This window comes from Schistocerca gregaria, chromosome 2 (assembly GCF_023897955.1).
Source record: "Schistocerca gregaria isolate iqSchGreg1 chromosome 2, iqSchGreg1.2, whole genome shotgun sequence".
NCBI lineage: Eukaryota > Metazoa > Arthropoda > Insecta > Orthoptera > Acrididae > Schistocerca > Schistocerca gregaria.
Window position 1 is genome coordinate 518,123,569 of NC_064921.1, and position 288,358 is coordinate 518,411,926.

General features: G+C 40.0%; 4 protein-coding genes across 18 annotated transcripts; 2 read left to right on the forward strand and 2 right to left on the reverse strand.

Moving 5' to 3' along the window:
• Positions 1–12,324: 12,324 nt before the first annotated feature.
• On the reverse strand, positions 12,325–15,960 carry LOC126329535 (ras-related protein Rap-2c). The gene has a single exon (XM_049996165.1). It carries the CDS (start codon positions 15,624–15,626, stop codon positions 15,081–15,083), a length of 546 nt encoding a protein of 181 aa, XP_049852122.1. The 5' UTR covers positions 15,627–15,960; the 3' UTR covers positions 12,325–15,080.
• A 31-nt stretch (positions 15,961–15,991) lies between these two features.
• Positions 15,992–158,428, forward strand: LOC126329509 (phospholipid scramblase 1). Of its 2 annotated transcripts, none has more exons than XM_049996164.1 (8): positions 15,992–16,078; positions 27,253–27,316; positions 49,707–49,973; positions 76,686–76,793; positions 99,733–99,950; positions 113,083–113,247; positions 138,695–138,856; positions 155,052–158,428. In XM_049996164.1, exons 2-8 carry the CDS (start codon positions 27,268–27,270, stop codon positions 155,109–155,111), a joined length of 1,029 nt encoding a protein of 342 aa, XP_049852121.1. In that variant the 5' UTR covers positions 15,992–16,078; positions 27,253–27,267; the 3' UTR covers positions 155,112–158,428. The 2 variants fall into 2 exon arrangements, with proteins under 2 accessions (XP_049852121.1, XP_049852120.1); XM_049996163.1 differs by lacking the exon at positions 155,052–158,428 and adding an exon at positions 142,683–142,790.
• On the forward strand, positions 68,305–76,531 carry LOC126329551 (uncharacterized). 2 transcript variants are annotated; one of them, XM_049996167.1, is made up of 2 exons: positions 68,305–69,010; positions 76,436–76,531. In XM_049996167.1, exons 1-2 carry the CDS (start codon positions 68,729–68,731, stop codon positions 76,466–76,468), a joined length of 315 nt encoding a protein of 104 aa, XP_049852124.1. In that variant the 5' UTR covers positions 68,305–68,728; the 3' UTR covers positions 76,469–76,531. The 2 variants fall into 2 exon arrangements, with proteins under 2 accessions (XP_049852124.1, XP_049852123.1); XM_049996166.1 differs by having other exon boundaries at positions 68,309–68,988.
• A 56,428-nt stretch (positions 158,429–214,856) lies between the features above and the next one.
• Positions 214,857–266,039, reverse strand: LOC126329577 (polyadenylate-binding protein 4-like). Of its 13 annotated transcripts, XM_049996178.1 has the most exons (13): positions 265,861–265,994; positions 259,600–259,649; positions 235,573–235,750; positions 226,109–226,922; positions 225,832–226,025; positions 224,884–225,162; positions 224,686–224,802; positions 218,005–218,199; positions 217,709–217,924; positions 216,718–216,967; positions 216,371–216,531; positions 215,960–216,172; positions 214,857–215,827 (listed from the first exon to the last, which is right to left on the reverse strand). In XM_049996178.1, the coding sequence occupies exons 4-13, from the start codon at positions 226,299–226,301 to the stop codon at positions 215,756–215,758; spliced, it is 1,890 nt and encodes a 629-aa protein (XP_049852135.1). In that variant the 5' UTR covers positions 226,302–226,922; positions 235,573–235,750; positions 259,600–259,649; positions 265,861–265,994; the 3' UTR covers positions 214,857–215,755. The 13 variants fall into 13 exon arrangements, with proteins under 13 accessions (XP_049852135.1, XP_049852152.1, XP_049852151.1 ...); XM_049996195.1 differs by lacking the exon at positions 265,861–265,994 and having other exon boundaries at positions 216,718–216,964; XM_049996194.1 differs by lacking the exons at positions 235,573–235,750; positions 259,600–259,649 and having other exon boundaries at positions 216,718–216,964; positions 265,898–266,039.
• Between the last annotated feature and the right edge of the window lie 22,319 nt (positions 266,040–288,358).

The following is a 288,358-nucleotide window of genomic DNA, read 5'->3' on the forward strand; positions in this document are numbered from 1 at the left end:
TATGTACAGTGACGCGGACGATGCTTTGCTGAGTGTATTTATATATTTTGACGACGCCATTACGGCTTTATCACATTAGGACATGGTATAGAGCAGATATAAAAATGGTCATTACTGACTGAAACGTCATCGTCGAAGGACTTTATATTGTGATCCAAGACTGGAATAAAAAACATTTGGAAGCACGTTACCATCCAGCTCAGCAGGCGGACTGGAACAGGGAAAGGGCGAAATGATACTGGTACACAAAATACACGCCGCAGCACACCGCAAGGTAGCTTGCGGAGCACATACGAACACGAAGACGTATTTCAGACTTTGTAAAAAAACACGCAACACGGACCTTTGCAATGCAAAAGTTAATAGCATTTGCAAATAATCCAGTAACAAACTGAAAAAAATTTTATGACTACGAATGATATATATGCTACTTTTTGTTCTTTTTATTATTTATGAGCAAACAGCTATATTTATTTCATTCGATTCCTTGCAATCGATTTCAGAATGACATGGTATCAGCCTCAGGCACTTAATACTGGGATCTATTTATTATACAACTGCAAACGCATCATGTGCCCAAGAGGCACCATCTACCTCTAAACAATGTATACTTACACCTCGCCTTCTCCAACATTAATGCGTGGACACTGCCTCATGATTATATTATATACTTGCACGTATATAATGCATCGACTCTTGGCATTAAGAGCTTGTGGGTGGTATCATGTGGCCTTGAAATCGATTGCCAGAGCGGGGAGTAATATACAAGGCATTTTGGGCAGAAAAACTAATGAGAAAGGAAAGAGTTTTCAGTTTCCATAGTGGCAAGCTTGGAAATTGAAGTTCCCATCTCCTCTGTCACAATGTAAGGAACAAAATCTTTTTCTCTTGGTTCAGGGCACACACATCCGAGAAACTTGTGTTTGTGGTAATGCCTCAGGTTCGTTACTAACCATTACTGCGCCCACGTGCCGGTGAAGTTCCGCGAACACTTCAGCGCCACTAGCCGCCAGATGTCTGCTAATGGATTTCGTTGAAAAGTTTTTTAACGCAACAAGTCCACCACCTCGCTGAATGCGGTGCTCTTACAGACCTGTCGAAGTGAACAAGGCTCTGTTTAAAAGCTCCCCTACCATATAGCGTCTCATAACGCAATGGCCGATAGGAATATACAGGGTGTTTCAAAAAGAATGACCTATTTTCAAAACTCGACATTTATTGATAAAAAAAACATACGGTACTACAAACGGACTAAATTGAAACACACAGAAAATCTTGAAGTTTTGGCTATGGGACTACAAATGCTACCAGCAGCAGCACGATCATCATCTTAAACGATATCTAAATTCCTCATAAGGTTTACACAATATATATGCTTTTGCGTTAGTTACGGTGCCTCTTCTGTGTTCTTCACTACTACTATGTCACGAAGGAGATAAACACACTTTCCTTCACATATCCTCACAAAATAAAATCGTGCGAGATTTTGTCTGGCGATTTTGAAGGTCGCGAATGCAGTCCTGTGGCTTCTTACGCCCTGTCCAGCGTCGAGGCAGTGTCAGTGAGAAAGTGACACACGCTGTTGTGCAGGTGTGGTGGAGCCCCATCCTGTTGGAAAATAGTCACCTGAGTCGTCCTGAAGTTGTGTAAAAAGCCAATTCTGCAGCATTTGAAGATGCTGGACAGGGCGCACAGGACCGCGTCAGACTGGCCTGTATTCTTGGCCTCAGACATGCGACTTTCTTGTGGAGATATACGAAGAAAAGTGTGTTCATCTACCGTTTACCTCGTGACATAGAAGTAAGAACAGAATAACAGCCTACATAACTTCTGTAAAAGCAGATACACCGTGTAAAGTTATAGACGAATTTAGCTATCGTCTAGAAGTTGTTCGTGCACAGAGCATTTGTAATAGCGTAACTAAAGCTTCAAGATTTTGTGTTTTGCCATGTACCTCATATCTGCGGTACGTTTTTATCAATAAATATGAAGTTCTGAAATCAGTTCATTCTTTTTAAGACACCCTCCATAATGGGTTCCAGCTGTTATTTTATCTAAACAATAAATACTGTTCTTCAGTTTCAATTTACACCGTCTGTATCAACTTCCAGAAACACTAAACCAAAATACGTCTAACGGTGAAAAAATTGCACGCACAAATCGTCGGGTCGCAACAAGTGATTCGATAACAGCTGACCAAAGGAAAGAAGTAGGGTGTGGAGGGCGTGTGAGAAAACCAATTTATGCCGTAAATGCATTCAACACGAGCCGCGTTGCCAAAGAAGTCCGTAAAACGAAAAACGTATGTCTGCGCTTTAGAATTACACACTCTTACGATACTTTACTGCTTTCTCAGAGCAAACACCTCAGCACAAACCTTGTTATTAAACATTTTTTAGCGTTCTTTGACCAGCCATGCAACAGCGTTGTGGTTTCCACGACGAAGCCATGTCACCTTACCTGTAGTGCTGCATAAGTTTATTCAGTTCTGCCGGTGAATCGATACCGCATGTTAGCGAAAAAACACCTTGTGTCTGTAACATTATGTATACTGTTCTGTATCTCCCACAAGCAAGTTTTCGTTATCATATTACTTGCCATAGGAAGTGCCACGAGTTCGCGGCAGAGAACGCCGACAGAAGTTGATCAAAACTTGTTTCTCGGAAATACGAAATTACTTTGTGCCAACAGCGCAAGTCTGCTTAGGGGCCATCAGTATTGGCTAAACTCTGTGCAGCTCTAAACCACTGTGTAATCAAATTCTTACTGATTGAACAACCCCAGTGTGTACGGCCGATTCACAGTGTCCAGTGGGCACAATACGTTGGTGACCAGTCATATCGTCATTGTCAGGCGCGGTGATGTTAGTTCATCAGCGCTTCTGACGTTAGTGACATGTCCGGTAGCCAAAACATTCTGCCTCGTTGGGCACTATCAACCGGAAGTACAACCGTGGACTGCTCGACCAACAAATAAACCGGGAAAAAGTGCAGTATCACAATAATAATTACTACTGTTATTGTTCATCATTCTTGAGTGCACTGGAGTCGACGGAAACATCGTTAAACCCTTTCTCTGTGTAACTGATAAACTGATGTACATACACTTAAGGAGGCAAGACAAGCATAACCAAGTTCACACACGATACCTTTTTTAAATATCAGTAATAAGTAAAAATCCTGAAATTTCGTAACAGGTGTATTGAGAAACGGTTGTCTACAATATAAAAAAAATTAAAAAGCAACTGCCACAAATTAGTTACATATTTTTATTTGAAGATGCACCATAATGGATTCGGACTCTGATAATTCATCTTCAGGAAAACGGCTATACAGTAAAAAAACCACCTTCTGATTTATTAGTGTTCTGTCATAAGATGTGAAAACATGTGCGGTAAAGTGATAAAAACTAGACATTAGCAATCCACATTAAAGGGCTTTATCCTCAGTGAGTGCATAGTAATCAGGTGTGGCGAGTTTGGAAAATGTGTCGTGCAAACTAACATTTACTGCATTTCGTTTTCGTCGATTTTTTGCGCAGAAGCAATACTAGTGCAAGCGAAGCATTCATCGTGCACACCTACTATCCTTACCAACAACGACTGGGTCGTCTGAAACATATCCATGTTGGTATTACGTGCGTAATTTTCACTAGGTTTGAAGACAGTGCAATATATTTTCTGCTCATATTAGGTACCGCGTCTTAAGCAAATCTTAATATTATGCTTTAACACACAATAGTGCCAATTCATGTTCAGACAGTTTGTTAATGTCCACCACTTGCGGTTGGTTGCTGCATGCCTTTGTTTTATGTATCACCAAATTTGACCTGCGGTTGTGTTGCTTACTTGTAACATTCAGTGCCTGCCCAAGTTTTTCAGCTCACTGTGACTGATGAGCTACATTTCCCTTCAAAAATAACTTTCACTACTATACACCAACGATTCTTTAAAAAATGAGACCTACCTTTCAATTACAAGCATGACAAAGCAACGCAGTAGAACCCATACGATAACGCAACTGCAGCTAAAAATAAATATAAACTGAAATAAAAATTTCAGACATGTGGATCGATCGCTGTTATGGTAAATAGTATTATGTAAATTTTCAGCCGGCTAAGAAACAAAACTTATCATTAACGTCCCATGTGAATATTGGCACGGGATGGAACTGCTTCGAAACGCATACATTTTCACAGTACGGTCAACTATGAGTAATAGCTGTACACCTCAAGCTACTTACCTTACTCATTACAATTGTTCAACCGTAAGTGTCCATACTTAACATTTCAGTCGCCTAGAACAGTGACGTCTGTTACCTGCAACCAAGCAGCTAGGAAATATATTGTTTCACAATCCATGTTACACAATCCATGTTACACACTTCTAGAGGTGGTAGAGGAGACTTAGTACATTAAGTTTTATAATATAGGAACTCATGCCCGGAAGCGTCATCCAACGACGCTACACAGCTCAAAGGTATGGGCACCGGCACATGCAAATATATGTACATATATACGGTTATTCCGTGATGATGATGTTACGAACTTAGAAGGATGATGAATAAATGATAAATGTGTCAATACGATGTAGTAGGGGGTCTCTGTGCCGGGACTTACAAGACAGTTCCGTTATTTCTGATAGTGGAATACATGTACTGGTACCGTTGTTGCTATGCTTGTAGGGTAGGCAACATTCAGAAGTGGTAGTATGGGCCAAAACAGGAAAAAAATCTAGTAAACATGGGCTCTAAAACGCATACCTTAAAGAGGTAAGAGCAGTTGTTCACCAGGAAAAATTTGTTTCACAGTAGCGAAGATGAACAAGTACGCATAGCTCCTCAGGTATGCATTTTAGAGCCCGTGTTAACTGGAAATTTTTTCCCTTGTTTTCGTCCATACTTCGTACTCCATACTACCACCTCTGAAAGTTGCCTACCCAACAATCGCAGTTACAACAATACCAATGTATATATTCCACTGTCAGAAGTATCAGAATGCTTTTCGCTGTAACTTTAGAGTCGTTCGTACCCTAACCAGGGATCCTTACCTCAAATTGATATATTTATCCATCTCAATCATTCTAGAAAGTCTGTAACATCACAGGGTCACCCTGTATATACAGACGGAATTCTTGGTAAAATAAAGCTTTATTTGCTGTCGGTTATAATTAAAACGATCAATATCAGGCAACATAACACTAAGGCAGATGACTATAATTTCATTTCCATTTTTGATGATTATCTGTCATCTTTCTGCTTTCCGCATGTTAGGACAGGGATGGCAAACTCACCTTCCCTAAGGGAGAAATCATTCACAAATTTTGCCAACACAGAGGCTACCCCGCGACTGGGCATACATTACAAAGAGCTCGTAACTCTGGCTGGGAAGATTTTCAGTTACAACCGTGTTCCACATTGAAAACGTGCACGAATACCACTGCAAACACATCGCAGCAAATTTCCATGGTTAGCATATGTTCACTACTTTGGCCTGAAAATCATCTCGAAAATATTCACCCTTAATGAACACTTTAACGAACCTGGGAACTAACGATAATGATATTCAGAATATATGTGCAATGCAGATTTCGACCCCGAATCACATTTCACACCAAAGTGAAGTCGCAGTTTCTTTGCGAAACGATGCAGTAGCGAGGAAGATTACGTTTTAACATGCCTTTGACTGCGACGCCAGCGAGGTAGCGAAAGGCCTACTGGTGAAGTATATCTGCAGTGTCGTTTTCAAAGGAACTTCCCGGTATATGCCTCACATGATTTAGAGAAACAAGGAAATTCGTATGGACGGACGGGTTGCGAAAAGCTGCCATCCGTGATACATTCCCAAGATGGGCACACACATGACAGTTCGCAGTGGGGACGGAGGATCGGCTCTAGACCTGAGGGTATGGAATATTTTCAATATTTTGGAAGACGAATAGTGACTTGTTACTAAGCATAAAATAAGTTCCAGTTTAGACTCTCGTAATACCGACTTTTAAACCATTTTCGTTAAAAAAAGCTGACTGCATTGTTTTTGACACCAACCTTACTGTACACTGTGATACTCAAGGCTGTTTCGCATCCTACCAGTATCGCGTTACTGAGATATGGAGAACTGTCCTGCTATGAACATTTAAGTGGTCTATTACATATACCACCAAATTAATATGAAACGAACTACATACATGTATAAATGAGATGGTGAAGCTGAAGACTGCATCGAAAACAAATCTTCACTATGTTCTGGTAGTGTTACAGGACCTCTTGCAAAAACGAGTGCACCGAAAAATCACTGAATTTTAACACACTGAAATTTATTTTAGTTTAATGATACAATAACAATTGGTAACATTCAACCGTAATTAATGTCCTACACAACTCAACAACGTGGTTCGAGGGGGAAGTGTTATTATCAGGTTGTAAAACTTCCCTTTTAACCACATAAGTTTTACAACCTTATGACGAAGGCATTCTCTCTTGAAACGCGCTACTGAATTGCGAGAATGGTGAAAATTACTGTTGAGTGCTACCAATTATTACCGCAAAAACAAACAATCGTTACCGCAAATCTGCAATAGCTAATATTAAATTAGTTTGATGATAGTGCACGAAGTATGGGAATACTGCAGTGGAGGAAAAAAGGTATACTGCGAACACAGACAAAAATATGAAATAAAAAGGAACGCGAATGAGCAAACCTTGACTGACAGTATGGGGTTACCCAGTCTACAAAGGAGATTGCTTACACATCACTCGTTCGACCCATCCTAGAATAACGCTCAAGAGTGTGGAACTCGTACCAAATAGGCCTTACAGGGGATATCGAACGTATTACAGGTAAAGGCAGCAAGAATGGTCACAGGTGTGCTAGATCTGTGGTAGACTGTCGCAAGGATGCTGAAGCAACTGAACTGGTAGACTCTTGAAGATATGTACTACGACCCCTAACTAATGCTCCCATGCGAATCGTGAGAACAAGATTATATTAATTACAGCACGCGTGGAGGAATTTAAACTATCATTCTTCTCGCGCTCCATACATGAAAAACCGTAATAACTGATACAGTGACACGTACCCTCTGCCATGCACTTCACTGCGATTTGCAGAGTAACAATGTAGTAACTGATTACAGTAATAAGAAACATTGTTTTGATGGGAAAACCAGCTAACTTTTTCAAATGTCTAAATTGGATCATCATATTTCCGGTTTACACTTAATGAATTACGCAAATCCGATGCTAGTGAGTCAGGAATCTGTTTACGACGAGGCGTAAATTAAATTTTTCATCTGGGGACTATCTATTTTAGTTATTTTACTTGTTTTAACAAGCAATTATCTTGGGCAAAACACACGATGTCTGATCTACATTGTGTGACAAATGAATAAATATAAAGCGGTATCAGGTATTCGCTCAACACACTCAAATCACTTTAACAGAATACTGAAATAAGTCTTTGTTGATGCAAACTGCTATAAAATTGTCCAAAAAAGAGGAATCTAAGATCAAAGACAAAGTTAAAAAGTTTAATTCAAAAAAATATGCAGAAATCAAAACTGCACTGCTAATAATTACGTTGGTGAGAATTTTGAAGTAACTCTTTTTCTTGTACAAGAAAACTGTTATACAGTTTTCTGCAATGATTATTTACTGCTGAAGTAATTAATATTTTCAGTTTTCAAGTTTGAAACTCGAACTTCGCTTACCTCTTACGTTTCAATAAAACTGGTAAAAAATAAGTTATTGCTGAGAGTCGTGCACTGAAAACCCACCGCGCGATAAACTTTGTTCTCTACTACAGGCGAGACGGTGATGAAGTTATTTAGACACACACAGGTACAAAAATTTTATTAAATCCAAACACAACACTACCAAGTAAAACTTCATAAAGTCACCTATGAAGAATTTTCTTCATATAACAGACTTCAACTTCCCCCCAGGAAAAAAAGGTACAACATTTGATGGAAAAAGCGGCAAAGGACCCAGTTGTACCTATGGTTCTCGATCCACTTTTATCGTGTTGCTAGTTAACGTCAAAACTATTATAAATTCGCATGTATTCGCATGTGTGTTAATGTAACCAACGTAACAGCATAATAATATGTATCAGACGAAATAGCGTACATTGGATCAGTAAAAATTACTAAGTGTCCATTAAAAAAAGCAGCAGCTTTAACAGGTTATGTGATTAATAAGCACAGCTGTTCAGTATGGAGTTTTATTTTTTCTAAGAAGATGTGCTTCGTTTCCTTCACCCCACTTCACTGTATAAAACTACTGTCTCTATGGCCCTAGCCTCACGACACATGTATGCATTTGTATAGGTTAGCCCGCCAGAGCCTATGGCAACTACATCGTAAGGACATGAAAGAATCTTGTGACTATAAAAGCCAGAGCTTGTCGAACATTTCCTAATCGTAAACCAACCATTTGATTCATATTGTGAGGTGCAGTAACGGAAAGCACAATTACTAAGCTAAAAGTACCAAAGACACTGGAAATTAACGAGCATACGACACAAAAACAGTTTCATTATTCCACGTCCAAAATTACGAGTAACTTTTGCATCACGGAAGAACTGTGTAAGTAATGAAAAATCAGTTTCAAAAATGCCACTTTCTATTAAATCTTTACCTTACTACCTTGTAACTTTAAAATAGCTATAACTTATCTATCACTGAATACCTCTCTCTGCCCCACGACGACTTTTCTGCCACTGCGACATTCACTTGTTTCAAGATTGTAATGGTCTGTACACATCGTATGCGTCGTGTTTTGAAAGTTCGAGGAGCAGCGTATTGTGTTGACGTCCAGCTGTGCCGCGCACCTGTGAACTCTATCAAGTGTCAGTTACGTTAGTTATTCCCACGTCGTTCTCCGCGGCACAGCAGAGCATCTGTGCATTTAATGCCCCTCAAAACGACGGAACACGGTTAGCGAAAAAATACATTTTGCAGCAAATATAGAAAGTACTTTTTGTCGCCTCTAACAACGTTGGCGAAAAGTAAACACAAGTAATTCAATTTACACTTCCTTTCACAGCCACAGTGGAAACTACTCGCTACCCTCACATGCGTTGCAAGGGCATTTCTTTTCACCACGGCCGGTTTTGAGAATTTCCTACCAATCCTTCTAGTGGTGTACATAATGGTCGTGGTTGATCACCGCATTAATATGAAAAATTCTAATATTTTAAAACAAATTACATTTCCTTCAAACGTATCACTCAAACTGAGGCGGCTTACGTAAACAGATTCTCAAACGATACCTCACTAGATCTAAAGCGCTTGCGTCGCTAAAATAAAGGGAACGCAGCTGTTACGATAACATCAGATCATACATTGCGTCCAATAATCCCACAATGGAACTACCATCGGATGTGTAATGAGAGTGAATATAGGTTAACATACGAGTCACTGTAAAACACAAAATTTTGTCAAAATCTGCGCGCATAAAAATCAAATGCACGGCTACCTTTAAAACTGTATTCCACAGTATTTAATTTACCGGCGTTACATGAAAGATTATTTTTATTTCCAACATTTGACTGATTTTGCACCACACTGATATGTCGCAATTGAACGAGCTTGCCTTGTTAACAACGATCTGCCTCTGACATATTACGCATCACTTTTGCGTTGTAATTCTGAAGAAATTAAATCTTGTTGCCTACTAAGTTTTCGTTGTCAGTTGGGTAACATCCTTCACCAGGCTACAAAGTGCAACGTCTCACTGACAATTTTTGAAGTAGCACCAGATTCATACTTACAAAGATAGCATGTAAAACCAAGCAGTGAACTAATACAGCCTCTTGCCAATTTCAGCTGCGACATTATAGGAAAATAGCAGCCACAACACTGCTTTTGTGCGACTTCCTGCATAAGGCTACTTTTCTACAGTCACTTATGATACTTTGTCATACTCGTCTACAATCCCAGAACTTATGTATAATTTGTTTAAAAGCTGTTAGTAACTGAAAGTTACACCTTTAAAGCAATAAAACACTGCTAACTTAAACTTGTTAATCACAGGAAGTTTGGAGGCATAATCTCATCTTACAGGTGACAGGCACGTGCAAGCTCACCAAGGAAAGGACACAGCATAAAGTAATAATCCATTTCCATAGCCAATAACATTACTAGAAAGTCAACATCCAAAACTGTCATCGGAAATACTTTGTGCACTATGTCTCTGAAGAAGGCAGTGATTAATGTAGGTAAAGTAAATTGACTTGGTGAATGTTTTTACTGTACAAAATACTATTCATTCTGACCATCAAATTGGTTGAAGTCCTTTCATCAGTCTACGTCATTTTCTTCTCAGAAGCATTCACTTTGGAGAAGAAATATTCGTACACCAAAATCCATTAAAGTGTACTGAATAGAGCAGTCACAGAATACAAATCACACTTGCAATATATCTTAGCAACAGCCATTACAGAATGTTGCAATAACTGAAAACTGCATTGATTACTTCATCCCACTGTTTAAAACAATCAAGCCCCCACAAAGATGGATATATGTATTTTATAACATTTGCAATAAAATAAATAAAAATTTTCCGATAGTGCACCACATGATAGGTACATCACAGTACAGATACAAAGATTTAGACAGACTGCCTGTAACCATAAAAATTGTTACTTTAGAACTTGTCATCAACTACGCGAACTGACTTAACAGAAATACAAGGTCAACTCACCTGGTTGGATGCCAATTCCACAGAAAACAACAAACGTGCAGTTTTCAATGCACAAGTGCCAACATCCAATGCCATTCAGCAATGAAATCACCCACACAAGTGTAGCACTTACATATGATCACACCACACTGGACCAATATGTCACTTTCCCCCTACAATCCAATTCCACTGGAACTACAGTAACTGACCCAAGGTGATACATATATGAATATTTTTGTATTTCGTCACATCTTCAATATTTGAATAAATACTGAAAGACAATCATCTTCACTTCAGCCAAGTTTCACAAACTTAATTGTCCGGTCATCTTCCCCTAATACTGACAAGTCAATGCACTGAGATCACGCCAGTTTGCTGTATTGTAAGAGATACAATATTTTTAATAAAAGCTAATAAATAACTATCAATTCTAAAAAGGGCTTTCGAAGCATCCGATCTGAAAAGAATCCATAACAACATAACAACCATGACTTTAATATAGTATCTAGTTCTTGCCAGTACTATTACCTGCCCCCCCTCCCTCCCCCAAAGAAAAGAATCAACTGCATTCTTACCTATGTGCACTGAAAACATTATGAAAGTAGGTGAATGACATTATAATGAAAAGCTGTTTTTTTTTGTTAAATATACCTAGATCAAGAAACTAATAACCTACATGCAGTGTCATATAGTTTAAGAATACATTATACCATGTCATAAAAATTTAAACATTTAGATTTTAACAATAAAAGAGTTATGATACAGTGTGTGTGTTGTGCACAAAGACAGCTCATAAACAAAAATTGACATCTAGCACACTTCATTCCTTTACACAGTATTATGAAGAATGATGCGAGTACAAAATTCATATTCTGGGCCATAATGTTAAAATCTCTTGTCCTGCATGTCTACCTTTTTCCCAATGCCCCCACTGACAGATAGTTATATGCATTGTTTTTATTATCTCTATTCCATCAATATTTGGAAGTATTGTATTAAACTGTGTGACACTTCAATTCATATGGTCGATTTTAACATCTGATCAATTTTTTATGCATGTGAGCAATCTGAACTTTGAAAACAAAAAGTAAATGCATGAAATAAAACCGACATTTCAATAGCCCAACTTCTGAGTAAAACAAATCAATTATTCTGTCATTTGTAAAACAGGAGATTCCATCAAGTGCATAAGCAAATATTAGCCTAGCCCAGTAATGTCTACACAGGATACTCTCACCACGAACAGAAAAACACAAGCATCCTTCATTTTTAGTCTTAAGTGGCAAACAACAAAAACATAGCAGCCACCAGATACCAAAAACACATTGTACTTCATGCCACACAAGAAGAACCTTATTTGTTGCCATTGTGGAAACTACAAGCAAAGATTTTCTAATAGCAGCATAATTGTAGTAGTATCATTAGAAAATATTACTAAATAGTGTTTCATTTGAACTATTCCTCACATACACTTCTGTCAGTCGTATGCGACATATGCTACTAATATAAGAGACTACGACAACAACATTATTCTCTCCAATTTCTTCAGACAAGTTTACATCAGGTTGTCTAATGTCATGAGAGTATAAATTCATTTTGTATGGGTCTATGACAACAAGGCACCATGGATAAAAATAAACACAAAAACTTTATAAAAACCATGTATTAAAACATACTTTGTTCTTTGTTACACAATTAAAAATCTATGCATTCTGCCATCATCAAAGTAACATGTAGATCTTGAGTCCACATTAATTTATGCTGGCTAATATTACAGTAATATCCAACACATTTCACTACTATTTACATACAATGTTCTTATTTTGGTTGGAAAAAAGAATACTGACAACACAGCAGTTGAGCTAACAAGGCTATTAACCTGCAAAGATGATATGGAAATAACTTTAGAAAACATTAGTTGATAATGACAGTCCTGAGCTAGTCAGAAGAAAGTTTTGATATAAAACTCTGTACCAACTATAGAGTATACAGACCATTCCTTCACTCTTTTGCAGATAAAACTCTACCAACATAAAACACATTAGAGATTCATTAATAAGCTACATAAATCCACATGTCCCCATGTTTGGCCACCAGGAGTAGACAGGTTGGAAAAGGTTTAGTTACAAGAACTCAACACTGTGGTAAAAGTTTTTGATCTAGAAGATCAGAACAAAAACTATTAGTTAATTAGTGACATCATCCTGTTTGTAATATTTTCTCATGAACAGCTCTTAACATGTGAAACAGCAGTAAAGGGGAGAAGCTAACTACACTCAATTATTCAACTGACAATGCATTACATAAAGATCTGGCAATAAAAATATATATACAATGAAATCCTAACATTAACAAATAAATTATTATAACTCAGCAACATAATATTGTAGAAACCTTTTAAAGTATGTAATGCAACATTATACTAATATTAGTTCAGTTCTCTTTGGTAGCAAGTAGGAAAAGATTTCAATCATTTTCCTTCATCAAGACTTATCTATAAATTAACCCAATATCACAATTCAATGCAAAACCTAAAAATCTGACTAGCTCAATCAATATGTACATACAAACAACACTTCTAGTGCTGGACTACAGCAGTAAAGAGTTACAACAATTCAAGTTACATCACTGCTGTGTTTTCAGTATCAGACCAGTCTTTCCCAGCCTCAACTGCATTAACTGGCTCACATAAAGCCCATTACAAATTGCACCTCCCACAAGAAAGTAAAAATGATTTATTTAGTTCTAAATTTTAAAAATCATTTCATATTCAAAATCTGATATGGTACAACCCTTTCCTTGTATACCTAAAAAAATCAGACGGATTCACTGTATGTGGCTGCAGTGCAAAGGAGGTTACAAATTAATAAATAATCACGCATAAAAAAGTCAGGGCATTTTCAACAAATTGTTCTGCTGTCTACTTTCATATTATATACAAAACGTGCAACACTTTAGGAATATATACGCAGACAAAAATAACAAAGCACTTTCGAAAGTGGACCCAACCTGATTTCTTTTCTCTTTTACACATTTAACCTCCTACCATTCTGCTCGCACAAGTAGGACTTTGTTTGCTATAGTAACTGTGAATAGATAGATATATGTTTTACAATACCAGCCATTAATTATGTCCTCACTTCACTCTTGTATTTACATTCACGGTAAATATCACAAGTTAAACATGATTTCAGTGCACTCCCACACATAGAAAAAAAGAAGTTCCGCTTTTAACCACTAAGTACATATGATGGCTCAAAATTTAATTTAAATCCGAATGTAGGTACATACTGAATCATTTTTGATGTATCCATGAACAAGTACCATACTTTATGGTTCTGTCACAAAACAGAGATGACATCCTCGCATAAACTAACAGCCTACTGTAGAAAAGAACGATTCAAGATAAATGCAAAAATTGCATATACAACCAGTTTTATGAACAAGGAAGTTCCAAATGATTATTCACATCAAAGGATAACAGTCTAAAAGCTAAGACTCGGCACCATAGTTATACAAACAACTCTGCTCCCACTAAATATGCTGTCTGTACACAACGGGTACGTGCTTAAAGTATCAAATTATATGTAAAATTCAGCACCAACTATGAAAATGTAGGACGTTAGATTGATGTGCACTGATAACAGTGCAGCACCATCAAATGTGGCACAGTGACTGACACTGGTTAGGCCAGGCTGAATCGATGTAGTGAATCACCTCAATAAAATTCAGTGAATGAAATATGACTATATAAAAATTAAATAGAAAATATTTCAATGTGACTGCTCGTGCAGCGGATCTGTGCACACTTACTGAAACTTCCACAGTGTAGAGTGAAATACTGCACACCTAAAAATTGTGGCCAACTGGGTTTTGAAGCAGCACTTGTGGAACCTGCTACATTCGCAAGAATGGATACCACCCGACACATAGGAAGTGCAGGTTGAAACAGTCATCTTTGTATCAAAAACCAACGTTTTGCATTGGAATCAAGTTGCATAATTTACAGCAGATTAACAGTAGACTGCTTACACACATTTAGGCTGCTAAAGAAATGTAGTTTCTACCTTAATACACTGCGGGTATTTTCAAAATAAGCGACAATCTTTTTGTAATATCTGCATAACCCTTACTACAGCCCCGCAGAGAGCAAACATAGGGCTTCTGTACAATGTCTAAAAGGCATAAATTTACAAATCAAAGGAAAACATGGGAAACACTGATTTAATTTCTAAGGAAATACACGTATGTAATACACACCAAAAACAACGACAACGATCTAAAAAGTTGGCCAGTCAAGTGGAACAATACCAGTTCAAATGCGATGTAGGCCCTAATTGTAATTCTGCATCACTTTACAATTGTGTACACACCATATATCGTCAGTCGATATGACGTTCCTTACAGAACAGTGCAGCAGCAATAGCTCTTCTTTTCTTTTTCGGGGCTGAAATTCATTTGCCTGACTATTTCGGCAAACATTTCATTGACATTTGTCCTGTTTTTGGCACTTGCTTCCACAAATGGGCATCCCCACATCTGCGCTAAACCACTACCTTCACTCGTCGCTACCTCCCTCTGGTGCTCCAGGTCTACCTTATTTCCTACCAGTAATATAGGTACTTTTTCTGTCCCTTTAACGCGAGTGATCAAGTCCTTCATTGTTTTGATGTCTTGGAACGTTTGATGGTTTGTCAGGCTATACACCACAACAAACCCTTGTCCATTCTTGATGTACAGGTCGCGCATACTCGCGAACTGTTCTGTACCGGCTGTATCCAGAATTTCCAGCACACACGGCGAATTGTCGACTTCTATTTCCTTCCTGTAGAAATCTTCAATCGTAGGATCATATTTTTCCATGAAACAACCAGACACGAACTGGACGGTGAGAGCACTTTTGCCAACCCCGCCCGAACCGAGGACGACAACTTTGAACTCGCGCATTTCGGTTCTTTCACGGTCAGATATTCCTCACACAAACTGAAAACTGCACACTACTGACCAGAATCTCTCACTGAAACGCTAATAACACTCGAAAAGAATTTAAGCCACCAGGAACACGAGCCATCGCACACTTAGCTCTTCACTCCTGTCGCCATCTTACAAGACTGATTTTTGCAGCACAATGCAGCGCCGCTTGTGGACTTTCGACAGTCAACGCGCACATTGGATGACAGGTAACGGTCTCTAGCGGTGAATTCAGTAACTGCTAGAGCGGATATGACGATTCATAGATCGCCACCGCTTCACATAGTAAACATCAGAGTACTCTAGTGGCAAATGTAGAAAGTGAAATACTGTGGCTGTGACGTATCGTCACGTGATCGTGTACAGTGCGGATTGCATCATCATAATAACCAGAAAGATACGGAGGAGTCTGCGATTTGTTTGTAAAGGTAGGAAAGTTTTTATTTCGCCCTTTTGCTCCCAAGTACTAATTAATTTCCACAGACTTATTATAACGCTTTCTGCAACTGTCTAATCATTTATTGTATTATGTTATAATTAATATCAGATTCGTCAGTCTGTTTGCTTTTATTTCTGTAGCAGATGACACTCCCAGTAACATTAGCGTATGCGGCTTACCGTATTCTTGCTTATAGTAACTTTGTAAATGTATGTAGAACATAATATGGTAGCGTACAGGTTGCGTCAAAATGTAATCTGGGAAGAGCTAAGTGTAGAGATTTTTTTCTCTTTATCAAAGCAACGTATACAGTTAGAGTTGTGCATATTTCCATTCGCTTGCGAAAAGTATTGCTTTACTCCCTCCTTGACATAGTGTTGCACTTGTCTGAAGCAGCGTCGTAAAAAGAATATTAACGAGCGAACCAACATTTGCATAGGTCCTCTAAGCTTACACAAAGTTAAATAAATACGATCAAGTTCGCAGATTGGCATCAACTAAGAAAGCGTGCAAATTAATGTAGTTCATTGTACCGTTGTAATTATATTTACACAGAGTCAAATATGAAATATTACGGACCTACTCTGTTCACCTAGAGATTGTAGTCATAAAAGTGAATAATTATTGACGCCCTAACTATTCCAAGAAAGAATTGTGGAATAAAAGTAGTTCACCATGAGTAAATTTTCACTATTTGTGAAAAAGGCACTCTGTTGTTACTAAAAAATTTTATCGTTGCATTTCGCGTGGAAACTGTTAATCAGACTTTTCTCCTCGTGTGAAAACTCCATGTTACTGACACGAAATACTGTCATGCGTAAGTACTGTATGCTACTACATACGGCACTAGAGCCCTTGTATGTCATTTAAAGTTGGTTTAAAAAATATCCTCTGTGATATGAAGTCCACCTTTGTGCCCCACATATCTTAGCCTCTTCTTGTGACTATGAAGTATTACACATGTTGGGTATATAAATAGTGCTGTTGAGTTTCTTTAAAGTAAAGTGTCAAGCAGCTTTTTTTAATCTGAAACATTTAGATGTCCTTTCATGGTTTGAATGTAATAAAATGAAAAATAAATCTATAATGTCTGTCTAAGGCATCTATACTGTAAAAGGTATGTTTGATTACATGAAGAAATGTTTCTTAAATGCGTAACAGTCAGAAACGATGTATGTAGTATTTTATCAGTTTCTTTCCAAATTGATATCATAAATGGATTGCCGGTACCTTCTAAATAGGACACTGTCAGTTGTGGAGTCTCACAGGCCTCTACGCTTGGTCCTCAACTTCATTGATGACCGTTCAAATGTGTACCAGTTTAGAGACTCATTTTACACTTTTTGCTGGTGTTATTACCATTAACAGTTGACAATAATCTTGAAGAAATTGTAAATACTGTCTGTGGTGATGTGCTAAAGTGGTTTGATTCACATATACACTCTCTAAATACAGTTTATTCAGTGCCCCTTTTTTTTTCAGTCATGTGGCTGGCTTGATGTAACCTACCACAACTTCCTCTCCAGTGCCAATTTCTTCATCTCAGCAGTACAACTTGCACCCAACATCTTCAATTATTTGTTGGATATATTCCAATCTGGGTCTTTCCCTACCCTCTATAGCTCCCGCTACTATCATGGAAGCTATTCTCTGGTATCTAAACACTCATCCTGTCATCATGCCCCTTCTTCTCAATACTTTCCACATGCATTCTGTGCACATTCTTAGGAAGTTCTTCCTCAAATTTTGGCCGATATTTGATGCTAGTAGACTTCTTTTTCTTAGGAATGTCATCTTTGTCTGTTCTAATACATTTTTTATGTCCTCCTTGCACCATCTGTCATACTCTTCTGTTGCTTGCAAGGTAGCAGAACTGTGCCCCTTAATTTTGATGTTAATTTTATCACTAATCTCAATACTGCTACTCCTCATCTTTCTTTGTTTACTCTCATGCATATTCTGCACTTAGTAAACTGTTCATTTGGTTCAGTAGGACCTGTAATTCTTTCTCACTTCCAGTGAAGACAGCAATGTCATCAGTGAAGTTTATCATTGATATTCTTTCACCCTGAATTTTAATTCCACTTCTAGACCAATCTTTTATCGCTGTCATTGCTGCTTTGATCACTGCTGCTACGGTTGCAGGTTCGAATCCTGCCTCGGGCACGGGTGTGTGTGATGTCCTTAGGTTAGTTTGGTTTAAGTAATTCTAAGTCTAGTGTACTGATGACCTCAGATGTTAAGTCCCATAGTGCTCAGAGCCATTTGAACCATTTTGCTGCTTTGATGTCCAGATTAAACAGTAAGGGAGAAAGTCTCCATCCTTGTTTTGCGCCCTTTTCTAATCCAGTCGGTTATTCATGGTCCTCCATTCTTATTGTTTTTCTTGGTTTTTATACATATTGTTTATTATCTGTTTTCCCCTTAGCTTACATCTATTTTTTCTGAGAATTTCAAACATCTTGCTCCATTTTACATTAGCAAACACTTGTTTCAGGTGAAAAAATCCCATGAAGATGTCTTGATTTTTCTTAAGTCTTCTTTCCATTATCAAGTGCAATGTCAATACTTCCTCTTTGGATCCTTTACCTCTCCTAAAGCAAAACTGATGGCCTCTAACAAAACCTCAATTTTCTTTTTCATTCTACTGTTTATTGTTCTTCCCAGCTATTGTAATGCATGAGCTGTTAAACTGATGCATGAAAGTTTTCTCACTTACTACTTGCTACCTTTGCGATTTTGTGTACAAAGTTTTTCCAGAAGTCTGATGTTATGTCTCCAGAGTCATCTATTTTACACACTAAACTGAATAAGTTTTTGGTTGCAAATTATCTAAATGATTTCAGAAACTCCAAAAGAATTTTATCAGTTCCGTCTGCCTTCTTGCAGGAAGCCTTCCAAAGTTCTGTTAAACTTTGATTTTAGCTTTGGATCCCCTGTATCTTCCACCCTGACTCCCATTTCTTCTTATATCATGTCATCAAACATTTCCTTCATTTTATAGAGGCCATAATTGTACCCTTTCCTTCTCTCCGCTCTCTCTTCTGTGTTCAAAAGTGAAATTTCTCTTAAACTATTGATGTTGTCCCCTTTGTTATTTATTTCACCGAAGGTAGTTTTCACTTTTCTGTGTGCTGAATGTGTCCTGAAGATCATCTCTCTCTCTACTTTAGCACATTTTTCGTCTAAACATTTCGCCTTAGCTGCCCTTCACTTCCTATTTATTTCATTCCTAAGTAATTTATCTTCCTGTTTTTCTATCTTTCCCTGAGCATTTTTGTGCTTCCATCTTTCATCAATCAGCTGAAGTATATTTTTCTGTTACCCACAGTTTCATCACATTTATCTTCCTTCCATCAGTAGTTGTTTGTTCAACTTCTGTGATTGCCCTATTCAGAGATATTCATTCCTCCTCAACTGAATTGCTTATGTGGTATTTCTGGTATTCATTATCACAGTATCTACAGCCCTATAACACTTCAGACATATATAATCATTTCTCGGTACTTCAATATCTGACTTCTTTTCACACTGATTGTTCCCCATGATTCTCAATTTCAGCCATTCTCTCCATCATTATTAAATTGTGGTCTGTGTCTATACCTACTCCTGGATACACCTAACAATCCAATGTCTAATTTCAGAATCTCTATCTGACCCTGATGTAATCCAGCTGTTATCTTCCTGTGTCTCATGGCATTTTCCAGGACCTCATTGATTTTCAAACAGTGTATTCACTATTACCAGTTGAAGTTTACTGCAGGACTCTGTTAATCTTTCTCCTTTCTACTATCGAGCCCACATTCTCCCATAACCCTATCTTATATTCCTTCCTATATTACTGTGTTCTAATCATGCATGATTTTAGATGTTCATCTCCTGTTTTTATACTGAATTACTCATTCAGTGTCCTCATACGCTTTCTCCAGTTCCTCATCTTCTGCTTATTCTGTTGCTGTTGACAATGGTGCACTGTCAATTCTGATGAGAATTATCCTGTCAGTCAATTGTTCAGAATAACTCACTAGCCCCCCTACCGTCTTCAGAATAACTCACTAGCTCCCCTACCTTCTTATTCATAATGACTCCGACTCCAGTTGTATCATTTTCTGCTACTGTACTATTGGCCTATATTTGTCTGATCAGAAATCCTTACCTGTATCGGTTCCATGTAGCAAAAAATTCCAAAAAAAAATTTAAGTGGACTAACATAATCTGGACCTTCAAAAATATCTTAATTCAGCTTCTTATGCTATCGCAGTTAATACTTTTCTTTGTGATACTGATGATGTCGTGTCTGTCTGCTACTCAACTTGTGTCATCTTTACAGTGAGTAGCAATCTATCCTTTTCATAATATTGTTTATTTGAGTTTTAGCTAAGAACCACTATTATTAGACTTTCACATGGGCAATATTGTGCCTCTGAATGGTTACATGCTAATAAAATACCAGCAGCAGCAGTAGTGTTACTCATATTTGGATTGTTTTATGAAGGGTATTGAACATGTGATAGTATTACTGTTAAAAAATAAAATACACAGGCATGTACATACTTAAAGGTCTAGTTGGACAAGTAGTTGACCATGTCCATATAGTAGGAGTCATATCAGAGTTTATGTGAAGTAATGTAGGGAAACTACAAAATATTTAAATCAGAGTGGCCAGATGGAAGTAGAAATCTCCATTTTTGTGAATACAAGGCCAGTCTTTGTATGTGTATATACTTATGAATATGTGGTGATATTATATTTACAAGTACATATAAATAGACATCTTAATACCTATCTGATGTATAGAAATATTCCAACACTTTCAAAATTTTTAGTAAGATACTCTCATATGTATAGTAATAGTATTCTTAAGAGAACATTTTTAGTTTTTCTGAAAGGATGCATTTTATTTATTTCATTAATTTTCTGTAGCAGTTTTTAATTCAGTTTTAAATCTTGATATAATGCACTGTTTTGGGTCTTTCTCTAATTTTTCCTGTCTAGATGAAGACAATGGTTTGCTCTTATTCTGTCATTATGAATAGTGTTGTTTGTGCTACAATTTTTGATATTCTTGTTGATGTACACTACGAGTATGGTCTGAAATATGAACTCACAAGGAACTGTCAGAATTTTTAACATTTTAAATAAGTTGTGGGCCCACTTATTGCTTTTCAATGGGATTCTCACTGCTCTTTTGTATTTTGAAAACATTTTAAATTCTGAATGCTATTTCTCCAGAAAATCGTCCCATAGTTGAGGACACACACACACACACACACACACACACACACACACACACACACACACAAAAGCATGCAAGCACACCTCATGTTCGTATGACCACTGTCTGCAACTATTCGGTCTGAAATGTTGTGGAGAAAGCTAAATGTGTAACATTGTTTTGTTGGAGCCTGTCTGCAATGAGATGCCACAATTGTTAGCACACTGGACTTGCATTCGGGTGGACATTGTTTCAAACTGCATCTGGCCATACTGGTTTAGGTTTTCCGTGATTTCCCTAAACCGTTTCAGGCAAATGGCGGGGTGGTTCCTTTGATAGTGCACATCCAATTTCCTTCCCTAATCTGACAGGACCAATGACCTCACTTTTGGTCCCCTCTCCCGAATCAGCGAACCAATTAACCAACCAACTCGAAGGTACGTAGTGTGTTGTAGGTACGTTTTTTGATAGATTCTTAATATGTTTACTTCAGCTGGCCATCAACGTGCAGCTCCAAGAACTTTGTTCTGGGTAAATCATCTATAGAGGTGCTGTGTGATTTTAAATTTAAACCCTCACATTTCCTGTTTATTCTGAAGTGCATACTTGTTGTGTTATTTGTATTGAGGATTAATTTGTTCTCTGATGACCACATGTAGACATCACTCACTGCTTCATTCGCGTTTCTTAATACTAGTGCCATTGTCTGGTTAGTAATTAGTATGTTCTCCTCACCAGCAAACAGTAGTTTTCCCTCTGTGTACTTCAGAGTTTCCTGTCATGTGTTTTCCTCCATATGTGCCAAACTGCTCAGTTTTCTCATGATATACTGGTGGGAATTTTGAGTCAAGCTCTCAACTCTACCCTCGCTCCCAGAGGCACCAAACGGCAATATGATTCCTGCTCTGGTTTACGATTTTAACTTGTTGCATATACTCAGTAAATGGTGCACAACTTTGTCACAATGTTGAAGTGTAGTGATTAATAAATGTTTATTCTAAAACAAAATCACAATCATTGCACAGTATTAGCAGTTATGGTTGTCACTGCAGCTATCTTCAAATCGTGTTGTTGCTATGGGAGTTAATTGTGCATTCTAATGTGGAAGATGGTTGATGTGATAACTGAAAGTAGTAATATGTTCCAGTAATTGTAACACTTTATTGCAACACCAAAAAAAAACATCTTTATGGGTCATTGAGAGAGAATCTTTACATATTTCTAGACATGTCAGGTGCCAGTAGAGGTATCTGTCTCTTTATGATGGGCTGTTTTAAGCTGGTTGTTCATTACAGTTATCTGGCTCATGGTGTAATAACAGAAAAGTACCTTGATCAGTGTGGCATGTACCAGCAGAATTTTTAAAAGACTTAGAATTTCCCATTAATTCCTGTTATCTCCTCTTCCTCCAGGCACTGCCCTGATACTGATAGTTAGTACCTTTGATTTGATTCAAACCAACTATCAAGTGTGCTGTTTTAGTAACCAAATATTTCAGCTGTCCCAGGAGAATGTTATGATTTGTACAATAAAATACTTATGACTTTTACTATTTTGCAATGCCTGTGTTTCATGGTGTAATATGCAATGTCTTTCATGGATGTCTGAAGGACATAGCACACCATAAAACACATACACAGCAAAATAGTATTACATGCCTAGACAGGCTGTGACAACAATAAATAAGTCCCTACCGATACAGGATTCACAGCAGTTGTGTGAGTGTAGGACTTAGACACAGGGTAACATATGAGGAAAGGATTGGCCCATGAGGCGGAAAACTGATAGGCAACTATTCAAATAAAGTGGGAAATATGGGTTTGAGTCCCAGTTTGGCACAAAATTTCATTTGTCACCAGTAAATCGCACAGCTTAAGTCTAACCTTTCTTAAATTTTGTCTTTTAAACTTCTCATTACATAGTTTGTTGAGTGACATTTGATCTGCAGAGTTAAGGCCCATCTGGAATGTAAATTTGGATTTACTCTTATTCTTTGGGTCCTCAGAAATGCCTAACATATTTTGAGTAAATCAACTTTGTTAGTTGGTTGCAGAAAGGCTGCAAAACTATTCGTTAGCAAGTGTAGTCATAACATTTCACTTCTCATCTTGGAAAAAATCAAGCTGTAACCATGAATCTTGGTGTTGATATTGGTCCTTCTCTGTGCACACAACCTTCAATTAGACACATTTTTCATGGTGCTGGATGATTTTTTGGAGACCTTGGTTGTAGAGGTTTGCATTGTACCTCTTCAGGAAATGTTCCACCTTGAAAATCGACATGTGGCCAGTTTATTGAAACCTGTCACAAAATGAGTTTAGATTCACTAGATGCCAAATAAGGAGAATACAGATGTGATGTGAAATTTAGTCAGCAGCCGGAGTGGCCGTGCAATTCTAGGCGCTACAGTCTGGAGCCGAGTGACCGATACGGTCGCAGGTTCATATCCTGCCTCGGGCATGGATGTGTGTGATGTCCTTAGGTTATTTAGGTTTAATTAGTTCTAAGTTCTAGACGACTGATGACCTCAGAAGTTAAGTTGCATAGTGCTCAGAGCCATTTGAAATTTGGTCCTGAGTAGAATGAGCATTGCGACATAGCAGACACATCCCGTACGCAGCTTCCTGTGATGCTTTTTCTTGACAGCCTCTTGTGACCTCACCAGGAGGTTTATGTATGTTCCTGTGGTGGTTTTCCCATTACAAGCATAACATTTTAGCACCATAGCATGCCAATCTCAAAAAGCACTGAGCATCAATTTGGCCAATTGTAGTTGGGCCTTCACCTTTGTCAACTATAGGGATTCAAATGTTTCCACTACTAGCTTTACTGTTTGGGCTAATAGCTGTAGTGATACACTCAGCTCTCATACATGGTGATTAGGTGGCTACAGGAGTCATCTGGATTGGGCTGTCTCAACTCCAACATCTCCACTGATCACTTGGTGTGAGCAGTCACAGAATCAATTGGGTAATAACCTTTGTCATTCTCAATATGTTTTGCAGGATGTTGAAAGCTGAGCCGCAACTGATTTTCACTTTTGCTATTATTAACTTGATTGTGATACACAAGTATTTGAGCAGTAGAGCCTCATAGATAATCTGTCATTTCATTTATCATCATTCAGGCATATTTCACAACACTGGAAGCCACTTTATCATTTGGTGACTTGCTATTGCTATACACTTTCACCAACTCAGCACAGATTGTTGCTGTTGTTCCTCTTCAAATGCAGAAAATGGATTACCACATGATACTCCACTTTGCCAGTGGGCTGCACCTGGTATGCTACAGTACTGTGATGTGGGGAGTTCAGTGTTCATCAGGACTGCTAGCAGGCTCTTGCAAACGCACTATTTTCTTCAAAATGAGAATTGATACTTTATGACTATCACATTTAATTTACGGTGTTTGTCTTAACATCTCCCTTGTAGATGACATGTGGAGTGTATAATTTATAATGGGAGTTGTAAAAGGGCTCATATTTTTATAGGAGACAGTCCTGATCTAACCTATAAGAAAAAGTCTTATAAACATATGTCTGGAAACAAATATTTGAGGTATGTGTCATTTTACTTGTGTTGAGAGTGGTCAGTACTCAGTGGCATAGGCTGTCTTCTTATTGCTCACTTATTGACTGTGTTTGTCTCACTACATAGTTCTCCGACTGTGATCCTGTCATCAGGCATAGCAACAACCATCTCATACACCAGCAATGCTATATATATTATTTTGAGTTTGTGTTTGGCATCAAACAAGATTAGTAATTCTTTGTAGTGTGAACAACATAAACAGTGAACTGGAAAAGCAGACTGTGGTTTATGTAATGGCATTAATTGTCATGTATATATCAATTGCACAGAATGAGAGCCTTGATGCTGCTACAGTCCACTTAGAAAAATGTTAAGCACATTGTTTCTGTCACTTGCAAACACGGGATTAATCACAACAAGTAGGGGAACGCGATGTACCTTGCACAGCTTACATGCTGAGCATGGAGGAGCGAGTGGTATGGTTGATTGAGTTGTTATTTGATCATTTTAAATTTTTTTGTACATGTCTTGTACTGTATGAATCAAAGAATAAAGTATTGCATGGAGAAAAATACTAGAAAAAAACATTATGCATAAGGTATACAATATTATTAAGTTTGTAGCATTTTTTTGTGCATGTTGGTATTCCGGTTGCTGTGGGTTTATTTATCAATTGTCATTTTTTAATTTGTTGTTCACTGTTTCTATTTGAGCTTATGTATTGGCATTTTGACGTTTGGAGATAGTGAATGAATCTGTGGAAGCTAGCAAATGGAGTACCATGTGTAGAAATCGAGACTTTTTCGATGTATTCTTTTGTAGCAGATAATTTTCAAATTCAACCAGAAAAGAATTTTCTCAGCAGATAACTCCACGTGAAGAGATTAGGTTGCAGCCCAGCACATCTATAGGTCAGAGGATTATAAGAAGTTGTGTGGGCCTGTAATCAAAGATACGAGAGACACAGTAAATTAATACATAAAAGAAAATACACTTAATGTGTCATTAAATTAGTTTATCACTAAAAGTACCATTCCAGCCACATTTCTGAATAATGTAAAAGAGATAAGTGTGCAAACTTTTCAAGATTGGATATTCATAAGTATCATAACATGTAATCTCTAAACCACTACTGAGTTAAATAAAATAGAAAGAAACTTCCACATGGGAAAAATATATTAAAAACAAAGATTCCAAGACTTACCAAGCGGGAAAGCGCCGGCAGACAGGCACATGAACAAAACACACAAACACACACACAGAATTACTAGCTTTCGCAACCGATGGTTGCTTCTTCAGGAAGGAGATGGAAAGACGAAAGGATGTGGGTTTTAAGGGAGAGGGTAAGGAGTCATTCCAATCCCGGGAGTGGAAAGACTTCCCTTAGGGGAAAAAAAGGACAGGTGTACACTCGCACACACATACACACACATATCCATCCGCACATACACAGACACAAGCAGACATATTTAAAGGCAGCATCTTGTTTCACATAAGAAGGGAGGTCGTTCACGCATATCAAGAACAGAACGGGACCCATGATCGAACCGTGTGGAACACCTAATGTAATTCACCCCAGTTAGATGAAGTGGTAAACTCCTTTGAATCACTTGAAGCATATAAAGAGACTTTTTGCTTCCTGTTCTGTAGATATGACTTAAATCACTCATGTACTGTTCCATTTATACCATAGAATTGTAATTTCTCTAATATAATGTCATGGTTCACACAATCAAATGCTTTGGATAAGTCACATAATATTCCTACTGGTGACAGTTTACTATTTAAAGAATCTATTATGTGGACAGTGAAGTTGTATATTGCTGTCTTGGTGGAACGGCATTTCTGAAATCCGAACTGTGATTTATTAAGTATCCCAATACTGTTGAGATGACTAAACACTCTTGAGTACATTACTTTCTCAAAGAATTTTGAAAATGCTGTAAGTAAGGATACTCGCCGGTAATTATTGACATCTGTGGTTTCCCCCTTTTTGTAGAGAGGCTTGACAATGGCATATTTTAATCTGTCTGGAAAAATATCCTGAGTCAGTGATGCATTACATAAGTGGCTCAAAACATCAGCTGCAATTGCTCCACATTGTTTTAATAACTTGTTAGAGAAGTCATCTACTCCAACAAAACATTTATTTTTCGAAGATTTAATAATTTTCCTTATTTCACAAGAGGTTGTTAGATGAAACTTAATCTGACTAAAAATTTTTCAAAAGTGGCTCTTTCATGTACTGCCGGGCTTTTTCTTTTGAACTATTCTCACCAATTTTTTCTCCTACACTTAAGAAGTGATTGTTAAATACATTGGCTACCTGTGCACTGTTGGTTAAGATGGTCTCATTCTCTTCACACTCTGATAAGTGACCAACTTAATATTCAGGTGTTCTTACTCTTTGTGCAGGAGCAGGAAGCAGACATGTCGTATCAACCCAGTGGACAACCTGGTTATCCACCACCATACTCTGGTATGATTAAATAACTATTCCTTATGCTAAGACTATTTAGATGTACTCCTCCTTATCTGGGTTTCTTATTTCTGAGTGATGTAGTAGAGGTTAAACAACTTACCATATTTTATTCTGCTACTGAATTAATACTAGTTGTGTAAGAATTTTATATAGGTAAGTGATTAATTAAAATATTTAACACCAGTCCTCAGAAACTTAAATTTGACTGTATATGAACTTTACTTCATTTATGGGAATTCTTTCATATCTTCCATGTTTAGTTTAATCACTCCCTCATTCCCTCATACTGTCTATATCCCATCAAGGAGTAGCACTTTTAGGGGTGAGGAATGAGTAAAGGTGTACATCAACAAAAGGCATACAAACATGATCTTTTAACTATGTTAACAATGAAATGGCACTATACTGCCTCATGCTTTCATTCTCATGTCAGCTAAATTTAATAAAATAAATTAAAAAGAAAGCTGCTACATTGAAATAAGCTCCCATTTATCTCCTATTAGTAACTTGATATTCTCTCTGTACGTCACTTTTTTCCAAAGAGCACTATTGTGTCTGTAATTATAAGTCATAGTTACTTTACATCACTATTCGTCATGCAGATTTACAGCAAATACTGCTGCTTGCCATGTTAGCAACAGAAAGAGAGTCTAATCATGTTTTTATTTTTCTCTTGAGCAAGGCTGGGTTCCTAGTTTCTTGCTTCATGTTAGATTAGAGATTAGAGGAGGTACCTTTACACCAGAGTACATAACTCCTATCTGAACCCTAGAATGGGAAGCAGAGCTTAGATGAAAATTACTTTTGTGTCTTCTATTGTGATTTTGTAGTTCACAGTACAATAGATGTAAATTTTTATTGTCAGCAGCAGTAACCATCAAGGAGTAAATCTACTGAGAACTTAGTGTAAGAATTCAAAAAATCTTAAAAAGATTTCTGCAAGATGATGGCAATCCTCTTTGCATAAAGTTGTTACTGTTCAGTTCTATTAAATAAATATGAGGGTCTGTTGAAAAGGAAAACCTCCAGATATTTTGTGTGATGACTCTTAAATCTCTTTAAATAAAACGTTATTAATGTTCTACATATTTATTTCTCAACATGGTCCCATGGTGATACATTTCTCCCAACAAGAGACCACTTTGTTGGTACCAACCGTGTAAAATGTATGACTTCTTCGTAGAGCCATAATCTCATCTCTCCTTGTACTGCTTCATCACTATCAATGTGAAGTCCTCAAATATTTTCTTTAAGTTTTGGAAACAGATGAAAATTGAATGGGACCAAATCAGGACTGTGTGGAAGATTATCGATGATATTGAATCCAAGGCATCAATGTGTTGCAGATGTCGCAGCACTCGTGTGTGGACTGGCATTGTCATGCAGCAGGAAAGGGTGCTCCATGTGTGGATGAAATGTTGTTACAGCATGCTGCTTCTCATGCACCACTATTGTTATGTGACACACTGCCACATCACACACTACAACTCAGAACCATCTAGAGGCAGAGGGCTGCAAATATGTAGACAAAGAATAAAGATATAAAACGTTAACAAAGTTAGTTTTATTTAAAAAACATTAAGAGTTTTCACATGAAAAATTCGGAGGCATTACTTTTCAGCATGCCCTCGTAGTTGATTTGCTTATTCTGCATTGCCTCAGGTGATAATTCCACTGGTTAATACAAAATATGCATGATTGTTTTAAGGCACTGAGTGATGCTTCTAAGGACAAAACATGCTGAATTGAACTCCTGGATTAGTTGTCTACATATTGACTCCATTTTAAGTTGTTGGGTCCCAAGGATCTTGACAGTGTGTGTTTCATTTTGTGTATGACCATTATTAGTGTCTACTTTCGGTATTAGGTCGTATTTGCATGTACAATATCATATAGTATAAGTCTTTGTGAGACTAAAACTTCAATTTTTTTGCTGTGATCCAGATGTTGGCCTGTTCTGCTATCAATTGAGCAATAAAAGTTTGAGTTACAATACTTGATTAGTGTGCTTGTGTTTTGATCTGCTATCTAAAGCCATTGAAATATTGGTTATATAGGCTAAGAAATGGTCCCAGTACCAATCCATGTGAGATCCCATATGTTATGTTCCCCATCCTGAGGTTAGTATCATGCCTGTGACACTGAGAAAGTCTGCTTTCTACTACATAGGGAGGATTACACCCATGCACGTGGTACACCACCAATGCCATAACATTTCAGTTTGCCAAATATAATTTTATGATGCACAAACTGAAAGGCTTTGCCAAATCACAATTACTGGCAGGATATTTTTTTTTCTTCTTTAGCTCTCCCAGGGCTTCATTTGTGAGGTCAAATGTTAGTTGCTCCATGGAAAATTCTGTATGAAAATCAAACTGAGAGGCAGATAATAAGTTGTTCTCCAGAAAATGGATTAGCATTCTATCAAACGACTCATTCTCAAAATAAGGAAATATACCCCAAGTCATTGATTGATCAAAGAGTTGGCTTAAGGGTAATCCTATAAATACTGATAAAGGTTTTAATATACACCTATAAACACCTCATAACCAGGTGAATTATTACTTTTTAGCAATCCAGTGAATTTTTTAATCTCTTTAGGGGTGATTCATGCAACATCTGCACAAGCAGAGATGGCCTTTAGGCTACCCATTGGCCAGGTGTTACCATTACCTTAGCACACTCAGGTGATCTTGAAAATTATGTTGATTAGCTAATCTAGACATAGTATTCAAAAATACATTGCTATATAAACTTTTTTCAGGAATTGCACACAACTCTTTTGTAGAATCTTCTTTTATTTTCATGCATACAACACTAAAACACATAGTCATTAAATTTTTCAAATAAAAATATTTACAGAAAACCTATGTTCCACACTTTAGCATTCATGATGTCATCAATGTAAATTCATTTTAAAGGTGGGCCCAATTAAACATGTAGTCACAAGTGCATAGAAATATCTTACTCATATAAAGTGATCTGTTGCCCATGTTTATGTGTAAAATAAAATTAATAAGTTAGTAGCTGTGAGTACAAATTAACATTAATTAAGTGATGACTGATCAAGTGCTCAGCCTTCACCCCATCCTCCACCACTCGTTCACCACAACTGGCACCTGGATGCATTGCAGCTTGTCTATGTGCACAACTAAATCCAATGACTCAGAAGCTTCATTTGTCTTTTTAGTATTTTTCATACAGAAAAATTCATCAAGGCATACAGTGTGGTCAAGTTTTACACAATAATTAGTTACGTAAATGGTACAGAAAGTAAGGAGCTTGCTTAACAACTAAAAGATGATTTATATTATTACACAAGAAAAACATATACTTTAATGATTAGTTTCTAAGAATTATTGAACTGAATCAAATTCATTTTATTTTGATCAAGTTTTGAAAAGTCCATTATATTTAGTTAGTGGTACTTAATGATCTAAGTATGCTAACTTTATGAACCATTCTATACTTAAGCACTTACAGTTATTATTGATCATAGTAGATCTTAAAGAAGGCAACAGCAACAAATAAAACTGTTTCTGGTGTAGTATGCATGAATATCACACCATATTTTAAACTTCTATAAATTTTGTCTGACTTATATTGAAGCGCCAAAGAAACTGGAATAGGCCTGCGTATTCAGATACACAGATATGTAAAGAGGTAGAATACGTGATCAGCAATGCCTATATTAGACAAAAAGCTTCTGGTGCAGTTGTTAGATCAGTTACTGCTGCTACAATGGCAAGCTCTCAGGTTTAAGTGAGTTTGAACAGGATGGTGTAGTCAGCACAAGAGCGATGGACACAGCATCTCCGAGGTAATGATGAAGTGCAGATTTTCCTGTACGATCGCTTCACAAGTGTACCGTCAATATCAGGAATCCAGTAAAACATGAAATCTCTGACATCGCTGCAGCTGAAAAACCTGCAAGAATGGAACAAACGTCGACTGAAGAGAATCATTCTGTATGACAGAAGTGCAACCCTTCCACAAATTGCTGTGGATTTCATTGCTGGACCATTAACAAGTTTCAGCGTGCAAACCATTCAACAAAACATCATTGTTATGAGTTTTTGGAGCCAAAGGCCCACTCTTGTAGCCTTGATGAGTGCACGACACACAGCTTTACACCTTGCCTGAGCCTGTCACCACCAACATTGGACTGTTGATGGCTGGAAACATGTTGTCAGGTTGGACGAGTCTGGTTTCAAATTGTATCAAGCAGATGGATTTGTACAGGTATGTAGACAACCTCAAGAGTCCATGGACCCTGCTTTTCAGCAGGGGACTATTCAAGCTGGTGGAGGCTCTGTAATGGGACAGGCATGTGCAGTTAGTGATATGGGACCCCTGTACATCTCGATACGACTCTGACAGGTGACGCATACGTAAGCATCCTGTTTGATCACCTGCAGCCACTCATGTCCATTGTGCATTCCAATTGACTTTGGCAATTCCAGCAGGACAATGTGACACCCCACACGTCCAGAATTGCTATGAGTACCTCCAGGAACACACTTCTGAGTTTAAATACTTCTGCTGGCCACCAAACCCCCAAGACACGAACATCATTGAGCATATCTGAGATGCCTTGCTAAATGGTTTAGAAGAGATCTCCAGCCTCTCATACTTTTACAGATTTATAGACAGGCCTGCAGGATTCATGGTGTCAGTTCCCTCCAGCACTACTTCAGACATTAGTCAAGTCCATGCCATGTCGTGTGCACCAGTTTCTTTGGCTCTTCAGTGCATAATGCACACTTGAAGAGCAGTGAGCACGTGTTTAGTAGAAGAGATCTGTTTCACAGTAGTGAAGCTGAAGAAGCACTTTGTACTTTACAACCTGGGGGCTGTCATTACACAAAGGCATTTAAATTGTTTTCTGTAGGACTCTCTGCATGCTAATCATAATCAGACTGCTTTCTTCAGGCATCTGAAAATATATCTAGTTTCTGGAGAAATACACCAGGATAACTCTGCAGTGATATTCCATACTGCAGCTGGGAATGGAAGAAAGCAAAAAATGAGAAGAGTAACAACTATTTGTTCTCATTGAACTTCCATTTGTACAATGAAAAAGTACCCAAGCTAGTTTCCTGCTGAGATAATTCACGTGTTCTACCCTAGAGTTGTTGGTTAAACACCAGTCCAAGCAGTTTAACTGTGTTGTTTACATTTCTTATGATATTAAGACTACACATAGTTGCTTCTGTTGTTGTCTGATTAAGTACATTCTTAGGTTTATACAATTTGAAAAAATTGAACAGGAAAGGTTCAAGAACATAGTCTTGGGGTACTCCTTGTTTTATTGGTACTGTTGCTTTTTCCAGTAAATAATTTTTAGTACCAGCACATTGTTGTCTATATGATATAAGACAAGTCTGGAGATGAGATTTGGTAAATCAGTTTACTTATGACGCTCCAGAAATTCAGAGACAGAGTAGATGCAGTGGTCGAGCAAGAACTATTTTAGCTTCACTTTAAATGCATTTAATTTTGGTATGCATTTTAAGTACGAAGGCTTCTGTTATGTAACACAATTTCAATATGATAAACTCCAAATTTGCATAAGTTTGTACTTACTATGTTAACATGCATGTTAAGCTTCCGCTTAGTTTCATTTGAGTGTAATCTATAGTTATGTTTGAAGATGTTTTCTTTAAGATGCTCCCTTTTGTAAAAGTTAATATCTCATGCCTTTACAAACAAGGAAGAGCAGTATTTTCAGACTTTAACAAAAAGGTCTGTAGGAATCTCTGCATTCAGCTAGCTTGCTTTGTCACTCTAATAATCTTTTTCTGATTTTTTTTTTAAGTTTGTAAAACTCCCCCAAAAATTATTCCATAGATGAGTAGTGACTGTATATTGCCATAGTACATCATGACCTCTAATGGGCAGCATGTATTTTGAGTGAGAATTTGTAACAGTAAACATAAGTCTGTTCAGTTTGTACTCGTATTAAAATTTGTAATCTACGTCTCCCACCTGAAATCCTCTTGAACATGTATGACTAAGAAATTTTGTATGTCTCACATTTGAAACATTTTTCCCTTCAGTGATGGAAATGAGGTTTGCAGCATGGGGATTTTGTGTTGTGTGAAGGTTAACTGCTACAGTTTATTTATTTATTTATTTTTCTTATTTTTTTCCCACTCACTGTGTGATCTGATTAGATTATTAGTGTCATCTGAAGTTTACAAATAGCGTAAATAAGACAGGTCCCAGAAATGACCCTTATGTGACTCCATACTCAATTTTTGCTCATTTATTTAAAAACTAGATATTCTGTGTGTTTCTTTGTACAGTAGAGCGTTGATTATCCGAAGTAATTGGGGGACATGGGTGTTCGGAAAACTGGTTTGTTTGGATAATCGAACTGAACCTTTTTATTTGCCAAAAAGATTTACTGTACAGTAAATTTATTCATAAAAACAGGCATCTCTTTTAGTATTACAAAGTAACATACAAAGGCAACTTCAGTAGGAATATATAGTATGTGGCACAGTTTATTAAACAAATATATATACATATTACATAAGCATTTTGCATGAACAATACACACAGTATACAAAATTAAAATTAGATAAAGTGGCTGCAGATTCACCTTCCTCTAACCTTTTAATAATTTTGTACTTGTCCCTCATAGAAAGGACAACACATTTACGTTTAAGCATTTTGTATCGTCAAGTTCACTTCTTCATGCAGCAGCACATAAGTGGTCGTAACAGAGAACAGAAGGTGACTGTTTGCACCGTGAGAAGCTCTTCAAACTGCACGGGGCTGCACGCCTCAACTCTACAGCTGGCACAGCTGTTGCTGTGAACAGCTTTGATACTGCCGCTACTTCTACTTCCAGTGCCAAGCTGACAGAAGTGTGCTGACTGTTGAAACACAGCGACTGGCAGCTTGGCCGGTCAGCAGCGCCTTGTGAAGGCCCCATTAGAAGCAAGGTTCTGCCAGCGGTGGCCCAGTTCGGCTACTGCTGTGGGAAACTTGATTTGCGAGTGAGGGGGATGATGGACGGTAGGGTGGGAGAGTAACAGGTGCGAGCGAGTACACAGTTCGGTTAAGCAGTCGTTCGGTTGACCTACGTTCGGATAATCGACAATTTACTGTATTTAATTTCTGTAATTTGTTGATTATCATTTAGGGATGATTAGACTTACCACTGGCCGCTAATTCCATAATTACTTAACTTATGCAGGAGTACATGATCATCAATAACAGCGAAGGCTTTACTAACAAGGAGCAGTCCCCAAGAGTGGGATTGACTTATTGAAACCAAATATACAGTGATGTAGGATAAGATCCCAGGTATCACACCCTGCAGCCTTTCACCCTGGTGGGCCATTGTTTGCAAGTAATTGAAGAAGCAAAAAATCAGAATTTTGTGTGATGCTCAGTAATGTTTTAAAAAAAGTCATATTATCTAGACTGGTTGTGTGGTGTAGTGGATAGGATGGATAGGATAATTGCTCCACATGTGGGATGTTATGGGTTTTTGAATATCATCAGATGCAATAATTTTTATTTTTAAAGATTTATCAAAACGTGTTTGGTCATAATTTTTATTCAACTAACTGATTTAAATGTAATTTTTTGTTTTCATTTCTGTGTCACATAATTTTAATTATAATATCAACTTCTTCATTTGCTCTTATTTCTCTTGCTGTCATTCTTTTTTCCACTTTTAATCTTTGTTCATTTGTTTCTAATTAATTTTATGTATTAATGTCAATTTAATTTCTATTGTTTTATCACCTTGTTTTTTCATACACATTGTTGTGTTCATTATATGTACTTCTCATTTTGCTTGAGTTTAATTTTACTTTTCAAGCCTTCTTCCATTTAAATCTTCATAGGTATTTAGATTATGTTTTAAATATTTGTACGACGATTACTGTGCAAAAAAGTTGCACGTCTAGTAACGAAAAATACATTTTTCACATCATTGAACAGTCAATATAAATATATTATTTCATCTTTTGTTTTTTGACTAATATGTTGGGATTTTAAAATAATTGAATATTATAATAGATAACTTCATATTCACAAAAATTCCGATTGGAAAAATAATAAAATAAAGAAAGAATGAAACAAATGAAAAAGTTCATACGGTGATTAAAATGAAGTGACAAAGGAAAATAAATTAAAAATGATATGTAAACCAATTAACTGAATAAAATGATGATCAAAGTCATTTTGATACAGATTTTAAAATAAAAATATTTACTGCCACTGTCCACTGTCAGTATTCAAAACCACACCCTCCTGCATGTGAAGTTACAATCCCCTCCATTGCACCATGCAATCAGTCTATATAATACGACTTTTTTAAATGTTACTGAGTATCGTGCAAAATTCTGATTCCCCTCCCGCCCCCATCAATTACTCGCAAACGAGAGCCCACCATGATGAATAGCTGCAGGGTGTGATGCCTGGGATCTTAACTTACATCACAGTAAATTTGGTTTCAAAAAGTTGACCCCACTGCTGGGAACCTCTCTCTTTGTATGATCAAGAAATATAACAGATATGTTTTGTTTATCATCCAAAGCTGTTAGTATTCCTTTTAAAAAAAGTAAAAATTGCTGTCTAGGTTGACTTTATATCTCACATGTTGTGAGTCATTCATCAGCATTTCTTTATTTAAGAACGCTGTTAATCTTTAAGGCATATCTTTTTCATAATTTTGAGACCTGAGAAAACGGAAACTGCCCAATTTTGAGTGATTTCACATTTGGTGCCATATGCAGAGATGTTACTTTTAGTCTGTTTCAAAATACAACACTCTCAAATGATGAATTTACTGTGTCTGATAGTAGTTCTACAATAAATGTTGTACCAGATCCTTAGATGTTGTTGGATACATGAATAATGTATTTGCATGAATTTTTAGATCTGACTGTACTCTCTTATTGCCAGACTGTTGTCATAATGTCTCTTTATCGACTGCTGCACTATATTTGAGAAATGGTGGTTGAAAGCACTGGTCACATGTCACGGGTCGGTCAGTTTATTATTATTCTTAATTAGCTCTAAATTGGTATGACCATTGCTCTTGCACCAATTTCTCTTTTTACAACTTGCCAGACTGTTTTAACTGTATTCTTGAAATTATACATTAGCTTCTAATTTTTTTTAAATAACTTGTGTTAGATTCTTTGGGATTTTTTAAAGGGAGTAATGAAATCAGGACCAGTGTTTTGCTTGGAGTACTCATGCAATCTCCTCTTATTTGTACAATTATTATTTGTTTTAAGCAGAGTTAAATGTAGTAGTTTGCTTAAAAATGCTATTTCAAACAGTTTTAAATGTGGCCTTAAACATACTATGTTTGTCATTGCTATTGTTACAGTTGTATGTATACATCATTCTAATATTCCCTCTTCAGGAGGGAACAAAAATATTCCACATTGTCAGTACTGAAATTCTTACAGTGTGTTTTATCCACAGTATTGCAAATCACCTTAATCATTCATTGTAAGCATTTGGGTGTAGTGATTGCTAAAACTTGTATTTACCTCATATGTTTTATGTGCATTTTTGCAGGCATTTAGCATCATCTAGTTATGATAGATGTAGAAGTTGCTGTTTTCCCAGCTAATTCCATTACTGTTGGGCTTATATTCAGTGAATGTATACTGTTGTCTTTGAATTTCTAGGATTTTGAGAAATCAGCATTGAAGGCAGCACATGTGGTTATATTTTTCTTGGGAGAGTACATTTCTTCCCCATGTCCTTCCTTGTGAATGAAAAGCACTTTTTGTCTCCATCTGGTGACCTGTACACATGGAAAGTAACTGTGTTTTGCCTTGATAATACAACTATAAATGGTTGTATATATTTTTCATTGGACAAATTATTGTGTTTATATACAGTCTTAGACATAAAACCCAGCTGCTGGCTGGATACTGCTGAAAATAAATCAGGGTCTTTCATTTAAAGCAACTGAGTTATCCGGTCATCCCTCAGAATTCTAAGTTTGGCCATATGCACGATCTGGCAGCACTGTAGGGTGCGGAAGTGCATGGAGAAAGTGCTGTATCTGTTTGTGGTCTTGTGGTAAGCATGACACAATTTAGATATTAAGCCTTGAGATCGAGTCCACTTTATTCTGCATATTTTTAAATCACACTTCGGTTGGTTGCCAAAGTTATCAGTCTGATGCAAACTCAAGGATAATTCACTTCACTTTTTAACACACCTGTAACAGCAAAAGCTTCCAGAAATTACTTTGCCAAACAGCTCATGACTGCACAAAGATCAGAACAATTTATGCTTCTCATGCTACAGTGACTGCTGGCTATTGGCCATGTGTCATCTGCCTCCTAATGCCAGGCGCCATCTGCCAGCATGGAGGTATGAGTGTATTTATAAACTATTACATATTGGATTTTGCATGTTTGAAAATTGTGAAAATTGTTCAGGAGTTGTAAAATAGACTTGCATGGAGAGCTGCATCAAACCAGTCTCAGGACTGAAGACAACAACAACAACAACAACAACAAAATAGACTTGCAAGTGGAAAAAGTCTAACATTTGCAATATATTGTTAGCTTTTGGTTTAATTGAGAGATGAAGGCAGCAGAGACAGCTCAGAACCTTTGTATTGTGTGTGGACAGAGTGTCTTTGCACAAAACACAACAGAAAAAGATTATTCTGGCATGAATGATTTTCCTCATTCAGGAAATGCCAAAAACGGATGTATGTGATGAACTGTGACCAAGCATCATGCGATACTTCCATTCAGTAAGCAAGGTTCAAAAGTTGAGCGTAGGAATACTACATGCTCTAATTAAAAGCAACAAAAATCAAAGGGGGTGATTGTTATTGCATTTTTGCTTGAACATCATCAGTTCATTCATTGAGCATTCGTATGCAGTGTTGTTACTGGTGGTAAGTTATGATCCTTTATGTTAACTTCCCCCCCATGAACCATGGACCTTGCCGTTGCTAGGGAGGCTGGCGTGCCTTAGCGATACATATGGCCGTACCGTAGGTGCAACCACAACGGAGGGGTATCTGTTGAGAGGCCAGACAAACATGTGGTTCCTGAATAGGGGCAGCAGCCTTTTCAGTAGTTGCACGGGCAACAGTCTTGATGATTGACTTATCTGGCCTTGTAACACTAACCAAAATGGCCTTGCTGTGCTGGTACTGCGAACGGCTGAAAGCAAGGGGAAACTACAGCCGTAATTTTTCCCGAGGGCATGCAGCTTTACTGTATGGTTAAATGATGATGGCGTCCTCTTGGGTAAAATATCCCGGAGGTAAAATAGTCCCCATTCGGATCTCCAGGACAGGGGGGGGGGGGGGGGGGGGGGACAGCTCAAGAGGACGTCCTTATCAGGAGAAAGAAAACTGGCGTTCTACGGATCGGAGCGTGGAATGTCAGATCCCTTAATCGGGCAGGTATTTTAGAAAATTTTAAAAGGGAAATGGATAGGTTAAAGCTAGATATAGTTGGAGTTAGTGAAGTTCGGTGGCAGGAGGAACAAGACTTTTGGTCAGGTGAATACAGGGTTATAAATACAAAATCAAATAGGGATAATGCAGGAGTAGGCTTAATAATGAATAAAAAAATAGGAGTGCGGATAAGCTACTACAAACAGCAGAATGAACACATTATTGTGGCCAAGATACATACGAATCCAATGCCTACCACAGTAGTACAAGTTTATATGCCAACTAGCTCTGCAGATGATGAAGAAATTGATGAAATGTATGATGAGATAAAAGGAATTATTCAGGTAGTGAAGGGAAACGAAAATTTAATAGTCATGGGTGACTGGAATTCGAGAGTAGGAAAAGGGAGAGAGGGAAACATAGTGGATGAATATGGATTGGGGAAGAGAAATGAAAGAGGAAGCCATCTGGTAGAATTTTGCACAGAGCATAACTTAATCATAGCTAACACTTGGTTCAGAATCATAAAAGAAGGTTGTATACATGGAAGAATCCTGGAGATACTAAAAGGTATCAGATAGATTATATAATGGTAAGGCAGAGATTTAGGAACCAGGTTTTAAGTTTAAGACATTTCCAGGGGCAGATGTGGACTCTGACCACAATCTATTGGTTATGAACTGTAGATTAAAACTGAAGAAACTGCAAAAAGGTGGGAATTTAAGGAGATGGGACCTGGATAAACTTACTAAACCAGAGGCTGTGCAGACTTTCAGGGAGAGAATAAGTGAAAAATTGACAGGAATGGGGGAAAGAAATACAGTAGAAAAAGAATGGGTAGCTTTGAGAGATGAAGTAGTGAAGGCAGCAGAGGATCAAGTAGGTAAAAAGACGAGGGCTGGTAGAAATCCTTGGGTAACAGAAGAAATATTGAATTTAATTGATGAAAGGAGAAAATATAAAAATGCAGTAAATGAAGCAGGCAAAAAGGAATACAAACATCTCAAAAATGAGATCGACTGGAAGTGCAAAATGGCTAAGCAGGGATGGCTAGAGGACAAATGTAAGGATGTAGAAGCTTATCTCACTAGGGGTAAGATAGATACTGCCTACAGGAAAATTAAAGAGACCTTTGGAGAGAAGAGAACCACGTGTATGAATATCAAGAGCTCAGATGGCAATCCAGTTCTAAGCAAAGAAGGGAAGGCAGAAAGGTGGAAGGAGTATATAGAAGGTTTATACAAGGGCGATGTACTTGAGGACAATATTATGGAAATGGAAGAGGATGTAGATGAAGACGAAATGGGACGTAAGATACTGCGTGAAGAGTTTGACAGAGCACTGAAAGACCGGAGTCGAAACAAGGCCCCCGGAGTAGACAACATTCCATTAGAACTACTGACGGCCTTGGGAGAGCCAGTCATGACAAAACTCTACCAGCTGGTGAGCAAGATGTATGAGACACGTGAAATACCCTCAGACTTCAAGAAGAATACAATAATTCCAATCCCAAAGAAAGCAGGTGCTGACAGATGTGAAAATTACCAAACTATCAGTTTAATAAACACAGCTGCAAAATACTAACGCGAATTCTTTACAGACGAATGGAAAAACTGGTAGATGCGGAACTCGGGGAGGATCAGTTTAGATTCTGTAGAAATGTTGGAAAACGTGAGGCAATACTGACCTTACGACTTATCTTAGAAGAAAGATTAAGAAAAGGCAAACCTACGTTTCTTGCATTTGTAGACTTAGAGAAAGCTTTTGACAATGTTGACTAGAATACTCTCTTTCAAATTCTGAAGGTGGCAGGGGTAAAATACAGGGAGCGAAAGGCTATTTACAATTTGTACAGAAACCAGATGGCAGTTATTAGAGTCGAGGGGCATGAAAGGGAAGCAGTGGTTGGGAAAGGCGTGAGACAGGGTTGTCGCCTCTCCCCGATATTATTCAATCTGAATATTGAGCAAGCAGTAAAGGAAACAAAAGAAAAATTTGGAGTAGGTATTAAAATTCATGGAGAAGAAATAAAAACTTTGAGGTTCGCCGATGATGTTGTAATTCTGTCAGAGACGGCAAAGGACTTGGAAGAGCAGTTGAACGGAATGGGCAGGGTCTTGAAAGGAGGATATAAGATGAACATCAACAAAAGCAAAACGAGGATAATGGAATGTAGTAAAATTAAATCGGGTGATGCTGAGGGAATTAGATTAGGAAATGAGACACTTAAAGTAGTAAAGGAGTTTTGCTATTTAGGAAGTAAAATAACTGATGATGGTCGAAGTAGAGAGGATATAAAATGTAGACTGGCAATGGCAAGGAAAGCGTTTCTCAAGAAGAGAAATTTGTTAACATCGAATATAGATTTATGTATCAGGAAGTCGTTTATGAAAGTATTTGTTTGGAGTGTAGCCATGTATGGAAGTGAAACATGGACAATAACTAGTTTGGACAAGAAGAGAATAGAAGCTTTCAAAATGTGGTGCTACAGAAGAATGCTGAAGATTAGATGGTTAGATCACATAACTAATGAGGAGGTATTGAATAGACTTGGGGAGAAGAGGAGTTTGTGGCACAACTTGACAAGAAGAAGGGACCGGTTGGTAGGACATGTTCCGAGGCATCAAGGGATCACAAATTTAGCATGGAGGGGAAAAATCATAGAGGGCGACCAAGAGATGAATACACTAAACAGATTCAGAAGGATGTAGGTTGCAGTAAGTACTGGGAGATGAAGAAGCTTGCACAGGGTAGAGTAGCATGGAGAGCTGCATCAAACCAGTCTCAGGACTGAAGACAACAACAACAACAACAACAACATGTTAACTTCTTAGAAGAAATTAATGGATTAGCCATATCAAGAAAGACATTGCAGTGTAAGAAAAGTGACTGACAAAACTGCAACGTGTATTGCTATTACACAATAATACACTATGCTGATTTCAAAAACAAAACTATTTGTGAGATTATTTGGTGTGTCATATCTCTCACACTCTTACTATTCTGATCTTATGCCCTCAAATGTTTATCTTTCCCATCCCTTATCAAACAAATGTCAAGTAAATTTGTTTCCAGGCAAAAATCTTCCTTCAAACCCAGGTTGACATCTGGTCAGACTATTTTAGGTAATGTTAGAGAATATAGAGTTCATGAGGGATAAATATTTGCAGTTGTGTTCAGTATATTAATGGAAAACCCCCTTAAAATGTGCACTGTGCTAATACAAATGAAATACAACTTTTCATGATAACCTTACAATGAAAGTCTATTTTAATGAAACATTAATACATGCAACATGAGCATGCCTATATCTGCATGAATTAGTAAGATATTATTCACTTCGGGCTTTAAAGCAGTTAGTGTTTACTTACTGTTCAGCCATACTCAAGTAGAATGGAAGTTTGTAATTTGATAAATAAAATTACTTATGTACAAAAACTGTTAGTTATGTCAGCAGAAGTGAAAAGAGGTATTATCAGTTGTGCAGTGTAATAAGTTTTTCATCGTTTCACTATGTAATACTAAACCTAGTGAGGTAATATTTTGCTGGAGAAGTTTTCTTAAGGTTTCCTTATTGAATGTCGATGTGACTGCTTTTTGCCCTGTGATGAAATGGCTAAAAATATGGCCTTCAGCGAGACTGGAACTGTGAACCAACACAGCCTTCATTTGACAGGTGATCACGTTACCTCAGAGCTATCTAAACTCCCCTCTCCCTATTGCCCCAATGGTGACTAGAATAGATAAATTGCAGTATGGAAGAAGAAATTAGTTGCACTTTCAACATGGAATGACTTTCCTGCACTCAAAACTATAATTAGATTATCTTATGTCTCACCTTAAGTGAAAATCGCAAAGCTTATTCAATGGTAATGACATGTAGAGTCAAGTGAATTTAGCAGAATAATTCTGTGCCATTCAGAAAGTAACCGATCACTCACAGAGCTGCCAAACTTATTTTGGATTGTTTCCAAGATTCAATTATACTTCCAGCAGAAAGAATACCAGGCGATGTTGCCTTGAGCAGGCTCATAAGTGAATACTACTTACATTTCAAAGATGTCACTGCTGGGGGTCAGAATACCGAAAGTAAATGTTACTGAGTTTTATTTCCATTTCTGTAACTGACTATAGGTACTAGAGCATAGTTACTTATAATACTTAGGTGCGCCAACTGTAACTGAAATACAATAACTGTGATAGTTATGCTGAATACTGAAAAGCTCATTCACCAGAAAGGATTCACATTTCTGGAGCGTTCCAGTGGTTAACTGTAAATATTATGAGTAGGCATCGTGTCTTTTGGTCATTATACAGTTTGAAAATATTTTTCATAAGAACAGTGTGGTTATCTCCAAAACAGAGGAATGCAAATGAGAAGATAACAACACTGCATTTACTTCAAAACGTGAACATCCACAGAGAGAGTTCATAGGCTAGGAGTAATATAGTTCCAAATCAGGTAGCTTACTTTGCATCGGAACCATATGCCACATCTGAAAAAGCAGTCTCCGAAAGGAACGGAGAAAATTAATACAGCTAATGTGAAAGGAGGAGCAGTCGCCGCCAGATTGTGGAACAAGAACACAAAACGTCTATTCCAGTCATCCGTAAGCAAAGCCATCACACAGTCTATAGATACTGAAAGAATGACAAAACTCACCTACTTGTAATGATTGCAGTATTATTACTTCTGATGCTTTGTCAATAAAACAAAAAGCGTCCATGTTGAAGGGCCTTTTAACTTGCTGTACCCTTAAGACAGAGAGAACCCAAGTAGCAACTGGTTTCTCAAGCTGAGCATGGTGCTGAGATTCTATGAAGTGTCTGTGCAAAGTGGTATTAATTTAGCCCCTGACATTTTCATATGAACAACACCTCTAGGCTACCACAATATTCAGATGAGACTTATTGAGTTGTAATCCAACAGTGTAGATGGACAGGAAGTTGTAGAATTTGCCGAGAATATCCTTTTGCCTCAGATTCATAACACCAAACTACCAGTATGTTAGATTATAGCTCAGAATTAATTTCTGGCTTTGAAAGAATTGCTCGACACTGTGTGAATAGCATCAAAACCTCTGCATCCTGTGCAGAACTCAGATCTATTATGTGCCAATTAATTGCAGCAAATACTGCATATGCATCTTTCTGCCAACAAATTAATTTCTTTCAAAGCAGACTTATGCCCCATTGTGGAGCTGACAAAACAGGTGTTACAGCCTACCATACCATCGGTCATGCCCACTACCTCCCTACAGTGACCACACTCATTGCGGATGTCTCATAACGTACGACAATGAACACAGGTGTATACCTGTAGCACATTTCCATGATGATAGCACAAATTTTCAGTGATGACGGAAAAAAGTAATTCTTTGAATTTGAAGTAAGGGACCCTGGTCTGGAAATGACAGAGTCGAAAATACCTCTGATAGTGGGCCTGTTATACTGCAAGCCCCTTGCTTTTCATATTTTGAGAGGTGGCAATATGGACCAAAACATGACAGAAATGATCACTGCTGAGCAGTTCTTTCATAGGCAGAAATTAAGTCTGGCATTCACTGGTTTCACTTTCAACGGATTTTTGAGCCCACATTTTCTGTCAATGCATATGGTTTCCTACACAGTAGCTTTTCTTGATTTTGAACTGTACACTGTTTTAGCTTACAAAGTCTTTCTGTGGATGTTCACATTTAGCAATCAGTTTAGTGTTGTCTCTTTATTAGTGTGGTTCACTTTTGGAGTTAGTGCCAATGGCAGTGATCTGAAGAAACGTACCATGTGATCAAAAAGTCAGTATAAATTTGAAAACTTAATAAACCACAGAACAATGTAGATAGAGAGGTAAATATTGACACTATGCTTGGAATGACATGGGGTTTTATTGGAACCACCACATATTGCTAGACGCATGAAAGATCTCTTGCACACATCATTTGGTGGTGATCGTGTGCTCAACCGCCACTTCCAGCATTCTTGGCCTCCCAGGTCCCCAGACAGTCTGTGCGATTATTGGCTTTGGGGTTACCTGAAGTCGCAAGTGTATCGTGATCGACCAACATCTCTAGGGATGCTGAAAGACAACATCCGACACTAATGCTTCACCATAACTTCGGACATACTTTACAGTGCTGTTCACAACATTATTCTTCGACTACAGCTATTGTTGAGGAATGATGGTGGACATATTGAGCATTTCCTGTAAAGAACATCATCTTTGCTTTGTCTTACTTTGTTATGTTAATTATTGCTATTCTGATCAGATGAAATGCTATGTGTCAGACATTTTTTGAACTTTTGTACTTTTTTTGTTCTAATAAAACCCCATGTCATTCCAAGCATGTGTGTCAATTTGTACCTCTCTATCTACATTATTCCCTGATTTATTCAGTTTTCAAATGTAGATGACTTCTTGATCACCCTGTATTTTATAAAGGCCTACTAATGATGCACCACTAGAGATTCTCCAAAATTGTAAGTGGCATCTGGTGAAGTGCCCTTTTTAGCTTCCAGTAGGCTTAAGACGGACGAACTCAAATAGTTGTGACAGTTATTGATTTATGACCTTTGATTTGAAATTGGTGCACATGAGTATTATTAATAATTATTCTCTAGTCACTAAACCTGAAATTCAGATAAGACTCACACACATACATCCTTTGGGTATTCTGGCTCTCAGTAGGTGTGTCTTCGAGAAACCCACTGTGGTCACTTCACAGCCCATTCCAGGAACATATCGGGTGGTATTCTTTCTGTTATAAATGAATATTGGCTACAACGCAGGATGTGTTTGGCATCTCTGTGATCAAAGATTTACTTCATGGTTTATCCTCCTAAATTTAATTGAAATATTTGTATCATTTTCATAGAATAATCTGAGAGGTTTTCACAAAAGGAATGAAATAAGGTTACTAATTTATGGTTTTGAGTCCAGGAAAGACATTCCACCTGAAAATTCTAACTATCTCATGTTTTATCTTGTGATTTAGCTGTCCTAGACACTATTGGTGCAATAAGGGAGAGGGAAATACCATAACGCTTCACTAGTTCTGAGGTAACCTATAGAATGAAGGCTGCTGTGGTTTGTGTTTACAGTTTTGCTGAAGGCCAGGTTTTTAGGCATTTTGTGACGGAGATACAGACAGCCAGATCAAAAATCAGTAAGAGAATCTCTTTTTTTTTTAAATGAAATGTCCCTTTTGCTATTGCTTGAGAGTGACCCAGGACAGCAAGTACACATAGACTGCTTTAAAGTCCAGAGCCAGTAATATTTCACTAATTCCTACCAATATAGGCACATTGTAATTACAGATACCTTATGTTTTATTAAAAAATGGAAAATCAAGGATGGACTTACGACAATATTAAGAAAAGGATAGATTGCAACTCCACCTTATAGCGGAGATGTAGAGTCACATATAGGCACACCAGAAAAACTGTCAAACAACTATGTTTTATTAAAATACACTTTTGTTGTAAGGTTATTGTGGTACATTGTATTTCATTTGTATTAGTACAGTGCATATTGTAATAGTGCTTTCTGTTAGTTGGTTGAACACAACAGTAAACATCAGAGAGAAGTCAATCATCAACAATGTATTCCCTCACATTATCTAAAACAGTCTGACAATGCTCAGATAATTTACTGATGCCAAGACTGTGGAAACCTACTGGATCTGTGTTATAGATGTCATCAAACCAGTTTGGAAGTGTGTTTTTATCTGGAAATTAATGTCTTGACTGTTTTTCGTTAAGGAGCAGGAAAGGTAAACATTTGAGGTCATAATTAGTAGAATAATAAACAAATAACTTCCCAAAAAAAATCCTGGATAGTTTTGTTTGTGAAATCGACTGAGTGCATTATCATGTAGTAGCAGCAATGCGGCCAAAAAGTGTTTCTAGTTGGTGGCATCAAATGCCAGCTGCGATGGAAACACCACTAGGGAACAGTTCATAGTACACAACAGCATTTTTGAGACACAAGATGCAAAATATTATGTTTTTACTGCCCTTTGCTCAAGTGTATCTTGTTTGTTGGTGCCCACCTATTAATTTCTTCCTAAGAAGTTAACGTAAAGGCATCACAACCTATCACCAGTAACAATCTGCAGAGTAATGCTCAATGAGCAAACTGATGACAGTCAAGCAAAAATTCAGTAACAGTCATCCCTTTGATTTTAGTTGCTTTGCATTAGAGCAAGCAATGCTCAAACTTGCGACTTTTGAACCTTGTCTATTGAATCCAAATGTTGCATGATACGTAAATTGTCTCAGGTCATCACATGTCAGTTTAGTATCTTCCTGAATACGAAAAATCATTCATTCCAGAATGACCTTTCATGAAAGAAGAAAATCATTTTCTAATGTGTTTTTCAAAAAAGCACTAGTCCCACACACAATGCAAAGTTTAGAGCTGCCTTTACTGCATTCTGCACACATCAAAAAAAGTTTTGCATCACCTCCGTTCCGAGAGTTGCAGAAGCTGTACAGAAAATTGGAATAGAGATCAACATAAAGATCATTTCCGCCTGTTTTATTGCTCATGAAAACCACACATTGCATGTTGTACCACCATACAGTGAGACCTTCAGAGGTGGTGGTCCAGATTGCTGTACACACCGGTACCTCTAATAACCAGTAGCATGTCCTCTTGCATTCAGGTATGCCTTTATTCGTTGTGACATACTATCCACAAGTTCATCAAGGCACTGTTGGTCCAGATTGTTCCACTCCTCAGCAGCTATTCGGTGTAGATCCCTCAGAGTGGTTGTTGGGTCACATCATCCATAAACAGTCCTTTTCAATCTATTCCAGGCATGTTTGATAGGGTTCATGTCTGGAGAACATGCTGGCCACTCTAGTTGAGCGATATTATGCTGAAGTAAGTCATTCACAAGATCTGCACGATGGGGGCATGAATTGCCGTCCATGAAGACGAATGCCTTGCCAGTATGCTGCTGATATGGTTGCACTATCAGTCAGAGGATGGCATTCACATATCATACAGCCATTACAGCACCTTCCATGACCACTAGTGGCATACGTCGGCCCCACATAATGCTACCCCAAAACAGCAGGGAACCTCCACCTTGCTACACTCGCTGGACAGTGTGTCTAAGGCATTTAGCCTGACCAGGTTGCCTCCAAACACGTCTCCGGCGTTTGTCTGGTTGAAGGCATATGCAACAGTCATCGGTGAAGAGAACATGATGCCAATCCTGAGCGGTCCATTCACCATGTTGCTGGGGCCATCTGTACCGCGCTGCATGATGTCGTGGTTGCAAAGATGGACCTCGCCACGGACGTCGAGAGTGAAGTTGCACATCATGCAGCCTATTGCGCACAGTTTGAGTCATAACACAATGTCCTGTGGCTGCATGAAAAGCATTATCCAACATGGTAGCATTGCCATCAGGGTTCCTTCAAACCATAATCTGTAGGTAGCAGTCATCCATTGTAGTGGTAGCTCTCGGGCGGCCTCAGCGAGGCATGTCATCTACATTTCCTGCCTCTCTGTTTCTCCTCCATGTCTGAACAATGTCACTTCGGTTCACTCTGAGTCACCTGGCACTTCCCTTGTTGAGAGCCCTTCCTGCTACAAATTAACAGTGCTGACACAATCAAACCGCGGTATTGACTGTCTAGGCATGGTTGAACTACAGACAAAACGAGACGTGTACCTCCTTCCTGGTGGAATGACTGAAACTGATCGCCTTTCGGACCCCCTCCATCTAATAGGCAGTGCTCATGCATGGTCTTTGGGCAGGTTTAGTGACATCTCTGAACAGTCAAAGGACTGTGCCTGTGACATAGTATCCACAGTCAACGTCTGTCTTTAGGAGTTCTGGAAACTGGGGTGATGCAAAAATTTCTTGATGTGTGTATTAACCCAAATGAAGAACATGTCACAAATGTTAGGCCTTTTTTCTACTTGCGAGTCTATTTTGCAACACTTGAACAATGTTCAGAAGTTTCAAGTATGCAAACTCCAATATGTAACTGCAAGATGAATACTACAACTTAAAATAAGAAAATTACTGTTGATAAATAAAATCACAGCACTGCACCATGGTTGTCTGGTCAGGCAGCAGGTCAGTGGCGGGTCACACATCACCAGTAGCCAGTGGCCACTGTAGAGTGAGGAAACTCTCGAGAGTAAACTGATCTTAACGCTGCCATGAGCTGTTTGGCAGAATGGTTCCCGGACATTTTTGCACGTACATGTGGATTAGAAAGTAAAACGAATTATCTTTAACATACCATCAGATTGACAACTTAAGTAGTCAACCAGAATGCTATTTAAAAATTTAGGGAGTGGGGTAAACTCATACTCAAGATTTTATGTCTACATTGTTCAACACTTACCATGAGACCACGAGCATATACAGTGCAGTAACAGCTTATGAAGAGGGACTGCACTTACACATCCTACACTGTTACTAGATCACACATATGACTGGACTTAAAGTTCTGAGCTGCAGCTTGTTATAATAGTAACCTTAAGCAAATGACTCCAACTCAGTCTCTGTGGCAGCTGCCTAATGGCTGTGCTTTATATCTAAGAGTGAACACTATTGAGTCAATATTTTCTCTAACATATACACAGCTATCCCAAGACCTAACATTTCCCAGAAAATATCCTTGCAAGTTTCACTTGAGTGAGAAATATCAGCTCTAACATATCTTGAACAACCGACAGAACAAGCAACGGTACTGATGCTACTACCTCAAAAAACAGCCGAATGCCACCAGCATTGCCTGACCGCAGCCAGAGTCACTCGAATGCTCTGGTTACCATGCTCAGAAACAGACATGTTCGATTCACTCTGTGTCACCATACTCAATGCCGCCCTGCTTGCAGCATCACTATAATCATGCATCACTATTATTTTAGCTACTGTGTTCAGTGAAATTTAAGTCACCATTATAATATTAAATCAATCAATCAATCAATCTTGGTATTGTTTCCAGCACAACCAGGTTACCCTCCATCAGGTCAACCTGGGTTTCAGCCTCCCGGTGGCTACCAACCTCCACCAGGTGGGTACCAGCCAGGTCCTGGTGGATATCAACCTGGCGGATATCAGCCTGGTGGATACCAGCCTAGTCCTGGTGGGTACCAACCACAGGGGTATCAGCCTCCAATGGGGTACCCTCAGCCCACAGGGTACCCTTCTCCAGGACAACCCTACAGCCAGCCAATTGCACAACAACCAGTCAGTGGTGGTGGAGCACCAGGTATGTTAATGAAGTTGTTGTTCTATATCTTCTCTGAAATTTTGCTGTGGCCACAGGAGTGTGCATTTGGTTGTAAGTGTGATTGTGTGTGTGAGAGAGAGACTGTGTATACTACTGCTGGAAAAAAGACTTAATGCTTGAAAGCTACTGCTGTTTTCTGTTATGAGCTACTATGCTTCTCTCATTGCTAGAGGTGAGTGGTTGCCTTTCCCTGATGTTACATATTGCTCCCTGTCTATTTACGTAATCCGTAGTGGTTGATGCAAGCAGTAATCACAAGACATATTGTAAAGTATATTTGCATGCTACCCTTTATTGGAATTTGACCACGAACCCCGACCCTCACTCCTACTAATCGATGTCACTCACACTTAAACCTATCAGTGTACATCTCTCTCTCTCTCTCTCTCTCTCTCTCTCTCTCTCTGTGTGTGTGTGTGTGTGTGTGTGTGTGTGTGTGTGTGTGTGTGTGTGCGCGTGTGCGTGAGTGAATGCGTGCGCACTCATACATGCTTCCGACTGCTTGATATTCTGTGTACTCGCTTCCGGTTAGTATTGTCATTATATTGTCATATAACCAAAATATAAAAAAGTAAACTAATAAACTGCTCACAAATCAAGTGCAAAAAGGAGAGAGAGGTACAGTTTGTTAAAACATACATGTTCCTTGCACTCCTGAAACACTATGAACATTCAAAATAATCAGTATGGTAGGCAGCCAAACCAGAGCAAGTGGAGCTCTGAATGAATTGAATGTTATCATTGAGAAAATAAATGTAAAATGATGGTGTATTTAGAAATGATGTTAATTGTATTAACTAGATAACATCTGTATTTATCACCAACTCACTTTTTTATGTTGTAGTATTTGTAGAGCTTCTGTAAAGTTTGGAAGGTAGGAGACGGATACTGGCAGAAGTAAAGCTGTGAGTGCCGGACGTGAGTCGTGCTTCGGTAGCTCAGTTGGTAGAGCACTTGCCCGCGAAAGGCAAAGGTCCCGAGTTCGAGTCTCGGTCAGGCACACAGTTTTAATCTGCCAGGAAGTTTCATATCAGCGCACACTCCGCTGCAGAGTGAAAATTTCATTCTGTAGTATTTGTGTTATTTACAGTTTGTCGTGTCTCATTTATTTGTTCTTTCCCTTGTGTGCTTTACTCTCATCCTAATAATTTTGTGGTGAGGTATTGAATTCCATGAAGTATAATGCCATTTTTCTTTTTTACGAAATCTTCATTGCTCAAAAGCTTTCTGTAAAAATGATACATGATTCTCATCCATGGCATGTTGTATACATTCATTTGAAAAGTAGGAGGGGACAGGGCTATATGAGATAAGTGGAATAAAACTGAACAGGTGAATGCCAATGGCTGTTTGTTATGTAGTTGACTGGGTTTTCGAATGAACAGCTTTGGTTTGTGAATGATCAGCTTTGTTATAATTCCATAATGCAAGCTACCAGAGTGGAAATAAATGACAAATGGCAATAACAGATAAGAGAGATTACTTATTATCTTCTTGGTGTATCCAAGAAAATGAAACTTTGACAGAAACGTTTTGGCCAAATCGCTACACTAGTAAGGGCCAGTTGCACAGTCGCCGGCTAGCAGACACCTAAGTTCAGTTCTGTGAGCAGTGCAGAAAACATGTTGTATGAACATGTAATAAGGCCTAACAGGAGAATAAATGTGGGATAACTAAACTGCTGATTGTGGCAGGGTTAGTGAAGCTAACCAGAGAATGTCTTGACACTGGCTGGAATAGTTACAGAACTAGTGATGACAAGATTGTTTGTTAGAATGAGGAAGGAGAAGAAACGGGGACATCACACAAATCATGGAAGAATATGATGATTCCAAATTTATACAAAAATTTCATAGTACTACTTTTTGATTTCATGCTTGAGAAGCTGGATCATATGAATGTAATGTGAAACTATTTCCTAACACAAAGCTTTTTGCTTTTAGTAGGTCTAATAGGCTTTTGATATTGATGCATCATGAATTATATTCTGTTGTGCTATAAAAATGACCATTTGTGCCAAAACAGTCTCATTTATTTGGTGTGTGTCACAATTGCTGTGATACCAGACACACCTGTTTCATTTCATCTAGCAGACAGTGACAAAACAGACGTAATTAGATCAAGAAACAACACCAGTCTTGGGTACTATTTCTGTTAACAGTATTTTCAGTAGTAGACAATGACATTTCGATTTTTCATGTAAGAAAACGTTTGACGTACTTTAATGAGGTAGTAGAGTCTTTTGCAGGAAGGGAAGTGTGCCATGTAAAGCTGTAGCAAGATTAGAGAGGAAAAAAATGCTAGGACCTAAGGATTGAAGGACTGTCTTGCTTGTCTCTTGTCTTTATGGTTTTATGTATCCTATATTTAATGTTATGTCACAACAAAACTGCAAGTTATTAGCTAATAGGCAATAAAGAATGCAAATTTTCTGAAGAGTTCTTTTTCTCTCGGTTACAAATAATCCAGTACTAATTTAAAAAGAGGGGCAGGATGCCGAACTGGCCAACTGGGAGGAGGGGGGGAACCACAGGGCATTTTAATTTCCACTGTTATGAATATAGATTGTGATGGTATCCATTACAAAATATACACATTTGTATTCCACAGAGTGATATACAGTGGTGTAATATAGAAGAATGCTGTGTGAAGCGATGTGGCACTGCACTTTGGCCCACTTAAGACCAAATAACATGTCTTACATTTCTTTGAGCATAAATGTTTTATGTATCAGACTTTTCAGAAAGATGTGCACTACAAAATGAACATTTCTAGGAAAAGTTGATTGTTTTAAATTTTTGGCGTTCTATCTCAAACGCTTGCAGGGGGTTTGTAAATATCGTAGATCCGAGGCAGATGCACAGAGCAGCCTGAGTTGTAGTGGGGAGGTGAGTAGTCTCCATGTGACGCATGTTTACGTTTAGTGATTTTGCTGTTTCCTTTTCGTTTATTGCTCTCACATCAAATAAAAACAAAACTGATTTCTGTGGACTGGAGCTATCAAGTGAATTAAAATACGTTCACATAATTATGGAGGGCTAAAATGTTATTAGTTTCAGATATTATTTTATTTCCACAGTCCGGCACTAATTGTCTTGCAGAACAATGAAGTTATTTTTGTTGGTTTGCTAAAGAAATTTGACTTTTATTAATCTTTCCCACTGAGTCAGTCAGTTTATTTGAAACTAAGTGTTTAAATCCATGCTATTGGCTAGTTTCAACTGTTCGCTGCATTCAAATGGACCTTTTCATCTTCTAGGACATATGACAAAACGCCATAATAAAGAACCAAACATAAGGTAATACAGTACTGGTATTCCAAGAAAATTTACACCCTAAAAACAGCACTGAAAAGCTTAATATCAGGTCGAAGCCAACTTCATTGGGAGTCTGGAGATGCGGATGGGCACTATAAGCCAAATTATTAATTTTAATATGGTTCACAAAACTGTGATGCTCTTGGAGTATCCTCTTGATGTCTTGTTTCTTTTATGACATAATGTAAAATCTTTTTAATGATTTGCATGTATGAACATACAGGTTTCCTACATCATCATAGCTGTGCAAATGCTTTGACACCTGTAATCTGGCACCTCTGGAAACTGCTGAAATGAACCTATTTCTAACAGGTCGCGGAAAAATATTGCGAATGATGGTTTGAAAAGCATTACTTTCAAAGTAAATTTCCTTTTATGCAAAATGAACTATGTGTGACAATGTATGATGAATTTCTTAAACCACAGAGTTTGACTCTCATTTAAAAGTCAACTCTTTGAGGACAAGCCATTCAGAAGAATTTTGAGCCAAAAGGTCGGAGATTTATGTTGTTGTTAAACATTTTACTGGCACACTTGTGTGATGTATTTTAAAGTGTAACATGTGCAAAAATGATCTAAATTATATGTTAAAGCCTAGCTTCCCTGGCAGTTTATTAATCCATAAGTAGTGGAGAGCGAGCTTGGTAATTACAACAATAAATAATCACTCACACTCCCGTCAAGCCATTCAAAGGATTGATAACTTTTACAGTTCTGAGGGAAATTATACTGTCACTTAACATGGAAAAAGTGTATTTTCACCTGGGAGAAAATTTATTTTTAACTGGGAAATATGGAAAAAATCCAGGAATTGTTTTTCCGTGCCCGCATATATACCCTGTAAATGCCTTCTCTGAAAACTTCATAGAACAGATAGTTAAGAAATATATTACATCTATTGGCAACAAATATACATGACCTCTTTGAGGAAGTCCACATAGAAACGTATCAGGAGCATGAGGCAGTTACTGCAACAATGAGTACCTGAATACATAGGGCAACTAAAACAAGCAGAAAGAATTATATATTTAGAAAACTAGATAGAGAGGAAGTTGTGCCATATCTCATTGAGGAATTTGAAACTTTTATCTCAGAATAAGAGCATTTAGAGGAACTGTGACTCAGCCGTAAAAGGATAAATGACCATGCATTGGATAGAACTGTACCCAGTAGAGCAGTTCATAATGGGAGTGATCCTCCATGGTATATGATCACTGTAAAGGAACTCCAAAGGAAACAGAAAGTACTGCAACAGGTATTAAGCAAAGCACTGGGCTATAGGGGGAGATACTGAAAGAAATGTGTTCAGGATTCAAGAGAGCAATGCTTGAAGCATTTAATAAGTAATGTTGCTTTACAAAGGAAAACTGAGGTGTATTGTCCCAGTTTAATTCTTGCACCACTGAAAATATGAGTGAAATATGTATTAGTATCATTGGCATGGAGGAGCATCTGAAATTGTTAAAATGGAGCAAACTCACAGGACCTGATGGAATCCCTATCAGATTCTATACCCATTTTGCGGCTGATTTAGCCACTCTCATAACTATGATCTATCATAGATCCCTTAAACAAAAAACTGTGCCCGGTAGCTGGAAGAGAGCATAGGTTACAACTGTTAACAAGAAGGCTGGCAGGATCGTCAAAACTACTGTCCAATACCCCTGACATTCATTTCTAGCAGAATCATAGAACATATTCTGAGCACAAACATAATGAGGTATCTTAAACAAAATGAGCTCCTCCATGCCAACCGGCATGGATTTTCAAAACATCAATCACGTAAAAAAATCAACTTGCACTTTTCTCACAATATCCTGAAAGTCATGGATCAGGGCAGTCAGGTAAGTACAGTCTGAATGGAGCTTTACAAATATTCAGTCAGACCCTGATGAGATTTCAAAGTGGTGCCGTGATTAATAACTTGCTTTAAATGTTCAAAATTGTAAACTTACATAATTCACAAAATGAAAAAAAGACATAGGATATCAGTGAGTCACAGTTGGACTTGTACAAATACTTGTGTGTAATGCTTAGTAGGAACTTGAAGGGAAATGATCACATAGGCTCAGTTGTGGGAAGAGCAGGTAGCAGACTTTGGTTTATTGCTAGAATACTAGAATAAAGCAATCAGTCTACAAAGAAGATTGCTTACAAATCACTCATGAGACCTACTCTAGAATATTGCTCAAGTGTGCAAGCTCTTACCAAATAGGAATGAACAAAGAGAAGGGTAACACAAATAGTCACAGGTTTGTTTGACCCATGGGAAAACGTCACAGAGATGCTGAAGGAACTGAATTGGCAGACTCTTGAAGATAGGTGCAAATTATCTTTACTCACATGAAATGTTGAGTGCTATTAACAATGAATTTCAGATTGATTCCGTATTTCTGGATTTCTGGAAGTTTTTTGACACTGTACCACACAAGCGGCTTGTAGTGAAATTGCGTGCTTATGAAATATCATCTCATTTATGTGACTGGATTCATGATTTCCTGTCAGAGAGGTCACAGTTCGTAGTAATTGATTGAAAGCCATCGAGTAAAACATGTGGTTTCTGGCATTCCCCAAGGCAGTGTTATAGGCCCTTTGCTGTTCCTTATATGAATAAATGGTTTGGGAGACTATCTTAGCAGCTGTCTCAGGTTGTTTGCAGATGACGCTGTTGTTTATCAAATAGTAAAGTCATCAGAAGATCAAAAGAAAAGATATCTGTATGGTACGAAAGTTGGCAATTGACCATAAATAATGAAAAGTGTGAGGTCATCTACATGAGTGATAAAAGGAATCTGTTAAACTTCGGTTACATGATAAACCATCCAGATCTAAAGGCCATAAATTCAACTAAATAAGTAGGAATTACAATTACGAACAACTTAACTTGGAAGGAACACATAGAAGATGTTGTAGGGAAGGCTAAACAAAGACTGTATTTTATTGGCAGGACACTTAGAAAATGTAACAGATCTACCAAGGAGACTACCTACACTACACTTGTCCATCCTCTTTTAGAATACTGATGTGCGGTGTAGGATCCTTACCAGATAGGATTGACGGACTACATCGAAAAAGTTCAAGGAAGGGCAGCATGTTTTGTATTATCGTGAAATAAGGGAGAGAGTGTCACTGAAATGATACAGGATTTGGGGTAGACATCATTAAAACAAGGCATTTTGTATTGCAATGGAGTCTTCTCATGAAAATCCAACTTTCTCCTCCAAATGCGAAAATATTTTGTTGTCACCGACCTACATAGGGAGAAATGATCACCATGATAAAATAAGGGAAATCAGAGCTCGTACGGAGAGTTATAGGTGTCCGTTCTTCCCACACGCCATACGAGATTGGTATAATAGAGAATTGTGAAGGTGGTTCGATGAACCCTCTGCCAGGCACTTAAATGTGATTTGCAGAGTATCCAAGTAGATGTAGATGTAGATGAGAGCTTACTTACAAAGTTTCAAAACTTGGTTTAAATGATGTGCCTTGGAATATACAACAACCCCCTATGTATCACTCACATGGAGATTATGAGGACAAGATTAGATTAATTACAGCATTCACAGAGACAATTAAACAATCATTCTCACTGCATGCCATCATTATTGGAATGGGAAGAGCCCTAATAACTGGTACAGAAGAAGGTACCCTCTGCTATGCACCTCACAGGGTTTCGTTTAGCTAGGTTACGTATTAGGCACTGTCTTTCTAACCATCGCCAGTTGTTAAGCGGTGTTCCCGCACCACTTTGTGTTCATTGCCCTTAACCTTTGATGGTTTGCCATTTCCTGATGGAATACCATTTTTTTAACCACTCACATTCCAATTGTTGCTTATCGTCTGAGCTATCAGCTATTTTAGCGAATGATGCGTAGGCTGTCAACAGCGTTTTACTTTTTATCTATCGTAGCATTATGGCGAAGGACATTTAATCTTTAGTTCAGGACCTCGGCTTCTCTATGGCGTATTCTATAGACCTTTCTCCAAGCACCTGTTTTTAACTATCTTGCCTTCTGTCGATTGGGCTTCACTTGTAGTTGCTTTTAATTCCTTTTTTTGTCTTCATGTTTATGGTTCTGACATGGGTGTGCACACCTTGCATTTTTGTGCCCTAAAACAAAACAGTGGTTTGCAGAATATGGATGTAGATTAACGTTATTCTATGAACAAATAGGGCTACACAATGCTACAACAAAAGTTTTGATCACCTACCCTGTAATATATGTCTGACAGACAACAAAGGAAAATCTGAAAACAATCATACAAATGATACATGGAACATGAAACATGAAACAACAAACTAGCTCTAATCACAGTATGACTGTTGTTTGTTTTTCTCTTTATACATCAGGTTTTTTCCCTTTGTTCTGTCCATGTTTCTTATTCTTATTTTTTCTACCTAGGGAACTTTCAATGTAGTGTTTTATTCTTAAAATTGTTTTTTTCCCGTTATTTTAGACTTTTTGGTGGTGTTAGTTTCTAGTTCTTTTCTTAGTTCTGTAATCCATTCTGTGGTTGATTCTGCTTTCCAGAAATGTATGAATGTTAGTTTTGTTAGCTTGTTCTTATTGATTTCTAGTTTATATTACAATATTTTATCATCACAATGAAGTTTCTATTTAATAAATAACCATTTTCATGATATTATTATCAAATGTGCATGTTACAACTGTTCTTGTTGGAAAAAGAACACTGTCTTTTTGTGGGTAACATATATAATTGGCCCAAAAATGTATACTTTTATCTTAAATGGACTTAGGCCTGTAACTGCCTACACATACATAAATTAATCCTTCAGAGAGGTGATGGTGGGTTGCGGTATAGTTATCAATGTTACATTTCTTCACAGCCATACAATTCTCAAGTCATTGTGAATAAAAGAATTTATGCTAATCAGCAAAGAACTTTAAGAACATTCCCCCAAAAGTATGTTGGTGCATACACAGCACAAAAATGCTGTATGTTGTTATGGAATAATATTTTAGAAGTACTTGGTTTGCAGCCAGAAGTAAATTGCACAAGACTTCTGTGTAACACCTCAAGGATATCAGTCGATTGTATATAAGTTCTGGAATTGCATTCAATTACATCTGAGGTTAGTTTGATAAGGCTAATGTCTGGGAGAGGACATCAGCCAGAATTCTTCAATATGCTTCTCAAATGATTTCAGTATGATTGTAGGCATTTTATGTGGAAAGTTGGTCTGCTGTAAATACCATAATTGGTGAGGAAGAGAGCAGAAAGTAGGGGATGCAAGTGATCAGTAATTGTATTTGCATGTTCCACAGATTTTTTGTGCCTTTTTTAGCATTAAAGTTTCCAGGAATGCTCCAGAAATAGTTTAATATAGCATAGTATAGCCATAATAAGCCTCTCAAATTCCTGCGATGCATGTGTTGAGCAAATGTTCTCCTGTAAGATGCCAGATCCTTCCATGACCATAAACTTAATGTAACAGTTAAGGTAACTATAAATCTTTATTCCATTATTCAATGCTGCGGTAATGATAGTTGTAACTGATGACATCATTAGGCCAAAAAAATCACTAACACAAGTATCCTGTTGAGCAACTTTAACAAAAGTGCGCAATGAACAGTATACTCAAATACTTTGCTCATACTGTAATTTTGTCTGCTCTCAGTAGTGTCACCATTGTACTTATCCTATTCTGCTGTGCAGAATGAATGAACCCTTGTCCACTGATTTCCGTGGCCAACACTTGGGCAAATTGAACCTGATAGCTCTAATTGTTTCAGACATTGAAGTATGCATCACAAATTTCTGAGAATGTACACATGTATAAATTATATTTGTTTGTAATGAACAAATTCACTCCTGGAAATGGAAAAAAGAATACATTGACACCGGTGTGTCAGACCCACCATACTTGCTCCGGACACTGCGAGAGGGCTGTACAAGCAATGATGACACGCACGGCACAGCGGACACACCAGGAACCGCGGTGTTGGCTGTCGAATGGCGCTAGCTGCGCAGCATTTGTGCACCGCTGCCGTCAGTGTCAGCCAGTTTGCCATGGCATACGGAGCTCCATCGCAGTCTTTAACACTGGTAGCATGCCGTGACAGTGTGGACGTGAACCGTATGTGCAGTTGGCGGACTTTGAGCGAGGGCGTATAGTGGGCATGCGGGAGGCCGGGTGGACGTACCGCCGAATTGCTCAACACGTGGGGCGTGAGGTCTCCACAGTACATCGATGTTGTCGCCAGTGGTCGGCGGAAGGTGCACGTGCCCGTCGACCTGGGACCGGACCGCAGCGATGCACGGATGCACGCCATGACCGTAGGATCCTACGCAGTGCCGTAGGGGACCGCACCGCCACTTCCCAGCAAATTAGGGACACTGTTGCTCCTGGGGTATCGGCGAGGACCATTCGTAACCGTCTCCATGAAGCTGGGCTACGGTCCCGCACACCGTTAGGCCGTCTTCCGCTCACGCCTCAACATCGTGCAGCCCGCCTCCAGTGGTGTCGCGACAGGCGTGAATGGAGGGACGAATGGAGACGTGTCGTCTTCAGCAATGAGAGTCGCTTCTGCCTTGGTGCCAATGATGGTCATATGCGTGTTTGGCGCCGTGCAGGTGAGTGCCACAATCAGGACTGCATACGACCGAGGCACACAGGGCCAACACCCGGCATCATGGTGTGGGGAGCGATCTCCTACACTGGCCGTACACCTCTGGTGATCGTCGAGGGGACACTGAATAGTGCACGGTACATCCAAACCGTCATCGAACCATCGTTCTACCATTCCTAGACCGGCAAGGGAACTTGCTGTTCCAACAGGACAATGCATGTCCGCATGTATCCGGTGCCACTCAACGTGCTCTAGAAGGTGTAAGTCAACTACCCTGGCCAGCAAGATCTCCAGATCTGTCCCCCATGGAGCACAGGATACATCCAGCATCTCTACGATCGTCTCCATGGGAGAATAGCAGCCTGCATTGCTGCGAAAGGTGGATATATGCTGTACTAGTGCCGACATTGTGCATGCTCTGTTGCCTGTGTCTATGTGCCTGTGGTTCTGTCAGTGTGATCATGTGATGTATCTGACCCCAGGAATGTGTCAATAAAGTTTCCCCTTCCTGGGACAATGAATTCACGGTGTTCTTATTTCAATTTCCAGGAGTGTAGAAGAGTATAGCTAAGTAAAGATGAGACAATCTGCTGACCAGGTGCCAGCATGTTTGTAGACACACACAAAGTTTCACACTATGGCGTTACTTAAACTAAAAAAAAAGAAATAGTACTATTTGGGGAAATAAACCATTCAAAAACTTGTGGTAGCATCAAAGATCTGAATCAGTACAAGCATAATGTGACAGCATTAAAGTGATATTGGTTTTCATCTTGTCCTATTTTACTGTGTATCCTTTGATTGTGAATGCTGTGAGACATTTCTGGCTAGTCTTTTCAAAATGTCACCTCTCCTTTGCCAACCACAGCAACTCTGATTTTAAAGACTAGCTATCCTGTCACTTTTTGTACATCTCTCTACGTTTGCTGCCCACATAATTATTTCAGTCTGTTCTCTAGCTTACAGAGAGTCCTGATCCATCAGTAGGCACATAAACAGAATTGAGATCATTGCTGAACTTCTAGACAAGTTCTCCTTCATAGGTAACAGTGCCAACACACTTGTGTACCTGCTCATGCTCACACGCGCCTTCACACACACACGCACGTACCTTCTCGCTACAGCATTGTGTTGGCATTAAAGCTCTACTGGTGTGAGGTAGGGTTGTAAGGTTTGGATCAGTTTTAAGGGGTGGAGTGTGACACTGGTCATGTGTGTGTGAGTCCTTTGTATATGAATGTATGTTTCTACATCTGAAGGAGGACTTTTGTTCAATAGCCAACTGGTATCCAGAACTCTACTTTCAGTGTTCCTGTCTTCCACTCTACACCTGCTCTGTATTGAGTTGAAGGCAATCGTATTTCACTTCAAGCTCTTGCTCTTTTTCCAGTAAAGGGTCTGTTAGATCAAAACCTAAACTTCAATAGAAACAGCTGCAACATATAGAAAGACATCATCTATCCACACACATGAGAATTTGAAAAGCCCTTCTCTTTGGACCAAAAAAAAAGAAATTTGTACTTCCAGTCATTGATTACAGCAATATTGTTTGTTCTGCAAGGACTTTTTCACATTGCTTGCAGCTGGTGGGAATTCCTTTGTGTGGTATATTTATAGCATTTATGATTTTGAATTATATTTCATTTTCTTACAAACTGTAATCTAGATCATGTTCTGAAAAGTGCAGAGATTTCCACATGCTGTGTCTAATTTACTGTTTGATATTAGTACAGTCTTTTCTGCCTCACCTAAATGTGCTTATCAAAACAGCACAGCAAAAGCACTTATCTGCATCAGGGCAATATCCCTTCTGCCGCTCTACATCATACAGTCACCGTTCACAGCAGGATCTTCATTACAATACCAGAGAACTCACTCATATCTTCTTCTTTAAAAGGCAGCTGATGATTCATGTCCTAAAAATAATATTATTTCATCTTAATTGCAAATGCAACCTTTATCCAATTACTAGTGACTATCTGCATTTTCCACCAGATCTCTCTCATAAACCAAAGCCAGTAACTGAAACATTATAACTTGCTAATGCCTTGACCATCTTAATTTTGTACCTTTCCTCATGTTTTCATTAGTTTTTACTGAAGGTTCTGTATTATTGTTGTGAATATTAGTATTACTTATTAGCTACCAGTGTTAGTCGAGATATCATTAAATATTTCACTGTTGTTTCTGTCTTAAATGTACCTAAAACTGTTTTAAATCATATTTTCACTATTTCAGCATTCACATTTATGCTGTCTCGACTTCATTGAACAGAAAGAAACTAACAAGGTCAGGTCACAATGTTGGGATGACAGATTTACTTCCCTTCCTGCTCACATTATGGCTTTCATGCCAAATCACAGATCAGGCCAAAGTTTTCCACATACAAAGATTTTTCAATACCATTTAATTAATTAATGACAGTTATTAATGTGGAGACCGATGCATACTCTTTGGAGTGCACAAATGGTGTACTATAAATGTTCCTTGCATGGGTTGTTCTTACAAGGGGAGGCAACAATGTTGGGATCACAGATTTACTTCAAACTTTGTACACCTTTACCGTATTTACTCGAATCTAAGCCGCACTTTTTTCCCAGTTTTTGTAAAACCGCCTGCGGCTTAGAATTGAGTGCAAAGCAAGCGGAAATTCTGAAAAAAGTTGGTGGGTGCCGCCACAACTTACTTCTGCCATCGATTATATGTAGCGCTACACAGGCATGCTTTGTAGGTACAAAGATAAATACTGGCGCCAAAACCTCTGCATCATTAAAAAAAAAAAAAAGAAAAAAAGGGGGGTGGAAGATGAGCTATTTTCTGCGCCCCGAGTTTCGACCACTGCATTTTCATATATTATCCAACGAAGTAAATACAAATTCCGTATTGTTCATCTTCGAATGTAGCAGCATTTCAATGTACTACGAAAATCCGACTGGCAAGACTGTTAGGGATGTTTGTCAATATGGCCATCTCTACATTCTGAATTTTTTCCAATCCGTGAGAAGAGATGGTCGCTGATAGGAACTTTTATAAATTGTGAATCACATGCAGTATTCTCGTCACCATAAGAGGAATTTTGCCATGTATTGTTTCATATTTGCTGCTATCTCATTTAAATTCTGTCTGCCTAATAAACTATGAAACCACTCCACCAAGAGTGTCTTTCCGCCGTCCGCCGCTCATACCTCACCTGTCTTTCAACAACTTCTTTGCCTCTGTACTTCCGCCTCGACTGACATCTCTGCCCTTACTCTTTGCCTTTAAATATGTCTGCTTGTGTCTGTGTATGTGTGGATGGATATGTGTGTGTGTGCGAGTGTACACCTGTCCATTTTTTCCCCTAAGGGAAGTCTTTCCGCTCCCGGGATTGGAATGACTCCTTACCCTCTCCCTTAAAACCCACATCCTTTCGTCTTTCCCTCTCCTTCCTGAAGAAGCAACCATCGGTTGCGAAAGCTAGTAATTCTGTGTGTGTGTTTGTGTGTTTTGTTCATGTGCCTGTCTGCCGGCGCTTTCCCGCTTGGTAAGTCTTGGAATCTTTGTTTTTAATATATTTTTCCCATGTGGAAGTTTCTTTCTATTTTATTAAACTATGAAACTAGATTGAGACAACAGCAAACGCGGAAGAATATACATATCACGTCATGTTTATATTCGTATTATTCTTATGCTTAATAGTGATGCAGTCAGAAATGAAGCACGGCAATTGACTAGATTTTTAAATGTAAGATGACTCTAATTTCTGTGTAGAATGTAATGTACTAAAGAGGCGCCTGCACAGATTTTCAAACGGATAAAATTTTTCGCCAAACTCTCATTCAGAACATCTTCTATCATATGCAGTCTATTATTTGGTCCTTGTTGATCATTATCAAAGAAAGCAGCAGTGTAAGACAACAACAAATAGCAGTTTCTTGCCATTGTTTCGCTAATGAGACAATTCCTCTCTCTTTATTTGTTTTTTAATTGTAGCGCGCACAAAAGCAAGCCATGCCGCGAGTGGCCACAGGCCGTAAACACGCACTATCAGAATGCGACAAACTATGCATACAGTACAGTAATGCATTTTCAGCTTAGAGTGACGTAAACACCTATAGCAAAGAAAACTGCGCTTATCAGATCAAAGAAAAATAAGCAATCAATTCAAACCAGACGAAGCACGTAGAAAAGGAAGGGTACCTGTATAAATACGGACGGAGCGCCTGACGCATAGCAATGGCTACCTGATAAAGCGTAACTGCCAAGCTTACGACTCTAACCAAACTACTGTAGCTGTATTGTCATTCATTCGACCTAAATTGTGTCTCATATTACAATGGGCAAACTTTGTTTTGATTTGGAGATGCGGCCTATAATTTTTCTCTCCCCTTGAATTTCGAGTCTCAAATTTCAGGTGCGGCTTAGATTCGCGAATTTTTTTTTTTTATTATTATTATTTTTCCTTTATTTTGAGTCTCATTTTTCAGGTGTGGCTTAGATCGAGTAAATACGGTAGTAGTCCATTAAAACAACAAAATGTGCAAGTACTAAGGTGCACTACTGTGGCAATTCCAACAAATTTGCAAGAGAAGTTTTATGTGTCTATAATGTGTCTTCTGTATCTGTGCACAGGTGTCCGGCAATAAAGTTCATGTTTGTCACGTGGTTAGTGTTTGAGCTTCGTAAGACGAATGCATATGAGGCGATGGTTCGATCCTCACTAAAACTTGTTAGTTTATTTTTTTCATCACTGATCATATTATTTAAATTATATGACATTTGGGAAGTAATATAATGAAAGAAAATACACATGTGTATTTGCATGAAGTTTTAATTTATGTTTTCCATGTGTGTGTGACAGATAATATCCTATAACTTGGGATGTCAACAGCACATTTGACGAGCAGCTGCCCATCACCCTTGCAGTTGGACACATTGTTACTTATTATATAAATGATTGTGAATAACATAATTTGCATCATTATTTATCTAGGTTTGACTTGGAATTTCCAAGCCTGTCCATTGTTCTTAAAAATTTAATTACATTTAGTAAATACTCAAATAACCTATGAAATTCATTAGAAGTGCATGAAAATACATGGGGTTTCTTTTCATTATACTACCTCTTAAATGTGATATAAATTAAATGATGTAACCAGTGATGAAAAAAATAAGTGTTGGTGGGATTCAAACTGTCACCTTGCCCATGACCTTCTTGCAACACATTAATGTTAACCGCTTAACCACCACCACTCCTTAAATCGGAAATCTTCGCACAAGCACATCAGTTACATAATACACCCACAAAACTACTTTTGTGATTTTCTCAGAATTGCCATAGTAGTGTATCTTGCTACTTGCACATTTTGTTGTTGTAATTCAGGCAAGAAAAATGTTCAGACTATAAGGGAATATTTGAACTTAAAAAGGAACTGCCCACACCATAATAGATAGGTAGGTAGTCAGTTACATGTTGTGATGCCAGCCAGATTCATTTTCCTTGATCTTCCTATAACTCACTCAAGGTGAGTGATGGGATGGTTGTTTTGTAAGGGTACACTCAGTTTCCTTCACCATCCTTCCTCAATCAGTGTTCAGATTTTTTAGAGAAATCTGTAGCTTGAGTTTTTTTGGTTTATTATCTTTGTTAGTGGAGGACTGTGTCCAAAAGCCAAGCAGTTCTTATCTTCTTCATTAACTACAGAAAGGAAACATGTTCAAAATTTTCAAAATTCCTTTTTTTTTAATTGCATCAAAGAAGTCCAGTTGGGTAGGCACATAGTTTACTGCATATACAGAACTTGGCCACAGTCATTGTAGTGTCTCTAGCAACAGGTATAATTCACTGCTTGCTGCAGAAAGGGAACATGGTCTGGCATCATAAAGAGAAAACTGAGAAATCGGGAATGTATTATATTGTTAGTGAGGTGATAGACATCACAGAAGGAAGACAAATTTAGTTCTTTACTGTATTAGTGGCCGAAATTATGGGAAAAAATGCTTGCCTTAGTAGAAAAGGTGTTCCAAAGCAGCAAAATATTTCTTTAGCCCCATCAAAGTATCATTTAGTTTCAGCAAAGATAAGCCACAGGTAACTCAGTGTAAGATAAACCATCAGTGGTGTGCAAGATGATAGCCTTTATTTAAGGAATACTCAGATGAGTCTTGAACTTCTCAAGGAAACTGCCTACAAAGCTGAACTACCCATAAATACCATAAAATTAATGATATTTTAAAAAGTTTAATTTAGGTCCCAGAAAAAATATGCAAACAGTTTTTGATGGTGCTGAGAAACAGTCATACAATAATTTTTAAATGAACTAACTGCCATTTGACTGTATTGTTGTTTAATTAACTAAGATATAGGTTTTGGCCTTTTGTGTCATTTTCAAGGATTGAGTTTATGTCCTGCAGTATATGTTAACGTCATAAACGCAATCACTTGAAAATGGCATAAAAAGCCGAAACTGAGGTCACAATTAAATAAACAACAATACAGTCAAATGGTGGTGTGTTCACTTAGTAATAAGGAAAGATGCAATTTTGGAATGAAATTTTGACATATCTGACAACGAGGAGAGATGAAACTGAAAAAAATGTATAAGTTCATGAACTTATTTTGTTGTAAGACTATTCATTTATATTCCACGTTGTTTACTGTAAAAAGGGAACATGTCCAGCTACAAAAACAAATTTTTTAAGCTACTGGTAACACAAAGGTGAATAAAAATCACATTATGTAAAGCACAGAACAACTGCATATTTTTAGAAAAATATAGAATAATTTTTCTTCCGAGCTTTTGTATAAAGCAGTCTTTTGTTTCTCCTCTAAAATTTGTGAAAGTGGACATATTCCTTTTCTGCAGTTAGCAGTTCACGCATATTCAGTGCACAAAACATCCTCTATTTGTTGAAGAGTGTAACATACACTTGCAAACAGATAGAGGAGTGTTTTGACAAATGTGATACTGTTGTGAAAAAATGACAGGCTTCCTCTGTGGAAGTGGGATGCATTGTAATAAGCGTTTCCGGACACATGTCCACATAACATATTTTCTTTCTTTGTGTGTGGAATGTTTCCTGAAAGTTTGGCCATACCTTTTTGTAACACCCTGTATATCTATGAGAGATTATTATTTTTAAATGGGAAACCAGAATTATTCTTGATATATCATTTAGATCAGTCAGGTAGTGCAAGGAATAAAGATAATCTTATACTTCCTGTCCAATAGTTAATATGGCCAGACTCCCTAGTGTAGGAAAATGTAAATCTTCAGTTGACTAAAAGATAAAAACATTTAGAACATAAAAAAGAAGCTACATGATCCTCTGATACAGAAATGTTTCTATGCAGTGGAAGTGTTCATGAAGGGTGATCTGATAATTGAAGCAGGATGTCATTGACCATTAGCAGTGTTATGAAATATAATTTTATTCTCAGGAACAAATATTAACTCAGAATACACTTCCATCTCATAAATTGGAATTGTATAAAAGTTTATTGCATTACTTATTTTTGACATGTTTTGCACTGTTATCTGATGATTTATAAGTGTGTGTTATGAGATGGATAAATCACTATTCTTTGTTCAGATCTAGCATGACCAGGCACTTCTTTCATAGGGCACATATTATGTCAGTTCCAAAATTATCATTTACCATACTAAGTTGCTATGATGCAAACATTGTTTAAAGCATGCATAAATGCTCACAGAACATAACTCAAAATAATAGATGGAAATTCATGGTATCTTTCTATCAAAACAAAAGCACTGTAAAAATTCTGCTTACATTATTTAATTTTAAGGTTTGCAAACATTTCAGATAGACACCACACCGATTTCTCCTTAAATCTTTGCACCAACACTTAAAATCCGTAATTTACTGATGCTGATTGTGCCACTACACTTTGTATATTTTTTATTAACACAATTTAAGAGAGAGAAAATTTAACATGTTATGTGTAAACTGTATTCCATAATTGACACATTAGTAACATTATCTCTACACTTTCTTGTGTATGAACTGAATTACTTTATTCTCCAAAGTATTTAAATCATAACTTGTTTGCTTTACATGTAATATGTGATACAATCCCATAGTATAATTTCTCCCTTAAAAGTTGCATGGAGACTGGAGGTATACAGTTGAGCAGGATGTGTGTTCCCTGCTGCACCTCTTTAAGTGGCTGTTCCTCCCATCAGTCTAATAATAGATGTCGCAATGGCCACTTACATTGCCAATTGCTCCATCACAGCTGTTGGTTCTCTGTAGTAGCAGTTACCACCATGTGCTTCTAGATGTCTTTCCATATTAGCTTTGTATTTACATTAAAGTCGTACAAATTTTGTTGATAGTGCTCTCTCTCTGTTACTGATGTATTTCTGAATACTCAGGAAATGTGTCTTTGTAAGCTTCACTGTTTACCCTCGTTGGGGGATATTTACTATTGTCCTGTAGTGATAAGGATGTACAAAGGTTGCAGATAAGAAGTAGACAAGCAGGAAATTAATGCCACACGTAAGACTGTGAGGATGTGACACTGAGTATTATATGTTGTGATCAGCGAAAGAAGTTGTATACTGGGTGTCCCTTGTGTTACAAGATAAGCATAAAATTTTTTAAATATAATAATTGCTTTAAATTTACACTGATAGGATCAGTGACTCAAAATTCATGATAATGTGTACCACACCAGATGCAATTAAAATTCTGCATAGATAGTCAGCTATTTGTCATCAAAAAGTTTAAGAATTTAGTATCTTTAATGTTGTATGGCACATGATCATTTGAAATTTCTCAATAATATCAAAATCTTTTTAATCATTAAGTGAAAGTCAGAATGTTTACTGAGGAAAAACATCCTTTTGAATCAGAGAAAAATTGCAGAGATTACAGAGTTGCTTGGAAAGCACGAAGTCTGAAACACGTTGCTAACAGTTTACAGAACAAGTGTAAACAGATAAATAACATTAAGAAATGTGTTCTTAGAAGAATTTGGAAATATTTATCTGAATTTTCAAGAAGTGTTCCAGATGATGTATTGCTGGGAACAGCAACTGACGTAGCATATTTTAAATTCCTAACAGACGAAGAAAAAAGGTCAGCATTTATTAAAAAGATAGTAAGGTTCAAAGAAGTAATACATAGAAATTGTGCTAATGATTTGGAATTAATGTATATTTTGTTACTATATGCATTTGTTAGGTATTTATTATGATATACTATGGTTTTATGTAAATTTACCTGATGAAAGAAGAGTTTTATCAGTTTTTGGGCATGCAACTGGGTCATCATTAATGTTATATTATTACTACAGATAATAAACATCCAGCTGTTTTAATAGAACATCAAGTTGCAAACTTCCCTTCCAGTTTTTCCATGTTACCCTTTTTCAAATTCTAAAGGTGGCAGGGGTAAAATACAGGGAGCGAAAGGCTATTTATAATTTGTACAGAAACCAGATGGCAGTAATAAGAGTCGAGGGGCATGAAAGGGAAGCAGTGGTTGGGAAAGGAGTGAGACAGGGTTGTAGCCTCTCCCCGATGTTATTCAATCTGTATATTCAGCAAGCAGTAAAGGAAACAAAAGAAAAATTTGGAGTAGGTATTAAAATTCATGGAGACGAAGTAAAAACTTTGAGGTTCGCCGATGACATTGTAACTCTGTCAGAGGCGGCAAAGGACTTGGAAGAGCAGTTGAACGGAATGGACAGTGTCTTGAAAGGAGGATATAAGATGAACATTAACAAAAGCAAAACGAGGATAATGGAATGTAGTCAAATTAAATCGGGTGATGCTGAGGGAATTAGATTAGGAAATGAGACACTTAAAGTAGTAAAGGAGTTTTGCTATTTAGGAAGTAAAATAACTGATGATGGTCGAAGTAGAGAGGATATAAAATGTAGACTGGCAATGGCAAGGAAAGCGTTTCTGAAGAAGAGAAATTTGTTAACATCGAATATAGATTTATGTATCAGGAAGTCGTTTCTGAAAGTATTTGTTTGGAGTGTAGCCATGTATGGAAGTGAAACATGGACGATAACTAGTTTGGACAAGAAGAGAATAGAAGCTTTCGAAATGTGGTGCTACAGAAGAATACTGAAGATAAGGTGGATAGATCACGTAACTAATGAGGAGGTATTGAATAGGATTGGGGAGAAGAGAAGTTTGTGGCACAACTTGACTAGAAGAAGGGATCGGTTGGTAGGACATGTTTTGAGGCATCAAGGGATCACAAATTTAGCATTGGAGGGCAGCGTGGAGGGTAAAAATCGTAGAGGGAGACCGAGAGATGAGTACACTAAGCAGATTCAGAAGGGTGTAGGTTGCAGTAGGTACTGGGAGATGAAGCAGCTTGCACAGGATAGAGTAGCATGGAGAGCTGCATCAAACCAGTCTCAGGACTGAAGACAACAACAACAACCCTATATATATAAACAAGTTATTGTTTTCATCTAATGATAACCATGATAATCTTGACAACTATCCTTTAATCTGTTTGTTTTTGTGTTATACGATAGTTTCTTCATTTCATTGTATTTCTGATTATTTCTTTTCTCTTTCAATTGTTTTTCTGTGCTGTTCCATCTGTTATCAAATGGAGTCTTTTGAATGCCATACAGGCCTAATTTTTTCTAAGGTCCCATTTCGTTGTAGAGGTGTTTCGTATAAATTATTTCGTTTGTTCTCTGTATGTGAAAATCTTGTGATTTTTGTTGTTTGTCTGTCCACTTTGCCATCTTCAGGTAAGACCATTCTTCATATGTTGCTGCTGCTGCGGTTGTTGTTATTGTTGGTGGTGGTGTTGTCATCATTTTCAGTCCAAAGATTGGTTTAATGCAGCTCTCCAGACTGCTCTATCCTGTGCACACCTCTTCAACTCTGAATACATACTGAAACCTGCATCCATTTGAACGTGCTTACTCTGCTTGTCTCTTGGTAACCCTCTGCAATTATTACGCCTCCCCATTGCCCACACACTTCACCTCAGTACTAAATTGGTGATGCCTTGATATTTCAGAATGTGTCCTATCAACCAATTCCTTTTAGTCAAGTTAAGCCACAAATTTCTTTTTTCCCCAATTCTATCCAGTACCTCCCCTTTAGTATCATGATCTACCCATCTAATATTCAGCATTATTCTGTAGCTTCCATTCTTTTAATGTATGATTTGCGTATTGCCCATGTTTCACCTTAGTACAAAGCTACACTCCAGACAAGTGCCTTCAGAAAAGACTTCCTGATGTTTAAATTTGTATTCAGCATTAACAAATTTCTCTTCTTCAGAAGTGCTTTGCTAGCTAGTGCCAGTATACATTTCATGTCCTCCATATTTTGGGCATCATCACTTATTTTACTGCCCAAATAACAAAACTCATGTATTGCTTTCAGTGTGTCATTTCCCAATCCAATTTCCCCATCACCTGATTTAATTTTAATACACTTCACTATCCTTCTTTTGCTGTTGTTGACAGTCATCTTATATCCTTCTTTCAAGGTGCTGTCCAGTCTATTCAGCTGCACTTTCATGTTCTTTACTGTCCCAGACAGTATTACAGTGTCTTTGGCAAATCTCAGGTTTTTTAAAAATTGCTTTTACCTGTTCTTTAATTTTTTCTCCACGTTTTTCTTTGGCATGCTTTACTGCTTCCTCAGTGTACAGATTGAACAACAGTGTGGATGGGCTACAGCCCTGTCTCACTCCCTTCTCAACCACTGCTTCCATTACATGCCCATTGACTCTTAGAACTGCTGCTTGGTTTCTGTGCAAATTGTATGTAACCTTTTGCACCCTGTGTTTTACCCCTGCTAACTTCAGTGTATTCCACTCAACATTGTCAAAAGATTTCTCTAAGTCTACAAAAGTTATAAAAATAGGTTTGTCTTTCTTTAACCTATCTTTTAAGATAAGTCGTAGGATCAGTATTGCCTCGCCTATTTCAACATTACTCCAGGACCCAAATGATCTTCCCCAAGCTAATCTTCTACCACATGCTATTGGTCACTATTTTGGTCTCCCGTTTTTCATATTTATCTCTATATTTTCATATATAAATTTCTTACTGGTTAAAAAATTCCTTCTACCTTACATGCTGGTGTTCTGCGGCTTGTAAGTATTTGTTAAAAGACATCTTGATGTATACCATGAGCTAAGTGTAAAAATATTGAATTGTCAGACTGTGACAATAGTGCCTAATACACTCAAGAAGGTTGGCCATTTAGTATTTGACAGCTATAACATGACCACACGACAACCTGTATACCATAAAGATCCACATCAATTTTAACATCATAAAGATTTTATTCTTAGCACTCTTGCCATTTGATATGGGCATACAAGATATACATTAGTGATGATTTGTCGTTTTCCATTGTTGCTGTACTTCAGGGTTGTCCAATTCTTACTTGACTATGGTACTGCTTTAAGTCTTGAAAGTAGTTTCTACTTTCGTTTATTTAACTGTGTCACAGTTTTGCAACGTTGCAGTTTTATAAAAGTACACCTTTCCCATATTTGAAAGTTGAAGCTAATGTTCCCCACTGAGAATCAATATTTTCTCTAGTAACTGAGGAAGGCAACTTATTCTTTGAATAATGGTAAATAATATCCTGTAATGCTGCAGTGATATCCTACCTCTTGTTTCTGCACGCTTGGGTGTATTATCTGGTATCTCTTTCTTACCACATATTGCTCATGGTGTACAGCAAAATGTCTTAATTCTTCTGCCTGGTTTGATCATATGACAAATTCTATAACAATAATAGAAATTCCTTGATGGAGCAGTACGAAAAAAAAAAAAAAATGGAAAGGTAATCCTCACCTATAGTGGATTGATGAGTGGAGTACAGAAAAACATAACAGAAAACAGCATTCACACTAGCTTTTGAGCGCTATCTTTTTTTCTAGCAGTATTAAATACATCCACGTGAACATCCGAACACACATTCCTGTGGCCGCGGCATTAGTCTTGCTTTTATCATGGTAGTGTACGTTTGGGTGTCTATGTTGTTGTATGTGTGGATGTGTGTAATACTGCTAGAAACAGAGCTAGTGATCAAAAGGTAGTGTGAATGCTGTTTTCTGTTATGTGTTTCTGTGCTCTGTGCATCGAACTGAGTTGTTGCCTTTCCTTTATTTTATGTGTGATAATTTCTGTCACTTCTGTGTGTGGTATGAGATGCTGTATTTTTTACAGATCTGTAGTTGAATTATATCAGGTAATGCTCCAGAAATTAGGTTGGGGAATGAGACACTGAAAGCTGTAGATGAGTTTTGTTACTAAAGTGGCAAAATAATTAATGGTGGAAGAAGGAGAGAGGCTATAAAATGTAGACTAGCAGTAGCCACAAAGTGCTTCTGAAAATGAGAAATTTGTCAACAATAAATATAAATTAAGTGTTAGGGACTCTTTTTTCTGTAGGTAGTTGCCTGGAGTGTAGCCTTGTATGGAAGTGAAGCATGAACGATAAACAGTTGAGACAAGAAGAGAATGTTTTTGAGATGTGGTGCTACAGAAGAATGCTGAAGCATGGTTGGGTAGATCAGGTAACTAAGAAAAGGTGGGGGGGGGGGGGTGGGAGGGGGGGGGTTACTGAATCAAATTGAGTTTATAGGCTTTACCCTGAGTCATCAATAAATCATCAATTTGTTAATGGGAATTTTTGAGGGAACTTTGTAGAGGGAGTAGTAGAAAAAAGTAAAGCAGTCCTCACCTTGAAGTTTGGTTTGAACACCACAATGCTTTACTAGGTGTGGTCCTATTGGAGGTAGTAAGCTGTTACTTTCCCCCAACCTTTGCCCTAGCTGATTCAAATGGATGTAGTTGAAGTAGTTACGCAGAGATGAGGAGACTTGCAAGGGTTAGACTATTGTGGAAAACTGCATCAGTCATCAGACTGAAGATCACAATAATACTGTATTATAATATAAGGTATTCAAAGAAGTGGTGGCTCTGAGAGGATCATCAGCTCTCCACCTCTCACATGCCGTCTTGGACAACAGCAAGTGAGAACCCTTCTCCTTAGCCTGTGACTGTAAACACACACCTTTGTAAAAGTATCATTTGCACTCTGAATACTGCCCAATAATGTAATAACAAAATAGCAGTTATGAGATGTATATCATTGGCATTGCTTATGTTACAACATTGTCTTCATTTTCACAACTACCACTTCCAGAGCTTATTTTGTTCAGCAGTGGAGCTGTGGCTGCTACTTGTCAATAGTGTTGTTGGACTGAAAATGCTGAATGATATACGCTGAAGAAAATGTTCTATTAGCTGGAAAGTGTCAGAACTGGAAACTTGAGTGATACCACAACAGTGGGAGAGACTTTCAAAAAAATCTAATTGCTTGGTTTCCTTATCAATTTGGTATTTATTTGTGGAGTCAGTCTGTAGTTGATAAGGTTCCTTGGATAGAGTTTTTTCTAATCCTAAGCAGCCTAATAGGCTCAAAAGTGAACGTCACCAACTTGACCATGTATTGTAAGGAGAATAAGCACTTTTGCTAGACATCAGTCCCAGCAAGCGATCCAATGTGAAAATTTGGCCATAATTCTGAGAGTATGCAGTTATGACCTTCTGAAAGTGCAGCCTTTAACCTTCACATGCACTGGTTGTTTGTCAAGCACTCTGCCCCATTGCAGCAGCCTAATGCCCAAGTGGGAAGTAGTTTACAACAGAGTGATAGTCAGAGCCCTCTTGCTTGTGGTATGTTGAAGGCAAGGATGAGTATGGGGGAGATGGAAACGTCTGTCCACTGTGTTTGGGAATCTTGCTGGAGAACATAGTATTCTACACAGAAAATAGTAAGTAATATGAGAGCACATAATATAACCACCTCATGCACATATACATTCAATATTATTTTAACAATATTCTTGGATCTTTATTCTGCAGTGATATATACACCTCAAAGTCAAAATGAATAAACCAAGTCAACTGTAGTATTATTATGAAATAAAGTGAAGCTTAAGGTTTTCAATGTGTCATTGGATCATGCCAATGTCATTCAAGAATTGTGTATCTCCTCCAAATGTACTGCACGGTAACAGTGTGAGCATTAAAATCTCAAAACAGCACTGTTGGTAATTAAATAGCACTATGCTGCTACTTTAATGACACACTCATTCCCTTCATTCATTTACATTGCATTTGTGAACTGCAACATAAAAATATTCACAATGAACAAAGCATGTTATCAATGTCCAAACAGTATTTAACAGAACTATTACTCACTCCACCATACAGTACTACACACTCAGGCATTAAATAGCTGCAGTGGGGTGGAAGCAAGTGGCAACCTGTGTGCACACATACTTCAAAGCTGTGTGTTCAGGAGGTCATTACTGTGTAATATCATAGTTACAGCGCAAAATTTCATGCAGGAGCAATTGCTGAGGCTGATATTTTTCTGCTTTTTCCTTCTTGAAATATGACGTCAATTTGGTGATGTTTTCTTCTCAATATACCTCTGCTCCACTTACTTTCAGTAGACTTACCAGCGCTGACCATACCATTCTTTTTGTATACTCATGGTTATTTCACTTTGGAACATCTGAAACTTTTAGTGTATTGTATGTTAACCGGAGACCTAGAAATAATGGAGAGGCTCCGTCCCAGCCGCAGCCGCAGTGGTCCACAACCCCACCATGACTACCGCAGTCCACTTCACCCCTCTGCCGCCCCACACCGAACCCAGGGTTATTGTGCTCCCCCTTCCCCCACTGTTAATGCCTTTTTTGCATGCTGCACATCGAAATCTTTTTTTTATTATTTATGCATCCAGACATGTTTTTGCCTTTTTTACTAGGCATCTTCAGTGGGTGTCCTGAAATATTACAAATTTGTCCATTTTTGCACATAGGTTATGGCTTTTTATTAAATGGAAAGGTACTTACAGGTAGCTTCTAATTCCTTACCTGTAAGTACCTTTCCATTTCATAAAAAATGTTAATTAACAGTTATTAAATCTATAACCTAGATGGAAAACCATAACCTATGTGTAAAAATGGACAAATCATGTAATAATTCAGGAAGATGTCTTGTGAAAAAAGGCAAAACGCATCTGGGCGCATAAATAAAAATAAAAATTTGATGTGCAGACTGCAAAAAAGGCATTTTCTTTGTAAACAACTACAATTTACATATGTATTAATATTACTTTTGTGCCATGTGAACATTTCACATCTATTGTTATTCAATTTATAAAATTGAAACATTTACAATGTAGACATTTTTGAAAAGTAGGTTTAAAATTTATGATCTCCTACCATCAGTTGATCAAATTTAAACGCAAATCTGGACATATATAAATCATATCCTAATGTAGTTCAACCAAACTAGAAAAATGTCATTCCCACCTAGTCACATAAAGAAGAAATGCATGTGTAATGCACAAACTCACTTGTGGGACGTGTCAGAAAGTTGAGTTTTCACTGACATGAAACAGGAAATATTATTAACATTATTTTTCTAAACTATATATTACAGTATAAAAGTTGTACTGTATGTTAGCTGTTATTTAATAAAAGTCTGTTTTTTCAGGTTAGTAGCTGCTGTGAAACAAAAGCAACTTGAAGACTCAGCAAACCTGCTATTTGATGCTTTTGCAACAATGTAAAATACCAAAACTTTAGTTTCCTAGGTATTCATTTGCCCTTTTTTTATAATTTGTTTTCTGTTGTTACTTGGAAAATGAAGACAGCTGTGTGAAACCTTTTTTCCATATTCCTTGTTTGAAATGAAGTTCACTTTATGTATAAAAACTTAACATTGTCTGTTCTATTACTTTCAGGCGACTGGATGAATATGCCACAAGGCAATCCCAATGTACCGCCAGGCCTCGAGTACCTTACACTCATTGACCAGTTGCTTGTGCATCAAAAAGTTGAACTACTGGAAGGTAAGCTGCAATATTTACAGATGAATGAGTCGTTGAATTTGTGCTAGCAGTTCTGAGATATTCATACCATTTCATTTTTTTTTTTTTATCATTTTGCCATAGGTTAATAACATGAGGTGAACTTTGTCACCAGTGAAACGCAGTTATGCACTGAAATGGCAGTCTGTTGATGTGGTTGAGAATTATTGGGAAACTGTGGAGATTAACTGCTGCTTGGAAATTAAAAACTGATTATTGATTTATTACATGACTATTGTAGACAGGTTATAGTGGGAGGAGAAAATGCAGTGATTAAACATTTCTCAGTTACAATAACTGTCTTTGTGTAGCAAGAAACATTTTCAGAAACTGATTGTTATGTGAACAATGAAAAAACAGGCAGTTTATTATTGGTCAGATGCTATTGGGTTTTCATCACTTCTTCTTCTTCTTCTTCTTCTTCTTCTTCTTCTTCTTCTTTTTTTTTTTTTTTTTTTTTTTTTTTTTTTTTTTTTTTTTTTTTTTTCAGTGTTCGAACATGAGAGACAAGATACATTGCATGTTTCTGTGTATTCTGAACTAATTGCTTGAAATTATAATTATGTGAGGAATCTGTACAAGTAAACATTAATAACATCACCTGATTAGGGATTTCTTTATCAGTTCTTTAGTGTTCAATTTCCTGTTCCTTCACACTTGAATCAAGGAAGAAAGTGACTGAGTATCCTTATTAATGCAGCACTGAGATTTCTCAAGTGAACATCATTGATAAAATACTATACGCCATTTTTAAAATAAAACATTTATGTAAAACCTCAAATTACACTCCCCCGCAATATTTCATAAATGCGATGAAGAAGACACAACACCACCAACTTATTTTATCATCTGTGACACTGCAAATGGTAATTCTTTGGTTGGAATGTCTGCTGGTTGATGTGTGGCCACTCTAAATCTTCCTTTCATTAAACTAGTTAATCAATGTAATGGTGCCTTGTCTCTGTGTGTTTTGAACATTCATAAAATTCTGGCCCACTGATAAACTTGATAATGATTTGGTTATCTATTTGTGAAATAGGAATTCATGATTCATCAACAGCTGCAGTTTCTTTCAGAAGTTGCTCTAACCACACAAGTGATTTGGAAGTTTACTTTCAGCCACATATTCTGCTGTCTTTGAAGAAAGAGCAACACAAAGCTGTAATTTAACTTTTCAAACAAAGGGATCGCCATCAAACTTGAGTACAATGCTACTATTTGATTGTGTTGTGCATTTATCCCCACCATGGTCAACATCACTATAAGCTTCAGTACTACACCCATCATTCTTCTCAAACTTAGTGCCATGAGTCATTGTTTAATTAAGATATCTGAGTATTTTTTGAGCAGTGCAAACTACACCTATGTTGTTGAGTCTTAAATTGTGAATACAACATTAACAGCAAATGATATATTTGGTTTTCTGCCATGTGTTAAATACAACAAACTTACAAATATTTCTTGACAGGGTTCACTATCGTTAAAAAAGGTGACTCTCCTAGTAACCAATGTGGTTCGTTTGGTAAAGATAATGATCTTACATCCATCGTGCCATACTTGTTTAAAATTCTCTTCACATATGCAGACTGATTTATTTGGATACAATTGTCAAATTTCTTGATTTGCAAGCCTAGGAAGTAATGAACATTTTATACTGTGATCTGAAAACATTTATAACACTGTTCAATAAATTTAGTTGTTGCATCCCTGGAACCCATAGCCAATCCATCAGTAATGTAAAATAGCATTACCAGATTTTCAAAATAGAACATAAATGATTCTGGATGGCTCTGTCATCAGTTACATTCACTGAGAGATTTAAAAAGTGATTCTTATCAGTATTTTGAGGCATGCTTTAAACTGTGCAGATTCTTCAACAATTTAGTGCAACACCTGTACCATCATCATAGCTGTCTGGTTGATAGTATGTAAATTTCCCAAACATACCATTGAGAAATGACATTCTTACATCAAATTGCATTATACACCATTCATGTTGAAGTCCACCACTCAACAGGGCTCTCATCATCTTAAATATTTCTATAAGGCAAAATGTGTCAACAAAACCTGTTCCAAATCATTGAACATATCCTTTTGGAACCAGTCAAGCCTTATATTGATCCACTGCATTATTTGCATAGTTTTCCGACAGAAACACATCAGTCTTCAATCACATTGTTTGTTTTAGTTTGTAAACTAGTTCCTATGTTTTGCTTTTTTCAGTGAAATTGTGTTTTCCTCCAGTGTTATCTTCCATAAAGTGCAGTAATTGAATGTTTCCATCCAGCTGAGAGAGCAAACCTACATTTTAATTATGGAACTTCTTGCCACCAGCTGTACATAATTCCTTCACAGCTGTAACTTGAACTAGAATCTGTATTGTTTTAATAGACCATTGTGTTTTTTCTTTACCTTCATCTTCATGTTGTGAAAGGTATGTTACCATGAAACTGTAAAAATCATCCTTGAAAACAGCAAAGTATTGGAAACTCTGTAAATTATTTTTTATGATGGTGCACAAACATCTGTGTAAACTGTAACTCTTCAGGCTTTCCCGGCGTTCAAATGACATCTTGGGTTGTCGGGTGTTCTGCTGGATATCAGCGTCATACTCGCACGATATTTCGGTCATGTAGCTCGTAACCTTCATCAGGTGCAACCTAAGACTGCTCCTCGAGTAGACCTGGTCCAGTATTTATGCCAAATAAATACTGGACCAGGTCCACTCGAGGAGCAGTCTCAGGTCGCACCTGATGAAGGTTATGAGCTACGTGACCAAAATATCATGCAAGTACGATGCTGATATCTGGCAGAACACCTGACAACCCAAGATGTCATCTATGTAAACTAATTATCCAGGTTTAGTAGGTTTCACCATTCTTTCACCAAATGCCAGCAGATGTTTCTTGCTATAGATACACACCTCACAAAATCTGCTGTCAGTCATTGTCTTTTTACCACAATCCTTCAAAAACTAGTGCTTGTAGTACTTATTTTGATAATCCAGTTTTTCTTACCACCCGTATAAGGTATCATCACTTTCTAAAACAAACAACACAAGACTATTTGTGAGAAACAACCATCACAGCCAAATGATAAAGCTCATTTTCGACACTGGATGCAGCAACAGCGTTTGCTATACTATTTGTACCAAAGAGCCATGATTGCCAATATTTTAATTATTTGATCTATTCCTTTTTGTGCAGTGTTTTTAACATGAAAAGAATCAATTTCTGTCGATTGAATACCTGCACATAAATTTGACTTGCACCAAATGTTCCAATTTCTACTCTATTTTTGTCAATATACAGCTGTCTTGGAGTTTCAAATGGCTGATGCATGGTGTACCAATCATGTTGATTTGTTTTATAATGTATTGCACCACTGTCAGTGTTCCATTTGTTAAAGTCCGGTTTGTTTGTATCTACAGAAAAATTGTTTTGTCACACCATTAAAACTATCTTCTCAATTTTTGAAGTATCTTTGTGGCTTCGATTTCTTGAACTTCCCATTGATGTTACGCAAGTTGACAGAATAGTACAATCTTTTCCTTTGTGCGTGCTAGAGCATTTGGCAGGCTGCTGTTTTTCTTACATCCAAAACCAAACCTGTGTCACATCATTTTGATACGTGACCTACTTTGCCACATGAAAAGCATTTTCTACCTTCCATTTTCTTAAATGAGGCATTTTATACGTACATGTTTCAGATGCAGTTTGATCATGCCATTGTTGGTGTTTGTTAACCTACATTTTTTACATCATTCCTTAGCAGCACAATCATATTCACAATCTGTTATTCACAACTCATAAAATAAACACATTTTTGAAACTTACTGAATGTTTTGTCTTCGGCAGATAAATCATCCCATTTAAAATCAGTGTAATAGGACTCTCTGAGCAAAGTTTGCAAAAATCGTGCATGATATCAGTGTAAAGAAAAAATCTGGTGTTAGTGAGAAAATTAGATATTTCCTTGCCTTTCCATTAGCCATCATCCATGCAGTAAGATCGGTTTCTTAATTTTTCAGCACTTTCTTCTGGTTTAATCAGTTAAAGTATTTCATCACATTCAGTTATTGGCTTTAATATTATTAGAAATAAAGTTGCTACTCACCATATAGGGCATATGCTGAGTCACAAATAGGCACAACAAAAAGACTCACACAATTAAAGCTTTTGGCCATTTACATCTTCTTCAACAATAGATGCGCGCGCACACACACACACACACACACACACACACACACACACGCAACTCTCACACACAACTGCGGTCTCAGGCAACTGAAACCACACTGAGCAGCAGCAGCACCACCCAAGCACAATGGGAGTGGCGGCTGGGTGGGGTAAAGAGGAGGCTGGGGCAGGGAGAGGGAGGGGATAGTATGGTGGGGTGGCAGACAGTGAAGTACTGCAGGTTATACGGAGGGCAGGAGAGAGCTGGGGGGGGGGGGGGGGAGTAGCAGAAAAGGAGAGAAATAAAAAAACTGGGTGTGGTGGTGGAATGACAGCTGTGTAGTACTGGAATGGGAACAGGGAATGGTCTGGATGTTTGAGGACAGTGATTAACGAAGGTTGAGGCCAGCGGGAACATAGGCTGTATTGCAGGGAAAGTTCCCACGTGCGCAATTCAGAAAAGCTGGTGTTGGTGGGAAGGATGCATATGGCACAGTCTGTGAAGCAGTCATTGAAATGAAAGATATCATGTTTGGCAGCATGTTCAGTAACAGGGTGGTACACTTGTTTCTTGACCACAGGGTCGGTGGCCATTCATGTGGACAGACAGCTTGTTGGTTGTCATGCCTACATAGAACACGGCATAGTGGTTGCAGCTTAGCTTGTAGACCACATAAATGGTTTCACAGGTAGCCCTGCCTTTGATGGGATAAGTGACGTTAGTGACCGGACTGGAGCTGGTGATGGTGGGAAGCTGTATGGGACAGGTCTTGTATCTATGTCTATTACAGGGACATGAACCATGAGGTAAGGGATTGAGAGCAGGGGTTGTATAAGGATGGACGAGTATATTGTGTAGGTTCAGTGCAAGAAGAGACGTAATCAAAACGTTGGCGGAGAATGTAATTCTGTTGCTCCAGTCCTGGGTGGTACTGAATTACAAGGGGAATGCCCCTCTGTGGCCGGATGGTGGTGCTTTGGGAGTTATTGGGAAACTGGAAAGGTTGGGAGGATAATTATGATCAGTGAAGGCTTCAGTGAGACTCTCGGTATATTTCGAGAGGAACTGCTCGTCGCTGCAGAAGCCACAACCACCAGTGGCTAGGCCATATGGAAGGTTGTTCTTGGTATGGAACGAGTGGCAGCTCTCAAAGTGGAGGAATCACTGGTGGTTAGTAGGTTTGATATGGACAGAGGTCTTGATGTAGCCATCTTTGAGGTGGAGCTCAACACCTAGGAAGGTGGCTTGTTGAGTTGAGTGGGACCAAGTGAAGGAAATGAGGGAGAAGTTGTTGAGGTTCTGGAGGAATTTATTTTATTTATTTATTTATCTTTTGTTCCGGTGATCCATGTTGTGACACTATCACAAGATATGGAACGTGTCAATTTTTCAAGCTTTTGGCCAGAATTTATGGTAATACATAAAACAAAACAAAAACAGAAATGGTGGATAGGATGTCTTCAGATTCAATCCGGATAGCAAAGATGCCATCAATGAATCTGAATGCACAAGACAATCAAATAGTAGCATTGTACTCAAGTTTGATGGTGATCCCTTCGTTTGAAAAGTTAACCCTTTGTTTGAAAAGTTAAATTACAGCTTCGTGTTGCTCTTTCTTCAAAGACAGCAGAATATGTGGCTGAAAGTAAACTTCCAAATCACTTGTGTGGTTAGAGCAACTTCTGAAAGAAACTGCAGCTGTTGATGAATCATGAGTTCCTATTTCACAAATAGATAACCAAATCATTATCAAGTTTATCAATGGGCCAGAATTTTATGAATGTTCAAAACATACAGAGACAAGGTACCATTACATTCATTAACTAGTTTAATGAAAGGAAGATTCAGAGTGACCACACATCAACCAGCAGACATTCCAACCAAAGAATTACCATTTGCAGGTAATGCCTTTGTAGGAGAAGTAACTGTGGGTGAATATGTAGCCGGTCATGGCGACTAGGAAGGATTTTGTTGGTTTGGAATCCACAGGGCGTCTGGAAAGGTAGTGTTCGATAGCAGTAAGGCCATGGGCATTAGGAATGTTAGTGTACAGGAAGGTGGCATCAATAGTGACGAGCAGGGCACAGTGTGGTAAAGGGACAGGAACTTTGGAGAGTCGGTGGAGGATATGGTTGGTATCTTTTATATAGGAGGGTAGGTTCTGAGTAATAGGTTGAAGCCGTTGGTCTACAAGAGCAGAAATTCTCTCTGTGGTAGCGCAGTAACCGGCCACAAGGGGGCGTCCTGGGTGCTTAGGTTTATGGACTTGGAAGCATGTAGAAGGTAGGAGTGTGGGGAGTGGTAGGGGTGAGTAGAGAAATGGACTCCAGGGAGAGATTCTAAAATCCTTTAGCCTATCCCACTCTAATGCTTTTAGGCTTGGATGTTTTAGTGTGTCGCAGAGTGGCTGGCTTTTCCTTTTATTCTCGTGGTCTGCCAACCACGGTCATCTCCTCTCTTGTTTTTATCCCTTCTACCTGTTTCTTGCTTCTCTCTGTGGCATTATTTTCCTGATTTGGGCATTGTAATGTTGGTTGTCCTTCTGTCATTCTTCTTGTTCTTCCTTTCTCCTGTTATTGTGTTGTATGTCTCTTTTCTTTTCTTCTTTCCCTTGTGTAATCATTTTACTTGGAACAAGGGACCAATGACTTTGCAGTGTGGTCCCTCCCCCCACCCCCTCTTTTAAACCAACCAGCTAACCAACCAACATCACCTATGCCATCAAAGGCAGGGCTACATGTGAAACCAGATGTGTGGTGTACAAGCTAAGCTGCAACCACTGTGCTGCGTTCTATGTAGACATGACAACCAACAAGCTGTCTGTCCGCATGAATGGCTACAAACAGTGGCCAAGAAACAAGTGGACCACATTGTTGCTGAACACGCTGCTAAACAAGATGTCCTTCATTTCAATGACTGCTTCACAGACTGTGCCATATGGATCCTTCCTACAAACAACAGCTTTTCTGAATTGTGCAGGTGGGCACTTTCCTTGCAATACATCCCACATTTCTGTAACCCTCCTGGCCTCAGTCTTTGTTAGTTACTGACCTCATCCATCCAGCCTGTTCCCTCTATTTTCCTCCTTTTCCACTACTCCCCCCCCCCCCTCCCCCCACTTCTCCCGTGCCCTCCGTCTAACCTGCAGCTCTTCACTGTCTACCAACCCCATCATACTATCCCTCCCCCTCCCTGCCCCAGCCTCTTTCTTTAGTCCCACTCAGTTGCCACTCCCATCATGCACTGGTGGTGCTGCTTCTCACAGTGTGGTTTCAGTTGCCTGAGACTGCAATTGTGTTAGTGGGTTGTGTTTGTGTGCATGTGTGTATTGTTGACGAAGGCCTTAATGGCCAAAAGTTTTAGTTGTCTTTTTGTTGTGCCTATCTGCAACAGCATCTCTGCTATATGGTGAGTAGCAACTTTCCTTCTCATAATATTGTTACATTCCATCCTGGATTTTTCATTGTTTGATTTTTGCCTGTAGTTATTGTCTACATTACAATTCGCCAGCCCCCCCACCCCCCTCAAAAAAAAAAAAGTTTTTTTGTCAGGTGTGAACACAAAATAAGCAGCCTTGCATATGCGGATGACTTAGTTGTGATGGCAGATTTGATTGAAAGTTTGCAAAGTAATATTTCAGAGCTAGATCAGAAATGTAAGGACTATGGTATGAAGATTAGCATCTCCAAAACGAAAGTAATGTCAGTGGGAATGAAATATAAACAGATTGAGTGCCAAATAGGAGGAACAAAGTTAGAACAGGTGGACGATTTCAAGTACTTAGGATGCATATTCTCACAGGATGGCAACATAGTGAAAGAACTGGAAGTGAGGTGTAGAAAAGCTAATGCAGTGAGCGCTCAGCTACGATCTACTCTCTTCTGCAAGAAGGAAGTCAGTACCAAGACTAAACTATCTGTGCACCGTTCAGTCTTTCGACCAACTTTGTTGTATGGGAGCAAAAGCTGGGTGGATTCAGGTTACCTTATCAACACGCATGGGAGAAGCAAGGTTACCCAAGAGACTCATGGGTTCAGCAGTAGAGGGTAGGAGGAGCCGGGGCAGACCAAGGAGAAGGTACCTGGATTCGGTTAAGAATGATTGTGAAGTAATAGGTTTAACACCAGAAGAGGCACCAATGTTAGCACTGAATAGGGGATCGTGGAGGAATTTTATAAGAGGGCTATGCTCCGGACTGAACGCTGAAAGGCATAATCAGTCTTAAATTATGATGATGATGATGATGATGATGTCATATTTTCAATTTGTTGGGTTTCCTTTGTCATCATCTCATCTTTCGCACTTCAGTAACATTAAGTATCCATCAAAATTGTTCAAATCTGTCGCACTTTATGCCTGCAATCTTTACCAACCACACTCTGCTGCCATGTTGGTAAAACACTATAGGCTGCTTTTAAAATAAAACATTTATCTTAAATTTCAAAAGTACAGCAATAATGAAAAGCCCATCACACATACAAAGCATGCCAAGTACAGCTAACTAGGAGTTTCTACAATGTCTACTCACTGCTTCAAAAGAATATTAATGTATGTAATAACATTGAAACCACAATCACTTTCACAGTCTCAACCTTTGTGACCACCACAGAAAATTCTTTAATTACTTTTAGCCTCTGTTTACAACATACTTTTTAAAGGGATACTGATGGGGAAGTAGGATTCTGAATCTGAAAATACTGAATACTGCTGAAACCAGCAACACTTCACAATTGCTAAATATGTATAGGAATTGGAAATACGACCTGATCTCCTTCTGTCTCACTCTGTCCACCTCCTCCTCCCTCCCCCCTCTCTTTGCCCATCACCTCCTCCTGCCTCTCTGTACACCTCCTCGTCCACACTCAATCCTCTCTTTCCATTGCCTCTCCCCTCCCCTCACTGACATTGAGCCTTGTTTATTCTTATTGCCAACAAAACAGTGATTGAGAGATGAAATCGCCTGAAATGAATGGGTGAATTGGTTGGGACCATTGGTGTATGAGAGACCTCTCCTGCTGCTAGATTTGTGAGTATAGTAGCTTCAATGACAGTATTCTGCATAGCTTTAATCTATGAACAGATAGGATTACAAAGTTTCAGACAATTCATATTCTGTAGTAGCTGAATGTAAGCAGATAAGACATAAATACAACTTTCCTATTTTCCGGCAAAACCGACTGCAAGCAGGAAAACAATGCAACATACTGTTGTGTGTAGAGTTTTTGTTTAAAATTACATATAAGAAGAAAATATGTATATTGGAGAAACAATTTCTGGAAAGGTTTAAATGTGCTGCTACCCTAGTTAAAACTGACAGCGAGAAGGTAAACGAAACCACACATTTTCACAGCACAGCATTTTGTTTCTCAAGATGGTTAACCAAAATAGTTGATTAAGAATATGTATAACCTATGTCCACCTGAACATTTATTAGGCAAAATAATTTAATTTGATAGATAAAAAAATATACTCAGCAAGCAGTGGTAGGACACACACATAAAAGAGGGTTGTAAGTAGGCGAAGCCAGTGGCTCCTTCTACAGACAAAAGGGTTGAAGGGGAAGCAAGAGTGGTGAAGGAAAAGGACTGGAGAGGTCTAGAAAAAGGGGTAGGTTTCAGGAAACTCACCCAGAACTGCAGGTCAGGGTAGACTTACTGCACAGGATGAGAAGGAAAGACTGATTGTTGGAGACTGTCTCCAACAGTCAGTCTTTCCTTCTCATCCCATATGATAAGCAGTTCTGGGTGACTTTCCTGAAACCTACCCCTTTTCCTAGACCTCTCCTGTCCTTTTCCTTCACCCTCTTCCTCTCCCTTCAACCCTTCTGCCTGAAGAAGGAGCCACTGGCTCTGAAAGCTTGCCTAATTACAACCCTGTTTTATGTGGGCAATCTGCCACTGCTTGATGAGCAGATTTTTTTTATCTATCCAGTTAAGTTATTTTATCAAAAACTGATTTTTTGTTGAGCATTTATTGGAGTATCTTGTAAAAAAATTGAAGGAAAATGGTCAAGAACTTTCTGAAATTTTTGTAAGAACATTAAACAACAGCTTCACTGTATGTAATAGTGTAGATAACATTCATTGTGAAAAGTCACATCTACTAATGAAACTTAAATTATGGGTTAAGCTTAATTGAAAATTTTTAAAAGGCAGGCACAAATTAGTCGCCAGCTCCCCTGTTATTTCAAGGGTTAAAACAGACTCTATAATCGATGATTTCATGTGTAATACTGAACTTCAGAAATTTTTACATGTGAATATGTGATGTTTTCTGCATCAAGCTTAGTATGCTATTGTCAGTGTGTATCACATATACTTTTTCAAATGCACTTTTGTGACATGCAAAGTATAGCAGTACAAAGGTGCAACTTCAATCGTAAGACAGATGAATGTTTCAGATCGACTATGTAATGGTAAGACAGAGATTTTGAAACTAGATTTTAAATTGTAAGGCATTTCCATTGGCAGATAGTGGACTCTGACTACAATTTATTGATTATGAAATGTAGATTAAAACTGACGAAGTGGCAAAAAGGTGAGAAATTAAGAAGATGGGACCTAAATAAGTTGAAAAAAATGAATCTCAGAGAGAGCATTAGGCGATGATTCACTAGAACAGGGAAAAGGAATACAGTAGAAGACTAATGGTAAGCTTTGAGTGATAAAATAGTGAAGGAAGCAGAGGATCAAATAGGTGAAAAGACAAGGCCTGATATAAATCCTTGGATATCATAGGAGGTATTGACTAAGTGATGAGAGGCAAAAATATGAAATAGCACCAAATGAAGCACGCAAAAGGGAATAAAACTGTCTAAAAAACGAGACTGAAAGGAAGTGCAAAATCACTTAGTTGTAATGGCTAGAGGCCAAGTCAGCAGTGAGACAGTTGAAATATACTCAGGCTTCAAGAAGAATGTAATAATTCCAATTCCGAAGAAAGCAGGTGTTCACAGATATGAATATTATTGAACTATCAGTTTAATAAGTCATGACTGCAAAATACAAGTACTAATTCTTTACAGATGAATGGAAAAACTTGTAGAAGCTGACCTCAAGAAAGATAAGTTTTGATTCTGGAGAAATGTAGGAACATGCAAAGCAAATGCTGACCCTACGACTTCTCTCGAAAGATAGGTTAGGAAAAGGCAAATCTACATTTATAGCATGTGAAAGACTATTTACAATGTGTATAGAACCCAGATGGCAGTTACAAAAACTGAGGGGCATGAAAGGGAAGCAGTAGTTGAGAAGGGTGTGAGACAGAGTGTGAGCTTATCCCTGATGTTATTCAATCTTGACATTCATCAAATAGTAAAGAAAACCAAACAAATGGAATGTAATCAAATTGAATCAGGAGTAGCTGAAGAAGATACATTAAGAAGTGAGACACTATAAGCAGCAAATGGGTTTTGCTGTGTGGGCAGTAAAATAACTGATGATGGCTGAAGTATGTAGGATATAAAATTGTAGATTGGCAATAGCAAGGAAAGTGTTCCTGGAGAAGAGAAATTCGTTAACATTGAATACAGATTCAAGTGTCAGGAAGTATTTTCTGGAGGTATTTGCATGCAGTGTAGCCATGTATGTAAATGAAATGCGAATGATACACAGTTTTAACAAAAAGAGAATAGAAGCTTTCTAAATGTGGTGCTACAGAAAAATGTTGAAAATTAGATGAATCAAACAATCGAAAATCCAGGATGGAATGTAACAGTATTATGAAAAGGGAAGTTGCCACTCACCATATAGCGGAATGCTGAGTCGCAGATAGGTACAACAAAAAGACTCACAATTAAAGCTTTCAGCCATTAAGGCCTTAGTCAACACCACACACACACACACACACACACACACACACACACACACACACACACACACACACACACACACACACACAACACCACCACCACCATATGGTGGGTAGCAACTTTCCTTTTCATAATATTGTTGAATATTAGATGGGTATACCACATAACTAATAAGGAGATACTGATTGGAATTGGACATATAAGAAATTTGTGGCATAATTTGACTAAAAGAAGGGATTGATTGATTGTACACAGTCTGGGACATCAAAGGATCACCAATTTAGTATTGGAGTGACGTGTAGAGGGTAAAAATCATGGAGAGGAAGTAGGTTGTATTAGTTATTTGGAGATGTTGAGGCTCGCACAGAATAGAGCAGTATGTAGAGCTGCATCATACCAGTCTTTCAGCTGAAGACCACAACAACAATAGTATGAACGTGTTCTTTTCTAGGTTTGAAACAGAAACTGCTTGTGTAATTTGTTGGAGCTAGATCATTCATGCGCACAAATTTGCAAGGTACATGTGAGTAGACTTCTAAATATATTATAGTCTTATTTACATAGACTGTTATCAAAGCTACATAGAAATACGGACAACTCATCCTAACCCTTCCATATGAAATATATAAAAATAGATTAAAGTGAGCAGAGTCATGCCGTGGCTGTGTAAACTTGTTACCATTAATCACCCCCTATTACTATAGTACTGTTAAGTACTCCCTTTGCCCACAACTTTTCAGTGTATTAATTGCTTTTGCAAACCTTCATCTTATAATTCATAAGATTTTGTTGCTTTGCTTGTGTTGAAAATATTTAGTTCCTCAAAATCATCTAGGGCAAAAATGACAAAATGAAAGATGAAACCTTTTGCGTTTTATTTGACAAATCGGTGGTCAGAATAACATATTAAAGAAAAATGGGGCTGTCTCTGGCTTGTGAAATGAATGTTAACACTAGTTTGTGTGTAGTGATCATGCATATCATTATTGGTTTAATGATGTCAACACACCGTTGCCTGAGAGAAAAGAAAATTGTGAAGTATGAATTCATTCATTTATTCATTCATTGTGCTCTGTTGGTCCTATTGTGAAGAAGGGCCATTGTGGATATGAAACAAAGTGAGATATGTGTTAAAAAATTGGCCAGGTGATAGTAGGACTCTCACACCGAGGGTTCTGCAAAACTTAATTATATGTATAGACCCTTTATTCATTCCAGGAATCAAGAATATTGACAGTTTTTTTGCCTGTCATTGAAATTGGTACTGGCAAGGTATCAATCTCAGGGATTCCTAGACTTTTGAAAATGTTTTAATTTCACATTTGAAGTCTAATAACAAATGACAAAAAGAAATATTTTTGTCAGGTGGTATTATTATAAAATATTTCTCCCTTTACTTGTAATGTGAAACCTTGCTTCATGCCAAATTTCATGATTCTAAGTGAACAGAAAGTGTACCCTGTGGGTTTTGATGAGTGGGTTTTCGAGTATCGAAATATGTGACATAAATGGCCATATGTTTTGATGGAACTGCTTGAAACTTAAAACTTTTACATGTCAAGGGCCATAGTCCTCGAAGTGTGACATAAATTTGAACTTCATATGTCTACTCGTTCCTGATAAATAGTGTTCTTAATCCCCGAGTGGGCTCAACTTTGTACAAAGTGCAGCAGTCACAAATAACATTGACTCGTACTGTTCTGTTGTTATTGTACAATTGTGAGCGTGTACCTACTCCTTCATTATTGATTCAAATAGCACAGTAATAATGTGTGCTGCGATATGTCCAAGTGATCAGCAATAATATACAATAAATAGCGAGACAGACGAAAAAAAATTACGACCCGGGCAAGAAAATGATCCTGCTTCCAAGCTAGCAGCACAATCCCACAGTGAGACAGTTATGTATAAGATAATTAGTAATCAAGTAAGTGGATGTCAGAGTCTGATGCAACTACATTGTGTACAAACAGAGTGAACTAATGGAAACTTTATTTTATTATTGTTTGATTGAAAAATGATTTATCTCATATATCGTAAGTTTATTTTATCATTGTTTGGTTACACAAAGATGTTTACTGTGATTTTGCTCATAAATGATTACATTGGTAACATAAAGACAGCTATTCTTTACATGTGTACAAAGTGTGCCATGCACACGCTCATGCTATGAAAAATGGTATGCTTACTCAAGTGTTAACAATCGAACAGACAGATGGACAACAGATTGATCTTATAAGGCTTCAATTTTTACAGATTGAGGCATGGAGTCCTAGAAAGATGAGCATATATATTAAAAAAAGATACAGAATGGTTAGAAGATAAATCTGTACACTTTTTTACAAAAATAAATTATCACTGTGCTGCCATATACTGTTTATGCTTACTCAGGCTAAATTTTTCAAAGCACAAGTATCAGAAAGAACTGTGTCCATGTGATGGATCATCAATGCGGCATCAGAACAGAAAATTAGAAGCTTGAAATACTAAATCCTGTCATAAGAATTTGCTGCACCAAAGAATATGTTAACACAGTTTCTATTTTTGATTGTTGCATGGACATGAAAAAGTAAGATACAAAACTTAGAGATCAGGAAATTGTAAAACAAATTAACAATATTATGAAAAAGATAGATCGCTACTCACAGTAAAGATGACACTTTGAGTTGCAGGCAGGTGCAATGAAATGGATGTGACACACTGCGCTTTTGGCCAAAGCCTTCTTCAGAAAGGAAAACACACAAACATTCACACAAGAAAGCACACTTCACACAGGCATGGCCACTATTTGTGGCTTCTCCAGTCAGATTACAGTTCTGCCACGTCAAACTGAAGCAGAAACCCAAAGTGCGGCAGAGAAGAGGAGGGATAACAGGGTACAGGTGGGGTAGTGAAGTCGTTGCTGCCTTGTGGAGGGTGCAAGCACTAGAGGGTTGCAGGACAGACATATCATTGGAGGCACTGGGCACGAGGGAGGGGGCAGCGGAGTGGTAAAGGAAGGAAGCAACGGTAGATGATGGAATGTTCTGCTGTAGTGACACAGGTAATGCGCTGCTTGAAAGTTGCACATTGTGTCCAGCATTCTCAACTATGACAACAGTAACTTCCCCATCAATTTGTGGCACAATTGGGCATTGTCCTCTCCCCAGGAGCAATTCCCAAATTGCCTTTCGATTCAATCTTTCAAATAAAGTTCTTCAACACCAGCACGGAAAGAGGACCTCATCGTGTTCCTTTAATAGGTCAATACTTGCAAAGAGCAGCAGTGCTGTTGCTGTGCTGTTTTGATAAAATAGCTGTACGTGTAAAGTCCTGTCCACTTTGAGCAGGCTATTAACTGTCAGCAACTGTAATGCATGCTGATGCATGTGTTTCAACCTTGCGTAACCATACCAGTACTGGTGCCTAATTGCAAGTCATGACACAAACACTACTGCAAGTCCTGCAGTAGACAGTCTGAACATCATTCCCGCAAAGGCTCAAGTAGCAAAAGTTTAATTATAACCACCCTATATATTGAGTATGCAGAAAAACCTCTCTCTTCTTCCACAAACTTGTTGGTCACAATATCCAGTGTGGCTGGAAAAGATACAGGTGGATCCAGTCTTTAACAAAAGTTGCAGTGCAAGTGCCCAGAATGAAGATGTTTGCCAAATGAAAATACAGACAGGTTTCATAAACATGACTGCACATTTCACTGGATAGTTTTGTTAAGACAGCAAACACCGTGATACTAGATCCATATTCAGGATGACACAATTTCAAATTCCTGTCCGGCTACCCAGATTTAATTCTCCTGCAATTTCCAAAAATAATTTAAGGCAAATTCTGAAATAACATGGCTGACTTCCTCCTCTCATCTGAGCTGATACTCCATTTGTTGATGAAGTGTTAAAGTCTGATCATCATTCCATCAAACACTGCACTAAAACCATCTCACAGGAGTCTGATTCTATAGCCATGTTCTGTAAAACAGTGAGAGACAAGCAAACTGAAAGCCAGGTATATAAAAATGGGTCTAATGAGTCTGTGTAGCATATTACCATTCTAGTGTACCCAGGTAAGGACTGCCATTCATGGCATAGCTTTTGGTATATTTTGATATCTCTCTGGCATAGGCATAATGACAATGATGTTAGGGGGCCTTCTTCAGCTGCCATGCATCTACATCGGTACTTCTCAAAGCCTGTTAAGGGGCAAGTAATATGTTGCAAGTGCCCTATCAGGGTCATCACCATATGAGCTCAAATTACTCTGGTTTACAATTTTGGAAATTTCATGGGATGTTACATGATGCTCTTACAGTTATTAAATGACATCAAGATGAAACTGTATTGTATTTTTAGTGATCTTTAAACACAGTACACAAAGTACATCATGATATCAGTCAAATCAGTAATGATATGACAGTAGATGATGGACAGTGCTATGATGGTTACTTTTAAGTTGTACTGTACATTGCTTCACATAGTGGCTACAATCTGAAAGGAGATGCATATTAAAGAGTTCAGAAAATAAATAAATTATAGATATTTCAAAAAAAAACTGTCATCACCACATCATTCTGGTAGGTTACAGGCTCTCACACTTAAAAAAATTTATACTCATTTGTCCTTTTACACACACTTGCATATATAACATAAATGGATAAATTGACTTCACACATACGCCTCATGTTATTCAGCCACCCTGCTGTTTATTGTGCCAGATCATATCCTAAGAATTCCCGTATGCTGTAAAAATAGTCCTCTACTATGATTGATCCTAGATGATTCTAAAATTCTGTAGCGCTGTGATGTTTTTTATTAGTGTTGGGAGATAATACCATAATTTTATTCTCATGTATGTAACACCTTTGTTACACAATTTTTTGAATTTGTGTTTCAACACTGTCTCCTATCACCTCCTTCAGGATTACCTACCATACTGTGTATTGTTATTCTGTTGACATGCCTGAAATGTGCACCATCCGGTGCCTTGTGTGTAATTTTAACATGTATGGAAATATGGGTGTGTGATTTGCATTTATTTATTTAGCGTTTGACAATACAAACTGAACTTCAGCTTTAGTGTTTAAAGTTATGCGAGTGTATTTTTGTGGCGAGATGTATGCAAATATTTCATCTCCTTTATTTAATCTGATGACTCAATGCTAATAGTTTTCAGTACATAGTCTATTAAAGAGTGCTACTGTAATGACTACGACTTTGTTGTTGAGACTAGAACACATCGTGCATAGTAAATAAAAGATTTGAACAGCCATCTGAGGTGGTTTACAGATGATGCTGTTGTTTATCATGTAGGAAAGTCATCATCAGATCAAAAACAATGAAAAAATGATTTAGAAAAGATATGTGTGTAGTGCAAAAATTGGCTGTTGACACTAAGTAATTTTGAGGTCATCCACATGAGTGTTAAAAGAAATCCATTAAGCTTCAGTTACATGATATATCAATAAATTCAGCTAAATACTTAGGATTTACAATTACAAAAGACTTAAATTGGAATGAACACGTAGAAAATGAAGTGGAGAAGGTGAACAAAAGATTGCATTTTATCAACAGAACACTTAGAAGATGCAACAGATCTACTGAAGAGACTGCCCACACTACACTTGTCCATCCTCTTTTGGAGTACTGCTGTGTGGTGTGGGATCCTTCCAGATAGGATTAACAGAGAACGTTGAGAAAGTCTGAAGAAGGGCAGCACATTTTGTATTATCGAGAAATAGGGGAGAGAGTGTCACGGAAATGATACAGGATTAAAACAAATACATTTCTTGCTGCTGCAGGATCTCCTTACAAAATTTCAATCGCCGACTTTCTCCTCTGAATGTGGAAAAATTTTCTTGCTGCCAATCTACATATGGAGAAACAATCATCATAAATAATGGAAATTGGAGCTGGCACGGAAAGATACAGGTATTCTTTTCTTCCACACGCTGTTCAAGAGTGGAATAATAGAGAATTAGCGTGAAGATGGTTCGATGAATCACCTGCCAGGGACTTAAGTATGATTTGCAGAGTAGCCATGTAGATGTAGATGTAGATGAAAAACTCATATTGGACAAATCCTTTATAGTCCACAGCTCGTGGTCTCACAGTCGCGTTCTCGCTTCACAAGCACGGGGTCCCAGGTTCAATTCCCAGTGGGGTCAGGGATATTCACATGCCTCAAGATGACTGGGTGTTTGTGTTGTCCTCATCATTTCATCATCATTCATGAAAGTGGCAGATTGGACTGAGCAAAGGTTGAAATTTGTACATTGGACTTCAGGACAAGATAGAAAACAGCTTTTTACATGAAAGTCAATGTAATTATGCAACCTTTTTATTTCTAAAAGGGTCTGCATGCTACTAAAGCTCAAAAATTCAGTGCCACACTATGCCAAGTTGTACAAAAATATAGCCCCTAAATCAACAGCTTTTTACATGAAAGTCAATGTAATTATGCAACCTTTTTATTTCTAAAAGGGTCTGCATGCTACTAAAGCTCAAAAATTCAGTGCCACACTATGCCAAGTTGTACAAAAATATAGCCCCTAAATGAACCTGAAATTTCACTTGCCATATTAGTGTTATGGACATGAAAATAAAATTGACTGCAATCTTTGCCAACAAATCTAGAGCCAGTGCGAGGTGGATGCCTACTTGTAGTTACCTGTAGCTATGACCATTACCAATGATTGATTACCAGTCATGCAGTCAAATGATAATGGGACTTCAGTTAATTTATGTACAATCTCCTACAATTTCCATTTTATTTGTTATACTTTTTGAGAGTCAACTGCCAGTGCTTACATCAAGCATCAGTCCACTGCAGATATTCTTGCATTTAGCTACAATTTTCTGGTGTTTCATTTTCTCTGTATAGAACAGCATCATTTATGAACAGCCTCAAGGAGCTCTGTTATCCACCAGATTGTTTCCATATATTTTGAACAGTAATAGCACTGTAAAACTCTCAAGGGTATTCTTGGTTTGCTTTTACACGAGACATGCGTTCTCCATTAAGAGTAATCTTTTGGGTTCTAATCATAGAGCTTGTCCAATATTCCATAAGTGCATATTTTATTCATTAGATGGCATTGTGTAACTATAAAAAGTTCACCCACAGAAAATGCATTGAAAATGTGTTCCAAGTGCCATCAAAAAAACATTTTAGTGTCCTAGAGAGACAGACACAAGTGCAGAAGAAATGTGTGCAAACAAGTCATGGGTGTGGTCTATCAAAAATGTTATGTGCTTGTAGTTATATGAACTTAACAAAATGCAAACGAGGGGGGGGGGGGGGGGGGGGGGCGCTTGCCACCGATGTTTATAGGAATGATTTGTCATTTGTCTAGTGCTGTACAAAATCTGAAGGTAGTACTGGACTCTAATAGGAACAAAAATATGATCATCATTGAAATACCACATAGATATGACCTTATAAAAGACTCATTTGTAAATAGAGAAATTATTAAGGCCAACAAACAGTTTGAGGAGATCTGCCAAATGTATAAAAACACTCAGTTTCTATCTGTTGACAACGTACAGAGAGACAGTTTCACAAAGCATTGAATGCACATAAATGGAAAGGGTAAGTGACTTCTCAGCTATAAAACTCTGGAAATGTTGACCGCAGCTAGCAAAAGAATAAATCATTTGTCTAAAATAGCAGAACAAACAGCAGTGTGCCAACCACAAACAATAGCAGAGCAGCAATCACCAACTGCAGCAGCTATTGCTACTTCAGCAGAACCAACACCAGTGGCAGCTAAATCAGCATCAACAAAAACAAAACTATTATCAGAAGCAGCAGCAGCAATAACCGAAAAAGCAATGTCATCATCATCCCAGTCAACAGCAGCAGAGCTACAGTCACAAGTGGCAGCAGCATACCCAGAATCATTATTGTCAGAAAAACAAGCAACAAGAGAAGAATCAACATCAGTAATGGAAAATGCTACATCAACACCATCAGAAGTAGTGGAAACCACTCATCCCCTTAACAAGACAAGAATTTCACCTACATGCCATCTTCAGGATCAATCAACACTGGAAAACTCATCAAGTGGTCATAAACTGAGGACAAGAAAAGCAACTGTTCCATCCCATCTCAATGATTTTTTGCTGAAGGGTTACAGGAACACCACAGTAAGATAAATACAAGTGTAATGTTCTTATATATTAATGTGCGGTCTCTTATGAACAAGGGAAACTTAAACTGCACTATGATTTCAATAAATGAACAGTGGCTTAGCAATCAGGAACTAAAATTAACTGTACCATTTGAATATGAGTTGGCAACTAGCTACTGTAGAACAGGTACTAAATGTGATTGTGTATCTGTATATGTTAAAAATAGTGTGAACCTAATCTATGAAATTGTAGATGGAAGTGGTCTGTACATAGAAGCAAAATTTGAAGCTGCAGCCATAATGTTGTCAAAACAGGAAATTATAATAGCTTCAGTATCCCCCCCCCCCCCCAAAACACAATGAAGACCTGTTTGTGGAGTTCCTGGAGAAACTGGTAATCTTGCTACTCAAATACATATTTGGTGATATCAGTATACAAATTATTTTTAAGAATAGAAATGTTGACCTCTTGCCAAATACAGTAAGATCCCTGAACTTCAGGTGGGTAAATGACAAACCCACAAGACAGGAAGCATGTCTAGATAACAAAATATGTAATTTTCATCTAAACAAAACAGAATTTGGCACAATCAAGCTATGGCTCAGACAAACTCTTTAACAGTAAAGCAACTGAAACTGTCACAGACTGCAGAAAAATTATAATACTAATTAATGAATCAAAGATAAACAAGTTGATAAGTAAAGTGAATTTAATAAATTGGGATAAAATAATAACTACTGCTGGTGCAAATGAATATACCACCAAATTTTTAGAACTGTTAACTGAAAATTTTGAAGCATGTTGTTCTAAAGAAAATATTGAAGCAAAATCTTTACACCAAACCACAAAATCTAAAAAGCTGGCACACCTAGCATCTAAGTAAAATAAGAATCATAATGCTACTATATCATGATAGATCTAAGCACAATAAAGTATATGAAAGTGAAAAAGATTTACTTGTTTAAAATCAAGGCAGCTAAGTGCAAAGTATATTGTACATATATACTGAACTCAGTGAATAAATGCAAAGCTGCATGGGAAATTATTAAAACAGAAATAAACTGCGGTGATAAAGTATACCATATACCAATTCCACCTGCTATTCTGAATGCACACTTTGTCAGTCCTCAATCAGATAACAGTATAATGGCGGATGTGACTAAGACAAGAGGCATTGGCAGTATTTAAAGCAAGATTATATTGGTCAGCACAATACTCTTAAAGTCCAAATTATGCTGACATGAGCTGCGTAAGTAGTTTGTGTGTTTGTTGACTGCATTTAGCTTGTTATCACACTAGTTCCAAAGGAATTTTCACATAGTGTTTGATTGAGTCTGTGTGTCCATTAACGTTTATTTGTGGTGCCAGTTAGGTCAGTTTTATTTCTTTGAAATTTCATACTATGTACTATCATGAAGTATTCCATAAGTTACTTAGCCAATAAATTGTCTTGAACATACCAAATGCAGAAGATGAAACATAAAATTCAATGTCAACTCTTACAACGTGAAAAGAAACTTAGATAAAATATCAGATAATGTGTCAAATGTTGCAGTTGATGATGGTGAGTACGTATAGTCTCATATATTATCAGGTGGTAAAACATTGAAAAACTGTATCAGTGGTGATCTGTTCCTTTGAAAGAACAGACGTCATACAGATCAAGCAGCTGTGAAATACTATGTGTAAATGGAGGGGGCTCACTGCTGCCAGCTGCAGTGGGACATTGAGTGGAATCAGTGGTCACAAGCAAAAGTGTGTACCAAACTAGGATTCGAACCTGGGATCTCCTGCTTACTGGACAGGTGCGGTAGCCACTGCACCGTCCCAGACACAGCATTGTCGCAACTGCATGGATTATTTCGGTACATCTTACAGCCGATCCACACTTCCATTGTGCGCCACCTGTGTGCAGTTCCTGACCATTAAACTCCTGTTCACTACCCAGATATTCCCACAGGATCTCTGACGTGTTTCATGCATTCACGCTGAAGGAAATGGATCTGTTGCCCAGCCAGGCTTATCAATTTTTTATGAATGTGTGGTGTGTGTTCCTTTGAAAGAACAGACACCACGCAGATCCATCAGCTGTGAAATGCTCTATGTTAAATGGAAGAGGGATCCCTGCTGTCAGCTGCAGTGGGACATTAAGTGGAATCATCAGCGACAAGCAAAAATGTGTACCGGACCAGGATTCAAACCCAGGATTATCCTGCTTGCTAGGATGATGCAGTAACCACTGCACCATCTGGTACACAGTGTTATCGCAAATGTATGGGCGATCTCGGTACGCGTCAGAGCAGTGGTCCCCCTTCTATTTTCATATAGTGTTTCACAGCTGCTGGACCTGTATGATATCTGTTCTTTCATAGGAACAAACACCTTGCATGATGAGCCTGGCTGGGCTATGGATCCTCTTTGTTCAGTGAGAATGCATGAAAGACGTCAGACCTCCTCTGGGAACCTATGAGTAGCAAACAGGAGTTTAATGGACAGGGACTGCAGATAGGTGGCACACAGTGGGAGTGTGGATCATCTGTGAGGTGTACAGAGATAGTCCATGCAGTGACGATAACGCTGTGTCCCAGACGGTGCAGTAGTTCTCGCACCTGCCTAGTAAGCAGGAGATTCAGGGTTTGTACCCCAGCCCGGTACACATTTTCACTCGTCGCCGCTGATTCTGCTTAATGTCCTGCTGTAGCTGAGACCTGTGATCCCCCTTCCATTTACACATACATTGTATTCTGTATGTAACAAAAGCTTGTTGATATAGGTAACTTTCGCTCATGTGATATGTGTTGTATTGCAGCATTGACTGGATTTGAGACAAAAAACAAGTTCACTATAAAGAACAGTGTTGGCCAGAAAGTATATTATGCTGTGGAGGATTCCGATTGCCTGACTCGCAATTGTTGTGGTCCTCTGAGGCCATTTGATATGAAGATACTGGATAATTTTAGAAATGAAGTGATTCATTTGAATCGTCCTTTGGCATGTGATACATGTTGGTTTCCATGCTGTCTTCAAGTAAGTAATCCTTTGGTTACTTCATTCATAAGGTATTTAGAACTTTAATGCAGAATGAAGTGGCATGAAGAACACTTGTTAATCAAAAAATGTTTCAAATCCTATATGAACCATCTAGTTTTTCCACGAAACAAGTAAGGCAAGATTATTTAATATATGACCTGTTGTTGCACTTGTACACATCAAGGAGTTTTAGTTCCCAAAAAAGAAAATGAAACTGGTAGCATTCAGTACCCTTCCTATTGTGGTTCAAAGTACAATGTGTTTGTATGAATGCCTCCACAGATAGGTTGCTCGTTACACGGCCATAATGATAAATGTGTATCAACATAAATATTTTTGTACAATAACTAACACTCCACAATGTTACCAATTTCTGTTTCTATCATTCACTGTGTGCTTCATTGTTTACTCTTTGCCGGCATGCTCAGAAAATTTTAAACAAATTCATTGTTTTTTGTATAATGACAGAAAAGAATAGAAGATGCACCAGGCAAGAATGCAGTGGAACTAAAAATAAAAGCGATTGTGTTTTGACAGACAATAAAAAAATTCCAAAATGAATCTTCCAGAACTGCTTGACAGATTAAAACTGTGCACCAAACCAGGCCTCGAGCCTGGAACCTGGCATTTCTCTGACGACACTGTTACCAACAGAGCTTACAACCTGCATCACAGCTCTCCTTATACCAGTACCTCTCTCTTACATTCCATATTTCACAGAAGTTTTTCTGCATACTTTGTGAGATGAACAAGAATATAGCTATGGGAGCAGGTCATGAGTTGTGTAGGGATTGGTCAGTGGGCATGAGCATTAACCACAAATATTCAAGTTCCAGGTTTGATTCCTAGTCTGACACATTGTCTTTTTAATCTGTAAAAAACTTTCATAAAGAAATTCTAAAAGACATAACATTTAAGAACCCTTCTAGAATTTCATATGACCATAGACTATTGAGATGCACTCTACAAATAGCTGTACAGTGTGTTGCAGAAGGAATGGTCAGGGTTAGGATGGGAATGCTCATTTGAAGCAGTAAACTCCATATGAACATGTGTCCTATTGCAAATGGTTTCCAAAATAGAATATATCAATGTACATTTGTTTTTTGGCAAGTGACATGGATGCATGTTTGTGTTTTTGGTATACATGTTGAATAACTCAGATAAAAAAGCAGTAGTGTCATATCTCAATAAAGAATTTGAAACTTTCAACACAGGGCAGGAGCATGCAGAAGAACCATGTCCCAAGTGGACTGAGACCTGCTGGGTAGATACGTACCCAGTAGAACAGTTCATAATGGGAGGGACCCTCCGTGGTATACAATCACTGTAAAGAATCTTGTAAAGAAACAGAGACCACTGCATAATAGACAGAAAACAAAGCATAGGAGTGTAGGTAGAGAGATACTGAATTAAACATGTTTTGTTGTCAAGAAGCTTTCACCGACTACCGTAGCAGAATATTGTCAAAAGATCTTTCACGAAACCCAAAGAAATTCTGGTCCTATGTGAAGGCTGTTAGTATCGCCAAAGTTACTGACAAAGCAGGAACTGAAACTGAGAGTAGTGAAGCAAAAGCTGAAATGCTTAACTCCATTTCCAAACATTACTTTACAATGGAAAACTCAGGAGTGTTGCTCCAATTTAATCTTTGTGACACTGAAAAGATGGGGGAAGTAAGTGTTTGTTTCAGTGGTGTTCTTCAAGGCCCGATGGAATCGCCATCAGGTTGTGTACTGAATTTGCAGCTGAGTTAGCCCCTCTTCCAACTTAATCTCCTGTAAATCCCCCAGACAAAAAACTGTGCCCATTATTTCAAAGATAGCACAGTTCACACAAATTTACAAGAAACATTGTGCAAGTGATCCCCAACACTACAATCCAGTATCTTTGACACTGATTTGTTGTAGAGTCTTGGAACATATTCTGACCTCAAACATAATGAGATATCTCAAACAGAATTACCTCCCCCGTGCCAGCCAACACGGATTCCGAAAACATCGATCGTGAGAAATCCATATCTCACTCTTCTCACGAATTACCAAAAGCTTTGGATCAAGGTAGTCAGGAAGAGGCTCCATTTCTTGATTTCCAAAATGCATTTGACTCAGTACCACATCAATGCTTTATGTCAAAAGCACCGACCACATGGGGTGTTAAGCAAAATTTGTGACCAGATTGAGAATTTTTTGGTAGGAAGGATGTAGCATGTTATCTTGGATGGAGAGTCATCATCAGATGTAGAAGTTGCTTCAGGTGCACCCCAGGGAAGTGTGTTAGGAGCTCTGCTGTTCATTTTGTATATTAATGACCTTGCAGACAATATTGATAGTAAAATCAGGATTTTTGCAGGTGAAGCAGTTATCTATAATGAAGGATAATGTGAAAGAAGCTGCATAAATATCAGATCAGATCTTGGTTGGATTTCAAAGTGGTGCAGAGATTGGCAACTTTCTTTAAACATTCAGAAATGAAAAACTGCACACATCACAAAACAAAGAAACAAAAATGTTGTACCCTATAACTGTACTATCAATGAGTCACAATTGGAATAAACCAGCTCCTACAAATGCCTAGGTATAACACTTTGTAGGGATATGAAATGGAATGATCACATAGGTGCAGTCACAGGGAAAGTAGGTGGTTGGCATCCATTTACTGGTAGAATACTGAGGTAATGCAGTCAGTCTGAAAAGGAGATGGCTTACAAAACACTCATGCGATTCATTCTAGAATATTGCTTAACTGTGTGGAACCCCTATGAAATAGAACTTCATCTCAGAGTAGCACTTGCAACATATATCACTAATTATTTGCTGGGTGTATTCCAATCTCTGTCTTCCTGTACAATTTTTACCCTCTACAGCTCCCTGTAGTAGTACCATGGGAGTAATTCCATGATGTCTTAACAGATTTTGTACCATCTTGTCCCTTCGTCTTGTCATTGTTTTCCATATATTCATTTCCTCGCTGATTCTGTGGAGAACCTTTCTGCCTGTGCTAGTCTGCTTTTTATGTCCTCCTTGCTCCGTCCACCATTGGTTATTGTGCTGCCTAGGTAGCAGAATTCCTTAACTTCATTTACTTCATGATCGCTAGTCCTGATGTTAAGTTTATGACTGTTCTCATTTTTGCTGCTACTCATTACTTTCGACAGATCTGTAATTCTTTTTCACTTTCACTGAGGATACCAGTGTCATCAGCAAATCATATCATTGATATCCTTTCACCCTGCATTTTAATTACGCTCACTGAACCTTTCTTTTATTCCTACTGTTGCTTCTTCTACGTATATATTGTACAGTAGACTACATCCCTCTCTTACACTCTTTTCAATCCAAGCATTTTATTTTTGGTCTTCTACTTTTATTATTCCTTCTTGGCTCTTGTACATATTGTATGCTACCCATCTTTCCCTACAGCTTATCCTTATTTTTCTCAGAATTTCAAACACCTTCCATGTGACATTGTTTAACATTTTTTCCAAGTTGACAAATCCTATGAACATGTCTTGGTTATTCTTTAGTCTTGCTTCTATTATCAACCACAATGTCAGAATTGCCTCTCTGGTGACTTTATTTTTGCTAAAGCCAAAGTGATTGCCAACTGACACAGCCTCAATTTTCTTCTCCTTTCCACAGTGTATTGTTCTTGTCAGCAACTTGGATGCATGAGCTGTTAAGCTGATTGGGTGATAATTCTCATAGTTGTGGGCTTGTGCAACCTTTGAAATTTCATTTTGTTCCCACTTCCTCCAATGATCATAGAAATTCTGATGGAATGTTATCTATTCCATCTGCCTTATTTGATCTTAAGTCTTCAAAAGCTCTTTTAAATTTTGATTTCTAATAACGGATCCCCTATCTCTTCCCTGTTGACTCATGTTTCTTCTTCTATCACGTCATCAGACAAGGTTTCCCCCATTATACAGGCCTTAAATGTACTCTCTCCACCTATCTACCCTCTCTTCTGCATTTAACAGTGGAATTCCCATTGCCCTCTTAATGTTGCCACCCGTGCTTTTAATTTCACCACCGGCCGGAGTGGCCAAGCAGCTCTAGGCGTTACAATCTGGAACCGCGCGACCGCTACGGTCGCAGTTTTGAATCCTGCCTCGGGCGTGGATGTGTGTGATGTCCTTAGGTTATTTAGGTTTTAGTAGTTCTAAGTTCTAGGGGACTGATGACCACAGCAGTTAAGTCGCATAGTGCTCATAGCCATTTGAACCTTTTTTTTTCTTCCCATAGCCATTTGAACCTTTTTTTTTTAATTCACCAAAGGTTGTTTTGACTTTTCTGTATGCTGAGTCAGTCCTTCTGACAATCATTTCTTTTTCAATTTCTTCACATTTGATATGCAGCCATATCACCTTAGCCTTCATCCACTTCCTATTTATATAATTCCTAAGTGACTTGTATTCCTGTATGCTTGAATTTCCTTGAACATATTTGTACGTCCTTCTTTCATCGAGCAACTGAAGTATTTCTTCTGTTACCAAGGTTTCTTCACAGTTATCTTCTTTGTACCTATGTTTTTCCTTCCAGCTTCTGTGGTTGCCTGTTTAGGGATGTCCTTTCCTTTTCAACCGAACTGCCTACTGAGCTATTCCTTTTCACAGTAACTATAGCCTTAGAGAACTTCAAGCATATCTCGTCTTTCCTTAGTATTTCTGTATCCTGTTTCTTTGCGCATTGATTATTTCTGACTAATCTCTCAAACTTTAGCCTACTCTTCATCATTACTAAATTTTGAACTAAGTCTATATCTGCTCCTGTGTACACATTACAATCTAATATCTGATTTTGGAATCTCTGCCTGACCATGATATCTAACTGAAATCTTCCCATGTCTCCCAGCTTTTACCAAGTTTACCTGCCCCTCTTGTGATTCTTGAACAAAGTATTCACTGAAATTTACTGCAAAATTCAATTAATCCATTTCCTCTCTCATTCCTAGTACCAGGCCCGTATTCTCGCGAAACCCGTTCTTCTGTTCCTTCCTTACAACTGTGTTCCAGTCTCCCATGCCTATTACATTTTCATCTCCCTTCGCATACTGAGTTATCTGTTCAGTGCCCTCCTATACTATCTCTCTCTCTCTCTCTCTCTCTCTCTCTCTCTCTCTCTCTCTCTCTCTCTCTCCATCTTCAGCTTGCGACACCAGCATGTGTACGTAACTGTCATTGTTAGTTTGCTGTTGATTCTGACAGGGACAACCCTATCACTGAACTGCCCCACTCTCTCTCCGCCATACATTCCTATTCATAACGAATCCTACTACTGTTGATACTGCTCTATACTCATCTGACCAGATATCCTTGACTTGACTCCATTTCATTTCACTAACCCCAGTATATCCAGATTGAGCCTTTTCAAGATTTTCTAGCTTCCCCATCATGTTCAGAATTCTGATATTCCATGCACAGACTCATAGAATGTTATTCTTTTGTTGGTTATTCATCTTTTTTCACATGGTCACCTTCCTCTTGGGAGTCCCCTCCAGCAGTACTGAATGTGAGACTGGTCTAGAATACTTTTCCAATGGAGAGAGCATCATGACACTTTTTCAGATATGGGTACACATTATGTGTCTGTAATGCAGTGGTTTCCATTGCCCTCTGCATTCTCATGCCAATGATCATTGCTAATTCTTCCACCTTTAGGGGCATTACCCACCTTAAAGGCAAGAGAGTGCCCCGAACCTCTGTATACTTCTCTCCCCTCTTTGACAGGGCCGTTGGCTGAATCAGGGCAACTTCTTATGCTCAAAGTCTTTGGCTGCCATTGCTGATGATTTTTATTCAAAATGTAAGTGGTGGTGTGGTTCGAACCTAGGACCAAGGATGTTTTGATAACTAATCAAAGATGCTACCCTTAGACCAAGGCTGCAACTAGCAGGGGATAAGAAGGACAGCACGAATGGTTACAGGTTTGTTTGACCTGTGGAAGAGTGTCACAGAGATACTGAAGAATCTGAACTGGCAGACTCTTGAAGATACCCATTAACTATCTTCAGAAAACCTACTCACAAAGTTTTAGGAACTGATGATGACTTTGTGAATATACTACAACTCCCTACGTATCACTCACATAGGGACCATGAGGACAAGATTAGATTGATTGCAGTTTCATGGGGGTATTTAACCCTTCTACTACCAGGGCTTTTTTCTCTCACTAAGTACCACTGGGGTCGTATAGACCCCATGGAATTTACATTCGATGTACTGGCAGTATTTTAATGAACTAACATAAAAACATAAATTACAGTTGCTCAGTGTAACATTAATAATGATAGTTTCATAGCTCTTACATTCAAGAAATAAAAGGAAATTTAGATTGGTGGTATATCGACACCTGTGGTACTCAGTGCAGAGAGAGAGAGAGAGAGAGAGAGAGAGAGAGAGAGAGAGAGAGAGAGAGAGAGAGAGAGAGAGAGAGGGGGGGGGGATATCTTATATTTGGAGGAGGGGAAGCTTTTAAAAACAAGGGAGATATGATTTTCAGTGTGCTTATGGGGTCATATTGACCCAAATGGTACTCGCTGCAGAAACCAGGAATAAAACTTAATGTATTGTAAATATAAAAATTAACAAAAACATCATTGGATACAATTGACTTAAAGGAAGAAAATTGTGTATTTTGAATATATATATTTCCAGTGTGCTTATGTATCAGATTGACCCCAATACTACAAGAAGGGTTAAACACTGTTCCCACACTTCATATGCTAATGGAATGAGAAGAAACCCTGTGACGTATGCAATTCACAGTGGTTTTGTAGAATGCGGATGTAGATGTATATGTTAGCCCATTGAATGCACAATTATCGTTGATGTGTTCTGAGTGAAGTAGTGAGAGAGACTGAGAGAGTATGAGAAAGAAGCATCAGTTAACCGTGTTTGTACATATGCTGGGTAAAATGCCATGTATCTAAACTAATGAAGAATATGCAGATATGGTGTATTTTTGTGGCACCTGCAGTGGTAGTGCTCCTGCAGCTGTCAAAGAATACCATTGGCGTTTTCCATCAAGTTTAACATCTGATCATAGAGTTTTCAGCACATTGTGTGAAACAGATATTCTTCCATGTTCCCATTTTTCTTCTCGACATGTAGTTCAACAACCTTTGCAGGAACAGCAACACATTGTTAAAATGGTGCAGCATAGTCCTACTACTGGTACATGACAATTTTCTGCTTGTATGAATGTCCATAAACACACGAATGGTAAACAGTACATGCAGAAAACTTGTATCCATTTCTGATACAGTGTATCCACAATCTTCGTGTTGGTGACACTGCCACATGACTTGAATTTTGTCATTGGTTAGATGACAATCATCCTTTTCTTTCATTAATACTACTCACTAATGCAGCCACATTTACATGGAATGGAATCAACAACACACTTCATAATCGTCAGTGGGCACAGGAAAACCTACACACTGCAATGGAAACTAATTTCCAAGTTTGTTTTTTGAACAATGATTGATGCAGCATGATCAGTAACATTTTAGAAGAGTGAATGATGGGACAGAATTACTTGGATTTTTTGGAAAATTCATTTGTTGAACACCTTGAGAAAATTCCTTTAGCCATGTGGACTGCAATGTACTTTCAACATGATGGTGGCCCTCAACATTGTACCCAACTTATGAGAGAACATCTCAACCACGCTTACCCAAATCACTGCATTGGTTGTGGTAGTACAATTAATTGACTACAAAGATTGCCAAACCCTACGCCATTAGATTTTTGTTTAGGGAGTTGAATGAATTCTGAGGTGTACAAATGAAAGGTGAATGCAGAAGATGAACAGCTTGGTCACATCATGGAGGCTTCTGCCCTCATTAGGGAACAAACAGAGGCACTCAGACAAGCAGCACAACACATTCTCCAGAGAGTGCACAAGTGCTTTGAAGTTGATTGTGGGTTATTCAGCCATTTATTGTGAGCTGTACAACAGCTCTAATGTAGCGTGTACAATAATCCTTAGAGGTGAGTGTGTTAAAAGTATGTATTTTTCAATTGATATTTTGTAAAATGCATGTTGCAATGTTTAGTACCTGTTGCACATGTGTAAGCCTGACTGCATATCAAAGAATACAGAAAATACATAACAGTGTGCATTATGTGTCAGAAGCCATTGAGAATAGGGCATATTTCCATATTCAGTTTTCAGCTTCAGTTGATTGTTCATCTTATATCCCTGAATATTGACTACTCCTCCTGGGACAGACTGTAGACCAAAGCAAAAAGCAAAGCTTCACGTTATGGCCCAGACTGGCTAATCTGGACCAACCAATTGCCATGTCATCCTCTGCCAGTTCTGTCATTTGGATGCAGTATGGAAGTGCAGTGGATCAAAACACAGGGCTCCTGGTCGTTGTTGGCTTTCTTGACCTTGGAGGCACTACTTCTCAATCAAGTAGTTCCCTCAGTACCATGAGGCTCAGTTCGCCCTGTTCCAGTCCTACCACCAAGGAAAAGTCCCTGGCAGCACTGGGAATCGAACCCAGGTCCTTCACATGGAAGCCAACATATTGAGGTGGATAAATAGATATGTGTTAGAAAGAAACTGGGAGTAGGTGGTCAAAAAAGTATATTATTAGAATTTATTTAAGAAAGTGTTGTACTGGATCAAATTAAGCAAGTAATTCAGCATCTTAGAAAATATGGACACAATAAAAGCCAACAATTATTTGATGGAGGTATTTAAGCAAATAGCTAAATGAGTTGTAGGTATGAAGAAGGCAAGTCTAAAAAAATGTCAATTGAAACAAGGTAATTATTAAAGAAAAATGAGAGTTTCACAAGGACAATAATATCATAATAGAATATGCTATATAAAACAGAATTATTTGGAAATGCCTTCACAAGAATGTGAGAAGATCTGTTTAAAATTTGAAATGGAAGTGATCGAAATCCATAAGAGGATGAAGGAATAAAATAGAAAATTCAGTTGGGTCAACATCACATCTCACCAGTTATGATGGCAGCTGTCAAACTAATTAACAACCATATGAAAAATTCTTTAGATGTCTATATAACTGAACTGACAAATGGGAAACAAAGACATTTAATTATGAAAATAATGGCATTCTGGAAATTAGTAGTTGATGGCGTGTAAAAGACTATTTGAAGTATGAAAAAACAGAAGGGCCAAGAGGTGCCAGTATGTCAGCAGAAATTATTAAATCTGGAGGAAAACTAATACAGTAACAAACTTGTAGAATTAATTACAGAATGCCTGCATATTGTAACAAATCTCTGTAACTTTAACAATGCTTAAGTCTTGCATTTCACAAGATAAAATACAAACAAGACACACAGCAAGATATAACAGTGACTGTCAACAGGATAGTGGAAAATTCAGATTTGTAAGACATGTCAGAAAAGGAGATTCCATTTCTAATCTCATCTGTTTTTGAGGAAGCTCAGATCCTTTGACTGAGATAACAAAGAAGGAGTACAAGTGTGTGATATAAAAAAAAAGATAAATTAAAACTAGCATGGATTGGTTTTTATAAACTAAATGTCATCCAGTGTGCCAGAAACAGAAAGTTTACAATATTGTCTTACAAGTTTTGACTTATGGCAGCACCCTTGTGATTCCTCACTGAGCAGTGAAGAGATGCATGTTTGGAATTATTAAACAAGACAATTAAACATAGAAATGTATTTTGAAACTAACTAGACTGGAAAACACAATTGTGGTGTAAATGAAAATGAAATAGTGATGTGGAGAACACTTAGTCAGGCAGTGGATAGTAGATGGACCTAGGAAAAGACCAAAGTATAAACCTAATGGAATGTGGGTAGATGAGGTTAGAGAAAGTACCACAGTAACTAAAGCTCTTTGAAGCCTTTGTCGGACAGTAGATGTTAAAAGGTCGATTATGGTGGTGGTATATTAACTCAACAGCCAAGTGTCAGAATACAAATTCAAAGCTTTATACCCCCATATCTCTCTCTCTCTCTCTCTCTCTCTCTCTCTCTCTCTCTCTCTCTCTCTCTCTCTCTATCCCTCCCCCTCCTGCCCTTTCTGCATGCCTTTGGCCTCTAACAGTGGTATGTTTATGATGGATATTTCAAGTAGCATCACCATTTAGAGACAATATTATATCATAATTAACCTTATAGCTACTACTGGGCAGCCAAAATAGAAGCCTGTGTGAAATATCCATTTTACCTCTCTTCCTGTTTCCTTCTTCTGAAACTGCCATTGAAAGACCCTTCCCTCAGCCCATAACTGTAAAAGCATGCTGTTACGACAATCTCACTTCTATTACAGTAGTAGCATAATGAAATAAGTATTATCTAACAGATCCCTGCTGTTAATTTTTTTGGCAACACTGTACTTGATTTACTTGGCTGCCACTGCATGACTCACTCAGATTTAACAACACAGCTGTAACTGCTACACCACTACAGTATTACTAAATTGTAATATTTTTGCATTGTATGTCGAAGTGCTATTCTGTTTGTGATGCTACCATTCCTTTTCTTTCAATTAGTCCTTTCCTAATTAGGAATTACCTGCGTTTCACAGTGCACCATCGGACATTGGAAAGTTAACAGCCACGTGCTGTATCTGCTCATTAATACTTTCATCAAAGTACAGTTTATTATGTGATTGTGCATATAAGCTAGTGCACAAATAAATATAAGTAATTTGAATTTTGATTGCATAGAGATGGAAACATTATCTGAACCATTCACTGTTTCATCATTTTGAGATGACTGTACAAGAAACCTTAGCGTAACCCATAAAACAATATAATAAAATCATTTGAATCTATCTACACTTAAGTACATGAACCATCATAATATGAAAAACACTTCAGTAAGTATAAGGAATTACTACCCAGAAGATAATTGTACAGTTAACCTGCTTTGGGCTGAAGGCTCAGTGCACACTGTGGTGGTTGGTGTTTTAATCAGAAACTTTTAACTTATTTATTTATAAGTTGTTACTGTCTGCAAAAGTAAGTGAAAGTTCACTTTATTGTAATGATATGATAATAGTGAATATAGTGAATGTAATTTTTATGACATTCCTTGATACTTTAAAAATATTAGAATTCTGTCACATGCAAAAAGATGTACCATTTCCCTGATTTCAGTTACGACAATGCCTACTCTTTGTAATATAGAATTTGGCATATTATCTTTTGATGACTACTTCTTGGCATAGTTCACAGCTAGATGATATTTTAGGTGGAGAAAGGTATATCTTTAGAATTATGAGTGCTGATCATCTTTTGATGTTATAAATTGCTTTTCCATGCTATTACTTTGTTCTAGTAACTGTTGTTGAACTTGGGAAATATTAGTTAAGGGCAACACAAGTTTGAAATCACTCACACTGTATGAATAAAAGCACACTTTAACTTTCAGTAATGGCTGCTGTCCGGCTTGTTCACAGTTTCTGATAACATTCGGAATAAAAACATTTCGATGTTCAGTTGCTGTGCTGAGCTTTAAGTTTGCTTCCATTGAAAATGCCACATAAATTTCTAACAGCAGTACCACTTTAACTTATGGCTCTTGAAGGTAGCTTGCACCACTTACAAGCTGCTGAATACATAATATGAGATGCTAGTCAGCATCCATTGGAAGCCTTTCAATGTCCATATTAATGTTGTGATACTGGCTCCTCATTATATGCAAATATAGAGCCACAGTTAATCCACTTTGTCATTGTACAGCTATTGAACATACTACCTTTTCACAAGTAGCATTATTAATACAGTTTGTCGAGGCACTATACTGTCTGCTCACTCATTTTTACAGAAGTGGCTTTGCACTATGAATCTTAAGAACAGACATCTTTCTATCACTCCTAAAGAACAACTTCATAAGCGAGACACAAAGACTAATGAAAAAGGTGGGCTTACATAGTGTCCTTTGTCCCACCATCTTACTTTGTCACATCCAAATAATCCTAATCGTTTCTCTCTCTTTAAATATGTAATTCTTTTTACAATATTATTTAGTTCTTTGTTTTACATGTAACAAAACCAACATTTTGACAAATAATTAATTGTATATACTACACAGAAAAGAATGCCTTATATTACATATTTTTCTCACTAGGTGGCAACATCCTTCAGTACAGTTCTTAGCATGTGATGTCACTCTGCCTTATTTCATATTATTTCCACTAGATGACATATGCTTATGTTTAATTTTGACACTCACTTTCAGACAGATCGTCTGGTCTACATGAGTGCCATCTCATGAAGTAAACATCATTTTTGAGGTAACGATAATCGGTATGCATACATGTATCATTACATATTCTTTTTAGGGCTTTCATATTCCGCTGACTGAATTTTAGAGTGAGAATATGACAGTGGGAGTGCTTTTCATAGAAAAACTCAACTTTCGTTGCTCTCAGTGATAAGTGAAGCAGTTTATAAACTGTATCAAAGCAAGAGCATGTTATCCTCAATGTGTCCAATAAAACACTTCAGTTTTCAAACCAGTCATCATGTTGCTGATCTTTGTTATATTTAATTACAGCAATATGGTAACAGGTTAGTTATAATACACCAAGCCCTTTTGTTTCAACAGCAGTATGTTGAATGAGCTGAGTTTTTAAAACTTCTTTATTGTGTGGCCCACTTCTCAGACTGTTATGGACAAGATTTTATGCATTTCTGTAACGATATCTTGTGACCTTATGTGATAAATAGTTACGACTTTTTTCAGTTCTGATTTCTCTTCATCTAATTATGTGTCGATGGTGTACATTAAACAAAGATTACAGTACACATTTTAAATTAATTTATTTTAAATTTGAGTGCTTGGAACAAAGTCGTTACTCTTGCCACTACATTATCGTCATCACATCATCAACAAGAACAAGTTATGCTTTCAACTTAGCATACAGTCCATTACATTTATCATTAGAGCATTGTTTTAATCATAAGGCTTTTCTTAAATTTTGGAAATAGAAATTATTTATAAACTAGTATATGTTAAGTCTTTCAGTTTGTTAAACAATAGTGTAGGGCATGTATCTTGTTTGTCTCTTGTCATATCTTAAGCTTATTTTGTATGTCCACAAACATATGTGTATGTATACATATTTATTAACATATATTTCTTTCTTTCCTTCTGCAGAGCATGGAAGTATCATCACCTCCAGGAACTACTGTTGGATATATTCAGCAAGAATGGAGCATTCTGTCACCTCAGTTTAGCATAAAGAATGCAGCTGGTGATGTTGTGCTGAGGATTGAAGGCCCAATTTGCACATACAGTATTTGTGGTGATGTAGAATTTAAGGTAATGTCAAACTTGTCAAATCTGGCCATCGGATTAAGAGATGCTGCACGTGTGCTATCTACGTAGATGTTTCCAACAACTTCAGTACTCTAGAGACGATGGAATAAAGTGTACAGAAAATATAAGTAGTTAAGCAACAGGTCTAACAGGACAGAAAAAACACATGTTAAGGCTAGTAGTATTCAGAAGGCGAAAGACCAAAAAAGGCACTTCTGCTAAGGCATCTTCACGGGAGGGTAATGTCAGAAGGAGTACAAAACTTACTGTGTGTAGTGAACATCAAATAGCTAGTATTTTCTTGCCAAGTGAAGGTTCTGCAAAGTCATCTCTGATTTAGGCTTTCTGGAGACAGTTCTCCATTGGGAAGATATTTTAATGATGTTTGAGGGAAGGGGATTTGACTGTAGCCTTATATAAATGATGACATGATGTAAGTCGCTGAGAATGCTCCTTACACTAATATGAATTTTCTCTCTCTCTCTCTCTCTCTCTCTCTCTCTCTCTCTCTCTCTCTCTCTCTCTCTCTGTTGGCGATATTACAAGCCGTGGATGAAACACACTGTCAGATGAATAAATGTAATATATGCTAAAAGGATGGAGTAATTATACATGAATCTGACTGATGTAATGCTTAAAACCACATATGCCATCATCTGTATCTGAGCATTTTAGTAGGAGTAAAAATATTTTCTATATAAACTGTGTTCCATGTCTACAGTTTAGAATGGAGTGTTCATTCTAGTGCAGAAGTTTTTTACAGGTTGCCAGCAGACACCAAGCACACTATTATACAGTCAGATCTTAATAAAGATTTCATAGTGGTTCAGAGATTGGCAACTTGCTTTAATGTTAAAGTTGTGCTCTTCACTAAATGCAGAAAAGTAGACTACAATATTAGTGAGTCACTGTTGGAATCAGTCAACTCATACAAATACCTCGGTAACAATTTGTGGAAATATGAAATGTATTGATCACATATGCTCAATAATAGGTAAAGCTGTGTGACAGACTTTGATTCATTGGTAGAATATTGGGAAAAAGTTGTTGGCATACAAGGGAGACTATTTACAGCACACAAATGTGCCTGTATTAGAGAAGAATGAAAAATGCTCCTATCATAGCACAAAAAAGGTAAATATGTCCAGGACAAAAAAGATGAATACATTCTGGATGGATGGGGTTATGGATACAAGAGAAGGGAACTATGTAGCTTTTCAACTTATCTGGCGGCTTCAAAGATATTTAAATCGAAACATCTACACATATTTGCACGTTTTTACTTCTTTCGTTAGCTCACATGTCTTATCCCCCCCCCCCCCCCCCAGAAGAACTTTCTTAGCTATTGCATGTATGCTCTTCATTCATATGATATTGTGTATTGTTTACTATGACTGTCAAATCTTCTGGTTTTTGGGCACAAGATCAGAGACTTCATCTTATCAATTGCAAGACGCAGGTGTGCCAACACCTTGCAGCTGAGAGAGCTCATTGAGCTGGGGAAACAGGATTAGATGGTAGTTGGAGGTACACTGATGCACATTCGCCAATTCATATGCAGCAAGGGAAGTCAGACTCAAAATTGTATCAGTAAATTGTCGAAGTATTCATAACGAAGTTCCTGCTCTCCAGGTCAATTCTCATGCTCAAATTATTCTTGGGATCGAAAGATGGCTGGGACCCAAAATGAGAAGTCTGAGATATTTAGCAAGGAATGGAATGTATATTGGAAAGATAGGAGGAAGAGCATTCATTGCAGTTGACAAAAATATTGTTTCTATTGACGTGGAAGTTAAGTGTGACAGTGAAACTATCTGGTTGCATGTAACAGGTGTAGGTGAAACCAAGTTCATTGTTGGATGTATTTACTGGCCAGTCAATTTTCCTGTGACAGTTGTAGGGTCTTGAAGAATGTCTGTATTCAGTAGCTAGTTGGAGGTGACTTTTAACATACAACATAGACCGGGATGTCTGTTGATTCATTTTGAGGAGTACAGACAGACAGACAGACAGACAGTCATGTGAAAATACTTTTGAACATGTTTACTGAAAACTGTCTTGAGCAGCTAGTTCAGCAGTCCACACACAGTGGACATGTCTTGGACCTTGTAGTTACAAAGAGGCAGGACCTTATCGACAACATCAGTACAGAAATGGGTATTAGTGATCATGATGTCACTATAGTAGCTATGGTAACTAAAGTTAATAAATCAGTTAAGAAGGTGAGGATAGTATTTCTGCTAGAAAGAGCAGATAAGCAGCTGTTAGCATCCCACATAAGGAACTGACAGTATTTAGTTCCAGTAAGTTGGATGTAGGGGAGTTATGGGCAGAGTTTCAGCAGATTGTAAATCATGATCTGCAGAATTATGTGCCTGTTCATTCGGTTAAGGATGGAAAAAGACCCACTGTAGGTTTAATAACAAGGTTCAGAAACTGCTGAGGAAGCTGAAAACATCTATGCATGAAGCATGCAGCTATTATCACCGTCACACCTTAGTAAAAGATCTGGCTGAGAACTCAAGAAAATTGTGGTCCTATGTGAAATCACTAAGTGGTTCTAAGGCTTCCACCCAGTCACTTTTCACATGTCATACTGTGAACTCTGGATGAAGGGCAGCAGCAGATTCCATATTTCTAGATTTGCAGAAAACATTTGACCTAGTGCCCCATTTCAGGCTGTTAAAGAAGATACAATCATATAGGCAAAGTTTACAGATTTGTGAGTGGCTTGAAGACATCTTAAGTTATAGAACCGAGTATGTTCTCAATGGTGAATTTTCATCTGAGACAAGAGTATTGTCAGGAGTTCCCCCAGGAAGTGTGATAGGACTACTATTATTCTGTATGTACATTAATGATTTGGTGGACAGGGTAGGCACCAATCTGCAGTTGTCTGCTGATGATGCTGTGGTGTACGGGGAAAGTGTCATCTTTGAGTCACTCTAAGAGCATACAAGATGACAGAAAAATGTCTAGTTGGTGTGATGAATTACAGCGCGTTCTAAATGTAGAAAAATTCAAGTAAATGCGTATGAGTAAGAAAAACAAACCTGTAATGTTTGGATAAGCATTAGTAGTGCCCTGCTTAACACAGTCACATCATTTAAATATCTGGGCATAAAGTTCCAAAGCAATATGAAAAGAAAAGAGCATGGGAGGATTGTGGTAGGAAAGACAAATGGTAAACTTCAGTTTATTGGGGGAATTCTAGGAAAGTGTGGTTCATATAGGATACTAGTGTGACCTGCTCTTGAGTACTGTCCAAGTGTTTTGGGATGCATACTAGGTTGGATTAAAGGAAGACTTCGAAGCAGTTCAGAGGTGCACTGCTAGATTTGTTACTGGTAGGTTTGAACAACATGCAAGTGTTACGGAGATGCTTTGAGAACTCAAATGGGGATCTCTGGAGAAAAGGTGACATTCTTTTCGAGGAACAAACAGTATTGAGAAAATTTTGAGAACCAGCATTAGAAGCTGACTGCATAACAATTCTGTTGCCGCCAACACACATTGCTTCTAAGGACCACAAAGATACTAGAAATTAGGACTCATATGGAGGCAAATAGACAGTCATTTTTTCTTTGTTCTGTATGCGAGTGGAAGAAGAAAGGAAATGATTAGTAGTGGTACAGGGTACCCTCTGCCATGCACCATAAGGTGGATTGCGGAGTATCAGTTTAGATGTAGATGTAGAGCTCATGAAAAAGTGCAAATGTGTCAAGATGTTTTGATTTAAATGTCTTTGAAGCTGCCACAGAAATTGATAAGCTAGTTCCCTTTGTTTAAATCCCTAGGTCTGCTCAGGACATACTCAGCTTTTTTGTGCTACGATAGGGGTATTTTTCATTCTGGTTCCCAACTTCTACTCTACTATAATTTTAACATTAGACTGCCATAGCTTGGCAGCCGATGTAGATTTTTGTTGAGGAGGAGGAGGAGGAGGAGGAGGAGGAGGAGATTAGTGTTTAACATTCCGTCAACAACAAACTCGGATTGAGGAAGAATGGGGAAGGAAAGCGGCCATGTCCTTTCTAAGGAACTATCACGGCATTTGCCTTAAGCAGTTTAGGGAAATCGTGGAAAACCTAAATCAGCTTGGTCAGATGTGGGGTTGAACCATTATCCTCCCTAGATTTTGTTGAGTCCAGTGACAACTGATAAGGTGTAGGCTATTTATTGCCTTTCAAACCATGTTCTTTATATCATGTCAATGGATAAGGCTCTCACAAAACAAGACAAACATTAGTTACATATATTTGTCTACCTCAATACAAAATTTGAACCAGACTGAAACACAGATCTGTCACAAGTAAAAAAAAAACTCACAAAACGTGTGTTTTTGCGTATATAATCCAAATGAAGCTAGATTTTTGAAAGCAAGATTTCAATTTTTTCTTAATGACTTTACTTCATTATATCCAGGCAATGGATAAAGATTATTTGATTCAAAAAAGATCGCTTAGAGTGTTTCCATTTATCTTATTTAGTGCAGAGTTTGAACTGATTCATACAAATTTAAAGTATAGAAGTGGCACACAAAAAGGCCTCCCAGACCAACATAGTTTTTGCACATATTTTCATGTAAAATCCAAAAGGTGCAAATAAAAACTGATTTGCACAATTTGCCTCGGCACCAGCTCCAATTCATTGTTTAAACTATGATTAATATACTGTATCATAGCTACAGTATGACAGGGGTTTGAATGGCTAAACAAATGGCAACCACTCTGGGCTAAACCAAAAACTTTGTACCCCATGTTCCTAGGTCAAATAGGAACTAAAAACAATAACCCACCCAAACTGGGATTCTGCGTGCGGCCTTCTCAAACATATTTGTCACAGCACTGTATCAATACTGATCAAGTGTGTGGAACTCATATGAACTAGGGCTAACTGGAAATATTGAATGTTTGTGAAGAATTGTAGAACATATGATCACAGCTTTGTTTAACTCGTGGGAAAAATTGAAAACTGGAAATTGAAGACTCTTGGAATTAGATGTGGACTATCCCACAAAAGTCTACTTACACAGTTTGAAGGTCTTTTCTTGGAGCATTATGTTCCCCCAGCTGTTTTTAGCTTTCCCAACCTCACAGCAGCAACACCCCATTTAAATGTCTTCTCAATTGCCATCTAGTCCAGTCAGTGAAGGAAAATTAGGGGAAAAAGTTCATGTAGTCATAAATTATTTTACTGTGGTAGAAGGGAGAGTCATGAAAAACATACTAAAAATTGTGATCAGTGGGGAGTGAGAGTGGGGGGGGGGGGGGGGGGGGACTGTTGAAGATCACTTTTTGCATTTTTCTTAAATAACATGAATGCAATTGCTTGTACCAAAAATGTTTCCCAGTACAAAATTAAATTACATTAAATTTCTTACAAAAAAGGCCCTGTCCCTTTTTTCTCTAGGGCTAATATTCTCAGCATTGCAGGGGATGAAAAAATCACAAATAATGAAATATAGTGCTTCAATGGTTTAAATCAATATTTATTGATAAATGAAGTGGGTTAAAAACAAATGTTAAAAATGTGTATTGCATGTAGATGCATTAGAGCCATGTTATGGGATAAATTGTGTTCTGAGTGCATAACAGTGAGGAAAGAATAAGGGTGAAGAGTGGTCATCTTGTGCACCAGCTCTAGCATTCTTCCAGGAAAAGTAATTTCCTCCTCCATGAGCACTGCTTGCTTTTCAGTTTACTATACCTCTCCACCATTTCCTATGTAATTACCTTACGTGAGTTCTCAAAATAGTTTCATTGAGCTCGTGCTGGGGGAAGTGCAAGTAATCATAAATGAATATTACATACACAATGAGATTTTATCCAGAGAGCATATTGGCTATGGCATTAGAGGAATACCTTCATGTTTCACCATGTTACCATGCAAATGAGGTCATAGGATCAGCATTGTTGTGTTAAAAAAAGGAAAGGATTGACAGTGTTGGAAGCCAATTGCAGAAGGAAAGATTAAAGGTTCTCTTATTCCTGCCATTCTAATGGTTATTAATTTCCAGCTCTGTGTAATGGAAGAAATAAACCACATTTAAAATTCCCCTAAATCAAATTCTTGATATTTCTTAATTCATCAACATTGCAAATGGTTATGGAACACTTCCATATCTCATTTGACATCTTTTTTTAATATGGTTAATGAAATGATAACAATACTTCTTGCATTACTGATAATATATAAATGAGGTGGTACCCTCTTCAGCTATACTAGAAATTTGGAAAATAATAATTTTGTTTCCCAAGTGATGCATTTCAATTTTAAAAGCATAAATTACTCACAGATATTCCGGAGAATTTGTTGAATAATGATTGTTAGAGGCATTTATCGAACTATGGAAGAGAGGTGACAGTATGCAGTCCATGGTAACAACACTGTAGATCACTGTTACTATCTAAATTCTAGATCAGGCTCATCCAGACTCTGCTCCTGGGGCGCTAGCACCTTCAATCTCCAGAGGCCAGCGCCCTGGGCGAATTCTTATTTTGTTGCAGTGACCAAGCCGTGTCACTTAGCTGATCATGCCATGACACTGTACATATGCTTTGTACAGAATACATACCACTGCGCCAGCAGCAATCAATCAAAATCATTAATGCGACACAAAGCCGTCAGTCAACAGATGTAAGGCTACAGTGGATAGAGACGGATGGTCAACAAAAGAGAGAGAGAGAGAGAGAGAGAGAGAGAGAGGATCGGTGCATCTGCATAATTTAAACTTGAGTAGGAAATTAATTTCTTTTGAACCGTTGTCAAAAATCTTGCCAAATGTTTATTATTTCATCGGAATCTCATGAATTTAAAAAGTGCTTGATTGAACAGCACTTAAGTAACTGTCATAAAGATCAGTTCAGACATTTGTCGCAAGAGGAACACCAGTCAGAGCTTGAAGAACTGAAAGAAAATTTCAAGCAGCATTACAGTGAAGTGTTTCCTATCATGTGACTCTTTAGCATTTATAAAGATGGTAAATAAAACTGTATTTTATAATCTGATATGCCATGTAGCAATGTGACAGTTATCGAATATCATATTATCAACAACAAGAAATATTTCTTTTCAGTTAATTTTTATATCTGGGTTGTGTTAAATCATGTCACACAGACATAAGAAAAAGTTTCAGGTACATTAGTTTTTGCCACTTTCTGAAAAGCCATCACAAACGCTCCCTCAGACAGCAAAGTGTCGTTAAGAGTCATTCTGTGTTTTTGTGTATTTGTGTTTTGGTGGATGGGAAAAGAAATGTTATAGTTTGCTCAATGTTTTCAGTTAATTAATACACAGATATTCCAATAGATAAAAATTTATTTTGCAAACACATTTTGCTGCCCTTGCTAGTGTCTATGACTGCTTTTCAGAGGAACTGGGAGAAAAAATGTAAAGTTGTAAGGTTTTTTTTGCCATGGTAGGAGCAGAAAGTAGGTTGGCAAAGTTTGCGTGTAAGTTACAAATGCTTGCTGAGAATTGCGAAAGCAGGGAAACCCTTTGCAGCTGAGAATATCATGAGAGATTGCCTGGTTGACTTGGCAGCATATATTTGTCTAACAGACCTCACAGAAAATTTTTTAAAAAATAGCTCTTTCATCTCAAAATGTTGCTTGCCACGTCAAGGATATGGCCTCGGATATGCAGCAGCAGTTAATGGAGAGAGCGACAAACTTCCTTTCATTTTCTGTTGCTCTTGATGAGTCCACAGACATTGTGGACACAGCTCATCATATTCATTCGGAGTGTCAGCGGACAATCTGTGTGTCGCCACAGAATTTCTTGACCTTATACCACTAAAAGACACAACCACCATAGTGTTTTGAGAATTTCTGTGCATATTCTAGAATCACTCGGCCTTCTACCATCTCGAACACACAATATTTTTGATGTGAGTGGGAGAAACCCTATCTACTGTGTGTCACCTGTCTGTGTGTGCATGTTTGAAGTTTGTCATACAAGGACGGTAGACACGGCAATCGAACAGCACCGACAAGTACTTGTCGGTCAGTCCATGGAAGTCATAATGAAGGCACACGGCAGCACCAAGGAACTTCTGTGTTATTTTGTCTTGTTATGTAACTGTGACTATTGTTAGTCACGAAAGAACAATTGAATGAAAAAAGAGTTTTAGTAACTTTTAACTTGAACCTGCTAGAGGCAAGACGTGTGTATGATTCCTGTATAATAGTCGTGGTTATAAACCCAACTCTGTTGTAAATGTAACTTAATTGATTCTAATGTGAGATGACATGGGTGACTTACAAGAAGTCTACTGTTTATGTGAGAAGTGTGTATTTTGTTCTTTGTGGAATTTCAGATATACCGATAGTTGTTGAAAAGTATTATTTGAGTACCTCATTATTTCACAAAGAGAGAGAGAAAGAGAGAGAGAGAGAGAGAGAGAGAGAGAGAGAGAGAGAGAGTGAGAGAGAGTGAGTCTTAAAGGTTCCTGTGACTAGTATCATTCTTTGGAGAAGAAGTTTGTAGAGATTCAAGAAGCCGGCTATCCAGAGAAGAAGATAGGCTAAGCATTCTCAACTAAGTCAACTTGTGTAAGAGAAATGGGGAGTTTGCACTTACACACACACACCCTTAGTCATCAGAAATGTTAGACCACGGGTTCGGATATTTTTCTAGCCATGGAAAATGTGTTCAAGTTAATGGATTTAAAATGGGAATGCCTGACCAGTGTAACAACAGATGGAGCCCTGCCCTACATCTACATCTACATCTACATACATACTCCGCAAGCCACCTGACGGTGTGTGGCGGAGGGTATCTTGAGTACCTCTATCGGTTCTCCCTTCTATTCCAGTCTCGTAGTGTTCGTGGAAAGAAGGATTGTCGGTATGCCTCTGTGTGGGCTCTAATCTCTCTGATTTTATCCTCATGGTCTCTTTGCAAGATATACGTAGGAGGGAGCAATATACTGCTTGACTCCTCGGTGAAGGTATGTTCTTGAAACTTCAACAAAAGCCCGTACCGAGCTACTGAGCGTCTCTCCTGCAGAGTCTTCCACTGGAGTTTATCTATCATCTCCGTAATGCTTTCACGATTACTAAATGGTCATATAACGAAGTGCGCTGCTCTCCGTTGGATCTTCTCTATCTCTTCTATGAACCCTATCTGGTACGGATCCCACACTCCTGAGGAATATTCAAACAGTGGGCGAACAAGCGTACTGTAACCTACTTCCTTGTTTTCGGATTGCATTTCCTTAGGATTCTTCCAATGAATCTCAGTCTGGCATCTGCTTTACCGATGATCAACTTTATATGATAGAAGGGATACGCAGTGGATTCCTGGGTTATGTCAGGTCAAAAATGCCTGAAGTCAGCTGTTCCTTATTCATGGCAGTCCATTGTCTGATACATCAGGAGGCAGTTTGTGCGAAGGTTGTCAACATAAAAAATATTATGGACACAATTGTTTGAATGGTTGATTATCTTCGCTTGCATGCACTCACCATTGCCAATTTAAAGAATTTCTGGCTGATTTCGAAGCAGAATACCTGGACATCCACTACCACACCTATGTAAGATGACTGAGCAGAGGGAAGGTGCTTCATCAGTTTTTCTCCTTGAGGGATGAAATCAATACTTTTTTTAAAATGAAATGACATCCAGAAGAATTACTTCATAATCCTAAGTGGGTGGTGAATTTGGCTTTTTTTAGTGATCAAACTGGTCATTTAAATACTTCAAATATTTCACTCCTAGGTGAAAATCACTCTGCTGTTGATTTGGTACAGAAAATGACTCGAGCATAAAAAAAAAAGAAAGAAAGAAACACAACACCACCCTATTTTGTGGGGAAAAACAGTTGTGTGAGGAGAATTGTGGACACTTCCCTGCATTAGGCAGTGTTAAAGAAGATGTGGATTTTTCAGATTATGTTCAGATCATTTGTGGATTACAAGATGAGTTTGAAAACAGATTATTGGAGATAAGTGAGCTTCAGCCAGACTTAGATATATTTGTTTGCCTGTTTTCCCTTCGGACAGAGGATGTCTCATAAGTGTTTCAACTAGATCTGATTGACCAGTAGTGTGGCATCCGCCTGAAAGACCTCTTTCTTATGTGTAAAACTTCGGGTGACTTTTACAGCTGTTTTCCACAAGAAAAGTATCCTCTTTTACCCAAGCACATGGCCAAAGTTCTCTCAATGTTTGGTTCCACATATGTTTGTGAGTGCTTTTTCCCCCTTTTAAAGATTGCTGAAACTAAGAGCTGTACACTACATAGTGATAAAAATTTGGCTATTTCTTTGAGGTTAGCAATCTCCCGGAATATTGTACCAATCCTAGACAAAGTCGTTGCCTTGAAAATGAAAAACTTGTAAAATGTTAGTTGTCTTCTTTAACGATATTGACTGTAAGGATTAAAGGTCTTTATAACTTTATTTCTATTTTTTTAATAAGTTTTCAAACTTGGTCAATTAAAATTATTGTGTACCAAACAGCAAACTAAGGATCTGATTTCTAAATTCTGAAAAGGGATACAAAAAACTGTAACATGAAGTACAACAAAAAATATTTACTTGCAACAACTGACAGTAAGATTGAGACACTGTATCCTTTGCATAAAATTGTTTCTAAAATAGAATGTTTATGACTCCACTTCATTTAAGAAACTGATATATCTTTCAGAAGACACCTAGTGTACATATGACGAGTATGCATGTGCAATACCAATAGACTCAGCCTGTAGGTCAGAAAAATTATAAGTCGTTCTTTGATTCTTGATTTGTAAATTGTTTTCTAAAGCTTTGCGTAGTAATTCTGCCACACAAACCCTAATTGTTACCTAACTAACAAATGGTTTGCATGTTTTACCACTCATCGACCACTTTTACAGAGTGCGCTTTCTCTGTTATTTTGTTTATGTTGAATCTGACTGTCGGACAGTCGAGCACAGAGCAGTGCTGTGTGGTTTCACTCGCTCCACAACTCTCTCTTGCTCCTATGCTGACATTAGCAACACACAGGGTGCTGAGCTACCCTGCCTTGTGCCCACCAGGACAATTCTTGTATGAGCCTATTCTAGATATTTCTACAGCTTTGCCATGTGGGTTCTGTTACCAAATCAATTTTGATGACATTCCATCTTTGAATTGAGACATTAAGCTCAGTAGCTCCCTTGGTACTGTTCAGTGGTGTTTGGCTAATTGCTCCATGTCCTCATCTCAGACACTACAGTCTACGCGTACTCATCACTGTCATGTATGGTAAACATTTAAAAAGGAGACACATGATTCATGCTACACATTGAAAATGTCAGTCTCCCACTTAACAGTGTCGTATAACCCTACTTATTTTTTTCACAAAGTCATTTATCTACATTATTTCCTTCATCAAATAGGGCACCAGACTAGCTGAGGAGTCATTACTGGTAAATCTGATCCCTTCCAAATTTCTGGCAGGGTTCAAAATCCACATCAAAGTCTTTTGTTTTGATACAGTGTAGAAGATCCATAATTTGCTATATACTAATTGAAGATACATGCTGTCATGAGCTGGAGCTCTGCTGCCTGAAGTGGGAAAAATATTAGGTAGTGAAATATTATAAAGCCATTCAAAATGCATTCAGCATTGTGCACAAAACAAAAAAGGCTGCATGTTAAACTTTTGTGATAATTTTGCAGAATGTATTTTATTCACCATCTTACAGAAAATCACAGGTCCTGTGCCACAAAAAAGTATGCAAATTTGATTTTTGTTACATTAGATGCCAGCTTTACCAGCATAAGTAGCCACCAAAATATTCTGTATCCCTGTTGTCAATTTTACAACAGCAATGATTGACTTTGTTCTGGTAACTTGGAAACAACAAGTAATTAAGTAATATTCTTATATAACTAATAAAACTAGATGAATGCCATTATTTATTAGGCCTACTTGTTCATTCTTAAGACTGATCTCACTGTATCGGTGTGGTGGCTGGTGGGAGCTGCCATTTTCATTCAAGTTGGAAGATAGTGGATTAACTCTAACACATATACAACAAATTCTAATTGCTGTCAATCTTAGCTGTGTGCTAAGAGTATCTTCATTGAACATATCAGTAAAATTTCAACAATTTTAATTCCTACTACATAAAACATTTCTGGGACTTAAACTCCACGTGCTTTTGTTTACATACATGTAGGTACACTGAAGACTGTTGTTGGTGCTGACTGGAGATGTTCTATTCCTATCAAAATAGCTACTTATGTCAGCCCTCAGATGAGAGTTGTCTTAAGATGAACAATTAGTATGGCAACATTCTATCATAAAATATACTGCTATGAGAATAACAGATCAAACACTCTTTTGAAGAAAAATCATCTAAATGTGCAGCATTGTGCAAAGATTATGGTAAATCATCTCTCTGATATCTTTGCTTTATGTGTCTCACCTGTATTACAACATATACATTCAGCAGCCACATCTGTTGGGTATAAAATATCATCTCCATAAAAACTGAATAGTGATCTATTCAACACATTATCATATGCTCCACTGATCAGTTATATTGATCAACTACTGTTGGGGCTAGTTTATTATGTGATCATAACACTGTATTGAAATAAAACTTTCATCAGTGTCACAGCACTCAGTAAAAACATGAAAATGATTAGTTTACATAATCTTGTTGGAACTCCATATGTGTGCTGTGTATTGGTGTTAATAATTACAGATAAAGCCTCAATATATCAGTTATTATTTCTCATACTTCAGTGGTATCATTAACTATTGAATACAAATATGCGGACAGTCGAGTGATGCAAATAAAAATTCCAAACTGCAAAAGATAACCATCAGAATAATGGCTAATTCTAGAAGAGCAAATAGCTGTAGGCATCTATTCAAAAGATCATTTTACAGTATAAGTTTCTACAGTATAATACGAGGGTAATCCCAAAAGTAAGGTCTCCTATTTTTTTATAAGTACATAGACCTGTTTATTTCTACAATGATGTACTTCAGTTTACAGCTTGAACGTTTAGCTATTTTCAACTTAATCACTATTTCTGTTGATGCATTTTTGTAGATGCTGTGGCAGTTCTTGGTGTGTCATACCAGCTCTCCGCCATGCTGTTCAGATAGTTATGAACCTCTTCTTTCACCTTTCTTCTTTCAGGTGTAAAGTGGTATGCCCAGGTTTCGTCACCCATGACAATTGAGTCCAGAAAGTTTTCCTGTTCGACTGCAAGGCGGTGAAGAAATGCACGGGAAGCATCAACTCGCTGCATGTGGTCCTCAGTCAGCATGCAAGGCACCCATCTTGTGTGCACCTTCCAGTCGTTCATTGTTTCCCTTAAAATTCTGTGAATGGTGCTTCAGGAAACCTAAGGAACCAACGTGCAGAGATCATCCAGTGTGATTCGCTGATCTTCACGCATGCTTTGCTCATCCTTCAACACTGTCTCCTCAGAAATTGACAGTCTTCCACTCCTTTGTTCATCGTGAATTTCGGTCCGACCAGCTGCAAACTCTCTACACCACTTATGGACATTTTTGACATCCATGCACGACTCACCATACACTTCCATCAATTGGCGCAGTGCCCTTTGCATTCAAAAACTAAATAACTACGCGCAATTCGCACTTGGCGGTAACATCCAATGGGAGCTCCATTCTCAACAGCTGCCAAGCCAAGACTGAGCGCCTGAGTGCGGCGTGCACATGTTTACATATAGTGTTTGTGTGACCAACTGCCACACAAACAGAGTTCTGTACTTGTTAAAAATAGGAGACCTTACTTTTGGGATTACTCTCGTACTACTGTTTGCATGGGAATATACAAACAAGTTAAATAAAAATTAAGATATACATAACCATGCTACCAGAAACAGTATAAAGTTAAGAGTTCTGCAACATACACAGCTAAACTTGAAAGGATTAGTGCTTATCCAGGGTGTTTCAAAAATGACCGGTATATTTGAAACGGCAATAAAAACTAAACGAGCAGCGATAGAAATACACCGTTTGTTGCAATATGCTTGGGACAACAGTACATTTTCAGGCGGACAAACTTTCGAAATTACATTAGTTACAATTTTCAACAACAGATGGCGCTGCAAGTGATGTGAAAGATATAGAAGACAACGCAGTCTGTGGGTGCGCCATTCTGTACGTCGTCTTTCTGCTGTAAGCGTCTGATGTTCACAACGTGCAAGTGTGCTGTGGACAACATGGTTTATTCCTTAGAACAGAGGATTTTTCTGGTGTTGGAATTCCACCGCCTAGAACACAGTGTTGTTGCAACAAGACGAAGTTGTCAACGGAGGATTAATGTAACCAAAGGACCGAAAAGCGATACAATAAAGGATCTGTTTGAAAAATTTCATTGGACTGGGAACGTGATGGATGAACGTGTTGGAAAGGTAGGGCGACCGCGTACAGCAACCACAGAGGGCAATGCGCAGCTAGTGCAGCAGATGATCCAACAGCGGCCTCAGGTTTCCGTTTGCCGTGTTGCAGCTGCGGTCCAAATGACGCCAACGTCCACGTATCGTCTCATGCGCCAGAGTTTACACCTCTATCCATACAAAATTCAAACGCGGCAACCCCTCAGCGCCACTACCATTGCTGCACGAGAGACATTCGCTAACGACATAGTGCACAGGATTGATGACGGCGATATGCATGTGGGCAGCATTTGGTTTACTGACGAAGCTTATTTTTACCTGGACGGCTTCGTCAATAAACAGAACTGGCGCATATGGGGAACCGAAAAGCCCCATGTTGCAGTCCCATTGTCCCTGCATCCTCAAAAAGGAATCATTGGCCCATTTTTCAGATCCGAAATGATTACTGCATCACGCTATCTGGACATTCTTCGTGAATTTGTGGCGGTACAAACTGCCTTAGACGACACTGCGAACACCTCGTGGTTTATGCAAGATGGTGCCCAGCCAAATCGCATGGCCGACGTCTTTAATTTCCTGAATGAATATTTCGATGATCGTGTGATTGCTTTGGGCTATCCGAAACATACAGGAGGCAGCGTGGATTGGCCTCCCTATTCGCCAGACATGAACCCCTGTGACTTCTTTCTGTGGGGACACTTGAAAGACCAGGTGTACCGCCAGAATCCAGGAACAATTGAACAGCTGAAGCAGTACATCTCATCTGCATGTGAAGCCATTCCGCCAGACACGTTGTCAAAGGTTTCGGGTAATTTCATTCAGAAACTACGCCATATTATTGCTACGCATGGTGGATATGTGGAAAATATCGTACTATAGAGTTTCCCAGACCGCAGCGCCATCTGTTGTTGACAATTGTAACTACTGTAATTTCGAAAGTTTGTCTGCCTGAAAATGTACTGTTGTCCCAAGCATGTTGCAACAAAGGGTGTATTTCTATCGCTGCTCGTTTAGTTTGTATTGCCGTTTCAAATATACCAGTCATTTTTGAAACACCCTGTATTAATAAGGTACAGGCCCCTAAAGGAGACAGCACGTTTTAAGGAACGTGGCCACCTGAAATGTCTCCTTCCTAAGTGATATCTATCCACTACCACTGTTCACCATTTCATATTTCAAATATTAGTTTTGAAGAGAAATTTAAGCAAACAATAAAACTAATCCTTGTAGATAGTCCTTTCTATTCAATCAATAAGCAACACTAAATGCAAAAAATTGCAAATTAACATACAGTGCAATGAAATTAAAAGGTGCATAGATAGAGAGGGAATAAGTTCAAGATGTGTTCTTACGTATGGTGAAATAGAAATAGAATGTGTGTAGATAGGTTGTCAAGGATGAACAAAATGTTTTATTATATGTGATGTTATATTATTTAAAAATTGTGTTGTTGTTTTTGTCGTGTACTTCAGTCTAAAAGCCTGTTTGATGCAGCTCTCCACACTGCTCCATCCTGTGCGAGCCTCTTCATCTCTGAATAACTACTGCAACCTACATCCTTGCATTTCAAAAGCATCTATTCTCTTCTTGTCTAAACTGTTTATTGCCCATGTTTCACTTCCAAACATGGCTATATTCCAGACAAATACTTCCAGAAAAGACTTCCTGACACTTAAATCTATATTTGAGATTAACAAATTTCTCTTCCTCAGAAAGGTTTTCTTGCCATTGCCAGTCTGCATTTTATATGCTCTCTACTTCAGTCATTGTCTCCCCAAATAACAAAATTCATCTATTATTTTAAGTGTTTTGTTCCCTAGTTAATCCCCTCAGCATCAAGTGGTTTAATTCAACTGTATTCCATTAGTCGTGTTTTGCTTTTGTTAATTTTCATCTTATATGCTCCTTTCAAAATGCTGTCCACAACATGCAGCAGTTCTTCCAAGTCCTTTGCTGTCTCTGACAGAGTCACAGTGAACCTCAGAGTTTTTATTTTTTCTCCATGGAATTTAATTCCTACTCTGTATTGTTCTTTGGTTTCCTTTACTGCTTGCTCAGTGTACAGATTGGATAGCATTGGGTATAGGGTGCAACTCTGTCACACGCCCTTCTCAACCACTACTTCCCTTTCATGCCCTTCGACTCTTATAACTGCCATGTGATTTCTGTAGAAGCTGTAAATAGCACTTTGCTCCCTAACTACCTTCAGAGTTTCAAAGAGACGATTCCAGTCAACTTTCTTAAAAGCCTTCTCTAAATCTACAAATGCTATAAACATAGATTTGCCTTTCCTTACCTATCTCCTTAGATAAATCGTAGGGTCAGTATAGCCTTGCACGTTCCTACATTTGTCCAGAATTCAAACTGATCTTCCCTGAGGTTAGCTTTTACCAGTTTTTCCAGTCTTCTTCTCTAAAGAACTCATTTTAGTATTTTGCAACCATGACTTATTAAACTGACAGTTCAGTAGTTTACACAAATGTCAGCACCTGAACCAGAATTATTACCCCCTTCTTGAAGTCTGAGGGCATTTCACCTGTCTCATACATTTTTCACATCACAACAGAGGTGTATCTGTTTAGAGAACAGACAAACATGTGGTTCCTGGTGAGGGGCAGCATCCTGTTTAGTACTCACAGGGGCAACTGTCTAAATGATTGACTGATCTGGCCTTGTAACATCAACCAAAACGGTCTTGTTATGCTGGTACTGTGAACAGCCGAAAAGCAAGCGTAAAATACAGTCATAATATTTTCCAAGGGCATGCAGCTCTACTGTGTGGCTAAACAATGATGGCATCCTCTTGGGTAAAATATTCCAGAGCTAAAATACTCCCCCATTCAGATCTCTGAGCATTGCCCCTTACATTGTCATTACTGCCAGGGCTCTTTGACAGTGGAATAGCACCCCAGCATTGGACGTAATGGGAAAGTCCTGTACCATGGGAGATCTTATAGGTCTTATAATTAAATGTTTCCCTGTGACATTTAAGTCTGTTCATGATCTACGATAATGATCGAAGCAGAAGAAATGAATTAAAATTTGTTCCGTGGCCTGGACTGGAACCCAGGTCTCCTTGCTATCTAGGCAGAAATGCTAACCATTACACCTCCACAGCATGATGCTCAACATTGCTGCATGAACTACCTGGAGGCAGTTGTGGACTCCTACCAAAATTTATTGGTTATGAACTGGAGATTAAAGCCAAAGAACTTGCAAAAAGGTAGGAAATTAGGTAGTTGGGACCTGGATAAGTTGAAATAACCAGAGGTTGTTGAGAGCTTCAGAGGGAGCATTAGGCAACGGTTGAATAGAACAGGGAAAAGTAATAAAGTAGAAGACAAATGGATAGCTTTGAGAGTGAGGTAGTGACGACAGCAGAGGATCAGATAGGTGAAAATACGAGGCCTAGTACAAATCCTTGGATAACACAGGAGATATTGAATTTAATTGATGAAAGGAGAAAACATCAAAATGCAGCAAATGAAACTGCTGAAACAGACTACAAAAATTTAAGAAAATGAGATTTACAGAAAGTGAAAGGTGATTGAGTAGGAATAGCTATAGCACAACTGTAATGATTTAGAAGCATGTTTCATGAGGGACAATATAGATACTGCCTGCGGGAAAATTAGAGAGACCTTTGAAGAAAAGAGAACCAGCCGTATGAATATCAAGAACTCAGGTGGAAAACCAGTCCTTAAAAAAGATATATTTTGATAATTAAGTAGTGTATGTAATAATTATTGTGTTAAACTGACTGCGAATATGTACTTGAATGTGATCCATATATGTACATCCACAGTTGCTAAATACACTCCTGGAAATGGAAAAAAGAACACATTGACACCGGTGTGTCAGACCCACCATACTTGCACCGGACACTGCGAGAGGGCTGTACAAGCAATGATCATACGCACGGCACAGCGGACACAACAGGAACCGTGGTGCTGGCCGTCGAAAGGCGCTAGCTGCGCAGCATTTATGCACCGCCGCCGTCAGTTTCAGCCAGTTTGCCGTGGCAAACGGAGCTCCATCGCAGTCTTTAACACTGGTAGCATGCCGCGACAGCATGGACGTGAACCGTATGTGCAGTTGACGGACTTTGAGCGAGGGCGTATAGTGGGCATGCAGGAGACCGGGTGGACGTACCGCCGAATTGCTCAACACGTGGGGCGTTAGGTCTCCACAGTACATCGATGTTGTCGCCAGTGGTCGGCGGAAGGTGCAATTGCCCGTCGACCTGGAACCAGACCGCAGCGATGCACGGATGCACGCCAAGACCGTAGGATCCTACGCAGTGCCGTAGGGGACCGCACCGCCACTTCCCAGCAAATTAGGGACACTGTTGCTCCTGGGGTATCGGCGAGGACCATTCGCAACCGTCTCCATGAAGCTGGGCTACGGTCCCGCACACCTTTAGGACCGTAGGATCCTACGCAGTGCCGTAGGGGACCGCACCGCCACTTTCCAGCAAATTAGGGACACTGTTGCTCCTGGGGTATCGGCGCGGACCATTTGCAACAGTCTCCATGAAGCTGGGCTACGGTCCCGCACACCGTTAGGCCGTCTTCCGCTCACGCCCCAACATCGTGCAGCCCGCCTCCAGTGGTGTCGCGACAGGCGTGAATGGAGGGACGAATGGAGACGTGTCGTCTTCAACGATGAGAGTCGCTTCTGCCTTGATGCCAATGATGGTCGTATGCGTGTTTGGCGCCGTGCAGGTGAGCGCCACAATCAGGACTTGGCAGAAAATCCTAAGAAATTTTGGTCCTATGTCAAAGCGGTAGGTGGATCAAAACTAAATGTCCAGACACTCTGTGACCAAAATGGTACTGAAACAGAGGATGACAGACTAAAGGCCGAATTACTAAATGTCTTCTTCCAAAGCTGTTTCACAGAGGAAGACTGCACTGTGCTTCCTTCTCTAGATTGTCGCACAGTTGACAAAATGGTAGATATCGAAGTAGACGACAGAGGGATAGAGAAACAATTAAAATCGCTGAAAAGAGGAAAGGCCGCTGGTCCTGATGGGATACCAGTTCGATTTTACACAGAGTACGCGAAGGAACTTGCCCCCCTTCTTGCAGCGGTGTACCGTAGGTCTCTAGAAGAGCGAAGCGTTCCAAAGGATTGGAAAAGGGCACAGGTCATCCCCGTTCTCAAGAAGGGACGTCGAACAGATGTGCAGAACTATAGAACTATATCTCTAACGTCGATCAGTTGTAGAATTTTGGAACACGTATTATGTTCGAGTATAATGTCTTTTCTGGAGACTAGAAATCTACTCTGTAGGAATCAGCATGGGTTTCGAAAAAGACGATCGTGTGAAACCCAGCTCGCGCTATTCGTCCACGAGACTCAGAGGGCCTTAGACACGGGTTCACAGGTAGATGCCGTGTTTCTTGACTTCCGCAAGGCGTTTGACACAGTTCCCCATAGTCGTTTAATGAACAAAGTAAGAGCATACGGACTATCAGATCAATTGTGTGATTGGATTGAGGAGTTCCTAGATAACAGAACGCAGCACGTCATTCTCAATGGAGAGAAGTCTTCCGAAGTAAGAGTGATTTCAGGTGTGCCGCAGGGGAGTGTCATAGGACCGTTGCTATTCACAATATACATAAATGACCTGGTGGATGACATCGGAAGTTCACTGAGGCTTTTTGCAGATGATGCTGTGGTGTATCGAGAGGTTGCAACAATGGAAAATTGTACTGAAATGCAGGAGGATCTGCAGCGAATTGACGCATGGTGCACGGAATGGCAATTGAATCTCAATGTAGCGAAGTGTAATGTGATGCGAATACATAGAAAGATAGGTCCCTTATCATTTAGCTACAAAATAGCAGGTCAGCAACTGGAAGCAGTTAATTCCATAAATTATCTGGGAGTACGCATTAGGAGTGATTTAAAATGGAATGATCATATAAAGTTGATCGTCGGTAAAGCAGATGCCAGACTGAGATTCATTGGAAGAATCCTAAGGAAATGCAAGCCGACAACAAAGGAAGTAGGTTACAGTACGCTTGTTCGCCCAATGCTTGAATACTGCTCAGCAGTGTGGGATCCACACCAGGTAGGGTTGATAGAAGAGATAGAGAAGATCCAACGGAGAGCAGCGCGCTTCGTTACAGGATCATTTAGTAATTGCGAAAGCGTTACGGAGATGATAGATAAACTCCAGTGGAAGACTCTGCAGGAGAGACGCTCAGTAGCTCGGTACGGGCTTTTGTTGAAGTTTCGAGAACATACCTTCACCGAAGAGTCAAGCAGTATATTGCTCCCTCCTACGTATATCTCGCGAGGAGACCATGAGGATAAAATCAGAGAGATTAGAGCCCACACAGAAGCATACCGACAGTCCTTCTTTCCACGTACAATACGAGACTGGAATAGAAGGGAGAACCGATAGAGGTACTCAGGGTACCCTCTGCCACACACCGTCGGGTGGCTTGCGGAGTACGGATGTAGATGTAGATGTAGATGTAGACTGCATACGACCGAGGCACACAGGGCCAACACCCGGCATCATGGTGTGGGGAGCGATCTCCTACACTGGCCGTACACCTCTGGTGATCGTCGAGGGGACACTGAATAGTGCACGGTACATCCAAACCGTCATCGAACCCATCGTTCTACCATTCCTAGACCGGCAAGGGAACTTACTGTTCCAACAGGACAATGCACGTCCGCATGTATCCGGTGCCACCCAACGTGCTCTAGAAGGTGTAAGTCAACTACCCTGGCCAGCAAGATCTCCGGATGTGTCCCCCATTGAGCATGTTTGGGACTGGATGAAGCGTTGTCTCACGCGGTCTGCACGTCCAGCACAAACGCTGGTCCAACTGAGGCGCCAGGTGGAATTGGCATGGCAAGCCGTTCCACAGGACTACATCCAGCATCTCTACAATCGTCTCCATGGGAGAATAGCAGCCTGCATTGCTGCGAAAGGTGGATATACACTGTACTAGTGCCGACATTGTGCATGCTCTGTTGCCTGTGTCTATGTGCCTGTGGTTCTGTCAGTGTGATCATGTGATGTATCTGACCCCAGGAATGTGTCAATAAAGTTTCCCCTTCCTGGGACACGGTGTTCTTATTTCAATTTCCAGGAGTGTAATAATAATAATAATAATAATAATAATAATAATAATAATAATAATAACTCTGTCTTGTATGAAAATTTTCTCTTTCAAGAACTGTACTTTCACTGCAAATACTTCAGCAAAGATTACAGTTGCGTATACTTGCAAACTTGTGTATATGTGTGAAATGTTATGTTGCAGCACAATGCTGTATTTTTGCCACACTTCATCTTATATTCTTTACTGATGAAGCCATCTCTGGTGATGAGGTATGAAGTACTATAGCTGGAGTTGTGGCTAATAACATCTCATTCATACATGCATTTTTCTTTGAAAGTCTTGTTTTATTGCACTCAGGGGAAAAAAAACATAATATATTTTAAGCAGAATAGTGCATTTTTGTAAACCTGCAAATTAAAGGAAATGTGCAATTCTGTTACATACCATATTCATAAATCATTATTTAATTTTCTGTGAAACACAAAATACTTGAAGAAGTGCAATTTAATTTTGAAAAATAACTTTACTTATAAAACTTTCAAGCACATGAAAGCTGTGTACCATACCGTTAACTCAAACCAGGAAGCTTGTTTTTGCAGGCAATATGGTTGCTGACTGAGATACCTAGTCATGACTTATGATTTACCAGCACAGTTTCAGTTGTGCCAGTAATTCTATCATATTTTTTGAAGTTTACAAAAAGTCTCCTTTATACCTGGACTAGCCCTCCTGGAAGAAAGAATATTTCAGAGGAATGGCGTAGCCATAGGTTGGGATTGTTTCCAGAATGAAGCTTCCACTAAGCAGCTGAGTGTATATTGTTTTCAAACTTAGTGTCAGACATGAAAGGCAAGGTTCCCGGTTCAGGAACTGAGGACAAACATGAAAGGCAAGGTTCCCAGTTCAAGAGTCGGTGGCAAACATGAAAGGCAAGTTCCTGGTTCACAAACCAGTCTGGCACACTGCATATGCCAAGGAGTTTTGAAACAGCATACAATCATCTGCAGAGTTAAAGATTCGTTCTGAGGATGTTCAGGGTTAGTGTAAAGTCAATATTATTAATGTTTTCAAAATATAAACTTGTCTTGGAAATGAGCATTAAGTATTGCTCTTATCATTCTTGGACAACTGTATTTTTAAATTTTTATTATTTTTTAAAACACACAACTCCTGATGTTCTCTCACAACATTTGCACCTCTAAGTTTTACATGTTTCTATTACAAAGGATGTAAATAGGAATTTATAATTTCCACCACCAACAGTTTTCCTTTGTTGGCTGTTGAACGGAAGTGCTTTAGTCATTCCCAGTTCAAAGGTTGCAAAATTAGTATCAGAAAATTGATCAAGATGATGATTAAGCAGTGTCAAATAATGGAGAAACTTGCAACTAACATTTTTCAGTTTATTTTTATTTAATAAAGTCATGAATTCCTCTTGCTCATAGCAGTTTGAATAAAATTTGCAAAGGTAAAAGAGGAAGAAGTTGTGCCGGATTGTTTTTTAAGGATGTATATAGGATGGTCCATTGATCGTGACCAGGCCAAATATCTCATGAAATAAGCGTCAAATGAAAAAAACTACAAAGAACTAAACTTGTCTAGCTTGAAGGGGGAAACCAGATGGCGCTATGGTTGGCCTGCTAGATGGCGCTGCCATAGGTCAGACGGATATCAACTGCTTTTTTTTTTTTTTAAAATAGGAACCCCCATTTTGTATTACATATTCATGTAGTATGTAAAGAAATATGAATGTTTTAGCTGGATCACTTTTTTCGCTTTGTGATAGATGGCGCTGTAATAGTCACAAACATATGGCTCACAATTTCAGACAAACAGTTGGTAACAGGTAGGTAATTTAAATTAAAATACAGAACGTAAGTATGTTTGAACATATTTCGGTTGTTCCAATGTGAATTTATCATTTCTGAGAACTCATGCTGTTACATTGTGATTACCTGTAAATACCACATTAAAGCAATAAATGCTCAAAATGATATGTGTCAACCTCAATGCATTTGGCAATACGTGTAACGAAATTCCTCTCAACAGCGAGTAGTTCGCCTTCCATAATGTTCGCACATGCATTGAAAATGCACTGACACATGTTGTCAGGTGTTTTCGGTGGATCACGATAGCAGATATCCTTCACCTTTCCCCTCAGAAAGAAATCCAGAGACGTCAGATCTGGTGAACGTGTGGGCCATGGTATGGTGCCACGATGACCGATCCACCTGTCATAAATATGCTATTCAATACCACTTCAACCGCACGCGAGCTATGTGCCGGACATCCGTGTTGGAAGTACAAAGCCATTCTGTCATGCAGTGAAACATCTTGTATTAACATCAGTAGAACATTATGTAGGAAATCAGCATACATACATACTATTTAAATTGCCATCGATAATATGGGGGCCAATTATCCTTCCTCCCATAATGCCGCACCATACATTAACCCGCCAAGGTCACTGATGTTCCACTTGTCGCAGCCATCATGGGTTTTCCGTTGCCCATTAGTGCATATTATGCCGGTTTACGTTAGCACTGTTGGTGAATGACGCTTCGCTGCTAAATAGAATGTGTGCAAAAAATCTGTCATCGTCCCGTAATTTCTCTTGTGCCCAGTGGCAGAACTGTACACTACGTTCAAAGTCATTGCCATGCAATTCCTGGTGCATAGAAATATGGTACAGGTGCAATTGATGTTGATGTAGCATTCTCAACACCGACGTTTTTGAGATTCCCGATTCTCGTGCAATTTACCTGCTACTGATGTGCAGATTAGCCACAACAGCAGCTAAAACACCTATTTGAGCATCATCATTTGTTGCAGGTCGTGGTTGATGTTTCACATGCGGCAGAACACTTCCTGTTTCCTTAAATAATGTAACTATCCGGGGTACGGTCCAAACACTTGGATGATGTCTTCCAGGATACCAAGCAGCATACATAACACACGCCCATTGGGCATTTTGATCACAATACCCATACATCAACACGATATCAACCTTTTCCCCAATTGGTAAACGCTCCATTTTAACACTGATAATGTATCACGAACCAAAGACCGTCCGACTGGCGGAATGTTATGTGATACCACATACTTATACGTTTGTGACTATTAAAGCGCCATCTATCACAAAGCGAAAAAAGTGGTCCAACCAAAACATTCATATTTCTTTACGTACTACATGAATATGTAATAAAAAATGGGGGTTCCCATTTTTAAAAAAACGCAGTTGATATCAGTTTGACCTATGGCAGGGCCATCTAGGGGGCCAACCATAGCACCATCTGGTTTCTCCCTTCAAGCTAGATGATTTTCGTTCTTCGTAACTTTTTCATTTGACGCTTATTTCGTGAGATATTTGGCCCGGCCACTATCAATGGACCACCCTGTATACGTATGTGTGTATACATACTATGTGATTGTATTTAGTATTTGTTAAAACTTAACTGCTCACTCAGATCCCAGTATTATTGGTCTATACAATAGTCTCTTCTCAGCATTTGAGATACAGGTCTCTTATACTCTCTTCCAAACAAGCAAATAAAATAAAATAAGGAATCCACAGTCAACCATTGACTGCCACACTAGATATTATTTGAGCAAGCAGCATGATATACATGTAGTTGTCACAAAGAGAGGTAATATGCATGAGGTGCAAACCATAATGATATTTTTCTTGCTCCACTGTGTTGAATTGGGAGTTACAAGGCAGAAACCTACAGAAGACTGTTAGCAGTTTGTAAACCACAATTTCATTTAACAAAGAATGCAGTACTCATAATCAGGTGGGATGAGCAGTAGGTACGGCCATAAACAAGACTGAACACTTAGTTTACAATGAGTGATTACCTCTACACCTTCCATCGTTTGTATTCCAAACAGGGCTTTCTAGTTTTGTACAACTTTACTTCACAGACTGACATAAGGTAAAGTCTGTTGCATTTTGTGCTTTGAGTACTATCATTGGGTGCTGATACCTTGTTATGAATTTCTTTCAGATTCTATCCAAGGATGGCAGCTCACAAGTGGGAAAAATATCGAAACAATGGTCAGGTCTTTTGAGAGAGGCATTCACAGATGCTGATTACTTTGGAATTACATTTCCAATGGATCTTGATGTGAAAATGAAGGCTGTGATGTTGGGAGCATGCTTTTTGATTGTAAGTAACAAAAGTTGTGTTAGATTGTTAAGTTTTACTAATAACATCAACATAGATTATATTTTAGTTACAAGACAGAGTCAACAATTACTACAGAATTAGATCAGAAAATTAATACCTTGATTGAGGGTGTGATACTTAGTAGAAAAAGTACTGCAGAATATAATGCAAGATATATTAGTATGACAAATTATTGTCAATCAGAAAGTTCTGAGAAAGTAAGGCAAGTCACAGTTCTTTTGTAAACTGACCATCTTGTCTTTCAATGTAGTCTCTTTGTGTCATTTTCACCAGTGTACCATCTCCAGCCACTCCCTGAAGTTCTCACAGTATTCCCTCTTTAAGACAGGTTATTCAGCATAACTCGATGGGAAGTCACAGGTGCTTCTGAGAGCCCAAATCAATGCATGTTCAAGTTTTTTTTTTTTTTTTGAGAGAAGGAAAGAAACATGTACGGCTAGACCTGATGTGCTGTGTAAATACATGATGGTCTGTGTTTGTCTCTTCATGCTGCCGTTTTACCAAATACTGTTGTCAAAATAAAGTAAGATCCTGTGCCTGGTGGAGACTGAGAACGGTTCATTTCAAATGATAGAGGCTGTATCCTTCGCCAATAATCTCTCTATTGATGGAACATTCAATATCACACTTTGATCCCTTCTTCTTTAACTGATTCTAATGGTCATACATCATTTGACCTTTCACAAAATTAGATTGGATTATAAAGTCAGCACTCTTGAAGCTTTTAGACTGGTATTCACATGTACAACACTGTTAAACACAAAATTTCATGGAAATTAATTTGGTACTACTAAATATAAAACTAACATTAAGATGCATAATAAGATAATTGTGCAATTTGAAAATTGTAAACATTATAGCACAATTATCTTTAAATATTGAGCTCTGTGCACAAGCAGTTGGGAGCACTGCTTGAGCATATCAGAATTCTCACAGTGTAGTATCATCACATGGTACGTGTTTTTATCATGTAATCACTAGCACTGTGGCCAGGTATCAAAGTGCTTCAGTGGGAACTGTATACAAAAAATATATCTGAATACAAGAAACATGATTGACTATGTGACATGCTAGTGGAAAGTTTGTGTGCCATATTAGTATCAAAGTGCTTCAGTGGGAACTGTATACAAAAAATATATCTGAATACAAGAAACATGATTGACTATGTGACATGCTAGTGGAAAGTTTGTGTGCCATATTAGTAGGTCTGCAGTCCAGCTACACAAAATAATATTGTACACTATTCACATAAAAGTTGTCCAAAGAAACATTCATTAACTCCTAGAATGAAAAACTGGGTGCTCGAACCATTGATACAGCCAACCAAAATATTGCTTCAAGCACTACGTATAAAACTGGAATTTATGAAGAATTACGTAATGGCATACTTACGTCAAAAGACCCCCAGGCTCTGTTTTGAAAAAATGAAAGCAAGTGTGGTTGTGATTCACAGACCAGAGAACTCGTTAGACACTCAATTTGATTTAATGTGATAAGGAAAGGAGAACACAGCATAGGAATCTTTTAAGATTTTTTCAAATAGTTTTCTGGGAAGCATGAAATCTAAAAACTTAAAATAACTGTTGGAAGGTCTAATGTGCCCATATGAGTAACAGCAATTCAGCACTTTGCTAAACTTTTGTTTTTGCCATCATACTTGCAGCCCAATTGTGGTGATATAAGTGATAAACAAGGTGAGTGGTTCAGTGGGATATTTCACTTGAGGAGTAAAGGTAGAATGGGAAATGGAGTGCTGTCATCATTTAATTGAATATTGTTAGATGATAAAAACAGATGTTGCTGCAACACAGCACCAGAGGCAGAACAAATAGGGACACTCTTAACATGTAGACTGCCACACATTGAGTGATGGATGTTTCACCGGCAGGCCAGGGCAAGCAAACAGCATTAGGTGCAAGGCTCTACTGCAGCCACCACCAGCTTGTGAGATACAAGCAATATCATTCTCATAAATGAAAACAAATTAGTTAATTTCATTTTCAGGTTCTGTGACTTAGCAAATAAAAGGAAAACATTATCTTTGTCATAACATTAAGCTTTTCAAAATTTGTACAACAGTGTACCACATAAGATAAATGTGGTGTAAGAAGCCTACCCCATTTGGCTAAGTCATCATGCTTAAAGCATTGTTTTAGTGACAAATCAAATGGTCTTTATGAGGAGCAGTGGCTACTATTGCTCATTAACATGTAAAATGAGGAGAACTTATTCTCTTGGGCCACAGCCTTCTGAGAGCTGTTTCACTATGTATTATACTGAGAAAATGTGAATTCCCTCAAGGAAAATATCAAAAATCACATTGTTAAAGTTGCAGTATAATGTTCTTCATTACTTTATCAAAATGAGTTGATGATTCATGTTGACGTCATCAAAAGATTGCAATATGTGTAATCAGTTTTCTGTCAGAAGTAGCTTCTCAAATGCAAAAGATATTGATTATATACACAACAAAATATATTTTACATACCATCCTTGTAAACTTGGAAACACCTACTGTTTCTTTATGTTGTTATTGTTGTGGTCTTCAGCTCGAATACTGGTTGTATGCAGTTCCTATCATGTCCAACCCTCATCTCTGCCTAAGTTCTGCAACCTACATCCAGTTGAATGTGCCTGTTGCATTCAAGCCTTGGTCTCCCTCTAAAATTTTCACCGCCCACACTTCCCTCTACCAGAAAATTGATGATACCTTGATGCATCAGGATGCATTCTATCAAGCTAACCCTTCTTGTAGTCAATTTGTGCCACAAATTTCTTTTCTCCCTTATTTAATTCAGTACCTTTTCATTAGTTATCCAATCTCCTTGTCTAATCTTGACATTCTTCGGTACCAACGCATTTCAAAGAGCTTTCATTTTCTTCTTGGCTGAACTGTTTATCATCTATGTTTACTTCAGTACATGCCCCTGCTCTGGGCAAATACTGATCTTTTTGTAGAACTGAAAAATGACACCCCAGCTGTGCTGATGTAAAAATTAACACAGGGATTCAGTTCCTGCAGGACCAACATCCACTGTACACCTTAAATTATGAAAAAACGAACTGAAAAGGCATATAAAGGAGCAAACTAATGTAGACACAAATTTGATATACCACATGGTGAACACATTTCGATAGCCTTCAAGACTGCAGTTCAACAGTGTTGCCCAAATCTACAAGTTAGAATTATTAATAATATATATCTTCATGTATGTTGTTAGAGCACTTGTGTAATGAAGTATTGTGGGAAAGGAATCGGAGTAGATTATCACAAGCATTAGCTCAATAAATCTCAGTTGTACATAGTTAGAAAACTGCTTACAAATATAACATAGGCTTGAGTTAAAAGATGTTCAGTGTTTAATCTGGTTTTAATGACTGGTGCACTGTTAAGATGCAAAGTCAGAAAGATGAACTAATTTTGCAAAACAAAGTAATTCATACAAATGTGCAGAAAATGTCACATATCATTAAGATGCAATAGTGCATTGTACAGTGACTTGTAATTAAGAATGAGTTTTATTATCTGTAATATTCATTCCAGAGACTGTATTGAGTGATATATTGCAGTACTTGAATATTTCAAATCTTACCTCCAGTGAAGTAACGGAATGAGACCTAACAAAGATTAAAATTCAAAGACTGAATCGGGACTGTTGATTGAACCCTGATCTTTTGTTCTGTTGCATTCTCAGGTTATTATTGTATGTACAAATTTTATTTGTTTCTGTTAATATCTTTACTGCTATAAGTTATTCATATTTTGTTGGTTTGACCTCACTCCATGCTTTTGATATATCTGCAGGATGTAATGTTCTTTGAGAAGAGTGGTAATAAGGAAACTGATCGCCCTGGAATGTTTTAGTCGTTATAATGAAGACTTTGATGTTTCTAGAGAGTTTCTCAAGTTGAAGGTAAAGTAAGAGTCATATTGCGTAAAAAGATGTCTGAAGGCATCTGGGATGCACAATGCTTCTGAAAACTAACATGATCATCATCATTGTGCCACAATAAATAAGTGTCACTGCTTCTGGCATTGTTTCACATAGTGATGGAAGTAACCAGTGCTAGTTAATGAAATAGCTTTGCTTGAACTAACATGCAATGGATTTTTTGTTACTATCCTATTATTGTTTGTCAGTCTGGTCTGCTGTCTAAACTGACACTATGGAAAAATTCCTTACATCAAAGTCTAAACTAATCCTGTTTTCAAGATTAAATTAAGGTCAAGTTCATTTTTGCAAATGGTAACCCCAATTTGCTATGCCATATTCGCATTTTACATGAAAAATATGCATTGTTTGTAGGCAACATATTCCCCCCCCCCCCCCCCCCAAAAAAAAAAAACCAATGATTTGTGACCAGGGGGCACTTCATTGTAACTTTCCAAGGTTACCAATAACTCTAGAATGAAGCTAGATCATGAAAAATCTTCAGTGGAAAACTCATATGATTTCTGAACTCTGTCCACTTGAACTTGAAATGGCCTTAAAATTCTTCAATAGAGATTAACCCGAAAACAAATATCATCGGCATTAGCAAAAATCAATGTGCACCACTTAGAGGGTGCCGAATCAGATACCAGGATTGTGCTTGTGCAGCACAGTCAGAGAAGAGAAGGGTGGATCTTTGAGGCTAACTAATAAGCATCATTGTCAGGAAATTTGAAATCATGACTGGGGGTTCAGAGAAATTTTACCTATGGAGACTCTGAAAATTTCTCGGCTGTGCTCGCTTAGAATGATTCTTGACTAGCGTGATCTTATAAATTTTTCTCTTATGGACTTAGAAAAAAATGAATGTTAAGGGATTTAGAAAAATTCCACCTCATCGAATTCTGATGAATTTCACCTCGTGGGACTCGGAACAATCTCGTCTCCCGAGATTCTAATGAATTCCTGTGGAGTGAAATTTTTCCAAATCCATACAAGCAAAATTATTCTCAACATGAATGTTTGGAGCTCATAAGAGAAAAATTTATCTGAATCACCTTGTCTCGCAATCGACTTTCTCAGTCCCATCTTTCATTTCTGCCTTCTCCCCATATTTGAAAAGGCCCGATTACTGTGGGGTATTTCATTATTTTATTATTTACATCAATATCAAGATATGTAAAGGCACCCTCTTGAAAGACACATATCCATTAGACACCTAAGTAATTTTGTGAAAGATCACAATTGATTACTGTATGTTTTGGCTTCACGTTGTGGCATAAACAAACAGGTCGTGTACTTTGTACTAAGTCAGTTGCCCTGCAACATGCTTGCTGGATGTTTTGTTGAAGGAAGAACCTAAGAAAGCCATTAATAGTAAAAGTGATCACTAAAATTTATTTTTCGACTCTAACCTGTCCGAAATGACTGATTATATGCTGTTCAAAATAGTAAGAATGATAAAAATTGTTGATGAGTGTCTTGATAACTATGCAACCATGCAAAGATTGTATGTCAAAAGATATCCTGATACTGAGCATCCCACAAAGTTTACAAGTAGATCTCTGGTAAGATGAGCTGAAAGAGGTACCTTGATAAGGCAAAGACAAAAGACGGGTGTAAGAGAGGCAATTGTGCTGGGAGTTTGTGCTATCATCGCTGAAGATCCACACCTTTCAACACGTCAGATTTAGGGAATGCATGGCGTGCCTCGATCAACAGTAGCTCGAGTTTTTAGATATTTTAAATTCCACTCATACCGCTTACATACCACCCAAGCAATCAAGCCTAGGTATCCTTAGAGATGCCTGGCATTTTGCCGATGGGCCGATATGCAAATACGTCATGATCCCTTTTTCTTCGAATGCATTCTCTTTACAGATGAATTGAACTTCGACAACATGGGAGGAGTCAATCTCCATAATGCACACTACTGGGCAGAAGCAAATCCTCGCTGGCAATGAGATTACCAAACACAGAGACGGTGGTCAATTGAATGGCTTGCACTATCTTAATATTCTCCAGAATCTGGTGCTTCCTTTACTAGAAAATATCCCTCTAGAGCACATCCGTGGTTTAAACATGGCAGTGCCCCTGCACATCAGGTCCTACATGTCAGAAGGTACCTCACTGCAGCTTACCTGAATCGATAGATTTGTATTGGTAGTGCAATTCGTCAATTCCCACAAAATCACCAGACTTAACACCATTGGACTCCTTATTATGGAAGCTGTGAAGCAGAACGTGTGAAATAGGTTAAAACTGTGTGCTGCACCGAGACTCGAACTCGGGACCTTTGCCTTTTGCAGGCAAGTGCTCTACCAACTGAGCTACCCAAGCACAACTCAAGACCTGTCCTCACAACTTTAATTCCGCCAGTACCTCATCTCCAACCTTCCAAACTTCACACAAGTTCTTCTGCCAGGAAGTTTCATATCGGCCCACATTCTGCTGCAGAGTGAAAATCTCATTCTGGAAACATTCCCTAGGCTGTGGCTAAGCCATATCTCCACAGTATTCTTTCTTCCAGGAGTGCTAGGTTCGCAGAAGAGCTTCTGTGAAGTCTGGAAGGTAGGAGACGAGGTACTGGTGGAATCAAAGATGTGAGGACAGGGTGTGAGTCGTGCTTGGGTAGCTCACTTGGTAGAGCACACAGCACACAGTTTTAATCTGCCAGAAAGTTTCATATCAGCGCACACTCCACTGCAGAGTGAAAATCTCATTCTGGAAGCAGAAGGTGTACTCCCCCCCCCCCCCCCCCCCCTCTCCCTCCGATGATGCCAAAAGATATGAGATAAAGGATTGTGGCAGCTTTCCGGGCAATCACCTATCAGACATTGAATGTTGTTGAGACCAGTTTCTGACAGAGAGTGCAAATGTACATTAGGCAAAATGGGCAGTTGATCGAGTATCTGCGATCCCAAATTTCCAGTGAGAACCATGTTAATCAGCCATTTTCAGGGCTAATGCTGTACGAAATCCGCTAGGCATCCTGCATGTGGTGCACGTTAGGTTCCGTGTTCCACAAATGCCAACGGTATTTGCTTTACAGTTAATCCCTACTGAAGTATTTCAAGGCCATTTGAAGTTCACGAAAATTTCACCAGTGGACAGAGTTCAGAAACTGTACAAGATTTTCATTGAAAATTTTTCCCGGTCTTGCTCTGTTCTCAAGATACTGGTAATCTGTGACAGCTACAATGAAGTGCCTCCTGACGACAAATCACTGGTTTTTTGAAAATAAACGTTCCCTACATAGAACACATACTTCTTTTTGCATAGAGTATGAATGTGGAATAAAAAAATAGGGGTTACCAATTGCAAAAATGAACTTGACCCTGGTTTGACCTTGAAAACAGGGTTCAAGGTCATTTTGACATAACCCCTTCAAACCTTACATCTTTTACTCGAGACTGTTTTTGCAGAATTGTGCCACTCTAGAGATATCAGCCACTCCAGAGATGTCAGCTGGTATAGAGTAAAATGGGACACCCTGTATAATTTCATGACAGGTTGTCGAAGGTGGAGTATTACTCATTAAAGTAACCTGCAGGCATGCATTTAACATATCTGCTACAGGATATTGTGCTTTAAAAAAAGGCAAATAAACAGAGAGACGTTCACAACACGCAATACGAATACATTTTTCATTATGGCTAGAAATGTAAAGAGAAAATGAGTTATTCAACCTACAGAGAGCTGGCTACATTTTGTGTAGTAGAGTTTGAGATGGCGGTGTATATTATGAGAGAAAATCCATCACTAAGCCAGCTGTTAACTAACTATGAAGTATACACTTTGAAGAGTGAAATATGGAGTACAGCGGTGAAGCAGCAGTTACATCCCTATCATAAACAGAGTGTGTGGGCAATATGGGAATAGTTTTTCACCAAATTAGAATGAAAATTCAAAGCTTTGGATGATAACCTTGTCATCTTGTTACTGGAGATCATGTCAGCTTGAAAAGCTTTACATCTCATGAAAAATTCTGCAATTTCCTTTTCTTTTCCAGAATGTCAACATATTCACTATTAACAATGTGTGTGGTGTTTGATTCCACTGTTAAGCTATACAAACATATTAAAGAATAAAACATTGAATGCATGTACAGTTTTATCTCTGTTGTTAGCTATCTTCCACCGTAATTGATGATATGTGACATGTATACAAAATAAGCTCTAGTTAGTCATCTGCACAGTTTTGTTTGCAGTTGTTACTCCTGGCAAACAGCGTGTTTCGTCTCTGAGCCATTTCCTTATAATTTTGTTCAATTTAGCTTTTTGCATCTTGTTCTTATTGTTGCTTGCTTCAATTCATGCCTTTTCTTTAATAGTTGCACCTTATTTCATGTGAGATTCTCTCTCTCTCTCTCTCTCTCTCTCTCTCTCTTTCTGCCACTTGGTGCATTTTAATAATTTTTACCTTCACTGGCCACACTTTGCTGTTGCCAAAAAACTTTGCCTTAAGTCCGAAATAAGTGGTAAAAAAATGTGTTTATCTGTTAAGCAATATGTCTAACATTAAAAATCTGTTGGCATGCTCAATTTAATTTCTGCTCATAGATGTTCTGCGTAATTTGATTCAACTATTATGCAATTAAGGCTAACGATGTGTGCTATACTGTTCTCTTACAGTTATCTGTCCTTTCTTGGTAATGTGTACCTGCTAAGACTATGACTTGTATAGCTGCATATTGCTACCTACACACTGTTGCTTTATACGAGGGCTATTCAGAAAGTAGGAAACGTTTTGGCATTAAAAAGAAACTAAGTACAAGAAATACATTTTATTATATACATCTGAAGGAGCAACTGACATACTGCTTTTCCACATAGTCACCAAACACATTGAGGCACTTATCATAGCGGTGGACAAGCTTTGAAAGACCTTCGTCATAATATTCTGCCGCCTGAGACTTCAGCCGGTGAGTTATGCCTGCCTGGAGTTCCGCGTTATCATCAAAGCACTGCATTGCAAGCCAGTTCTTCATCTTGGGAAACAAGTGGAAGTTGTGTGGTGCAAGATCTGGGCTGTAGGGCAGATGAGGGAAAATTTCCCATTTGAATGAATTGAGGAGTTATTTAGTGCAGTCAGGCATTGTCATGGAAAAACAAAATTTTGGACATCAGCTTTCCTTGGTGTTTGTTTTGAACTGCTCTTCTAAGGCTGTGCATAGTTTGACAGTACCGGGCAGAATTTATGGTTGCTCCATGTTTGAGAAAATCAATAAGAAGCACATCTTGCCTATCCCAAAACACTGTCGCCATCAACTTCTTTGCTGACAAGATTTGCAAACATTTTCTTGGTTTTTGGGGGACCTAGTGTCCCCCCCACTCCATGGACCATAATTATGTCTCGCCATTGACTTGTTTCACCCAAGCTCTCATCACTGGTTACGATTTGATCCTGTAATGAATCACCATGTTTGTTGTAATCCTCCAGAAATGTCAACGTTGCCCCCATTCGCTGTTCTTTACTGTGCTCTGTAAGAATTTTGGGCACCAATCGTGCACAAAATTTGTGGTAGTCCAGCTTTCAAGTGACAATTTCAAACAACAAAGTCTATGAAACTTGTGGAAAGGAAGCAAATGTTCCGTTATTGTGAAGTGGTGGTTTTCACGAATCGTTTCATCAACTTTAGCGCCAAGAGCATCAGTCATAATGCTTGAGCGTTCGTTCTTCTTGGTTTGGCCATTGTCAAACTGAATGCACCATTTCCAGATGGAATGTTCACTCATTACATTGTTTCCGTACACTTCTCACAGTTCACGATAAATTTCTATAGGTTTTAGGTTTTTTATGAACAAAAACCGTATCACCGACCGCACCTCACAACCAGTGGGATTTTTGATTGTAGGCCTTCTTCCGAAGTAGACAACACAGAGATTTATGCAGACACTATTCACATACGCACGACCCTGCGGCATTTGAAGTTTTTGTTTCTCTTCTTCCTCCCTGTGTGCTCCTGAAGGCCTGCCCACGTGTCTGGCACATAACGGTTGACTGGATAACGTGTAATTTCCAGCCATTGGTCGACAGGCATGGTTCACACATACCCCTGGTACAAGTCAGGCCCAAGGAGGCCTGAACTGCTACCTTCCAAATTACTGATTGGTCCCTCTGTCAGGTGTTTAGGAGGTGTGACCTGAGGTGTGAACAATCACCTAAGACAGATGCACCCCCATCTTAATGTGGCCCCCAGTTGGAAGGAACGCACCATCGGAGATCCTGGCAATCATGGGGGATTTTCTCACAATGAGCCAGTCATCTTCACAGTCAGCAGCTACAAAACGTAAACAGAATGAGGCTAATGATTCAAAGACCCTCTCAGCTGCACGATGGTTCCTCATGGTTTCATATACTGAAGATGGTCGGGCTTTTGCTATGATAAATTGTTTATTATTCAGGAAAGTGTTGATACAATTGTTGGCCCTGTGAAATCCTGCTCTCGTTTACAAAGTGGCACTTTGCTTTTGGAGATTACTTCTGCTTCTGAAGCAAAACAGCTACTTGCAGCTTCGCTCCTCCACAACTATCCTGTTCGTTTTGAGTCCCATCGAACACTGAATCCTTCCTGTGGTGTTATTTGTGCTAGGCTCCTCGATGGTCTGACCAAGGCAGATATCCAAACATACCTATCTGATCAGGGTGTCATTGCAGTCTAGATACCTCCATAGTGCCCATATGCACTCTCTTTTTCAGTTTTGATAGTGGTTCTTCCGTCAGGGATCAAAGCAGGTTTGGGCTGTCCAGGAGATCCAGGTGAATGAAAAAGCCATCTGGCACCTACAGTGCTGTTCTTGCTACATCTTGCTCCATAAAGGACATGGCCACGCAGAGATGCAGCCTCAAATTTATCACTGCATTTGTGAAAGTGCCCAGTGTCATGGTAGCAGCCCCGTCTCCTCCTCCAGTTGTGCAACATGCCACCAAGACATTCACCTCACTGGACAAAGTCACCAGCTACACAACTGGCAGGCTGGAAAGTACAGAAGGAATACTCTCATGAAGACTTCTTACATTCCTCCAGTCAACCAACATCTGAGCCTTCCTGTGCCAACCGGAAAGGCTCCAAGAAGTAAAACAACAGCAAACAGTCTTCTTCGGCGTCTCGAAGAGTCTCTTCGATGGTGTCGCCATGTGATAGCCTCGCCCAGCCAACCTCCATGTTGCTGGTGTGCATCACCAACCATTTTTCTGCCCAGGACTCTGCAGACCAACACAAAAATGCTGACGCTTCTGTAGACCTCACAGAGCAGGATCCTACTGCCCCTGTGCCCTGTAGCTGCGAGTCTTCGAAGGCTGGCTCTCGGCAACTGCTGAGGTGACACCCTTTTATTTTTTCCTCATCATGACACTCTTCCAATGGAACGTTCGTGGTCTTCGATCCAACAAAGAGGATTTATGGTTGCTCTTAGACCTGCAGTGTCCACTTTTTCACTGCCTTTAGTAACAAAATTGCGTCTTCATGACTACATTGAGCTCTTTCATTTCTTCCTGATCCTTTTTGGCCTTCCCACCGAGGAAGGCGTTCCATCTCATGGGGGAGTCGTGCTGCTCATACAGGATCACATTCATAGTCAACCCACCTCCCTGACCTTCAAGCTGTTGCAGTTCAGCCTTTCCTTCCTCACTTGACCTTTTCCCTTTGTACCATTCACAATCCTCTGTCATTTGATGTCACCATAGCAGTCTTCCTCCAGCTTATTCATCAGCTACCTCACCCATTTCTGCTGCTTGGTTACTTTAATGCACACCATCCCTTTTGGGGTTCTCCCAGAACCTGTCTGAGAGGTGCCCTCTTGGCTGGCCTTCTCAATCATCTTAACCTCTTCTGCCTTAACACATGAGCACCCATGTTCCTTTCAGACTTCACTCTGACCTATTCCCATTTGGACCTATCCTTCTGCACTGCCCAGCTTGCCTATCATCTTGAGTGGCCCATTCTCTCTCACACACACTTGAGTGACCATTTCACATGTGCTCTCTGTTTGCTGACACCTGTCCCACCTATTTGTACACCCAAATGGCAGCTTACTACTGCTTACTTACTGCATTCATTATAAACAATTGCATGCACAGTGTCATTGTGTTATTTGGGATAGTAAAATAGATAGCTGGATTTTACCGTTCTTTTATCAGTTCCACTCTACCTTCTGTTGTGTGGGCCAACCTCTGAGGGCTCTCTGGGACCAAGATCCAATACTCAATTTCCGGCCTGACTGTAGCAGACAATGTCATCATGGACCCTATTCTGTCTCCAACAACTTGGGCCACTATTTTGTGGAGCTTTCAAGATCCTCCCACTATCATCCCGCCTTCCTCCATCGGAAATGAGTGGAAGAGGCTCGGGCATTGCTGCCATTACTATGAGGGAGCTAGTTAATGCTCTCACTTCATCCTGATTCTCCACCCAAGGCCAGATGATTTTCACACTCAAATGTTGCAGCACCTTTCTCTTGTAGGTAAGCACTTTCTGCTTCATACGTACAAGCGCCTCTGGGCAGAGGGGACAGTTCCCAGAAGTTGGCGTGAAGCCACTGTCACACCCATACCTAAGCCCAGTAAAGACAAACACCTTCATCCAGCCACCACCCCATTTCTCTCACCAGCTGTATTTGCAAGGTGATGAAACTTATGATTCACGCCCGGTTGGTATGTTGGCCCAAGTCTCGCAATTTATTAACCATTACACAGTGTGGATTATGAATGTGCCATTCTGCAGTTGACCATCTTGTCACTTTGTACACCCATATCATGAATGGTTTTCTGTGGTAATCCCAGACTGTGGCTGGTGGCTGTGTTTTTCGATTTGGAAAAAGCCTACAAGACCTGCTGGAAGACTGGTATCCTCCATATTCTCTACACGTGGGGCTTCGAGGCCACATGCCTCATTTCTTTAAGGAATTTTTAAAAGATTAAGTTTTCAACGTATGTGTGGGTTCTACCTTGTTGGACACGTATATCCAGGAAACAGTGTGACTCAGGGTTCCGTCCTGAGCATCATCTCCTTTGCTATCGCCATTTTCTATCACCATTAACCCTATAATGGCCTGTCTCCCACAAGGTGTCTCCGGCTCCCTTTTCGTTGCTGATTTTGCCATCTATTGCAGTTCTCCACAGGCTTGACTCATTGAGTAGAATCTTCACTGACAAAACCATTTGCATGAATTTCTAGTGTTGCACTTGGTTTCTACCACTGTCTTTACATCTTGAACCTGTTGCACTTTCGGTTGTTGAAACTCTGAAATTCCTGGAGCTCCTGCTCAATAGGAGATGGTCCTCCCATGTGTCTTACCTGGCAGCCCACTGTTGCAGTCCCTCAGTGTTCTAGTGTCCTCAACGGTACTTTCTAGGAAGCAGAGCGAACCACCCTCCTCCGTTTGTACCAGTCCCTTGTCCATTCAAAACTAGACTACAGGTGCTTCATTTATCTGCGCATCTGTCTCTCAATACTATCCACCATCATGACATCCATTTGGCCACTGGTGCATTTTACACTTGCCTGGTTGAGAGTCTGTACGCAGAAACTGCCGAACTGCTGTTGACCTACTGCTGTGACTTCCTCCTCAGTAGAGGGCATGCTGTTTGTCTGCCATGTGTGGCCACCCATCCTATGCCTCCTCCCTCTATTACTCCTTTGGTCACCAGTATGGGGCACATCCCTCTTCTCTGTTAGCTCGCGGAGTTCACTTTTGGCTCTTTCTTCTCTGCAGTTTAACTTCATGCTGCTTGTAACTTTCACTGTGGATGTGAATCCCAGTGGATGTGAACCCTTCACCTCCTTGGCTTCTTGTGGCGATCCTTGTTAACTTTCGCCATCATTCACTTCCTAAGGACATTACTCCAGCCTTGCTCTATTGCCTTCAGTTTCACGACCATTGCATGGAATTTTGCGATAGTACCTTTGTGTACACCGATGGCTCTTGGCCTGACTATGTGTCAGGTGTGCCTTCGTCATTGGCACTAACTTTTTTCAGTATTGGCTTTCAGAACACTGCTCAGTATTTACAGCAGAATTCTTTGCCCTGCATCAGGCCACACAGTACATCCATTGACACAGGCTTTTCAATTGCGTCATTAGCTCATGCTCTCTTAGTGCGCTTCAGAGCCTGTGTGTGCTGTACACCATCCATCCCTTAGTGCTACAGGTGCAGGAAAGCCGTCACTTGCTCACTCTTGATAGAGCCACTGTGATGTTTATGTGGGTTCCTGATATGTTGGTCTGACAGGAAATGAGGCCACTGACACTGCTGCCAAGGCTACAGTCCTCATGCCTCAGCCCGCTAGTTCTTACATTCCCTCTGATCATCTCTGTATTGCTATCTGTCAGCAGTTGGTGTCACTTTGGCATAACCACTGGTGACGCTCCAGGGTATTAAGCCTCTCCCAGTGGCTTGAACTACCTCCTCTCAGCCCTCTCACCATGAGGAGATCATTTTAACTAGGTTCCTTATTGGGCATTGGCATTTTAGCCATCACCATTTGCTAAGTGGTGCTCCCCCACCACTTTGTCCACATTGCTCTCAACTTGTGATGGTCCACAATTTCCTGACGGAATGTCCTTTTGTTAATCACTTACATTCTTGTTTGTTTTTGCTGTCTGAGCTATTGACTGTTTTAGCGAATGACACATGGGCTGTTGACTGCATTTTACTTTTTATCCATCTCGGCAATATGGCGAAGGCAATTTAATTTTTAGTCCTGGACCTCCGTTTCTCTTTGGCGTATTTTATAGACCTTTCTCCATGTACCTGTTTTTAGCTGTTTTCTCTTCCGTCGGTTAGGATCAATGTATAGTCATTTGTAACTCGTCACCTTGTCTTCGTGTTCTACAGTTTTCACATGGGCATGTATTATCCTAATTGTTTTCATGCCCTAAAACAAGACAAACAAAACAAACAAACAAACAAACAAACACACACATACACACACACACACACACACACACACACACGACCACTGTCTCTGGTAACCAAAGACAATGGTCATGTGTGTGTGTGTGTGTGTGTGTGTGTGTGTTGTGTACTTCGGAAGAAGCCCTCTTAGCTGAAAGCTTACTTGTTTGGCAGTTTTTTTTTTTTTTTTTTTTTTTTTTTTTTGTTGTGCCTGTGTGCAACTCTACATCTCCACTTTGGTGAGTAGCACTCTACCCTTTTCAGAATATTGGCATTATTCCATCCTGTATTTTCCATTGTTTGAAGGTACACGCAAGTGGAAGATGTTCCTTAGTTTAACAGGTATTAGGATTCTTCAAGTCGTGAGACCTCTGATATATACTTCAACAGGGTAATCAAAATGCACAATAGGTTACAAACTTACTGTTTATTTAGTGACATGCCTTGTTCATTGAAAAAAGATACAGTGTTCACAAGTGAGTATATTTATGTATTTTATTGTTTTATATACAATAGAACATGAGGTAGAAGTAGTACAGTAACACAACAGCAAGTAAAGCCTCTGTACTTTTATTGATTTCTATGTGCCACATACCAGTCAGCTGTAGGTAAGTGGTTCTCTTTCCTCATTTTCATTTGTCCATTATCTTGATGCATATCTGAAAGTGGACTGTAACATACCAAACAGTACCTTCTAAAATAAACAATAGGAACCACTCATCAACAGCTGATTGATGAATGTTGCATGGATACACAACAGAATAAAACTGCAGTAGCTTCCACAAGTCTGTCTTGAGTGAAAATGACTCTTTGTGAGTAGTTGCCGAGGCAGACAAATGTGGACAGAGAACAACTGATTTTGGCAGCACGGAGGGGAAAGAGATGTGGGGCAATCTTGCAGGGTGAATGGTTAGCCAGGCAAATGGAGTGGCACATTTCCATGATACAGGGTTGAATGGGATTTACACAAATGTGTATGCAAAGAAAGTTGGTAGTTGAGGATGAATAATTATTCAGCAGGTACAGTACCAACATAAACAATTAAAAAAAGAAAAGAGGATTCAAAATGTATTCTGACTACAGGGAAATTGTTGGTTTCTCCACTTTCACCCATCCGAGTTCCTTCATATATTATGAGATATGAATATAGTGCGAGTCCTTGAGTCTGTGTGTTGTAATCTTGCTTGTGTTGTTGTAATCTCTCTCTCCCATAAATGTATCGAAAGTATTTAATTTCAACTATTTTATGAACTTTTTGTAAAATAATGAAAAATAATAAAATGCTATTGTTCTATATAGTTTTTGGGGGAAAAAATTTATCTACTGTTCATAATTCTGTTTCAGGATTACATGTTCTTTGAAAAATCTGGCAATGCTGAACAAGATGGCATTGGAATGTTTTAAAATATGCACCATATTATATTGTTTACTAAAGCTAACAGAATGTTTAACATGAAGTAAGGAATATTGTATTCATACTTACCCAGTAACACATTCGTTTGACATCACAACAGTTTCCTCATCAGCTTTCAATATTTGTGTCAAGGAGTTTGTTAATGTTGGAGTAAGTTCAGTGACATCTATAAATATCTCATTCAGCCATAGCACTTGTTGATAAATGAATGATATTGATGTACAGTGAATTTACTCGAACAGGTGATCATTTTTGTAGTGCGTGAAATGTTTTATGTGTGGAGAGTGACACCTGTCCCTAAAACAACAGAAATTATATGTATAACCTCTTTTCTGTGTCTTGATTGTGGTGTTGTAGATACATCCCTGATCCTTCAAATGCAATCCATGCTGTGAGTGGATGCAAGTTTATCTATACCCTGTCTTGATTGTGGTGTTGTAGATACATCCCTGATCCTTCAAATGCAATCCATGCTGTGAATGGATGCAAGTTTGTCTATACCAAAGATATTGGAACTGAATATGTACTTACACTATCTGTGATTCACCACATTCTCAGTAGGAGACATATTTGCTGTTTTAAGTTCAACAAAATACTTGCATAATTCTTGAAATTTACTTTGTATAAATGCATGCAACACAGAATATTTGTCCTGATACAGGATGTACTGTAATATTGTCACTACAGGTATATTTCTTGGTATTGCTTTAATATCAGTACCTAAGAGCCCCATAGTTTTAATATGTGGGGCAGCACCATAAGTTTTGAAGCATGTATGCTTTAAGGAAATGAATTTTGAGAAGGATCCATTGCACTGAGTGTTGATCTATTCCACTGAAACATGAAATCAATACATTTATGGAAGTTTATCACAACTAATAGAAGTTCAATGCTGCTGATCACTTATCTGCTGCAGCATGAAACAAGCATTTATTTAAACATGTCCAAAAAGTTTGTGAATGCTAATATAACAAACGCAAAATATTGCAATTCTGAATATCTTTTCCTGACTGCAGTGAAAGCTGGTTTGTACATATTATTTTGTAGATTGCTCATATAACCTATCCTGGTAGTTCAATAAAAAATGAAGGGCATTTGAAGTGTGTTTCTGATTGTTTCATTCAATTTGAAGACAAATGTTTTAGAAATAAGAAAATATTGTATATGTGGAGATGTTACTAGAGTACTGCTAATTATGTTATGCAAGTTGTGGGTTCTGCTTGTAGTATTGGAATACAAATTTCCCTTTCTTATGATGTTTGTCTTCAGTCAGACAGTACTGATAGTTTTATTGGTTGAGAGTCACTGATTGAAATATATTACATTAAATGTTCCTTTATGTTATCTTTGCATTACAAATTTTATTTCACATATTTAAATTATAAAATCATTATTTTTCTTAATATTTCAATGTAGAAGTAATTAGAGAGTTTATAAATATATATTTGGTGTCATAGAAACCCTATGTTATTTTTTGGAGACTTTAGGAATTGTGTATAATAATAATGTTGTAGTTAATACCTTAAACTTTTAAAGCTTTATCTCATGCTCAATAAAAATTTTGTGCATCCTGTTGCTGATTTTGGTTTGTTTCATTACCTAGACTGAAATTTCATGGAATCTGCGTATTAAGTAATGATAAATATGAGTGTACTTCCCCACTTCATCAAAAATTTGTTGTTGTTTCAAAACATAAAAGGAAATATGAAACATTAGGTGTTCCTGCTTGTACTTTAAGTTGAAATTATATTTAAATCATTATTGGTACATAATTGCAAAATAGGTGCTTTTTACGGAAAATAAATGTATGTGAGAAATGTTGATGTACTATGTATGAGCTTCATTTTATACAAACATAATGACCTATTTATCTGTAGAGTTTATGCAGTAACTGGAAAAACAGTATTTCCTGCCATATGACACAGAAGTTTTACCTATCATTAGTTGTGAGTGTTGAACTTCGTCATAAAGTCAAATAGTCCAGGTATATTTCTGGTGACATTGTCTTCTCTATATGTTTTCCACATGGACAGTTAAAGCTGGTACTAATATGTGGCACTTTTGTGCAATTTGAAAAAAATATTTTATATAAATGTAACACAACTTATAAGCAAAGCATACTTGTGATTCTTAAATGACTGTAAAATGATGAGCTTTGAACAGGAAGCTTTTGCTCTAATCCAAATAGGGGCTAGAGTAACAAAAATGATCAACAGTTTGTCAGAGTGCTAGCTAGCCTACCTGAAACAGGAACCTGTACACATATAATTCAAATTAAGCACATTGAATGTTGTTTGTAGATTATGATTATATTTATCCAATTAGTGTCTTTATTCTTCCATTGACTGTGTATGAGTAGCTTTGGATGAAGCCAAAAAAATGGAAAAAATGTCCTCCAATTGAACACTTGATTTCCTATATGGTACTATGTTTTTTGTGCCACAGAATATGGCTGTGTTTGTTGTTGTTAGTACTTGCTTCTCATTTTAGGCAACTAATAATTAATATAATATTTTCGGTTATATACGGAACCACAGTAGTCTCCTTATGTTATATGTGGACAACCTTTTATTAGATAGTTAGACTGAATCTGCTAGTTTTCAAAAGTGTACTCCACAATAATATTCTGTTACTTTATGGATATGCTTTCTTTAACAGCAGGGTCAAATGGACTTGTAATATGGAATGCCATACTGTGTTAGCTCTACAACAGATACATTTCCATTTGAAGTTCTTATTAACCAAAGGCAGCACAGGCCTTATATTTGGCAAGTGTTGTTAGCACAAACTTTTTTATTGAAGTTGTATGTGTTCTTTTTGCAGGTCTTTATATAAATAATTTTTTTTCCACATATGAACCAAAAACTATGCTTAATACAACGACAACAGAGGCAGTTGCTGATTTTAATGTGTGCTTCTTTTCTTTCACTCGACACAACAAATGATGTTATGCAAATCAGTTCAACGAGTAAATAATTCTTAAGTCAATTACTATGAGACTTTGCATTCGTGTTAACTATTAAAGTGTGTCCAAATTTACTTATGAAAAAAAAACTTTTGTATATAAAGGTTTTGGTACATAGTAGTGTTTATAAATTTTTGTCACAATTATATATTGAACTTTTTGTGTTGTAATAATGAACTAACTGTTGAAACTGTATTCTGTTATAAATAAATCATTATTTCCATACTATAAGAAGACAACAATTGCTTATTTTGTCCAAAGCAACAGATATTGACACACTCACTAATATCCTCATTGTCAGCTTGACAAAGGAGCAGACAATAAAATTGTGGTTAACACACATCAAGAGAATTGTTTTCATTTCATTTTCCATACATTTTCAGATGACTTTACATCATTGAACAAAGAAAACCATTCCCAGTACTTCATTTGTGTCTCCATCCTCTGTCTTATAAATGATCTGTAAGAAAAAGGAAGGCGACTGATGTCATTTGTTAAAAGTTGCTACATTTATTTGCTCTTCACAGTGGTACTTTGTCTCATTTTATTGTTGTATCCCATAACACAGTTATAAGAAGTTATTTAGAAAATTCACCAAAGTACAGTCTGATTTGCTGACAGTGTATAGTTAAAGTTAGAACAGTAGTAATGAGACACATCCATGTAGGAAAGGGTGGGTGGGGAGGGGGTGGAGATAAGAGAAGGAACTCATTCCTACACCTTGTAGAATTCAGGGTACAGGCATCTTGGTCATTAGGCCTACACAATTCCCATGCATGCACCTCTGTAAACAACTGTCTTTGATTCTAACTAAATTGCAGGTTTAGCCTGTTCTGGCATTACACGTCTGAGCACGTGAAAATGTGGCTTTAGTAATAGCTAAATAACTTACTTTAATTTGGTTATCATACTGCCCTCAGGAAATTGTGCATTTTTCTTCACACAAACTAGCTTTTCACAGCCATGTGCTGAAGGTGCTCGCTTCATATACTGACACACAAAAAAATATTCACTGTTCGGGAAGGAAGCATACATTTTCTGTCATCTAGTTTGAAAAAGTATTATCTTCAGCAGTTGTTACATTCTCAAACTGTATAGAGTGGCAACACTTCTCAAAATGGAATGATACAGTTACAAATACTGCACACCACTAGTATAATTACACAATAATTTTAGAAACTGTGAAACTGCTGCTCAAGTAAATTCTACCTGCTGATTTTAGTAGTTTTGAGACATTTCTGACGTTCATATAGATAAATGTAGTGCATTTGAAATTAGTTACTACTTTTGACGTTGGCTCACCAGAGGGGAAGTGACACCATTGGCCAGGTAATACCAATGACGTATTGACTTTCCCTAACATGCCACCAGCGATACGGTTGGTAAAACGCCCCTGTTGCCATGCCATGGATATTTGGTACCACATGGTGTTGTGCGTTAGGTCCATGTGTGTTCGTCAACTCTCACTGTAAAGTGGTATTTTCTGGCTTTGAAGTGTTCTGCAGCCATCAGGTATTGGGAAGAACAAGTGTTTTGTGTTGGCATTGCATTAACAACAACAGCGCAGCACGTGTGAACACATGATTTGCATTAAAATTTGTCATCCAAGAGGACCTACATCAGCTGTAAAGTTAATATTCTGCTGCAGAACATTCCCCCAAATTTAACAATAGTAATGGACAATGTACATACTACTCTGTCGCGTTGTATAAAGCTCCAAAATGCAGTGTAGGAAATTGGGTATTTTGCTCTGGGTGGAAAGAAATGTTCCACTGGATATAGTTGAATGTAGCATGTATAAGGCAGAGTTCATGAAACTTGTAGTGCTGCACAAGCAAAACACTCCTAACTGCCAGGTTGATGAACTGGCTAATGCTAAAGGGCACAGTTTAATCAAACTTTCTCCATATCATGCTCATTTAAATCTGACTGGGAATATATTGGTGTAGGTGAAATGGCAAAAAGCAAGAAGAAATTTTTGCTCATTGAAGTCGAAATTCTGACAAAGCAAGTCATCGTAAATTTTACACCACAGAAGTGATCACGAGTTGTCAGCCATACCAAGAAGGTAGCTGATGACAGGGACTCGTGAAGGACTGTGATGACTTTTGAGAAGTACATAATTTCCCATGTTGGTATGTCAAAATCTGCTCCTTTTGCCAAAACACATCAGAGCATCACTAAGATTGTAATGGAACTGAAAAAGTAGTTGCAACAGAATTCTGAAACAATATAATATTAAAGTACCAATTGAGGGCAAGACAAGTAAGTAGTTTATGAAAAAGCCCACTCTCAGTATAAAAATTGGCTTGTATCTTATTCACTTATGTTGTTGCAAAAGCTAAAGCAATTCTTGTTTCAACAGCTATCAATGGCCTGTGAAAATTGCATTATCTTGCTGAAAAAAAATGTTGTTGCTTGAATATTGTGGTAGATACGGAAGTTTCACATATTAATCAAAATACAAAATACTCTCCCCTTTGCATGCTGTCGTATGCCAAAATCTTGTTTTGATATCTCAGACTGTTTATGAGATATGAGGGATGTATGAATACTTGATTCTGGCGTTTTCGCTGGTGTGTGCGTTTGTGACAGTGTGATCTTTACATACATTCCATTTTCTGGAGAGAAAGAGAGAGAGAGAGCTTTCCAAGTTTAAAAAATAACTCCATATGTTATCTATATTTGATATTCAGCCACATATTACGTAACAAGCAAATTCATAGTGACTCTTATTTTTCACAGAAAACTTTAAGAATTTCTTGCAGTAGTTTACCTAATATCAAAATATCTCAATAACTATGACCATTAGTGTTATGATAGGCAGTTCATTGTACAAAAATCAGGTTTATTACTGAATAATTTCTTTAAAGTTGTTTGAGAAAGATGGAAGGTCAGCCAGATTATGTGGTTTGCTGTGTATGTAGACAAGCAAGCCTGACTGGTTTCGCACTGAGTAGGCCCAGCATTATCACAACCTAGTGACATGCTCAGCACATGCTGGCAACTACGCGTCCCTCTACACACCCTGTATTGAACTGTCAAAAATCACAACTAATTTTAAATGGACTTTTACCCAAACAAGTCCAAAAATACAAATGTTAGAAAATATAATAAAGTAAAATAGTGCAGTACACTCATCATCATGATCAAATGTAAAGTTTTGTTAGTAAACAAAGCGTTAGAGATCACACTGAACATTTATTTACTGCTCCTTCACTATTGAGTTTTGATCAATGGCACATTCGAACTGGTTATTTTCCAGTCTCCTGTTAGTCCATCTCCTCATCCCCCCTCTCTCTCCGCCATTCCCCCCCCCCCCCCCTACCACCACCTGTGTCTATCTCCTCCTCCCCACTTCTCTGTCCATTTCCTCTTCCTCCTCCACACCTCTCTCTCCATCAGTAAGTTATCAGCCCCACCACAATAGCAGGCTGATTCCTGCTAGCACGCACTGTCTTTCCACCTAATAAGTAATGTGTATAACAGGTTTGTCTGAAATTGAGCCAGGTGCTTAGGAGGGGCTTTCTACCTCCAACTTTACCAAAGCATGCACATTACAAATATTTCACATATGTGTAACATAATTTATACAAATCTGTAAATGTATTTCACCTGTTTCTGTAGTGAATTTCACCATACACTTTCATTTACATGCAGCTTTATCTTCATGATGTCATATCTCCTGAACAATGTGTCATACAATATGATTTTGCAGATACATTCACGGGTATCTGTAAATAATGTGTGCATAATGTTGCATGTAAAATTAGTAGTAAAGATGTAATAAATTAAAATATCATGCATGATGAGGCAGTTTTATTACATGAACATTTTGTAGGGGTTTTCAGCAAGAGAAAGTTTTATAAGTGTTTGAAATTATGTGTAAAGTGTGTTGCGAGTCTGTAAGTCCTGTCATTCTCAAATACTGGATGAATAAAGTCTGGTACTTGCATGTTGTGGACTACACTTCATTTTCACCCCCAACCCCACCACTTTGATAGATAGGCGGTTTTTATCACCACAGCGATCCTTTCCAGACAGTAAGTGATATCTGTAGTAAGTTTGTTTGAAATCGGTCCCTTGGTTTAGGAGGAGATGTGGAACATATGAATACATACATACATATATTAAAAACAAAGATTCCAAGACTTACGAAGCTGGAAAGCGCCAGTAGACAGGCACAATAAAATAACACACAAACACACACACAAAATTTCTAGATGTGTGTGTGTGTCTGTGTGTGTGTGTGTGTGTGTGTGTGTGTGTGTGTGTGTGTGTGTGTGTGTGTGTGGGCGCGCGCGCGAGTATATACCTATCCTTTTTTCCCCCTAAGATAAGTCTTTCCGCTCCCGGGACTGGAATGACTCCTTACCCTCTCCCTTAAAACCCACGTCCTTTCGTCTTTCCCTCTCCTTCCCTCTTTCCTGAAGAAGCAACCATTGGTTGCGAAAGCCAGAAATTTTGTGTGTGTGTTTGTGTGTTATTTTATTGTGCCTGTCTACCGGCGCTTTCCCGCTTTGTAAGTCTTGGAATCTTTGTTTTTAATATATTTTTCCCATGTGGAAGTTTCTTTCTATTTTATTTACATACACACATACATTTTTATAATATGTATGAATTTTTTTTTTTAATTTTCAGTGTTGAACAAACAAAACTCCAAGCCCCAATGGAATCCTTTTAAGATTCTATACAGAATTTGTGTCTGAGTTAGCCCCTCTTTTAACCATAATTTATAATAGATCCCTCAAACGAAAAGCTTTGCTCAGTAGGTGATGTAAAAAACAGGTCACAACCATCTGAAGGAGAGTAGCAGAAGGGACCCACTGTATCCTTTTTAGTTCTATTTAAAACAGGTCCCATATACTTGTTCTTAGATAGATCAGATGAGTATTTTGCAGGCAAGTCATCCACCTACTTTACATATCACAGCTATGTGATCATCCATTTAATATTCCCCTTAAATTGGTACAGTCAGATATTTGTATTACTTGGCCGATTCCAATTGTGACATATTGGTATTGTAGTTGTAGGATACAGCATTTTTTGTTTCATGAAATGCAAAATTGTATATTACTGAATGTTTGAAGCAGTTGCCAATCTTTGATCACTATGAAATATTATCACTGTTGTTGTTGTTGTTGTTGTTGTTGTTGTTGTTGTCTTCAGTCCTGAGACTGGTTTGATGCAGCTCTCCATGCTACTCTATCCTGTGCAAGCTTCTACATCTCCCAGTACCTACTGCAACCTACATCCTTCTGAATCTGCTTAGTGTATTCATCTCTTGGTCTCCCTTTACGATTTTTACCCTCCACGCTGCCCTCCAATGCTAAATTTGTGATCCCTTGATGCCTCAAAACATGTCCTACCAATCGATCCCTTCTTCTAGTCAAGATGTGCCACAAACTTCTCTTCTCCCCAATCCTATTCAATACCTCCTCATTAGTTACGTGATCTATCCACCTTATCTTCAGCATTCTTCTGTAGCACCACATTTCGAAAGCTTCTATTCTCTTCTTGTCCAAACTAGTTATCGTCCATGTTTCACTTCCATACATGGCTAAACTCCAAACAAATACTTTCAGAAACGACTTCCTGATACATAAATCTATATTCGATGTTAACAAATTTCTCTTCTTCAGAAACGCTTTCCTCGCCATTGCCAGTCTACATTTTATATCCTCTCTACTTCGACCATCATCAGTTATTTTACTTCCTAAATAGCAAAACTCCTTTACTACTTTAAGTGTCTCATTTCCTAATCTAATTCCCTCAGTATCACCCGATTTAATTCGACTACATTCCATTACCCTCGTTTTGCTTTTGTTGATGTTCATCTTATATCCTCCTTTCAAGACACTGTCCATTCCGTTCAACTGCTCTTCCAAGTCCTTTGCCGTCTCTGACAGAATTACAATGTCATCAGCAAACCTCAAAGTTTTTACTTCTTCTCCATTAATTTTAATACCTACTCCAAATTTTTCTTTTGTTTTCTTTACTGCTTGCTCAATATACAGATTGAATAACATCGGGGAGAGGCTACAATCCTGTCTCACTCCCTTCCCAACCACTGCTTCCCTTTCATGTCCCTCGACTCTTATAACAGCCATCTGGTTTCGGTACAAATTGTAAATAGTCTTTCGCTCCCTGTATTTTACCCCTGCCACCTTTAGAATTTGAAAGAGAGTATTCTAGTCAACATTGTCAAAAGCTTTCTCTAAGTCTACAAATGCTAGAAACGTAGGTTTGCCTTTTCTTAATCTTTCTTCTAAGATAAGTCGTAAGGTCAGTATTGCCTCACGTTTTCCAACATTTCTACAGAATCTAAACTGATCCTCCCCGAGGTCCGCATCTACCAGTTTTTCCATTCGTCTGTAAAGAATTCGCGTTAGTATTTTGCATCCGTGACTTATTAAACTAATAGTTCGGTAATTTTCACATCTGTCAGCACCTGCTTTCTTTGGGATTGGAATTATTATATTCTTCTTGAAGTCTGAGGGTATTTCGCCTGTCTCATACATCTTGCTCACCAGATGGTAGAGTTTTGTCAGGACTGGCTCTCCCAAGGCCGTCAGTGGTCCCAATGGAATGTTGTCTACTCCCGGGACCTTGTTTCGACTCAGGTATTTCAGTGCTCTGTCAAACTCTTCTCGCAGCATTGTATCTCCCATTTCATCTTCATCTACATCCTCTTCCATTTCCAAAATATTGTCCTCAAGTACATCGCCCTTGTATAAACCTTCTATATACTCCTTCCACCTTTCTGCCTTCCCTTCTTTGCTTAGAACTGGGTTGCCATCTGAGCTCTTGATATTCATACACGTGGTTCTCTTCTCTCCAAAGGTCTCTTTAATTTTCCTGTAGGCAGTATCGATCTTACCCCTAGTGAGATAAGCTTCTAAATCCTTACATTTGTCCTCTAGCCATCCCTGCTTAGCCATTTTGCACTTCCTGTCGATCTCATTTTTGAGACGTTTGTATTCCTTTTTGCCTGCTTCATTTACTGCATTTTTATATTTCATCAATTAAATTCAATATTTCTTCTGTTACCCAAGGATTTCTAGAAGCCCTCGTCTTTTTACCTATTTTATCCTCTGCTGCCTTCACTACTTCATCCCTCAGAGCTACCCATTCTTCTTCTACTGTGTTTCTTTCCCCCCATTCCTGTCAATTGTTCCCTTATGCTTTCTTTGAAACTCTGTACAACCTCTGGTTCTTTCAGCTTATCCAGATCCCATGTCCTTAAATTCCCACCTTTTTGCAGTTTCTTCAGTTTTAATCTACAGCTCATAACCAATAGATTGTGGTCAGAGTCCACATCTGCCCCTGGAAATGTCCTACAGTTTAAAACCTTATTCCTAAATCTCTGTCTTACCATTATATAATCTATCTGATACCTTTTAGTATCTCCAGGATTCTTCCATGTATACAACCTTCATATCCTCACTATCTGCCCTAATATATGTGTAGTTTTTTCTAGATACTATATTGTTATAGACTACTGCATCATCGGCAAAAACTCTGAGGTTAGTATTAATGTTGTATGCCAGATGATTGCTTTGGTCCACAGCTCAGGAAGTAAGATGAGAAAGTGCAACTTGGGTTTTGCATCATCATCATCAGCATCATCATTTAAGACTGATTATGCCTTTCAGCATTCAGTCTGGGGCATAGCCCCCCTTATAAAATTCCTCCATGATCCCCTATTCAGTGCTAACATTGGTGCCTCTTCTTATGTTAAACCTGTTACTTCAAAATCATTCTTATCCGAATCCAGGTACCTTCTCCTTGGTCTGCCCTGACTCCTCCTACCCTCTACCGCTGAACTCATGAGTCTCTTGGGTAACCTTGCTTCTCCTATGCAAGTAACATGACCCCACAATCTAAGCCTGTTCGCCCTGACTGCTACATCTATAGAATTCATTCCCAGTTTTTCTTTGATTTCATCATTGTGGACACCCTCCTGCCATTGTTCCCATCTACTAGTACCTGCAATCATCCTAGCTATTTTCATATCCATAACCTCAACCTTGTTGATGCGGTAACCTGAATCCACCCAGCTTTCGCTCCCATACAACAAAGTTGGTCGAAAGATTGAACGGTGCACAGATAGCTTATTCTTGGTACTGACTTCCTTCTTGCAGAAGAGAGTAGATCGTATCTGAGCACTCACTGCATTAGCTTTGCTACACCTCGCTTCCAGTTCTTTCACTATGTTGCCATCCTGTGAGAATATGCATCCTAAGTACTTGAAACTGTCCACCTGTTCTAATTTTGTTCCTCCTATTTGGAACTCAGTCCGTTTATATTTCTTTCCCACTGACATTACTTTCATTTGGGAGATGCTAATCTTCATACCATAGTCCTTACATTTCTGATTTAGCTCTGAAATATTACTTTGTAAAATTTCAATCAAATCTGTCATCACATCTAAGTCATCCGCATATACAAGACTGCTTACCTTGTGTTCACACATCTTAATCTTACCCGGCCAGTCTATTGTTTTCAACATATGATCCATAAATAATATGAACAACAGTGGAGACAGGTTGCAGCCTTGTCTTACCCCTGAAACTACTCAGAACCATGAACTCAATTTACCGTCAACTCTAACTGCTGCCTGACTATCCATGTAAAGACCTTTAATTGCTTGCAAAAGTTTGCCTCCTATTCCATAATCTCATAGAACAGACAATAACTTCCTCCTAGGAACCCGGTCATGTGCCTTTTCTGGATCTATAAAGCATAGATACAATTCCCTGTTCCACTCATAACACTTCTCCATTCCTAAAGATCTGGTCCTGACAACCTCTAAGAGGCCTAAATCCGCACTGATTTTCATCCAATTGGTCCTCAACTAATACTCGCACTTTCCTTTCAACAATACCTGAGAAGATTTTACCCACAACTCTCATTAAAGAGATACCTCAGTAGTTGTTACAATCTTTTCTGTTTCCATGTTTAAAGATTGGGGTGATTACTGCTTTTGTCCAGTCTGATGGAACCTGTCCTGACTCCCAGGCCATTTCAATTATCCTGTGTAGCCATTTAAGACCTGACATTCCACTGTATTTGACGAGTTCCGACTTAATTTCATCCACCCCAGGTGCTTTATTGCACTGCAGTCTATTGACCATTTTCTCCACTTCCTCAAACATGATCCTATTTCCATCATCATTCCTATCCCATTCTACCTCGAAATCTGAAACATTACTGATCGTATTTTCACCTACATTGAGCAACTCTTCAAATTATTCCCTCCATCTGCCCAAGTCATCCACAGGATTCACCAGCAGTTTTCCTGACTTGCCCAAAATACTTGTCATTTCCTTCTTACCTCCCTTTCGAAGACTGCTAATTACACTCAAGAATGGTTTTCCAGCAGCTTGACCCATAGTCTCCAACCTGTTTCCAAAGTCTTCCCAAGATTTCTTCTTGGATGCTGCAATTATCTGTTTGGCTTTGTTTCTTTCTTCAACATAACTTTCTCTGTCTACCTGAGTTCTAGTATGTAGCCATTTTTGATACACCTTCTTTTTCCTTTTACAGGCTGCCTTGAACTGTGTCATTCCACCAAGATGTTTGCTTCATCCTACTTTTACACACTACTGTTCCAAAACATTCTTTAGCCACTTCTAGTACTGTGTCCCTGTACCTTGTCCATTCCTTTTCCAATGACTGTAATTGACTACATTCAACTAACTGGTACCTTTCTGAGATCGCTGTTACGTACTTGTGCCTGATTTCCTTACCCTGAAGTTTCTCCACTCTCATCCTCCTACATATGGACCTGACCTCCTGCACTTTCGGCCTCACAATCCCAATTTCACTGCAGATTAAATAATGATCAGTGTCATCGAAGAATCCCCTGAATACACACGTGTCCCTCACAGCCTTCCTGAATTCCTGATCTGTTATTATATAGTCAATGACAGATCTGGATCCCCTGCCTTCCCAAGTATACCGGTGAACGTTCTTATGTTTAAAAAAGGAGTTTGTGATTACTAAGCCCATACTGGCACAGAAATCCAAGAGTTGTTTCCCGTTCCTGTTGGCCTCCATATCCTCTCCAAATTTACCCATAACCTTTTCATACCTTTCTGTTTGATTTCCAATCCTGGCATTAAAATCACCCATGAGCAGAACACAGTCCTTGTCCTTTACTCTAACAACTACATCACTGAGTGCCTCATAAAAACTATCCATCTTATCTCGATCTGTCCCTTCACAATGCGAATATACTGACACAATCCTAATTTTCTTGCTAGACACTGTAAAATCTATCCACATCAGTCATTCGTTTACATACCTTACGCTGGGTTCCATTTCTTTCCTGATGTAAAGCCCTACACCCCATTGTGCTATTCATGCTTTGACTCCTGACAGGTAGACCTTGTATTCTCCCACTTCCTCTTCTTTCTCACCCTTTACCCGAATGTCACTAACAGGTAAAACGTCTAGCCCCATCTTACTTGCAGCCTCTGCCAACTCTACCTTCTTCCCAGAGTAGCCCCCATTGATATTAATAGTTCCCCATCTCATTACCATTTGTTTGCCAAGTCGTATCTTAGGAGACCCTGGTTTTTCTGTTAGAGGTGGGACTCCGTCACCTCCAAAGGTCAGAGGCATTTTGCTCTGATTGTTGCGAGCATCATATTTAAAGTACCAGGGAAGCAGGTTGCTAGCCTTACTTGCCCCGAGTCCTATTGAGTTTTACCCCTAATGGTTGAGGGACTAACCGGTGGATTTGGTAGTCTTTGCCATATGAGCACAAAGGTGACCACAACTCAGAATATGTCCGAGATGCCCAGCCTTATTCCAATGTAACTGGTATCCCGACTGTCGGGACCACATACTTGGCCACTCATACGTTGCCCGTGGTTCATGAACTAGGACATGACTACAGGAACCCACACTATGAACCATTAGTGGGTTTTACATGCCCAATAATTTTGTAATCCATCTTGGTTGGTGTGGCAGTCATTCTGGTGGTGGTGGTTAGTGTTTAACGTCCCGTCAACAACGAGGTCATTGGAGACGGAGCGCAAGCTCGGGTTAGGGAAGGATTGGGAAGGAAATCGGCCGTGCCCTTTTCAAAGGAACCATCCCGGCATTTGCCTGAAACGATTTAGGGAAATCACGGAAAACCTAAATCAGGATGGCCGGAGACGGGATTGAACCGTCGTCCTCCCGAATGTGAGTCCAGTGTGCTAACCACTGCGCCACCTCGCTCGGTCTAGTCATTCTGTTTTACATAACTCATTACTTCAACATGAGCTTACAGTAATTAAGTTTCAATTATTGGTAATAGAATCTGAATGAGACACAACAAATCTAGGTACTGCAATTAGCAATAGCTGATATTTTGAAAAAGGAATTACATTTTCATCAGTTTGGAGGATAATAAATAACTAATTGTGTTAGTGAATAATGTTTGTTCAGTACATACTTGTATAGCCAGTGCAGCTTAACATAATCTCAGTCTCTTCTACTGCAATTTATATCATGCACAAGAAACATCTTTTGCTGAAAAATAATGACTACCCTATCATTTAGCTAAATCAGTAATATCACATAAGAATCATAAATCTGTCATTTTTTATGTAAACCACTAAAAGTACATAATCACTTTTTCCTGCATAAGTTACTATTGATAATATGTCTACAACATTAAAAAATAAAAAATCACAAGAACTGACAAGTTCAGAAATTGCCACAGAGTAGTGAAAAATGCTTGACAGTATGAACAGTGCTTATACTTTTTTCTCATGTTGGTTGCTGTAACACAATTATCTTGGACCAAGATGTGGTATGGACCAAGATGTGGCTAGTCTTTAGCACTGTATAAGCTGTACTTGTCACTCCATAGACAGGGAGAAGGAACAGATGACCTTGAAACTCAAAGCTGATTAGACAGTCACATAGGAGGAATTAGAACAGGCGAGAGCTACAATTGGCAGCAGTAAGACTTGGACTAGGGGAAAACTCAATTGAAGTCAAACTTTCCAACTCTGAAAAGAGATTTGAGAGATTCTGCCAGCTTTAGTTTAGTTTTACTCCAGCAGGTTTAGGGCTCTGGAGACTGCAGATAGACATCTCCAACAGAGTTAGGCTTCTAGAGACTATGGACACAAGTGTCAAGTCAGCCCAATGTGTTCAGGAACACTTTGACTAGACAAGGGAAAATTAAGGTTGTTACTGGTAATCAGAGTGTCAAAAAGACCAAGAAGATCCTTCTGCTATAGATTAGTCGCTGTAGGGGTATCTGAACTAGCACAGAAGTTACTGGGTAGGGAAACCAAGAAACTGACTTTCAAGCCACATACAGCTCTCTGTGATGTCACCTGTGATTTAGACTCACTGTGGAAAGATCTTGATAAAGAAGATCACTTTATGAATTATATGATGTGCTGGCAACCGTTTGAACCATAAACTCAATTACACAATTGAGGATGACATCAACATCACTGGGAATGTCCCTCATACTAAGGTGAAGACTGCATAACTCTTTCAGCAGTACACCCAGTCTTACATGACTTGTTCCATTAAATGTGGGGCAATCACACAGCTGTGTGATTGATGCATCCCCATGCATTCTTTTTGTGAGATAGGTGCAACCAGTTGTTATCTGATATCATCATAATACTTTGGTCACTTCAGGAAAATAATGTGCACTACACATTCAAATATTTTGACATGTTGCAGATTTTACCAAATCTAAAGTAAATCATTTAAATTCTGTATAATTTGATTTTTTAATTCTATTCTGTAAGTTGACCCTTTCGAAATTCAAATTGAGAGCGTGTTAGTGTTCTTGCAGGTTTCCAGTCCTGAGACTGGTTTGAAGCAGTTCTCCTTGCTACTCTATCCTGTGCAAGCTTCTTCATCTCCCAGTACCTACTGCAACCTACATCTTTATTTATCTATTTAGTGTATTCAACCATTGGTCTCCCTCTACGATTTTTACCCTCCACGCTGCCCTCCAATATTGAATTGGTGATTCCTTGATGCCTCAGAACAGGTCCTACCAACCGATCCCTTCTTCTAGTCAAGTTATGCCTCAAACTTCTCTTCTCCCCAATCCTATTCAATACCTCCTCATTAGTTATATGATCTACCCATCTAATCTTCAGCATTCTTCTGTAGCACCACATTTCGAAAGCTTATTTTCTCTTCTTGTCCAAACTAGTTATCGTCCATGTTTCACTTCCATACATGTCTACACTCCATACAAATACTTTCAGAAACAACTTCCTGACACTTAAACCTATACTCAATATTAACAAATTTCTCTTTAGAAACGCTTTCCTCGCCATTGCCAGTCTACATTTTATATCCTCTCTACTTCGACTATCATCAGTTATTTTGCTCCTCCAAATAGCAAAACTCCTTTACTACTTTAAGTTTCTCATTTCCTAATCTAATTCCCTCAGCATTACCCGACTTAATTCGACTACATTCCATTATCCTCGTTTTGTTTTTGTTGATGTTATATACTCCTTTCAAGAGACTATTCATTCCGTTCAACTGCTCTTTCAAGTCCTTTGCTGTCTCTGACAGAATTACAAAGTCATCGGCAAACCTCAAAGTTTTTATTTCTTCTCTATGGATTTTAATACCTACTCTGAATTTTTCCTTTGTTTCCTTCACTGCTTGCTGAATCTACAGATTGAATAACATCGGGGAGAGGTTCCAACCCTGTCTAGCTCCCTTAGCAACCACTGCTTCCCTTTCGTGTCCCTCGACTCTTATAACTGCCATCTGGTTTCTGTACAAATTGTAAATAGCCTTTCGCTCCCTGTATTTTACCCCTGCCACCTTCAGAATTTCAAAGAGAGTATTCCAGTCAAGATTGTCAAAAGCTTTTTCTAAGTCTACAAATGCTAGAAATGTAGGTTTGCCTTTACTTAATCTAGCTTCTAAGATAAGTCATAGGGTCAGTATTGCCTCATGTGTTCCAATATTTCTACAGAATCCGAACTGATCTTGCCCGAGGTCAGCTTCTACCAGTTTTTCCATTCGTCTGTAAATAATTCGCATTAGTATTTTGCATCCGTGACTTATTAAACTGATTGTTCGGTAACTTTCACATCTGTCACCACCTGCTTTCTTTGGAACTGGAATTATTATATTCTTCTTGAAGTCTGAGGGTATTTCACCTGTCTCATACATCTTGCTCACCAGATGGTAGAGTTTTGTCAGGACTGGCTCTCCCAAGCCTGTCAGTAATTCTAACGGAATGTTGTCTACTCCCGGGGCCTTGTTTCGACTCAGGTCTTTCACTGCTTTGTCAAACTCTTCACGCAGTATTGTGTCTCCCATTTCATATTCATCTACATCCTCTTCCATTTAGATAATATTGTCCTCAAGTACATCGCACTTGTAGAGACCCTCTATATACTCCTTCCACCTTTCTGCTTTCCCTCCTTTGCTTAGAACTGGGTTTCCATCTGAGCTCTTGATATTCATACAAGTGGTTCTCTTTTCTCCAAAGGTCTCTTTAATTTTCCTGTAGGCAGTATCTGTCTTACCCCTAGTGAGATAAGCCTCTACACCCTTATATTTGTCCCCTAGCCATCCCTACTTAGCCACTTTGCACTTCCTGTCCATCTCATTTTTGAGACATTTGTATTCCTTTTTACCTGCGTCATTTACTGCATTTTTATATTTTCTCCTTTCATCAATTAAATTCAATATTTCTTCTGTTACCCAAGGATTTCTAGCAGCCCTCGTGTTTTTACCTACTTGATCCTCTGCTGCCTTCACTACTTCATCTCTCAAAGCTACCCATTCTTATTCTACTGTATTTCTTTCCCCCATTCCTATCAATTGCTCACTTATTCTCTCCCTGAAAGTCTGCACAGCCTCTGGTTTAGTCAGTTTATCCAGGTCCCATCTCCTTAAATTCCCACCTTTTTGCAGTTTCTTCAGTTTTAATCTACAGTTCATAAGCAATAGATTGTGGTCAGAGTCCACATCTGCCCCTGGAAATGTCTTACAATTTAAAACCTGGTTCCTAAATCTCTGTCTTACAATTATATAATCTATCTGAAGCCTATCAGTATCTCCAGGCTTCTTCCATGTATACAGCCTTCTTTTATTATTCTTGAACCAAGTGTTAGCAATGATTAAGTCGTGCTCTGTGCAGAATTCTACCAGTCAGCTTCCTCTTTCATTTCTTAGACCCAATCCATATTCACCTACTATGTTTCCTTCTCTCCCTTTTTCTACTACTGAATTCCAGTCACCCATGACTATTAAATTTTCGTCTCCCTTCACTATCTGAATAATTTCTTTTATTTCATCATACATTTTTTCAATTTCTTCGTCATCCGCCATGCTAGTTGGCATATAAACTTCTCCTACTGCAGTAGGCGTGAGCTTCGTGTCTATCTTGGCCACAATAAGGCATTCACTATGCTGTTTGTAGTAGCTTACCCGCACTCCTATTTTTTTATTCATTATTAAACCTACTCCTTCATTACCCCTATATGATTTTACATTTAAAACCCTGACCAAAAGTCTTGTTCCTCCTGCCACCAAACTTCGCTAATTCCCACTATATCTAACTTTGACCTATCCATTCCCCTTTTTAAATTTTCTAACCTACCTGCCCAATTAAGGGATCTGACATTCCACGCTCTGATCCGTAGAATGCCAGTTTTCTTTCTCCTGATAATGACATCCTCCTGAGTAGTCCCCGCCCGGAGATCTGAATGGGGGACTATTTTACCTCCGGAATATTTTACCCAGGAGGGCGCCATCATCATTTAACCATACAGTAAAGCTGCGTGCCCTCGGGAAAAATTACGGCTGTAGTTTCCCCTTGCTTTCAGCCGTTCGCAGTACCAGCAGAGCAAGGCTGTTTTGGTTGGTGTTACAAGGCCAGATCAGTCAATCATCAGACTGTTGCCCCTGCAACTACTGAAAAGGCTACTGTCCCTCTTCAGGAACCACACATTTGTCTGGCCTCTCAACAGATACCCCTCCATTGTGGTTGCACCTATGGTATGGCTATCTGTATCGATGAGGCACGCAAGCCCCGCCACCAGCGGCAAGGTCCGTGGTTCTTGGGCGGGGGTGTAAGATATTATAATATTATATTATTAATTATAATATTTTTGTTGATATATTTACTAATTTGCTATTCAATCACACTTTTTGTCACACTACATATGGTGTGGTGTACGTCTGAATGTTTCCAGAGGTTAATACAATGACAAAGGAAAGAGCCTGTCAAGTCCTTTCCATTATTTTTGCTAGACAATTTTAAGATAAATATTTACAAAATAAAAAAAACTGCCACATAACTACAGACACAGTTCCAGAACTATTTATGCCCTTACAACAATTAGTGGAGAAACAAAAGAGCTTGGCTGTAGACCTTGCATCTTTGTGTGCAGCTGATAGTAATCTCAGAACTAAGATGAGCACAGTTTCCAATACTGCAGACAACCGCAGGATGATGCAATGAGATCATACTGTTGTGTGCTGTGAAAATGTACAGTTTCAATTTCCATCTGCTTGCAATCCCAGCAAACGAGCCTCCGTGTGTTTACCTCCCACCACCCCTCGCAACTGTGCTATCAAGACTGCCATAACGTGTACTGACAGTTCCACAGGGCCACACCCTCCTAACACGACAGCGTTTGACACTCGGCCAGACACGAGTGCACATGCTCGACGAGCATCACGTGTTCCCGAACTGACGGCTCCTACCCTGCCCCTTGTGGACAGGACCTCAAACTATGCAACTTCAGCTCCTGCGCACCACCATGCGACCGCCACTGACAACACAAACAGTGAACTTGCACCAAGCTTTTCGCCTGCGACCGTGCTGCCACAGGCTGCACCCCCGGACAATGGACTCACTAACGGCTCACGAGCTCTACTGAGCTCACCCAACCACGGTGCCACTGCTTCAGGCCAGCGGCCATCTTGTCGCATTAACTCCTAGTACACTTCGCCGCCTCAGCTCCCGTTGGATATGCCGATCCACCGAGTGGCTCCGAACACCACCACCACGCCTCACTTGCCCCGCCCGCCACACGTTGTAAACAAACCACCACCCATGCCGCCGGCAGCATTTCTGTTATCACCAACGGCACGGTTCATAATCTTCGCCTCATGCCAGGTCCCCTGATCTCCAGTAAATGACGTCGACTTTGTCCCAAGCACCTCTCCGACCTTAAAAATCAGTTTTCTGAACTACTAAGCTCCGGCGTCATTGAACCCTCTGCCAGTAGCTGGTCTACACCCATACATATGACACCCAAGAAAGATGGGTGCTGGTGCATGTGCAGAGACTACCGTTGACTTAATGCACGGACAATTATGGACACCTACCCCATACCCAACATTGCCGCAGGTGCAACCACATTCTCTGTCATTAATTGCAAACGGGCCTACCACCAGATCCCTATGGCACCTGAAGACATCGAGAAGACAGCAATCACCACGAAAAACGCAACCCAGACCTGGCAACGCTTCATCAACGAAGTGCTATTCGACCTAAAATTCTGCTTTGCATATCTTGATGACATTCTTGTGTTCAGCTCCCTTGTCGAGGACAACATTCGACATGTGCAAACTGTTATGAACACTCTCGCGGCAGCAGGCATCGAGACCAACCAGGACAAATTGTAGCTACATCAACCTGCTGTCGCTTTTCTTGGTTTTCGGGTCTCTGCTGACAGCATTTCACCGCCCCCTGAGAAAGTACAAACAATACTAAACCTACCCAGACCTTCGTCATTCAAGGAGGTCCGCCGCTTTCTGGGGATGGTTAATTATTATCGCTGGCATCTACCTCGGGCTGCGGAGATTCAGGCTCCACTGACAGACGCCTTGACAGGTACCAATACTTCTGGATCTCGGCTCGTTCCATGGCCCCCTGCTATGACTGACTCTTTCACTGGCCTCAAAAATCTTCTTGCTGAGGCCTGCATCATCACACATCCTCATCCCAATGCACAGCTTATCATCACCACAGACACGAGCGATACTGCCATGGGCCCTGTCCTTAGCCAGACAATCGATGGCCAAACTTTGCCTCTGCAGTCCTTCTAGCGCAAGCTCACCAATGCACAACGGAAATATTCCACGTTCGACAGGGAGTTGATCACAGTCTATGAAGCGATTAAGCATTTTAAGACTGACATTGAGGGACTCCCTTTCTATGTTTTAACGGACCACAAACGCCTGGCTGCGTCCATTACAAACCCACCAGCTGACCCACCTCCTCGCCGCTTCAGATACATGGACTTCATATCTGTGTTCACCACCGATGCCAGACACATAAAGGGTGCTGACAATATAGTTGCTGATTTCCTTTCACGAGTCGACACCGTCCATTCGCTGTTAGACCTCTCTAAACTGCCTAACCTCCAACCCACTGACGAGGAAACACGAAACCTGATTTCAGACTCTACTTCTTCACTACACTTCATCTGCACCACCTTCCCTGGCATTTCTGGTGAGATCTGGTGCAAGGACAGTACGGGCACGTTACGCCCCCTCCTCCCAACCACGCTCCGTCGAGTTATCTTCAACGCATTGCATAATGTAGCCCACCCCAGTGTTTGTGCGTCCGCCTGCCTTGTAACAGAGCACTATGTGTGGAGAAATGTCAACAAGGACTCCCAGCAATGGGCACGCTTCTGCATCACGTGCCAACGCTGCAAAGTACACAAGCACAGTTCACCCCCCCTCGACACCTTTTCGATCCCTCCTGGGCGTTTCCAGCATATTCACATTGACATTGTCGGCCCTCTCTCCCCCTCTAACAGCTTTCGTTATGTTCTCTCATCTATTGATTGAACAACTCGCTGGGTTGAGGCTGTCCCCCTCCCCAATATTACGGCAGAAACTGTTGCTCGAGCTATCGTCGAGTCATGGGTATCGCGTTTTGGATGTTCAGCTATCATCATGACTGACCAGGGCAGACAATTTGAGTCAGCCCTGTTCAACGGGATTTGTAACATTTGTGGCACCCGGCGCATCTGTACGTACCACAGCATATCACCCGCAAAGTAATGGGCTAGTCGAGCGCTGGCACCGCACTTTCAAGGTGGCTCTTCAATGCCACGACTCTCAATAGACAGAGGCCCTTCCCCTTGTGCTAATCAGCATTCGCACAATCTATAAGGAAGACCGCAAAGGCACAATAGCCGAGTTCATATACAGCCAGAAAATTGTTCTCCCAGGCAAACTTGTGAGCCCTTCTGCTTCTCTCCCTCAGTCTGACTTACCTTCCTTCATGGACCACGTCAGACGCCACTTCATCAACCTCCATATCCCTCCCCCTGCCAGCCATTCCCGCCGTAAGGTTCACATCCTAAAATCTCTGGACAATTGCGAGTATGTCATGCTCCGAGATGACACTGTCTGTGCTCCCCTCCAACCTCCATATACCAGCCCGGACCGAGTTCTCCGGCACTCAGCCAACACCTATGACATCCAGATGAAAGATTCAGCTGTTACAGTATCTCTCAACAGACTTAAGGCTGCTCATGTCTAGCCTTCTTCTACCCCCTTGCAGGCCACAACCACGCCACTCACTGTCGTGGCTCACGACGCTCCGACCACTCCCTCCACGTCGGACTTACACACTCGATCAAGTGACTTCCAGCTCCAATCGTCGAACTCTCCTCTGACCTCACCCTCTACTCTGGTCTCATGCACTCTGTCGAGTGACCACATGCTCCCCACATCGAGCTTACCTATGATCACGCCCTCGCTGCCGGGCCCTTCGCCAGTCCCTTCGACCTCTCCACTGTCGCCTGCCTCGCTCTGTTGAGGTTTCTCACTCCCCCCTGTCTTGAACGTGCCCTCCCTCGAGGTGTTCGTGCATGTCCCCCTGGAAATAATCCATGAGATCTCAATAATACTGCGCGATTATACACTGTTCGTCATGTGTTTCTCTTCATCCAGTGCTCATGACACAACCTCTGCCATTCCTTGCCACCTGGTGAAATTTGTTCCCCTCCTACCCGACGTCGACCTGGACATGCTTCGTGTGTTTGCCACACCCACCGGAGACATCATCATCGTTGCACCTGCAAACCGCCAGCCTACCTGTTGCCACACAACCAGCACACCCGGTACGATGCCTGGTTCGCTTCAACGACTTCCAGGTTCGGTGGCCGAACATTCCTTCTTGACATCTACCCACACAGCTCCCTGACGATGCTGTCGAGCTGACTGTAGTCCGGCTCCTGCAGACCACCCCTGCTGATGTCATAGTCACCCCCCCCCCCTTCCAGCCTCTCACGGGGGGCTATGTGGTGCCAATTAAATCAATATGCATTCATCTTTGGACTCTAAGCAGTATCTTTGGCTGTTCCACCATGTTCAAGTCAGTTCTTTGTGATCCTTGTATGTGTCAAGGTTAATAAATGAACTATTGGTAAATGGGTGTTATTATTGGTGCACCCAACCCGGTAGTCCTCCTCACTATCAAAGAGCTACACTGCCTGTCAAAAAATCAACCTTAGTTTGGGGTACTAAACACACTCTCAAAACTTCAAAGCAAGATTTTTTTTAGAATTTTTGCAAGCTGCATCTAACTGTTTTGTCTCATTGATATTTGAGTTCTGAACCTCATGCACCATAATTACAAAAAATTACAAAAATCCAGCTGCCATGTGGTTTCCTTGTCAGTAGCAGTCCCATACACTTCAGCAATCTACTTTGGAACAAATTGCACTTTCCCATTATCGTGGCAATGGACCAGAATTTGTTTTATCTCCATTTGAGCATATGTGATCATGCCATTTTACATCCATACAAAATGCTACACACAGTTATTTGTACGAAATGACTGATTCCATTTTTGACTTATTGATATGGTAGTCTAACTGCATATTTCAACAACAATGTCAGATAGTACCAGTACTTCATTATGGGTAACTCTATCACCTGCTAAAAGTCTGAAGTTACAGTTAATAAGGGTCCCAACACACTTTCCTGGGGCATACCTTGAGTTATTTCTACATCTGTCACTGACCCTCCATCCAAGATAACATGCTGCATCATCTCTATGAAAAAATTCTCTATCCACTGTCACGAAGTGTGTAAGTGGCAGTAGTTTTTATGAAATTAGTGAGGTATGTGATTTATGGAACAAAAATGATGAATAAATAGATGAGTGACCAAATGAATTTTTATGTTACTCTCTTCCTTGGTCAGCAGGGAAGGCTATTGCCTGTAACCATTATCCAATTCTCTATTTTCCAATTGCTACTCAATGTTGTGGCAACACCTGCCTGGGCAAACTTTAAAATCTGTGACGAGATAGGCAAGCTAGCTTATGTATGAAGTCCTGCCAGGACAGGACTACTTCCAAAGTTGGATGGTGTAAAACCCCAGTCCACCATAGTGCTGAGTTAAATTACCCGATACTGTGGCCCAGCACTATACTGTCTTGTTCATTTATGTAACGATTGCCAATAGCAAGACAGGCTCGATGCCAGCTATTGGTCTCATGTGGGCCAACCAGCTTCATTTGTCTTGAGCCCACCATCTGCTAGCTGCTGGTCTATGAGCCATTGCTAGAACTAATGATTCCAGTGCTTGAGCCCTTTGATGGTAACTTCATCCAGTCTCCAGACATCTTCAAGGGGTCCTGGGTTCGCAGCCTGACTGAGCACCAAAGTGGTCAGCTGTTCAGCATGTGCCTGCTGAATAACTGACATCAGTCTTGTGTCTGCAAGTACACACCATTTACTGCCACTTCACTGATGTAGCAATTATGACCTGTGTCCTGCCTGACACTGCTACAGCCGAGCATGCCACCATGTGCTATGTTGAGATAGCAGCTTCTGCCTGGAAGTCACTACCATCAACCTCGATATGAGTGTCTTACTGAATAAAGAATTTTATAGCCAATTGAGCTCTTCCAATTCCAGTACTGCCAGGTATCTCATAGTATACAACCGAGCAACCAGCGTTAATGGTGTCTGCACCCTTGATTGCATTGTATCATATTCCTGTGCCATCAGTTTCTTTTACAGTTAGATATGTGACATTTCCATCCATGATAATTACCACACTGCAGTACAGCCTTGGAAGAGCCAGCCATGACAAAACTCTTCCATCTGGTGTGCAAGATGTATGAGACAGACAAAATACCATCAGATTTAAAAAAAATTGTAGTAATTCCAATTCCAAAGAAAGCAGTTGTTGAAAGGTGTGAAAATTACTGAACTATCAGTTTAATAAGTCATGGTTGCAAAATACTAACACGAGTTCTTTACAGAAGAATGGGAAAATGGTAGAAGCCAAACTCAAGGAAGATCAGTTTGGATTCCAAAGAAATGTAGCAACACAAGACAATACTGATCCTACAACTTATCTTAGAAGATAGATTAAGGAAAGACAACCCGAAATTTATAGCATTTGTAGACTCAGAGAAAACTTCTGACAATGTTGACTAGAATACTCTCTTTGAATTTCTGAAAGTAACAGAGGTTAAATAGAGGGATTGAAAGGCTATTTACAACTTGTACAGAAACCAGATGGCAGTTATAAGAATCAAGAGTTATAAGAGGAAGGCAATGGTTAAGAAGGGAGTAAGATGAGGTTTCAGTCTATCCATGATGCTGTTCATTCTGTACATTGCAGAAGCAGTAAAAGCACCCAAAGAAAAATGTGAAGTAGGAAATAAAGTTCAGGGAGAAGAAAAAAAAATTTGAGATTTGTTCATGACATTTAAGTCTGTCAGAGGCAGCAAAGGAATTGAAAGAGCAGTTGAACAGAATGGACAGTGTCATGAAAAGAGGAAATAAGATGAACATCAATAAAAGCAAAGCAAAGCTAATCAAATGTAGTTGAATGAAATCAGGTGATGCTAAGGGAATTCGATTATGATATGAGAAATGTAAAATAGTAGATATGTTTTACTACTTGGAAACAAAATAACTGATGATAGCTGAAGTAGAGAGGATATAAAATGTAGACTGGCAATGATAAAAAAAGCAATTCTGAAGAAGGAAAATTTTTTAACATCAAATGTAGATTTAGTGTTAGGAAGTCTTTTCTGAAGGTATGAAAGTGAAACATTGATGATAAACAGTTCAGATAAGAGAATAGAAGCTTTTGAAATGTGGTGCTACAGAAGTATGTTGAAGATCAGGTGGGTCAACCGCATAACCAACGAGGAGGTACTGAATAGAATTCGGGAGACAAGACATTTGTGGCACAACTTGACCAAAAGTAGGGAATGGTGGATAGGTCACATTCCCAGACATCAAGGGATCACCAGTCTAGTACTGGAGGGAAGTGTGGTGGGTAAAAATCAAAAAGGGAGACCAAGAGATGAACACAGTAAGCAAACTCAGAAAGACGTAGTTATTCAGAGATGAAGAGGCTCACACAGGATATAGCATTGAGGAAACCTGTATCAAACCATTTTTCAGATGGAAAACCATAACAGCAACAGCAGCAACAACAACAACAACAACAGAAGCAGTAGCAGTAGCAGCAGCAGCAGTACCAAGTAAGATAGAAAAAATGAAATACCAGAATAGTCCCTGGTGATGCACTTACATTATGTTGAGGGTGTCAGTGAATGCTTAGACATTCTGATTCAACTTGGAGGCATCAAACCACAAACCATTTTTTTTTTTTTTTTTTTTTTGGAGAGCCCAGAATTTGATAGGATATAATAATAAAAATGCCATAAAAGCTCACTACATCACATATGATAGGATATAATAATAAAAATGCCATAAAAGCTCACTACATTGCAGATGTATACAAAATGTATTGCAAGTGTGATGCTTCCCACTTGCGGAATGCAGGAGAAGCTATGAACAGCCATAGCCTTCCAGGAAGCCCTACTGCTTGTGAGCAGCCATGCACATACACATGCAAAATAAGAGAGACAGTAGAATTCCTGAAACAGCCTTACAACATCCAAAGAGAGGACTGCAACATGATCATAGTTTAGTGTTAACCAGCACTCCTCGTATCACAGGTGAAATGCATTCATTAAGCAGTACCCTCACTGGACATTTCCTTGATTAAAAATGAAAATTTCATTGCCATGATGGCTTAAACAGATTGTGTAGGTGGAGCTCATGTCGTTTTCCATTACAGTCAACAGGAAAGCACAGTTCTCACAGGCTTATCACTCACTGGGCTACCAATTACAAATAAGCCACGTAACATAGGAATAGTCTTCCATATCCATCCTCACACTGTTTTCTGAAGAAGAAAACAACAACACAGCAGAAACACCTGTTATTTTAGTATTTCATATTATGACACATCAGAAGGACACCCAGAAACATCAGAACATGCAGAAGGATTTTAATATAGTATTTTTAAGTTCCTCCTTATGATCTTTATTAGTCATTAAGGCAAGGAATGTGAGGAACAGTTTTTCAGATCTCATAATTTTTTCTCTAAAATGATGATATATAAAGATGGTAGCATATCCAGTTATCTGAAATAGTCACATTATTTGCAGTGGCTTATGCTATAGAAATGTTTATTACAAATAAGGAAAAGTCTGTGAATGACTTTGCTCAGCTGACCAATGAATTTTGATGATTGGCAGTAGGGTGACAACCACAGGCAACAACTTTCATTGCTTATTAATCTGGTATTCACTGGTGACTGTCATTTATGCTGAAATGTGCTGCTGACTAGTAAAAGGACTCAATCAGTTTCTTCAAATCTTGCCACAATGTTCTCACACGTATTCAGATTTTTTTTAGCTGTTTAAATTTTATATGGGTTTCTACAACAGTTCACATATGGCTGTTTTGTAATGTCATATAAGACCTTCCATTAGGTGATTATTTTGGTCTTTTCTTATCCCTTGGATTCCAGAAAAGAAATCTTCCCATCTGCAATCCTTTGACTATGTGTCCTGTCCACCTCTATTTCATTTTCATTCCAGTTATTACTAAGTATTCCACTCCAGTTTGTTGCATGATACATGTGTTTGTTTTTCGGTCTCTCCTAGTGATTCCCAACATGCATCTGCCTAATAGTGTGCTTCTGAGTGTTCTGCCAAGTTGTTGTTTCTATTTTATGCACGATATTTTGAAGAATGACACAGCCATATTCTTCAGTTGCAATGAGTTTTGCTGTTATGTGTACTAACTGCCTGGACTCCAACCAGACTGTGAACTCATTGTTCGTCTCATGCCACTGTTTATAGCCGAGTTCAAGTGCTGAGAAACATCCTGAGACATCAAGGAATTATCAGTTTACTATCAGAAAGAGGTAGAGAGAGAGAGAGAGAGAGAGAGAGAGAGAGAGAGAGAGAGAGAGAGAGAGACAGAGAGAGACTGAATGGGCTGGTGGCCGGGTGGCCAAAAATTTAGAAGACCAATGGACAAATACAGTAAGCAGCTTCAAATGGATGTAGGCTGCCATAGTTATTTGAAGATCAAGAGGCTTGCACTGGATAGAGTATCATAGAGAGTTGCATCAAAACAGTCTTCAGTCTGAAGACCACAAAAACAGTAGATTATTAAACATAATGAACAATACGACCACTCAAAATTAAATATTGACTAGGAAAGGTGTTGGAATAGTTAATGATACCCTTAAGAGGAACCTGTAAATTATAAATTGGAATTGTGTGTGTACAAGGCAGTGAATATGAACTCTAAATTAATTGAATCCCTCATAAAATTTATCAGCACCTTTGAAAACTGTTTCCAATTGAAAAGTCTGAAATAACGCACTGATGCTGTATCAAAAAGATCTTGCACAGCAGAAGCTACTAAATTATCATGCAGCAGGAAGAGAGGACAACACAAAATGGTCAAGATAAGCACAGAGATCAGTTTCTTTCATAGTATAGAAGATATTGTTACTTACAACCAAAAAGCCATAAAAGCTTGCATTTATAAGTTCTGAAAAATAAAACTGGTGTGAAGTGCAGTTAGATGGGAAACTGGAAAGTCTGCCAAGGAATAAGATGGTCTAATAATTAAAGATAATGACTAAATGGTCCATGACAGTAAAATACAGGAAGCCTCTTTCACAATCAATTTCCAAACATGACAAAGAAACTCTGTACAGTCAGCCACGCAACAGTCAGTGCCACAAGCATACAGTTACTTTGAGATCACTCCAACTTCTTCCAGAGAAATCAAGAAAACCTTAAAAGTAATTCTCATCATCTGATAACATTTCAAGCAAAATATTAAAAGCATGTGCTTCTGAGACAGCTATAATACTAATCCAAGAAATGATTTACTTTCACAAAGTATCTATCCAGGCTAATATATGTCATTTTTAGACTTCTCATTAAGAAATTTTGTGGCAGAATTCCCTACCAGGTGACAGGGAACATCCAAATAACATAGTCAAAATGGTTGATAATATAAATGATTTATTTACAAACCACAATACAATGTCATGTCCATATTTGTTCATGGCACAGAACGCACTGTGATCATTGCTCCATCCACAGATCCACAGATATAGCTCTCCTCACTCACAGTTGATGTGTGTCACTATCAATATCCCCACAGAGCTCCCCCCCCTCCCCCCCCCCCAAATTCCCTTTTTATTGTGAGCATTGGAGGGAAGATGTGAACTGTGCTGAACCAGTATGCACAGAAGTGTGTGACAAGCCCTGTCGTGGCTGGCTACAGTGCAGTACACAGCTAGACCATTTCTTGGAGACATAACATGTGTTTTGCTGGTGCTGTAGAATGTATAGGAAGTAAGTGGCATGGAAGACATCCATACCTAGACATACCTGGACAATGGTGGCTTGTACAGGGCCAGTGGGAGTGATGACAGTGGGATCATCTCTGCAGTGGAGCCGATCTTGTCCTGAGGCGGAGCTGTAAGCAGTGATTGTGAGAGAACCCTTGGGTTGTAGATAGTGAGGACACCATCTGATGAAAGGTGGGAGGACATGGAAGCATAGTTGATGTCACTGAGGAGAATGTGAGTGTGGTTGAGGCATTGGATGTGTACAGAGTTTCTTGGTTGCATATCTTCATTGCGAAGTGTGAGCCACAGATCATTATTGATGAACTTGATGGTGATCTCATCTGGACTGAAGTTGCTGAGATCTAGCTGAATGGTGGCAGGGGCTGGTGTGTCAGACTTGGCCATCCATGCACTGGGTAGTGGTAGGTTGTAATTGTCCTTCTTCATGGCATTCATGGCAATGTTCTCTTGAAGAACCCAAGCTGGTTTCAAACAGTTAATTGAAATAGCCATTCTTTTGTCATTAATCAAAATGTCAAATGGATGTGTGTCTCTTTTCCAGATTTTAAAGGGAGCTGTGGGTGGCGTCTCTGGTGCCACCCGCACCATGTCGTCTCGTTGCATGACATATTCACAATTTGAGACCGCTTCATGTACGAAGACCGTGGGTGCAAGTGGGGAGCAGTGGAGTGACACATGAATAAGTCTAATGTGGACCTTCACTTCACTGCATCGCTGCACTAGAGCAGGTAAGTCTATCTGCTCATGGCCTTGTGTGGGTAGGACATAGTCAGTGGTGAGAACTAGTGATAATACCTCAGTAAGGGACACCTGTAAGTCATCCTTGAAGGCTGTTCAGATGCTGTAGAACCCCCCAAGGTAGTGCTTCAATCCACAATCCTCTGTGACACATAAAGACAACTTTGAGAGTCCAATGCTGCTTCTCTATTGACTAGTTACACTACGGGTGACAAACTGCAGTGCAATTACATTTGATTCTGCATAGGTTACACAGAGCATCAAAGAGTGCCCATTCAGACTAGCAGCCATCATCTGAAGTAATCATATCTGTTATGCCAAACAATATTAGCCATGCCTCTACAAAGTTGTACATGGCGGAATCCACCGTAATGTGCTTGAAGGGGAGCACTTCAACCCACTGTGAGGCTTTGTCAGTGAAAGCAGGTACTTGAATTGCTCAAACTCTGAAAGGGGTCCAACAAGTTTAATGTATGTGTGCCACAAGCAGACTTTCAAAATTTCAAACCGACCTAACTGCAGTCTTCTGACTTTACAGCACTGGAACAGAATGCAAGCCTTTGCCCAGGTGCGGCAGTTCCACTTGGTGTTGAGTCACATGAAGCATTGTGTTATGAGGCAGATTGTGGGTCTGATCCCAGGGTGAGAAAGACTGTAGGATTGGTCAAAGATTTCTCATTGCATTGTTAGCAGCACCACTGGCTGAATCCCGTCGAGAGAGATGTCTCATAGAGTTAAGTGTTTTAGTCCCCAGAACAGTGTGTCATTCAAGTCATAGGCTGGTAGTGTCATTGCAGATCAGACACACTATGCTCACATCATAACTGTAGTGTTGTGGAATAGTAAAGAGTTGGAAACGTGGAATATTGCCAAAGTTTCATTGCCTATGCCGAGAGCCAGAGGCAGTAGATTGGCCAAGAGGTAAGAGGATTGCAAATGTATCGGAATGCGTCGTCATGCAGGGGCAGTGTCCTGGTTACACACAACAGGCGAGAGAGAATTGCTTAGCATGCAGGTTTGTGTTAGACGGAGATTTTCGTAGAGTGTAAGACAGAGGTATAGCATCAGCTGTACTGCATTTCACAACTTCACATAAGTCTGTCATAACAAAACATAACTCTGTCACAAGAACACCTAAGGGGTGAGTACGACAGATAATTCAGCAGTGTAAGCGGAACGAATGCGTTTATTACAAACGAGCATGACATCAGGACGTCGCTCGTGCCTCCTTTTGAATACGCCAGCTTTGATAGCAACAAGGCACTTGCAGTTAGACTTGTAGTTAGATGTGTACTGGGACGCTGCATAGCGCTCAGCTCGGTCATCGACATGTTAATCTCTATTAAGGAGATGTTGCAGTAAGGTCGGCCCATCCAGCAGCAGACGTGAGGGGACAGTACCAGCTCTGGTCCTCTCTGCTGCTGCTGTCAATCATCAACCCAGGATTAGCAGACATTGCGGCAGACTTGCTCGCTGCCAATGCTGACCACATCAGTGAGCTGTTGTCGAGATCGGACGGGGCCTAAGCCCTGTGCATCAGCCGTCACAACTGGGTGAGCCGACGATGCTGGGAGACTGCAGCCCGTTCCGCCCGTCCACCTTGGACGAGCCACCAGAAGGAGCAGGGAAGAAGATGGGGTGGGATAGAGTACACTCCGCACTACGAGCACGCCTCCCATGCTGACCACTGCCGGGACTCCAACCCGGAGCCCCCAGCATCAATAAGCGCTTTATAAACTGTAAAACCTGTAAGATGACAGCCTTTGATATAATCTTGGCAGTATATCATGGCTTTGTAAATGGAAAAAAGCTCTCAGTCAAATGATAACCATTTTGACTGAGAGGAGCTAAGTTTTCGCGAGAGGAATCAGAGGGTTGTATCTCTCTGGTGAATAGCTGTTGAAGTACAGTGCCAGTGGTAGTGTCATTTGCATCTGTGGTGATGGTGAGCTATGCATCTAGAATGAGATGGGCCAAAGTGATTGCACATGCAAGGCACTCTTTTGCGAGTTCGAGCAGCTTTCATCTTTTCGGTCCTCTCGATCTTCATTTTTTTGTGTTTGTAAAGCTGCTGCTTGAGGTAGGTGTCGCCAGTACAAGTTTGAAATTTCTGGAAAATGATGGCGTTTATGATAATTCCTGGGGAATGAGAACTGTGTTACAATGTCAGTCTGATCTGCGGTCGGTCTGACTCTTGAAGCGCTAACTAAGTGTCCAAGAAAGGTAACTTCTGCTTTCCATAACTCAGATGTCCTCATTGATCACTACACCACAGTGAGAACTTGGTCAGGATGTCAGTCATGGTCTTCAGGTGTAACTAAAGAAATGACAATGTTGTCTAAATAGGTGTAGCTATAATCAAAATGAAAAAGAGTTCCAACAATGAATTGCTGCCATATCTTACTGGCTTTCTTTAACCCAAACAGCATAAAAAGATATTCAAAGAGGATGAATGGTGTGATAAGCACTGTTTGTGCAATATTGTGTTTGCATGTGACAATTTGTAGATAAGCTTTTTACTGTCAGCTATTCTGAAATTGGATGCACCAGCTGGCAAGTGCATGAAGTCCTGTATATTGAATAAAGGGTAGCCATCATATACCATTATTTGCTGTTGAGGACCCTGTATTTGCTGCAGGGTCTCAAAGTTCTGTCTTTTTTCAGTACTAATTTGAGGGGTGATGCCCATGAGCTGTCAGATGAGTGAACAATGCCTGCTTGTAACATTTCATCAGTCACTGGCCTAGCAGCGCCTTAGTTAACCAGGACTAATCAAAGGGCTTTGTGATGTACCATCCGCCGAGCTGTTGTCAGGATATAATGCACTGTTCTGTTGCGTGTTGCACACACTTGTGCCTTCACGGTGGGGGTGAGGCCATGTCCAAGGCACCATGCATCGACGTAGGATGTGTAGTACTAATTTTAATGTTGCTGTGTGTGCCACATTGCAGCTGGGAGGCTGGGCAGAGGGGTGTGGTCAGTCAGAAAGGGTGGGGTAACATGCACTTCCTTGTGTTCATCAGAGCCATGGGTGCATGAGATGGTGATGAGCTGGTCATTTGACAGTGTGAGTGCATCCATTGTGTCCCCAATGCATCGTGGGAGAGGTGAGATATCAGCAGAGTTCCTCAAAAGTTGTGCAACAGTCATCATCGTGCTGATGCGCTCAGAGTGGTTCTTCTGCTGCCATGATGAAGTCCTGAAGGTTGTCGATGTGTGTGAAGTTGTCATCCTGCTGCCCAGATTGGCAGTGCATTATGTTGAGAAGGGATGTGGTTGGCAGGGCAAACAGCCTTAGAATATGGCCTCCCATATCATGGTGTAGGAGTGAAGTGTGTTGGATGTCCAGTGAGAGGTGAAACTGATGGAGGAAGTTGATTTCAACCACCAGTTCCATGATGCCTGTGAAATAAAAGATCCAAGTGAGATGGTGCTGAGGTGACAGTTGTAAGGTGCGTGGTGTGGGTCTGTGCACCTTGGACTTTGAATTATTAGCCATGGTGAAGTTGTAGGGCTGATGTTTTGTTGACTGTCACTGTGCTCCCCAGTGATATTGAGTTTTTGTCAGATCCAGTGTCCACCAAAAAGTGCTTTCTTGAATTGAGGTCAAAGATTTAGAGCCAGCGTACCAGGTGTGCAGTCAAGCGGGCACATGCCTGAGTAATCTGTAGCGACTGTCAGCAACTTCATTCTCTTTGCATGTGCTGAGGTGCCTAAGGCAGCTCATGTTTGAAGTTTGGGAACACACAGGGAGGATGGCATGCAGCATTGATGAAATGGGCGTGGTACCAGCAGGGGAGGTTACCATGAGAAAAAGATTGAATAATCAATGAAAGGATAACATTCTATGAGGTGGGGAGTGGAATGTCAGAAGCTTGAATGTGGTAGGGAAACTAGAAAATCTGAAAAGGGAAATGCAAAGGCTCAATCTAGTTTTAGTAGGGGTCAGTGAAGTGGAGTGGAAAGAAGACAAGGATTTCTGGTCAGATGAGTAGAGGTTAATATCAACAGCAGCAGAACATGGTATAATGGGAGTAGGATTTGTCATAAATTGGAAGGTAGGGCAGAAAGTGTGTTACTGTGAACAGTTTAGTGATGGGATTGTTCTCTTCAGAATCAACAGCAAAGCAACCTCGACAACAATAGTTCAGGTACATGTGCTGTCATTGAAAGCTGAAGAAGAAGAGATAGAGAAGGTGTATGAGGATATTGAAAGGGTAATACAGTATATAAAGGGATATGAAAATCTAATAGTCATGGGAGACTGGAATGCAGCTGCAGAAAAAAAAGGTTACAGGAGAATATGGGCTTGGGACAAGGAAAGAGAGAGGAGAAAGACTAATTGAGTTCTGTAACAAGTTTCAGCTACAAAATCGTGACAGGAGGAGTTATACTTGGAAAAGGCCAGGCGATATGGGAAGATTTCAGTTAGATTACATCAAGGTCAGACAGAGATTGCAAAATCAGATACTGGATTGTAAGGCATACCCAGGAGCAGATGTAGACTCAGATAACAATATAGTAGTGCTGAAGAACAGGCTAAAGTTTAAGACATTAGTCAGGAATAATCATTTCACAAAGAAGTGGGATGAGAGAGTACTAAGGAATGATGAGATACGGTTGAAGTTCTCTAAGGCTATAGGTATAGCAATAAGGAATAGCTCAGGAGGCAGTACAGTTGAAGATGAATGGACATATCTAAAAAGGGCCATCACGGAAGTTGGGAAGGAAAACATAGGTACAAAGAGGGCAACTGCAAAGAAACCATGAGCAACAGAAGAAATACTTCAATTAATCGATGAAAGGAGGAAGTACAAAAATGTTCCGGGAAACTCAGGCATAGAGAGATACAAGTCACTGAGGAATGAAATAAATAGGAAGTGCACGAAAGCCAAGACAAAAATGGCTGCAGGAAAAATGTAAAGACATCAAAAAAAGAAATGATTGTCGGAAGAACAGATTTCAGCATACAGGAAAGTCAAAACAACCTTCAGTGACATTAAAAACAAGGCTGATAACATTAAGAGTGCAGTGGGAATTCCACTGTTAAAAGCAAAGGAGAGAGTGGATAGGTGGAAAGAATACATTGAAAGCCTCTATGAGGGGGAATATTTGTCTGATGTGATAGAAGAAGAAACAGGAGTCGATTTAGAAGAGATAGGAGATCCAGTATTAGAATCAGAATTTAAAAGACCTTTAGGGGCCTTAAGATCAAATAAGGCAGAAGGGATAAATAACATTCCACCAGAATTTCTAAAATCATTGGGAGAAGTGGCAAAAAATGTCTATTCATATTGGTGTGTAGAATGAATGAGTCCGGCGACATACCATCTGACTTTCTGAAAAGCATCATCCACACAATTCTGAAGACAGCAAGGGCTGATAAGTGCAAGAATTACTGCACAATCAGCTTAACAGCTCATGAATCCAAGTTGCTTACAAGAATAATATACAGAAGAATGGAAAAGAAAATTGAGGTGCACTAGATGATGATCAGTTTGGCTTTAGGAACGGTAAAGGCACAAGGGAGACAATAAAGGAAACAAGACTTAAGAAAAATCAAGACATGGTCATAGGATTTGTTGACCTGGAAAAAGTGTTCGACAATGTAAAATGTTTGAAATTCTGAGGAAAGTAGGGGTAAGCTGTAAGGAGAGATGGGTCATATACAATACGTACAACAGCCAAGAGGGGATAATAAGAGTGGACAACCAAGAACCAACTGCTCATATTAAAAAGGGTGTAGACAAGGATGTAACCTTTCAATCTTTAGATCGAGGAAGCAATGATAGAAATAAAAGAAAGGTTCAGGAGTAGAATTAAAATTCAAGGTAAAAGGATATCAGTGATACAATTTGCTGATGACATTACTATCCTGAGTGAAAGTGAAGAAGAATTACATGATCCATGATCTGCTGAATGGAATGAACAGTCTAATGAGTACAGAGTACGGATTGTGAGTAAATCAAAGAAAGACAAAAGTAATAAGAAGTAGTAGAAATTAGAACAGCAAGAAACTTAACATCAGGATTGATGGTCACAAAGTAGATGAAATTCAGGAATTCTGCTACCTAGGCAGTAAAATAATCTATGAAGGATGGAGCACAGAGGACATCAAAAGCAGACTAGCAATGGCAAAAAGAGAAGTCTACTAATATCAAATATCAGCCTTAATTTGAGGAATAAATTTCTGAGAATGTATGTCTGGTATACAGCATTGTCTGGTAGTTGAACACGGACTGTGGGAAAACTGGAACAGAGAGAATTGAAGCATTTGGGATAAGGTGCTACAGACAAATGTTCAAAATTAGATGGACTGATAAGGTAAGGAATGAGGAGGTTCTGCGCAGAATCGGAGAGAGAAGGAATATGTGGAAAACACTGATGAAAAGCTATTTGTTTTTCTAATCAGATACAGTTTCTTCCGTACAACTGTTTCTATTCTGTAACAATTAATTCAACAATAAGGAGAAGGGACACCTGTTAAGACGTGAGGGGAATGACTTGCATTGTACCGGAGGGGGCTGTAGAGGGCAAAAACTGTAGAGGAAGACAGAGATCAGAATACATCCAGCAAATAATTGAGGATGTAGGTTGCAAGTGCTACTCTGAGATGGAGAGATTAAAACAGGAGAGGAATTCGTGGCAAGCCCCATCAAACCAGTCAGAAGACTGATGACCAAAAAAGAAAAACCAGCAGGGTTGTACCCTTGAGGCAACAGTAGCAGTCAGTATAGTATCCCACTGAAAGGGTGGTACAACTGCACAGCCCGATGATCGGAGGCCAGGTCTGAGGTGGTGACATCACTACAGGCCATCCTCTGCTCTGTGTGAGGCAGTCTGGAGTAGGTGGCTGAGAGCTAATGTGCTGAGACTGTACTGTGTCTCTGTGATTTATAAGGTGCCTATGTCATAGCACCATACACATTCTGTCTACAAGAACCAACCATTTCTCTAGGGGTTAGCTTTGTGTGATATCATTGCCAGATGTAGCTGTGGCAGAAATTTAACAATCCAGAGTGTCCAAAGTGCAGCATCCAGCATGAGGTTAATGTCCAGTGAGGATTAGAATAGTTGCCAACCTCTGATGGTATTCTATCATCCTATTGTTCATCATAAACAGCCCATTTAAATGCTGTTCAGGTGTCCAGGAAAGCTGTTGTATCACTGTTGATTTGGCTGTTTGATGCTTGTTATGGATAGATGGTGCTGTGTTGATGTTGCTGATTAGGCCTGCATGTTCTGCCAGGAAACAAATTATGGCAACAAATCAGGTGTTGTTGTCAAGAATGCTTAATGAACTAAACACACATTTTACAGGTTGAATGGGGGCAGTTTAGGTTGTGAGTTAAGCCTGTGAGGTGGATAATTGATGTGATGCTGTGCAGTTATGGTTGGAAAAACTTGATTTGGTGATGAGAAACTTTTATGAATGCATGGTGTCTGTTCTTTCAGACCTATCTTAAAAAATAGACACCTCACAGAATCCAGAGTTGTGATATCTTTTATGTAGATTGAGGCTGGAGGGAGGGGAGGGGGGAGGAGAAAGGAAAGGAAAGGGAAGAAATTAATTGATGTCAGTTGCATTGGGACTTTATATGGAAACAGCAGACATCACATGGAATTTTCAGCTGTGATACATTTTATGTAAATTGAAGGAGGAGGGGGGAGAAAGGAAAGGAAAGGGAAGGAGTTATTGATGTCAGCTGAATAAGGAGTTTATGTGAAATCAGTGGCAATTAGCAAAAATGTGTGCTGGACTGGACCTGAACCTGGGATCTCCTGCTTAATAAGCAGTTACTTTAACCACTGTACCATCTGGATACAGTGTTTATTGCAATTGCATGGACTATCTTGGTTCACCTCTCAACTAACTCACAGTACCAATCCAGTACAACTTATGCACAGATCCTGCCCGTGTCCTCCGTGCTCGCTACTTTGAGATTCCCGCAGGAGACCAAACATAATTGTGCATCTGCAGTTGAAGGTAGAGCATCCAGTACCCATCAAGGTGAATTAATTACATTATGCATAATTACATTTGACCTCCTGTGGAAATCTCAGCGTAGCGAGTATGGAGGACACAGACAAGGACTGCAGATAGGTGGCGCTAGATAAGAATGTGTCGGCTGGGAGGCATGCTGAGATAGTTCGCATAATTGTGATAAATTTTGTGCCCAGATGGTGCAGTGGTTAATGTAACAGCCTAGTAAGCAGGAGATCCCTGGTTTGAGTCCCAGTGCAGCACATATTTTCAATCATCACCGCTGATTCCGCATAAATTCCCGACACTGCTGCTGTTGATAATTCCTCCCCTTTCCTTTTCTTTCTCCACCCTCCAGCTACAACTTACATAAAATGAGTGTTTGTTGAGACCACAGTGTGGTAAGAAATGTGGCACCTGGTACATTGCAACAACTGACTGTCTATGTAGGTATGTGCAAAATCAGTAAATGTCCAGTTATTTTACTCGGTACAGTTGTCGCAGTTGACTTGTGAAGCATATCACAGTTTGAAATAACTTCCACTTGTTAATTTTGTGCAGACGTTTGTGGATTTGCAGTAGGATCTTATTCAAAGTCCGGCAACAAGATGTCTGTTCCCTGCTACTGTCACAGCTTATCAGGAATTGTGTTGGCTGGTAATCATTTCACTTGTATCCATAGTAAATTTATGTTTTATCACAGTTTGTTGGTCCACACAGTGATTGCATTGTCAGTACAAGTCACTTGCATTAATCCAAGATGCTGTGTTCCATGTAGCTGAAAGAGCTGTATTCACAACAAAAGGTGGCTGCATTGTTAATGCGTATTAAGGCAGCTGCTACAAGAACTTGCACAGTGCATATTGTGACGAATGTGAGGTCACCACTATGGTGGAATTCCCTACCAGTGATAGGGAACATCCTCAATAACATGGTCAGAACAGTTGGTCATATAACTGATTTATTCACAAAGCATGATACAATGACACATCCATATTTTATCATGGCTGAAATCGAACTGCCATAATTGCTCTGTCCACAAATCCACCTCTATTCACTCACCAGTGATGTGTGCTGCTATAAATATCCCCACAACGTGTTAGGAAAAGTACTAATAACTATCAGTCCAGCTCCTTATTAACTTCCTTTTTAAAAGTTTTGGAAAATGTAATGTACTTAAAAATGGCTGAGCATATTTAAAAATATGAAATTATGATTTAATCTCAACATGACTCCCAGAAAAGCATACCACTGAACATGATATCTATCATTTCAGTGACCAGCTATTATAACATATGAATAACAAAATAACCAGCTATTATACCATATGAATGACAACTGATACGATTTCATTTACCAATATTTTTTGTGATCTGTCTAAGGCATTTGACTAAGCAAATCACAACATTCTTCCAAAGACACTTGGAGTTTGTGGCTTGAACAAGAGGTCTACTTCATATTTAACTGACACTAAATGAATGAATTTCTGAATGGGAACATTACTACAGGTATTACACAGCATCAATACTGGGGCTGTTTCTAATCTTGTCCTCTTAAATTAAAACATTCTTTCTTACAGCAACAATGCAATCTTTGCTGATAGTTCATTTACCATAATCTTTCTCGATGATTCAGAAACAACAGAATAAAAATAAACAAAATATTCAGAAAAAATGGTGATTGGTTCTCACTAAATGACCTACCATTTAACTTAGAAAAAACACAGTTCATTAATTCCTGTACAAGGCACGACATTAAACTGAAATAGAAATTACATACTTCAGAAATTCTCAAACACTTGAGTTCAACAGCATTTTCTCTATGAGTAATTGCTGGTCCTGATTAAAGAAGCGTCATAAAGCAGGTTATTTGCATATCAATACTTTCATTCATTAATGTCATATGGACTAATTTTCTGGGGCACCTCTACCCATAAGGCACAAAATATTAATTGCATATAAATGAGATATTAGACAAACTTGTGGAATTCTACCAAGTTACAAACTGGGCATCACAAATACCTTCTTCAGCCATGTTCCAAGAAGAAGATATGATATTGAAAATGTGTGGTGATATTGTGGCAACATCAGTAGATAGTGGCGGCAGTCAACTTGGCATGAATCGAGCACCACCACTGTGAGGCTAAACTTCTTTGATTTCTTTTGGGCAGTCTGGGCTTTCAGCTACATTTTGTATGTTACCATTATGTTTTCCTGTGAGCATTGTGTAAAGACTGTGTTAATAAAGTGCATTTAAGTGAAAAATGTGTTTCTAGTACTTTCTTCTAAGATGTTGCACTAGAATACCCATAGTGGTGACTCCATTATTGTGTTCCACATCACACTGACTTTCCTCAATGATTATCACTATCTGTTGTGAACAGTGTTTCCTACACCAGTGCTTCCTGGACATATTACACATTGGTCAGCATGTGCCAAACCCGTATATTCGAGCGCAGTGCAGAGTGTCACTGCTGCCACCACTGCCCCTCTGCAGCAGCCATCTTGGACATTACAAGTTATAGCACTATGAATGCCCAACTTGAACAAATAGTGATCAAAGAGGACCCAGGTGTGTCCCCACACCAGACTGTGCAGCACATGAGCATCTACCTCCAAAACTTGTTTCATTTTTTGGCCTTCAGTCAGTGTTGCTCCGTCTCCTCGATTTCAGCATTCTGGACTCTTTCACAATATAATGCCCATGGCTGTCGCTACCATGATGGTCATGTCTTCCACATCATCCACATTTGCACCCACACCATTTGCAACTTCCACATCTGCCACAATTTGTGACACTCTAAAGTGCCTTAGCCATTATGACCCAGACTTCGGAGACTGTGCTGCTGTCGCATGCTGCCCTCAATCATCTGATACACAGTTTTCTACTCCATTGGTGGCTCAGGCCTCACCCCGAGGTCACTACCCAAAGCTTCCCAACCCTCCCCCCCCCCCCCCCCCCCTCCTCTGTCAAGAACAGCCCTCTCTTGTAGTTTGTTCTAGTGGACTCTGTTCTGGACATTAGTGGCATCACGAGTGATGATGGATGCTTTGTATGCCTTATTAGACCTCTGCACACTAACTTGGAACTTATCAGTGATATCATCCTGACTCTGCCTCTTCTCCCTCCCTCCCCCCTTCCATTCCTCAACACAAGGCAGATTATTGATGAGCATCTTTCTCATTCACTGGAGGAGGCACTTCATCATGTAACCCATGTGTATTATCAGCGATAGGATGCCCTCACCACTCTGGCATCACCTAACTGCCCTTATCGGTCCTAACATCCTGCTGGGCACCACCTTGTTGGCCATTTGAATCATCAAGCTTTGATGCAACATCCAGTTACAACTCTTATCTTTGTCTTCAGAACCAGTGGAATTTAGACTTCAGCATGTGGATCATATGTATCAAGTCGGGTGGCACCGCCAGCTCATCTCTTCTGTAAGACCAGATTCTGCCTCCTGCACTGGCAGTCTTGCTTTGAATATGGCTACCCTCCTCATAGCCCACACAAAGTAGACCAGGTGAAGTCTCACACATCACACTATGGAGCAGTGCAGCCACCAGCCACTGCACTCCCTGCTCCTCACTCCTCACCCTCTATTCTCGACCGTTCCCAATGCAGTGCGGTGGCATACGTTGAAACTTCACATCCTGCTCTCCACTCCATCTAAACACTGTGTTGGTTCCTTGTGAACTTTAGGGACACTGCTCGCAATAGCCGCCCCCATGTGCAATGGAAAACTTGTCGTGCTGGATGCATAGGCACCACATCACACACTTCTCCAAGACACTGCATTAAACATCCATCATCGTCCAATGATCACCTCACATCTGGAGGCCTCTACATGCCTGGCGGTTTAACCAATATGCACTTCCTGATTGACACCAGCGCAGATGCAAATGTAATCCTGCCAGCTCTCGTGAGCATCCTACCCTCACCTGGTACACTCTGCGTGGCTAATAATTCAGAAATCAAGGTAAGGCACAGCTGTGTTACAGCTGCAGCTCACTCCTGATCTGCAGTTCCCATGGGTCTTCCACATGACAGATGTTGAGATTCCTGTCCTTGGAATTGACTTCCTTAAGCACTTTGGCCTCTCTCCAGACATCCAGTCTATGGCACTGTTGCGTCATACTTCTCCACATGGTACCTTCACTTGGGTGTTGCAGCCCCCGTCTCACTGTGGCATGCTCATCCATCCATCATCCGAGTGTATTCTTCAGACAGCTCAACTCGCCAACTCCCTCACCAAGCTCTTACTCCAACGTCATGACATCAACGCCCTTCATGCCAGCAACTTCACATTCAATCAGCTGGTTGTGTACACTTCTGACAACCTGATTTGTGCATGTCACGCAACTGGTCTGTCCCCACCATGATGCAGCCTGCTGCACCTCCGGCAATGACACATACACTGTAGTTCCAAAGACTTAACAGGTCAGCAACTCTTCTTCTATTTTGTCGTGTGGGATACCCCCTTGCCCTCTTCACCCATCTTGGCTATTTCAAATGGTACCTTCCATAGGCTAATGATCACTGGAGGCTTTCTCATCCATTACAAGCTGAGGCACCTGACAGCTGTGCCATGCTATGGCTGCTGTTCAGGAACTGTCAGACACAGGTATAGTCCGACCCTCCTGTAGTAACTGGTCTTCATCTATCCATCTGGTCCCTAAAAAAGAAGGGACCTACAGATTGTGCAGACTACCATAAACTGAATGCATGCAACAATAATTGACAATTACCCCATTCCACACATCCAAGACTTTGCGCAACAGCGCAAGGGTGTTTAGCGTCATAGACTGCCACTATGCTTATCATCAAATAACTACGTACATTGATGACATCCCCAAAATGGCCATCATTACATCATTCAGTATATTTGAATATTGTTTCATGCCTTTATGGACTGAAAAATGCCACCCAAACCTGGCATCACTTTATTCATTCTCTACTTTTCCCACTGCCATTCTGTTATGGACATCTGGTTGACATCCTTATCTTTTCCTCTCCTGGCAACAAACATGTGAAACACCTATCACATCTGTTACAAGTCCTCATGGACAATTGTGTCAAAATTAATCATAATAAAACTCAACTAATATCACCTTCCTTGATCATGACATTACCACAAAAGGCATTCACCCAACTTCTGATCATGTTGGCTTCATCTCCTACCTACCTCTCCCTGAAACCTACTGTGATCTTTAAAGGTTTCTAGGTCTGGTTAACTTTTTCAGGCACCATAAACCCCATACTGGCTCACTTCTAGCACCTCTCATGGACACTTTAGCAGGCAAGAATGCTTCCAGATCACATGGAATGAACTGGTCTGAGGCTATGTTACAAGCTTATGAAAATCACGAGCTCCCGCTCCCCGCTGCTGTCACACTCATGCATCCTGTTGCTGATGCGCAGATCTCTATTACCATTGATTCTAGTGACTCCCCTGTTAGTGCTGTGCTTCGGCAACATATAAGCAATATCTCACAACCTCTCTGAATCTTCTCTGAGAAATTGTTCTCCTGCTGGCTTAAATACTCTGCTTTTGACAACGAGTTGCATGCTATTTGGGAGGCAGTGAAATAAAAATGGAATGAATGGTAAAATCATAACATGCCATGCAGCACACAAAAACCACCTGGTTTTGACCTACCACACAAAACATTGTCCACTCTAAATAGGATTAGGACTCATCATGGGGGGAGGGGGGGGGGGGGTTGTTTTGGAGGAAGAGACCAAACAGCGAGGTCATCGGTCTCATCGGATTATGGAAGGAAGTCGGCCGTGCCCTTTGAAAGGAACCATCCCAGCATTTGCCTGGAGCGATTTAGGGAAATCACAGAAAACCTAAATCAGGATGGCCGGACACAGGATTGAACCGTCGTCCTCCCGAATGCGAGTCCAGTGTGCTACCACTGCGCCACCTCGCTCAGTAATTCGTCATGGCAGATGTGCTTACTCCCTGTATAAATGGGATAAAATACTATCCCCTCAGTGCGGCTGTGGAGAAAGTCAGACCATTAGCCACATTGTTGAAGAGTGTTCCAGAAGAGCCTATAATGGGAGCCCCGATGACTTCCTGCTCGCAACTCCAGAGTCAATAGATTATATTAATAGACCTGACGTTTGTTTGTAATCCTTAAACTTTGTTATATTAGTAAGGTTTGTTTGCAGTTATTAACATTTTTTATATTAGTGATTTGTCTGTTTCTTTCGTATGTGTCTGTATTGCCATATGATAAATAATAAATAAATAAATAAATAACTTCTGAGAAGACATTGAAGGCCATGAGGTTACCATTTTTACAGGTCATGACTCCCTCACAGATGCATTATGTAACACTGCTGCTGACTTTCCTCCTTATTGTTTTTGACATAAGGACCTCACTTTTCAGTACGCTACAGATGTCCATAACAGTAAAGGTACTGACATTATATTTGCAAACCACATGTCGAGAATTAACTGCATTGCATTGACACTTGATTTGGATGAGTTGGCTCACTTACAGTAACACGACCACAATGTACATAACTTGTCACAAGACTCATCTGCGTCCCTTATCATTGAACCCAGACAACTGTCTGGACCAGCTATTCCAGTGTTGTGCAACACGGCTACCAGCTCGCCACATCTCACAGTTATTTTTGCCCCATGATACACAGTTTTCAGTGCCATTCACAACCTTGTCCAGCAGGTATCAAAGCCACCAGACATCTGCTTATGGAGCATTTTGTTTGGCTGAACATCGAAAAGTGACTGCGCACCTGGGTGTGCACATGCATTCTCTGCCAATATAGCAAGGCTGATCAACAAGTGGTACCTCGTCTTGGACACTTCAGCATCCCAAAAGAACAGTTTTGCCAGGTACATCTCGACCCGATTGGTCCCCTCTCTCCTTCAGAAAATTTCAAATAGATTCTTTCTATGATCAAGTAGACTAGTACGTGAGTGGAGGCAGTTCTCCTCATGACAATCACCTGATTCTAGCCCATGCTTCCATTCGCACCTGGATAGCCTGCTTCAGCTGCCCATCATCTGTCACTACAGATCAGGGTCAGCAATTTGAATCAGTCCTTTTTGATAAGCTCTGTAGTCTTTGTGGCATTGCCAAGTTCCGTACCACTGCCTACCACCCACAAAGTAATGGACTCGTGGAGTGCTGGTATCACACCCTGAAAACGGTGCTCATGTGTCACACCAGTGACTGAGCATTGATGTAGGTCCTCTTGGGCATACGTACCACCTTCAAAGAGGATCTTCAGCCATCTTTAGCTAGGTACTATGTGGTAAATCTTTCATCCTCCCCACAGAGTATGTCAAGGATGGACTCCATGTTTCCCTTCATTCTACCTACATTAGTCAAACACACAGACACATATAATGTGTTCACTTGCCTCCTTCCCACACCCACACAACTCCATGCATTTTCATTCACAACGACCTCGCCATCTGCGACTATGTCATGCTTCATAATGACTTGCTTTGAGCAGCTTCACAGCCCCCTTATTCAGGCCCTCACAAGTTACACCTTCGTTATTCTCCTCAATGGTAAGCCATAAACTGTATCCTTATACAGTCTAAAACCGGCCTTGACAACTGAAGACATCACAATGCACCACCCTCCACTCAGTGAAGTGTAGCAACTCATCGTTCGATCAAAGCCTACCAGTTCCTGGCGCAAATGTGAACATTATCTCAGACTCATGCATGTTGTCTTTCATCTTTGTCTTTGTTATGGTCTTTAGTGCTTGTAACCATGATGATTATTCATACAGCAAGTGTCTGTGCTTCAGTACAATAAACTTATATTTACTACCACTCACCATGTCGTGTATTAATATAGCAGAAGTAATAACAAGTCCACCAATGGCCTTGCCAAAGTGGAAATACTGGTTCTTGTCAGATCAATGAAGTTATGTGCTGTCAGGTTTCGCTAGCACTGGGATGGGTGACTCAGGGTCGCCCAAGCACTGCTGGCGAGTGGGCTACACTCGGCCCTTGTAAGGTCACTTGAGGAGCTACTGGACTGACAAGTAGTGGCTCCAATCATTAAAACTGACAACAGCTGCGAGAGTGGTGTGCAGACGACATGCATCCTCCGTATCTGCATTCAGTGATGCCTATTGGCTGAGGATGACATGGCAGTTGATTGGTACCATTGTGGCTACTGAGCCCTGTCCAGATGGAGTTTTTAGTTTTAATAACATATGCTCACAGTGGTGTACCCAAGTTGAATGGTTTCTATGATGCTGCATCCCATTTTCGAATGTGCATTTCAGAACAATGGATGGGCCAGTGGACATGCACAGTACAAATGTAGTGGTGAAACAAGGTAAGCTTTAACCTCTGCTGCTGCTTGTGCCTTCAGCAACCACCAGTCATCTTATCTTTTCCGGAAAATGGAAATGCGATGTGGTGAGGGCCTCCCATCGGGTAGACCATTTGCCTGGTGCAAGTCTTTTGAGTTGACACCACTTCGGCGACTTGTGTGTCGATGGGGATGAAATGATGATAAGGACAACATAACACCCAGTCCCTGTGTGGAGAAAATCTCCGACCCAGCCGGGAATCGAACCGGGGCCGTTAGGTATGACATTCCGTCACGCTGACCATTCAGCTACCAGGGGCGGACATCTTTTCTGATAATGAATAACAATCAGCACTTAATAAGTTGCTCACTTGGATCAGTAACATAAAGCTCCCTGCATTCTGGCCCATCAAACCAAATCTGTGGTTTGGACTAGGTTACAGTGATAGTCTCACAGATGGATTTACTTATGAGTGAGCAAATTGACCAAGCACTACAAGATCAATAGTACATCATACTGAAAGAGGCATTTTTTGCCACTATGTTCTGCCACCAGTACCCTGCTTGCACAAACTTAAAGTGTACAAAACACCCCCTCAAAAAGCTTGCAATTGTTTCATGCCTTGGCTAGCATCAGACTATTGTCTGAACAGCCATTATGTATTTTGTGGCTATACAGATTGTTGACCAATGTCACAGCAATTATTTCTGCTTTTTCTGAACTGCCTCTGACTGAGTTAGCATGTAAATCAGATGCCATTACAGTTACATTAAGTAAGTCAAGTGTGTGTGCATCAGTTAAGGAGGTTGTGGTGTGAGGCCTGTGCATGCACATGTTCACACATGCTGAAGTCACCAGCCCTGGGACATGTATAGTCTAACTAAAGCAGCAGCTGGCAAATGCAGAGATCTCTGTTAGTCAACTAACAGCAAAGTTAGTGAGAGAACCAAGTGGAGCAGCAACGTGAAGAGAAGAGGCATGTTTTTAAAATCTTCCCAAGTAAAAGTGATACACTCAGCTGGTGCTGATAGCATAGGAGGTACAGCAACATAGCAAGACAGTGTACAAGGCCACGCAAGTACCCAAACTTTGATGACGAGTGCTAGAGGCCACACATGCTTGTCAGAAGAATCAGACGTGCCACATAAATTGCACGAATGCTGTGGTCTCATGTGTCAACCATTCATTTTGCCTTTCATACAAGATGTACAATCACATGAACAATTTCTCATCAACACCAGATCTTTTGGGGAAATAGTGAACCTAGTCAGAAATCATTTAGATTGCAGAAAAAGATTATTAGATTAATGGAAGGGTTAGATCAAAAATCATCATGCTAGCCACTACTTAGGAAAAATAAAATACTGCCACTTCCATGTACTTATCTACTTGAAAATAAAAGAAAAACTAAACAGTGGCAGTCCGACCATCAGAAAAGCAATACTATCTCTAAAATTAACTGTAGAGAAATGACTGATATGGAATCCAACTATGAGGGCAGTCAAATTAAAACCAAATACCTGCCACAATGGGACTATGGAATGGTCCCATTCAAAAGTAAAAACCACATGCATTTAGACATTTATCCCACTGGAAATGAGATGATCAATTCCTGTGTCATATAATTCAGACAGCCACTGACAGAATCACAACTGCACCCACTCTTGCATTTTCTCATCTGACTGAAATTGACACCCAGCAACAGGTGAAAATCACACAGTGAAAGATCTGGGCTGTGCAGAGGACGTTGCATTGTTTCCCAACAAAATCTGTGAAGCAGTTTGGAAATGGGCATTATCATGCAATAGGATGACTCTGTCCGACAGCATTCCATCAGCCCAACAGCAAATGGAAAAGCCAACTGTGGAAACATTCCATACATCACCCACCAAGGAAAACCAAAGTAGTTCACACAATTTCCAGTGATGCCATACTGACCTCCTTCAACTGCAGGGGCCCTCTGCTTATAGAGCCCCTCGAGTGTGAAACCACAATCAAAATGCAGTGCTATGAAGACACTTTGCAGAAACTGTGGTGCACCATAAAGTCAAAAGTCCCAGGAATGCTGTCAGATGAAATCATCCTGTTGCAGGATAAAGCTTGCCCTCACACTGCCAATCAGATAATGTTTCAACAATTTGTTTGGAAAAACAGAAACATCCTCCATACAGCCCATGTCTTTCACCATGTGATTTTCAAATTTTTGGTGACCTGAAGAAAGACACGTGTGGACATTGGTTTAATTCACATGAGAAAGTGCAAGAGTGGGTGTGGTTGTGGATCCATAAGCACCTGACTGCACTATATGAAACAGAACTGATAGTCTCATCTCCCTGTGGGTTAAATGTCTTAGTATGTGTGATGATTGCTTTTGAATGAAACCATTCCATGGTTTTGTTGTGATGGGTGTTTGGTTTTCATTTGACTGCCCCTTATATGTACATATCTTTTACAGACATAGTGTCAAATCACCATAAACTGCTTTCATTCTATGATGAATCTCCTTTGGGGTGACACCTTCTGTTGTCAAGAATTCAATGACTGCATGTTGCTTAAATCGCATTGATCGACTGTCTGTGCAGGATTCCATAATTTACACTGTAACAACACAACCGTTCAATGCTAAGGCCTGCCACCAACTGGAACTGTAGAGAAGAGTCTACGGAACAAGCCAGTGTCTGCCACATACCAATGCTGCCAGCTGTTGAAGAGTTATGAAGGTGGAGGCATTACTTTTCAGTCAACCCTTGTACACTCCTGGAAATTGAAATAAGAACACCGTGAATTCATTGTCCCAGGAAGGGGAAACTTCATTGACACATTACTGGAGTCACATACATCACATGATCACACTGACAGAACCACAGGCACATAGACACAGGCAACAGAGCATAAACAATGTCGGCACTAGTACAGTGTATATCCACCTTTCGCAGCAACGCAGGCTGCTATTCTCCCATGGAGACGATCGTAGAGATGCTGGATGTAGTCCTGTAGAACGGCTTGCCATGCCATTTCCACCTGGCGCCTCAGTTGGACCAGCGTTCATGCTGGACGTGCAGATCGCGTGAGACGACGCTTCATCCAGTCCCAAACATGCTCAATGGGGGTCAGATCCGGAGATCTTGCTGGCCAGGGTAGTGGACTTCCACCTTCTAGAGCACGTTGGGTGGCACGGGATTAATGCGGACGTGCATTGTCCTGTTGGAACAGCAAGTTCCCTTGCCGGTCTAGGAATGGTAGAACGATGGGTTCGATGACGGTTTGGATGTACCGTGCACTATTCAGTGTCCCCTCGACGATCACCAGAGGTGTACGGCCTGTGTAGGAGATCGCTCCCCACACCATGATGCCGGGTGTTGCCCCTGTGTGCCTCGGTCGTATGCAGTCCTGATTGTGGCGCTCACCTGCGCGGCTCCAAACACGCATACGACTATCATTGGCACCAAGGCAGAAGCGACTCTCATCGCTGAAGACGACACGTCTCCATTCGTCCCTCCATTCACGCCTGTCGCGACACCACTGGAGGCGGGCTGCACGATGTTGGGGCGTGAGCGGAAGACGGCCTAACGGTGTGCGAGACCGTAGCCCAGCTTCATGGAGACGATTGCGAATAGTCCTCGCCGATACCCCAGGAGCAACAGTGTCCCTAATTTGCTGGGAAGTGGCGGTGCGGTCCCCTACGGCACTGCGTAGGATCCTACTGTCTTGGCGTGCATCCGTGCGTCGCTGCGGTCCGGTCCCAGGTCGACGGGCACGTGCACCTTCCACCGACCACTGGCGACAACATCGATGTACTGTGGAGACCTCACGCCCCACGTGTTGAGCAATTCGGCAGTACGTCCACCCGGCCTCCCGCATGCCCACTATACGCCCTCGCTCAAAGTCCGTCAACTGCACATACGGTTCACGTCCACGCTGTCGCGACATGCTACCAGTGTTAAAGACTGCGATGGAGCTCCGTATGCCACGGCAAACTGGTTGACACTGACGGCGGCGGTGCACAAATGCTGCGCATCTAGCGCCATTCGACGGCCAACACCGCGGTTCCTGGTGTGTCCGCTGTGCCGTGCGTGTGATCATTGCTTGTACAGCCCTCTCGCAGTGTCCGGAGCAAGTATGGTGGGTCTGACACATCGGTGTCAATGTGTTCTTTTTTCCATTTCCAGGAGTGTATATATGGAAGAGGTGCTGAAAAATGTCAGAGAAGACTAACAAACTGACACACCAAGATATGGCCAAAAATAGATACATGAAAAATATAACTATATGAAGAAATATATAAATATATGCAGAAATATATAGATATATATGAAGAGATTGTGAAAAGACCAGAAATATAAGGTGATGGGACCTGGATAAGTTGAAAGAAGCATATGTTGCTGAGAGTTTGAGAGGGAGCATTAAGCAGTGATTGACTCAAACAGGAAAAAGGAATGCAGTAGAAGTCGAATGGGTAGCTTTGTGAGATGAAGTAGTGAACACAGCAGGGGATGAAATACATAAAAAGACAAGGCTTGATAAAAATTCTTGGATATCACAAAAGATAATGAATTTCATTGATGTAAGGTGAATATATAAAGGTACATATATAAAGGCACGATAAAGCGATCTTGCAGCACGACAGCACTCGACCCCACGTTGCAAAAGAGATCAAAATGTACTTGGAAATGTTAAGATGGGAAGTCCTACCCCACCCACTGTATTCTCCAGACATTGCTGCCTCTGACTATCAACTGTTTAGATCACTAGTGCATGGCCTGGCTGACCAACACTTCCGATCTTATGAAGAAGTCACAAATTGGATCGATTTGTGGATCGCTTCAAAAGATGAACAATTTTTTCGACGCGGATTTGTACACTGCCTGAAAGATGGGAGAAAGTAGTGGCCAGCGATGGAAAACACTTTGAATGATACATGTGTAACCATTTTGTTTCATTAAAGTCTCAAATGTTGAGGAAAAAACAGCAGAAGCGAAGTTGTACACCTTGTACTAATTAGAATTCCAAACAAAGCTGGTGAGGACACGTGTGAAAATTACTGAACTGTCAGTTTAATAAGCCAGAGTTGCAAAATACTAACACAAATTCTTTACAGGATAATGGAAAACTGGTAGAAGCGAACCTCGGAGAAGATGAGTGAGAACCTGGAGAAATGTGCAAACACGTGAGTCAGTGCTGACCCTACGACTTACGAAGAAAGTCAAACCTAATTTTATAGATTCTGTAAATTTGAAGAAAGTTTTTGGCAAAATCGGCTGAAATACTTTCTTTGAAATTCTGAAGGCAGCATAGTTAAAATATAGGGAGCAAAAGATTATATAGAACTTGTATAGAATCCAGATGGCGGTTATAAGAGTTGAGGGGCATGAAAGAGAATCAGTTGTGTGATGTAAAATCTGTACTTAATTATTTTACTGTATATAAGGACCTGCTGACTAGGGAGGACAGACTATGTAATTACACTGAGGTGACAACAAGTCATGGGATAGTGATATGCACATATACAGATGGCAGTAGTATCATGTACCCAAGTATAAAAGGGCAGTTCATTGACAGAACTGTCATTTGTACTCAGGTGACTCATTTGAAAAGTTTTCCGAACTGATTATGAACACATCATAGGGATTAAAGTTCTACGACACAAAATAAAAACTTTGAGGCTTGCCGATGACATGGCAACTCTGTCACACAATAAAGGACTTGGAACAGTAGTTGAACAGAATGGACAATGTCTCGACAGGAAGATACGAGATGAACATCAACAAAAGCAAATCAAGGGTAATGGAATATACTCGAATTAAATCAGATGATGCTGAGGGAATTACATTATTAAATGAGACTAAAAGTAGTAGATGAGTTTAGTTATTTGAGAGGTAAAGACGACTGGAAAACTGTGGCCTGGTCAGATGAGTCCCAATTTCAGTTGGTAAGAGTTGAGGGTAGGGTTCGAGTGTGGCGCAGACCCCACAAAGCCATGGGCCAAGTTGTCAACAAGGCACTGTGCAAACTTGTGGTGGCTCCATAATGGTGTGGTCTCTGTTTACATGGAATGGACTCTGTCCTCTGGTCCATCTGAACCAATCATTGACTTGAAATGGTTACATTCAGCTACTTGGAGACCATTTGCAGCCACATTCCCAAACAATGTTGCACCTCGTCACAGCCACAGTTGGGGTGAAGAACATTCTGTATAATCAAGAGGTCAGTTCATGCACACAATCCTGCACTGGCAGCACTTTCGCAAATATGGATGGCTATATAGGCTACAGTGCTCAATACCACGTCAAGTTGCTGCACGATGTCAGGAAGTATCCCATGACTTTTGTCACCTCAGTGTATACCACCATAAGCATACATGTATCTAAATTGTAGTACTATGTACTGTATGTGAGCTAATACTATTTTGTATTTACTTTTTTATTTAAATTGCATGTTCCATTTCCTTGAAATGATTTCACAGTTTACATGTACCTTGGGACAACATCCATACAATATTTATTGTCTATGTACAGACATAGTAGCTGAGTGGTCAGCACAACGGTATGTCATACCTAACGGCCCAGGTTCAATTCCCAGCTGGGTCGAGGATTTTCTCCGCTCAGGGCCTGGGTGTTGTGTTGTACTTACCATCACCATTTCATCGCCATCGACGGGAGCCCTAGCCACACGGCATTTCCATTACAGATAAATCAATTTCAGTGTACCTTTACATACTGTAGTACTCATTATAATGACACTTTCTATCCCAGAGTTTATAAGCGCATTCAACTCCTGAGTGAGAAAAGGCAGAATATAAGATGACAAGAAACTTATTTATGAAATGTCACACATTCTAGTACACTTAAAATCATGCTCAGTTCCATACCATATGTTGCCAACACTGTAAGTTTTCTGGTACTCCATCAACATTAACTTGCTGTCAGGGATAATACTTGCTTCATCACTGACTCATTACTTTTAAACCAGGTCTGTTCAAAAATTCAGGAACTTTGTCCACAAAATTTTTCTATCCCCTCCTTTTGCTTATTGTGCACAGTCTCCTTGGGGAAAACGTTCCTCCAAAATTGATACACTGCTCCCAATGCCGTTTCAACTTCCAGAAGCAGGCTTGGTAAGCCTCTTGCCAGATTGCGCTAAGCACTGTCTGCAAATTTTCTTTTTATCTCATCTTGTTGCAAATCTCCATCCTTTCAGTGGAGTTTTCGACTTTGGAAATAAAGGAACAGTCGACAGGGGCCAGGTCTGGATAGTATGGAGGATGAGGCAGCACAGGATATCATTTTTTGCACAAGTCTTGCATCAACAGGGATGAAAGCAGTGTGTTGTAACAATGCAAGAGCAACGAATTGTCTTGCCACATTTCAAGCCGTTTTCCTCTCACATGCATCATAACACACAGACAGTAGCAGTTTTTCCCTGTGGCATACATTCATGATGAAATGATCCTTCAAAGTCAAAGAAACTATCAGCACAGCTTTGACACTGACCTGACATTCTTTTTCTTGCCTTGGAGAACCTTCTCCAACCCATTGTGGCGACTGGACCTTGTCTCAGCATCATAACGATAGACCCACGTCTTATAAGCAGTTACGATTCTCATAAGGAACGTCTCGTTCTCATTTGCGTGATCCAAAAGCTCTTCACAGACGAGATAAAGGTCTTTCTGGTACCGACTCATGGGGCCAACTTGGCAGCAACACAATGCATTCCAAGATGCCTTGTCATGATTTCATGACATGATCCAAATGAAATGTTTTATTCTTCTGCAATCTCTTTGACTGTCAGTATTTAAACTGGCACACACAGTTTTGTTGACATTCCTGACGTGTTGTCAGTAGCCAGTGAAGTTGTCCTAAATGAGGGTCATCCTTAACTTCTCATCCGGCCATTTTTAAACTATGTGAACCATTCGTAACACCGATTAGGACTTAAGCACTCATCACCATAGGCTTCCTGCAATATTTTTGTGCCCTGTAAGGATTTTCAAGAGTTTCATGCAAAATTTAATGCAGATGCATTGCTCCCCTAACTCTACCATCTAGAAATTGGCATACTGTGCAACACAAAATTTTACTCACTGAACATTAAGAGATATACAACAAGGAAACCTCCAGTAGTTACATATGAAAGACAGGCATGTGCAGGGATGTCAACCGCATTTCACTCCAGTGAAATGGCGCAAAATTACGAATGTTCCAGAATTTTTTTGAACAGACCTCCTACTGCCTAGCCCACCTGCATGGGGTATTGTTTATCACAGATAACTGATGACAACACTGTATGTGGTCTACTCAGAACCAACAATCAAAATATGGATTAATGGAAATGACTGTGTCCTGTGTAGTTCTTTCACTGTAGTAAGCTGCTCTACTACCAAATGAAGATCTTTATCACCATTACTAATTACAAAGCTGGTATTGTAAACACTTATCACCAACCTAATGCCCTTTGGTGTCCACAGAAAATATGTTCAACAATTTGCTGTAATCAATTCAGGTAGTAATGAACTGTGGATAAAACCCCAGAAGGTATCCTTGTTAGCACCACAGTACACCTTCAAACAGCTCCCTCGACTTCATAAACCAAGTTAAACATGTAACATCAGTTAATATTACACTAATTATTTTCTCACACAAAGATTAGACATCACACACGGCACAATGCTGCAGAGTGGAAATTCATTCTGGCAAGATTTAACAGTTTTGGAAGTCTCACTTATGATACTTCTGAAACACTGTAGCTCCAAATATTGCTGAGTTATCACAATATTGCTTTCCATGCCTAATTTTGTTGGAAGAATAATGCAAACAATTACTTTTCTTCAGAGCTTGGTGGTTTAGCAAGATATGTATTTGGTTTGGTCCAGTCCCTGCCAATACAAGTAATTTTTGAACTGCCTGACTAATCACATTCCAATAAGCAGTAAAATTTTGATTGGCTGCATTCAGGCCATCTTACAGTCATAAGCCTGGCCCCTTTACCCCAATGACTTTCCTCACTACAAGGAAAATGTCTGTGGCATGACCGCATCAACAACCAGCCCACTGTCTATCAGCCACTATTGTTTTTCCATTGCAGATCTATTGCACGAATTAATTACTAACCAGATGTGTCACAACTCACAGAATATCTGTGATATCTACAAAGTAACAGCCAATGCTCTTATCTTGCACTACAGTTTTTTTTAAACTTTACTTGTAACGAAGGTGTTTGTTAGTAATTACACCATTTCAATGTCATTCTGTATCGAAGTTGACTGCTAATGTATTTTTTTTATGAACAGTGAGACAAATAAATGTCACTGTAATGTATTCCATACCTTCAACCAATGTGATGTTATAAAATTATAAACACTCAAAAGCAAAGGCTCAATTTTGATGATCCAGAATTTTTGTTTTCTAACAGAAAACAAGTGTGAATATTACTGACGGTGATGACTTGTTAACAAAAGTCCAACAGTCCTGTTGCACAGGTTAATCTAGTCGCTGTGGAATTGTATATCAGTGGTATCCACTAAAAAAACCACCACATCAAGATTACAATTTTAGAACTGATTAGTTTGTGAATGATATCAACTGACATGCTGGATAGTTGTTAGAGGTAAGTGTGCAAGTCAGACTGTGCTATAGAAGAATTGGAATGACTCAAATTTTGAAGAAATTAATAGACATTAAATACTTACTTATTAAGTCAGCTGAGCAATAAAGACTCTAGAAGCCAACATCTTACCACCATCTCAAGGTCCATTATTAGGAATTACAAGACACAACAAATGTTACCTGAAGATTTTTGAATCCCATGGAAGGTCCAAAGCTTTGAAGAGAGTGAACAAGGAATTCACACTAACCTGCAACAAATGTGTGTTGCCCACATGCACTCGCTACTCTGTGCTACCCACATAATCTCTTAATAATTTGGATACTATTCAATCATATTTTTTTTTTTTTAATAGTTCCCTTGTTAATAGTTTCAGTAATCCTTGCCAAGAAATAATTAAGCTGGTATGGCCAGAGTTCTCAATGTGCACTAAGTTCACCTGCAGCTCCAGAAATACCATATTCTCTTTTGAAATATTGACCTAATAGGACCATTTAATAAATATCAATGGAACTAAGTATTTTATGCTATTTCAAAATATGTTTTGAACAGGCATAGCAATGAAACCATTATGCAGTCACTGTGTTAGGGCTCACCACTGTCATTTGCTTTTCTGCCACTAGTAGTTTAACATTTGGTGCAATGCCTTCAAAACTACTTTCGATGACTTAGGTTGCCAATGTCATAGGCATGCATAATGAACATTTTTAGATTAACGACAGGGTTTCCAAAGTTGAAGTGTGATGTTTAAAACAATACGTAGTTTTTTTTAAATACCTAAAGGGTCTTCACTCTACATAAGGCAATTAACTTATTACTTTACCTTCTCAAGGGAGAGATCTCTCAAGTGGATTACTGGGAAAAATGTTTATGACTAATGAAGACTGCTTTGTTCAAAAGTTATGTTTTCCACAAGTCAGAACAGAATAAAGTTCTATGAGTATGACAGAAATATTTCCACTGTGGAAAAATAAAACTACTTTTAAGTGACTTATCTCTTCAAAACTGCATTAACAACCATATTCTCATCCAGGTATAGGATGCTGTGCTTCAAAGCCAAATACAGTTAAGTATAGCAGGTATTATTTGATTGTCAATCTATGCATGCAAAACAACTGCATCAACAAACTGTTCTTCAGTACGAAAGTTGTTCCTGTTTCACTAGAATGTGCAATACGGAGTATACCATATAAAATGGAGGCCATATTGTTAGCTTCAGACATGCAAAAAATATAGCCACAGGTATAGTGTAGTTCTCCTCCCCCCCCCCCCCCCCCCCAAAAAAAAAAACTGTGATCTGGAGCTAACACTGGTAACCAGGAGAGCAGAGTAATGCAATAATGGTGCACAAAGCAATGGATGTACCTCTTCCTCTGGTTAGTTATTATGGTAGTTTTTATTAATTAGTTGTAAATAAAATCAGTTGGTAGAGCACATGCCTGTGAAAAGCAAAGGTCCCGAGTTCAAGTCTTGGTCCGACAGTAATCTGCTAGGAAGTTTCATATCAGCGTGCACACACTGCTGCAGAGGGAAAATATTCTAGCTGCAAATCACATTGTTATTCTGATCCAGGTATAAAAAGCACATGCCAAACTTCTCAACCGAATGAGTGGTAGCCTGCTTAAATGGGTCACATTGCTGCTACAAAAAATTTATATAATTGGGCAAGATGAAAGTATAAATTCCTGTTAAAAATTAACTGCACAAAGCCAAACTGATCAACTATTATATTTTTAATAATGTGAATCGTGTAGCTGCTTATAGGGCTGAAGTGTGCCATATTGTGTACTTAGATTAAGCTTCCTTGATAACTTGACGTCTCACTTGTCACTACGTTGTTGCCATAATCGTTGCTGACCACCACTCAGTTATAGCCAACATGCAAACTTCAGGTCACTTCACAAATGCTGCTAATGTGTCGTGCAGAGCAATGTCTGAAGTGGCCACCATGACGCACAATGCATATGGGAGATGCTCTGTCGACGGCCAATTTGAAGTGAGCAGTCACTTAACTACATCGGACGATGGGTTTTATAGCCCAAAATTTAAACTCATGTCCTAACCCACCCATGACTTTGTAACATGCAATGTACCTGAAGAAACAGCAATCAGCAGTAGAACTAAAATCACAATCACTATGTTCACACCATTTAAGGGTAACCTCAATGAGCAAACACGGAGACAGAAAAATTTCATAATAAGTTTGTTTACATAGCCACATTCTGCAGAAAAAGTGCAGTTTTAGCAGTAAAAGCAAATTGGTTACATGAAACTATTCTTAACATGTCCAAGGGATGCTGTGTTACCAACGGCCAGCAGTCTTGGTTACAAATTATAGGTGACAAGAGGATTCCAAGTGAAAAAAAGGATAGAAACAAAAATAAGAAATCAGTACGATGAAGATTACGTGGCCAAGTATCAGAAACAAAACTACATTTAAACCAATTACTTGAATAAAAATGAGTTGATTAAATTTAGAAAATAAATGTCAGTCTCTCTAACGAGACTCAAACTTTTGACCTCTCACAAGTTAGGTTTACATGCTAACTACTACTCTATACCATTACACTGCCAAAAGCAGTTTATTTACGGCTTCTACCCCAGTCGCAATGATTGTCAGCCTTCCAAAATTCAGGTTGACGCAATGTCAGGAGAGTCCAATTTAAGCAGATCTCCGATTACTTAACTGTATAAATGATGCTGAATCACTTCCTTTGCAGAAGTGATAAAGTGGTGTTTGGATAGGGCTATGTATGAAATGAATTGATTTTATCTCGCACACACACACACACACACACACACACACACACACACACACACACACACACACAAAAGGGCCAGATCCATGTTTCAGGATAAAACAATTGAAAGAAAGGGGAGAGAGGAGCAGAAAAAGAGGTTGACAACACGTTTTAAGTGAAGTAACTGTTGTAGCAGTTTGGCAATGGTGAATGGTTCATGTGCAACATTGAGCACTCTGGAGGAAACCAGGTACAGCACAAAGTGTCTTATCAAGTAATTTCAATCTAACTGTAAGTACAACATTTCACTGTATTTTTGTCTCCAAACAGGAGATTTTGAAACAGAATTAACTTTACATATCATAATTCACATGGTACCCACATTGCAGCACAAACTTCTGTGGTGCATACCTCACTAAACTGTGCAATGAAGTAGCGTGGCACAGAAGTGTTTTCTGTACAGAAAAGGAACATCTTATCGAACTGATGTCAGATGTGTTATGTTACTTGTTCTTGCTACACTATCACTTTGAAACGTCTCTTAAAATTACAGAAAAGCAAGAACAATCTGATGTACAGTAGTTTTCACAACAGATTTAAATATGGACAGTGAGCAGGTAAATACCTTGAAGAGGAAATTGCTGCTGAATAGGAGCTGGTAGAAAGAAAAATCCAAATGTATTATTTATCCATTAACCCATTGTTTTTCAAATTACATAATCATTACATAAGAATTTTAAACATAATTTCAAACCCCAAGCACGAAATATATACATTCACTTAAAACTACGTACTTTCAAATGAAAACTTCCTAAATATCAGTACCTTCAAAAACTCTCCCACCCTCCCGTCTCACTGAACTCTCATCAATATTTGTAATTTAATGTTGATTTTCCTCTTTTTATGCTGATTTTTTAATGTAACTTGATTACAGATGTTATTTCCTTGTGGGCACTTTGATGAAAAGGAAGAAAATATTACAAGTTACCGTTTCAGGTATTACAATTTTTTTGCTGTTTAAAATTATTGACAAACAAGAAAGACTAACATTTGAGACATTTTAAATGAATACAAGCAAGAAAGGAAATGAAAAATACGCCCACATCTATTACAGAAGGTATATTGAAATAGTTTTAAAACTAACTCAATGTTCTTTGAATTTAAAAGCCAATCAGAACATCCATAAAACAAAATATTTGCAAATCAACGATGTACAACAAATACAATAAAGAAACTTCAATTATCAGCAACACTTAAAAGAAGATCATTTTAATAAGAAAGTGGGCTTACTCACTAGAACTCATTCATGAAGTTTTACTTTTAAAATATATTCTTAGATTTCTTTTCCTGTTTAAAGTCCTGTCTATTAGGTAACAGAAGACAAGCAACAAATTAAGGATATTATTTTAAAATTCCTACACGTTTTAATTCTCTCTTTCCGAAATTAGTGCTGGAAGCTACCAGAGAAGATCTGAATAAGGAGTATATAGTAGCCCCAAATTTCTTCAAATTTTAAGCCACTTCAGGTTCCAAGTTAACTGGAAATGCTCCAGTTGTGGCTATTTTCATATTAAACCTTTATTCCTTCTTTCCTTGAGCTGCAGCTTGTTTTGCCTGGTGGGCTTGAAGAACAGCAACAGCTTCTTCAACCTGTAAGCAGTGAGCCTCGATTTAGTGTTTCCTTAGGCAAGTAACACAAAATTTTAAATTTTGATTATATCTCAATTGGGGGGGGGGGGGCGGCGAAATAAATAAATAAATAAAATAAAACCAAGGGATTACCTTAGCTTTGAGAGACTCATGGTGTTCCAACATATGCAGAAGCTCTGAATTATCTATCTCGAGTAACATTCCAGTAATTTTCCCAGATAATTCTGGATACATATGCTGAATTAAGGGGTACAGACGTTCTCCCAACATCTGTTTCTGGTCACGATGGGAAGCCTCAGCCAACATTGAGGCAGTCAGTGGTTCTTGACCTTGAATGTGCACAGCCTGAAAGGGTGAACATTTTTTATAACACCACTCTTGGTATACATACTTTAAACCAAGGACCATTTTCCAGTTAAACACTCAAACAGAACTCTTGTCATAAAAGGAACAAAATTACTTCAAATACAACAGAACAAAGCCACAAAGAAAAATTAAACATCCTTATATGTATTCTAGATGCGTTTTGCATCTCACACTTACCTGCTGTACAGGCGGTTGCTGTGCCACAGGCATTGGTTGTGGTGGGTTACGCATATTAGCTGTGTACTTGTATGTAGCAGGACGTCCCTGAGCAGAAACTGACACAGTTGGAGCACCCATTGGACGGCCCTGGATGCTACCCGCTCCAACGGACTGTTGACCTGTAACAAAAACCAACATTAACAGAACAAAATTACCGGGATGGAAACCAGGTAATACCACCAAGACATTTCTTGTATAAGCATTCTTCTGCATTAATCATCTGTGTCATTATCTGAACTACTGTACTTAAAGTAAGAGACTGGAAATCAATCTTCATTGCAATCCCACCCGCAGAGACCACTAACCTGTAATTGGCCTTGCAGACAGTTGGTTTCGAATTGAAGTTGGCTGCGCTGCAGGTCTTGGAGCAGCACGGAAAGGCAAATTTCCAAATGTCGAAGCAGTGCCCTGAGCATTAGGACGCACTTGGGGTTGTGCAGTCCAGCGTGGTGTTGCTCTTATTGGCGTCATCTGTGCTGGAGTGTAATAACGTTGCGGCTGGGCGGCAAGTGTTGGAACGAAGTATCCACCGCCTGCATTTGGCTGGAACATCTGCTGAAATAGTTTTAGGGACAATGAATAACAACCAAGTAATGGCCAACAAAGAAGTTAATCACAGAGTAGCTACACAACATGGCATTTAAGACCCTACAATCTGCTCTCAAATTCACTGCCAAGACTTCTATGGAACCACAATCAAACATTACCACATGGCCATTAACTACTATAAACCACCCAGAGTTAAAATGTATTTGTTGTTTCCACTTTGGAAAATGACAGCAACAAATAAGAACTGATGGCCTGCACGACTGTAGAACTGCACTTCACTATAATATGACAAGGGACCGAGTATTATCTTAAATAATTTTACCATCCATTTGGTAAATTAAGTCCTGTGACATTAGGAAGTTAGCAAACTAAGAAATATCATGAAAATTGGTATCAAGATTGTGAACATTAGTATTACTAGCACCTGGAATTGCATGAACATTTAATGGAAACCCCTTCCATTTTGGATGTTTCATAATGTTAGTGGCCAATATTCAGTCATTTGTCAATTTCAGAATTCTTACGAGTTTGTGTGTAGTCAGTAAGACACTGCCTAGCTTTCTATGGACAAAGAAGGTATAGTGATATCTGGCTTTGTGCCACCAGTCCTTGCAGAGACAATCATGTATGGCACATCCAGACAAGGTTCACTCTTGCTGTACACCAATATGCATACTACAAAGTCTGAGCCTGTTTTGCTATTCTTCCACTGAATTAAATTCTGTAACATCATAAATATCTACTGACCTGTCCCATTTGCTGCATTCTCATGTTGGCCATTCTCTGCATATATTGAGATGCCAAATGAGCTTTGCGGTCTTCCTTCCTTTGCGCTAGGGCAACATACAGAGGTTTAGTACCAACAATCCTACCATTCATCTCCGTTACAGCCTTTGTTGCTTCCTCAGGTGAAGAAAAGCAAACAAATCCAAATCCTTTACTACGTCCATCTTCCAGCATGACCTGAAAAAGGAAATGTCATACATTGCTAGTCTGCAACAATTTAAAATGTATGCACACTTATTTTCAAACAAAGATCTTACCTTAGCACTAGTAATAGTTCCAAAAGGTGCGAACTCTTTACGCAGTCGTTCGTCATCTATTGTGTCATCAAGATTTTTCACATACAAATTCACACCTTGGTAGCGATTGAGACGTTCAATCTTGAGCTGCTCAAATTTTCGTTTCAGCTCTTGCTGCCTTTCAGCTTTCTTCTGTGCACGACCCACGTACAGAATCTACATCAAGTGGAAAGTGAAGACGAACATTATTCATTCCACGTAAAATATATGAAATTTCTCTTCAGCACTGACTTCACAATCTTACTTCTATTTCTAATCAGCCTTTTCACCTAAAGCGTTAACAATGAGTACATGCAAACTGTGCTCAGCACAACATTTCAAGCAATGACTGCTTGACTTTAGTTTCATACAAAAAATTTGAGTCATTTGTCGCAAAAAGTTAACAACATAACCTATTTGTTTCAAGTATTTTTAAGCTTCAAGGGGAAAATGTGCAAACAGGCGAGTGCCCCTGCATTTAAAATAGACAATTGTTCCCAACAGCCTCTAAACGAAAGTACTACCAAGCTCTTGTACAATCATTTTGTGTAACTGACCTCTGTATAAAGACCTAAGATATCACTGACTATGTAGTCAGGTAGAGGTTGGTAATATGGGGTTTACATACATGTAATTGTGGAATGCAAAAATGTAGTCCGCAAAGTATAAAATAAGAGTGGTACAGTAACTTCTTTAATGGGTCAATCTCTACAGACTTTTTAATCTCTTTCTGCTGCCAGCAGACTTTTGTTGGCAAGCATCTCCCACTTTTAGAATACTTAACTCTCCACACAATGTAAGTTTGGATTCAGAATGTCTGGATTTTCTATGTCTATAATGTACCAATGTTTGTTGATATCGTTCATATTACTGGTTTGTACAAGAAGTGCATTATACTGCTTTCTCTACACAATTACCATGTCCGAATCCAATGCACAAAACATCATTACACATCCCCACGTTACAATTCTATGCCAGTAGGCCTCCAAAGAGAATATGGCAACATACACTTTCAACCATTACTTGGGATATAATGTTAAAATCTTTGCACCATACCACAGAGCAGAAAGCACCTATAGTACAGTAGTCTACAGAGCTGCAACAACGATGTATCGAGACAGTGACATACAAAATCACATTACACAAACATTTTAAAGCCAAATTCGTGAAGTCTCTACAGTGAAACAGATCATTTAAACACACATCCAATTTTTGGTTAATGTAGCTTAACTGTTATTTGAATATGGCAAACAATTCTTAAGTGTATCAGACAATAAGCACTGAGCACTCAGCTGATACCTTAATCTAACAAGACAATTTCTAGATTATATTTCAGACACTACATAGCCTTTTTACAAATCACCTTATGACTCATTCCAAGTACCCCAATACTCCATTTGTTGACAAGTTCTGCTATTAAACATTTCAATTTTTGACAAATACTGCATTCAACAGCATTTACTCAATTTCTTCCACCTCCTACATCTTGCCAGTTTTCAGCAGTCGCAAACTTTTGAATATGAAACAGTACAAACTGTGGATTAATTGGCAGCCATTCTGCAGTTGGAAGAATGTAGTCTTATGACTAACACAGACAATTTCAAACTGATACTGAAACATCTTCAAACATAGTAATTCAGCAATTAAAATTTTGCCAATTTTCTGTCAGTCTATCCATCAGTATTGGAATCAATTTTCAACTTTCTTGTTAAAGTGTGGTGCATGTGGCAAGTGAAGTGTGAACAGAACCTCATATCAAATCCAATAAAGTGTACAAGAACAGTTTTCGTAAAGTTTCCATTTCAAAAAGTGGAGAAAGCAAAGGGGGGGGGTCCCAAATCAAAGAAGAACCATGCACAAAGCATTTTTCATGTTAGATCAAGTTGCTTCTGGCCATTACATGTTTTCTACATCCTTTCTGTTTCTTTTATATGCAAGATTACAGCTGTACTTACACCCAATAAAAACTAGGTATCCAAATTTTTTTCTCTCTAAACAGTTCCCTAACCACTGTCTTATAAAACATTTATACTGTGTAATTTCAACAACTTCACTGTTCACCCCCAATGGGGAGGGGGTGACATTATGCCATTGCCCACGTAACACCAGTAACTAGCCAGTTTCTTTTTCTATGCATCCACTAGAAGGCCAGTTACAGTGCAACCTCTTGCCATACTGTCAATAAACGTAAGTTGTGTAGCATCAGTTGCTTACATGCTCCTCAGCTCTTGTAAAGTAGTGCTTCCAAGTGTTAGGTGTCATCAGCTGTTGTGAACTAGTGTTTCTTTGTTTTAATGTCTTAGCAGAAGTCCACCATGCCCTGAAAGCAAATGTGCTGTTTAAAAGATTGCTCACACATTTGTCAAATCCAAAGGTATTGAGGATTTGAAAGAACTCTGATTTGCAGACAACACCATGAAAAAGTATGCTCCATGCACAAGTACTTTGGTGCAACAGGGCAATTTTTAATTCAACACATTTTCAAAAGTGACAGAACAACTGTTGCACTTAATGTACATAGATTTCGTACTAAAAATCTGAAAGGAGAAGGGCTGAAGGAGAGAACCATGAAGTATCACAAGGTCATTATCTCTTGGAAACCCAGGGCAAAAAAATAAGTTGCAACAGTTAATTATATATATACTGGGACAATTTTTTTCCACCAAAGAATTTTACCCCTGGTAACACAGTAGTCTTTATACAGGGTGAGTCACTATTGCCAACTAGGATAACTCCGAAAGTATGATAGAAGCTGCAAAGCTTGCGAGACAAAAGTTGCATGGCACAACAGGGGCCATAATATGACTTGTTGCTAGGTCAGGTTGCTTCAGTGAGATTGTAAACTTTTTTTTAATGGTATTCTACAGTTTGGTACCAAGTTTCTGAAAGCGGCTATCGAGACAAATCCAATTATGTGTAACAGTAAGGTCTTTGAAGGACAACAGTGGTCACCAAGGCGGCGTGAATGTCCATTTACAGAAGGTGTTCGAAGTGACGACCGTTGGTATCAATGCAGTGCTGCAATCATGGATTGAGAATGTTGTTAGGGACACCTTATTTTAAGTGTGTTGCTTGATGGCACGCAGGATAACTTGGCATTTTTAGAAATGGCTGGACAAACTGCACAGTCGAATGAACACCCAATGGAATATAATGAAACTATCGATACCATTAGTTTGCGACACATTCAAAATTGTGGGCATAAACCAATTGTCAAATCCAATGCTTATAAAATGCATCTAGTAACAAGAATTGTAATTATTATGTTTACATTACATTTGATTCACTGGGAAACACTCAGCTGCCAGCTTCCAGACATGAGCAATAGTAAGATGGGTGTGTCAACATCCATCCCAAAAACTGTACAAGCAAAATAAATGTTCGTCAAAGTTCTTCTTCTATACATTATATTAAAAACTAAGATTCCAAGACTTACCAAGCAGGAAAGCGCCGGTAGATAGGCACAATGAATGAAACACACACACACACACACACACACACACACACACACACACACACACACACACACACACACACGTGTTGCCCTCTCCCTTAAACCCACATCCTTTCGTCTTTCCCTCTCCTTCCCTCTTTCCTGAAGAAGCAACCATCGGTTGCGAAAGCTAGTAATTGTGTGTGTGTGTGTGTGTGTGTGTGTGTGTGTGTGTGTGTGTGTGTGTGGTGCCTGTCTGCCAGCACTTTCCCACTTGGTAAGTCTTGGAATCTTTGTTTTTAATGTATTTTTCCCATGTGGTTCCCTCTTTCCTGAAGAAGCAACCGTTGGTTGCGAAAGCTTGAATTTTGTGTGTATGTTCGTGTGGCTATCAACCTGCCAGCACTTTTGTTTGGTAAATCACAGTCTTTGTTTTTAGATATATTTTTTCTACGTGGAATGTTTCCCTTTATCATATGTATATATTCACACACTTTACTTCCTACCACATGGCAAAACAGATTTAGTATCTGTATATCAAGCCCACTGATCAGAAGCACAAATAGGCAAATGCCGCAGAATAATCAATCCCTCCCCACTTTTCTCCTGGCTTCAGTCCAGGAAGCAATAGTAACAAATGAAGAAATGAATACTCTAGTTTTACAGAATGATAAATTTTCTTGTTTCATAATTTTCCCACAAATTAGATAGTAATTGGGCAATGAGAAATACAATACCTCTGTGTTAGACAATCAACCATATTTATACAAGGGCTGGTCTCAAAACTCAGCCATACAAAGAAGGTTGATGAGGAAACATTAAGGACTGCTGTAAGAACGGACTGGAGACATGGTCATATTTGCCAACTCCAGAAACAGTACTGAAGAAGGCTGCTCTTTGATTCCTCTCTCAGTTTCACGGCCACACAGCCGAGTGTTTACATAGTTTTAACTGATATAAGTGCCCAGTCCAAGTATGTGTGTTTTGCAGTAATAATTTACTGACAACCAATTAACAACAACCCACACACTTCTCCTCCTCCTCCTCCTCCCCCCCCCCCCTCCCCTCACACCACAGAACCATAAAAATACCTGTGATCATATCTGAGTTCTTATGTGGTTGTAACTTTGGTAACTAACAAGTTTAAAGTTATTTGAAACATACTGCCAATGGCATTGTGCCCTCCTTCCGGAAGTGTGCACATGGAAAAGATACAACTTACGGAAACTCATGCAAAATCCAGTTTTCGCTGAGTGGAGGCAAAGTACCTTGCCCCCCCCTCTTGACAATAACATACAGGTACATGTACATACATTTTACACACTTATAATTAAATTACATTTGATCAAAACTTGGCCATTTCCAGTGCATTTTCTGTTGCTTGTTGATCATAGTAATCTTGCTGAAAATCTTACATGCACAGAGTTAACAAATCAGCATTCACAAACAGAGTATCACATCCCAAAAACAATATGATCTTTACACATGAAAATTAACAGACAGCAAATTATTCAGTACTGAACAGCAGCTCGTCTGGCTAGATAACCACCACTAAAAAATTCTGAAGAATCATTTAAAACCTCATTTCACACATGCTCTGGAAAAACATACTGTGTTACTGGCCATTCTTTTCGGATTTACAAAATGTATGCATAGTATTAACTTCGCCAGTTTTTTCTAACTGCAGTCTTCTACAATTCATGTTACTCTGTGTTAAATTATGAATTTTTAATTCTCAATTATCCTCTTGCAAATTTAGTCTTTGACAAGGTCAGCAATTCAAACTAGTAGATAGAAGATGAATAAACTTTGATCCCTGATAGAAGAGTATGACTGTCAGCACATTTTCCAGTTTTACACCATATTTAAATATTTGCGAAGATGTTAAGCTAAATTTGCATGCCTTTTGTGGTGTCACTTTGGCTTCATTATATTAGGACATATTATGAAGCAGAGCCTAATATCATCACTGCTGACCGAAATAAGTATTCTCGGGACCAAAATTTTTGTGATCATTGAAGAAATAAGAAATTTATTCTACAACATGAACTTCAAGAGGCTGCCACATTCTTTACATGTACAACATGAAGCAACACACAATGCAAAGCTCACACAGAAACAGTGAGAGGAAATAGGTTACATTTTCATGTTTGAGGTTTCCCTGAAAACTAACTGAAATCATTGTAATGAAATCCTTCTAGTTAACAATGGCTGGGAAGCATTTTAGCAATATGCATCATAGGCATGTAACAAAGCGAGAGTTCTGAAGCACATTGACATCTTTAAAGTAGTTTCAGTCCTGTTTGTGTGGCTGCAAACCACACAGAACAGCTATACAATGACATGTTTTGAGTATTCCTTACATTACTTAAATCTTAACTGTGCTGCATTTAGAAACACTACAGCAACAAAATGTTTTTGTAATCCTTTAAACATTTTTTACTGTGTACGACATTTACACAAGCTTATGGTATGCTCAATGTTACGCTGGTTACTTGATCAAAGTAAAGACATTGGCTATTGTACCACTACAGACTTTCCACATGTCTTAGTCTACACCTAAAAATGTTGAAAAGGAGAAAATGTTTCAACTGTCTTCTAATACAGCATTTGGAGCAACATAAGTAAGCAAAAAGGGCTTCTTTTCACAACGTCAGAAGTGTACTGAATTGCACGTGAAGAGAGAGAGAGAGAGAGAGAGAGAGAGAGAGAGAGAGAGAGAGAGAGAGAGAGAGAGAGAGAGAGAGTGTGTATATTTTTTTATGGCAGGGCATGGTTTACCAGGACTGATTTGCTATGAATTGCGAACAAGGGGGTCCAATATCTTAACTTCAGCCAACAAAAATAATGAAACTCAACAACACTAAAATAGGACATGGAATCTTTTTACTTCAAATCAAACTGAACAAATTACATTACAACATTTCAGTACAAACTATAGGCATGCACCTCAACATTTCTACCAAGATAATCTTAACGTATGTCCCACAACATTTTGGGATAGATGTCACACCCACATGGTCTTCACAGACCCGTAACAAGCCCCTATCCCATCATCACCTTTCACAATACAATAAAGTGGCAAAAACCTAAGCAAACACGGGCTTGAAGCAACCTGTAGGTTGGCTGTTAACGTGTTTCGTTAATGTGTTAAAATGGCCACAATGCTGCCACACAATCATATTCTTAACTACGAATACTGAATTCCTCACGACATCTAAAAATCTTACCTTTCCATCCGGTAGCTCTTTGCCATTAAGTTCTTCCACTGCTCTTTCGGCATCTTCCGGGTCTTCAAACGCAACGAAACCAAATCCACGTGACTTCCCATCTTCCCTTGTCATTACCTTTAAAAGATAAGGTGAGCTGTGTAACTATTTGAGGACTACAAAATTACAAATTTACAGAGAGAATACACATATGCTTACCTTATGGCTGGTGATTTTTCCATACTTCTGGAACATCTCTTTCAGCATATCATCAGTGAAGTCTTCACCAAAGTTCTTTATATAAACATTTGTGAAAAGTTTTGCCTTTTCTCCAAGTTCCTTCTCACGCTCCTTTCGTGGTACGAACTTTCCAACAAATACTTTCTTCGCATTAAGTAACATACCATTTACTTTCTCAATTGATTTAGTAGCAGCTTCTTCAGTTTCAAAATGCACAAAGCCATATCCCTTTGATACACCATTTTCATCTTGAGCAACCTGTAACACAATGCAGCAGATTTAAAGTATGTGGCATATGGCTACCAACAAATGTAGGCTAATGTTAATGCCATTGCAGCAAGTAATTAAGACACCCATACTGAATGAAGTATCGTAAACTTATGATTGACACATTGGGTAACTGACAGCTACTGCAATGCTTTCCACTACCCTTATGTATACTTCCTCAGATCTTAGCAGGTTTTACCAATTTGGTTCATGTCTACTGCATACTCCCAAGTAACATCTGAATTCGTGTTATACATTGAACAAAATACGTATGAGCATTTCAAATTAATATTTTTAGGTAGGTAGTACAGATAATTACCCCTAACTGTAGAGATACTGTGCCCTGAAGCAGGAGACATACAGTCTACAAAATACAGAACTGTCGCTCAAGCTACTTTGGCCTGTCTGGATTAATTAAGAAACGTTTCCAGCGAAGTACCAGTGAGCTTATGACAAAATGAACACAATACTTCACACTTTAAGTCTATACGGCGTCTTAAGACTAATACCAAGGGGAGTTCGTGTAATCAGATGGACAAACTTGCAGGCGCCCACAATGAACAACTGGAAATCATTTATACGAAGGCTTAATTCATACAACGAACACTAAAGTCATTTTGGGTTTCTTCATTTTAAACTGATTCACCACGTGTTACTCACCTTACAGCTTAATATATTTCCAAACGCGGAAAACGTGTCATACATGGCTTTGTTATCAATGCTTTTGTCCAAATTCTTAATGAAAACATTGCCAACGCCAGACTTTCTCAGAGAGGGATCTCGCTGAGACCACATGATACGAATTGGACGCCCTTTAATTATATCAAAATTCATAGTGTCCAAAGCTCTCTCCGCTGCAACAGTTTAAACAGAAATTAGTGAAGTCGGAAGTGTTGCAGAAGTCATGGTACGCTTCTAGAAAACAGCTTGCACTTACCATCGGCAGGTTGCTGGAAGTTGACATAAGCGTATCCCAGCGAACGACGGGTTATCATGTCCCTGCAGACACGAATAGACAGCACAGGTCCAGCAGTTGAAAACTTTTCAAACAGTACAGCTTCTGTAACATCTTGATGCAGGTCGCCCACATACAGCGAAGCCATAGGATAGTTTGGCCCTCCTGGATTCATTTTCGTAGCACTGTTTCTCTAGATCCGCAGTAGCAAATTCAGATGCAGACTGATCACAGAAGTCTTCTGTCGATGCGGTTGCACAAACGTCTTCAATACTCCTCAATATGCCCACGTTGTATGATCACAGAACCACGCGTTTCGGTTAAATTATTATAATTTTCTCGTTTTTTTCTATTTTTTTGTGTTTTTTTGACTTTTAAATTTTTTTTGGCTTTTTGTAAATTATATCACGAAATTAAGGTGGGTTGTGTAACCTATATTGCAGGCGACACAACCTCACATTAACGAACCCTACTCCTGAAAGAGGCAGAAGCAGTGAAAGTAGGTCGGCTAACGCTTTTATACGCACGGCATTTGTATCCTTCCGCAATGGCTGAGACAGAAAAGTAGTACGTACTGAAACATCAAACTAAACCACCCTTGTGCAATACCTTTTGATTTGTTGCAGTTTATCTGAAGAAAATTGAAAAATATATATAGTTTGGGATATTTTGTAGTGCAACACCGAACATTTTAAGTAACTGTTAGGTCCCCATTTTCCGCCGTTAACAATCGACTGGCACGTTGTCGTTGGTGTACCACGTGATTCATGGCGTCACGTAGTTGCGTTTAGTCGTCCTGAAAGCAACGAGAAAGAACGGACTACTGCAGTATTTGACATTTTTATGTTAATAATAAAATTTATTTAATAACTGCTGCATCTACTTTTAATCATTGTATCCCGCTATTGCACCAAATCAATTTAGGGCGTCTACAGCAATACCATGCTGCTGTGCTTGGACAGTATTGCAATGAAACCGCTCCAAACGAATTACTGAATCATTCAGAAATGTGTGAAATCTTATGGGACTTAACCTGAATTATTCAAATTCTTTTTATACACATTTCAAACAGGTGAATTTATATTTACCATATTATTATGTATGTATTTTATGACTAGACGAGCATCACAGGTAAAATGTTTTATATGAATTTCGACCATGGTATTTTTTATCTTTTCGAAATGTATCAAAGATTATATAAAGTATTATTTAACGAAAGAGATGTGTGTTAGTGGTAAAAGTTAGTCTGATTGGCATGAAAGAAGTTCCTATTTCGTGTACGGAATTTTCAAAACCTAACGAAAAGTTTTAATTTATTTTTATTATGTATCAAATTAATTTTGCAACACTTATCTTCTGCATAGAAATACCTAGGACACAACGAGAAAATAACTATATAATTGTAGATAAGCAGTGTAAAAGTAAACTGATGTTTGTACATACAGTGTGCTAACCTTCTGAAGCGCATGGCGGAGAGTGAGTCCCACTGTACCAGCTACTAGTGGCTTCTCCCGCTCTCTTCACGCATAGATCGCGGGAAAAATGATTGTGTGAATGTCTTGTGGGAGCGATACACAGAGGGTCGTTACATGTCCATACAACCATCACGTAACGCTGGTTCTAGAAACTTTCTAAATAGATTTTCACGGGATAGCTCACGCTTATCTTCAGGCGTCCGTCAATTCAGTTCTTCCGCATTTCGCGACGCTCTCCTATGGGTCGAACAAACCTGTGACCATTCGTGGTGCCCTTCTTTGTATCTGCTCAGTAGCTCCTGTTAGCCTTGCATGGTACAGGTCCCACAAACTTGAACAATATTCTAGGATGTGTCAGACGAGTGTTTTGTATGTAGTCTACCAATGAACCGTAGCCTGCCATTTGCTTTAACTACAACTTATACTATGTGATCGTTCCATTTCATATCCCTGCGAATTGTTACACCCACGTATTTTTATGCTTTGATCTGTTCCAACTGTGATTCACTGATATTATAGTCACGGGAAACTACGTTTTTTCGTTTTGTAAAGTGCACAATATTATATTTCTGAACATTTAAATCAAGTTTCCAGTATTTGCGCCACTTTGCAAACTTATCAAGATGTGAGTGATAATTATGCAGTTTCCTTTAGACAGTACATCAATAGCGGTAAGTCTTAAGTTACTATTAATAAATAACGTAAAGAGAAAGGGGCTCAACACACTTTCCTGGAGTGTCACGTAAATAGCGTCTCAGCTTTGAACCTCTGACCTTTCAACATTTGTCGTTATGATTTTGGTTTCACGCGGTTAGCTAATTTAGGCAAATATGGAGAGTTTGTGTACCAGATCAACCATTTCATTCTTCATTTTCTATTCAAAGCCACGATGTGGTTATAAATAAACTTTCGCTATTCAACATGTGATCCCTGCTCTACGGCAGGGAGGTGCTTTGGAATCAACTGTTTTGTTACACGATGTACCTCTCTACCTCAAACTGATCGTAAGGTGACTCGGTTACTCCGTTAACAGGTTTCGAAAAAATCGAATCATTCGCCGATTGTTCCAAACTGCATGCCCACCAGTATCACTAGATTTGAACCCTTTTGATTTCTAGGTATGGAGTTACCTCAACCAGACTGCTGGGAAGTCATAACTTACATGCAAGACGGCAAACAGGATGAAACGGTTTGTACATCTACATACATTCTCTGCACGTCACTGTGGAGAGTACGGCTGAGAGTGCTTCGCGTTGTATCAGTTATAAGGGCTTCTTCCCGTTCCTTTCAAGTATAGAGCGCGGGTAGAATGTTTGTTTAAATGTCTCTGTGTGTGTTGTAATTAACCTAATCTTGTCCTCACGATCCCGTGGGGAGCGACATGTAGAGGATTGCTGAGTCGTCAGTTAAATCTGGTTCTGGAATCTTTGTAAGTAGGCTTTCTTGGAATAGTTTGCATTTATCTTCCAGTATATGTCAGTTCAGTTTGGTTCTGAGCACTATGGTACTTAACATCTGAAGTCATCAGTCCCCTAGACTTAGAACTACTTAAACCTAACAACCTAAGGACACCACACACATCCATGCCCGAGGCAGGATTTGAACCTGCGACCGTAGCAGTCGCGCGGTTCCGGACTGAGCGCCTAGAATCGCTAGACCACCGCGGCCGGCTGTCAGTTCAGTTTCTTCAGCAATTCCGTGACACTCTTTTACGGGTCAAATAGACCTGTGACCATTCGTGCGGCCCTTATTTCTGTTCAGTACACCCTGTTAATCCTATTTAGTATGACTCCCACACACTTGAGCAATGTTCTAGGGAGGATTGTACTAGCGTTTTGTAAGTAATTTCCTTTGCAGCGAGATCGCATTTCTCTAGTAGTCTACCAATGAACCGAAGTCTGCCACCTTCTTTACCTTACCTTCGACTGAGCCTATGTGATACCCATACAAATTTTACACCCAGGTATCTGTATGAGTTGACCGATTCTAGTTCTAGCTCACTGATAGTCTACTCATAGGCTACTACATGTTTCCGTTTTATGAAATGCATAGTTTTACAATTCTGAACATTTGAAACAAGTTGCCAATCTTTGCACCAATTTGAATTCTTATCAAAATCCGATTGAATATTTCTGCAGCTTTTTTTCAGACTGTACTTCATTATAGACGACTGCATCATTTCCGAAAATGAGAGGTTACTATTATTGCTGCCTGAAACGTCATTAATATACAACATGAACAGCAAAGGGCCACAACACACATTCGTAGTTGGTTCTACATCTGTCGATAACTCTCCTTCCAAAATAACAACTGCGTCTTCTGTACCAAGAAATGCCCAGTCCAGTCACAAATTAATTTGCTACCACAAGCGATCGTACTTACAATAATAAGCGTATGTGTGGAACTAGGTCAAACGCTTTTCGGAATTCAACAAATACTACATCTTCCGGTACCTGGCTGCCTTAGCCCATTGCTTTCAGTATGCCATGTGAGAAAAGTGCGAGGTGAGCTTCACATAATCGTTTTTTGCGGAATTCGAGATACATCATTATCTTTGAAGTCAGAATACGTTGCAAGATTCCGCAACAAATGGATGTGAAACATATTGGAAGGTAGTTTTGTAGATTACTTCCCCTGCAGTTCTTGCAGACCGGTGAGACCTGCACTTTTCTCCAATTTCTGAACAATGTTCTTTGTTCAAGGGAGCTACAGAAGATTAAAGTTTAAATAGGGACTAACTCAGTTGCAAGTACTGTATAGAGTCTGATAGGGATATATCGGGCACTGGAACTTTGATCAGTTTTAGCAATTTCAACTGTTTCTCAACATCACCGGCACTAATATCTGTATCATTCATCTTCCTTGGTAAAGGAACATTTGAAAATTGAGTTCAGCAGTTCTGCTTTTGCTTTTCTACCCTCAATTTTAGTTCGTGCCTCGTCCAGTCTGGGCACTAACTTTGCTATCAAAAATAGCATTTATCTACTGGGTGATCCCATGACGATGTTACAGATTTGCGGGGATGATGGAGAAGGATGAATTTATCAATCTGAGGTAAGAGACACTCATTCGGAAATGAGTGAGTCGAAAGTTATAAGCGCAAATACATTACTGGCCATTAAAATTGCTACACCAAAAAGAAATGCAGATGATAAACGGGTATCCATTGGACAGATATATTATACTAGAACTGACATGTGATTACATTTTCACGCAATTTGGGTGCATAGATCCTGAGAAATCAGTACCCGGAACAACCACCTCTGGCCGTAATAACGGCCTTGATACGCCTTGGCATTGAGTCAAACAGAGCCTGGATGGCGCGTACAGGTACAGCTGCCCATGCAGCTTCAGCACGATACCACAGTTCATCAAGAGTAGTGACTAGCGTATTGTGACGAGCCAGTTTCTCGGCCAACATTGACCAGACGTTTTCAGTTGGCGAGAGATCTGAAGAATGTGCTGGCTAGGGCAGCAGTCGAACATTTTCTGTATCCAGAAAGGCCCGTACAGAACCTGCAAAATACTTTCGTGCATTATCCTGCTTAAATGTAGGGTTTCGCAGGGATCGAATGAAGGGTAGAGCCACGGGTCGTAACACATCTGAAATGTAACGTCCACTGTTCAAAGTGCCGTCAATGTGTACAAGAGGTGACCGAGGCGAGTAGACAATGGCTCCCCATACCAACAAGCTCATAACTCTCAAGGTATGCATTTTAGAGCCCATATTTACTGGGCATTTCTTCTTGTTTTGATCCATGCTAGTTGTCTATCCTACGATCATAGCAACAATTTCGTCTCAGTCGTTTCCACGCCAGCGTCCCTTTCGTCAAATTAACAAAATTACTCTTCTCCATCACTCCTGCATGTTTGTAACATCCTCACGGAATCACTCTGGATAAGAGCAGAATTTCTTCGTGTTTTGTGACAGATTCTTCGACAATATTCTGCTACACTAGTAGATGAAGATTTCGTGCACTGCCCTTTCGACAGCCAAAAGTGCTTCATTCAGCACTTCCCTGTCCATTTTAGCACTATGCTTTCGCACCTACTACATAGTAGTCTTCCGCTTTAGAAGTTTATTTACAGTGTCACTCTCAACATGAACGGTTATACTACGTAGATAACAGAAGCAATATTAATAAAACCGACAAACTGCAGGGACGGATTCATGATTGGAAACATGTGAATCACCTCGGAGGGAACGATCTATTGATACGTAATCAGCATGGTTACAGAAAACACCGTTCTTGTGCAAAGCAGCTAGCTCTTTATTGGAACGAAGTGATGGCCGCTATCGACAGGCGACCTCAGGTTGATTCCGTATTTCTGGATTTCCGGAAAGCTTTTGACACCGTTCCTCACAAGCGACTTCTAATCAAGCTGCGGGCCCATGGGGTATCTTCTCAGTTGTGCGGCTGGATTCGTGATTTCCTGTCAGGAAGGTCGCAATTCGTAGTAATAGACGGCAAATCATCGAGTAAAATTGAAGTGATATCAGGTGTTCCCCAGGGAAGCGTCCTGGGACCTCTGCTGTTCCTGATCTATAGAAATGACCTGGGTGACAATCTGAGCAGTTCTCTTAGGTTGTTCGCAAATGATGCTGTAATTTACCATCTAGTAAGGTCATCCGAGGACCAGTATCAGTTGCAAAGCGATTTAGAAAAGATTGCTGTATGGTGTGTCAGGTGGCAGTTGACGCTAAATAACGAAAATTGTTAGGTGATCCACATGAGTTCCAAAAGAAATCCGTTGGAATTCGATTACTCGATAAATAGTACAATTCTCAAGGCTGTCAATTCAACTAAGTACCTGGGTGTTAAAATTACTAACAACTTCAGTTGGAAAGACCACATAGATAATATTGTGGGGAAGGCGAGCCAAAGGTTGCGTTTCATTGGCAGGACACTTAGGAGATGCAACAAGTCCACTAAGGAGACAGCTTACACTACACTCGTTCGCGGCGAGATCTATTTACGAAATTTCAGTCACCACCTTTCTCTTCCGAATGCGAAAATATTTTGTGGAGCCCAACCTACATAGGTAGGAATGATCATCAAAATAAAATAAGAGAAATCAGAGCTCGAACAGAAAGGTTTAGGTGTTCGTTTTTCCCGCACGCTGTTCGGTAGTGGAATGGTAGAGAGACAGTATGATTGTGGTTCGATGAACCCTCTGCCAAGCACTTAAATGTGAATTGCAGAGTAATCATGTAGATGTAGATGGAAGAAGAAAGGTCCTGCGAACATGTGTCCGGAAGAGGGCTGTACGCGTGCAACGACAACAAATCGTCTCGGAACACAGTACAGAGCTGAATCGCATCCACATCACAACAGATGTTCAAAGTGGCTATCATGCAGGATACACATAGTCGTTCTTTCGCTTACACCATGTTGGCGGGGTAGTTGCCTGGAGTTTGTACTACAGTTCGTCTCAATATCCTGCAGAACTCGGTCCTCCAAGTCTGGTGTACGCACAGTCCGTCGCCTTCCTGCACGTTCGTCTATCTGGAAAGGCCCATGATCACACAAACGCCCCAACAGGCCTTGAAATGTTGTGTAGTGTGGTTGGTGTCTGTGAGGGTACTTGTGTTGGTACAGCCGTGCTGCCTCTCTACCTTTTCTATCTGCTTGCTTGTACAGACACCATCTAGGATTGCTCCCGACACGAATAACTGACCATTCTACTGCTTACTTTACTCTTCGTCAATGATACAGGCTGCAACACACAAGGAACACACGGCAAGGGGTAAGAGGAACCGTCATTCGTCAGCGGCATCTACAGTGGCAACGATGCACTTCCGGACACATGTTCATAGCACCTTTTTCCCTTCATTTCCAGTCATAAATTCGTCCCTGCAGTTTGTCGGTTTTATTAATGTTCAGCCTGGACATCCAGTACATCGTAAACCATTCTTCCAAACATGAGCCACAGTCCTTCTGCAAGCTCCTCTCCGGAGCTAAACGTTTCTGGGTATCTTGCGGAGATACGATGCTATTGCCTCTTTATCTCCACTACTGGGCATTAAAATTGCTACACCACGAAGATGACGTGCTACAGACGCGAAATTTAACCGACAGGAAGAAGAAGATGCTGTGATATGCAAATGATTAGCTTTTCAGAGCATTCACACAAGGTTCGCGCCGGTGGCGACACCTACAACGTGCTGACATGAGGAAAGTTTCCAACCGATTTCTCATGCACAAACAGCAGTTGACCGGCGTTGTTTGGTGAAACGTTGTTGTGATGCCTCGTGTAAGGAGGAGAAATGCGTACCATCACGTTTCCGACATTGAAAAAGGTCGGATTGTAGCATATCGCGATTGCGGTTTATCGTACAGCAACATTGTTGCTCGCGTTGATCGAGATCCAATGACTGTTAGCAGAATATGGAATCGGTGGGTTCAGGAGGGTAATACGGAACGCCGTGCTGGATCCCAACGGCCTCGTATCACTAGCAGTCGAAACGACAGACATCTTATCCGCACGGCTGTAACGGATCGTGCAGCCACTTCTCGATCCCTGATTCAACAGATGGGGACGTTTGCAAGACAACAACCATCTGCACGAACAGTTCGACGACGTTTGCAGCAGCATGGACTATCAGCTCGGAGACCATGGCTGCGGTTACCCTGACGCTGCATCACAGACAGAAGCGGCTGCGATGGTGTACTCAACGACGAACCTGGCTGCACGAATGGCAAAACGTCATTTTTTCGGGTAAATCAAGGTTCCGTGTACAGCATCATGATGGTCGCATCCGTGTTTGGCGACATCGCAGTGAACGCACATTGGAAGCGTGTATTCGTCATCGCCATACTGGCGTATCACCCGGCGTGATGGTATGGGGTGCAATTGGTTACACGTCTCGGTCACCTCTTGTTCGCATTGATGCCACTTTGAACAGTGGACGTTACATTTCAGATGTGTTACGACCCGTGGCTCTACCCTTCATTCGATCCCTGCGAAACCCAACATTTCAGCAGGATAATGCACGACCGCATGTTGCAGGTCCTGTGCGGGGCTTTCTAGATACAGAAAATGTTCGACTGCTGCCCTAACCAGCACATTCTCCAGATCTCTCACCAACTGAAAACGTCTGGTCAATGGTGGCCGAGCAACAGGCTCGTCGCAATACGCCAGTCACTACTCTTGATGAACTGTGGTATCGTGTTGAAGCTGCATGGGCAGCTGTACCTGTACACGCCATCCAGGCTCTGTTTTACTCAATACCCAGGCGTATCAAGGTTGTTATTACGGCCAGAGGTGGTTGTTCTGAGTACTGGTTTCTCAGGATCTATACACCCGAATTGCGTGAAAATGTAATCACACGTCAATTCTAGTATAATATATTTGTACATTGAATACCCATACCCGTTTATCATCTGCATTTCTTCTTGGTGTAGCAATTTTAATGTCCAGTAGTGCAGTTTGCTGAACATTTATATCTTTCTACTTCTTTTTGTTGGACTTTGCACTTTTCCAATCATTGTTTGTAATGCCAGATAATTTGTTTTCCAGATAAACAGCAAATGTCTATGACTTAAAGCTGATTTTTTTTTCTTCATCCACATCTGTGGAATGATACAAGTGATCATTACTAGTTTTGGCTGTGACTGACCGTATCAACGTCAAAGTATGGTATATGGTAACGAATGTGACACGTTACACTATAAGCAACCAGTCCAAATGTGAAGCTGACCTCTAACAGCTAAAACCGGTCATGATTCTCTGCATCACTTAGAAGCTGTGACTTAAATAAGTTATGGTTTTGGCCGAGAATTAGATACTTTTTCTTTTTAGCACATTCCATTTTACGTTAAAAGTGTGCTTGTCAGACACACAAGGAGCACAGGCTGACCAAAGGAAAGCCATAATTCTAAATAACATGATAGGGAATTACGGAAAATAAATATTAAACTTACAAACAAGACAAACCTCATGGGTTCTTTGATACAATTTTCCACTTACTTCTCTTCTTTTTTTACAGCATAATAATTACCACATATATAAAATGGTATTATGTGCTGTTTGTTTTGTTCTTGTTAAAGTTCATGCAGAATGCTCAACGACTATGTGGGTGGTAATGACAAAAAGTGTGTTACCACATCTCTCAGATATAGCAGTAGTCATCAATGTGTCACGCATCCTACCAATGATGTACAGTGTCACATTTCTACAACAGTTACACATATTACATGGAAAATAATTCAAATACTACTCACTTACATGCATAGAGGTAACTACTAACTTATATTTACAATCTCATTAATGGTATAGTAGGGTCTCTGGAGAATGAAATATTCCTGCTATATGTCAATTTTTCGTTAGCTTGTCAAAAGTTGACATGTTAAAAAACGTGGCTGCAGTACATGTACATGGTTTATAATTTAAGCAGCAATCAGCCACAAGAATGTTGTAAAATTTTTTATTTAATTCCACCTATTACCGGTTTAGGATTTGCAACAAATCTACTTTCAGATGGCTTTTACAGCTTTTTTGCTTTCCTGCTGGGACCTCATTTTGTGTGAGTCGGCCACCTGGGAGCGAAGGCGATTCGGTCGGCGTATGGTGAGTCAGCGTGTAATCTACGTTAATAGCATATTCAAAACTGGTCTGAAAGCATTGACAGTTCGATGCATTTTCTTATTTTTCCAGCACTTATTTACTGTTAATGGCACCGCGTGTTTCCATTAACAGCCAAGTGCAATGATGTTGTGGTTGAGTAGTATTTGTTCCACATACTCAGCAAACAACCGTGAGGTACTTGGCAGAGAGTACGTCCCACTGTACCAATTATTAGGGTGTCTTCCTGTTCCTTTCACGCATGGGGTGCGGGAAGAATGACTGATTGAATGCCTCTCTGCGTGCAGTAATTATTTAAATCTTATTCTCACGATCACTATGTGAGCGATACGTAGTAGGTTTGTAGTATTCCTAGAGTCATCATTTAAAGCCTGTTCTTGAAACTTCGTTAATAGACTTTCTCTGGATGTCTGTCGTCATAAGTTTCGAGTTCCGTTCCTTCAGTCTCTCTGTGATACTCTCCCACTAATCAAACAAACATGTGACCATTCGTGCTGCCCTTCTCTGAACACGTTCAGTATCCACTGCGACTCTTATGTGTTACAGGTTCCACACACTTGAACAATATTCCACGCCGTACAGCAATACTCGAAAGTAGGGCAGACAAGCGTGGTGTAAGCGGTCTCTTTAGTAGACCTGTTTGCAGCTTCTAAGTGTTCTGCCAATGAATCGCAATCTTTGGTTGGCTCTACCCACAACATTGTCTATATGATCGTACAAATTTAGGGTATTTGTAATTGTAATCCCTAAGCATTTAGTTTAATTTACAGCCTTCAGAATTGTGTGACTTATCACGTAATCGAAATTTAGTGGATTTCTTTTAGTACTCATGCGAATAACTTCACACTTTTCTTTATTCAGGGCCAATTGCCACTTTTCGCATCATACAGATATCTTATCTAAATCATTTTGCAATTCGTTCTGGTCATCTGATGACTTTACAAGACGGTAAATGACAGCACCATCTGCAAACAATCTAAGACGGCTACTGAGATTGTCTCCCACGTCGTTAATATAGATCAGGAACGATAGAGGGTCTATAACACTTCCTTGGGGAACGCGGGATATTATTTCTGCTTTACTCGATGACTTTCCGTCTATTACTACGAATTGTGATCTTTCAGACAGGAAATAACGAATCCAGTCGCATATCTGAGGCGATATTCCATAGGCACGCAGTTTGATTAGAAGACGCTCACGAGGAACGGTGTCGAAAGCCATCTGAAAATCTAAAAATATGGAGTCAGTTTGACATCCCCCGTCAATAGCACTCATTACTTCATGAGTATAAAGGGCTAGTAGTGTTTCGCAAGAACGATATTTTCTGAATCTGTACTGACCACCTGTCAATAAACCGTTTTCTTCGAGGTACTTCATAACGTTCGAATACAGTATACGATCCAAAACCCTACTGCAATTAGTGATATGGGCCTGTAATTCAACGGATTACTCCTGCTTCCATTTTTAGGTTTTGTTGTGGCTTGAGCAATTTTCCAGTCTTTAGGTACGGATCTTTCTGTGAGCGAGCGGTTGTACATAATTGCTAAATATGGAGCTATTGTATCGCCGGACTCTGAGAGGAATCTGACTGTTATACAATCTGAACCAGAAGCCTTGCTTTTATTAAGTGATTTAAGCTGCTTTGCGACACCGAGGATGTCTACTTCTATGTTTCTCATCTTGGCAGTTGTTCTTGATTCGAATTCAGGAATATTTACTTCGTCTTCTTTGGAGAAGGAGTTTCGAAAAATGGTGTTTAATAACTCTGCTTTAGTGGCACTGTCGTCAGCGACTTCACCGTTGTTATCGTGCAGTGAAGGTATTGATTGCGTCATGCCACTGGTGTGCTTTATGTATGACCAGAATCTCTTTGGGTTTTCTGCCAGATTTCGAGACAGAGTTTCGTTGTGGAAATTATAAGCATCTCGCATTGAAGTACGCGCTATATTTCGAACTTCTGCAAAACTTTGCCAGTCTTCGGGATTTTGCGTTCTTTTAAATTTGGCATGCTTTTTTCGCTGTTTCTGCAACAGTGATCTGACCCGTTTTGTGTACCATGTGTGATCATTACCATCACTTATTAACTTATGTGGTATGTATCTATCAAATTGCTGTCGATACTATCTCTTTGAAATCATTCCACAACTTTTCTATGCTTACATGATCAGATCGGAAGGAGTGCAGACTGTCTCTTAAACGGTGTTAAGAGCATTATTATCAGCTTTTTAAAATAGATATACTTTGCGTTTCTTTTTTATGGTTGTAGGAGTTGAGGTATTCAGCCTAGCAGCTACTGCCTTGTGGTCGCTAATCCCTGTATTCGTCACGATACTCATTATTTGTCCAGGATTATTTGTTGCTAAGAGGTCAAGTGTGCTTTCGCAACCATTTACGTTTCGAGTGGGGTCATGAACTAATTCTTCAAAATAATTTTCTTTGAAAGTATTCAATACAATTTCAGATGACGTTTTATGTCTGCCGCCGGCTGTAAACGTATAATTTTCCCAGCATATCGAGGGTAGATTAAAGTCACCACCGACTATAATTGTATGAGTGGGGTACCTATTTGAAATGAGATTCAAGTTTTCTTTCAACTGCTCAGCAACTATATCTTCTGAGTCGGGGGATGGGTAAAACGACCCAATTAATAGTTTAGTCCGATTGTCAAGTATAACCTCTATCCATACTAATTCGCAAGAATTATCTACTTCAATTTCACTACAAGTCAAACTACTTCTGACAGCAATAAATACTCCATCACCAATTTTATTAAAACTATCCTTTCTGATCACTGTTAGATAGTTTGGAAAAAATTCTACTGAACTTATTTCCCGGTTTGGCCAGCTTTGTGTACGTATAACTATTTGAGCTTCAGTGCTTTCTATTAGGGCTTGGAGCTCTGGTTCTTTCCCAACACAGCTACGACAATTTACAACTAAAATACCAATCGTTTATACAACTAAGTTACTGTGTTTTACCTGCCCCCTATTACACGGGCGCCATTTCTGTGGTTCCCTGAAGCCCTCTAACCTAAAGAACCGCCCAGTCCCTTCCACACGGTCCCCGCTACCCATTTGTGGCTCTGGAGATGTCGAAGTTCACAAAACCTGCATATGTTGGTATGTGTGTAGCGGACCTATCCAAGCTCCATATGTACTGTTTTCATTATGAGTTTGTGAGAAATTCTGAAGACTCAGCGTTGCTATATATGGATGCAGACAGCTTCATTCGCCGGTTGAAGGACTGTGATCCATGTGAGATGATGAGATGCTATACCAATACATTCAACATGCCTGGATACAAAACTGATAACTTGTTGCATATAAAGCCTCCAACAATGTTAATGGTTTGATGAAAGGCGATGTGAATGAGTTGCAATTTGTGGTGTTTGTAGGTTCACGATCCAAAAAGTATGCATACCGTATAGAGTTAGATGTAACTTTAAAGTGGGCTAAGGACACGCTATGTGCTGCTACATGGGCCATTAAGGTTGATAATTACCTAGAATGCCCGTATGGTGGTGCAGTTGATGACGCTCCACATCTGGTCTGTCAGGTTACTTTTCAGTCTAAGGGGACATGTTCATACTGTAGCCCAAACTGAAATTCGATCTGTATCGTATCAAGCAGATAATTTGTGATGGCAGAACTGAAACCCTGCCATACTCACACTATTCACTGGAGAAAGAGAATGTGTGTGTATGTGAGAGGCAGAGAGGGAGAGGAAGGGAGGGAGGGAGAGAGAAAGAGAGACAGAGAGAGAAGTTGCATACAGTATGTTCAGCGTCAATGGGCAATAACCAATCACAGAGGCAGGTGACAGCACTACCAGTGGAGGGTATATGAAGCATGTCATGAGAACATGGAAAACAGTGTAGTCATTGTAGTAACATGGAAATGCAGCGATTTATCTGACGTCCAAAAGGGCATGATTATTGTATTTCGGGCCAAGGGGAAACATTTCTTAAATGGCTAAGTTTGTAAACTGTTCACTTGCCACGGTGGTTACAGTATTCAGTGTGCTTGGCAAAACGGTGCTATCCAAAACTGACGCCGAGTCAACTGTGTGTACCACAGGCCGTAGATAACATGAGCTGTGCATGGGCATCTGTAGCAGGTGCCTGTTTCATGCACCTATGCTGACTGCTGTTCATCAACGATGAAAGCTGGAATTTGCATATCATCACAGCTGGACGTTCACTGAGTGGAGGCAGGTATCGTTTTCAGAGGAATCACATTTTGTGCTCCATAAGACAAATGACCGTGGCATGTATGGTGGGAACACATCTGAAAGCAAACACCCTGCAACAATTGTCAGAAGCATCCAGTGGGCATTCCCTGGGTGATCTCATGATTGTGGAAGGCACAATGGATCAACACATGTTTGCATGTATGCTTGGGAACCATGTTCATTCCTACATTCGGTTTGTTTCTTCTCAGAACAATAGCATCTGCCAGCAGGACCATGTAATGTGTTACACAACTTGCAGTGTACATGCATGCTTCAAGGAGCACCAAGATGAGTTTTTATTGTACTCCCCTGGCAACCAGACTCTGCATATTTAAACACAATCGAAAATCCATGGGTCCAACTTGACACCTCGACCGGGCTGTTCTCGCTGTGGATCCTCAATTGAGAAATCTAGTGCAGTTGGCCATGGCATTGGAATCGCCATGGCTCCACATCCATGTTTTTACCTTCCAGAATCTCACTGATTCTCTTGTTACATGTCGCGCAGTGGTCTGTGCTGCAGAAAGTGGTTATTCAGGCTTTGAACAGGTGACCTAATTAATGTTATACATATATATATATATATATATATATATATATATATATATATATATATGTGTGTGTGTGTGTGTGTGTGTGTGTGTGTGTGTGGGCGCTCTATGCCTCACACACACACACACACACACGCACGCACATGCACACAGAGAGAGAGAGAGAGAGAGAGAGAGAGAGGAGAGAGACACACACATAGCACTTACTAAGGTTTATTTTTGCTGTTGACCTTGACAATAAGAGAGTTATGTCTTCCTTCACGTGTGATTAACAGAGAGAGATTGAAATGCGTCTAGAAAGAACTTTTCTCCCCATACTCTCTATAATTATATAACATATTTATTTATTAATGCAGAATTGTCCGCCTCGTTGGCTGATGGTCAGCGTGATGAAATGCCACGCTAGGAGGCCCACGTTCGATTACCGGCTAAGCTGGAGATTTTCTCCGCTCAGGGACTGGGTGTTGTGTGGTCTTCATCATCAATTCATCCCCATCGACACGCAAGTCGCCGATGTTGCGTCAACGCAAAAGACTTTCAACAGGCGACCGGTCTACCTGACGGGAGGCCCTATCCACAAGACATTTCAATGCAGAATGGAAATCTGTATCGTTTAGTAATGTCTGTGATTGTATTGCATTAATATATTCTTATACACACTGTGCATAAAGCAACTTTAGCATTTGTTATTAAATGAGTAAACAAAATAATTTAATTACCCTGTATCCTTGTCATTTGCAAAGAAAAAAAGTGCCTTCAATACCAAGCCCTATCACAATAGCTTAAGGAATGGATTGACTTAAATAAATTGTAACAATGTGGTTAAAAATATTTCAGATGACTTCTAGCTCTGTCAGTAATGTGGTAGTGATAGAGGAAGACTTATTGTTATTAGCTGAAAGTTCGTATGACAATTTAACCACACATGTATAATACATGTCTACAGATCTGTATGACGCAATCTATAGAGGAGTGGTGGTGGTGAAGAGTTGGGATGGGGGGGGGGGGGGGGACAATTTGAAACTTGCAGGAACTTGTTAAAACCAGACTGTAAAGGAGTGGTAGTGGTATTGGTCGTGGTGGTAGGAGTGATGAATGACTCACATACAGCAACTAGTTCATTTAAGTCAGCCAGCCATCACCCCACCCAGCATCTCTGCTCACCTCAAGAGTGGGAGCAGTCGAAAGCCCTCTACCTGTACTTATGCTTTGGGGGTGGATGCTGATGTCTGGGACAGGGACGGGGAGATTGGGAGAGCTCAGTGTTACATACCCCAACAGCAAGCACCTGGCACCCCACACACAGCATGATTTAGTCAGCTAGGCAACTCATGGTCACACCTGATTCATTATTGTGCACCCTATGCTGACACCTGCAACACATGTAGCCATCTTCCAATGTGGGTTCTTCTTTTCAGCTCAGGTGCTTGTGTGGGGAAAAAGGCATGTCATCCTGGGTATGATTCTTCTTTCTAGCTCTGGCAACTGTTTGAGAAAAAAATGCAGGTGTATTTCGGATGCAAGTCGTCTTTCCAGCTCTGATAGGTGTGCTTCACTCATGATTTAATAGCAGATATCTGAAATAGTTTAGGGCACAAACAGACAGGGGAGGGGAAGTGAAGGAGGTGGGGGAAATGTGAGGAAAGAGGGGGAGGATATTTTGGGGGAGGGGATGACCTTGAGGGGAGAAAAGTGTGTGCATACATTGTAACTTGCAGAGAGCTTGTCCAAACCAATGTAGAGGAGTGCCAATTGTGGGAGGGGGCTGAAACATATATGGAGCTTGTTCAAAGTAGCTAGCCAGTGGCAACTCTGCTCATGGGAGTGCAGGCGCAACTGACAGCCATTTCTTGCATTGGGCAGAGACTGATCCAGCACTTATGCGATGTTCATGCAGAATTTTTTTTACTAATACGTAATAATAATAATAACAATAGGGCTTGTGGCTACAGTACTCTGAAATAATTTAAATAATTACCTGGGCACTTGAGGATGCGAGACGATGGAACAGGGTGCGGAAATAGTCGGGGAATGGGGCAGGGGGGTTGTGGGAGCGAGGGTGATCTTGAAGGGGAAGGGCAGGTGTTGGACCCTCATGACACTGACACAGACAGATCAAAACTGTGCTGGATATGGCAGGACTCCACTAATAACATTTTGTCACGGACAGGGCCAACCAGTTTCAGTAGTCAGCAGGTTAGGTTCTGTAAGCATTGAATGGGTATTTGTAACTTTACAGTATGAAAATGGCATCCATCGAATACACAGATCTACACACTATTTGAGGGAGCCGCTGCTGCAGAGCTAGACCATAGATGCATGCCCTTAGCTCTGCTAGGTTGAGGTTTTCGAAGCCAACATCAGATTAATGTGACAAGTGGAATTAAGCCGATTTTTTGTCATTATGCATTGTGCGAAGAGGAGCTGACATTTACAGCTTTTCTCATTTATAGCTGAAATTACGCTTTTATTTTAACAAGTGGGGGACACGTGCTCGAATAACACATGTACTACCTAAGTAACGCGGTTTCTGTGAAACTCCAGTGCTTACCAATTTAAAAATCGACGAAGTGAATGCGTAACAAAAAAATTAAAATATAGTATTTTACTGTTCTTTCTGCGTATGGTTTTTACGAGCGTCGGAATTAAATTTTCTTCACCGAATTCCCCATTTTTGTTAATCTATGAATCATTCGAATCATCACTTCCTCAGGACTGCGAGACAAAACATCAGTTGGGTGGCAAGCAATTAGTTTTCAGAAGATTCCACGAAAATAGGTGTGCAATGTTTTTTATGCTGTTATAAGAAATGATGTCCGATTTTATCAATCACGTCAAGTTTTTAAACAAAATAAACGTATGTGTTTTACTACGTCTACTAATCCAGTACAAATACTACTTAAGTAATAACAAGATACGATGCAGAATATATTAATAAACGATGAATATCGACAAAATTGCTGTAGTGAATCAGGTATCCGGAACCGCGCGACTGCTACGGTCGCAGGTTCGAATCCTGCCTCGGGCATGGATGTGTGTGATGTCCTTAGGTTAGTTCGGTTTAAGTAGTTCTAAGTTCTAGGGGACTGATAATGAACTCGACAGTTAAGTCCCGTAGTACTCAGAGCCATTTGTCATTTGTCTGAATCAGGTATCAGAAAATAAGTATTTATCTTGTGTTAAAGAATAAGAATAATAGCCTTATTAGGTAAAATGTTCGTGAGAAGTGTATTTCTGGTGCCGAAAATATTTTTCTCTAGGCCTGGAGTAAATTACTTCAGCAGTTTCCTTAGGTTAGTAGCAACGAACACGGAAAATGAACAAAGAACTGTGATGATAACAAAAGCACTTCCTTTATCAGTGTCTTTGACATGGGGAAACAGCAATATGTTGATCAAATTTTCTACACTGATTCTGAACCCAAATTAACAATATTACACCATCATCATCTGCGTGCATACACACAACATTCTGTTCCTGAAGTTTTGCCCGTCAGTATCACGACTATTAATGCTCTGTTAACAGTAACGTTTATACAAAGCAATGTCATGATGATGCTCATAGATTTGGAAACAAATTAAACGAAACATCACCTAAATGTTGTCTCAGATGGAATGAAACTATACTTTTCAGCGACTAAATTTTGTGTACAACTACAAGTATTTTATTTACAATCATACTGACAAGAAAACAAATAAAATGTATCTTGCACTCCATATTGCGGTGCGTATTTCACTGATTTGGTGGTCTCTAATTTTTTTCCTCTGGGTGGCAAATGCTGAAAAGAAACAAAAATTGATGGTACATCATATGGCTTCGGTTCTCTTCCGACATCAAGGCTTCGATGTCAAAACATTCCGGCAGCAAATATTTTGCTGCTTATATTTCCACATGCGATAACTTCAGCATTATTCCTTTACATATCAAAAGTTCAAATATTAATTGGTACTTTGTCAGCGGAAAAATTGTTACCGATACTGAGATAACGTAAAAAGAAGTTACGTAGCTCGTGAGATGAACACGAGAAAAGAGAGACCAAGCAATTAATATTTCATAGATTTACGCATGTAGTTTTACGAGACAAATATACATCGAAGTGACAGAAGTTATGGGATATGTTCTAATATCACGTCGGACCTGTTGGATGGGCTCAAATGGAAGTCCCCTGCAGAAATAACGAGCCACGCTGCCTGTATAGCCGTGCATAACTTCGAAAGTGTTGCAGTGCAGGATTTTGTGCACGAACTGACCTCTCAGTTATGTCCCATAAATGTTCGGTGGGATTCATGTTGGGCGATCTGGGTGGCCAAATCAGTCACTCGAAATGTCCAGAATGTTCTTCAAACCGGTCGCAAACAGTTGTGGCCCAGTGACATGTCGTAAAGACATCCATAAAAATTCTTTCGTTGTTTGGGAATATGAAGTCCATGAATGGCTGCAAATGGTCTCTAAGAAGCCGAACATAACCGTTCCCAGGCAATGATCCTTGTAAACGCAGCGAACATCATTTCCCACATTTGCATCACTCTCCGCAAGCCACTTAATGGCGTGTGGCAGAGGGTACTTTCAGTACCACTACCTGATCCCTCCAACCTTGCTCCACTCACGAATAGTTCGTGGGAAGAATGACTGTCGCTAAGCCTCTGAATTGGCTCTAATTTCTCGATTTTTCCCCTCCAACTCAATATGCAAGATGTATGTGGGGGAAAGTAATGTTGTCCGACTCCTCATGAAAAGTTCTGTCCCGAAATTTCAATAGCAGATCTCTCCGTGATGCACAACACCTCTCTTGTAACGTCTGCCAGTGGAGTTTGTTTAGCATCTCCGCAATGCTCTCTCGCCAGCTAAATGATCCCGTGACGAAACGCGCCTCTCTTCGTTGGATCTTCTCTATCTCCCCAGACATACGTGATAGGATCCCAGATAGATGAACAATACTCGAGAATCTGGCGAAAAATTGCCTTATAAGCCACTTCTTTCGTGGATGAGTTACATGGCGCCACCACAAGCTTGCACAGTGCCTTGTTGACAATTTGAGTCTACGGCTTCGTGGGGTCAGCGCCACATTCGAACCCCATCATCAGCTCTTACCAACTGAGATCTGGACTGACCTGACCAGGCCACCGTTTTCCAGTCGTCTATGGTCCAATATATGGTCACGCGCCCATAAGAGGCACTGCAGACACTGCCGTGCTGTTAGCAGAGGCACTCGCGTCTTCCGTCTGCTTCCACAGCCCACTAACGCCACATTTCGCCGCACTGCCCTAACTTGAGTCGCACGTTCCACTTCGATTTGCACGGTTATTTGACGCTGTGTTGCTTGTCTGTAAGCACTAGCAACTCTGCCCAAACGCTATTGCTCTCGGTTATTAAGTGAAGGCGGTCGGACACTGCGTTGTCCGTGATGAGAGGTAATGCGTGAAGTATGTTTTTCTCGGCACATTCTTGTCAATGTGGTTATCAAAAAACTGAATTCTCTAACGATTTACGAACTGGAATGTCTCATGCATCTAGCTCCAGCAACCATTCTGCTTTCAAAATCTGTTATTCCCGACGTGCGACCATAATCACGTCGGAAATCTTTTCACGTGAATGATCTGAGCACAAATGGCAGCTCCGTCAAAGCACTGTCCGTTTATGCCTTGTGTACACGGTACTACCACTGTCTGTATTATACATGCAAACAAACTTCACATTCGGCGCGGTGGCTGATGGGAACGAGCCGTTGTGGCAGAGCCGTTCTAGGCGCTTCAGTCCCGAACCGCGATGCTGCTGCGGTCGCAGCTTCAAGTCCTGCCTCGGACATGGATGTATGATGTCCTTAGTTTGGACTGATGACCTCAGACCCATAGTGCGTAGAGCCATTTGAACCATTTGATGGGAGCGACTGTAAAGGCATTTCCGATTTACAGTCGCTCCCATCATCCAGCGCGTCGAGCGCCAACTTTGTTTGCGCTAGTAACAAATGTGCGTATCGGTATCCCATGATTTGTCACCTTAGTATATATGAACATTACAAGTAAATTTGTAATGTTTACAAACAAATAAATACTTTCAAATAGAGGCCATTCGGATATGCTATGTTATGATGTCGCTCCTCAGTTGATCTCAAAAAATTCTTTCTCACAATTTTTGCATTTTTAAACAAGTCATACCTGTGGAACGAAATATTACTTCCTTTCGCACATTATTTCGTTGAATCCAAACGCTGCACTAACCATTACCATTCTAACAAAAAAAAAATATATTATCGCGTTCTGCCAAGCATCGAGTGAAAATTCAATTAATGTTAACAAAAACATTACAGTAAAGAATAATTAGTGTTTAGTCCATTAACTGATTTCAGCAAACAGCTATCGGTTGACGGTGACGCTGGTTTCAGTATTATGTCTTGTCTACGGTCAATAACATCATCAGTGGTCTAAGGCAGCGAAAGCAGACAAGAAGCGAACGAGTGGCGCTACGGGCGACCGTGACGTCACAGTCCCCACCAGCTATATTTACCGCGCATTCCTCGTGCTCCCCACGTTGCGGTCCAGTAACAAGCCCATTAGCAAATTTACAAGCTCGTGGAGTTTCCGTGAAGTCCTATTCTTCATTAAAGGGGGCCTACAGGAACATTCAGCTTTTCCTGAAAAATAAACTATGGGCTGCATGCGTTCGGAGCTTTGAATACACCTCGTAATTTGGAAAATTTGAATATCATCTTCGCGAGACATAAAAATGACTGAATAATACAATGTCGTTTTGCATAGCAACGACAATGTCAGATAACCACGTTACACGAAGCGTTGTAGTGTGTACTGCACATTACTGTGTGCCACGAACTGAGTCATACGCATGTGTAAAAATCAAATAGGTACCTCACACATCCAGTTGTAGTCGGTGGTGACTTTAGTTTACGCTCGATATGTTTGCGAAAATATATGTCCAAAACCGCTGTATGAAACTTCGTTAGAAATTGTGCTGAATGCTTTCTACGAAGATTATTTTTAGTTCAGAAGCCCACTCGAAATGATAACGGTTGCGAAAACACAGTTGACCTCTTAACAACAAATAATCCTGAGCAAGTAGACAGCATCATGAGGGATAAAGGTATTAATGACCTCAAGGTCGTTGTAGCGAGACTGGCCACTGCAACATCCAAATCCACCAAAAGTAAACGCAAAATACATCTATTTCAAAAAGCAGAGAAAAATTCGTTTGACTCTTTGGGAATTACAGTTTATCCACTGCTGGAAAAGTAAAATTTGAAGTGTAAACTAGATATGGTTTAAATTCACAGAAATAGTATTTGAGGGAATTGAGAGATTTATAACCGATAAGTTAATAAAAGGCGGTACTGATCCCCCGTGATATATAAAACAGGTCAGAACACTGTTGCAGAAGCAACGAAAAAAGCATGCCAAATTTAAGAGAACACAATATCTCCCAAACTGGCAATGTTTTACTGAAGCTTAGCGCAGACTTTAGTGCGACATGCTTTTAAAAGGCCGAAACAAAATCTAAAGAGATTCTGGTCATTTGTAAAGAACACCAGTGGCAAGACACAATCAGTATCTTCGCTGCGGGGTACCAATAGTGATCTTATCGATGATAGCACCATTAAAGCGGCGTTGTGACACACATTTCTCCAAAATTCCTTCACCAAGGAAGACGAAGTAAATACTTGAAAACTCGAATCAAGAACAGCTGTCAACATGTGTAACTTAGAATTAGGTATCCTCGGATTGGCGAAGTAGTTTAAAGACAAGTCTTCCGGTCCAGACGCCAAACCAAATAGGTTCCTGCCGGCCGCGGTGGTCTCGCGTTTCTAGGCGCGCAGTCCGGAACCGTGCGACTGCTACGGTCGCAGGTTCGAATCCTGCCTCGGGCATGGATGTGTGTGATGTCCTTAGGTTAGTTAGGTTTAAGTAGTTCTAAGTCCTAGGGGACTGATGACCACAGCAGTTGAGTCCCATAGTGCTCAGAGCCATTTGAACCATTTTTGAACCAAATAGGTTCCTTTCAGAGTCTGCTGATAAAATACCTCTATTCTTAGTAATCATATACAAACGTTCGCCCGATGAAAAATCTGTACCAAAGCACGGGAAAGTTGCACAGGTCACATAAATATTTAGTATCATTGAATCGATTTGCAGTAAGATTTTGAAACACATACAGTACTCACTTTTTTTACCTCAGTATTTTCCGGGAGTGGTTGCCGGTGATTGACTATATTGTTGCAGTGGATACTGTAATCATCTGGTTTCTCTTAGTGCCGAACAAGGCCTGACAAGCGAAATCGTGTCGTGCAGAGGACAAAGCAAAAACCGGAAATAATACACAAACTCGAAGATTACGCATTCGCGGTATCTGGCGCTGATTTACAATGTGGGTGAAACTAAGATCCGTGATATTCGGAAAAAAGACAAAATAATTCATTTTACTAGCAGTTCTGACTGATATAGAGATTTGTCAACGCGGACGGCTATGAAAATGTCTACGTATGCAGAACTTGATAAAGCCATGTTGAAATGGTTTCAACAGAAAAGAGCAGAGAGCATACAAGTATCTAGCTCAATAAGCGCCAAACAAGTCCAGATTTTCTTCAAAACTTTGGAGATGGAAGGAGATTTTAATGCATCTTCCTGCCGGCTAACAAAATTTAAACAGCGTCATGACGTCTGGGAGATAATAAAGTTTGCTTCTAGATTTTGTTATAAATTCCGGGAGTTTATTGTACGAGAAAATTTAGAGCTGCAGCAAATATACAACGAGGACGGAACTGGGATATTTTGGAAGTGTCTACCAACAAAGACTTCAACTTTCGATACAGAGCGTAGTGCACCTGGTTACAAATCAAGAAGGAAAGGATAAACATGTCGTCTTGTGCTAATGGTATGAGATCACAAATAGTTAAGCTTGGTATAACAGGTAAAGCCATAAAACCGTATTGTCTCAAAGGAATGGAAATGCTCAATTTACCCGTCCATTATTTTTGCCAGAAATGAGCCTGAATGGACTGCACAGAATTTTAAACACGGTTCCATAATTGCTTTGTGCCACAGGTGCGAGAATACTTATCGTTGAAGGGTCTACCTTTAACAATTAAGCCGGCCGGAGTGGCCGAGAGGTTCTAGGCGCTACAGTCTGGAACCGCGCGACCGCTACGGACGCAGGTTCGAATCCTGCCTCGGGCATGGAAGTGTGTGAAGCCCTTAGGTTAGTTAGATTTAAGTAGTTCTAAGTTCTAGGGGACTGATGACCTCAGAAGTTAAGTCCCTTAATGCTCAGAGCCATTTGAACCATTTTGCAACAATTAACCACAGCCGAAAATTGATGAAATCAATGATTTTGATGACGAAGAAGAATGTTCGTGAGCACTTTGGCTGCTGTTTTGAAAAGCGCTCTAGGTGTGAAACTGTTGCCAAAAAAATATTTCCGAATGGTTTGATGTGACCCTCACGGAGCCAGGTCACGAGATGTTGAGCGACAGTGCTATTATTGCTCAGCCAGTACAAGAGAAGTCCTAGGAGGTGAACAACAGTGACGAAGATGATAACATTCCTTTAATTCCAGAAACAGTAATCAGGACATCAATGGACCAAAGGGTTTCTGGACTGCCTGGAACAGCAAAAAGATACTCCCCTCTCTAATATGTTAGTGTTGCATAAAATACGTAGTGCGATATGTAAAAGACAAGCTACCTCGCTGAGACAGAAATCAGTTCAAGAGTATTTTGTTTCAAAGTAGTGTAGTGTAATGTGCAACTGGCTTGCACTCTATTCTTTGTAAGTATTATATTCTCACACATAATGCAACGAATGAAGTGAAATTTATTATAAACAATGGTTAACTGATTTTAATTATGACACTGTAATTAGTTTTTGTTCTGAACACATCTATTACATTTCCGTGTGGTTTGATTACGGGTTATCCGCGGAATCCGATTATTCGCTGTTTTCCAGTCCCAAATTACCACGGATAATCGAGAGCACACAGTACTGTGTTCGAACTTTATGAATACCTCGATGACAACATAGCACAGATTGAGCAAATACCGTTCCCGTGACACACTATTAGCACTTTATTCGTACGAAGTAATGTATGCTGTCGACAGGGGATCTCAAATTGACCCCATATTTCTAGAGTTACACAAGACTCTCGACACTGTTCCTCACAAGAGACTTCCAATCGAATTGGGTGGCTATGAAGTATCGCTTCCGTTGTGTGACTGGATTCGTATTTCCTGTCAGAAAAGTCACAGTACGTAATAATCGATCGATAATCGTTAAGTAAAATGAAAGTACTATCCAGCTATCCCCAAGGAACTGTTACACGAACTTTGCTGTTCCCAGTACATAACGAGACAATCTGAGCAGTCCTCTTAGATTGTTCGCAGATGATTTTGTCATTTACCATCTGGAAAAGTCATCAGAAGATAAAAACCAATTGTATAATGACTTATACATGATACACACTACTGGCCATTAAAATTGCTACACCACGAAGATGACGTGCTACAGACGCGAAATTTAACCGACAGGAAGAAGATGCTGTGTTATGCAAATGATTAGCTTTACAGAACATTCACACAAGGTTGGCGCCGGTGGCGACACCTACAATGTGCTGACACGAGGAAAGTTACCAACCGATTTCTCATACACAAACAGCACTTGACCGGTGTTGCCTGTTGAAATGTTGTGATGCCTCGTGTAAGGAGGAGAAATGCGTACCATCACGTTTCCGACTTTGTTAAAGGTCGGATTGTAGCATATCGCGATTGCGGTTTTTCGAATCGCGACATTGCTGCTCTCGTTGGTCGACATGCAATGACTGTTAGCAGAATATGGAATCGGTGGGTTCAGGAGGGTAATACGGAACGCCGTGCTGGATCCCAACGGCCTCGTATCACCAGGAGTCGAGATGACCGGCAACTTATCCGCATGGCTGTAACGGATCGTGCAGCCACGTCTCGATCGCTGAGTCAACAGATGGGGACGTTTGCAAGACAACAACCATCTGCAGGAACAGTTCGACGATGTTTGCAGCAGCATGGGCTGTCAGCTCGGAGACCATGGCTGTCGTTACCCTTGACGCTGCATCACAGACAGGAGCGGCTGCGATGGTGTACTCAACGACGAACCTGGGTGCACGAATGGCAAAACGTCATTTTTTTCGGATGAATCCAGGTTCTGTTTACAGCATCGTGATGGTCGCATCCGTGTTTGGCGATATCGCGGTGAACGCACATTGGAAGCGTGTATTCGTCATCGCCATACTGGCGAATCACCCGGCGTGATGGTATGGGGTGCAATTGGTTACACGTCTCGGTCACCTATTGTTCGCATTGATGCCACTTTGAACAGTGGACGTTACATTTCAGATGTGTTACGACCCGTGGCTCTACCCTTCATTCGATCCCTGCGAAACCCAACATTTCAGCAGGATAATGCACGACTGCATGTTGCAGGTCCTGTACGGGCCTTTCTGGATACAGAAAATGTTCGACTGCTGCCCTAGCCAGCACGTTCTTCAGATCTCTCGCCAACTGAAAACGTCTGGTCAATGTTGGCCGAGAAACTGGCTCGTCACAATACGCTAGTCACTACTCTTGATGAACTGTGGTATCGTGTTGAAGCTCCATGGGCAGCTGTACCTGTACACGCCATCCAGGCTCTGTTTGACTCAATGCCCAGGCGTATCAAGCCCGTTACTACGGCCAGAAGTGGTTGTTCTGGGTAATGATTTCTCAGGATCTATGCACCCGAATTGCGTGAAAATGTAATCACATGTCAGTTCTAGTATATTTGTCTAATGAATACCCGTTTATCATCTGCATTTCTTCTTGGTGTAGCAATTTTAATGGCCAGTAGTGTATGTATGGTGCGAAAAGTGGTAATTGTCTCTCAATAAAGAAAAGCGTGAGGCTGTAACGTTACACACATTTAGGCTAACTAATCGTCCGTCCAATAGTGATACGAGGTAAGACGAATATGTTGCACAGCTAAACGCTAGCGGGCCATAGGGCTCGAGCAGCGCCGAGACCAACCCAGCTAGTTGACCGTTTCCAGCTAGAGACCTGCGGAAACAATCAGCGCGTCGGCGGTAGCGGCTGAGTCTGAAGAGCTGGGAAATTGGACGGCTGATGCTGCATTGCCTTTGCGCAGAATGTGTTCCAGGAAATGGTAGAGTCGCAGACTCTCTTTAAGAGGGTAATTACAACTCTTTGAGATTCTCAAATAACTCACATCAAATATTAATACACATCTGAACACATTTGCGATCTTAGAAAAAAAGAGGCGCATCCAGTGACACAACAATATCTCAATCTCTACAGAAAATAATCTGTATAGAAGGTGATCTCTACAGAAGGTAATATCTCACAATGAATAAACATTTTCACAATGACCCTCTGAATTAATAATTTTTATCACTTCCTTCAATTTCAACAAACATTATCTATCATTGCACTGTAGCCATCATCACTGGAAGCTACATCATCTGTTTTATTTACTGATTTACAACGACTTTACATCCTTTTCATTATGCAAATGTTTGTCAGAACAACGAATCCGCCGCAATTACACAGCAAACGAGTACCTCATATTTTGTCATACTTCGGTATTTTTTTAATGACCAGTTTAATATTTGCCAGTAACTCTATTTAAATGTTCACTGCAAGTGCTATTAAGAACTGAGCTAGTTTGAAAGCGGTAAGTCGCATGTGTTAGTGGACAAAACAACTGTACAGAGAACCGAAAGATGCTGCTGTCAGGAGGCTAACATAATCGTTTAAACAATAAATAAAGACAATCTGTTGTCATTTATTGTGAGCACATTTGAGCAAGAATATTGGCTTATTTATTTATGGAATTATTGAACATTATCTGAGTGTGACAGAATGCTTATAACATTTCCTTATTTAAATATTGTTGTAATAGATTAGTTTAGTCCGGGAAGTGGTTGAGTCAAATCATGTCTTTAGAGTTCAAGAACGAGCTGTTTTTGCTTGGGATAGCCTTCAGCCAATGGAGGAGCAGACAGTAGTCGATAACTTATCGACGCTGGAAGAGATCGATTTGAAGGGGTTAGAAACTTAACACTCTAGATTTATACCGTAGATCGACTTCCACATTGTGCCAAAATGACATGTGGAATACTTCACAGACACGAGGATGACAATGTGGCACATTAGGTGATCCTGAGTAGACTTTGTATTGTCGGATATTATCGATCAGCTTCCGAATTGTGTCAGAATGACATGTGGAACACTTCGACACGAGTATGAGTCTCGCGTATGGGATGATCTTGAACTGACCACAGCTCTATTGAGGACACCTGCAACGCTGCCGAGACATTCGCTCAACTTGTGTTATGAAAAGTGGTTGAAAGCTAATGGATCAGGATGGCCATGTGACTTGTGGGGTCCAAGACATGACAATCTGCCACTCTCATCAGAGTGAAGGGAAATGCTTACATGTTCCTAGTAAGATGGGCATGCCTCAGTTGTTGTTAGGTGTGTAATGATGTATTATTTTATACTGTACTGCTCGTGTTGGTTTTTCAATATAAAATGAACTAAACTATCTACGCGACAGTCCTCATTTAGAGAATTTTAACTAAGATCTATTAAAATCTATTTATTTCCGATAAATCGAATTTCTGTAGATATGATAAAGGTGTAGGTTTACTGCGGGCCGGCCTGAGTGGCCGTGCGGTTCTGGGCGCTACAGTCTGGAACCGAGCGACCGCTACGGTCGCAGGTTCGAATCCTGCTCGGGCATGGATGTGTGTGATGTCCTTAGGTTAGTTAGGTTTAAGTAGTTCTAAGTTCTAGGGGACTCATGACCTCAGAAGTTAAGTCCCATAGTGCTCAGAGTGCACCCCGAAAAATGGCAACAGCGCATGGCGGCCTGGATGATCACCCATCCAAGTGCCGACCACGCCCGACAGCGCTAACTTCGGTGATCTCACAGGAACCGGTGTATCCACTGCGGTACGACCGTTGCCTAATTCTATAAAACTCGATGCTATCCCGAAACTTGATAGCAGTTAATAGATGTACTGGACAAGAGGGCGTCATTTTGTCATCACTCCCCAGCAAAAGTCGGGTAAAACTAGCAATACGTAGTAGATGAACTACTGTATTTCGGGAAGAACTGTTCGGTACCCGCGTCCGGCCATCCTAATTTAGGTCTTCCGTGATTTCCCTAAATCGCTTCAGGCCAATGCTGGGATAGTTCCTTTGAAATGTCACGCCCGACTGCCTTCCCCATCCTTCCCTAGCCCTTGGGACCGATGACCTCGCTTTTTGGTCATCTCCCCCCAAAACAACTAATCAACAAACTGTTCGGTGCGATCTTTCCTTTAGTGAACTCTTGTTCTTTTACCTCTCGTTTTTCCTAGCTACTGGAAGTTAGAATGTGCATTCACGAACTTCCCCTCCTTTCATACAGAGGACGTACGCCCCACTCTAAGAACATAAACGACCAGAGTTCTGAACCCATAGTAATGAACTGTACGAAATGCGTCTGATCGGAAGACCGAAGCCGTTCCATTACCTCACTTAGTTCAGTCCAGTCTCCAATTCCGATCTTCCCCTCCCTTGACAGTGATTTCACCTCGCTGTTGTAACACGAATCCTGTTTGGTCGCACAGGTTGGTACCAGCTGCATGCGGCACGAAGTATTAGAGAGAAAAAAAAAGAATGCACACTGGATTTGTTCCAAAGGTTACGCGTTATTTTAAAGTTCTAACAAGTGCTCATATTTATTGATACTTTAACATCGAAAATGTAATTCATTTGAAGTAGTAATAAGAACTATCTCAAAAGGAATGGTTTCGTAAAAAGAACGGCTTTGTCCATCTCTAGGTGAAAGTAGTCGCTACCCGGAGGGAACGAACTGTGCTATTTTCACACAGTTCTGGCACTGCACAGTGTCATATGCTTACTTGTTTGCACGGTACGGCAGGACGTTCGCATCGTTAAGGCTACGATATACACACTGGTACTGTATTGCTAGACCGTTAAAAGTTGCCAGCGGCCAGACACAGAACACCCGTGGGCCGAAGTCGACCGACTTTTACCGGCTCCAGTAGATCCAGAATTAGTCATCTCACATTCAGGACGTTCTGAACAAGCTATACACAGAAACTGACCCGTCTTCACTGAGTGGGAAGAGCAGGACCAGCCCTAGAGGCGGAACCGTGCCGCCGCTCAGGGCGGAAGGATTTAGGGGCTGCAAAATCTACAATTTTAGTACGCTTCCTAAAGGGTGGATTAAACGAGACAATGGAAATGATAATACATTGGAAATATAAATCATTCATAAGAGCTAGAGTCTTACTGGAAATAATCTACCGTATTGTGAAACAGATGACAAGTGAAGCGCCGTTGTGTGGCCGTGCGGTTCAAGGCGCTTCAGTCTGGAACCGCGTGACCGCTACGGTCGCAGATTCGAATCCTGCCTCGGGCATGGATGTGTGTGATGTCCTTAGCTTAGTTAGGTTTAAGTAGTTCTAAGTTCTAGAGGACTGATGACCTCAGTTCCATTTAAACTATGTGTCTACAAAACACCTCAAAGGTTCCTATGTCAGCCTGAAAGTCCCTACAGAAGAGAAATCTTTATAACATGGAAATAAAGATGATTCTCAGCATGTGACGGTCTAACAGTTCCTACATAGCAACCTTGAATACATACGGCAGCATGCGAAGTTCAGAAGAACGCGAAATCCCGAAGATGGGCTCAAATTTACAGACGCGCGAAATTTGGCACGTACTTCGATGCGAGATGCCTTTAATAGGTTCCACAACGAAACACTGTCTCGAAATTTGGTAGAAAATCCGAAGAAATTCTGGTCGTATGTAAAGTACACAAGCGGCAAGACGCAGCCAATACCTTCGCTGCGCAGTGCCGATGGTACTGTTATCGACGACTGTGCCGCTAAAGCGGAGTTATTGAACGCAGTTTTCCGAAATTCCTTCACCAGGGAAGACGAATGGAATATTCCAGAATTTGAAACACGAACATCTGCTAGCATGAGTTTCTTAGAAGTAGATACCTTAGGGGTTGCGAAGCAACTCAAATCGCTTGATACGGGTAAGTCTTCAGGTCCAGATTGTATACCGATTAGGTTCCTTTCAGATTACGCTGATACTATAGCTCCCTACTTAGCACTCTTATACAACGGCTCGCTCACCGTTAGATCTGTACCTACAGATTGGAAAATTGCGCAGGTCGCACTAGTGTTCAAGAAGGGTAGTAGGAGTAATCCATTTCACTACAGACCTATATCATTGACGTCGGTTTGCAGTAGGGTTTTGGAGCATATACTGTATTCAAACATTATGAATCACCTCGAAGGGAACGATCTATTGACACGTAATCAGCATGGCTTCAGAAAACATCGCTCTTGTGCAACGCAGCTAGCTCTTTATTCGCACGAAGTAATGGCCGCTATCGGCAGGGGATCTCAAGTTGATTCCGTATTTCTAGATTTCCGGAAAGCTTTTGACACCGTTCGTCATAAGCGACTTCTAATCAAGCTGCGGGGCTATGGGGTATCGTCTCAGTTGTGCGACTGGATTCGTGATTTCCTGTCAGGAAGGTCGCAGTTCGTAGTAATAGACGGCAAATCATCGAGTAAAACTGAAGTGATATCAGATGTTCCCCAGGGAAGCGTCCTGGGACCTCTACTGTTCCTGATCTATATAAATGACCTGGGTGACAATCTGAGCAGTTCTCTTAGACTGTTCGCAGATGATGCTGTAATTTACCGTCTAGTAAGGTCATCCGAAGACCAGTATCAGTTGCAAAGCGATTTAGAAAAGATTGCTGTATGGTGTGTCAGGTGGCAGTTGACGCTAAATAACGAAAAGTGTGAGATGGTCCACATGAGTTCCAAAAGAAATCCGTTGGAATTCGATTACTCGATAAATAGTACAATTCTCAAGGCTGTCAATTCAACTAAGTACCTGGGTGTTAAAATTACGAACAACTTCAGTTGGAAGGACCACATAGATAATATTGTCGGGAAGGCGAGCCAAAGGTTGCGTTTCATAGGCAGGTCACTTAGAAGATGCAACAAGTCCACTAAAGAGACAGCTTACACAGCCTAGTTTCGAGAGGGGCACCAGAAGCGCCACACTTGGCAATGTTTCCATAGTGGACGTATCACAAACGGGAGCGACGGCTTGGAGCGCCATGAGAGGTTCGCCCAAGTGCAAGATTTGTATACAGAGTGTATCACAATTACTATGGGAACTAACACCAGTGAAAGTGTACGAGGGAAAAGCGGGGAAGAGGGAGGCGCCATCTGATAAGCCGCTCGTTTGGAAAAATGTTCTCGAACCGGCCCTGGACAGACTTCTCCCCACTCTCTCCCCGCTGGATCTGCTATTAATACCATTTACATTCCTCTTGTTCTTGTCACGCTCCTCTAAATTAATTTTTTCTGCTTTGTCTGCAACTTCCTTTAAGTATTCCCTTTTCTTTCTCGGTGTGAAGCCGTAATCAGCAGATATTAATATCAAAATCATATGGAAAAAAAACCTGTCAAATTTTATTTTGGAGCTGAAACAACTGAACTGCACAGCACGAACTGTTGCTCCAGTTTCGTCGTATTCCACACTCATTGCATTTCAAGAAATCTATTTACAATTTAACTGGTAATTTTCGATACGATAAATGAAAGTGCTTTCAAAACTGCTCGTTTTGAGCCATAGATCGTAGTCATGGCATGTGGGAAAGTTCGTCTTTTCGATATCCGACCATAGCCGTTTTGCCTTTGAGTACTACGCACACACTGAATAGGCAACAGCGATTTGTACACCTGCTTTTTCAATAAATGAAACCTTTGTATGTAAGTCACTCACTGTCCTATGACCTTTCATTGTTTAGGAAACGAGACAAACGTTAACAGATTTTGGTTACGTACTCTGTGGATGACGTAACTTGACACTATTAATACTGGCGTTATAACTCACGATATATTCGACAGTAAACGTTTCTCTTCTGTTTCACTAATTAGTGCCCCATACATATCTCTGGTCGTAAAGATGGTTTCATGTCAAATAGAAGTGTGACTAAGTGTGGCGTGGTAAGTGAAAATAAGGCATCATGGATGAATGAAAAGTTCTCCAGATCTGAAAATACAAGCTAGGAGGGGGGTGGGGGCGTTTAAATTTTGGCAAGGAGTGGCATATCCCCTGCAGCTGCCCTGGGGAAGAGTAAATAAAGTAAGTACTGTTACATAAAACCATCATTCGAATTAGCAGCAGTCAGAACGCGCATTCTCTTACCGTTTAAACGGCGCTGACATGTACATATTTTCACGAAATTCACTATAGATTATTGTAGATCACGTAAAAAAGTAAAATATGACACAATATAAATATATTCTTCCCTCTACAGTCTAGATCAGGGGTCTCCAAACGTTTTAGTCCACGGACCACATTGACTCCTCCACGAAGTCATAAGGGCCAAGATCTACCTAGTGGGATTAAAGCACCCTAGCACTCCATGATCACCGTAATGTAAGGCTAAAGGAAAGATGAAATCGCAAAAATCTAAGGTCGTGGGAATAGCTACCACTGAAACGAACTACGATTTTTATTTAATTACATAATTTTGATTGGTGGACGTACCTCACCGAAATTCTGGAGTATTGTCACTGCACATTCTTCACCAAAGCGTCCTGCAAAGTTAACGAAATCTCAAAATCATTGTTAGCAACACTATTACTGCAAGACGAAACAGAGGTAGAGTATGTCAACGCATTGTTATTTCAAGCGGCGCAACGATAAGTTTAGTCATGTAGTCTTGTAGCGAGTAGCAGAGCCAATGTCGCGCTGTATTGGTCGCGATACTCAATTGTTGGCAGTATAGGTACCACCTCAAATATTTGGCGGGCCGGATACCGGGGATGTTCGGCCAGCTAACCCCTGGTCTAGATGGGACAAAATTTCTTATATATATTCGCCAGCTGGGATGGCCGAGCGGTTCTAGGCACTTCAGTCAGGAACCGCGCGACCGTACGGTCGCAGGTTTGAATCCTGCCTCGGGCATGGATGTGTGTGATGTCCTTTGGTTTGTTAGGTTTAAGTAGTTCTAAGTTCTAGGGGAGTGAAGTCCTCATATGTTAAGTCCCATAGTGCTCAGAGCCATTTGAACCATTTCATACAAATTCTACTTGACTATGCCACAGTAAAATGTCAGACACTCAGATAGGTACCAAACGTTGTATGTAGAGACAGTATCAACCAAACCATCGTTTTATTTCGTGCTTTGCGCTGTCGTCCAGCAGAACATGCGTAAATGGTAATTAAAAGTAATACTACAAATACGGAGCACAGGAAAAGTGTATCTGTGAGTGATGGTTTTGTAGATCTCGCATGGGTGAGTTGGCAGAGCGTGAGCTCGTCGTGCCAGAAGGTCCCTCGTTGAAACCCCACTGATGACAGTCTGTTTTAAGCGTGAAACTGTTACATGGGAGAGCATTTGCTGACATGTAAAAGGGCGCTTCGGCGTTTGTTCAAATGGTTCAAATGGCTCTGACCACTATGGGACTCAACATCTGAGGTCATCAGTCCCCTAGAACTTAGAACTAATTAAAGCTAACTAAGGACATCACATACACCCATGCCCGATGCAGGATTCGAACCTGCGACCGTAGCGGTCGCGCGATTCCAGACTGAAGCGCCAGAACCGCTCGGTCATAGCGGCCGCCTTGGCGTTTGTAGCAATAGTCTTTTGACAGTCTGACTTCATTTCGTTAGTTGAAAGTAGCAAACTTGTAGAGTACATCTGTATAGATAGGTGTGGTATTCTGTCGGACATGCGCGACAGAACAGACACCTGTCGGCCGTTGTGACCGAGCGGTTCTAGGCGTTTCAGTCCAGAGCCGCGCTGCTGTTACAGTCGCAGGTTCGAATCCTGCCTCGGGCATGGATGTGTGTGATGTCCTTAGTTTAGTTAGGTTTAAGTAGCTCTAGGGTTAAGGGAACTAATGACCTCAGATCTTAAGTCCCATAGTGCTTAGAGCCAGTTGAACCAGAACAGACACCACTCGTGATGAAGCAGCTACTGCATTTGTAGTTCCACAGAAGAACACTAGAACAAAGAAACAATTGCATCACAAGTGTGGAAATATTAGTAGTCACATAGAACACTCTCACGTATTAATACGGTAAAAAATAAAGAAAAGAAAAGAAAGAAAGAAAAAAACTCGTCTCTGGAATACGAACCCAGGACTTTTGGTACGACGTTCTAACGCTTTACCAATTTCCCGACGGAAGCTACACATATTAATTACTCACAGTTATGATTTTTCTGCGCTCTATAGTTCTGGTGTTACTTCTAATTAACGTTTACACCCGTTCTGCTGGTCGATAGGACATAGTACGAACGAAATCAAAGTTTTGGTTGATACTTTCTCGGACATACGAAGTTTGGTACCGATCTGAGTGATTGACTTCTGGAGGTTTGGGTGTCAGTGATTGGAATATCCTGATTTACATCTTGCTTGGCGATGGAAGCTGCGAACCTAACACCGCGACATTCGGCGGAAGAGAGTGGAGTAAACTTGCATATCTAAGTTAAAAACTAGAGCAACACGGAAACTTGCGATATAGTACTATGGTAGACAAAGCTGTTATAATGCCGCACTGGTTGAATTTAAAATTAGTGAAAGAAACATAAAACATGATCGCAAAAGCAACATAAGGAAAGCTAGGACATCGCTAAACAAAATTTAAACGAATTCTGATTGTCTGCTTCCTTAGGGATCTACGTCATTTTGTACGAGGGCATATCAACAAAAGATTTTCTGGCAAGCTTCATTAACAAAGTAGAACTAAAAATCACTGTCAATACTGTATGCAAGTCCGTAGTACTGTACAGTAGGCCACAGTGCAACTTTTGTACTAGTTTGTGATGCGTAAAGAACACTAGAAGTCTGCGATTGTGTTGTACAAGCGCTCACTATATGTACAAAATTTTATGTTAGTCATCTATTATTTCCAGTGATGCAAAATTATGTGCTCAAACTCATAACCACTATTACTGATAACGGTTATTTTCTCACAAAAACTGTTCAGTAATCTGCATGACCTCTGACAGCGCGGGATGCTGAGCTAACGGATAAACTCTCTGCATTTATGTACAAATGTTATGTTCTCAGCTAACAATCGGTTCCGTTCCATATGCAATACTATTTTAACTTATTTCTTCGGAAGGACAAGTTATCTCATTAGACGATGGGAAGTTGTCGAAACAAATGAAGTCATAGAGACTGAGTAGTAGGTCATTCTAAGAAGAAAGAGCGAATTAATCGACTGTTGCGTTGTCGGCGGAAGTGATAAACTAATCGCAAATAAAACGTCAGCCTGGGTTGGCGCACAATCACTTGAGCTCAGCTTTTCCTGTACAAGAGTCCACCAGTTCGACAATGGCTCCTAAGTAATTGTGTAATATACACGTATTGTGGTATTACGGCAAGAGCAATTTCGTTTACATGTTGAGTGGATCTCCCTATCCGCTTGGACAATCAAGGATTTCTTCTGATACAAATTCACCTTGTTCACGGATTTTACCTACGAATACGTTTCATTTAAGCTTCTAATTGATTAATATATAGTTAATGATCTATCTCCTTCTGCCAGTCCCTCTCATTTACATATCAAAACTAAATAACTGTAGAATGCAGTCAGAAAAATAGTATACTCGCGCACACATCACTGTATATGTATGGGGCAGACATAAAAAAATGTGTTGCTCTCTTGCCAGCAGCGTAAGAGACATAAATTATGTATATTTCTACTGACAACAATGAATCTGCCAGTAGTGTAATTAAAACATCAATTGCATACCAAAGCCTTAGTTAAATTGTGGGTGTACTAAACATGGGCATTGTAATTTGAGCTGCTGTGTATTATGAAATAACTGTTATTCTCTCTAAACACAGAAAAATATTTTTGTGGGTGCGAAGGTTTAAATTGTCCTTTCATTTCACTGCCTTAAGTCACACTTTGCCACAACTCATTACTTTCCGGTGCCAAAAGAAACGGAATCGAATGAAAGCCTAGCTCTATCCCATGCAGTTCGCAAAAAATTAACTCTGTAGATCATTCTGTTCTATTTCCTATAATTTATAAAAACCTAATTGCAGTACCCAATTTTTTCTTACTTTAAACAATTTAAAACAGTTCCGCTGCTTTTTTTGTAAGCCTGAGATTCAAAGCAGCGGAAATGTTTTAACTTGTTTAAAGTTAGAAAAAATTGGGTACTGCAATTAGGTTTTTATAAATTATAGGAAATAGAACAGAATGATCTACAGAGTTAATTTTTTGCGGACTGCATGGGATATATCTGGGCTTTCTTTCGATATATATACATAAATAGTAATTTCCTAGAATCGGTAGCCTACACATCGAAATCGCGGCCTCACTACGAGCGAATGTATCGAACGCCCGACTCTCGTGATGTTGACAAAAGAGACGACAAAGACGACCGCATTGAAAATAGAAAGCCATTAAAAAGGAGTGGTTAACAGCAGTTTCTCACTCACAAGAATTTGTTAAAGTAAGAAATAACATCACGTTAGTCATCGTCAGGTATAGCGTATTCATGCACAATACCATGTCTAGTGCAGGCACCATTTCTTTTTCTCCGTGCCTAGGGTACACTTTTGACACATCTTTTAAGAAACTTAGAAGAGTCTCACAGGATAGAGACTTACCACAGAGCTTCAAATTGTGACAATATAAAAAGTGAAGTATTTACTGTAATGTGACGTTCCGTTGTCAAAGCAGAAAACAGTATCCGTATTTCTCACTTCGAGAGTAGAGCGTTCGATATATATCGTTCGCAGTGAGGCCGGGATTTCGATGTGCATCGTTTCTTGGAAATTACCTATTATTCGGTCCTGCGGAAGCAATACATTTAAAAACAAGATTTTTTTTTTAAAAAAAACACGATATCACTTTTTGGAATAAAAATTCGTCCACAGGATAGAAGAAGTTGATCAGAGGATTAGATTTAAAACTGTAGGAATTAAAACTACTCACTTACGAAGAGAGAAGAGTACAACAAAATGGCTCAAATGGCTCTGAGCACTATGCGACTTAACTTCTGAGGTCATCAGTCGCCTAGAACTTAGAACTAATTAAACCTAACCTAAGGACATCACTCACATCCATGCCCGAGGCAGGATTCGAACCTGCGACCGTAGCGGCGCGCGGTTCCAGTCTGTAGCGTCTAGAACCACACGGCCACTCCGGCCGGCAAGAGTACAACGTGAAGCTACATGAATGCACACTTGATGATCAGATAAGCGAAACGAAAGTCACCCACCATCATCTGACAAACTACCTTCAAATTATCTACTTTCTCGAATGTGACAACTCATTGCACGCCTTTAATACTTCAGACAAGTAAAGATGTGCTATGTCAGGAAAACAGAGAGAGAAACCAATTTCCGTATGCTTCTAACTAAAGTCACAGAGTGGATTCAATGTAAACGTAAATATCATCTATCAGCATTTACCAGAAAGGAAAACAAAGAACTTGAGGTTGCAAGACGAAAAATTATTAACCAAAAAGCAAACGTTTCCAGAAAAAAAGTGTCAAAAAAAAAACAAGTTACCGACAATGATTTAAAAAATCGAATAAACATCTGCCGCGTTGCAACGAATGTCTTTGCCTCACGTCAACTACAGGTGTGACATTATGAATCACAGCATTATATAAGAAAGATGGTAAAGTTGAATGAATTTCTACTCTCACGTGTCGTGCGTTCTTCATCTGAGCCGGTTTAACATTTCCTACGTTCAAACAGTATTCAAAAGTGAATATCTTTTGATTACATTTCCTATGTTCATCGATAATGAGCTCATCGCGTCTGTTTTTAATGTGCTTTCGTCAACTATCTGTCAAGAAAGACCACTTCCTGCCTACTACTAGTTAGTCAATGATGAACAATCTGTGCTGGGATTTCGCTTAGTGAAAGGGCTTACGAATTGCTAAATACAGTGCTGTTACAGATCTCGTGCATAAATGGACCACTCGCCCTGCTCTGTGATCATAACCAAAAATTCATATTCCTCTTGCTGACTTCGCTAACACTCAATCTACCAGTGACATTCTCACGTGAACTCTATCTGAGGCTACGCTACAGACCCGTCACTACAACTAGGATTTCCATTTTTTTTTAATTTGGGGGGGGGGGGGGAGGGAGGGAGGAGGGGGAGGTCTGTCACCTCGAGTCCAAAACTTATTTCCCTTAAAACCGAAGGTATTAATAAAACGAGACAAAAGAAATTCAAATGGTGCAATTATAACTCACCAACGAACGAAGTTTTGTCGCTTCAAAGTGTTTCAGAAATAGTGCAATTGCCAAAAATCTACCAATATTGTCTGCACGAACGTTGCCTATTACAGTAATTAAGCTAAAAAACAACTCTCATTTAAGCTAAAGCATTAAGCTGCCACGCCTGTGATGGGATATATTCCAGTCTTTTCGACTGTTTGGCGTGAGCAAGAAAGTAAGCATTTTAAAAACAACATTAACATTCATAACGTTCCTGTTTACTCCGAGGGGTATTTAGTGTTGAAATTAGTTGACGATTTTTTTGTTCTTTACTAGTGTGTTAATGAGTTATTGTTAGTTATTCATAAACGTTTTGCTTAAATCCAACTGATGCGATCGGTAAAGATTTAACTGTATGCCGGCTAGTGCACTGTAAATTGCATTTTAGCGTACGTGTCAGTCAATCACAGTCACTTTAAATGTTTATATTTATTTCGCAGTTTATGGCAGCAATTATCTCCACGTGACATTAAGTAATAGCATAATACCAAGTGCAGAACTAGCAATTTAAAAATGTAAAAGGTAAAAAGGTACTCCCGACCAGTATATGAATGAAATCCTTCTTGCCTGATACAGACCATCCAGTTAACTTTCGCCTGCTTCGTCTTTTACGCAGATTTAATTATTAGAACACAGCACGATTTCAGATTTCCGAACACTACAATAACAAAAGACCGACTGACAGAGGAAACAAGAGAAGACAAGAACCTAAGATAATGTTCCTTGTTTCGTGCTTCATTTGTCGTTTTCACCTTTTGGGCTGTTGGGTGCTTGCATTTCCTGCTATCAATAATTGCAATTTGTTTGTTATGTTCCAGAACTCGTAAAGCACAGAATATGATTCGTGTGCATCTGCAAATCAACTATTAAAATAAATATATCTAAGTTGAAAAAAAGATAGCTTCGGCGCAGAATAATTTATAAACTGGTTGTTGTCTGTTGGGCAGGTTATGACTTATAATGTCAAATTAAGTATGGCGCACTATATATTATTGTGAGCCAAGAGAAAGCAATGAAAAATTGAGACTGCAACACATGGAGAAGGGGAGCTAGGATTTCATGTTGTGTCGATCCCTGTCATGGAAATGGAGTTCTAACACACATAAAAGTCCCATGAAATGGACAAGGTAAACCAAGGAATGCGTAAATCAGGAGTGGTGGATCAGATTGTGAACACCACTCACCCTGAAATCGAATACAGTACTTAGTTGAAACAGATGATTTTTAGAGTCACCACTCTGCAAGTTGATGGAACTCTTTGCCTTCTTCCAAATAATAATAATAATAATAATAATAATAATAATAATACGGAAATGTACATGTGGATACCATATTATTTACTGTGCACGCGAATTAACAGTTACAGCTGCATTAGCTTTAATGCAAAAAAGCAATAAAGTCATTAACGTGTAAGAGATACAGTTCGAGGGCGGAATATTCAGATTTCACACGAGCGTAACGATAACACATTGTCAGCTTATTTAAAGCTAGTTCGAAGAAGTTCCCTCGCCTTCCAAGTGTACATATTGAGTTTACAATACTGTATGATTAGTACTGATACGGTGCTAACGGGAGATTTTAATTTTATTGATGAATTAACAAACAATATTTCTCCATTTTTTCATAACGTTTGTTTTGCGAGGCCTTGCTTACTCGCTTGTGCTGGTCACGTAACGGATTTGTTATTCCGTGTTTACCGTGCGGAAGCACACATTTCGCGAATCGCAGTTAGTCGTATTGCGGTAATCAGCGGTTTCAAAGTTTTAATCTACATTTTCATATTGTGACTCTGTAATTTCCGTGCTTGCAAAGTTGGCGAGTGAAATTTTGCACTCTCCCGCTGAAATAAAGTAAAATGTATGTATAATAGCTATAATGCCAATAACGAACCTTCCACTACACGCGACGTGGCTGATGCTGCTCTGTAGAGACTGAAGTCTAGCTCTCCTCTGCTACCACTAGCAGAACTACTTCTGAGGGACAGTTTCAAAATCAATGACATTTGGAGAGAACACTCGGAAGCCTTGAAACCAGCCCAAGCTCTATCCATTATCGATCACACTTCATTACTACCAGAAAAGGGACTGCCTTGCCACGTATAGAAAAACCACAACAGAATAAGCACGTCAAATTGCATGCGACTGCGGAGAAGCTCGTCAGATTGTTCACCACACTGTTGCCGAATGCCTCCTTACAGCATATCCACGAGAAAAACATGATTTGTTTGAAACTTCAAACTCTGTACTGGACTGGATTAATGATCTCAACTTTAAAATTTACATTTATATACAGACTGATGGTATGTTCTGTTTTAAGCTTAAGATTGCACTGTGAAATTTTATCACCTTACTTGATATATATTACTTTTGTACATTACCGTATTTTACGGACTATAACACGTTATGGACTATAAGATGCACCTTAATTTTTAAGCATTTTTTAAATTACCAGTTTTATTATTGATTTGTAAGGCCCGACTTAAATAATTCTTAGTTTACAAAACCGAACTAACCTTTAAAATACCTGAAATCGTCATCTGAACTTTCTTGTTCTTGTTTTTGTTGTTGTCGTCGTTGTTGTTGTTGCTCTTCTTCTTCCTCGTCGATGTCCTCTTCACGTGTAAGGCGGCGCTGCCATCGAGAACGTTACTCTGGACCACAATTGTTTTATCAACGGACATACTTGTTACATTGTAGGTCGTTTTAAAACTCCCTTCAGCGTGATTTCGTGATGGGTTTCATCCATCATCCATTTGTTCCACTCCTCTCTCATATTCTCTTTAAATGGTTTATTTATTGAGACATCAACAGGTTGCAATTGTGAAGTAAATCCTCCCGGAATCACAGCAAGCTCTCTTTCACTGTCCAACTTCTCTTTCCCAGAAATTTTCATATGACTACTAGCCTGGAAGAGAACTCTTATCAACAAAGCACCTTTCCTTCTCTTTATCAACAAAGCACCTTTCCTTCTCTCCCACACTCTGTTATCCGTAACTTCACACAAGCCTCGTCCATTCTGCCATTGTCATGAACGTGAACAATAGTTGGAGGTATTTGAGAAGGTTTTGACATTGTTTTGAGATTGAAAATGATCGTTGGATTAAGTTTAGCACCCCCAGTACAACATGAAAGGACAACAGTGTAGCGCATTTTTTCATGTCCGTTTATTTTTATAGTTAACACTACTGGCCGTTAAAATTGCTGCACCACGAACATGACGTGCTACAGACGCGAAATTTAACCGAAAGGAAGAAGATGCTGTGACATACGACGTTTTTCAGGGCATTCACACAAGGTTGGCGCCGGTGGGGACACCTACAACTTGCTGACACGAGGAAAGTTTCCAAACGTTTTCTCATACACATATAGCAGTTGATCGGCGTTGCCTGGTGAAACGTTGTTGTCATGCCTCGTGTAAGGAGGAGAAATGCGTACCATGACGTTTCCGACTTTGATAAAGGGCGGATTGTAGCCTATCGCGATTGCGGTTTATCGTATCGCGACATTGCTGCTCGCGCTTGTCGAGATCCTATGACTGTTAGCAGAATATGGAATCGGTGGGTTCAAGAGGGTAATACGGAACGCCGTGTTGGAACCCAACGACCTCGTATCACTAGCAGTCGAGATGACCGGCAGCCACGTCTCGATCCCTGGGTCAACAGATGGGGACGTTTGCAAGACAACAACCAACTGCATGAACAGTTCTACGACGTTTGCAGCAGCATGGATCGCATTGTCGGCACTTTGAACAGTGGACATTTCAGATGTGTTAACTCTACCAGCTGGTGAGCAAAATGTATGAGACAGGCGAAATACCCTCAGATTTTAAGAACAATATAATAATTCCAATCCCAAAGAAAGCAGGTGCTGACAGATGTGAAAATTATCGAACTATCAGTTTAATAAGTCACAGCTGCAAAATACTCACGCGAATTCTTTACAGACGAATGGAAAAACTGGTAGATGCGGACTTCGGGGAGGATCAGTTTGGATTCCGTAGAAATGTTGGAACACGTGAGGCAATACTGACCTTACGACTTATCTTAGAAGACAGATTAAGAAAAGGCAAACCTACGTTTCTAGCATTTGTAGACTTGGAAAAAGCTTTTGACAATGTTGACTGGAATACTCTCTTTCAAATTCTGAAGTTGGCAGGGGTAAAATACAGGGAGCGAAAGGCTGTTTATAATTTGTACAGAAACCAGATGGCAGTTATAAGAGTAGAGAGGCATGAAAGGGAAGCAATGGTTAGGAAAGGAGTGAGACAGGGTTGTAGTCTCTCCCCTATTTTATTCAATCTGTATATTGAGCAAGCAGTAAAGGAAACAAAAGAAAAATTCGGAGTAGGTATTAAAATTCATGGAGAAGATGTAAAAACTTTGAGGTTCGCCGATGACATTGTAATTCTGTCAGAGACAGCAAAGGACCTGGAAGAGCAGTTGAACGGAATGGACAGTGTCTTGAAAGGAGGATATAAGATGAACATCAACAAAAGGAAAACGAGGATAATGGAATGTAATCAAATTAAATCGGGTGATGCTGAGGGAATTAGATTAGGAAATAAGACACTGAAAGTAGTAAAGGAGTTTTGCTATTCAGGAAGTAAAATAACTGATGATGGTCGAAGTAGAGAGGATATAAAACGTACACTGGCAATGGCAAAGAAAGCGTTTCTGAAGAAGAGAAATCTGTTAACATCGAATATAGGTTTAAGTGTCTGGAAGTCGTTTCTGAAAGTATTTGTATGGAGTGTAGCCATGTACGGAAGTGAAACATGGACTACAACTAGTTTGGACAAGAAGAGAATAGAAGCTTTCGAAATGTGGTGCTACAGAAGAATGCTGAAGATAAGGTGGATAGATCACGTAACTAATGAGGAGGTATTCAACAGAATTGGGGAGAAGAGAAGTTTGTGGCACAACTTGACTAGAAGAAGGGATCGATTGGTAGGACATGTCCTGAGGCATCAAGGGATCACAAATTTAGCATTGGAGGGCAGCGTGGAGGGTAAAAATCGCAGAGGGAGACCAAGAGATGAATACACTAAGCAGATTCAGAAAGATGTAAGTTGCAGTAGGTACTGGGAGATGAAGAAGCTAGCACAGGACAGAGTAGCATGGAGAGCTGCATCAAACCAGTCTCAGGACTGAAGACAACAACAACAACAATACTACCCGTGGCTCCACCCTTCATTCGATCCCTGCGAAACCCTACATTTCAGCAGGATAATGCACGACCGCTTGTTGTAGGTCCTGTACGGGCCTTTCTGGATACAGAAAATGTTCGACTGTTGCCCTGGCCAGCACATTCTCCAGATCTCTCACCAATTGAAAACGTCTGGTCAATGGTGGCCCAGCAACTGGCTCGTCTCAATACGCCAGTCCCAACTCTTGATGAACTCTGGTATCGTGTTGAAGTTGCATGGGGAGCTGTACCTGTACACGCCATCCAAGCTCTGTTTGACTCAATGCCCAGGCGTATCAAGGCCGTTATTACGGCCAGAGGTGGTTATTCTGGGCACTGATTTCTCAAGATCTATGCACCCAAATTGCATGAAAATGTAATCACATGTCAGTTCTAGTGCAATATATTTGTCCAATGAATACCCGTTTATCATCTGCATTTCTTCTTGGTGTAGCAATTTTAATGGCCAGTAGTGTACATTTGTAGCACCTTTCATGGTAACTTCTGTTATTCGGCACACCAAATGTCACTGGAGCTTCATCCATATTCACTATTTGGTTTAGTTCCACAGTGATTTTCTTTCTATGTTGAATAATAAAGGGATGAAAAGATAATATTTTCTCTTCATGCTCTTGTGTCATTTTCTGAGCTATTTTGGTTTTGGTTCACACGCTAAGTCTATGACGCTTCATAAGCCTGTAGCAACAACCAACTGCACCCGTAAAGTCTGTTAAGTTCCATCGCAGCGCTAGCTTATTGGTATGTACTGTTTTTGTATTAATTCCAATGCCATTTTGACGGTGTCCTTGAATTAATTTCAATACGTCATCTTCTAGTTTCGGCCATTTCGCGTTCAGTCCTCTATTTTCTCATTTAGTCTTCCTCATTTATTTCAGTTCTTTACCATCCCGCCAATCGCAAACAGTGTTTTCTGTTGGTGGAGAACGTAAGTGCCGCTCAGCTGCTCTGTTTCCATGTTCTTCTACATATGCTATTAGTTTCAATTTACAGCCTGCATCATATGAATGACTTCCATTTTTCCCTTTAAGAAACCAGGTATTAACAAAAATATTGTACTGTTACCGATAACACAATTCACTTTCAATTCAAGGTCATTGGCACAGTAGATTGCAGTGACGCATCATGGGCTACACGATGTACTGGGATTGAGATGCTGGGGCAGGAGGGAGACAGTGTTAGCAAGCTTGTTAATCCCGCAACCCATGTTCGTCGCATCCGTACACTGTTGCTGCCAGTTGAATCCAGTGTTACCAGATAGAGACACATTTCCCGCGGCATCAAATATATATCCATTTTTAAGACTGGTGGGGATTTTAAATCAAACACGGAACATTTTTATATAATTTCTAGTGTAATTCTGAATTTTGAATCCAATTTTTCGAAGGAAGAAGTGCTTCTAAAAGTCCGTAAACTACGGATACAAAATCCACGTAGGCCATACGCTGAATAAATGTGTCGTTCATGCACAATACAACAGTAATCAAGACGATAGCACTTGGAAACTACATATGACTTAGGTGTCATTAAATACCTGATAGCTTTATCTCGGGTAGAACACAGAAAACGCTGAAGACGCATATTAAGTGCTGAAAGACGGAAGAAAGGAAGATGAATTACGCAATTGTGTCTTGTATGAGGCGCAAAATGTCTACATTTGTTTTTTAGGTCTTACATATATTGCAACTACAACAGAATATTTTCTAGCATGGGTGTCTGTAGTAAGGACTCAAACCATCATTTCAGATAAATCATTTATTTGGTTTTTAATGGTGCTTCTAGAATAGTTTTGTGTAAGGTGCATTTTATAACAATATGTTGTTGTTGTGGTCTTTAATCCAGAGACTGGTTTGATGCAGCTCTCCATGCTACTCTATCCCGTGCAACGTTCTTCATCTCCCAGTACCTACTAGAACCTACATCCTTCTGAATCTGTTTAGTGTATTCATCTCTTGGTCTCCCTCTACGATTTTTACCCTCCAATGCTAAATTGGTGATCCCTTGATGCCTCAGAATATGCCCTACCAACCGATCCCTTCTTCTAGTCAAGTTGTGCAACAAATTTCTCTTCTCTTCAATTCTATTCAATACCTCCTCATTAGTTATGTGATCTACCCAGCTAATCTTCAGCAATCTTCTGTAGCACCACATTAAGAAAGCTTCTATTCTCTTCTTGTCCAAACTATTTATCGTCCACGTTTCACTTCCATACATGGCTAAACTCCATACAAATAATTTCAGAAACGACTTCCTGACACTTAAATCTATACTCGATGTTAACAAATTTCTCTTCTTCAGAAGCGCTTTCCTTGCCATTGTCAGTCTACATTTTATATCCTCTCTACTTCGACCATCATCAGTTATTTTGCTCCCCAAATAGCAAAACCCATTTACTACTTTAAGCGTCTCATTTCCTAATCTAATTCCCGCAGCATCACCCGATTTAATTTGATTACATTCCATTATCCTCTTTTTGCTTTTGTTGATGTTCATCTTATATACTCCTTTCAAGACACTATCCATTCCGTTCAGCTGCTTTTTCAGATCCTTTGCTGTCTCTGACAGAATTACAATGTCATCAGCGAACCTCAGAGTTTTTATTTCTTAAAATCATAGATACTTCTACTTTTCATAGCAAACTTTTTCGAGTTTTGCGCAGCATCTTACTTCCATGTAACTATCAGAATAACTACGACCATTAACGAAATGATGGGCACCTGATAATGAACCTGATATACAAAGCTACAAGTAAAGCAAAAACGAAATTTTCTTACCAAACAGTTTCTGTAAAATCGGTTGAGAAAGATTGCAAGGCGTGCTCCTCGATATCGCAACTGAAATGGGCACGTGACCATCGGCACTGGACGTTGGTGCAGTGGCAGAGCACTGTATGGTCTGGTGAATCCTGATACGTTCTTCATCACGCCGATGGGAGGGCGCGAATCTGTCGTCTTCAGGAGAACAGCTCCTTGACACCTCTACTGCAGGACAGGCGAGTTCGTGGCGGCTCCATTATGCTCTGGGGAACATTCCTGTAGGCATCCACGGGTCCAGTGGAGCTCAAGTAAGGCACCATGGCGGCAAAGGAGTATCATTAACTGGTTACAAACGACGTACACGTCTTTCAACAAGATAATGCTCCATATCTCAAGGCCTGGAGTGTGATGGGGTGGTTCGAGGAACACAGTGGCGAGTTCCGGTTGATATGCTAGCCCTCCAACTCGCCACATCTTCACACGATTGAGCAGATCTGGGAGGTGACTGAATGCAACGTCAGAGCTCAACACCCCACTCCGCCAAATTTACGAGAATTAGGTGACTGCGCAGTTGAACAGAATGGATAGTGCCTTGAAGGGAGAATATAAGATGAACATCAACAAAAGCAAAACGAGGTTAATGGAATGTAGTCCAATTAAGTCGGGTGATGCAGAGGGAATTAGATTAGGAAATGAGACACTTAAAGTAGTAAATGAGTTTTGCTATTTGGGGAGCAAAATAACTGATGATGGTCGAAGTAGAGAGGATATAAAATACACACTGGCAATGGCAAGGAAAGCGTTTCTGATGAAGAGAAATTTGTTAACATCGACTATAGATTTAAGTTTCAGGAAATCGTTTCTGAAAGTATTTGTATGGAGTGTAGCCATGTATGGAAGTGAAACAAAGACGATAACTAGTTTGGACAAGAAGAGAATAGAAGCTTTCGAAATGTGGTGCTACAGAAGAATGCTGAAGATTAGATAGGTAGATCACATAACTAATGAGGAGGTATTGAATAGAATTGGGGAGAAGAGAAGTTTGTGGCACAACTTGACTAGGAGAAGGGACCAGTTGGTAGGACATGTTCTGAGGCACCGAGGATCACCAATTTAGTATTGGAGGGCAGCGTGGAGCGAAAAAATCATAGAGAGAGACCAAGAGATGAATACACTAAGCAGATTCAGAAGGATGTAGGCTGCAGTAGGCACTGGGAGATGAAGAAGCTTGCACAGGATAGAGTAGGATGTAGAGCTGCATCAAACCAGTCTCAGGACTGAAGACCACAAAAACAACAGGTGACTTCTGTGAGCATGCGTGATGCCAGCTCTACCAAGCGACTTACCAAGGCCTCATTGCTTTTACGCCATGACGCGTCGCCGATGTTATCCATGCCAAAAGTTGACATACCGGCTATTAAATGTGTGGTCATAATGTTCTGGCTGATCAGTGTATCTATACTCGCTGAAGTTAAAAGTTTGTCACTAGCTTGTATACTCATCTGGAAATGGACAGCCCTTACTAGTATATAAAAATGAATTATGACCGCAACCTGTACACTGGATCGTTTACATTATTAGGAAATGTCGAGTAAATGATGTATACAAGATGGTCAGGAACAGTCTGAAATGCTTGCAAGGGCGTTGCATGGAAGCGACCCGCCAAATACAATTAAGTGTCAGTTGTTCTCATAGCGTAGATGATAGTGCATTAGACTGCTCAGCCTTTGGCTCGAGTTCGATCCTTAGTGCTGTCCTGTGTCCAATTTTTGTATTGCTCTCTTGTTTGGTTTTAGGAAACCAAACAAATATCACATTAGGCGACATCTTCACTGACAGCAACGGCCTGATTGGCCTACTTCAATGCTAGTTAACTCGGAAACGGCGCAACGTATCGAATTTTTTGATCAACAATTATTTCCCAACACAACCTAGCCTGCAACACCCTTTCAAGCTTTTCAGACTGTTTCTGACAACCTTTTACAATATAATAATAGTATAACTAGTTCACTCACTCTGCTGCATTATTTCTAAGTAATGTGTTTTAACACGTCACGTCGTTTCTATTGAAAGGTTTCGTTCGTCCGTTCCTCATAGCGTCCGTGGCGTCCCACGAAAACACGCTCACAGTTGCGGGCAGAATCCACGCCATCTTGGCGATATGCAGCGTGCGTGACGAAGTACGTAACTCGCTGCACCGCGGATTTAGTCGCGGATCCAGATTAACTCTCTGCTCTGTTTCACTACCAGTGAGTCTAAGTAAGATTCGTCTGCCTCGCTTTGACCCGCGTGACAGGGTTAAACTTCGCACAATTTCAAAGTCCATAATTAAAAAATCCTGCAGCTTCTAACAACCTAGCAAAGTCCGTCACTTTTATCTACACTCCTGGAAATTGAAATAAGAACACCGTGAATTCATTGTCCCAGGAAGGGGAAACTTTATTGACACATTCCTTGGGTCAGATGCATCACATGATCACACTGACAGAACCACAGGCACATAGACACAGGCAACAGAGCATGCACAATGTCGCCACTAGTACAGTGTATATCCACCTTTCGCAGCAATGCAGGCTGCTATTCTCCCATGGAGACGATCGTAGATATGCTGGATGTAGTCCTGTAGAACGGCTTGCCATGCCATTTCCACCTGGCGCCTCAGTTGGACCAGCGTTCGTGCTGGACGTGCAGACCGCGTGAGACGACGCTTCATCCAGTCCCAAACATGCTCAATGGGGGACAGATCCGGATATCTTGCTGGCCAGGGTAGTTGACTTACACCTTCTAGAGCACGTTGGGTGGCACGGGATACATGCGGACGTGCATTGTCCTGTTGGAACAGCAAGTTCCCTTGCCGGTCTAGGAATGGTACAACGATGGGTTCGATGACGGTTTGGATGTGCCGTGCACTATTCAGTGTCCCCTCGACGATCACCAGAGGTGTACGGCCAGTGTAGGAGATCGCTCCCCACACCATGATGCCGGGTGTAGGCCCTGTGTGCCTCGGTCGTATGCAGTCCTGATTGTGGCGCTCACCTGCACGGCGCCAAACACGCATACCACCATCATTGGCACCGAGGCAGAAGCGACTCTCATCGCTGAAGACGACACGTCTCCATTCGTCCCTCCATTCACGCCTGTCGCGACACCACTGGAGGCGGGCTGCACGATGTTGGGACGTGAGCGGAAGACGGCCTAACGGTGTGCGGGACCGTAGCCCAGCTTCATGGAGACGGTTGCGAATGGTCCTCGCCGATACCCCAGGAGCAACAGTGTCCCTAATTTGCTGGGAAGTGGCGGTGCGGTCCCCTACGGCACTGCGTAGGATCCTACGGTCTTGGCGTGCATCCGTGCGTCGCTGCGGTCCGGTCCCAGGTCGACGGGCACGTGCACCTTCCGCCGACCACTGGCAACAACATCGATGTACTGTGGAGACCTCACGCCCCACGTGTTGAGCAATTCGGCGGTACGTCCACCCGGCCTCCCGCATGCCCACTATACGCCCTCGCTCAAAGTCCGTCAACTGCACATACGGTTCACGTCCACGCTGTCGCGGCATGCTACCAGTGTTAAAGACTGTGATGGAGCTCTGTATGCCACGGCAAACTGGCTGACACTGACGGCGGCGGTGCACAAATGCTGCGCAGCTAGCGCCATTCGACGGCCAACACCGCGGTTCCTGGTGTGTCCGCTGTGCCGTGCGTGTGATCATTGCTTGTACAGCCCTCTCTCAGTGTCCGGAGCAAGTATGGTGGGTCTGACACACCGGTGTCAATGTGTTCTTTTTTCCATTTCCAGGAGTGTACATCCACATACGTACTCCGCAAGCCACCGTGCAATGCGTGGCGGACAATAGGCTGCACCACTACTAGCCATTTCATTAGCAAATAGAGCGAGGGAGAAACGACTTTGTACACGCTTCCGTAGATCCAAATTCATTTCTCTAAATTTTCCCCATAGCGTTCCTTGAAAAGGACGTCGCCTTCCACCTGTGCGTGTTCCCAAAGCATTTCCGTAATACCAAGCGTGTTGTTCGAACCAACCGGTAGCAAATCTAACATACCGCTTCTGAATTGCTTCGACGTATCCAACTTACCTGGAGGATCCCAAACAGACGAGCAGTGCTCAAGAACTGGTTGCACCAACATCCTCCATGCGGTCTGCTTTAGAAGTACACTGCACCTTACCAAAATTCTCCCAATAAACCGACGTCGACCGTTCACCTTTCCTACTACATTCCTTACACACTTGTTTCATTTCATACCGCTCTGCAACGTTACGCCTAGATAGACCGAGCCGGCCAGAGTGGCCGAGCCATTCTAGGCGCTGCAGTCGAACCGCGCGACCGCTACGGTCGCAGGTTCGAATCCTGCCTCGGGCATGGATGTTTGTGATGTCCTTAGGTAAGTTAGGTGTGTTTCGACAAATGAAAGATGAGGTCTATTCAGATTTCGCGCCAGACACAAGGAGACACACTATGGTAGTGCGTATCCGGTTTGCTTTAAATATACGATGTAACGGTCCGTAACGTTAGCTACCTTTGATCAAGAATGCTCTTAAGGCGACAAAGACGTCATTATGAATCAACGCCTCCTTGAGTTTGAAAGAGGTCGTGTAATAGGGCTACGAGAAGCTGGTTATTCCTTCTGCGATACTGCAGAAAGGCTTGGCAGGAGCAGCCACTGTACACGATTGCTGGAAGCGGTGCTCACGAGACAGTACAGTCACACGAAGACCGGTTTCTGGACGGCCACGTGGCACTAATGAGAGGGAAGACCAGTGTCTTCGGCATATAGCTTTGGCGGATCTTATCTATTTGCAACAACAATTTGAGCAGCCGTTGGCACCACAAAAAATGGCTCTGAGCACTATGGGACTCAACTTCTGAGGTCATCAGTCCCCTAGAACTTAGAACTACTTAAACCTAACTAACCTAAGGACATCACACACATCCATGCCCGAGGCAGGATTCGAACCAGCGACCGTAGCGGTCTCGCGGTTCCAGACTGTAGCGCCTAGAACCGCTCGGCTTGGCACCACAGTGGCACAACGAACTGTTACGAATTGGTTACTTCAAGGACAGCTCCGAGCCAGATCACCTGTAGCGTACATTCCACTGACCCCAAACCACCGCCATTTGCGCTTTCGGTATTTTCAAGTGAGAGCTCATTGGAGGGCAGAGTGGAGGTCTGTTGTGTTTTCCGATGAAAGCTGGTTTTGCTTCGGTGGCAGTCATGCCTGTGTGTTGGTTAGAAGGAGGCCAGCTGACGGTCTGCTACCAACCTGTCTGCGTGCTAGAAACACCGGACTTGGATCCTTTCATCTGGAGTTACGGTCCGGGATACGATTTCGGATGACAGCAGGAGAACTCTGTGGTTATCCCACACATCCTGACTACAAATCTGTACCTTAGTCTGGTGATTAGATGTGTCATGCTGCCATTCATGAACAGCATTCCAGGAAGTGTTTTCCAACAGGATAACACTCGCCCACATACCGCTCTTGTACCCCAACATGCTCTATAGAGTGTCGACATGTTGAAATGGCCTGCTCGATCACCAGATTTGTCTCCAATCGAGCACATATGGGTCATCATCGGGCAACTGCAGCATCATCCAAAAACCAGCATTAATCGTCCCTGTATCGGCCGACCAAGTGCAACAAGCGTGGAATTCCATTTCACAAACTGACTTCCGGCAATTGTACAACACAATGCATGCACTTTTGCTTGCTTGCAGTCAACGATCTGGAGATTACAAGGTTATTAATGCACCAGTATTTCACATTTGCAATGGCATAACTCGCGCGTACATTAACCTGTGAGCTTGCAATGTTAATCACTTAAGTATGTTACACAGACAAATATATTCCCGCAATTTCATTATTCTACATTAATAATTTTTTGATGTTGCAATTTCTTTCCGTCAGTGTATTTAATCGATGCGACTGAGTCAAGGACCACACTACTGATGCTGTATTAGAACATTATAAGATTACTTTTCCTACTCATCTGCATTAACTTGCCATTTAACACACCAAGTATAAATTGTGTCTAAGACATCTACCATCTACATCTACATGACTACTCTGCAATTCACATTTAAATGCTTGGCAGAGGTTTTATCGAACCACAATCGTACTATCTCTCTACTATTCCACTCCCGAACAGCGAGCGGGAAAAACGAACACCTAAACCTTTCTGTCCGAGCTCTGATTTCTCTTATTTTATTTTGATGATCATTCCTACCTATGTAGGTTGGGCTCAACAAAATATTTTCACGTTCGGAAGAGAAAGTTGGTGATTGAAATTTCGTAAAAAGGTCTCGCCGCGACGAAAAACGTCCATGCTGTAATTACTTCCATCCCAACTCCTGTATCATATCTGCCACACTCTCTCCCCTATAACGTGATAATACAAAACGAGCTGCCCTTTTTTGCACCCTTTCGATGTCCTCCGTCAATCCCACCTGGTAAGGATCCCACACCGCGCAGCAATATTCTAACAGAGGACGAACGAGTGTAGTGTAAGCTGTCTCTTTAGTGGATTTGTTGCATCTTCTAAGTGTCCTGCCAATGAAACGCAACCTTTGGCTCGCCTTCCCGACAATATTATCTATGTGGTCCTTCCAACTGAAGTTGTTCGTAATTTTAACACCCAGGTACTTAGTTGAATTGACAGCCTTGAGAATTGTACTATTTATCGAGTAATCGATTTCCAACGGATTTCTTTTGGAACTCATGTGGATCATCTCACAATTTTCGTTATTTAGCGTCAACTGCCACCTGACACACCATACAGCAATCTTTTCTAAATCGCTTTGCAACTGATACTGGTCTTCGGATGACCTTACTAGATGGTAAATTACAGCATCATCTGCGAACAGTCTAAGAGAACTGCTCAGATTGTCACCCAGGTCATTTATATAGATCAGGAACAGTAGAGGTCCAAGGACGCTTCCCTGGGGAACACCTGATATCACTTCAGTTTTACTCGATGATTTGCCGTCTATTACTACGAACTGCGACCTTCCTGACAGGAAATCACGAATCCAGTCGCACAACTGAGACGATACCCCATAGCTCCGCAGCTTGATTAGAAGTCGCTTGTGAGGAACGATGTCAAAAGCTTTCCGGAAATCTAGAAATACGGAATCAACTTGAGATCCCCTGTCGATAGCGGCCATTACTTCGTAATGAGTCATTCACAGCTACAGCACCTTCCCCACAAAAAAAGAGGCTCTGAGCACTTTGGGACTTAACATCTGAGGTCATCAGTCCCCTAGAACTTAGAACTTCTTAAACCTAACTAACCTAAGGACATCACACACATCCATGTCCGAGGCAGGATTCGAACCTGCGTCCGTAGAACCTGTCGGCCACAACGGCCGGCTTCCCCACAGCATCATCAGCCAACAGCCAGTGGATGCTGCCCACCCTGTCTACCAGATCCTTTATGCGTATGGAAACTGATAGGGATCTTATCACACTTGCTTGGGGCTGTCCTGACAATAGCCTTGTCTCTGATGAACATCAAATCAAATGTGTGTAAAATCTTATGGGACTTAACTGCTATAAATCGCTCCAGGCAGATGGCGGGATGGTTACTTTGAAAGGTCACGGCCGACTTCCTTCCCCGTCCTTCCCTAATCTGATGAGACCGGTGACCTCGCTGTCTGGTCTCCTCCCTCACAACAACGCAACTTAACTGCTAAGGCCATGAGTCCCTAAGCTTACACACTACTTAACCTAAATTATCCTAAGGACAAACACACACACACCCATCCCCGAGGGAGGACTCGAACCTTCGCCGGGATCAGCCGCACAGTCCATGACTACAGCGCCCCAGATCGCTCGGCGAATCCCTCGCGGCTGATGAACATCGCCGTCGAGGACAACAAGATGGGTTCTATTAGTCAAGAATTCATCGAACCACTCACATATCTGGAAAACTATTACACACGCCAACAGTCTATTGTGGGGCACTGTGTGAAATCCAACCTCACACGTCTGTGTCTAATGGCTCCATGCTCTACTCTGACAGCAAGTCCTCTTTTTAACAGCATGTTGAGGCTCATTAATACGCTCGCCGAAAAGGAAACAGGAAAATGCCTAAGCACAAATCGATGTCCACGCTCGGTAAGGCGTTTCCTAATCCTTTATGGACTTGCAGTACCGGAAAAGAGATCTCGTTAATCCCGGATGATCACCAACTCCAGACTCCCGAAATGATAACTGTGGTGTCGTCCATAGAACGAGGTCTCAGGCAAAAGGTGATACCTTAGGGTGGCACCACAATTAATGACCGCCGCTGCCAAACGCAGAAACTAATCTGAGACGGCGGCATAGACACTCCCCCAAATGTTTCCTTACGCCGCTGCAGCCGGAAAGTGTTTGCAACGGAGCGCAGTGCCCAGTCTTTATGCAATAGCCCAGTCTCTATGTGATTAGCGACAAATTGTAATCATCGCTAACGACGACAGTATCGACATAGCACAGATCCAGTTGCGTGCTAATAGAACAGTATTTCTGAGCTTTGTATCCAGCTATAAACAACTGCATTGCGATATGAAACGATCTTCCTACAATGATGAAGTGCTAAATGCTACAAGCGTCAGTGACAGCATCAGATGGACGCTAATTGTTTTCAGAGTTACGTATTTACCATGCTCAAGTATTAATAAATTACTAATAATTTGTATGTTAGTTGTTACAATACACAACAATAACAACCTTCAAACACAAACCCTTTGGCCATTCCTTGCTCCTGCTTACAGCATTTCTGTTAGGTGCCGCCCTCTGGCAGGACTCTAAGAACTATTTCTACAATGGACGTTGGAAACAGCGACCATCGTAGGAAATCACTCCCGCCATAAGTCCACAGGATCGACTCCGGCTGCAATCCACTTGGGACAATCAGAGAATGTCTGGCCCTCGTATTTCAGGCCGAACAAAAACCCAATGTCCCCTGCAGCCGCAGCCTAGATGAGGTGACTACAATCGTGAACAGGGATTGCACATATGAGTGGCAGGAAATGATATACTACACTGTCCTTACAGCTACTACATGTAACAGTGATCCTGTTGCTTGTCCTTAAACATGGTGTTAATGGGCTGTCCATCTCATTCAACAATTATGCCAAGACTTCTTTTCTTTCAGCCAGCAGGCCTATGTCGTCTGCGACTCTTGAGAGTTTGTATCCAAAGAGCCATGTGAAACTTTTCCTTTGAATGTAAAGAATGACAGTGCTCGAAAAACTCTTACGTTATTTGATTTTCGAACAGCTGAGCAAAACCCAACGTACTCGGACAGTTTTCTCTTTACTTATTCTGACCATTACTAAACTGACACACAATATTTTTAGCGCAACGCAATCTGACTTTCAGTAATTCCTACAAAAGAATGGCCCTGACTAGCAATAACCTATACCTTTCATGAATCACTCACCTCACAAAAATCTTTGTTAGTCGAACTACTGAAATACAGTGAGCGCCAATACTGCCAGCTAAATAAAAGATTCTAACTACTGAAGGGACGAACTACTGATAGGCATAGTTAGCAAATGAAAGATTTTGATGGAGAACAATGTATTTGCCTTAATAGTGTTCAAAAGTCATTGTATATATCAGTTCATGACATCCAGTCTTACAAATTTCCTTTTTCTGACGGACACACTCCAGATCGTCCGCTCTTAAAACTCTGCCATCTCACTTCCCCACATCCATCGCTGCTGGCGGCTCACCTCCAACTGCGCAACGCTACGCGCTGTTCACGCCGGGCCTCCGTGGGCGGAAGGTAGCGGTCATCGGAAACGCGGGACAATACACTTTTGGGGATAGCCCAGCATCCGGAGCCACCTGTACTGGGCAACACGTGGCGAAGGCGGGAATTTCGTTTGCCTAAGGGCGTTATGACCTACTCGATCATTGGGTAGATCTCAGAAATGCCGTTGGAGGGATTTCGGCGATGATAGTGCGTTCGACATTGTCCGAAACTGAGTATTCTTCAGCCGCGTTTTCGCACGCGTGGGAGACGGGAGAATTGTGGAGACAGACTTCGCCTTCAGCCATCGAGCGGTACGGACGTGGAGACGGCGTCTTGGCCATCGCCTTCGAAGGGAGATATACGGTCTGTATCGCAGCACTGCACCAATGCGTGTTCTGCGGTTAGAGCTCTTTGTGTGCTCAGAAGCGAGATGTTCACCAACGCTTAACCACTTCCAACAACTTACCTAATATTCTTGATCTGGTAGTTATCCTTCCGAGGTGCCGCGTATTTACCGACGTAGCTCCCGGTAATAAGGGCGCGTAATTGCAAATTGTTAATGTACCATTCTCAGGAGTGTTCGGTGGACAAAGAAATTCACATTTTTTTCGTAAATTTTGTCAGTTCTGAGGGATATCAAATTAAAAAGCCAGTATTACAATCGAATTATCGACTTCATTGTAACTAGCATTTACCCTGTCCCAGTAAGCTTTATATGTACTCTAGTCACTGCACAGCTTGCCCAGACGGGAAGGAAAGAAGTTCATGACATCCAGTCTTACAAATTTTCTTTTTCTGACGGACACACATCCAGATCGTCCGCTCATAGTAACCCCTCAAAACTCTGGCATCTCTAACCCCACATCCACCACTGCTGGCGGCTCACCTCCAACTGCCCAACGCTACGCGCTGTTCACATGCAACTGCCCAACACCACACTAGCGAATATTCCGACAATGAGTCCAACCAGCCACAGACCGCACACAGCGCAGTCAGCGATTTTCATACAGAGCGCTAAGTGGCGTCACCAACATAAAAAACTAAACAGTCTACTTACACATGCTGTGTGGGCGTAACAGCTCGCGGCGGACTCGCTGGCCCGTCTAGGGCTATGTTGCTGCACGCCCAGGTCTTCAGGCCGTGCCCACAGCGGGCTGGTCGCTCCACGCCCAGGCTAGTCCGTGTGCTACGTCTGTGTCCGCAACGCAGCGCTCATCACAAATATGTCCTGAAGGGATCAACTTCCATGTAGAATAAATTAAGGCTGCTAGAGCATAAGCAGTCACTTGTACTTTCACATTTCCAGTAAAGAAATTTAATGAAATATAATCTTAAAAACAACCAAGCAAGTGCAAATAAGACTCCCACTTTGAAGTTCCTTACAAACTTACTTAGGTGGTAGTTCACCTATAGGTTCTGGTAAATGAGTTTGTCAGTATCAACATATTTAACAAATATTTCGACTACATTGACTTAGAAGCTTAAATTAATTGCACCACCAATGGATGGTAGACCTTAGTATTTGACATAAATTTCAAGTTGATACCTCAGATTATTCCTGAGAAGAAGGCGTTTTAACAGACCAACGACAAAGTGATCCTATAAGCGTTCCATTTTTACCAACTGATGTACGGAACCCTAAAAGAAAAATCTATTATAAACTGAGGATTTTGTGATTGCATTATAATTAGGAGTCTAAGGGTAGGGTCTTTGATTAGTAATCAAAACGCCCTCGATCCCGGGTTCGAAATCTGCCATTGCTTAAATCTCGATTAATAATCAGAATTGGCAGCCAAAGACTTCGGCAAAAGAAGTCATCCTCATTGTGGCAAGAGCCTTGTTAAAGGGGACGGAGGAGCAGACAGCCGGTCAGGGCATTTTGTTGTCTTGGGGTGGAAAACTGCCACTAACGGCAGAAGAATCAGCAATAATCAACGGCATGAGATACAGAAGGCAATGGAAACCATTGCATTAGGTCACGCCAGTAGTCTTCCACTGTAGGAGGAACGTCCGCTTCGGTAGCTGCGTCGTCAGCGCGGCAGATTGCCAACCGAAAGAGGCTGGGGTCGATCCCCGGCCGGGTCGGAGATTTTCTCCCTTCGGAGACTGGGTGTTGTGTTGCCCTCACATTCGTATTGTCGAAGTGGCAAGAAAATCGTCTCTAATACGCCGTCATTGGATCTTTCCATTACTGAGATAGATGGAAAGGCCCAACCCGAAAACCAATAAATTGAAGTGAAAAAAAAAGCTTTGAAGGTAGGAGTCATAGCAAAGACAATGTCTTTAGTTCATTTACGGTAGAAAACTAATTAGCATTGGTGTTACTCTCATGAAACAACTGGAAGCAAACTGCAGCTGCCAAAAAAGTTCTCTCTTACCATTTATGGATGTGTTAATTAATTAACTGTGTGTCAAAGTGCTACACTTGTTGTGTGGGAACTTATTATTTAGCTGGAAAAAGTACAACCTCCAAGACAAGAGATGAGAAACTGCGCACTAAATTCGAAGCTTTCAGTTAACAATGCAGGCAGCTACAATAGCTTGTTGGAGTTTCGTCTAACGTTCATGCGTGAAATGGAACAGATTTTCTTCAAAAAGTACGACAGCATTGTTTTAAACACAGCATTCCGGAGGGTGGAGGCTCCATTCTTCATCCAGCCATCCTGGTTTAGGTTTTCAGTGGTTTGCCTCAATTACACAAACAAAATGCCGGGATGGCCCCATAACTGTAAGTCCACGGGCGACTACCTGCCCATCCTAGTCAAAATAGACCTGTAAGTCTGCAAATGCTTGTACATATGAATTAAGTTACTTTTGCTCTTAAATTGTAATACCATGGCATGTCTGACATTCTTGTAAAAGTGATCTACAGATGAATAAAACTACCACTAATACTTCTGTTTGCTACAAATATAACTGCTACATAGGACACAGTGATACTTTAAATAGCTTTACTAAGGAATGTGATAAACAGTTTTTGAACGGCCAGGATTCATGCATGGACCTTATTACCAGCTGCTTGAGAAAGAGAGAAGACCGCCTCAGTGTGCAAACAGAAAGAGGAGAGAACGAAGCGAGTATGAAATTCAACAGTTATTTATGATTTTATAACATATCTACATTTGAAAATAGAAGCCCAGTAATCACTGTGTGCGAATAATTTTACTCATCCGTCAGACCTTTAACTAGTTATCCTTCAAACATTTCTTATCATTTTTTCTCATACTGACTTGCTAAACTTATAACGTCAAGTTTAAGTAGTATTGAATTAAAGTTACTTGATTCCAAGGAGCCAACAGGAACATCGACTAATAACACTCTCAGAAATTCCAATATCACAATTAAAACAAAGCAGAGGACATCGTGCAGTAATTCCTCCTAAGCTGGCAGTTGCTTTGATAAACGCAGGTTCAGTGACAGGGAAGCAGTTCACATACTGACAGCTTGTAATCGAAGCGCTTGGTCGAGATATCAGAGATTCTGCGGGCAACGGAGTTCTGTTCACAAAAGGCCCGACAGAAACTCCGTGAGAAAGAGAAACACTTTAGAGGCTGCCACCGTCCATTGGGGTCGTAAATTATTACAAGCATTACCAGGTAACGATGCGGTAGAAAGACCTTCTGTGTTCGTTTTTCGTCGGGCGAATGCAAGAATGTTCGACTGAACTAGGATATGGTCCGTGTCCTCTCCAACCATGGCGCGCTAAACACTTAACTATGTGATGTGATTTACGGAATCGATGTCAGAACTATTCTGGATGCTGCTTCTTCAATTATCTCTAGCTTTATACCGCTCCGCACTCGAGATTTCCATCAGGAGACATCTGTTGGCACTTTTTCATAACTCGCAAGACACTGTAGTAACTTCTATTCACAATCGAAAATTGTATACACTTAACGTTATTTAATCCACTCGTCATTTTCCGCGAGGCATCTGCCTTTCTGTACGATAGTGGCCGAATCTGCTGTGCTTCTTCAGTTATACAGGGTGATTAAAAAAGAATACCAGAACTTTAGGAATTTAAAACTCTGCAACGACAAAAGGCAGAGCTAAGCACTATCTGTCGGCAAATTAAGGGAGCTATGAAGTTTCATTTAGTTGTACATTTGTTCGCTTGAGGCGCTGTTGACTAGGCGTCAGCGTCAGTTGATGCTAAGATGGCGACCGCTCAACAGAAAGCTCTTTGTGTTATTGAGTACGGTAGAAGTGAATCGACAACAGTTGTTCAGCGTTCATTTCGAACGAAGTATGGTGTTAAACCTCGTGATAGGTGGTGTATTAAACGTTGGTATAAACAGTTTACAGAGAATGGGTGTTTGTGCAAAGGGAAAAGTTCTGGACGGCCGAGAACGAGTGATGAAAATGTAGCACACATCCAGCAAGCATTTGTTTGCAGCCCAGGAAAATCGACTCGCAGAGCTAGCACAGAACTGCAAATTCCACAATCAACTGTATGGAGAGTCCACATTGGCACTTATCTGTCCGTAACTACCTGAACGTCAACTACCCGAGGCGATGGATCGGCCGCCAGGCAGCCCGTGACAGAGCACTTCATCACTGGCCGCCAAGAAGCCCTGATCTTACCCCCTGCGATTTTTTCTTATGGCGGTATGTTAAGGATATGGTGTTTTGGCCACCTCTCCCAGCCACCATTGATGATTTGAAACGAGAAATAACAGCAGCTATCCAAACTGTTACGCCCGATATGCTACAGAGAGTGTGGAACGAGTTGGAGTATCGGGTTGATATTGCTCGAGTGTCTGGAGGGGGCCATATTGAACATCTCTGAACTTGTTTGAGTGAAAAAAAACCTTTTTAAATACTCTTTGTAATGATGTATAACAGAAGGTTATACACTCCTGGAAATTGAAATAAGAACACCGTGAATTCATTGTCCCAGGAAGGGGAAACTTTATGGACACATTCCTGGGGTCAGATACATCACATGATCACGCTGACAGAACCACAGGCACATAGACACAGGCAACAGAGCATGCACAATGTCGGCACTAGTACAGTGTATATCCACCTTTCGCAGCAATGCAGGCTGCTATTCTCCCATGGAGACGATCGTAGAGATGCTGGATGTAGTCCTGTGGAACGGCTTGCCATGCCATTTCCACCTGGCGCCTCAGTTGGACCAGCGTTCGTGCTGGACGTGCAGACCGCGTGAGACGACGCTTCATCCAGTCCCAAACATGCTCAATGGGGGACAGATCCGGAGATCTTGCTGGCCAGGGTAGTTGACTTACACCTTCTAGAGCACGTTGGGTGGCACGGGATACATGCAGACGTGCATTGACCTGTTGGAACAGCAAG

Bases quoted from the DNA above. Each gene is read 5' to 3' on its own strand.
- LOC126329535 (XM_049996165.1), bottom strand. From the start codon at position 15,626: ATGCGCGAGTTCAAAGTTGTCGTCCTCGGTTCGGGCGGGGTTGGCAAA.
- LOC126329509 (XM_049996164.1), top strand. From the start codon at position 27,268: ATGTCGTATCAACCCAGTGGACAACCTGGTTATCCACCACCATACTCT. The intron at 27,317-49,706 runs GTATGATTAAAT...TATTGTTTCCAG, and splicing joins TTATCCACCACCATACTCTG to CACAACCAGGTTACCCTCCA. The intron at 76,794-99,732 runs GTAAGCTGCAAT...GTTGTATTGCAG, and splicing joins AAAAGTTGAACTACTGGAAG to CATTGACTGGATTTGAGACA.
- LOC126329551 (XM_049996166.1), top strand. From the start codon at position 68,729: ATGTTTACTGAGGAAAAACATCCTTTTGAATCAGAGAAAAATTGCAGA. The intron at 68,989-76,435 runs GTCAGCATTTAT...CTGTTTTTTCAG, and splicing joins CTAACAGACGAAGAAAAAAG to GTTAGTAGCTGCTGTGAAAC.
- LOC126329577 (XM_049996186.1), bottom strand. From the start codon at position 226,301: ATGAATCCAGGAGGGCCAAACTATCCTATGGCTTCGCTGTATGTGGGC. The intron at 226,026-226,108 runs GTAAGTGCAAGC...AAACTGTTGCAG, and splicing joins CTTCCAGCAACCTGCCGATG to CGGAGAGAGCTTTGGACACT. The intron at 215,828-215,959 runs GTAATCCCTTGG...CACTGCTTACAG, and splicing joins ATGAGTCTCTCAAAGCTAAG to GTTGAAGAAGCTGTTGCTGT.